General features: G+C 44.1%; 17 protein-coding genes, 16 long non-coding RNA genes and 2 pseudogenes across 38 annotated transcripts in view; 4 read left to right on the forward strand and 31 right to left on the reverse strand.

Moving 5' to 3' along the window:
- The window catches only part of LOC114157728 (cell wall protein DAN4-like), a 3,513-nt gene extending 77 nt beyond the window's left edge, over nt 1–3,436 (reverse strand). The window contains exons 1-8 of one of the 2 annotated variants that reach the window (XM_028038877.1): nt 2,594–3,436; nt 2,413–2,477; nt 2,133–2,326; nt 1,959–2,039; nt 1,537–1,880; nt 600–661; nt 373–521; nt 1–253 (exon numbers count right to left, since the gene is read on the reverse strand). The exon at nt 1–253 is cut by the window's left edge and continues 77 nt beyond it. In XM_028038877.1, the coding sequence (XP_027894678.1) occupies nt 165–253; nt 373–521; nt 600–661; nt 1,537–1,880; nt 1,959–2,039; nt 2,133–2,326; nt 2,413–2,477; nt 2,594–2,779 (1,170 nt within the window). In that variant the 5' untranslated portion in view covers nt 2,780–3,436 and the 3' untranslated portion in view covers nt 1–164. Of the gene's footprint in view, nt 254–372; nt 522–599; nt 662–1,536; nt 2,040–2,132; nt 2,327–2,412; nt 2,478–2,593 lie in introns of both variants that reach the window. The other variant, XM_028038876.1, reaches the window with a different exon arrangement.
- Nucleotides 3,437–7,150: 3,714 nt separating this feature from the next.
- LOC114157869 (putative uncharacterized protein DDB_G0275629) lies at nt 7,151–9,301 on the reverse strand (the record flags this gene model as incomplete). Its single annotated transcript, XM_028039038.1, has 2 exons — nt 7,151–7,210; nt 9,242–9,301. Coding segments are annotated over 2 exons (120 nt in total), but the record flags the coding sequence as incomplete, so codon positions are not given.
- Nucleotides 9,302–12,072: 2,771 nt separating this feature from the next.
- On the reverse strand, nt 12,073–20,557 carry LOC114157870 (mucin-5AC-like; the record flags this gene model as incomplete). The annotated part of the gene is made up of 5 exons (XM_028039040.1): nt 12,073–12,096; nt 12,332–12,655; nt 13,151–13,399; nt 15,677–16,228; nt 19,973–20,557. Coding segments are annotated over 5 exons (1,734 nt in total), but the record flags the coding sequence as incomplete, so codon positions are not given.
- Nucleotides 20,558–26,522: 5,965 nt separating this feature from the next.
- Nucleotides 26,523–27,361, reverse strand: LOC114157732 (integumentary mucin C.1-like; annotated as a pseudogene).
- A 2,388-nt stretch (nt 27,362–29,749) lies between these two features.
- Nucleotides 29,750–31,375, reverse strand: LOC114157871 (mucin-5AC-like; the record flags this gene model as incomplete). Its single annotated transcript, XM_028039041.1, has 2 exons — nt 29,750–30,262; nt 30,809–31,375. Coding segments are annotated over 2 exons (1,080 nt in total), but the record flags the coding sequence as incomplete, so codon positions are not given.
- Nucleotides 31,376–34,249: 2,874 nt separating this feature from the next.
- On the reverse strand, nt 34,250–35,336 carry LOC114157740 (uncharacterized). The gene is made up of 4 exons (XR_003598244.1): nt 35,160–35,336; nt 34,627–34,688; nt 34,392–34,540; nt 34,250–34,275 (listed from the first exon to the last, which is right to left on the reverse strand). It is a non-coding gene; the product is annotated as an uncharacterized LOC114157740 (long non-coding RNA).
- A 795-nt stretch (nt 35,337–36,131) lies between these two features.
- Nucleotides 36,132–60,656, reverse strand: LOC114157872 (integumentary mucin C.1-like; the record flags this gene model as incomplete). The annotated part of the gene is made up of 5 exons (XM_028039042.1): nt 60,518–60,656; nt 60,062–60,123; nt 59,824–59,972; nt 58,812–59,230; nt 36,132–36,164 (listed from the first exon to the last, which is right to left on the reverse strand). Coding segments are annotated over exons 1-5 (672 nt in total), but the record flags the coding sequence as incomplete, so codon positions are not given.
- Nucleotides 45,641–46,032, forward strand: LOC114157751 (uncharacterized). Its single transcript, XR_003598255.1, has 3 exons — nt 45,641–45,682; nt 45,746–45,765; nt 45,998–46,032. It is a non-coding gene; the product is annotated as an uncharacterized LOC114157751 (long non-coding RNA).
- A 1,501-nt stretch (nt 60,657–62,157) lies between the features above and the next one.
- Nucleotides 62,158–69,751, reverse strand: LOC114157873 (mucin-5AC-like; the record flags this gene model as incomplete). Its single annotated transcript, XM_028039043.1, has 4 exons — nt 62,158–62,178; nt 62,276–62,298; nt 68,098–68,422; nt 69,455–69,751. Coding segments are annotated over 4 exons (666 nt in total), but the record flags the coding sequence as incomplete, so codon positions are not given.
- A 1,007-nt stretch (nt 69,752–70,758) lies between these two features.
- On the reverse strand, nt 70,759–75,860 carry LOC114157749 (uncharacterized). The gene is made up of 3 exons (XR_003598253.1): nt 75,815–75,860; nt 71,276–71,336; nt 70,759–71,181 (listed from the first exon to the last, which is right to left on the reverse strand). It is a non-coding gene; the product is annotated as an uncharacterized LOC114157749 (long non-coding RNA).
- Nucleotides 75,861–77,902: 2,042 nt separating this feature from the next.
- Nucleotides 77,903–80,735, reverse strand: LOC114157733 (uncharacterized). Of its 2 annotated transcripts, XR_003598237.1 has the most exons (4): nt 80,594–80,735; nt 78,753–80,474; nt 78,526–78,674; nt 77,903–78,407 (listed from the first exon to the last, which is right to left on the reverse strand). It is a non-coding gene; the product is annotated as an uncharacterized LOC114157733 (long non-coding RNA). The 2 variants fall into 2 exon arrangements; XR_003598236.1 differs by having other exon boundaries at nt 78,526–80,474.
- A 1,174-nt stretch (nt 80,736–81,909) lies between these two features.
- Nucleotides 81,910–102,777, reverse strand: LOC114157874 (mucin-5AC-like). The gene is made up of 9 exons (XM_028039044.1): nt 102,761–102,777; nt 101,551–101,576; nt 84,626–85,386; nt 84,445–84,509; nt 84,162–84,355; nt 83,527–84,068; nt 82,586–82,647; nt 82,359–82,507; nt 81,910–82,239 (listed from the first exon to the last, which is right to left on the reverse strand). Exons 1-9 carry the CDS (start codon nt 102,775–102,777, stop codon nt 82,151–82,153), a joined length of 1,905 nt encoding a protein of 634 aa, XP_027894845.1. The 3' UTR covers nt 81,910–82,150.
- Nucleotides 96,566–97,825, reverse strand: LOC114157741 (uncharacterized). Its single transcript, XR_003598245.1, has 4 exons — nt 97,594–97,825; nt 97,054–97,115; nt 96,820–96,968; nt 96,566–96,702 (listed from the first exon to the last, which is right to left on the reverse strand). It is a non-coding gene; the product is annotated as an uncharacterized LOC114157741 (long non-coding RNA).
- LOC114157736 (uncharacterized) lies at nt 98,965–100,276 on the reverse strand. Its single transcript, XR_003598240.1, has 4 exons — nt 99,992–100,276; nt 99,453–99,514; nt 99,219–99,367; nt 98,965–99,101 (listed from the first exon to the last, which is right to left on the reverse strand). It is a non-coding gene; the product is annotated as an uncharacterized LOC114157736 (long non-coding RNA).
- Nucleotides 102,778–104,756: 1,979 nt separating the features above from the next.
- Nucleotides 104,757–105,894, reverse strand: LOC114157739 (uncharacterized). Its single transcript, XR_003598243.1, has 4 exons — nt 105,695–105,894; nt 105,156–105,217; nt 104,922–105,070; nt 104,757–104,805 (listed from the first exon to the last, which is right to left on the reverse strand). It is a non-coding gene; the product is annotated as an uncharacterized LOC114157739 (long non-coding RNA).
- Nucleotides 105,895–109,060: 3,166 nt separating this feature from the next.
- LOC114157731 (integumentary mucin C.1-like) lies at nt 109,061–109,843 on the reverse strand (the record flags this gene model as incomplete). The annotated part of the gene is made up of 2 exons (XM_028038881.1): nt 109,061–109,534; nt 109,640–109,843. Coding segments are annotated over 2 exons (678 nt in total), but the record flags the coding sequence as incomplete, so codon positions are not given.
- Nucleotides 109,844–110,657: 814 nt separating this feature from the next.
- Nucleotides 110,658–111,761, reverse strand: LOC114157738 (uncharacterized). Its single transcript, XR_003598242.1, has 4 exons — nt 111,596–111,761; nt 111,057–111,118; nt 110,823–110,971; nt 110,658–110,706 (listed from the first exon to the last, which is right to left on the reverse strand). It is a non-coding gene; the product is annotated as an uncharacterized LOC114157738 (long non-coding RNA).
- A 2,684-nt stretch (nt 111,762–114,445) lies between these two features.
- On the reverse strand, nt 114,446–115,228 carry LOC114157875 (mucin-2-like; the record flags this gene model as incomplete). Its single annotated transcript, XM_028039045.1, has 1 exon — nt 114,446–115,228. A coding segment is annotated over one exon (783 nt), but the record flags the coding sequence as incomplete, so codon positions are not given.
- Nucleotides 115,229–116,390: 1,162 nt separating this feature from the next.
- LOC114157747 (uncharacterized) lies at nt 116,391–117,658 on the reverse strand. Its single transcript, XR_003598251.1, has 4 exons — nt 117,451–117,658; nt 116,934–116,995; nt 116,698–116,846; nt 116,391–116,439 (listed from the first exon to the last, which is right to left on the reverse strand). It is a non-coding gene; the product is annotated as an uncharacterized LOC114157747 (long non-coding RNA).
- Nucleotides 117,659–121,563: 3,905 nt separating this feature from the next.
- Nucleotides 121,564–128,015, reverse strand: LOC114157748 (uncharacterized). Its single transcript, XR_003598252.1, has 3 exons — nt 127,970–128,015; nt 122,419–122,479; nt 121,564–122,324 (listed from the first exon to the last, which is right to left on the reverse strand). It is a non-coding gene; the product is annotated as an uncharacterized LOC114157748 (long non-coding RNA).
- Nucleotides 128,016–132,692: 4,677 nt separating this feature from the next.
- LOC114157729 (cell wall protein DAN4-like) lies at nt 132,693–140,044 on the reverse strand. Its single transcript, XM_028038879.1, has 9 exons — nt 139,974–140,044; nt 135,402–135,911; nt 135,220–135,284; nt 134,890–135,068; nt 134,329–134,712; nt 134,006–134,160; nt 133,543–133,604; nt 133,316–133,464; nt 132,693–133,197 (listed from the first exon to the last, which is right to left on the reverse strand). Exons 2-9 carry the CDS (start codon nt 135,429–135,431, stop codon nt 133,109–133,111), a joined length of 1,113 nt encoding a protein of 370 aa, XP_027894680.1. The 5' UTR covers nt 135,432–135,911; nt 139,974–140,044; the 3' UTR covers nt 132,693–133,108.
- A 76-nt stretch (nt 140,045–140,120) lies between these two features.
- Nucleotides 140,121–172,143, reverse strand: LOC114157876 (mucin-2; the record flags this gene model as incomplete). The annotated part of the gene is made up of 13 exons (XM_028039047.1): nt 140,121–140,251; nt 140,624–140,794; nt 141,022–141,170; nt 141,261–141,322; nt 142,146–142,300; nt 156,079–156,598; nt 157,456–157,908; nt 161,782–161,840; nt 162,639–162,771; nt 163,012–164,558; nt 165,747–166,412; nt 166,584–167,649; nt 171,202–172,143. Coding segments are annotated over 13 exons (6,054 nt in total), but the record flags the coding sequence as incomplete, so codon positions are not given.
- On the reverse strand, nt 145,935–147,415 carry LOC114157743 (uncharacterized). Its single transcript, XR_003598247.1, has 3 exons — nt 147,291–147,415; nt 146,157–146,213; nt 145,935–146,062 (listed from the first exon to the last, which is right to left on the reverse strand). It is a non-coding gene; the product is annotated as an uncharacterized LOC114157743 (long non-coding RNA).
- Nucleotides 151,213–154,523, reverse strand: LOC114157730 (putative GPI-anchored protein pfl2). The gene is made up of 7 exons (XM_028038880.1): nt 154,219–154,523; nt 154,063–154,127; nt 153,692–153,876; nt 152,035–152,486; nt 151,716–151,777; nt 151,492–151,640; nt 151,213–151,363 (listed from the first exon to the last, which is right to left on the reverse strand). Exons 3-7 carry the CDS (start codon nt 153,852–153,854, stop codon nt 151,275–151,277), a joined length of 915 nt encoding a protein of 304 aa, XP_027894681.1. The 5' UTR covers nt 153,855–153,876; nt 154,063–154,127; nt 154,219–154,523; the 3' UTR covers nt 151,213–151,274.
- On the reverse strand, nt 154,899–156,067 carry LOC114157742 (uncharacterized). The gene is made up of 4 exons (XR_003598246.1): nt 155,903–156,067; nt 155,459–155,520; nt 155,222–155,370; nt 154,899–154,994 (listed from the first exon to the last, which is right to left on the reverse strand). It is a non-coding gene; the product is annotated as an uncharacterized LOC114157742 (long non-coding RNA).
- Nucleotides 172,144–172,696: 553 nt separating the features above from the next.
- Nucleotides 172,697–173,976, reverse strand: LOC114157746 (uncharacterized). The gene is made up of 3 exons (XR_003598250.1): nt 173,865–173,976; nt 172,822–172,878; nt 172,697–172,715 (listed from the first exon to the last, which is right to left on the reverse strand). It is a non-coding gene; the product is annotated as an uncharacterized LOC114157746 (long non-coding RNA).
- Nucleotides 173,977–176,191: 2,215 nt separating this feature from the next.
- LOC114157727 (integumentary mucin C.1-like) lies at nt 176,192–182,547 on the reverse strand. The gene is made up of 10 exons (XM_028038875.1): nt 182,311–182,547; nt 182,155–182,219; nt 181,784–181,968; nt 179,955–180,571; nt 179,799–179,863; nt 179,428–179,612; nt 177,852–178,219; nt 177,509–177,570; nt 177,285–177,433; nt 176,192–177,156 (listed from the first exon to the last, which is right to left on the reverse strand). The coding sequence occupies exons 3-10, from the start codon at nt 181,944–181,946 to the stop codon at nt 177,068–177,070; spliced, it is 1,698 nt and encodes a 565-aa protein (XP_027894676.1). The 5' UTR covers nt 181,947–181,968; nt 182,155–182,219; nt 182,311–182,547; the 3' UTR covers nt 176,192–177,067.
- A 210-nt stretch (nt 182,548–182,757) lies between these two features.
- LOC114157744 (uncharacterized) lies at nt 182,758–183,973 on the reverse strand. Its single transcript, XR_003598248.1, has 4 exons — nt 183,771–183,973; nt 183,326–183,387; nt 183,088–183,236; nt 182,758–182,861 (listed from the first exon to the last, which is right to left on the reverse strand). It is a non-coding gene; the product is annotated as an uncharacterized LOC114157744 (long non-coding RNA).
- Nucleotides 183,974–184,253: 280 nt separating this feature from the next.
- LOC114157877 (mucin-5AC-like) lies at nt 184,254–196,750 on the reverse strand. Its single transcript, XM_028039048.1, has 11 exons — nt 196,728–196,750; nt 194,082–194,185; nt 193,407–194,029; nt 192,564–193,067; nt 192,189–192,249; nt 190,797–191,134; nt 189,215–189,815; nt 185,265–185,398; nt 184,821–184,882; nt 184,584–184,731; nt 184,254–184,357 (listed from the first exon to the last, which is right to left on the reverse strand). Exons 1-10 carry the CDS (start codon nt 196,748–196,750, stop codon nt 184,611–184,613), a joined length of 2,571 nt encoding a protein of 856 aa, XP_027894849.1. The 3' UTR covers nt 184,254–184,357; nt 184,584–184,610.
- A 112-nt stretch (nt 196,751–196,862) lies between these two features.
- LOC114157929 (uncharacterized) lies at nt 196,863–199,228 on the reverse strand. The gene is made up of 3 exons (XR_003598295.1): nt 199,167–199,228; nt 197,147–197,207; nt 196,863–196,981 (listed from the first exon to the last, which is right to left on the reverse strand). It is a non-coding gene; the product is annotated as an uncharacterized LOC114157929 (long non-coding RNA).
- Nucleotides 199,229–203,495: 4,267 nt separating this feature from the next.
- Nucleotides 203,496–216,755, reverse strand: LOC114158028 (serine-rich adhesin for platelets-like). 2 transcript variants are annotated; one of them, XM_028039335.1, is made up of 4 exons: nt 216,552–216,755; nt 211,949–212,014; nt 204,442–210,885; nt 203,496–204,336 (listed from the first exon to the last, which is right to left on the reverse strand). In XM_028039335.1, the coding sequence occupies exons 2-4, from the start codon at nt 211,980–211,982 to the stop codon at nt 203,861–203,863; spliced, it is 6,954 nt and encodes a 2,317-aa protein (XP_027895136.1). In that variant the 5' UTR covers nt 211,983–212,014; nt 216,552–216,755; the 3' UTR covers nt 203,496–203,860. The 2 variants fall into 2 exon arrangements, with proteins under 2 accessions (XP_027895136.1, XP_027895135.1); XM_028039334.1 differs by having other exon boundaries at nt 203,496–204,339; nt 216,552–216,754.
- Nucleotides 216,756–223,222: 6,467 nt separating this feature from the next.
- LOC114157062 (uncharacterized) lies at nt 223,223–224,591 on the forward strand. The gene is made up of 2 exons (XR_003598083.1): nt 223,223–224,042; nt 224,156–224,591. It is a non-coding gene; the product is annotated as an uncharacterized LOC114157062 (long non-coding RNA).
- Nucleotides 224,592–232,267: 7,676 nt separating this feature from the next.
- Nucleotides 232,268–237,859, forward strand: LOC114158022 (uncharacterized). 2 transcript variants are annotated; one of them, XM_028039328.1, is made up of 4 exons: nt 232,268–232,624; nt 233,029–233,145; nt 233,788–234,099; nt 236,211–237,859. In XM_028039328.1, the coding sequence occupies exons 1-4, from the start codon at nt 232,496–232,498 to the stop codon at nt 236,343–236,345; spliced, it is 693 nt and encodes a 230-aa protein (XP_027895129.1). In that variant the 5' UTR covers nt 232,268–232,495; the 3' UTR covers nt 236,346–237,859. The 2 variants fall into 2 exon arrangements, with proteins under 2 accessions (XP_027895129.1, XP_027895130.1); XM_028039329.1 differs by lacking the exon at nt 233,029–233,145 and having other exon boundaries at nt 232,286–232,624.
- Nucleotides 237,860–243,907: 6,048 nt separating this feature from the next.
- Nucleotides 243,908–253,027, forward strand: LOC114157554 (uncharacterized). Of its 2 annotated transcripts, none has more exons than XM_028038622.1 (8): nt 243,908–244,060; nt 247,012–247,121; nt 247,236–247,320; nt 247,399–247,594; nt 248,464–249,494; nt 249,814–250,607; nt 251,675–251,881; nt 251,961–253,027. In XM_028038622.1, exons 1-8 carry the CDS (start codon nt 243,969–243,971, stop codon nt 252,203–252,205), a joined length of 2,760 nt encoding a protein of 919 aa, XP_027894423.1. In that variant the 5' UTR covers nt 243,908–243,968; the 3' UTR covers nt 252,206–253,027. The 2 variants fall into 2 exon arrangements, with proteins under 2 accessions (XP_027894423.1, XP_027894424.1); XM_028038623.1 differs by having other exon boundaries at nt 243,959–244,086.
- A 93-nt stretch (nt 253,028–253,120) lies between these two features.
- On the reverse strand, nt 253,121–259,969 carry LOC114157561 (butyrophilin subfamily 2 member A2-like; annotated as a pseudogene).
- Between the last annotated feature and the right edge of the window lie 3,132 nt (nt 259,970–263,101).

Consider the following 263,101-nt stretch of genomic DNA (forward strand, 5'->3'; position numbering starts at 1 on the left):
GCCTGACAATTCAAATAAACATATTCACTGTTATACAGTATCAAGATTCAATAAATGTTTTTAAAGTTTTAAAGTGTCATGAGTAAATTTTTAGAATGTCCTTCTTCACACCAGTAAGAATTGACATTTTCCAGCACATCTTCCTCTGGAAACCAGCAGAGACGTTATTGCTGGTTTGAAAGAAGCCATGACAGCAGGACCAAGCTGAGTGCAGTGATGAGGCTGATGTTGTGGCTTACTCCACTTGATACCTCTGCAAGTGAGGAAAAGAAGACACATGACCTTATTTGAAAAAACACCTCCTCTGTTATATACCAGATTTTGTATCATTGCAATGCTAACTTATTTTTATTTGAATGTAATTTAGCTTACGTATGTCATCCACAAGAAAAGAAGCAGTTTCGATGTTGAAGTCTGTGACGTTCAAAGCTGCTTTCAGCAAAACCTCTGCAATTTGAATGTTGCTAGGTACAAACGCTGCTGAAAATTTAAGGTTCATGTTGTTGATAATTGATCCGTTGCTAAAAATGAAACAAAAATATCAGTTAATTTGTCCAAATTTATATTCAACAATGTTTAAAATTGTCTGCAAATCATACCTGAATGAAGTTACAGTGAAGTCGCGTAAAGTAGAAAACGTTCGCTGGAAGAGAGGTTCAAGCTGCAGGAAGACAAGGAAAATATTGTTCTGTAAATTAAAGTTGTAATTTTTTCTATGTCTCAGTCATCCAAATCCTGAAATTACATCAAATATAAAATTTTCCTATGATAGTTTAGGCAAAAAAAAAAATCATGATAAACCTTTTGTGTATGTGTGGTATTTCAGTTATATTAGATATTACTAACTTTTGCTAAAGGAAAATGTGAATTCATTAAGTGAAGAAACATTGTTTTAACCAATTTTTGCCCTGCATGTTACAAAGTGTGTTTCTTAAACCCACCTGATTTAAATAAAGAATTAACTGACAAGGTTCTACAGACGTTGGTTAAAGGTTAATTGTATAACTAAACAATTTGAATCATAATTTGATATTTTAAAAGTGCCATCAGACTATATAACAAAGATTATATTTACCCTGGACTTATTTATAGATTCAGATATATCCAAACAAGCATACATATTTGTTTTTGTTTATTTTCCTTCTTTTAAATTATTCATCATTTCACACTTGTGCATGTATTTTTAATTTTTATATCACGTATGGTTATATTTATATTTACCAGTATTTGACACGTTAGATGGGAGTAGCTTGTTAACAAATAAACAACTTCCCTTTCAGGATCCAGAAAGTATATTCTAATTTTAAATCAGGGAATAAATCTACACCATACAGGCCAAGGTGTAGATTTTTTTTCTAACAACCCTTGCCCTCCTGTGGTATTGAACATAGTTTCTTTTATTCAATTTTCATTTTTTTGAATACAAAATAATTTAGACAGCTTTATGGTTCTGTCTCAAAACAATTTTCAACTTGAAAGTGTTGTTTGTTAAAGCTCTTTTACAAATATTTTACTATAAGCTGAAATAAGACTTACATTTGACTTTAAAAGTGCAGCTCGATTTTTAAATGCGGCAGATGATGGGTTCAGCAAATCAGTGGTGAAGGTCTCGCCCAGAGACCTAAAAGTCACTTTCCTTGTGACTGTTGCCTCCACAGTTGGAGTTGTTTTGGTTGTTGGATTAACTGCAGTAGATGGAGCTGTGGTTTTGGTTGTTGGATTAACTGCAGTAGATGGAGTTGTGGTGTTGGTTGTTGGATTAACTTCAGTAGATGGAGTTGTGGTGTTGGTTGTTGGATTAACTGCAGCAGATGGAGTTGTGGTGTTGGTTGTTGGATTAACTGCAGTAGATGGAGTTGTGGTGTTGGTTGTTGGATTAACTGCAGTAGATGGAGTTGTGGTGTTGGTTGTTGAATTAACTTCAGTAGATGGAGTTGTGGTGTTGGTTGTTGGATTAACTGCAGTAGTTGCAGTTGAGTTTGGAGAGATAGTAGTATCTGTAGAATTTGTAGTGGGCGGTGTGGTTGGCAAAGGTGTGCCTGCCAGAAAAAGAAAAGAAAAAAGACAATGCTGCTTAAATAAAAATTTACATTGCTCTGTTTCTGTGTAGTGTTAGACCACGATTTACTTACGTATTATTTGGACAGAACCAGGTGAAAATGGAACATCCATGATAGTGTTGTTATTAGACTTATCTATAGCATCTGATAACGTTTTTTGTACTTCTTCGTTCCTTGGGAGTTCCACAAGTGGCGTGGTTTGGTTAAACTCCACCCCAACTTCTACTTCTGTGACATTCATTCGAATGCGGGATGTTAAAGAAACTCTGCAATATAAACGCAAAATATAAACAAGTTTAGGAAAACATATATTCATTTTGTTTATTAAAAAAAAAAAAGAAATTAAGCTTACCTAAATGAAATGACATAACTACGGACGAAGAGGGCTCCAAAAGCTTTTCTGTAGAGCATGTCATACTGTAGGACAAAAGATTAAGTACAATGATAAGAATATTGTATAACTGAATATTTTAATATTTCAATTGAATGTCTGACAATATGACCATAATGATATATTTTACTATGGCACTTACTACTGCTACAATCCTCTTCGCGAGATCCTTAAATGTTTGGGTGTTATTATCTTTGAGATCTTCATCAAATGGTTCGTAAACAACCACTCCAACATAAAAAACTGGAGCAGGAGGTCCATTTGTAGGAGTTGCATTAGTAGCCGGAATTGTTTGATAAGCTGTGGTTTGGTTTTGAGTAGATGACATTAAGGTTGGCTTAGCTGATAGTGTCGAAGGAGCTGTGGTGGGAGATGAAACTGTCGTATTTGATGGAATTGTTGCGGTCAGGGAAGGTGTGGCTGTTAAAGGAAGAACTGTGGAAGTAATTAGAGCAGGTGTAGTTGTTGCTGGAGTAGCAGAAGTGTTGGTTGAACCACTTGTGGTTCTGATCGGGGCATTTGTGGCTATATTTGGGGCAGCTGTGAATGTGTTAGGAGACACTGTGGTATCTGTAACAGAAGTTTGACTTGTAACTGTAGCAGCTGTTATTACTGATGAAGCTGATATTGTTGAAGGAAAAACTGAGGATGTGGATGAAGTTGATATGGATGTAGCTGGAGAAGTTTTGGTAGTGGCTGTTACAATAATTCTAGTGGATTGGGCAATCGTAGTTGTGGATGGAGCTGCTGTGGTTTGCAGATTTGTAGTTATGGTTGAGCCAGCTGTAATTGGGATGCTTGCAGTAGATCTTGTTATTGTTGGCGCAACGGATGTGGATGTGGATGTAGCAGTTATGGTGGTGATTGGGGCAGCTGTTGTTGGAGTGTCTGATGTTGTGGTTGGAGCTGCTGTTGTTGTGGTCGAAGCAGCTGTGGTTGTGGTTGGAGCTGCTGTTGTTGTGGTTGGTGTCTCTGTAGTTGTGGTTGGAGCTACTGTGGTTGTGGTTGGAGCAGCTGTTGCTGTGGACAGAGCTACTGTGGTTGTGGTTGGAGAAACTGTTCTGGTTGCAGCAACTATGGTTGTAGTTGGAGCTGCTGTAGTTGTGGTTGGAGCAGCTGTTGTTGTGGACAGAGCAGATGTAACTGTGGTTGGAGCGGCTGTTGTTGTGGTTGGTGTCTCTGTTGTTATGGTTGGAGCTACTGTGGTTGTGGTTGGAGCAGCTGTTGCTGTGGACAGAGCTACTGTGGTTGTGGTTGGAGAAACTGTTCTGGTTGCAGCAACTATGGTTGTAGTTGGAGCTGCTGTAGTTGTGGTTGGAGCAGCTGTTGTTGTGGACAGAGCAGATGTAACTGTGGTTGGAGCGGCTGTTGTTGTGGTTGGTGTCTCTGTTGTTATGGTTGGAGCTACTGTAGTTGTGGTTGGAGATACTGTAGTTGTGGTTGGAGCTACTGTAGTTGTGGTTGGAGTTGCTGTTGTTGTGGTTGGAGAAGCTGTGGTTGTGGTCGGTGTCTCTGTTGTTGTAGGTTGTGTCTCTGTTCTTGTGGTTGGTGAAGCTGTGGTTGTTGTTGGAGCAGATGTTGTTGTGGTTGGAGCTGCTGTTGTGGTTGGAGTTGCTGCGTTTGTTGTTGTTGCAGCTGTTGTGGTTGAAAGAATTGTTGTTGTCGTCGGAGCTACTGTGGTTGTGGTTGGAGAAGCTGTTGTGGTTGAAGGAATTGTTGTGTTTGGAGCAGCTGTGGTTGTGGTTGGAGCTACTGTAGTTGTGGTTCGAGTTGCTGTTGTTGTGGTTGGAGAAGCTGTGGTTGTGGTCGGTGTCTCTGTTGTTGTAGGTTGTGTCTCTGTTGTTGTGGTTGGTGAAGCTGTGGTTGTTGTTGGAGCAGATGTTGTTGTGGTTGGAGCTGCTGTTGTTGTGGTTGGAGTTGCTGCGTTTGTCGTTGTTGCAGCTGTTGTGGTTGAAAGAATTGTTGTTGTCGTCGGAGCTACTGTGGTTGTGGTTGGAGAAGCTGTGGTTGTGGTTGCAGCTACTGTAGTTGTGGTTGGTGCCTGTGTTGTTGTTGTGGGAGCAGCTGTAGTTGTGGATGGTGATGCTGTTGTGGTTGGAGCTGCTGTGGTTGTGGTTGGTGCAGCTGTGGTGGTTGAAGGAATTGTTGTGGTTGGAGCAGCTGTGGTTGTGGTTGGAGCAACTGTTGTTGTTGTTGTTGTCGGAACTACTGTTGTTGTGGTTGGAGCAACTGTTGTTGTGGCCGGACCTGCTGTGGTTGTGGTTGGAGAAACTGATGTGGTTGCAGCCGCTGTGGTAGTGGTTGGAGCTGCTGTTGCTGAGGATGGTGTCTCTGTTGTTTTGGTTGGAGCTGCTGTGGTTGTGGTTGGTGCAGCTTTTGTGGTTGAAGGAACTGTTGTTGTGGTTGGAGAAACTGTGGTTGTGATTGGAGTAGCTGTGGTTGTGGTTGGTGCAGCTGTTGTGGTTGAAGGAATTGTTGTTGTGGTTGGAGCAGCTGTGGTTGTGGTTGGAGAAGCTGTGGTTGTTGTTGGAGCAGCTGTGGTTGTGGTTGGAGTTGCTGTTGTTGTGGTCAGTGTCTCTGTTCTTGTGGTTGGAGAAGCTGTGGTTGTTGTTGGAGCAGATGTTGTTGTGGTTGGAGCTGCTGTTGTTGTGGTTGGAGTTGCTGTGTTTGTCATTGTTGCAGCTGTTGTGGTTGAAGGAATTGTTGTTGTCGTCGGAGCTACTGTGGTTGTGGTTGGTGCCTGTGTTGATGTTGTGGGAGCAGCTGTAGTTGTGGATGGTGATGCTGTTGTTGTTGGGGCAGCTGTGGTTGTGGTTGCAGCTACTGTGGTTGTGGTTGGAGAAGCTGTGGTTGTGGTCGGAGCTGCTGTGGTTGTGGTTGGTGCAGCTGTTGTGGTTGAAGAAATTGTTGTTGTGGTTGGAGAAGCTGTAGGTGTGGTTGGATCTGCTGTGGTTGTCGTTGGTGCAGCTGTCGTGGTTGAAGGAATTTTTGTTGTGGTTGCAGCAGCTGTGGTTGTTGTTGGAGAAGCTGTGGATGTTGTTGGAGTTGCTGTTCTTGTCGGAACAACTGTTGTTGTGGATGTAGCAACTGTTGTTGTGGTTAGAGTAGCTATGGTTGTGGTTGGTGCAGCTGTTGTTGTTGAAGGAATTGTTGTTGTGGTTGGAGATGCTGTGGTTGTGGTTGGAGCTGATGTTGTTGTGGTTGGTGTCTCTGTTTTTGTGGTTGGAGCTACTGTATTTGTGGTTATAGCTTCTGTTGTTGTGGTTGTAGCTGCTGTGGTTGTGGATGGAGCTGCTGTTGTTGTGGTTGGTGTCTCTGTTGTTGTGGTTGGAGCTACTGTTGTGGTTGCAGCCGCTGTGGTTGTGGTTGGAGCTGCTGTTGTTGTGGTCGGTGTCTCTGTTGTTGTGGTTGGAGCTACTATAGTTGTGGTTGGAGCTTCTGTTGTTGTGGTTGAAGCTGCTGTGGTTGTGGTTTGTGCAGCTGTTGTTGTTGAAGGAATTGTTGTTGTGGTTGGAGCAGCTGTGGTTGTGGTTGTCGCTGCTGTGGTTGTTGTTGGTGCAGCTGTTGTGGCTGGAGCTGCTGTGGTTGTGGTTGGAGCTGCTGTGGTTGTGGTTGGAGCAACTGTGGTTGTGGTTGGAGCTGCTGTGGTTGTGAGTGGAGAAAGTGTCGTGGTTGGAGCTACTGTAGTTGTGGATGTAGCAACAGTTGTTGTGGTTGGAGTAGCTGTGGTTGGTGCAGCTGTTGTGGTTGAAGGAATTGTTGTCGTGGTTGGAGCAACTGTTGTTGTCGTCGGAGCTGCTGTTGTTGTGGTTGGAGCAACTGTTGTTGTGGTCGGAGCTGCTGTGGTTGTGGTTGGAGCAACTTTTGTGGTTGCAGCCGCTGTGGTTGTGGTTGGAGCTGCTGTGGTTGTGATTGGAGAAACTGTCGTTGTGGTTGGAGCTACTGTAGTTGTGGATGTAGCAACTGTTGTTGTGGTTGGAGTAGCTGTGGTTGTGGTTGGTGCAGCTTTTGTGGTTGAATGAATTGTTGTTGTGGTTGGAGCTGCTGTGATTGTGGTTGGAGAAGCTGTCGTTGTGGTTGGAGCTACTGTAGTTGTGGTTGGAGCTTCTGATGTTGTGGTTGTGGTTGGTGCAGCTGTGGTTGTGGCTGGAGCTGCTGTGGTTTTGGTTGGTGCAGCTGTTGTGGTTGCAGCCGTGGTGGTTGTGGTTGGAGCAACTGTTGTTGTCGTTGGAGCTGCTGTTGTTGTGGTTGGAGCAACTGTTGTTGTGGTCGGAGCTGCTGTGGTTGTGGTTGGAGCAACTGTTGTGGTTGCAGCCGCTGTGGTTGTGGTTGGAGCTGCTGTTGTTGTGGTTGGTGTCTCTGTTGTTGTGGTTGGAGCTACTGTAGTTGTGGTTATAGCTTCTGTTGTTGTGGTTGGAGCTGCTGTGGTTGTAGTTGGTGCAACTGTTGTGGTTGAAGGAATTGTTGTTGTGGTTGGAGCAACTGTTGTTGTGGTCGGAGCTGCTGTTGTTGTGGTTGGAGAAACTGTTGTGGTTGCAGCCGCTGTGGTTGTGGTTGGAGCTGCTGTTGTTGTGGTTGGTGTCTCTGTTGTTGTGGTTGGAGCTACTGTAGTTGTGGTAGGAGCTTCTGTTGTTGTGGTTGAAGCTGCTGTGGTTGTGGTTGAAGCAGCTGTGGTTGTGGTTGGAGCTGCTGTGGTTGTGGTTGGAGAAGCTGTGGTTGTGGTTGGAGAAGCTGTGGTTGTGGTTGGAGTAGCTGTGGTTGTGGTTGGTGCAGCTGTTGTTGTTGAAGGAATTGTTGTTGTGGTTGGAGTAGCTGTGGTTGTGGTTGGTGCATATGTTGTTGTTGAAGGAATTGTTGTGGTTTGAGCAGCTGTGGTTGTGGTTGGAGCTGTTGTGGTTGTGGTTGGAGCAACTGTGGTTGTGGTTGCAGCTACTGTAGATGTGGATGTAGCAACTGTTGTTGTGGTTGGAGTAGCTGTGGTTGTGGTTGGTGCAGCTGTTGTGGTTGAAGGAATTGTTGTTGTTGAAGCAGCTGCGGTTGTGTTTGGAGTTGCGCTGGTTGTGGTTGGAGAAGCTGTGGTTGTGGTTGGAGAAGCTGTGGTTGTGGTTGGAGTAGCTGTGGTTGTGGTTGGTGCAGCTGTTGTTGTTGAAGGAATTGTTGTTGTGGTTGGAGTAGCTGTGGTTGTGGTTGGTGCATATGTTGTTGTTGAAGGAATTGTTGTGGTTTGAGCAGCTGTGGTTGTGGTTGGAGCTGTTGTGGTTGTGGTTGGAGCAACTGTGGTTGTGGTTGCAGCTACTGTAGATGTGGATGTAGCAACTGTTGTTGTGGTTGGAGTAGCTGTGGTTGTGGTTGGTGCAGCTGTTGTGGTTGAAGGAATTATTGTTGTGGTTGGAGCAGCTGTGGTTGTGGTTGGAGAAGCTGTGGATGTGGTTGGAGTTGCTGTTGTTATTGTTGGAGCTACTGTAGTTGTGGTTAGAGCTTCTGTTGTTGTGGTTGGAGCTGCTGTGGTTGTGGTTGGAGCAGCTGTGGTTGTGGTTGGAGCTGCTGTGGTTGTGGTTGGAGAAGCTGTTGTTGTGGTAGGAGTAGCTGTGGTTGTGGTTGGTGCAGCTGTTGTTGTTGAAGGAATTGTTGTTGTGGATTGAGCAGCTGTGGTTGTGGTTGGAGCTGCTGTGGTTGTGGTTGGAGCAGCTGTGGTTGTGGTTGGAGCTGCTGTGGTTGTGATTGGAGAAACTGTCATGGTTGGAGCTACTGTAGATGTGGATGTAGCAACAGTTGGTGTGGTTGGAGTAGCTGTGGTTGGTGCAGCTGTTGTGGTTGAAGGAATTGTTGTTGTGGTTGGAGCAGCTGTTGTGGTTGGAGCTGCTGTGGTTGTGGTTGGAGAAGCTGTCGTTGTGGTCGGAGCTACTGTAGTTGTGGTTGGAGCTTCTGATGTTGTGGTTGTGGTTGGTGCAGCTGTGGTTGTGGTTGGAGCACCTGTGGTTGTGGTTGGAGCTGCTGTGGTTTTGGTTGGTGCAGCTGTTGTGGTTGCAACAGCGGTGGTTGTAGTTGGAGCAACTGTTGTTGTCGTCGGAGCTGCTGTGGTTGTGGTTGGAGCAACTGTTGTGGTGGCAGCCGCTGTGCTTGTGGTTGGAGCTGCTGTTGTTGTGGTTGGTGTCTCTGTTGTTGTGGTTGGAGCTACTGTAGTTGTGTTTATAGCTTCTGTTGTTGTGGTTGGAGCTGCTGTGGTTGTGGTTGGTGCAGCTGTTGTGGTTGAAGGAATTGTTGTAGATGGAGCAGCTGTGGTTGTGGTTGGTGCAGCTGATGTGGTTGAAGGAATTGTTGTTGTGGTTGGAGCAGCTGTGGTTGTGGTTGGAGAAGCTGAGGTTGTGGTTGGAGAAGCTGTGGTTGTGGTTGGAGTTGCTGTTGTTGTCGGAACGACTGTTGTTGTGGATGTAGCAACTGTTGTTGTGGTTGGAGTAGCTGTGGTTGTGGTTGGTGCAGCTGTTGTTGTTGAAGGAATTGTTGTTGTGGTTGGAGTAGCTGTGGTTGTGGTTGGTGCAGATGTTGTTGTTGAAGGAATTGTTGAGGTTTGAGCAGCTGTGGTTGTGGTTGGAGCTGCTGTGGTTGTGGTTGGAGCAACTGTGGTTGTGGTTGGAGCTGCTGTGGTTGTGGTTGGAGAAACTGTCGTTGAGGTTGGAGCTACTGTAGTTGTGGATGGAGCTTCTGTTGTTGTGGTTGTGGTTGGTGCAGCTGTTGTGGTTGAAGGAATTGTTGTTGTGGTTGGAGCAGCTGTGGTTGTGGTTGGAGAAGCTGTGGTTGTGGTTGGAGTTGCTGATGTTGTCGGAACGACTGTTGTTGTGGATGTAGCAACTGTTGTTGTGGTTGGAGTAGCTGTGGTTGTGGTTGGTGCAGCTGTTGTTGTTGAAGGAATTGTTGTTGTGGTTGGAGTAGCTGTGGTTGTGGTTGGTGCAGATGTTGTTGTTGAAGGAATTGTTGTTGTGGTTTGAGCAGCTGTGGTTGTGGTTGGAGCTGCTGTGGATGTGGTTGGAGCAACTGTGGTTGTGGTTGGAGAAGCTGTCGTTGTCGTTGGAGCTACTGTAGTTGTGGTTGGAGCTTCTGTTTTTGTGGTTGTGGTTGGTGCAGCTGTTGTGGTTGAAGGAATTTTTGTTGTGGTTGAATGAATTGTTGTTGGAGCAGCTGTGGATGTGGATGGAGCTGCTGTGGTTGTGGTTGGAGCTGCTGTGGTTGTGGTTGGTGCAGCTGTTGTGGTTGATGGAATTGTTGTTGTGGTTGGAGCAGCTGTGGTTGTGGTTGGTGCAGCTGTTGTTGTAGAAGGAATTGTTGTTGTGGTTGGAGCAGCTGTTGTGGTTGGAGCAGCTGTGGTTGTGGTTGGAGCACCTGTGGATGTGGTTGGTGTCTCATTTGTTGTGGTTGGAGCTATTGTAGTTGTGGTTAGAGCTTCTGTTGTTGTGGTTGGAGCAGCTGTGGTTGTTGTTGGAGCTGCTGTTGTTGAGGTTGGTGTCTCTGTTGTTGTGGATGGAGCTACTGTAGTTGTGGTTAGAGCTGCTGTGGTTGTGGTTGGTGCAGCTGTGGTGGTTGAAAGAATTGTTGTTGTGGTTGGAGCAGCTGTGGTTGTGGTTGGTGCAGCTGTTGTTGTTGAAGGAATTGTTGTTGTGGTTGGAACAGCTGTTCTGGTTGGAACAGCTGTGGTTGTGGTTGGAGCACCTGTGGTTGTGGTTGGAGCTGCTGTGGTTGTGGTTGGTGCAGCTCTTGTGGTTGAAGGAATTGTTGTTGTGGCTGGAGCAACTGTTGTTGTCGTCGGAGCTACTGTTGTTGTGGTTGGATCACCTGTTGTTGTGGTCGGAGCTGCTGTGGCTGTGGTTGGAGCAACTGTTGTGGATGGTGTCTCTGTTGTTGTGGTTGGAGCTACTGTAATTGTGGTTAGAGCTTCTGTTGTTGTGGTTGGAGCAGCTGTGGTTGTGGTTGGTGCTGCTGTGGTTGTGATTGGTGCAGCTGTTGTGCTTGAAGGAATTGTTGTTGTGGTTGGAGTTGCTGTTGTTGTGGTTTGAGCTACTGTAGTTGTGGTTAGAGCTTCTGTTGTTGTGGTTGGACCAGCTGTGGGTGTGGTTGGTGCAGCTGTTGTGGTTGAAGGAATTGTTGTGGTTGGAGCAGCTGTGGTTGTGGATGGAGCAGCTGTGGTTGTTGTTGGTGCAGCTGTTGTGGTTGAATGAATTGTTGTTGTGGTTGGAGCAGCTGTTGTGGTTGCAGCAGCTGTTGTTGTAGTTGTTGCAACTGTTATGGTTGAAGGAATTATTGTTGTGGTTGGAGCAGCTGTGGTTGTGCTCGTAGCTGCTGTGGTTGTGGTTGGAGCACCTGTTGTGGTTGAAAGAATTGTTGTGGTTGGAGCAGCTGTGGTTGTGGTTGGTGCAACTGTTGTGGTTGAAGGAATTGTTGTGGTTGGAGCAGCTGTGGTTGTGGTTGGAGACGCTGTTTTTGTGGTTGGAGAAGCTGTTGTGGTTGGAGCTGTTGTGGTTGTGGTTGGAGAAGCTGTTGTGGTTGCAGCAGCTGTGGTTGTGGTTGGAGCCACTGTTGTTGTCGTCGGAGCTACTGTTGTTGTGGTTGGAGCAACTGTTGTTGTGGTTGGAGATGCTGTTGTTGTGGTTGGTGTCTCTGTTGTTGTGGTTGGAGCTATTGTAGTTGTGGTTAGAGCAACTGTTGTTGTGGTCAGAGCTGCTGTGGTTGTCGTTGGAGAAACTGTTGTGGTAGCGGCCGCTGTGGTTGTGGTTGGAGCTGCTGTTGTTGTGGGTGGTGTCTCTGTTGTTGTGGTTGGAGCTACTGTAGTTGTGGTTAGAGCTTCTGTTGTTGTGGTTGGAGCTGCTGTGGTTGTGGTTGGTGCAGCTGTTGTGGTTGAACGAATTGTTGTTGTGGTTGGAGCAGCTGTGGTTGTGGTTGGAGCTGCTGTTGTTGAGGTTGGTGTCTCTGTTGTTGTGGTTGGAGCTACTGTAGTTGTGTTTAGAGCTTCTGTTGTTTTGGTTGGTGCAGCTGTTGTTGTTGAAGGAATTGTTGTTGTGGTTGGAGCAACTGTTGTTGTCGTCGGAGCTACTGTTGTTGTGGTTGGAGCAACTGTTGTTGTGGTCGGAGCTGCTGTGGTTGTGGTTGGAGCTGCTGTGGTTGTGGTTGGTGCAGCTGTTGTGGTTGAAGGAATTGTTGTTGTGGTTGGAGCTGCTGTTGTGGTTGGAGCAGCTGTGGTTGTGGTTGGTGCAGCTGTTGTGGTTGAAGGAATTGTTGTTGTGGTGGGAGCAGCTGTTGTGGTTGGAGCAACTGTTGTTGTCGTCGGAGCTACTGTTGTTGTGGTTGGAGCAACTGTTGTTGTGGTCGGAGCTGCTGTGGTTGTGGTTGGAGCAACTGTTGTGGTTGTAGGAATTGTTGTTGTGGTTGGAGCAGCTGTGGTTGTTGTCGGAGCTGCTGTTGTTGTGGTTGGTGCCTCTGTTGTTGTTGTTGGAGCAGCTGTGGGTGTGGTTGGTGCAGCTGTTGTGGTCGAAGGAATTGTTGTGGATGGAGCAGCTGTGGTTGTGGTTGGTGCAGCTGTTGAGGTTGCAGCAGCTGTGGTTGTGGTTGGAGCCACTGTTGTTGTCGTCGGAGCTACTGTTGTTGTGGTTGTTGCAACTGTTATGGTTGAAGGAATTATTGTTGTGGTTGGAGCAGCTGTGGTTGTGCTCGGAGCTGCTGTGGTTGTGGTTGGAGCACCTGTTGTGGTTGAAAGAATTGTTGTGGTTGGAGCAGCTGTGGTTGTGGTTGGTGCAACTGTTGTGGTTGAAGGAATTGTTGTGGTTGTAGCAGCTGTGGTTGTGGTTGGAGACGCTGTTTTTGTGGTTGGAGAAGCTGTTGTGGTTGGAGCTGCTGTGGTTGTGGTTGGTGCAGCTGTTGTGGTTGAAGGAATTGATGTTGTGGATGAAGCAGCTGTTGTGGTTGGAGCTGTTGTGGTTGTGGTTGGAGAAGCTGTTGTGGTTGCAGCAGCTGTGGTTGTGGTTGGAGCCACTGTTGTTGTCGTCGGAGCTACTGTTGTTGTGGTTGGAGCAACTGTTGTTGTGGTTGGAGCTGCTGTTGTTGTGGTTGGTGTCTCTGTTGTTGTGGTTGGAGCTATTGTAGTTGTGGTTAGAGCAACTGTTGTTGTGGTAGTAGCCGCTGTGGTTGTGGTTGGAGCTGCTGTTGTTGTGGGTGGTGTCTCTGTTGTTGTGGTTGGAGCTACTGTAGTTGTGGTTAGAGCTTCTGTTGTTGTGGTTGTGGTTGGTGCAGCTGTTGTGGTTGAACGAATTGTTGTTGTGGTTGGAGCAGCTGTGGTTGTGGTTGGAGCTGCTGTTGTTGAGGTTGGTGTCTCTGTTGTTGTGGTTGGAGCTACTGTAGTTGTGTTTAGAGCTTCTGTTGTTTTGGTTGGTGCAGCTGTTGTTGTTGAAGGAATTGTTGTTGTGGTTGGAGCAACTGTTGTTGTCGTCGGAGCTACTGTTGTTGTGGTTGGAGCAACTGTTGTTGTGGTCGGAGCTGCTGTGGTTGTGGTTGGAGCTGCTGTGGTTGTGGTTGGTGCAGCTGTTGTGGTTGAAGGAATTGTTGTTGTGGTTGGAGCTGCTGTTGTGGTTGGAGCAGCTGTGGTTGTGGTTGGTGCAGCTGTTGTGGTTGAAGGAATTGTTGTTGTGGTGGGAGCAGCTGTTGTGGTTGGAGCAACTGTTGTTGTCGTCGGAGCTACTGTTGTTGTGGTTGGAGCAACTGTTGTTGTGGTCGGAGCTGCTGTGGTTGTGGTTGGAGCAACTGTTGTGGTTGAAGGACTTGTTGTTGTGGTGGGAGCAGCTGTTGTGGTTGGAGCAACTGTTGTTGTCGTCGGAGCTGCTGTTGTTGTGGTTGGAGCAACTGTTGTTGTGGTCGGAGCTGCTGTGGTTGTGGTTGGAGCAACTGTTGTTGTCGTCGGAGCTGCTGTTGTTATGGTTGAAGGAATTATTGTTGTGGTTGGAGCAGCTGTGGTTGTGCTCGGAGCTGCTGTGGTTGTGGTTGGAGCACCTGTTGTGGTTGAAAGAATTGTTGTGGTTGGAGCAGCTGTGGTTGTTGTTGGTGCAGCTGTTGTGGTTGAATGAATTGTTGTTGTGGTTGGAGCAGCTGTTGTGGTTGCAGCAGCTGTTGTTGTAGTTGTTGCAACTGTTATGGTTGAAGGAATTATTGTTGTGGTTGGAGCAGCTGTGGTTGTGCTCGTAGCTGCTGTGGTTGTGGTTGGAGCACCTGTTGTGGTTGAAAGAATTGTTGTGGTTGGAGCAGCTGTGGTTGTGGTTGGTGCAACTGTTGTGGTTGAAGGAATTGTTGTGGTTGGAGCAGCTGTGGTTGTGGTTGGAGACGCTGTTTTTGTGGTTGGAGAAGCTGTTGTGGTTGGAGCTGTTGTGGTTGTGGTTGGAGAAGCTGTTGTGGTTGCAGCAGCTGTGGTTGTGGTTGGAGCCACTGTTGTTGTCGTCGGAGCTACTGTTGTTGTGGTTGGAGCAACTGTTGTTGTGGTTGGAGATGCTGTTGTTGTGGTTGGTGTCTCTGTTGTTGTGGTTGGAGCTATTGTAGTTGTGGTTAGAGCAACTGTTGTTGTGGTCAGAGCTGCTGTGGTTGTCGTTGGAGAAACTGTTGTGGTAGCGGCCGCTGTGGTTGTGGTTGGAGCTGCTGTTGTTGTGGGTGGTGTCTCTGTTGTTGTGGTTGGAGCTACTGTAGTTGTGGTTAGAGCTTCTGTTGTTGTGGTTGGAGCTGCTGTGGTTGTGGTTGGTGCAGCTGTTGTGGTTGAACGAATTGTTGTTGTGGTTGGAGCAGCTGTGGTTGTGGTTGGAGCTGCTGTTGTTGAGGTTGGTGTCTCTGTTGTTGTGGTTGGAGCTACTGTAGTTGTGTTTAGAGCTTCTGTTGTTTTGGTTGGTGCAGCTGTTGTTGTTGAAGGAATTGTTGTTGTGGTTGGAGCAACTGTTGTTGTCGTCGGAGCTACTGTTGTTGTGGTTGGAGCAACTGTTGTTGTGGTCGGAGCTGCTGTGGTTGTGGTTGGAGCTGCTGTGGTTGTGGTTGGTGCAGCTGTTGTGGTTGAAGGAATTGTTGTTGTGGTTGGAGCTGCTGTTGTGGTTGGAGCAGCTGTGGTTGTGGTTGGTGCAGCTGTTGTGGTTGAAGGAATTGTTGTTGTGGTGGGAGCAGCTGTTGTGGTTGGAGCAACTGTTGTTGTCGTCGGAGCTACTGTTGTTGTGGTTGGAGCAACTGTTGTTGTGGTCGGAGCTGCTGTGGTTGTGGTTGGAGCAACTGTTGTGGTTGTAGGAATTGTTGTTGTGGTTGGAGCAGCTGTGGTTGTTGTCGGAGCTGCTGTTGTTGTGGTTGGTGCCTCTGTTGTTGTTGTTGGAGCAGCTGTGGGTGTGGTTGGTGCAGCTGTTGTGGTCGAAGGAATTGTTGTGGATGGAGCAGCTGTGGTTGTGGTTGGTGCAGCTGTTGAGGTTGCAGCAGCTGTGGTTGTGGTTGGAGCCACTGTTGTTGTCGTCGGAGCTACTGTTGTTGTGGTTGTTGCAACTGTTATGGTTGAAGGAATTATTGTTGTGGTTGGAGCAGCTGTGGTTGTGCTCGGAGCTGCTGTGGTTGTGGTTGGAGCACCTGTTGTGGTTGAAAGAATTGTTGTGGTTGGAGCAGCTGTGGTTGTGGTTGGTGCAACTGTTGTGGTTGAAGGAATTGTTGTGGTTGGAGCAGCTGTGGTTGTGGTTGGAGACGCTGTTTTTGTGGTTGGAGAAGCTGTTGTGGTTGGAGCTGCTGTGGTTGTGGTTGGTGCAGCTGTTGTGGTTGAAGGAATTGATGTTGTGGATGAAGCAGCTGTTGTGGTTGGAGCTGTTGTGGTTGTGGTTGGAGAAGCTGTTGTGGTTGCAGCAGCTGTGGTTGTGGTTGGAGCCACTGTTGTTGTCGTCGGAGCTACTGTTGTTGTGGTTGGAGCAACTGTTGTTGTGGTTGGAGCTGCTGTTGTTGTGGTTGGTGTCTCTGTTGTTGTGGTTGGAGCTATTGTAGTTGTGGTTAGAGCAACTGTTGTTGTGGTAGTAGCCGCTGTGGTTGTGGTTGGAGCTGCTGTTGTTGTGGGTGGTGTCTCTGTTGTTGTGGTTGGAGCTACTGTAGTTGTGGTTAGAGCTTCTGTTGTTGTGGTTGTGGTTGGTGCAGCTGTTGTGGTTGAACGAATTGTTGTTGTGGTTGGAGCAGCTGTGGTTGTGGTTGGAGCTGCTGTTGTTGAGGTTGGTGTCTCTGTTGTTGTGGTTGGAGCTACTGTAGTTGTGTTTAGAGCTTCTGTTGTTTTGGTTGGTGCAGCTGTTGTTGTTGAAGGAATTGTTGTTGTGGTTGGAGCAACTGTTGTTGTCGTCGGAGCTACTGTTGTTGTGGTTGGAGCAACTGTTGTTGTGGTCGGAGCTGCTGTGGTTGTGGTTGGAGCTGCTGTGGTTGTGGTTGGTGCAGCTGTTGTGGTTGAAGGAATTGTTGTTGTGGTTGGAGCTGCTGTTGTGGTTGGAGCAGCTGTGGTTGTGGTTGGTGCAGCTGTTGTGGTTGAAGGAATTGTTGTTGTGGTGGGAGCAGCTGTTGTGGTTGGAGCAACTGTTGTTGTCGTCGGAGCTACTGTTGTTGTGGTTGGAGCAACTGTTGTTGTGGTCGGAGCTGCTGTGGTTGTGGTTGGAGCAACTGTTGTGGTTGAAGGACTTGTTGTTGTGGTGGGAGCAGCTGTTGTGGTTGGAGCAGCTGTTGTTGTCGTCGGAGCTGCTGTTGTTGTGGTTGGAGCAACTGTTGTTGTGGTCGGAGCTGCTGTGGTTGTGGTTGGAGCAACTGTTGTTGTCGTCGGAGCTGCTGTTGTTATGGTTGAAGGAATTATTGTTGTGGTTGGAGCAGCTGTGGTTGTGCTCGGAGCTGCTGTGGTTGTGGTTGGAGCACCTGTTGTGGTTGAAAGAATTGTTGTGGTTGGAGCAGCTGTGGTTGTGGTTGGTGCAACTGTTGTGGTTGAAGGAATTGTTGTGGTTGGAGCAGCTGTGGTTGTGGTTGGAGACGCTGTTTTTGTGGTTGGAGAAGCTGTTGTGGTTGGAGCTGCTGTGGTTGTGGTTGGTGCAGCTGTTGTGGTTGAAGGAATTGATGTTGTGGATGAAGCAGCTGTTGTGGTTGGAGCTGTTGTGGTTGTGGTTGGAGAAGCTGTTGTGGTTGCAGCAGCTGTGGTTGTGGTTGGAGCCACTGTTGTTGTCGTCGGAGCTACTGTTGTTGTGGTTGGAGCAACTGTTGTTGTGGTTGGAGCTGCTGTTGTTGTGGTTGGTGTCTCTGTTGTTGTGGTTGGAGCTATTGTAGTTGTGGTTAGAGCAACTGTTGTTGTGGTAGTAGCCGCTGTGGTTGTGGTTGGAGCTGCTGTTGTTGTGGGTGGTGTCTCTGTTGTTGTGGTTGGAGCTACTGTAGTTGTGGTTAGAGCTTCTGTTGTTGTGGTTGTGGTTGGTGCAGCTGTTGTGGTTGAACGAATTGTTGTTGTGGTTGGAGCAGCTGTGGTTGTGGTTGGAGCTGCTGTTGTTGAGGTTGGTGTCTCTGTTGTTGTGGTTGGAGCTACTGTAGTTGTGTTTAGAGCTTCTGTTGTTTTGGTTGGTGCAGCTGTTGTTGTTGAAGGAATTGTTGTTGTGGTTGGAGCAACTGTTGTTGTCGTCGGAGCTACTGTTGTTGTGGTTGGAGCAACTGTTGTTGTGGTCGGAGCTGCTGTGGTTGTGGTTGGAGCTGCTGTGGTTGTGGTTGGTGCAGCTGTTGTGGTTGAAGGAATTGTTGTTGTGGTTGGAGCTGCTGTTGTGGTTGGAGCAGCTGTGGTTGTGGTTGGTGCAGCTGTTGTGGTTGAAGGAATTGTTGTTGTGGTGGGAGCAGCTGTTGTGGTTGGAGCAACTGTTGTTGTCGTCGGAGCTACTGTTGTTGTGGTTGGAGCAACTGTTGTTGTGGTCGGAGCTGCTGTGGTTGTGGTTGGAGCAACTGTTGTGGTTGAAGGACTTGTTGTTGTGGTGGGAGCAGCTGTTGTGGTTGGAGCAACTGTTGTTGTCGTCGGAGCTGCTGTTGTTGTGGTTGGAGCAACTGTTGTTGTGGTCGGAGCTGCTGTGGTTGTGGTTGGAGCAACTGTTGTTGTCGTCGGAGCTGCTGTTGTTGTGGTTGGAGCAACTGTGGTTGTGGTTGGAGCTGCTGTGGTTGTGATTGGAGAAACTGTCGTTGTGGTTGGAGCTACTGTAGTTGTGGATGTAGCAACTGTTGTTGTGGTTGGAGTAGCTGTGGTTGTGGTTGGTGCAGCTGTTGTGGTTGAATGAATTGTTGTTGTGGTTGGAGCAGCTGTTGTGGTTGGAGCAACTGTTGTTGTCGTCGGAGCCACTGTTGTTGTGGTTGGAGCAACTGTTGTTGTGGTTGGAGCTGCTGTTGTTGTGGTTGGTGTCTCTGTTGTTGTGGTTGGAGCTACTGTAGTTGTGGTTAGAGCTTCTGGTGTTGTGGTTGGAGCAGCTGTTGTTGTGGTTGGAGCAACTATTGTTGTGGTTGGAGCTGCTGTGGTTGTGGTTGGAGCTGCTGTGGGTGTGGTTGGTGTAGCTGTTGTGGTTGAAGGAATTGTTGTGGTTGGAGCAGCTGTGGTTGTGGATGGAGCTGCTGTGGTTGTGGTTGGAGAAGCTGTTGTGGTTGCAGCAGCTGTGGTTGTGGTTGGAGCAGCTGTGGTTGTGGATGGAGCAGCTGTGGTTGTGGTTGGTGCAGCTGTTGTGGTTGAATGAATTGTTGTTGTGGTTGGAGCAGCTGTTGTGGTTGCAGCAGCTGTGGTTGTGGTTGGAGCCACTGTTGTTGTCGTCGGAGCTACTGTTGTTGTGGTTGTTGCAACTGTTATTGTTGAAGGAATTATTGTTGTGGTTGGAGCAGCTGTGGTTGTGGTTGGAGCGGCTGTGGTTGTGCTCGGAGCTGCTGTGGTTGTGGTTGGAGCACCTGTTGTGGTAGAAAGAATTGTTGTGGTTGGAGCAGCTGTGGTTGTGGTTGGTGCAACTGTTGTGGTTGAAGGAATTGTTGTGGTTGGAGCAGCTGTTGTGGTTGCAGCAGCTGTGGTTGTGGTTGGAGACGCTGTTTTTGTGGTTGGAGAAGCTGTTGTGGTTGGAGCTGCTGTGGTTGTGGTTGGTGCAGCTGTTGTGGTTGAAGGAATTGATGTTGTGGATGAAGCAGCTGTTGTGGTTGGAGCTGTTGTGGTTGTGGTTGGAGAAGCTGTTGTGGTTGCAGCAGCTGTTGTGGTTGCAGCAGCTGTGGTTGTGGTTGGAGCCACTGTTGTTGTCGTCGGAGCTACTGTTGTTGTGGTTGGAGCAACTGTTGTTGTGGTTGGAGCTGCTGTTGTTGTGGTTGGTGTCTCTGTTGTTGTGGTTGGAGCTATTGTAGTTGTGGTTAGAGCAACTGTTGTTGTGGTCAGAGCTGCTGTGGTTGTCGTTGGAGAAACTGTTGTGGTAGCAGCCGCTGTGGTTGTGGTTGGAGCTGCTGTTGTTGTGGGTGGTGTCTCTGTTGTTGTGGTTGGAGCTACTGTAGTTGTGGTTAGAGCTTCTGTTGTTGTGGTTGGAGCTGCTGTGGTTGTGGTTGGTGCAGCTGTTGTGGTAGAACGAATTGTTGTTGTGGTTGGAGCAGCTGTGGTTGTGGTTGGAGCTGCTGTTGTTGAGGTTGGTGTCTCTGTTGTTGTGGTTGGAGCTACTGTAGTTGTGTTTAGAGCTTCTGTTGTTTTGGTTGGTGAAGCTGTTGTTGTTGAAGGAATTGTTGTTGTGGTTGGAGCAACTGTTGTTGTCGTCGGAGCTACTGTTGTTGTGGTTGGAGCAACTGTTGTTGTGGTTGGAGCTGCTGTTGTTGTGGTTGGTGTCTCTGTTGTTGTGGTTGGAGCTATTGTAGTTGTGGTTAGAGCAACTGTTGTTGTGGTAGTAGCCGCTGTGGTTGTGGTTGGAGCTGCTGTTGTTGTGGGTGGTGTCTCTGTTGTTGTGGTTGGAGCTACTGTAGTTGTGGTTAGAGCTTCTGTTGTTGTGGTTGTGGTTGGTGCAGCTGTTGTGGTTGAACGAATTGTTGTTGTGGTTGGAGCAGCTGTGGTTGTGGTTGGAGCTGCTGTTGTTGAGGTTGGTGTCTCTGTTGTTGTGGTTGGAGCTACTGTAGTTGTGTTTAGAGCTTCTGTTGTTTTGGTTGGTGCAGCTGTTGTTGTTGAAGGAAATGTTGTTGTGGTTGGAGCAACTGTTGTTGTCGTCGGAGCTACTGTTGTTGTGGTTGGAGCAACTGTTGTTGTGGTCGGAGCTGCTGTGGTTGTGGTTGGAGCTGCTGTGGTTGTGGTTGGTGCAGCTGTTGTGGTTGAAGGAATTGTTGTTGTGGTTGGAGCTGCTGTTGTGGTTGGAGCAGCTGTGGTTGTGGTTGGTGCAGCTGTTGTGGTTGAAGGAATTGTTGTTGTGGTGGGAGCAGCTGTTGTGGTTGGAGCAACTGTTGTTGTCGTCGGAGCTACTGTTGTTGTGGTTGGAGCAACTGTTGTTGTGGTCGGAGCTGCTGTGGTTGTGGTTGGAGCAACTGTTGTTGTCGTCGGAGCTGCTGTTGTTATGGTTGAAGGAATTATTGTTGTGGTTGGAGCAGCTGTGGTTGTGCTCGGAGCTGCTGTGGTTGTGGTTGGAGCACCTGTTGTGGTTGAAAGAATTGTTGTGGTTGGAGCAGCTGTGGTTGTGGTTGGTGCAACTGTTGTGGTTGAAGGAATTGTTGTGGTTGGAGAAGCTGTGGTTGTGGTTGGAGACGCTGTTTTTGTGGTTGGAGAAGCTGTTGTGGTTGGAGCTGCTGTGGTTGTGGTTGGTGCAGCTGTTGTGGTTGAAGGAATTGATGTTGTGGATGAAGCAGCTGTTGTGGTTGGAGCTGTTGTGGTTGTGGTTGGAGAAGCTGTTGTGGTTGCAGCAGCTGTGGTTGTGGTTGGAGCCACTGTTGTTGTCGTCGGAGCTACTGTTGTTGTGGTTGGAGCAACTGTTGTTGTGGTTGGAGCTGCTGTTGTTGTGGTTGGTGTCTCTGTTGTTGTGGTTGGAGCTATTGTAGTTGTGGTTAGAGCAACTGTTGTTGTGGTAGTAGCCGCTGTGGTTGTGGTTGGAGCTGCTGTTGTTGTGGGTGGTGTCTCTGTTGTTGTGGTTGGAGCTACTGTAGTTGTGGTTAGAGCTTCTGTTGTTGTGGTTGTGGTTGGTGCAGCTGTTGTGGTTGAACGAATTGTTGTTGTGGTTGGAGCAGCTGTGGTTGTGGTTGGAGCTGCTGTTGTTGAGGTTGGTGTCTCTGTTGTTGTGGTTGGAGCTACTGTAGTTGTGTTTAGAGCTTCTGTTGTTTTGGTTGGTGCAGCTGTTGTTGTTGAAGGAATTGTTGTTGTGGTTGGAGCAACTGTTGTTGTCGTCGGAGCTACTGTTGTTGTGGTTGGAGCAACTGTTGTTGTGGTCGGAGCTGCTGTGGTTGTGGTTGGAGCTGCTGTGGTTGTGGTTGGTGCAGCTGTTGTGGTTGAAGGAATTGTTGTTGTGGTTGGAGCTGCTGTTGTGGTTGGAGCAGCTGTGGTTGTGGTTGGTGCAGCTGTTGTGGTTGAAGGAATTGTTGTTGTGGTGGGAGCAGCTGTTGTGGTTGGAGCAACTGTTGTTGTCGTCGGAGCTACTGTTGTTGTGGTTGGAGCAACTGTTGTTGTGGTCGGAGCTGCTGTGGTTGTGGTTGGAGCAACTGTTGTGGTTGAAGGACTTGTTGTTGTGGTGGGAGCAGCTGTTGTGGTTGGAGCAACTGTTGTTGTCGTCGGAGCTGCTGTTGTTGTGGTTGGAGCAACTGTTGTTGTGGTCGGAGCTGCTGTGGTTGTGGTTGGAGCAACTGTTGTTGTCATCGGAGCTGCTGTTGTTGTGGTTGGAGCAACTGTGGTTGTGGTTGGAGCTGCTGTGGTTGTGATTGGAGAAACTGTCGTTGTGGTTGGAGCTACTGTAGTTGTGGATGTAGCAACTGTTGTTGTGGTTGGAGTAGCTGTGGTTGTGGTTGGTGCAGCTGTTGTGGTTGAATGAATTGTTGTTGTGGTTGGAGCAGCTGTTGTGGTTGGAGCAACTGTTGTTGTCGTCGGAGCCACTGTTGTTGTGGTTGGAGCAACTGTTGTTGTGGTTGGAGCTGCTGTTGTTGTGGTTGGTGTCTCTGTTGTTGTGGTTGGAGCTACTGTAGTTGTGGTTAGAGCTTCTGGTGTTGTGGTTGGAGCAGCTGTTGTTGTGGTTGGAGCAACTATTGTTGTGGTTGGAGCTGCTGTGGTTGTGGTTGGAGCTGCTGTGGGTGTGGTTGGTGTAGCTGTTGTGGTTGAAGGAATTGTTGTGGTTGGAGCAGCTGTGGTTGTGGATGGAGCTGCTGTGGTTGTGGTTGGAGAAGCTGTTGTGGTTGCAGCAGCTGTGGTTGTGGTTGGAGCAGCTGTGGTTGTGGATGGAGCAGCTGTGGTTGTGGTTGGTGCAGCTGTTGTGGTTGAATGAATTGTTGTTGTGGTTGGAGCAGCTGTTGTGGTTGCAGCAGCTGTGGTTGTGGTTGGAGCCACTGTTGTTGTCGTCGGAGCTACTGTTGTTGTGGTTGTTGCAACTGTTATTGTTGAAGGAATTATTGTTGTGGTTGGAGCAGCTGTGGTTGTGGTTGGAGCGGCTGTGGTTGTGCTCGGAGCTGCTGTGGTTGTGGTTGGAGCACCTGTTGTGGTAGAAAGAATTGTTGTGGTTGGAGCAGCTGTGGTTGTGGTTGGTGCAACTGTTGTGGTTGAAGGAATTGTTGTGGTTGGAGCAGCTGTTGTGGTTGCAGCAGCTGTGGTTGTGGTTGGAGACGCTGTTTTTGTGGTTGGAGAAGCTGTTGTGGTTGGAGCTGCTGTGGTTGTGGTTGGTGCAGCTGTTGTGGTTGAAGGAATTGATGTTGTGGATGAAGCAGCTGTTGTGGTTGGAGCTGTTGTGGTTGTGGTTGGAGAAGCTGTTGTGGTTGCAGCAGCTGTTGTGGTTGCAGCAGCTGTGGTTGTGGTTGGAGCCACTGTTGTTGTCGTCGGAGCTACTGTTGTTGTGGTTGGAGCAACTGTTGTTGTGGTTGGAGCTGCTGTTGTTGTGGTTGGTGTCTCTGTTGTTGTGGTTGGAGCTATTGTAGTTGTGGTTAGAGCAACTGTTGTTGTGGTCAGAGCTGCTGTGGTTGTCGTTGGAGAAACTGTTGTGGTAGCAGCCGCTGTGGTTGTGGTTGGAGCTGCTGTTGTTGTGGGTGGTGTCTCTGTTGTTGTGGTTGGAGCTACTGTAGTTGTGGTTAGAGCTTCTGTTGTTGTGGTTGGAGCTGCTGTGGTTGTGGTTGGTGCAGCTGTTGTGGTTGAACGAATTGTTGTTGTGGTTGGAGCAGCTGTGGTTGTGGTTGGAGCTGCTGTTGTTGAGGTTGGTGTCTCTGTTGTTGTGGTTGGAGCTACTGTAGTTGTGTTTAGAGCTTCTGTTGTTTTGGTTGGTGAAGCTGTTGTTGTTGAAGGAATTGTTGTTGTGGTTGGAGCAACTGTTGTTGTCGTCGGAGCTACTGTTGTTGTGGTTGGAGCAACTGTTGTTGTGGTTGGAGCTGCTGTTGTTGTGGTTGGTGTCTCTGTTGTTGTGGTTGGAGCTATTGTAGTTGTGGTTAGAGCAACTGTTGTTGTGGTAGTAGCCGCTGTGGTTGTGGTTGGAGCTGCTGTTGTTGTGGGTGGTGTCTCTGTTGTTGTGGTTGGAGCTACTGTAGTTGTGGTTAGAGCTTCTGTTGTTGTGGTTGTGGTTGGTGCAGCTGTTGTGGTTGAACGAATTGTTGTTGAGGTTGGAGCAGCTGTGGTTGTGGTTGGAGCTGCTGTTGTTGAGGTTGGTGTCTCTGTTGTTGTGGTTGGAGCTACTGTAGTTGTGTTTAGAGCTTCTGTTGTTTTGGTTGGTGCAGCTGTTGTTGTTGAAGGAAATGTTGTTGTGGTTGGAGCAACTGTTGTTGTCGTCGGAGCTACTGTTGTTGTGGTTGGAGCAACTGTTGTTGTGGTCGGAGCTGCTGTGGTTGTGGTTGGAGCTGCTGTGGTTGTGGTTGGTGCAGCTGTTGTGGTTGAAGGAATTGTTGTTGTGGTTGGAGCTGCTGTTGTGGTTGGAGCAGCTGTGGTTGTGGTTGGTGCAGCTGTTGTGGTTGAAGGAATTGTTGTTGTGGTGGGAGCAGCTGTTGTGGTTGGAGCAACTGTTGTTGTCGTCGGAGCTACTGTTGTTGTGGTTGGAGCAACTGTTGTTGTGGTCGGAGCTGCTGTGGTTGTGGTTGGAGCAACTGTTGTGGTTGAAGGACTTGTTGTTGTGGTGGGAGCAGCTGTTGTGGTTGGAGCAACTGTTGTTGTCGTCGGAGCTGCTGTTGTTGTGGTTGGAGCAACTGTTGTTGTGGTCGGAGCTGCTGTGGTTGTGGTTGGAGCAACTGTTGTTGTCGTCGGAGCTGCTGTTGTTGTGGTTGGAGCAACTGTGGTTGTGGTTGGAGCTGCTGTGGTTGTGATTGGAGAAACTGTCGTTGTGGTTGGAGCTACTGTAGTTGTGGATGTAGCAACTGTTGTTGTGGTTGGAGTAGCTGTGGTTGTGGTTGGTGCAGCTGTTGTGGTTGAATGAATTGTTGTTGTGGTTGGAGCAGCTGTTGTGGTTGGAGCAACTGTTGTTGTCGTCGGAGCCACTGTTGTTGTGGTTGGAGCAACTGTTGTTGTGGTTGGAGCTGCTGTTGTTGTGGTTGGTGTCTCTGTTGTTGTGGTTGGAGCTACTGTAGTTGTGGTTAGAGCTTCTGGTGTTGTGGTTGGAGCAGCTGTTGTTGTGGTTGGAGCAACTATTGTTGTGGTTGGAGCTGCTGTGGTTGTGGTTGGAGCTGCTGTGGGTGTGGTTGGTGTAGCTGTTGTGGTTGAAGGAATTGTTGTGGTTGGAGCAGCTGTGGTTGTGGATGGAGCTGCTGTGGTTGTGGTTGGAGAAGCTGTTGTGGTTGCAGCAGCTGTGGTTGTGGTTGGAGCAGCTGTGGTTGTGGATGGAGCAGCTGTGGTTGTGGTTGGTGCAGCTGTTGTGGTTGAATGAATTGTTGTTGTGGTTGGAGCAGCTGTTGTGGTTGCAGCAGCTGTGGTTGTGGTTGGAGCCACTGTAGTTGTGTTTAGAGCTTCTGTTGTTTTGGTTGGTGAAGCTGTTGTTGTTGAAGGAATTGTTGTTGTGGTTGGAGCAACTGTTGTTGTCGTCGGAGCTACTGTTGTTGTGGTTGGAGCAACTGTTGTTGTGGTTGGAGCTGCTGTTGTTGTGGTTGGTGTCTCTGTTGTTGTGGTTGGAGCTATTGTAGTTGTGGTTAGAGCAACTGTTGTTGTGGTAGTAGCCGCTGTGGTTGTGGTTGGAGCTGCTGTTGTTGTGGGTGGTGTCTCTGTTGTTGTGGTTGGAGCTACTGTAGTTGTGGTTAGAGCTTCTGTTGTTGTGGTTGTGGTTGGTGCAGCTGTTGTGGTTGAACGAATTGTTGTTGAGGTTGGAGCAGCTGTGGTTGTGGTTGGAGCTGCTGTTGTTGAGGTTGGTGTCTCTGTTGTTGTGGTTGGAGCTACTGTAGTTGTGTTTAGAGCTTCTGTTGTTTTGGTTGGTGCAGCTGTTGTTGTTGAAGGAAATGTTGTTGTGGTTGGAGCAACTGTTGTTGTCGTCGGAGCTACTGTTGTTGTGGTTGGAGCAACTGTTGTTGTGGTCGGAGCTGCTGTGGTTGTGGTTGGAGCTGCTGTGGTTGTGGTTGGTGCAGCTGTTGTGGTTGAAGGAATTGTTGTTGTGGTTGGAGCTGCTGTTGTGGTTGGAGCAGCTGTGGTTGTGGTTGGTGCAGCTGTTGTGGTTGAAGGAATTGTTGTTGTGGTGGGAGCAGCTGTTGTGGTTGGAGCAACTGTTGTTGTCGTCGGAGCTACTGTTGTTGTGGTTGGAGCAACTGTTGTTGTGGTCGGAGCTGCTGTGGTTGTGGTTGGAGCAACTGTTGTGGTTGAAGGACTTGTTGTTGTGGTGGGAGCAGCTGTTGTGGTTGGAGCAACTGTTGTTGTCGTCGGAGCTGCTGTTGTTGTGGTTGGAGCAACTGTTGTTGTGGTCGGAGCTGCTGTGGTTGTGGTTGGAGCAACTGTTGTTGTCGTCGGAGCTGCTGTTGTTGTGGTTGGAGCAACTGTGGTTGTGGTTGGAGCTGCTGTGGTTGTGATTGGAGAAACTGTCGTTGTGGTTGGAGCTACTGTAGTTGTGGATGTAGCAACTGTTGTTGTGGTTGGAGTAGCTGTGGTTGTGGTTGGTGCAGCTGTTGTGGTTGAATGAATTGTTGTTGTGGTTGGAGCAGCTGTTGTGGTTGGAGCAACTGTTGTTGTCGTCGGAGCCACTGTTGTTGTGGTTGGAGCAACTGTTGTTGTGGTTGGAGCTGCTGTTGTTGTGGTTGGTGTCTCTGTTGTTGTGGTTGGAGCTACTGTAGTTGTGGTTAGAGCTTCTGGTGTTGTGGTTGGAGCAGCTGTTGTTGTGGTTGGAGCAACTATTGTTGTGGTTGGAGCTGCTGTGGTTGTGGTTGGAGCTGCTGTGGGTGTGGTTGGTGTAGCTGTTGTGGTTGAAGGAATTGTTGTGGTTGGAGCAGCTGTGGTTGTGGATGGAGCTGCTGTGGTTGTGGTTGGAGAAGCTGTTGTGGTTGCAGCAGCTGTGGTTGTGGTTGGAGCAGCTGTGGTTGTGGATGGAGCAGCTGTGGTTGTGGTTGGTGCAGCTGTTGTGGTTGAATGAATTGTTGTTGTGGTTGGAGCAGCTGTTGTGGTTGCAGCAGCTGTGGTTGTGGTTGGAGCCACTGTTGTTGTCGTCGGAGCTACTGTTGTTGTGGTTGTTGCAACTGTTATTGTTGAAGGAATTATTGTTGTGGTTGGAGCAGCTGTGGTTGTGGTTGGAGCGGCTGTGGTTGTGCTCGGAGCTGCTGTGGTTGTGGTTGGAGCACCTGTTGTGGTAGAAAGAATTGTTGTGGTTGGAGCAGCTGTGGTTGTGGTTGGTGCAACTGTTGTGGTTGAAGGAATTGTTGTGGTTGGAGCAGCTGTTGTGGTTGCAGCAGCTGTGGTTGTGGTTGGAGACGCTGTTTTTGTGGTTGGAGAAGCTGTTGTGGTTGGAGCTGCTGTGGTTGTGGTTGGTGCAGCTGTTGTGGTTGAAGGAATTGATGTTGTGGATGAAGCAGCTGTTGTGGTTGGAGCTGTTGTGGTTGTGGTTGGAGAAGCTGTTGTGGTTGCAGCAGCTGTTGTGGTTGCAGCAGCTGTGGTTGTGGTTGGAGCCACTGTTGTTGTCGTCGGAGCTACTGTTGTTGTGGTTGGAGCAACTGTTGTTGTGGTTGGAGCTGCTGTTGTTGTGGTTGGTGTCTCTGTTGTTGTGGTTGGAGCTATTGTAGTTGTGGTTAGAGCAACTGTTGTTGTGGTCAGAGCTGCTGTGGTTGTCGTTGGAGAAACTGTTGTGGTAGCAGCCGCTGTGGTTGTGGTTGGAGCTGCTGTTGTTGTGGGTGGTGTCTCTGTTGTTGTGGTTGGAGCTACTGTAGTTGTGGTTAGAGCTTCTGTTGTTGTGGTTGGAGCTGCTGTGGTTGTGGTTGGTGCAGCTGTTGTGGTTGAACGAATTGTTGTTGTGGTTGGAGCAGCTGTGGTTGTGGTTGGAGCTGCTGTTGTTGAGGTTGGTGTCTCTGTTGTTGTGGTTGGAGCTACTGTAGTTGTGTTTAGAGCTTCTGTTGTTTTGGTTGGTGAAGCTGTTGTTGTTGAAGGAATTGTTGTTGTGGTTGGAGCAACTGTTGTTGTCGTCGGAGCTACTGTTGTTGTGGTTGGAGCAACTGTTGTTGTGGTCGGAGCTGCTGTGGTTGTGGTTGGAGCTGCTGTGGTTGTGGTTGGTGCAGCTGTTGTGGTTGAAGGAATTGTTGTTGTGGTTGGAGCTGCTGTTGTGGTTGGAGCAGCTGTGGTTGTGGTTGGTGCAGCTGTTGTGGTTGAAGGAATTGTTGTTGTGGTTGGAGCAGCTGTTGTGGTTGGAGCAACTGTTGTTGTCGTCGGAGCTGCTGTTGTTGTGGTTGGAGCAACTGTTGCTGTGGTCGGAGCTGCTGTGGTTGTGGTTGGAGCAACTGTTGTGGTTGAAGGAATTGTTGTTGTGGTGGGAGCAGCTGTTGTGGTTGGAGCAACTGTTGTTGTCGTCGGAGCTACTGTTGTTGTGGTTGGAGCAACTGTTGTTGTGGTTGGAGCTGCTGTTGTTGTGGTTGGTGTCTCTGTTGTTGTGGTTGGAGGTACTGTAGTTGTGGTTAGAGCTTCTGGTGTTGTGGTTGGAGCAGCTGTGGTTGTGGTTGGAGCTGCTGTGGTTGTAACAACTGTTGTTGTCGTTGGAGCTACTGTTGTTGTGGTTGGAGCAACTGTTGTGGTTGGAGCTGCTGTGGTTGTCGTTGGAGAAACTGTTGTGGTAGCAGCCGCTGTGGTTGTGGTTGGAGCTGCTGTTGTTGTGGGTGGTGTCTCTGTTGTTGTGGTTGGAGCTACTGTAGTTGTGGTTAGAGCTTCTATTGTTGTGGTTGGAGCTGCTGTGGTTGTGGTTGGAACTGCTGTTGTTGTTGAAGGAATTGTTGTGGTTGGAGCAACTGTTGTTGTGGTCGGAGCTGCTGTGGTTGTCGTTGGAGAAACTGTTGTGGTAGCAGCCGCTGTGGTTGTGGTTGGAGCTGCTGTTGTTGTGGGTGGTGTCTCTGTTGTTGTGGTTGGAGCTACTGTAGTTGTGGTTAGAGCTTCTGTTGTTGTGGTTGGAGCTGCTGTGGTTGTGGTTGGTACAGCTGTTGTGGTTGAAGGAATTGTTGTGGTTGGAGCAACTGTTGTTGTGGTCGGAGCTGCTGTGGTTGTGGTTGGAGCAACTGTTGTGGTTGCAGCCGCTGTGGTTGTGGTTGGAGCTGCTGTTGTTGTGGTTGTTGTCTCTGTTGTTGTGGTTGGAGCTACTGTAGTTGTGGTTAGAGCTTCTGTTGTTGTGGTTGGAGCTGCTGTGGTTGTGGTTGGAACTGCTGTGGTTGTGGTTGGTGCAGCTGTTGTGGTTGTACGAATTGTTGTTGTGGTTGGAGCAGCTGTGGTTGTTGTCGGAGCTGCTGTTGTTGTGGTTGGTGCCTCTGTTGTTGTTGTTGGAGCAGCTGTGGGTGTGGTTGGTGCAGCTGTTGTGGTTGAAGGAATTGTTGTGGTTGGAGCAGCTGTGGTTGTGGATGGAGCTGCTGTGGTTGTGGTTGGAGAAGCTGTTGTGGTTGCAACAGCTGTGGTTGTGGTTGGAGAAGCTGTGGTTGTGGATGGAGAAGCTGTGGTTGTGGTTGGTGCAGCTGTTGTGGTTGAATGAATTGTTGTTGTGGTTGGAGCAGCTGTTGTGGTTGCAGCAGCTGTGGTTGTGGTTGGAGCCACTGTTGTTGTCGTCGGAGCTACTGTTGTTGTGGTTGTTGCAACTGGTATTGTTGCGGGAATTATTGTTGTGGTTGGAGCAGCTGTGGTTGTGCTCGGAGCTGCTGTGGTTGTGGTTGGAGCACCTGTTGTGGTAGAAAGAATTGTTGTGGTTGGAGCAGCTGTGGTTGTGGTTGGTGCAACTGTTGTGGTTGAAGGAATTGTTGTGGTTGGAGCAGCTGTGGTTGTGGTTGGAGACGCTGTTTTTGTGGTTGGAGAAACTGTTGTGGTTGGAGGAATTGATGTTGTGGATGAAGCAGCTGTTGTGGTTGGAGCTGTTGTGGTTGTGGTTGGAGAAGCTGTTGTGGTTGCAGCAGCTGTGGTTGTGGTTGGAGCAACTGTTGTTGTCGTCGGAGCTACTGTTGTTGTGGTTGGAGCAACTGTTGTTGTGGTTGGAGCTATTGTAGTTGTGGTTGGAGAAACATTTGTGGTTGCAGCCGTTGTGGTTGTGGTTGGAGCTGCTGTTGTTGTGGTTGGTGTCTCTGTTGTTGTGGTTGGAGCTACTTTAGTTGTGGTTAGAACTTCTGTTGTTGTGGTTGGAGCTGCTGTGGTTGTGCTTGGAGCTGCTGTGGTTGTGGTTGGTGCAGCTGTTGTGGTTGAAGGAATTGTTGTTGTGGTTGGAGCTGCTGTTGTGGTTGGAGCAGCTGTGGTTGTGGTTGGTGCAGCAGTTGTGCTTGAAGGAATTGTTGTTGTGGTGGAAGCAGCTGTTGTGGTTGGAGCAACTGTTGTTGTCGTCGGAGCTACTGTTGTTGTGGTTGGAGCAACTGTTGTTGTGGTCGGAGCTGCTGTGGTTGTGGTTGGAGCAACTGTTGTGGTTGCAGCCGCTGTGGTTGTGGTTGGAGCTGCTGTTGTTGTGGTTGGTGTCTCTGTTGTTGTGGTCGGAGCTGCTGTGGTTGTGGTTGGAGCAACTGTTGTGGTTGGTGTCTCTGTTGTTGTGGTTGGAGCTACTGTAGTTGTGGTTAGAGCTTCTGTTGTTGTGGTTGGAGCAGCTGTGGTTGTGGTTGGTGCAGCTGTTGTGGTTGAAGGAATTGTTGTTCTGGTTGGAGCTGCTGTTGTTGTGGTTGGTGTCTCTGTTGTTGTGGTTGGAGCTACTGTAGTTGTGGTTAGAGCTTCTGTTGTTGTGGTTGGAGCAGCTGTGGTTGTGGTTGCTGCAGCTGTTGTTGTTGTGGTTGGTGCAACTGTAGTTGTGGTCGGAGCTGCTGTGGTTGTGGTTGGAGCAACTGTTGTGGTTGCAGCCGCTGTGGTTGTGGTTGGAGCTGCTGTTGTTGTGGTTGGTGTCTCCGTTGTTGTGGTTGGAGCAACTGTGTTTGTGGTTAGAGCTTCTGTTGTTGTGGTTGGAGCTGCTGTGGTTGTGGTTGGAGTAACTGTTGTTGTCGTCGGAGCTACAGTTGTTGTGGTTGGAGCAACTGTTGTGGTTGGAGCCGTTGTGATTGTGGTTGGAGCTGCTGTTGTTGTGGTTGGTGTCTCTGTTGTTGTGGTTGGAGCTACTTTAGTTGTGGTTAGAACTTCTGTTGTTGTGGTTGGAGCAGCTGTGGTTGTGCTTGGAGCTGCTGTGGTTGTGGTTGGTGCAGCTGTTGTGGTTGAAGGAATTGTTGTTGTGGTTGGAGCTGCTGTTGTGGTTGGAGCAGCTGTGGTTGTGGTTGGTGCAGCAGTTGTGCTTGAAGGAATTGTTGTTGTGGTGGGAGCAGCTGTTGTGGTTGGAGCAACTGTTGTTGTCGTCGGAGCTATTGTTGTTGTGGTTGGAGCAACTGTTGTTGTGGTCGGAGCTGCTGTGGTTGTGGTTGGAGCAACTGTTGTGGTTGCAGCCGCTGTGGTTGTGGTTGGAGCTGCTGTTGTTGTGGTTGGTGTCTCTGTTGTTGTGGTTGGAGCTACTGTAGTTGTGGATAGAGCTTCTGTTGTTGTGGTTGGAGCAGCTGTGGTTGTGGTTGGTGCAGCTGTTGTGGTTGAAGGAATTGTTGTTCTGGTTGGAGCTGCTGTTGTTGTGGTTGGTGTCTCCGATGTTGTGGTTGGAGCTACTGTAGTTGTGGTTAGAGCTTCTGTTGTTGTGGTTGGAGCAGCTGTGGTTGTGGTTGCTGCAGCTGTTGTTGTTGTGGTTGGTGCAACTTTTGCTGTGGTCGGAGCTGCTGTGGTTGTGGTTGGAGCAACTGTTGTGGTTGCAGCCGCTGTGGTTGTGGTTGGAGCTGCTGTTGTTGTGGTTGGTGTCTCCGTTGTTGTGGTTGGAGCAACTGTGTTTGTGGTTAGAGCTTCTGTTGTTGTGGTTGGAGCTGCTGTGGTTGTGGTTGGAGAAACTGTTATGGTTGGAGCAACTGTTGTGGTTGGAGCTGCTGTTGTTGTGGTTGGTGTCACTGTTGTTGTGGTTGGAGCTACTGTAGTTGTGGTTAGAGCTTTTGTTGTTGTGGTTGGTGCAGCTGTTGTGGTCGAAGGAATTGTTGTGGTTGGAGCAGCTGTGGTTGTGGTTGGAGCTGCTGTGGTTGTGGTTGGTGCAGCTGTTGTGGTTGAAGGAATCGTTGTTGTGGTTGGAGCTGCTGTGGTTGTGCTTGGAGCTGCTGTGGTTGTGGTTGGTGCAGCTGTTGTGGTTGAAGGAATTGTTGTTGTGGTTGGAGCTGCTGTTGTGGTTGGAGCAACTGTTGTTGTGGTCGGAGCTGCTGTCGTTGTGGTTGGAGCAACTGTTGTGGTTGCAGCCGTTGTCGTTGTGCTTGGAGCTGCTGTGGTTGTGGTTGGTGCAGCTGTTGTGGTTGAAGGAATTGTTGTTGTGGTTGGAGCTGCTGTGGTTGTGCTTGGAGCTGCTGTGGTTGTGGTTGGTGCAGCTGTTGTGGTTGAAGGAATTGTTGTTGTGGTTGGAGCTGCTGTTGTGGTTGGAGCAGCTGTGGTTGTGGTTGGTGCAGCAGTTGTGCTTGAAGGAATTGTTGTTGTGGTGGGAGCAGCTGTTGTGGTTGGAGCAACTGTTGTTGTCGTCGGAGCTACTGTTGTTGTGGTTGGAGCAACTGTTGTTGTGATCGGAGCTGCTGCGGTTGTGGTTGGAGCAACTGTTGTGGTTGCAGCCGCTGTGGTTGTGGTTGGAGCTGCTGTTGTTGTGGTTGGTGTCTCTGTTGTTGTGGTTGGAGCTACTGTAGTTGTGGTTAGAGCTTCTGTTGTTGTGGTTGGAGCAGCTGTGGTTGTGGTTGGTGCAGCTGTTGTGGTTGAAGGAATTGTTGTTCTGGTTGGAGCTGCTGTTGTTGTGGTTGGTGTCTCTGTTGTTGTGGTTGGAGCTACTGTAGTTGTGGTTAGAGCTTCTGTTGTTGTGGTTGGAGCAGCTGTGGTTGTGGTTGCTGCAGCTGTTGTTGTTGTGGTTGGTGCAACTGTTGTTGTGGTCGGAGCTGCTGTGGTTGTGGTTGGAGCAACTGTTGTGGTTGCAGCCGCTGTTGTTGTGGTTGGAGCTGCTGTGGTTGTGGTTGGAGTAACTGTTGTTGTCGTCGGAGCTACTGTTGTTGTGGTTGGAGCAACTGTTGTGGTTGGAGCAACTGTTGTGGTTGGAGCTGCTGTTGTTGTGGTTGGTTTCTCTGTTGTTGTGGTTGGAGCTACTCTAGTTGTGGTTAGAGCTTTTGTTGTTGTGGTTGGAGCTGCTGTGGTTGTGGTTGGTGCAGCTGTTGTGGTTGAAGGAATTGTTGTTGTGGTTGGAGCTGCTGTGGTTGTGGTTGGAGCTGCTGTGGTTGTGGTCGGTGCAGCTGTTGTGGTTGAAGGAATTGTTGTTGTGGTTGGAGCAGCTGTGGTTGTGGTTGCTGCAGCTGTTGTGGTTGTGGTTGGTGCAGCTGTTGTGGTTGAAAGAATTGTTGTTGTGGTTGGAGCAGCTGTGGTTGTGGTTGGAGCTGCTGTAGTTGTGGTTAGAGCTTCTGTTGTTGTGGTTGGAGCTGCTGTGGTTGTGGTTGGAGCTGCTGTGGTTGTGATCGGTGCAGCTGTTGTGGTTGAAGGAATTGTTGTTGTGGTTGGAGCAGCTGTTGTTGTGGTTGCTGCAGCTGTTGTGGTTGTGGTTGTGGTTGGTGCAGCTGTTGTGGTTGAAAGAATTGTTGTTGTGGTTGGAGCAGCTGTGGTTGTGGTTGGAGCTGCTGTGGTTGTGGTTGGTTTAGCTGTTGTGGTTGAAGGAATTGTTGTTGTAGTTGGAGCAGCTGTGGTTGTGGTTGGAGCTGCTGTGGTTGTGGTTGGTGCAGCTGTTGTGGTTGGAGCTGCTGTGGTTGTGGTTGGAGAAGCTGTTGTTGTCGTCGGAGCTACTGTTGTTGTGGTTGGAGCAACTGTTGTTGTGGTCGGAGCTCCTGTGGTTGTGGTTGGAGCTGCTGTTGTTGAGGTTGGTGTCTCTGTTGTTGTGGTTGGAGCTACTGTAGTTGTGGTTAGAGCTTCTGTAGTTGTGGTTGGTGCAGCTGTGGTTGTCGTTGGAGCTGCTGTGGTTGTGGTTGGAACAGCTGTTGTGGTTGGAGCTGCTGTGGTTGTGGTTGGAGAAGCTGTTGTTGTCGTCGGAGCTACTGTTTTTGTGGTTGGAGCAACTGTTGTTGTGGTCGGAGCTCCTGTGGTTGTGGTTGTAGCTGCTGTTGTTGAGGTTGGTGTCTCTGTTGTTGTGGTTGGAGCTTCTGTAGTTGTGGTTGGTGCAGCTGTGGTTGTGGTTGGAGCTGCTGTGGTTGTGATTGGTGCAGCTGTTGTGGTTGAAGGAATTGTTGTTGTGGTTGGAGCAGCTGTTGTGGTTGGATCTGCTGTGGTTGTGGTTGGAGAAGCTGTTGTGGTTCCAGCAGCTGTGGTTGTGGTTGGAGCAACTGTTGTTGTTGTCAGAGCTACTGTTGTTGTGGTTGGAGCAGCTGTGGTTGTGGTAGGAGCCGCTGTTGTTGTGGTCAGAACTGCGATGGTTGTGGTTGGAGCAACTGTTGTGGTTGCAGCCGCTGTTGTTGTGGTCAGAACTGCGATGGTTGTGGTTGGAGCAACTGTTGTGGTTGCAGCCGCTGTGGTTGTGGTTGGAGCTGCTGTTTTTGTGGTTGGTGTCTCCGTTGTTGTGGTTGGAGCTAATGTTGTGGTTAGAGCTACTGTAGTTGTGGTTGGAGCTTCTGTTGTTGAGGTTGGAGCAGCTGTGGTTGTGGTTGGAGCTGCTTTAGTTGTGGTTGGTGCAGCTGTTGTGGTTGAAGGAATTGTTGTTGTGGTCGGAGCAGCTGTAGTTGTGCTTGTTGTGTCTGTTGTTGTTGTTGGAGGTACTGTATTTGTGGTTGGAGCTTCTGTTGTTGTGGTTGGTGTCTCTGTTTTGGTTGGAGCAACTGTTGTTGTGGTTGGAGTAGCTGTGGTTGTGGTTGGTGCCTCTGTTGTGGTTGGAGCAGTTGTGGTTGTTGTTGGTGCCTCTGTTGTGGTTGGAGCAGTTGTGGTTGTCGTTGGTGCCTCTGTTGTGGTCGGAGCAGCTGTTGTGGTTGTTAAAGGAACTGTGGTTGTAGTTTGATACGAGCATTAGTAAAGCAGTATGGCATCACTCAACATTTCAGTAGTTTTGGTAATGTACAGAATTACATTTTTTATGGATGTTTTTTACTTTGCTTACCTAAGTCTCCAACAATAACCGATGACGCTTCCACCGAGAATTCAGTTATTTTTGGTGCCTCATTGATTAAAACATTTTCGATTGCTTGATTAGTAGGAGCATCTGTTGCTTGAAATTCGAGGTCCAGCGTGTTGATAACTGATCCTCTTCTGCAAATATAGAAAAACAAAAACTCATTCATACAAAAGGCTAATTTAGAAGACGTAAATGTGTTGTTTTTTTTCTATTTCAGTACCTGAATGAGATAATAATCATTCCTAAGAATGACCTAAATGCTTGTTTGTAGAGGGGATGAAGCTGCAAAGAAATTATGTGAAATCAATTACTTGCTCTCTGTTTTACAATATTATAACTCAGAATTTGAATTAGTAAAAACATAAATACACTACTTTTACAGGATAAAACAATACATTATCATGACTCATTTTACTTCAAAAAATTGAGAAGGTATGTAATTATTACAATCACTTAAAATATTTGAGTGGAAAAAGATAATTGTATTTTCTTACAATTTTTTTTGGCAATAAAACTCAGTTCCAAATTTCCCTCATCTTTAAGTAATGTTTTAATCCATCTAACAATTGTGTATATTTTCTTTATTCTTGATAAAATAGAGTTCTGTTTCCTACCTGGATTCTAAAGCAGGATTTTATTGCTACAAGATAATAATACGAGGACTACTGCTATGCCATTGTAAGACAGTATAATTTTGTCTGATTTAAAAAAAAAACATTGAAAAAATTAGGATATCAAGAGAATAAAACTTACACGATTCCACAAAAGTTGGGATCGTTGGCTGAAAGAATCTGAAGAATTGATTTCAAGATTGTTGGTAAAGGTATCAATAGGAGACCTAAAGTTCATCCGGCGGACAACTCTCATCTCATTTGGGCTAACGGTAGTTGTAGAAATTGTTATAGATGCAGTTGTTGTTGGAGCAGCTGTGGTTGTGGTTGGAGCCACTGTGGCTGTATTTGTAGCGGCTGTAGTTGTAGTTGGAGCAGCTGTTGTTGTAGTTGGAACAGCTGTGCTTGTGGTTGGAGCAGTTGTTGTTGTGGTTTGAGCCACTGTGGTTGTGGTCGGAGCTTCTGTTGTTGTGGTTGGAGCAGTTGTAGTTGTTGTTGGAAAAACTGTGGGTGTAGTTAGAGCCGCTGTGGTGGTGGTTGGAGCTGCTGTAGTTGTGGTTGGTGTCTCTGTTGTTGTAGTTGGAGAAACTGTTGTGGTTGAAGCCGCTGTGGTTGTGGTTGGAGCCACAGTGGTTGTAGTTGGAGCAGCTGTGGTTGTGGTTGGAGCAGTTCTTGTTGTGGTTGGAGCCACTGTGGTTGTAGTTGGAGTAGCTGTGGTTGTGGTTGGAGCCACTGTAGTTGTGATTGGTGCCTCTGTTGTTGTGGACGGAGCAGTTGTGGTTGTGGTAGAAGTTGCTGTTGTTGTTGTCGAAGCTGCTGTTGTTGTTGGAGCAGTTGTGGTTGTGGATGGAGCAGCTGTGGTGGTGGTAGGAGTTGCTGTTGTTGTTGTCGAAGCTGCTGTTGTTGTGGTTGGAGCAACTGTTGTTGTGGTCGGAGCAGATGTTGCTGTGGTTGGAGGTACTGTAGTTGAGGTTGGAGAAGCTGTTGTTGTGGTTGGAGGTACTGTAGTTGTGGTTGGAGAAGCTGTTGTGGTTGCAGCAGCTGGGGTTGTGGTTGCAGCCACTGTAGTTGTGGTTGGTGCCTGTGTTGTTGTGGTCGGAGCAGTTGTGGTTGTGGTTGGAGCAGCTGTGGTAGTGGATGGAGTTGCGGTGGTTGTTGTCGGAGTTGCTGTTGTTGTGGTTGGAGCTACTGTTGTGGTTGGAGCTGCTGTGGTTGTGGTTGGTCCAGCTGTTGTGGTTGAATGAATTGTTGTTGTGGTTGAAGCAGCTGTGGTTGTTGTTGGAGTTGCTGTGGTTGTTGTTGGTGCAGCTGTTGTGGTTGAAGGAATTGTTGTTGTGGTTTGAGCAGCTGTGGTTGTGGTTGGAGCTGCTGTGGTTGTGGATGGTGCAGCTGTTGTGGTTGAAGGAATTGTTGTGGTTGGAGCAGCTGTGGTTGTTGTTGGAGCAGCTGTGGTAGTGGATGGAGTTGCTGTGGTTGTGGTCAGAGCTACTGTTGTGGTCGGAGCAGCTGTCGTTGTTGTTGGAGCTGATGTGGATGTGTTTGGTGCAGCTGTTGTGGTTGAAGGAATTGTTGTTGTGGTTGAAGCAGCTGTGGTTGTGGTTGGAGCTGCTGTGGTTGTGGTTGGTGCAGCTGTTGTGGTTGAAGGAATTGTTGTTGTGGTTGGAGCAGCTGTGGTTGTGGTTTGAGCTGCTGTGGTTGTGGTTGGTGCAGCTGTTGTTGTGGTTGGAGCAACTGTTGTTGTGGTTGCAGCTGCTGTGGTTGTGGTTGGAGCTGCTGTTGTTGTGGTTGGTGTCTCTGTTGTTGTGCTTGGAGGTACTGTAGTTGTGGTTAGAGCTTTTGTTGTTGTGGTTGGAGCTGCTGTGGTTGTGGTTGGTGCAGCTGTTGTGGTTGAAGGAATTGTTGTTGTGGTTGAAGCAGCTGTGGTTGTGGTTGGAGCTGCTGTGGTTGTGGTTGGTGCAGCTGTTGTGGTTGAAGGAATTGTTGTTGTGGTTGGAGCAGCTGTGGTTGTGGTTTGAGCTGCTGTGGTTGTGGTTGGTGCAGCTGTTGTTGTGGTTGGAGCAACTGTTGTTGTGGTTGCAGCTGCTGTGGTTGTGGTTGGAGCTGCTGTTGTTGTGGTTGGTGTCTCTGTTGTTGTGCTTGGAGGTACTGTAGTTGTGGTTAGAGCTTTTGTTGTTGTGGTTTGAGCTGCTGTGGTTGTGGTTGGTGCAGCTGTTGTTGTGGTTGGAGCAACTGTTGTTGTGGTTGCAGCTGCTGTGGTTGTGGTTGGAGCTGCTGTTGTTGTGGTTGGTGTCTCTGTTGTTGTGCTTGGAGGTACTGTAGTTGTGGTTAGAGCTTTTGTTGTTGTCGTTGGAGCTGCTGTGGTTGTGGTTGGAGAAACTGTTGTGGTTGCAGCAGCAGTTGTTGATGTGATTGGAGCAACTGTTGTTGAGGCTGGTGTCTCTGTTGTTGTGGTTGGAGCTGCTGTGGTTGCAGTTGGTGCAGCTTTTGTGGTTGAAAGAGTTGTTGTTGTGGTTGGAGCAGCTGTGGTTGTGGTTGGAGCTGCTGTGGTTGTCGTTGGTGCAGCTGTTGTGGTTGAAGGAATTCTTGTTGTGGTTGGTGCAGCTGTTGTGGTTGGAGCAGCTGTGGTTGTGGTTGGAGACGCTGTTGTTGGAGCTGCTGTGGTTGTGGTTGGAGAAGCTGTTGTGGTTGCAGCAGCTGTGGTTGTGGTTGCAGCAACTGTTGTTGTCGTCGGAGCTGCTGTGGTTGTGGTTGGAGAAACTGTTGTGGTTGCAGCTGCTGTGGTTGTGGTTGGAGCTGCTGTTGTTGTGGTTGTTGTCTCTGTTGTTGTGGTTGGAGGTACTGTAGTTGTGGTTAGAGCTTTTGTTGTTGTGGTTGCAGCAGCTGTGGTTGTGGTTGGAGCACCTGTGCTTGTGGTTTGAGCTACTGTTGTTGTGGTTGGAGTAGCTGTGGTTGTGGTTGGAGCTGCTGTTGTTGTGGTTGGTGTCTCTGTTGTTGTGGTTTCTGTGGTTGTGGTCGGAGCTACTGTTGTTGTGGTTGAAGCAGCTGTGGTTGTTGTTGGAGTTGCTGTGGTTGGTGCACCTGTTGTGGTTGAAGGAATTGTTGTGGTTGGAGCAGCTGTGGTTGTTGTTGGAGCACCTGTGGTAGTGGATGGAGTTGCGGTGGTTGTTGTCGGAGTTGCTGTTGTTGTGGTTGGAGCTACTGTTGTGGTTGGAGCTGCTGTGGATGTGGTTGGTGCAGCTGTTGTGGTTGACGGAATTGTTGTTGTGGTTTGAGCAGCTGTGGTTGTGGTTGGAGCTGCTGTGGTTGTGGATGGTGCAGCTGTTGTGGTTGAAGGAATTGTTGTTGTGGTTGAAGCAGCTGTGGTTGTGGTTGGTGCAGCTGTTGTTGTGGTTGGAGCAACTGTTGTTGTGGTTGCAGCTGCTGTGGTTGTGGTTGGAGCTGCTGTTGTTGTGGTTGGTGTCTCTGTTGTTGTGCTTGGAGGTACTGTAGTTGTGGTTAGAGCTTTTGTTGTTGTGGTTGGAGCTGCTGTGGTTGTGGTTGGTGCAGCTGTTGTGGTTGAAGGAATTGTTGTTGCGGTTGGAGCAGCTGTGGTTGTGGTTGGAACAGCTGTGGTTGTGGTTGGAGCTGCTGTGGTTGTGGTTGGTGCAGCTGTGGTAGTGGATGGAGTTTCTGTGGTTGTGGTCGGAGCTACTGTTGTTGTGGTTGAAGCAGCTGTGGTTGTTGTTGGAGTTGCTGTGGTTGGTGCACCTGTTGTGGTTGAAGGAATTGTTGTGGTTGGAGCAGCTGTGGTTGTTGTTGGAGCAGCTGTGGTAGTGGATGGAGTTGCGGTGGTTGTTGTCGGAGTTGCTGTTGTTGTGGTTGGAGCTACTGTTGTGGTTGGAGCTGCTGTGGCTGTGGTTGGTGCAGCTGTTGTGGTTGAAGGAATTGTTGTTGTGGTTGGAGCAGCTGTGGTTGTGGTTGGAGCTGCTGTGGTTGTCGTTGGTGCAGCTGTTGTGGTGGAAGGAATTCTTGTTGTGGTTGGTGCAGCTGTTGTGGTTGGAGCAGCTGTGGTTGTTGTTGGAGACGCTGTTGTTGGAGCAGTTGTGGTTGTCGTCGGAGCTGCTGTGGTTGTGGTTGGAGAAACTGTTGTGGTTGCAGCTGCTGTGGTTGTGGTTGGAGCTGCTGTTGTTGTGGTTGTTGTCTCTGTTGTTGTGGTTGGAGGTACTGTAGTTGTGGTTAGAGGTTTTGTTGTTGTGGTTGCAGCAGCTGTGGTTGTGGTTGGAGCACCTGTGCTTGTGGTTTGAGCTACTGTTGTTGTGGTTGGAGTAGCTGTGGTTGTGGTTGGAGCTGCTGTGGTTGTGGTTGGTGTCTCTGTTGTTGTGGTTGGAGGTACTGTAGTTGTGGTTAGAGCTTTTGTTGTTGTGGTTGGAGCAACTGTGTTTGTGGTAGGAGCTGCCGTTGTTGAGGTTGGTGTCTCTGTTGTTGTGGTTGAAGCTACTGTAGTTGTGGTTGGTGCAGCTGTTGTGGTTGAAGGAATTGTTGTTGTGGTTGAAGCTGCTGTGGTTGTGGTTGGTGCAGCTGTTGTGGTTGAAGGAATTGTTGTTGTGGTTGAAGCTGCTGTGGTTGTGGTTGGTGCAGCTGTTGTGGTTGAAGGAATTGTTGTTGTGGTTGAAGCTGCTGTGGTTGTGGTTGGTGCAGCTGTTGTGGTTGAAGGAGTTGTTGTTGTGGTTGGAGCAGCTGTGGTTGTGGTTGGAGCTGCTGTGGTTGTGGATGGTGCAGCTGTTGTGGTTGAAGGAATTGTTGTGTTTGGAGCAGCTGTGGTTGTTGTTGGAGCAGCTGTGGTAGTGGATGGAGTTGCTGTGGTTGTGGTCAGAGCTACTGTTGTGGTCGGAGCAGCTATCGTTGTTGTTGGAGCTGATGTGGATGTGGTTGGTGCAGCTGTTGTGGTTGAAGGAATTGTTGTTGTGGTTGAAGCAGCTGTGGTTGTGGTTGGAGCTGCTGTGGTTGTGGTTGGTGCAGCTGTTGTGGTGGAAGGAATTGTTGTTGTGGTTGAAGCAGCTGTGGTTGTGGTTGGAGCAGCTGTGGTAGTGGATGGAGTTGCTGTGGTTGTGGTCGGAGCTACTGTTGTGGTCGGAGCAGCTGTCGTTGTTGTTGGAGCTGATGTGGATGTGGTTGGTGCAGCTGTTGAGGTTGACGGAATTGTTGTTGTGGTTGGAGCAGCTGTGGTTATGGTTGGAGCAACTGTTGTTGTCGTCGGAGCTACTGTTGTTGTGGTTGGAACAACCTTTGTTGTGGTCGGAGCTGCTGTGGTTGTGGTTGGAGCAACTGTTGTGGTTGCAGCCGATGTGGTTGTGGTTGGGGCTGCTGTTGTTGTGGTTGGAGCTAATGTCATGGTTAGAGCTACTGTAGTTGTGGTTGGAGCTTCTGTTGTTGTGGTTGGAGCAACTGTTGTTGTGGTTGCAGCTGCTGTGGTTGTGGTTGGAGCTGCTGTTGTTGTGGTTGGTGTCTCTGTTGTTGTGGTTGGAGGTACTGTAGTTGTGGTTAGAGCTTTTGTTGTTGTGGTTGGACCTGCTGTGGTTGTGGTTGGTGCAGCTGTTGTGGTTGAAGGAATTGTTGTTGTGGTTGGAGCAGCTGTGGTTGTGGTTGGAACAGCTGTGGTTGTGGTTGGAGCTGCTGTGGTTGTGGTTGGTGTAGCTGTGGCAGTGGATGGAGTTGCTGTGGTTGTGGTCGGAGCTACTGTTGTTGTGGTTGGAGCAGCTGTGGTTGTTGTTGGAGCAGCTGTGGTAGTGGATGGAGTTGCTGTGGTTGTTGTCGGAGTTGCTGTTGTTGTGGTTGGAGCTACTGTTGTGGTTGGAGCTGCTGGGGTTGTGGTTGAAGCAGCTGTGGTTGTGGTTGGAGCTGCTGTGGTTGTGGTTGGTGCAGCTGTTGTGGTTGAAGGAATTGTTGCTGTGGTTGGAGCAGCTGTGGTTGTGGTTGGAGCTGCTGTGGTTGTGGTTGGTGCAGCTGTTGTGGTTGAAGGAATTGTTGTGGTTGGAGCAGTTGTGGTTGTGGTCGGAGCTGCTGTGGTTGTGGTTGGAGAAACTGTTGTGGTTGCAGCTGCTGTGGTTGTGCTTGGAGCTGCTGTTGTTGTGGTTGGAGGTACTGTAGATGTGGTTAGAGCTTTTGTTGTTGTGGTTGGAGCAGCTGTAGTTGTGGTTGGAGCTGCCGTTGTTGAGGTTGGTGTCTCTGTTGTTGTGGTTAGAGCTTCTGTTGTTGTGGTTGGTATAGCTGTTGTGGTTGAAGGAATTGTTGTTGTGGTTGGAGCAGCTGTGGTTGTGGTTTGAGCTGCTGTGGTTGTGGTTGGTGCAGCTGTTGTGGTTGAAGGAATTGTTGTTGTGGTTGGAGCAGCTGTGGTTGTGGTTGGAGCAGCTGTGGTTGTGGATGGTGCAGCTGTTGTGGTTGAAGGAATTGTTGTTGTGGTTGGAGCAGCTGTGGTTGTGGTTGGAGCAGCTGTGGTTGTGGTTGGAGCTGCTGTGGTTGTGGATGGTGCAGCTGTTGTGGTTGAAGGAATTGTTGTGGTTGGAGCAGCTGTGGTTGTTGTTGGAGCAGCTGTGGTAGTGGATGGAGTTGCTGTGGTTGTGGTCGGAGCTACTGTTGTGGTCGGAGCAGCTGTCGTTGTTGTTGGAGCTGATGTGGATGTGGTTGGTGCAGCTGTTGTGGTTGAAGGAATTGTTGTTGTGGTTGAAGGAATTGTTGTTGTGGTTGGAGCAGCTGTGGTTGTTGTTGGAGCAGCTGTGGTAGTGGATGGAGTTGCTGTGGTTGTGGTCGGAGCTACTGTTGTGGTCGGAGCAGCTGTGGTTGTGGTTTGAGCTGCTGCGGTTGTGGTTGGTGCAGCTGTTGTGGTTGAAGGAATTGTTGTTGTGGTTGGAGCAGCTGTGGTTGTGGTTGGTGTTGCTGTGGTTGTGGTTGGTGCAGCTGTTGTGGTTGAAGGAATTGTTGTGGTTGGAGCAGCTGTTTTTGTTGTTGAAGCAGCAGTGGTAGTGGATGGAGTTGCTGTGGTTGTTGTCGGAGTTGCTGTTGTTGTTGTCAGAGCTACTGTTGTTGTGGTTGGAGCTTCTGTTGTTGTGGTTGGTGCAGCTGTGGTTTTGGTTGGTGCAGCTGTTGTGGTTGAAGAAGCTGTTGTGGTTGCAGCAGCTGTGGTTGCGGTTGGAGCTACTGTTGTTGTGGTTGGAACAACCTTTGTTGTGGTCGGAGCTGCAGTGGTTGTGGTTCGAGCAACTGTTGTGGTTGCAGCCGATGTGGTTGTGGTTGGAGCTGCTGTTGTTGTGGTTGGTGTCTCTGTTGTTGTGGTTGCAGCTACTGTAGTTGTGGTTAGAGCTTTTGTTGTTGTGGTTGGAGCTGCTGTGGTTGTGGTTGGTGCAGCTGTTGTGGTTGAAGGAATTGTTGTTGTGGTTGGAGCAGCTGTGGTTGAGGTTGGTGTCTCTGTTGTTGTGGTTGCAGCTACTTTAGTTGTGGTTAGAGCTTCTGTTGTTGTGGTTGGAGCTGCTGTGGTTGTGGTTGGTGCAGCTGTTGTGGTCGAAGGAATTGTTGTTGTGGTTGGAGCAGCTGTTGTTGTGGTTGGAGCTGCTGTGGTTGTGGTTGGTGCAGCTGTTGTGGTTGAAGGAATTGTTGTGGTTGGAGCAGCTGTGGTTGTGGTTGGAGCTGATGTGGTTGTGGTTGGTGCAGCTGTTGTGGATGGAGCTGCTGTGGTTGTGGTTGGAGAAGCTGTTGTGGTTGCAGCAGCTGTGGTTGTGGTTGGAGCAACTGTTGTTGTCATCGGAGCTACTGTTGTTGTGGTTGGAGCTGATGTGGTTGTGGTTGGAGCAACTGTTGTGGTTGCAGCCGCTGTGGTTGTGGTTGGTGTCTCTGTTGTTGTGGTTGGAGCTGCTGTGGTTGTGGTTGGTGCAGCTGTTGTCGTTGGTGCAAACGTGGTTGTCGATACTGTGGTTGCAGTTTTACAGAAATATTAGTTATGCAGTTTCTTATAATTCTGAAAATAAAAAAAATCCTTGGATATCCTTACTTTCATGGATATTCCTCTAATTTTGGTAGTGTCTTAAGAATACAGAATTACATTTTTTATGGATGTTTATTACTTTGCTTACCATAGTCTTCAACAGCAACCGATGATGTTTCCACCGAGAATTCAGTTATGTTTCCTGCCTCATTGATTAAAACATTTTTGATTTCTAGATTACTAGGAACATCTGTTGCTTGAAAATCGAGGTCCAGCGTGTTGATAACTGATCCTCTTCTGCAAATATCGAGACACAAAATCTCATTTATACAAAAGTCTCATTTAGAACGAGTAAATGTGTTTTTTTTTATATTTCAGTACCTGAATGAGACAATAATCATTCTCAAGAATGACGAAAATGCTTGTTCGTAGAGGGGATGAAGCTGCAAAGAAATTATGTAAAATTAATTACTTGCTCTCTGTTTTACAATGTTATAACTCAGAATTTAAAGCAATAAAAACATAAAAACAATGCATTATCATGACTCATCTGATTTCAATTGAAGTGTTGAAAATTCTTTGTATATTTTTATGACACTATTTTATTTTGGCAATGAAGCTGAATTCCATATCGCCACATACTTTAAACAGCTCCTACCGCAACTATTTATCCGGCCCTCAAGACTGTAGAGTATGGCCAAAAAAAGAGAATGAATCTTAAAATAAAGCAAGTAAAGCAACCCAACCTTTTTTTTTTTAAGAAAAGGGAGGTTTTTCATTGTAGATTCCAAACATAAAAAAGATTTTGCAAGGTAGCTATATGAAAAAAGTGGATCTTGTTATGGAATTCTTTTTGGCTCAGTACAACAAATTTATTCTCAGTTATAAGATCATAATTTAGGGTCACCTTTTTAAATTGCTTGCTATAATAAGCCAAATTAGTAAATTCAATAACAGTTGATTTGAGGTGCAGTAAAGTCAGTAAAAATCTGGATAACCATTTTTCTATTTATAATAAAAGCTTGGTTTTAAAAAGACAAACACTTTTGTTGTTCCTAACTTTTTCCATTATGAGAAAATTATGATAGTAATACATTTGTCCTGATTTAAGAATCAATAGTCAATTTGGATGGGCCAAATTTCTGTCATTCTCAAACTGCTTTGGTGTGTGCAAACTCAGTCCAAGAACCACAAGCGGCCCGAAGGCCACACTTTGGACACCCCTGTATTATAGGGCCATAATAATCAAATACGTTTTTTGCGTTGCATCAAATTACAATCTGAAAATATGTTAAATATTTAATTTTAAGACATACTCATGATATACTGAGAAAGGTATAACTCAGTAATAGTTAGTTAATGGGTAGTTTTATCAATACATTTCGCCATTACAGGCCCTTTGAGAATATTTAAGATCTTGAAGTGGCCCAACATTAGAATGAGCTTGACACTCATGCTTTAAAAGATCATTTCAATCCATTTATCAATTGTATATACTTGCTAATTCTTACTGAATTAGGGTACTGTTGCCGATCTGATTGTAAAGTAGGGACTTACTACTCCAAGATGATAGTACCAGGAATCTAACACAATGAACTACTGCTATAAAAATAATATAGAATAAAATGTGTTATCTGAATTTAAAAAAAAACGTACAAACGATGGGAAGATTAAGAAAATAAAACTTACACGATTCCACAAAATTTGGGACCGTTGGCTGAAAGCAACTGAAGAATCAATTTCAAGTTCGCTGGAAAATGTATCATCAGGAGACCTAAAGGTCATTCGGCGTACAACCTTTTTCATTTCAGTTGTGCTAACGGTAGTTGTTGCGGTTGTAGAAACTGTTATAGATGCTGTGGTTGTGGTTGGAGCAGCTGATGTTGTGGTTTGGGCAACTGTGGATGTGGTTGGGGAAGCTGTTGTTGTTTGAGCCACAGTAGTTGTGGTTGGAGCAGGTGTTGTTGTGGCTGGAGCAGCTGTAGTTGTGGTTGGAGCTGCCATGGTTGTTGTTGGAGCAGCAGTGGTTGTGGTTGGAGCTGCTGTTGCTGTAGTTGGTGCAGCTGTTGTTGTGGTTGGAGCACCTGTAGTTGTGGTTGGTGCAGCTGTTGTTGGAGCAGCAGTGGTTGTGGTTGGAGCCGTCGTGGTTGTTGTTGGAGCTGCCATAGTTGTTGTTGGAGTAGCTGTGGTTGTTACTGCTGTGGTTGCAGCTGCTGTGGTTGTGGTTGGAGACACTGTTGTAGTTGGAGCTGCTGTGGTTGTGGTTGGGGTTGGAGCCACAGTGGTTGTGGTTGGAGCCGCTGTGGATGTAGATGGAGGAACTGTGGTTATGGTTGGAGCCGATGTGGTTGTAGTTGATCCAGCTGTTGTTGTGGTTGGAGCCCCTGTGGTTGTGGTTGGAGCAGCTGTGGTTGTGGTTGGAGCCTCTGTGGTTGTAGTTTGAGCATCTGTAGTTGTAGTTGGAACAGCAGTGGTTGTGGTTGGAGCCACTGAGGTTGTGGTTAGAGCCTCTGTGGTTGTAGTTGGAGCAGCTGTAGTTATGGTTGGAGCAAGTGTAGTTGGAGCCTCTGTGGTTGTAGTTGGAGCAGCTGTGGTTGTGGTTGGAGAAGCCGTTGTGATTGGGGCTGCTGTTGTTGTGGTCAGAGCTGCTGTAGTTGTAGTTGGCCCACCTGTAGTTGTGGTTGGAGCTTCTATTGTTGTGGTTGGAGCAGGTGTTGCTGTGGTTGGAGTAGGTGTTGTTGTTGTTGGAGCTGCCGTAGATGTTGTTGGAGCAGCAGTGGTTGCGGTTGGAGCCGTCGTGGTTGTTGTTGGAGCTGCCATAGTTGTTGTTGGAGTAGCAGTGGTTGTGGTTGTTACTGCTGTGGTTGGAGCTGCTGTGGTTGTGGTTGGAGACACTGTTGTTGTACTTGGATCTGTTGTGGTTGTTGTTGGAGCCGCTGTGGTTGTGGTCGGAGCCACTGTGGTTGTGGTTCCAACCAGATGAACAGCTGTTGTTGTGGTTGGAGCAGCTGTTGTTGTGGTTGGAGCGGCTGTGGTTGTGGTTGGAGCTGCTGTTGTTGTGGTTGGAGCAGCTGTTGTTGTGGTAGGAGCAGCTGTTAATGTGGTTGGAGCTGTTGAGGTTGTGGTCGGAGCCGCTGTTGTGGTTGGAGCGGCTGTGGTTGTGGTTGGAGCGGCTGTGGTTGTGGTTGGAGAAGCTGTGGTTGTAGTTGGAGCCGTTGTGGTTGTGGTTGGAGCCGTTGTGGTTGTGGTTGGAGCAGCTGTTGTTGTGGTTGGAGCTGCTGTTGTTGTGGTTCGAGCAGCTGTGGTTGTCGTTGGAGCAACTGTAGTTGTAGTTGGAGCCGTTGTGGCTGTGGTTGGAGCTGTTGAGGTTGTGGTCGGAGCCGCTGTTGTGGTTGGAGCCGCTGTGGTTGTGGTTGGAGAAGCTGTGGTTGTAGTTGGAGCCGTTGTGGTTGGAGCCGTTGTGGTTGTGGTTGGAGCAACTGTTGTTGTGGTTGGAGCCGCTGTTGTTGTAGATGGAGCAGCTGTTGTTGTGGTTCGAGCAGCTGTGGTTGTCGTTGGAGCAACTGTAGTTGTAGTTGGAGCCGTTGTGGTTTTGGTTGGAGCTGTTGAGGTTGTGGTCGGAGCCGCTGTTGTGGTTGGAGCGGCTGTGGCTGTGGTTGGAGCTGCTGTGGTTGTGGTTGGAGAAGCTGTGGTTGTAGTTGGAGCCGTTGTGGTTGTGGTTGGAGCCGTTGTGGTTGTGGTTGGAGCAACTGTTGTTGTGGTTGGAGCTGCTGTTGTTGTAGTTGGAGCAGCTGTTGTTGTGGTTGCAGCAGCTGTTGTTGTGGTTGGAGTCGCTGTGGTTGTGGTTGGAGCCGCCGTGGTTGTGGTTGGAGCCGCTGTGGTTGTGGTTCGAGCAGCTGTGGTTGTAGTTGGAGCCGTTGTGGTTGTGGTTGGAGCTTCTGTGGTTGTAGTTGGAGAAGCTGTAGTTGTAAGTGGAGCAGCTTTGGTTGTCGTTGGAGCAACTGTAGTTGTAGTTGGAGTAGCTGTCACTGTGGTTGGAGCAACTGTGGTTGTGGTTGTAACAGCTGTAGTTGTGGTTGGTGTAGCTGTTGTGGTGGTTGGAGCAGGTGTTGTCGTTGGAGGTGCCGTAGTTCTTGAAGTAGCAGTGGTTGCGGTAGGAGCCGTCGTGGTTGTTGTTGGAGCCGCTGTGGTTGTGGTTGGAGCCGATGTGGTTCTGGTTGGGGCCATTGTGGTTGTGGTTGGAGCTTCCGTGGTTGTGGTTGTGGTTGTTGTAGTTGGAGCAGTGGTGGTTGTGGTTGGAGCTGTTGTGATTGTAGTTGGAGCCTCTGTGGTTGTAGTTGGAGCAGCTGTTGTTGTGGTTTGTACTGCTGTGGTTGTGGTTGGAGCAGGTGTTGCTGTGGTTGGAGTAGGTGTTGTTGTTGTTGTTGGAGCTGCCATAGATGTTGTTGGAGCAGCAGTGGTTGTGGTTGGAGCCTTCGTGGTTGTGGTTGGACCCGCTGTGGTTGTGGTTCGAGCAGCTGTGGTTGTAGTTGGAGCCGTTGTGGTTGTGGTTGGAGCTTCTGTGGTTGTAGTTGGAGCAGCTGTAGTTGTAGGTGGAGGAGCTGTGGTTGTCGTTGGAGCCGTTGTGGTTGCTGTTGGAGCTGCCATAGTTGTTGTTGGAGTAGCAGTGGTTGTGGTTGTTACTGCTGTGGTTGGAGCTGCTGTGGTTGTGGTTGGAGACACTGTTGTTGTACTTGGATCTGTTGTGGTTGTGGTTGGAGCCGCTGTTGTTGTGGTTGGAGCAGCTGTTAATGTGGTTGGAGCTGTTGAGGTTGTGGTCGGAGCCGCTGTTGTGGTTGGAGCGGCTGTGGTTGTGGTTGGAGAAGCTGTGGTTGTAGTTGGAGCCATTGTGGTTGTGGTTGGAGCCGTTGTGGTTGTGGTTGGAGCAACTGTTGTTGTGGTTGGAGTTGCTGTTGTTGTGGATGGAGCCGCTGTTGTTGTGGTTGGAGCCGCTGTGGTTGTGGTTGGAGGAAGTGTGGTCGTCGTTGGAGCCGATGTGGTTGTGGTTGGAGCCTCTGTGGTTGTAGTCGGAGCCTCTGTGGTTGTGGTCGGAGCCGCTGTGGTTGTCGTTGGAGCCGCTGTTGTTGTGGTCGGAGCAGCGGTGGTTGTGGTTGGAGCCGCTGTTGTTGTGGTTGGAGCCGCTGTTGTTGTGGTTGGAGCATCTGTGGTTGTGGTTGGAGCCTCTGTGGTTGTAGTTTGAGCATCTGTAGTTGTAGTTGGAGCAGCAGTGGTTGTGGTTGGAGCCACTGTGGTTGTGGTTAGAGCCTCTGTGGTTGTAGTTGGAGCAGCTGTAGTTATGGTTGGAGCAAGTGTAGTTGGAGCCTCTGTGGTTGTAGTTGGAGCAGCTGTGGTTGTGGTTGGAGCAGCTGTTGTGGTTGGAGTGGCTGTGGTTGTGGTTGGAGCTGCTGTTGTTGTGGTTGGAGCTGTTGAGGTTGTGGTCGGAGCCGCTGTTGTGGTTGGAGCGGCTGTGGTTGTAGTTGGAGTCGTTGTGGTTGTGGTTGGAGCAACTGTGGTTGTGATTGGAGCCGTTTTGGTTGTGGTTGTAGCAGCTGTGGTTGTGGTTGTAGCAGCTGTTGTTGTGGTTGGAGCGGCTGTGGTTGTGGTTGTAGCTGTTGTGGTTGTGGTTGGAGCGGCTGTTGTTGTGGTTGGAGCCGCTGTTGTTGTGGTTGGAGCCGCTGTAGTTGTGGTTGGAGCAGCTGTTGTTGTGGTTGTAGCAGCTGTGGTTGTGGTTGCAGCCGCTGTTGATGTGGTTACAGTTGTTGTGGTTGGAGAGCCTGTTGTTGTGGTTGGAAAAGTTGTTGTTGTGGTTGGAGCTGCTGTGGTTGTTGTTGTAGCAACTGTGGTTGTGGTTGTAGCAGCTGTGGTTGTGGTTTTAGCGGCTGTGGTTGTGGTTGTAGCTGTTGTGGTTGTGGTTGGAGCGGCTGTGGTTTGAGCCGCTGTTGTTGTGGTTGGAGCCACTGTGGTTGTGGTTGGAGCTTCTGTGGTTGTTGTTGGAGCAGCTGTGGTTGTGGTTGGAGACACTGTTGTTGTAGTTGGAGCAACTGTGGATGTGGTTGGAGATTCTGTGGTTGTGGTTGTAACACCTGTAGCTGTGGTTGGTGAAGATGTTGTGGTGGTTGGAGCAGGTGTTGTCGTTGGAGGTGCCGTAGTTGTTGAAGCAGCAGTGGTTGTGGTTGGAGTCGTCGTGGTTGTGGTTGGAGCTGCCGTAGTTGTTGTTGGAGTAGCAGTGGTTGTGGTTGTTTCTGCTGTGGTTGGACCTGCTGTGGTTCTGGTTGGAGCCTCTGTGGTTGTAGTTGGAACAGCTGTAGTTGTAGTTGGAGCCACTGATCTTGTGGTTGGAGCAGGTGATGTTGTTGTTGGAGCAGCAGTGGTTGTGGTTGGAGGTACTGTGGTTGTAGTTGGCGTCGCTGTGGTTGTGGTTGGAGCAGCTGTGGTTGTGGTTGGAGCCGCTGTGGTTGTGGTTGGAGAAGCTGTGGTTGTAGTTGTAGCCGTTGTGGTTGTGGTTGGAGCCGTTGTGTTTGTGGTTGGAGCAACTGTTGTTGTGGTTGGAGCCGCTGTTGTTGTAGTTGGAGCAGCTGTTGTTGTGGTTGCAGCAGCTGTTGTTGTGGTTGGAGTCACTGTGGTTGTGTTTGGAGCCGTTGTGGTTGTGGTTGGAGCTTCTGTGGTTGTAGTTGGAGTAGCTGTCACTGTGGTTAGAGCCACTGTAGTTGTCGTTGGAGCAGTTGTGGTTGTGGTTGGAGCAACTGTGGTTGTGGTTGTAACAGCTGTAGTTGTGGTTGGTGAAGCTGTTGTGGTGGTTGGAGCAGGTGTTGTCGTTGGAGGTGCCGTAGTTGTTGAAGTAGCAGTGGTTGTGGTTGGAGCCGTCGTGGTTGTTGTTGGAGCCGCTGTGGTTCTGGTTGGGGCCACTGTGGTTGTGGTTGGAGCTTCCGTGGTTGTGGTTGTGGTTGTTGTAGTTGGAGCAGTGGTGGTTGTGGTTGGAGCTGTTGTGATTGTAGTTGGGGCCTCTGTGGTTGTAGTTGGAGCAGCTGTAGTTGTGGTTTGTACTGCTGTGGTTGTGGTTGGAGCAGATGTGGTTGTTGTCAGAGCTGCTGTAGTTGTAGTTGGCCCACCTGTAGTTGTGGTTGGAGCTTCTATTGTTGAGGTTGGAGTAGGTGTTGTTGTTGTTGGAGCTGCCGTAGATGTTGTTGGAGCAGCAGTGGTTGTGGTTGGAGCCGTCGTGGTTGTTGTTGGAGCTGCCATAGTTGTTGTTGGAGTAGCAGTGGTTGTGGTTGTTACTGCTGTGGTTGGAGCAGCTGTTGTTGTAGTTGGAGCAGCTGTTGTGGTTGGAGCAGCTGTTGTTGTGGTTGGAGCTGCTGTTGTTGTGGATTGAGCCGCTGTTGTTGTGGTTGGAGCCGCTGTGGTTGTGGTTGGAGCCGCTGTGGTTGTGGTTGGAGCAGCTGTTGTTGTGGTTGGAGCAGCTGTTGTTGTGGTTGGAGCTGCTGTTGTTGTGGATTGAGCCGCTGTGGTTGTGGTTGGAGCCGCTGTGGTTGTGGTTGGAGCAACTGTTGTTGTGGTTGGAGCCGTTGTGGTTGTGGTTGGAGCAGCTGTTGTTGTTGTTGGAACTGCCGTTGTTGTTGTTGGAACAGCTGTGGTTGTGGTTGGGCTTGGAGCCACAGTGGTTGTGGTTAGAGCCTCTGTGGTTGTAGTTGGAGCAGCTGTAGTTGTAGTTTGAGCAGCTGTAGTTATGGTTGGAGCAAGTGTAGTTGGAGCCTCTGTGGTTGTAGTTGGAGCAGCTGTAGTTGTGGTTGGAGCAGATGTGGTTGTGGTCGGAACAGCTGTGGTTGTTGTTAGAGCTGCTGTGGTTGTGGTTGGAGCCACAGTGGATGTGGTTGGAGCCACTGTGGTTGTGGTTGGAGGTACTGTGGTTGTAGTTGGCGTCGCTGTGGATGTGGTTGGAGCAGCTGTGGTTGTGGTTGGAGCCGCTGTGGATGTAGTTGGAGGAAGTGTGGTTGTGGTCGGAGCCGCTGTGGTTGTCGTTGGAGCCGCTGTTGTTGTGGTCGGAGCAGCGGTGGTTGTGGTTGGAGCCGCTGTTGTTGTGGTTGGAGCCGCTGTTGTTGTGGTTGGAGCAGCTGTAGTTGTGGTTGGAGCAGGTGTTGTTGTTGTTGGAACTGCCGTTGTTGTTGTTGGAACAGCTGTGGTTGGGGTTGTGGTTGGAGCCACAGTGGTTGTGGTTAGAGCCTCTGTGGTTGTAGTTGGAGCAGCTGTAGTTGTAGTTTGAGCAGCTGTAGTTATGGTTGGAGCAAGTGTAGTTGGAGCCTCTGTGGTTGTTGTTAGAGCTGCTGTGGTTGTGGTTGGAGCCACGGCGGTTGTGGTTGGAGCCACAGTGGATGTGGTTGGAGCCACTGTGGTTGTGGTTGGAGGTACTGTGGTTGTAGTTGGGGTCGTTGTGGTTGGAGCAGCTGTGGTTGTGGTTGGAGCCGCTGTGGATGTAGTTGGAGGAAGTGTGGTTGTGGTCGGAGCAGCTGTGGTTGTCGTTGGAGCCGCTGTTGTTGTGGTCGGAGCAGCGGTGGTTGTGGTTGGAGCCGCTGTTGTTGTGGTTGGAGCCGCTGTTGTTGTGGTTGGAGCAGCTATGGTTGTGGTTGGAGCCTCTGTGGTTGTAGTTTGAGCATCTGTAGTTGTAGTTGGAGCAGCAGTGGTTGTGGTTGGAGCCACTGTGGTTGTTGTTGGAGCAACTGTTGTTGTGGTTGGAGCAGCTGTGGTTGTGGTTGGAGCCGCTGTGGATGTAGTTGGAGGAAGTGTGGTTGTGGTCGGAGCCGCTGTGGTTGTCGTTGGAGCCGCTGTTGTTGTGGACGGAGCAGCGGTGGTTGTGGTTGGAGCCGCTGTTGTTGTGGTCGGAACAGCTATGGTTGTGGTTGGAGCCTCTGTGGTTGTAGTTTGAGCATCTGTAGTTGTAGTTGGAGCAGCAGTGGTTGTGGTTGGAGCCACTGTGGTTGTTGTTGGAGCAACTGTTGTTGTGGTTGGAGCCACTGTTGTTGTAGTTGGAGCAGCTGTTGTTGTGGTTGGAGCAGCTGTTGTTGTGGTTGGAGCTGCTGTTGTTGTGGATTGAGCCGCTGTTGTTGTGGTTGGAGCCGCTGTGGTTGTGGTTGGAGCCGCTGTGGTTGTGGTTGGAGCAACTGTTGTTGTGGTTGGAGCCGTTGTGGTTGTGGTTGGAGCAACTGTGGTTGTGATTGGAGCCGTTGTGGTTGTGGTTGGAGCAACTGTTGTTGTAGTTGGAGCCGCTGTGGTTGTTGTTGAAGCAGCTGTTGTTGTGGTTGGAGCAGCTGTTGTGGTTATAGCTGCTGTTGTTGTGGTTGGAGCAGCTGTTGTTGTGATTGGAGCCGTTGTGGTTGTGGTTGTAGCAACTGTTGTTGTGGTTGGAGCCGCTGTGGTTGTCGTTGGAGCCGCTGTTGTTGTGGTCGGAGCAGCGGTGGTTGTGGTTGGAGCCGCTGTTGTTGTGGTTGGAGCATCTGTAGTTGTAGTTGGAGCAGCAGTGGTTGTGGTTGGAGCCACTGTGGTTGTGGTTAGAGCCTCTGTGGTTGTAGTTGGAGCAGCTGTAGTTATGGTTGGAGCAAGTGTAGTTGGAGCCTCTGTGGTTGTAGTTGGAGCTGCTGTTGTTGTGGTTGGAGCTGTTGAGGTTGTGGTCGGAGCCGCTGTTGTGGTTGGAGCGGCTGTGGTTGTGGTTGGAGCCGCTGTGGTTGTGGTTGGAGAAGCTGTTGTTGTAGGTGGAGCCGTTGTGGTTGTGGTTGGAGCCGTTGTGTTTGTGGTTGGAGCAACTGTTGTTGTGGTTGGAGCCGCTGTTGTTGTGGTTGGAGCCGCTGTGGTTGTGGTTGGAGCCGCTGTGGTTGTGGTTGGAGCAACTGTTGTTGTGGTTGGAGCCGTTGTGGTTGTGGTTGGAGCAACTGTGGTTGTGATTGGAGCCGTTGTGGTTGTGGTTGGAGCAACTGTTGTTGTGGTTGGAGCCGCTGTGGTTGTTGTTGAAGCAGCTGTTGTTGTGGTTGGAGCAGCTGTTGTGGTTATAGCTGCTGTTGTTGTGGTTGGAGCAGCTGTTGTTGTGATTGGAGCCGTTGTGGTTGTGGTTGGAGCCGCTGTTGTTGTGGTTGGAGCAGCTGTAGTTGTGGTTGGAGCAGGTGTTGTTGTTGTTGGAACTGCCGTTGTTGTTGTTGGAACAGCTGTGGTTGTGGTTGTGGTTGGAGCCACAGTGGTTGTGGTTAGAGCTTCTGTGGTTGTAGTTGGAGCAGCTGTAGTTGTAGTTTGAGCAGCTGTAGTTATGGTTGGAGCAAGTGTAGTTGGAGCCTCTGTGGTTGTAGTTGGAGAAGCTGTAGTTGTGGTTGGAGCAGATGTGGTTGTGGTCGGAACAGCTGTGGTTGTTGTTAGAGCTGCTGTGGTTGTGGTTGGAGCCACGGCGGTTGTGGTTGGAGCCACAGTGGATGTGGTTGGAGCCACTGTGGTTGTGGTTGGAGGTACTGTGGTTGTAGTTGGCGTCGCTGTGGTTGTGGTTGGAGCAGCTGTGGTTGTGGTTGGAGCCGCTGTGGATGTAGTTGGAGGAAGTGTGGTTGTGGTCGGAGCCGCTGTGGTTGTCGTTGGAGCCGCTGTTGTTGTGGTCGGAGCAGCGGTGGTTGTGGTTGGAGCCGCTGTTGTTGTGGTTGGAGCCGCTGTTGTGGTTGGAGCAGCTGTGGTTGTGGTTGGAGCCTCTGTGGTTGTAGTTTGAGCATCTGTAGTTGTAGTTGGAGCAGCAGTGGTTGTGGTTGGAGCCACTGTGGTTGTGGTTAGAGCCTCTGTGGTTGTTGTTGGAGCAGCTGTAGTTATGGTTGGAGCAAGTGTAGTTGGAGCCTCTGTGGTTGTAGTTGGAGCTGCTGTTGTTGTGGTTGGAGCTGTTGAGGTTGTGGTCGGAGCCGCTGTTGTGGTTGGAGCGGCTGTGGTTGTGGTTGGAGCCGCTGTGGTTGTGGTTGGAGAAGCTGTTGTTGTAGTTGGAGCCGTTGTGGTTGTGGTTGGAGCCGTTGTGTTTGTGGTTGGAGCAACTGTTGTTGTGGTTGGAGCCGCTGTTGTTGTGGTTGGAGCCGCTGTGGTTGTGGTTGGAGCCGCTGTGGTTGTGGTTGGAGCAACTGTTGTTGTGGTTGGAGCCGTTGTGGTTGTGGTTGGAGCAACTGTGGTTGTGATTGGAGCCGTTGTGGTTGTGGTTGGAGCAACTGTTGTTGTGGTTGGAGCCGCTGTGGTTGTTGTTGAAGCAGCTGTTGTTGTGGTTGGAGCAGCTGTTGTGGTTATAGCTGCTGTTGTTGTGGTTGGAGCAGCTGTTGTTGTGATTGGAGCCGTTGTGGTTGTGGTTGTAGCAACTGTTGTTGTGGTTGGAGCCGCTGTGGTTGTAGTTGGAGCCGCTGTGGATGTAGTTGGAGGACGTGTGGTTGTGGTCGGAGCCGCTGTGGTTGTCGTTGGAGCCGCTGTTGTTGTGGTCGGAGCAGCGGTGGTTGTGGTTGGAGCCGCTGTTGTTGTGGTTGGAGCCGCTGTTGTTGTGGTTGGAGCAGCTGTAGTTGTGGTTGGAGCAGGTGTTGTTGTTGTTGGAACTGCCGTTGTTGTTGTTGGAACAGCTGTGGTCGTGGTTGTGGTTGGAGCCACAGTGGTTGTGGTTAGAGCTTCTGTGGTTGTAGTTGGAGCAGCTGTAGTTGTAGTTTGAGCAGCTGTAGTTATGGTTGGAGCAAGTGTAGTTGGAGCCTCTGTGGTTGTAGTTGGAGCAGCTGTAGTTGTGGTTGGAGCAGATGTGGTTGTGGTCGGAACAGCTGTGGTTGTTGTTAGAGCTGCTGTGGTTGTGGTTGGAGCCACGGCGGTTGTGGTTGGAGCCACAGTGGATGTGGTTGGAGCCACTGTGGTTGTGGTTGGAGGTACTGTGGTTGTAGTTGGCGTCGCTGTTGTTGTGGTTGGAGCAGCTGTGGTTGTGGTTGGAGCCGCTGTGGATGTAGTTGGAGGAAGTGTGGTTGTGTTCGGAGCCGCTGTGGTTGTCGTTGGAGCCGCTGTTGTTGTGGTCGGAGCAGCGGTGGTTGTGGTTGGAGCCGCTGTTGTTGTGGTTGGAGCCGCTGTTGTTGTGGGTAGAGCAGCTGTGGTTGTGGTTGGAGCCTCTGTGGTTGTAGTTTGAGCATCTGTAGTTGTAGTTGGAGCAGCAGTGGTTGTGGTTGGAGCCACTGTGGTTGTGGTTAGAGCCTCTGTGGTTGTAGTTGGAGCAGCTGTAGTTATGGTTGGAGCAAGTGTAGTTGGAGCCTCTGTGGTTGTAGTTGGAGCTGCTGTTGTTGTGGTTGGAGCTGTTGAGGTTGTGGTCGGAGCCGCTGTTGTGGTTGGAGCGGCTGTGGTTGTGGTTGGAGCCGCTGTGGTTGTGGTTGGAGAAGCTGTTGTTGTAGTTGGAGCCGTTGTGGTTGTGGTTTGAGCCGTTGTGTTTGTGGTTGGAGCAACTGTTGTTGTGGTTGGAGCCGCTGTTGTTGTAGTTGGAGCAGCTGTTGTTGTGGTTGCAGCAGCTGTTGTTGTGGTTGGAGTCACTGTGGTTGTGGTTGGAGCAGCTGTGGTTGTGGTTGGAGCCGCTGTGGTTGTGGTTCGAGCAGCTGTGGTTGTAGTTGGAGCCGTTGTGGTTGTGGTTGGAGCTTCTGTGGTTGTAGTTGGAGTAGCTGTCACTGTGGTTAGAGCCACTGTGGTTGTCGTTGGAGGAGTTGTGGTTGTGGTTGGAGCAACTGTGGTTGTGGTTGTAACAGCTGTAGTTGTGGTTGGTGAAGCTGTTGTGGTGGTTGGAGCAGGTGTTGTCGTTGGAGGTGCCGTAGTTGTTGAAGTAGCAGTGGTTGTGGTTGGAGCCGTCGTGGTTGTTGTTGGAGCCGCTGTGGTTCTGGTTGGGGCCACAGTGGTTGTGGTTGGAGCTTCCGTGGTTGTGGTTGTGGTTGTTGTAGTTGGAGCAGTGGTGGTTGTGGTTGGAGCTGTTGTGATTGTAGTTGGAGCCTCTGTGGTTGTAGTTGGAGCAGCTGTAGTTGTGGTTTGTACTGCTGTGGTTGTGGTTGGAGCAGATGTGGTTGTTGTCAGAGCTGCTGTAGTTGTAGTTGGCCCACCTGTAGTTGTGGTAGGAGCTTCTATTGTTGTGGTTGGAGCAGGTGTTGCTGTGGTTTGAGTAGGTGTTGTTGTTGTTGGAGCTGCCGTAGATGTTGTTGGAGCAGCAGTGGTTGTGGTTGGAGCCGTCGTGGTTGTTGTTGGAGCTGCCATAGTTGTTGTTGGAGTAGCAGTGGTTGTGGTTGTTACTGCTGTGGTTGGAGCTGCTGTGGTTGTGGTTGGAGACACTGTTGTTGTACTTGGATCTGTTGTGGTTGTGGTTGGAGCCGCTGTGGTTGTGGTCGGAGCCACTGTGGTTGTGGTTACAACCAGATGAACAGCTGTTGTTGTGGTTGGAGCAGCTGTTATGGTTGGAGCGGCTGTGGTTGTGGTTGGAGCTGCTGTTGTTGTGGTTGGAGCAGCTGTTGTTGTGGTTGGAGCAGCTGTTAATGTGGTTGGAGTTGTTGAGGTTGTGGTCGGAGCCGCTGTTGTGGTTGGAGCGGCTGTGGTTGTGGTTGGAGCCGCTGTGGTTGTGGTTGGAGAAGCTGTGGTTGTAGTTGGAGCCGTTGTGGTTGTGGTTGGAGCCGTTGTGGTTGTTGTTGGAGCAACTGTTGTTGTGGTTGGAGCCACTGTTGTTGTAGTTGGAGCTGCTGTTGTTGTGGATTGAGCCGCTGTTGTTGTGGTTGGAGCCGCTGTGGTTGTGGTTGGAGCCGCTGTGATTGTGGTTGGAGCAACTGTTGTTCTGGTTGGAGCCGCTGTGGTTGTTGTTGAAGCAGCTGTTGTTGTGGTTGGAGCAACTGTTGTTGTGGTTGGAGCCGCTGTGGTTGTTGTTGAAGCAGCTGTTGTTGTGATTGGAGCCGTTGTGGTTGTGGTTGGAGCAACTGTTGTTGTGGTTGGAGCCGCTGTGGTTGTAGTTGGAGCAGCTGTAGTTGTGGTTGGAGCAGGTATTGTTGTTGTTGGAACTGCCGTTGTTGTTGTTGGAACAGCTGTGGTTGTGGTTCGGGTTGGAGCCACAGTGGTTATGGTTAGAGCCTCTGTGGTTGTAGTTGGAGCAGCTGTAGTTGTAGTTTGAGCAGCTGTAGTTATGGTTGGAGCAAGTGTAGTTGGAGCCTCTGTGGTTGTAGTTGGAGCAGCTGTAGTTGTGGTTGGAGCAGATGTGGTTGTGGTCGGAACAGCTGTGGTTGTTGTTAGAGCTGCTGTGGTTGTGGTTGGAGCCACGGCGGTTGTGGTTGGAGCCACAGTGGATGTGGTTTGAGCCACTGTGGTTGTGGTTGGAGGTACTGTGGTTGTAGTTGGCGTCGCTGTGGTTGTGGTTGGAGCCGCTGTGGATGTAGTTGGAGGAAGTGTGGTTGTGGTCGGAGCCGCTGTGGATGTCGTTGGAGCCGCTGTTGTTGTGGTCGGAGCAGCGGTGGTTGTGGTTGGAGCCGCTGTTGTTGTGGTTGGAGCAGCTGTAGTTGTGGTTGGAGCAGGTGTTGTTGTTCTTGGAACTGCCGTTGTTGTTGTTGGAACAGCTGTGGTTGTGGTTGGGGTTGGAGCCACAGTGGTTGTGGTTAGAGCCTCTGTGGTTGTAGTTGGAGCAGCTGTAGTTGTAGTTTGAGCAGCTGTAGTTATGGTTGGAGCAAGTGTAGTTGGAGCCTCTGTGGTTGTAGTTGGAGCAGCTGTAGTTGTGGTTGGAGCAGATGTGGTTGTGGACGGAACAGCTGTGGTTGTACTTGGAGCAGCTGTGGTTGTGGTTGGAGAAGCTGTTGTGATTGGTGCTGCTGTTGTTGTGGTTGGAGCAGCTGTTGTTGTGGTTGGAGTTGCTGTGGTTGTGGTTGGAGCTGCTGTTGTTGTGGTTGGAGCTGTTGAGGTTGTGGTCGGAGCCGCTGTTGTGGTTGGAGCGGCTGTGGGTGTGGTTGGAGCGGCTGTGGTTGTGGTTGGAGAAGCTGTGGTTGTAGTTGGAGCCGTTGTGGTTGTGGTCGGAACAGCTGTGGTTGTTGTTAGAGCTGCTGTGGTTGTGGTTGGAGCCACGGCGGTTGTGGTTGGAGCCACAGTGGATGTGGTTGGAGCCACTGTGGTTGTGGTTGGAGGTACTGTGGTTGTAGTTGGCGTCGCTGTGGTTGTGGTTGGAGCCGCTGTGGATGTAGTTGGAGGAAGTGTGGTTGTGGTCGGAGCCGCTGTGGTTGTCGTTGGAGCCGCTGTTGTTGTGGTCGGAGCAGCGGTGGTTGTGGTTGGAGCCGCTGTTGTGGTTGGAGCCGCTGTTGTTGTGGTTGGAGCAGCTGTGGTTGTGGTTGGAGCCTCTGTGGTTGTAGTTTGAGCATCTGTAGTTGTAGTTGGAGCAGCAGTGATTGTGGTTGGAGCCACTGTGGTTGTGGTTAGAGCCTCTGTGGTTGTAGTTGGAGCAGCTGTAGTTATGGTTGGAGCAAGTGTAGTTGGAGCTGCTGTTGTTGTGGTTGGAGCTGTTGAGGTTGTGGTCGGAGCCGCTGTTGTGGTTGGAGCGGCTGTGGTTGTGGTTGGAGCCGCTGTGGTTGTGGTTGGAGAAGCTGTGGTTGTAGTTGGAGCCGTTGTGGTTGTGGTCGGAACAGCTGTGGTTGTTGTTAGAGCTGCTGTGGTTGTGGTTGGAGCCACGGCGGTTGTGGTTGGAGCCACAGTGGATGTGGTTGGAGCCACTGTGGTTGTGGTTGGAGGTACTGTGGTTGTAGTTGGCGTCGCTGTGGTTGTGGTTGGAGCCGCTGTGGATGTAGTTGGAGGAAGTGTGGTTGTGGTCGGTGCCGCTGTGGTTGTCGTTGGAGCCGCTGTTGTTGTGGTCGGAGCAGCGGTGGTTGTGGTTGGAGCCGCTGTTGTTGTGGTTGGAGCCGCTGTTGTTGTGGTTGGAGCCGCTGTTGTTGTGGTTGGGGTTGGAGCCACAGTGGTTGTGGTTAGAGCCTCTGTGGTTGTAGTTGGAGCAGCTGTAGTTGTAGTTTGAGCAGCTGTAGTTATGGTTGGAGCAAGTGTAGTTGGAGCCTCTGTGGTTGTAGTTGGAGCAGCTGTAGTTGTGGTTGGAGCAGATGTGGTTGTGGTCGGAACAGCTGTGGTTGTTGTTAGAGCTCCTGTGGTTGTGGTTGGAGCCACGGCGGTTGTGCTTGGAGCCACAGTGGATGTGGTTGGAGCCACTGTGGTTGTGGTTGGAGGTACTGTGGTTGTAGTTGGCGTCGCTGTGGTTGTGGTTGGAGCCGCTGTGGATGTAGTTGGAGGAAGTGTGGTTGTGGTCGGAGCCGCTGTGGTTGTCGTTGGAGAAGCTGTGGTTGTAGTTGGAGCCGTTGTGGTTGGAGCCGGTGTGTTTGTGGTTGGAGCAACTGTTGTTGTGGTTGGAGCCGATGTGGTTGTGGTTGGAGCCTCTGTGGTTGTGGTTGGAGCCTCTGTGGTTGTCGTCGGAGCCGCTGTTGTTGTGGTCGGAGCAGCGGTGGTTGTGGTTGGAGCCGCTGTTGTTGTGGTTGGAGCCGCTGTTGTTGTCGTTGGAGCAGCTGTGGTTGGAGTTGTTGTTGTTGTGGTTGCAGGTGCTGTAATATTTATTGCATTTACAAAATGTGAACAGCTTAGAAGAACTGAAAAAGATTTCAGTTCTTCTAAGCTGTTCTCAAAAAGCTTAGAAGTCATAAGTTCTCAAAAAGATTTTTAGAATATTATGTTGATCCAACTAATTCCTTCATATTTATTGAACAGTGTTTGTTTTCATTTGTCCTTTGCATAAATATTCAATTTTCTTAAATTAGTTTATTCCTCTTACCTGGGTCACTAATAGCAACCGTATCTGCTAGTACGTTGAATTCCGTGATGTTTGAAGCCTCATTAACCAAAATGTCTTTAATTAGTGTATCATTAGGAGAAGATGATGACTGAAATTCAAGGTCCACAGAGTTGATAATTGATCCAGCACTGCAAATGTATGAGCATAATTAGTTATTGTCTACAAGTGCCTTCCTACAAAAGTTTATAATTTCTTGAGCAAACTACAAAGAAATTACCTGAATCTCATGGCTCCAGTCTTTTGGAATGAGGGGAAAGATCTTCTGAAAAGTGGGTCAAGCTACGTGGAGAAAATAAGAATGTTAAGTGTACAATTTTAAAAAATGTTTTTTTCTGGATATCGCTAGATATAAACATTACTATAATTAATATATTTTGTTGTATTGATTTCAATAGAAATTCTACATACTCCTCTAAATGAAAAAGAATGAAAGTATACGGTGTGATGTTTGAGGAAAATTAAGACTACATTCTAGGTAAGCAATACAATTTATAATATTTATAAGATACATATGTATTTTTTAATTTAGAATAAAACTTTACTCACATCTTCAAGTTGAAGAGATACACAAAATATTTATATTCATATAAAAAGATATTAATTTATGAAGCAGAATTCATTTTTATAAAAATTACAATGAACACTGTTTTGGAAGTAAGAAATGTAAACATACTCGATTCATTATATGTCCAGAGCGTGTTTGGAATCCTGATGATGATGGGTCTCCCAAATCAGAGGTGAATACTTCATCAGACTTAAAAATCAGTTGTTTTATTAATGCTGGAGCTGCTATAGTTGTGGTTGGAGCAGCTGTAGTGATAATTGGAGCAGCTGTTGTAGTTGGAGCTTCTCTGATTGTAGTTGGAGCCACTGTTGTTGTGGTTCCAACCAGATGAACAGCTGTTGTTGTGGTTGGAGCACCTGTTGTTGTGGTTGGAGCGGCTGTGGTTGTGGTTGGAGCTGCTGTTGTTGTGGTTGGAGCAGCTGTTGTTGTGGTTGGAGCTGTTGAGGTTGTGGTCGGAGCCGCTGTTGTGGTTGGAGCGGCTGTGGTTGTGGTTGGAGCCGCTGTGGTTGTGGTTGGAGCCGTTGTGGTTGTGGTTGGAGCAACTGTTGTTGTGGTTGGAGCCGCTGTTGTTGTAGTTGGAGCAGCTGTTGTTGTGGTTAGAGTTGGAGCAGCTGTTGTTGTGGTTGGAGCTGCTGTTGTTGTGGTTGGAGCAGCTGTTGTTGTGGTTGGAGCCGTTGTGGTTGGAGCAGCTGTTGTTGTGGTTGGAGCAGCTGTTGTTGTGGTTGGAGCAGCTGTGGTTGTGGTTGGAGCCGCTGTTGTTGTGGTTACAGCTGTTGTGGTTGGAGCGCCTGTTGTTGTGGTTGGAAAAGTTGTTTTTGTGGTTGGAGCTGCTGTGGTTGTGGTTGTAGCGGCTGCTGTTGTGGTTGTAGCAACTGTGGTTGTGGTTGTAGCAGCTGTGGTTGTGGTTGTAACAGCTGTTGTTGTGGTTGTAGCGGCTGTGGTTGTGGTTGTAGCTTTTGTGGTTGTGGCTGGAGAGGCTGTGGTTGTGGTTGGAGCGGATGTGGTTGTGGTCGGAGCAGCTGTTGTTGTGGTCGGAGCTGCTGTTGTGGTGGTTGGAGCGGCTGTGGTTGTGATTGGAACAGCTGTGGTAGTGGTTGGAGCAGCTGTTGTTGTGGTTGGGGCCGCTGTGGTAGTGGTTGGAGCAGCTGTGGTTGTGGTTGGAGCATCTGTGGTTGTGGTCGGAGCATCTGTGGTTGTGGTTGGAATAGCTGTTGTTGTGGTTGGAGCCGCTGTTGTTGTGGTTGGAGCTATTGTGGTTCTGGTTGGAGCAGCTGTGGTTGTGGTTGGAGCTGTTGTTGTTGTGGTTGGAGCCGTTGTTGTGGTTTTTGCTGCTGTTGTGATTGGAGCAGCTGTTGTCGTGGTTGCAGCAGCTGTAGTCGTGTTTGGAGCAGATGTTGTTGTGGTTGGAGCTGTTGTGCTGGTGGTTGGAGCAGCTGTGGTTGTGGTTGGAGCGCCTGTTGTTGTGGTTGGAGCAGCTGTGGTTGTGGTTGGAACATCTATGGTTGTGGGTGGTGCAGCTGTTGTTGTTGTTGGAGATGCTGTGGTTGTTGTTAGTGGTGCTGTTGTTGTGGTGGGAGGTGCTGTGGTTGTGGTTGTAGCTGCTGTGGTTATGGTTGGTGATGCTGTGGCTGTGGTTGGAACTGCAGTGGTTGTGGTTGGAGCTGTTGTGGTTGTGGTTGGAGCCGCTGTTGTTGTGGTTGGAGCAGCTGTTGTCGCGGTTGGAGCAGCTGTGGTTGTGGTTGGAACATCTATGGTTGTGGGTGGTGCAGCTGTTGTTGTTGGAGATGCTGTGGTTGTTGTTAGAGGTGCTGTTGTTGTGGTGAGAGGTGCTGTGGTTGTGGTTGTAGCTGCTGTGGTTATGGTTGCCGCAGCTGTGGTTGTTGTTGGAGCTGGTGTGGTTGTGGTTGGAGCGGCAGTGGTTGTGGTTGGATCAGCTGTTGCTGTGGTTGGAGCAGCTCTTGTTGTGGTTGGAGCTGTTGTGGTTGTGGTTGGAGCTGCTGTTGTTGTAGGTGGAGCAGCTGTTGTTGTGGTTGGAGCAGCTGTCGTTGTGGTTGGAGAAGCTGTGGTTGTAGTTGGAGCCATTGTGGCTGGAGCCGTTGTGGTTGTGGTTGGAGCAACTGTTGTTGTGGTTGGAGCCGCTGTTGTTGTAGTTGGAGCAGCTGTTGTTGTGGTTGGAGCTGCTGTTGTTGTGGTTGGAGCTGCTGTTGTTGTGGATGGAGCTGCTGTTGTTGTGGTTGGAGCCGCTGTGGTTGTGGTTGGAGCCGCTGTGGTTGTGGTTGGAGCAGCTGTGGTTGTAGTTGGAGCCGTTGTGGTTGGAGCAACTGTGGATGTGGTTGGAGCCGTTGTGGTTGTGGTTGGAGCAACTGTTCTTATGGTTGGAGCCGCTGTGGTTGTAGTTGGAGCAACTGTTGTTGTGGTTGGAGCCGCTGTGGTTGTGGTTGGAGCCGCTGTGAATGTGGTTGGAGCAGCTGTGGTTGTAGTTGGAGCCGTTGTGGTTGTGGTTGGAGCAACTGTGGATGTGGTTGGAGCCGTTGTGGTTGTGGTTGGAGCAACTGTTCTTGTGGTTGGAGCCACTGTGGTTGTAGTTGGAGCAGTTGTTGTTGTGGATGGATCAGCTGTTGTTGTGGATGGAGCTGCTGTTGTTGTGGTTGGAGCCGCTGTGAATGTGGTTGGAGCAGCTGTGGTTGTAGTTGGAGCCGTTGTGGTTGGAGCAACTGTTGTTGTGGTTGGAGCCGCTGTGGTTGTGGTTGGAGCAGCTGTGAATGTGGTTGGAGCAGCTGTGGTTGTAGTTGGAGCCGTTGTGGTTGTGGTTGGAGCAACTGTGGATGTGGTTGGAGCCGTTGTGGTTGTGGTTGGAGCAACTGTTCTTGTGGTTGGAGCCGCTGTGGTTGTAGTTGGAGCAGCTGTTGTTGTGGTTGGAGCTGCTGTTGTTGTGGTTGGAGCAGCTGTGGATGTGGTTGGAGCCGCTGTTGTTGTGGTTGTAGCAACTGTGGTTGTGGTTGTAGCAGCTGTGGTTGTGGTTGGAGCGGCTGTGGTTGTGGTTGTAACTGTTGTGGTTGTGGTTGGAGCGGCTGTGGTTGTGGTTGGAGCGGATGTGGTTGTGGTCGGAGCAGCTGTTGTTGTGGTCGGAGCTGCTGTTGTTGTGGTTGGAGCGGCTGTGGTTGTGATTGGAACAGCTGTTCTTGTGGTTGGAGCAGCTGTTGTTGTGGTTGGAGCAGCTGTGGTTGTGGTTGGGGCCGCTGTGGTTGTGGTTGGAGCATCTGTGGTTGTGGTCGGAGCATCTGTGTTTGTGGTTGGAAAACCTGTTGTTGTGATTGGAGCCGCTGTTGTTGTGGTTGGAGCCGATGTTGTTGTGGTTGGAGCCATTGTGGTTGTGGTTGGAAGAATTGTTGTTGTGGTCGGAGCTGTTGTGGTTTTTGTTGTAGCAGCTGCTGTTGTGGTGGTAGCACCTGTGGTTGTGGTTGTAGCAGCTGTGGTTGTGGTTGGAACAGCTGTTCTTGTGGTTGTAACTGTTGTGGTTGTGGTTGGAGCGGCTGTGGTTGTGGTCGGAGCAGCTGTTGTTGTGGTCGGAGCTGCTGTTGTTGTGGTTGGAGCGGCTGTGGTTGTGATTGGAACAGCTGTTCTTGTGGTTGGAGCAGCTGTTGTTGTGGTTGGAGCAGCTGTGGTTGTGGTTGGGGCCGCTGTTGTTGTGGTTGGAGCATCTGTGGTTGTGGTCGGAGCATCTGTGGTTGTGGTTGGAAAAGCTGTTGTTGTGGTTGGAGTAGCTGTTGTTGTGGTTGGAGCTGTTGTGGTTGTGGTTGTAGCCGCTGTTGTGGTTTTTGCTGCTGTTGTGATTGGAGCAGCTGTTGTCGTGGTTGGAGAAGCTGTTGTCGTGGTTGGGGCAGCTGTTGTCGTGGTTGGAGCAGCTGTTGTCGTGGTTGGAGCAGCTGTGGTTGTGGTTGGAGCGCCTGTTGTTGTGGTTGGAGCAGCTGTGGTTGTGGTTGGAACATCTATGGTTGTGGTTGTCGTTGGAGCTGTTGTGCTGGTGGTTGGAGCAGCTGTGGTTGTGGTTGTCGTTGGGGCAGCTGTTGTCGTGGTTGGAGCAGCTGTGGTTGTGGTTGGAGCAGCTGTTGCTGTGGTTGGAGCAGCTCTTGTTGTGGTGGGAACTGTTGTGGTTGTGGTTGGAGCTCCTGTTGTTGTAGTTGGAGCAGCTGTTGTTGTGGTTGGAGCAGCTGTGTTTGTGGTTGGAGAAGCTGTGGTTGTAGTTGGAGCTGTTGTGGTTGTGGTTGGAGCCGTTGTGGTTGTGGTTGGAGCAACTGTTGTTGTGGTTGGAGCCGCTGTTGTTGTAGTTGGAGCAGCTGTTGTTGTGGTTGGAGCTGCTGTTGTTGTGGTTGGAGCAGCTGTTGTCATGGTTGGAGCAGCTGTTGTCATGGTTGGAGCAACTGTGGTTGTGGTTGGAGCAGCTGTGGTTGTGGTTGGAGCTGTTGTGGTTGTGGTTGTAGCCGCTGTTGTGGTTTTTGCTGCTGTTCTGATTGGAGCAGCTGGTGTCGTGGTTGGAGAAGCTGTTGTCGTGGTTGGAGCAGCTGTTGTTGTGGTTGGAGCAGCTGTGGTTGTGGTTGGAGCGCCTGTTGTTGTGGTTGGAGCAGCTGTGGTTGTGGTTGGAACATCTCTGGTTGTGGGTGGTGCAGCTGTTGTTGTTGGAGATGATGTGGTTGTTGTTAGTGGTGCTGTTGTTGTGGTGGGAGGAACTGTGGTTGTGGTTGGATCCGATGTGGTTGTGGTTGCCGCAGCTGTGGTTGTTTTTGGAGCTGGTGTGGTTGTGGTTGGAGCAGCAGTGGTTGTGGTTGGAGCTGCTGTTGTAGTTGGAGCAGCTGTTGTTATGGTTGGAGCAGCTGTGGTTGTGGTTGGAGAAGCTGTGGTTGTAGTTGGAGCCGTTGTGGTTGTGGTTGGAGCCGTTGTGGTTGTGGTTGTAGCCGTTGTGGTTGTGGTTGGAGCAACTGTTGTTGTGGTTGGAGCCGCTGTTGTTGTAGTTGGAGCAGCTGTTGTTGTGGTTGGAGCTGCTGTATTTGTTGTTGGAGCTGCTGTTGTTGTGGTTGGAGCTGCTGTTGTTGTGGATGGAGCCGCTGTTGTTGTTGTGGTTGGAGCCGCTGTGGTTGTTGTTGGAGCCGCTGTGGTTGTGGTTGGAGCAGCTGTGGTTGTAGTTGGAGCCGTTGTGGTTGTGGTTGGAGCAACTGTGGATGTGGTTGGAGCCGTTGTGGTTGTGGTTGGAGCAACTGTTCTTGTGGTTGGAGCCACTGTGGTTGTAGTTGGAGCAGTTGTTGTTGTTGTTGGAGCAGCTGTTGTTGTGGTTGGAGCTGCTGTTGTTGTGGTTGGAGCAGCTGTTTTGGTTGGAGCTGCTGTGGTTGTGGTTGGAGCAGCTGTGGTTGTGGTTGGAGCCGCTGTTGTTGTGGTTACAGCTGTTGTGGTTGGAGCGCCTGTTGTGGTTGGAAAAGTTGTTGTTGTGGTTGGAGCTGTTGTGGTTGTGGTTGTAGCAGCTGTGGTTGTGGTTGTAGCAGCTGTGGTTGTGGTTGGAGCAGCTGTTGTTGTGGTTGGAGCAGCTGTGGTTGTGGTTGGGGCCGCTGTGGTTGTGGTTGGAGCAGCTGTTGTTGTGGTTGGAGCAGCTGTGGTTGTGGTTGGAGCCGATGTTGTCGTTGTTGGAGCCAGTGTGGTTGTGGTTGGAGCAGCTGTTGTCGTTGTTGGAGAAGCTGTTGTCGTGGTTGGAGCAGCTGTTGTTGTGGTTGGAGCAGCTGTTTTGGTTGGAGCTGCTGTGGTTGTGGTTGGAGCAACTGTTCTTCTGGTTGGAGCCGCTGTGGTTGTAGTTGGAGCAGCTGTTGTTGTGGTTGGAGCAGCTGTTGTTGTGGTTGGAGCTGCTGTTGTTGTGGTTGGAGCAGCTGTTTTGGTTGGAGCTGCTGTGGTTGTGGTTGGAGCAGCTGTGGTTGTGGTTGGAGCCGCTGTTGTTGTGCTTACAGCTGTTGTGGTTGGAGCGCCTGTTGTTGTTGTTGGAAAAGTTGTTGTTGTGGTTGGAGCTGTTGTGGTTGTGGTTGTAGCAGCTGCTGTTGTGTTTGTAGCAACTGTGGTTGTGGTTGTAGCAGCTGTGGTTGTGGTTGTAGCAGCTGTTGTTGTGGTTGGAGCGGCTGTGGTTGTGGTTGTAGCTGTTGTGGTTGTGGTTGTAGCGGCTGTGGTTGTGGTTGGAGTAGCTGTTGTTGTGGTTGGAGCAGCTGTGGTTGTGGTTGGGGCCACTGTGGTTGTGGTTGGAGCAGCTGTGGTTGTGTTTGGAGCATTTGTGGTTGTGGTTTGAACAGCTGTTGTTGTGGTTGGAGCCGCTGTTGTTGTGGTTGGAGCCGATGTTGTTGTGGTTGGAGCGGCTGTGGTTGTGGTTGTAGCTGTTGTGGTTGTGGCTGGAGCGGCTGTGGTTGTGGTTGGAGCAGCTGTTGTTGTGGTTGGAGCAGCTGTGGTTGTGGTTGGGGCCGCTGTGGTTGTGGTTGGAGCAGCTGTTGTGGTTGGAGCAGCTGTGGTTGTGGTTGGAGCATCTGTGGTTGTGGTCGGAGCATCTGTTGTTGTGGTTGGAGCAGCTGTGGTTGTGGTTGGGGCCGCTGTGGTTGTGGTTTGAGCAGCTGTTGTTGTGGTTGGAGCAGCTGTGGTTGTGTTTGGAGCATTTGTGGTCGTGGTTGGAACAGCTGTTGTTGTGGTTGGAGCCGCTGTTGTTGTGGTTGGAGCCGATGTTGTTGTGGTTGGAGCCATTGTGGTTGTGGTTGTAGCAGCTGTGGTTGTGGTTGTAGCAGCTGTTGTTGTGGTTGGAGCGGCTGTGGTTGTGGTTGTAGCTGTTGTGGTTGTGGCTGGAGCGGCTGTGGTTGTGGTTGGAGCAGCTGTTGTTGTGGTTGGAGCAGCTGTGGTTGTGGTTGGGGCCGCTGTGGTTGTGGTTGGAGCAGCTGTTGTTGTGGTTTGAGCAGCTGTGGTTGTGGTTGGAGCATCTGTGGTTGTGGTCGGAGCATCTGTGGTTGTGGTTGGAGCAGCTGTGGTTGTGGTCGGAGCTGTTGTGGTTGTGGTTGTAGCCGCTGTTGTGGTTTTTGCTGCTGTTGTGATTGGAGCAGCTGGTGTCGTGGTTGGAGCATTTGTGGTTGTGGTTGGAGCATTTGTGGTTGTGGTCGGAGCATCTGTGGTTGTGGTTGGAACAGCTGTTGTTGTGGTTGGAGCCGCTGTTGTTGTGGTTGGAGCCGATGTTGTTGTGGTTGGAGCCGCTGTTGTTGTGGTTGGAGCCGATGTTGTTGTGGTTGGAGCCGCTGTTGTTGTGGTTGGAGCCGATGTTGTTGTGGTTGGAGCATTTGTGGTTGTGGTTGGAGCATTTGTGGTTGTGGTTGGAGCTGCTGTGGTTGTGGTTGGTGCTGCTGTGGTTGTGGTTTGAACTGCAGTGGTTTTTATTGGAACAGCTGTTGTTGTGGTTGAAGCTGCTGTGGTTGTGGTTGGATCTGAAGTAGTTGGTGCTTCAGTAGCTGTGGTTTTTGTTGGAGCCGCTGTGGTTGTGATTGGAGTAGCTGTTGTTGTGGTTGGAGCAGCTCCTGTTGTGGTTGGAGCTGTTGTGGTTGTGGTTGGAGCCGCTGTGGTTGTGGATGGGGCTCCTGTTGTTGTGGTTGCAGCAGCTGTGGTTGTTGTTGGAGCAGTTGTTGTTGTGGTTGGAGCTGCTGTGGTTGTGGTTGACACAGCTGTAGTTGTGGTTGGAGCATCTGTGGTTGTGGTTTTTGCAGCTGTTGTTGTGGTACTAGGTACTGTGGTTGTTGAAGCAACTGTGGTTGTGGATTGTTCAGTTGTGGTTGTCCTTGGCACAGTTGTGGTTGTTGTTGGAGCCGCTGTGGTTGTGGTTGGCACAGTTGTGGTTGTTGTTTGAGCCGCTGTGGTTGGAGCTGTTGTGGTTGGAGCCGCTGTTGTTGTGGATGGAGCAGCTGTGGTTGTGGTTGGAGCGCCTGTTGTTGTGGTTGGAGCAGCTGTGTTTGTGGTTGGAGCAGCTGTGGTTGTGGTTGGAACATCTATGGTTGTGGGTGATGCAGCTGTTGTTGTTGGAGATGCTGTGGTTGTTGTTAGTGGTGCTTTTGTTGTGGTTGGAGATGCTGTGGATGTTGGAGCAACTGTGGCTGTGATTGGTACAGTTGTGGTTGGTGCACCTGTTGTTGTGGTGGGAGGTGCTGTGGTTGTAGTTGTAGCTGCTGTGGTTATGGTTGGTGATGCTGTGGCTGTGGTTGGAACTGCAGTGGTTGTGGTTGGAGCCGTTGTGGTTGTGGTTGGTGTAGCTGTTGTTGTGGTTGGAGCAGCTCTTGTTGTGGTTGGAGCTGTTGTGGTTGTGGTTGGAGCCCCTGTGGTTGTGGATGGAGCTCCTGTTGTTGTGCTTGCAGCAGCTGTGGTTGTTGTTGGAGCAGTTGTGGTGGTGGTTGGAGCTGCTGTGGTTGTCGTTGACACAGCTGTAGTTGTGGTTGGAGCAGCTGTGGTTGTGGTTGGAGGCGCTGTGGTTGTTGCAGCTGTGGTTGTGGTTGGCACAGCTGTGGTTGTGGATGGAGCCACTGTGGTTGTAGTTGGAGGAGCTGTGGTTGTGGTAGGAGCCGATGTGGTTGTAGTTGATGCAGCTGTGGTTGTGGTTGGCACAGTTGTAGTTGTGGTTGGAGGAGCTTTGGTTGTTGTTGGAGCCGCTGTTGTTGTAGATGGAGAAGCTGTGGTTGTGGTTGGAGCCGCTGTGGCTGTAGTTGGAGCAGCTGTGGTTGTGGTTGGAGCAGCAGTGGATGTGGATCGAGCTATTGTTGTTGTGGTTCTATCCGCTGTGGTTGTGGTTGGAGCCGCTGTCGTTGTGGTTGGAGCAGCTGTGGTTGTAGTTGGAGCTGCCGTTGTTGTGGTTGGAGTAGCTGTGGTGGTGGTTGCAGCTGTTGTGGTTGTGGTTGGAGCTGCTGTGGTTGTGGTTGGCACAGCTGTAGTTGTGGTTGGAGCAGCTTTGGTTGTGGTTGGGGCCGCTGTGGTTGTAGTTGATGCAGCTGTGGTTGTGGTTGACACAGTTGTGGTTGTTGTTTGAGCCGCTGTGGTTGTAGCTGTTGTGGTTGGAGCAACTGTGATTGTGGTTGGAGCAGCTGTTGTCGTGGTTGGATGAGCTGTAGTCGTGGTTGGAGCAGTTGTAGTTGTGGTTGCAGAAGCTGTGGTTGTGGTTGGAGTAGCTGTGGATGTTGTTGGAGCCGCTGTGGTTGTAGTTGCAGAAGCTGTGGTTGTAGTTGGAGCAGCTGTGACTGTGGTTGGAGCCGCTGTGGTTGTTGTTGGAGCCTCTGTGGTTGTAGTTGGAGCAGCCGTTGTTGTAGTTGGAGCAGCTGTGGTTGTTGTTGGAGCTGTTGTCGTTGTGTTTGGAGCTGCTGTGGTTGTGGTTGGCACAGGTGTAGTTGTGGTTGGAGCAGCTGTGGTTCTAGATGGAGAAACTGTGGTTGTGGTTGGAGCCACTGTGGCTGTAGTTGGAGCAGCTGTGGTTGTGGTTGGAGCAGCAGTGGATGTGGATGGAGCAACTGTTGTTGTGGTTGGATCCGCTGTGGTTGTAGTTGGAGCTTCTGTGGTTTTGGTATGAGCCGCTGTGGTATTAGTTGGAGCAATTGTTGTTGTGGTTGGAGCCTCTGTGGAGGTAGTTGGAACAGCCGTTGTTGTGGTTGGAGCAGCTGTGGTGGTGGTTGCAGCTGTTGTGGTTGTGGTTGGAGCTGCTGTGGTTGTGGTTGGCACAGCTGTAGTTGTAGATGGAGCCGCAGTGGTTGTAGTTGATGCAGCTGTGGTTGTGGTTGACTCAGCTGTTGTTGTGGTTGGAGCTGCTGTGGTTGTGGTTGGAGCGGTTGTGGTTATGGTTGGTGCAGCTGTTGTTGTGGTTGGAGGTGCTTTGGTTGTGGTTGGAGCATTTTTAGTTGTGGTTGGAGCTGCTGTGGTTGTGGTTGGTGCTGCTGTGGTTGTGGTTGGAACTGCAGTGGTTGTTATTGGAACAGCTGTTGTTGTGGTTGAAGCTGCTGTGGTTTTGGGTGGATCTGAAGTAGTTGGTGCTTCAGTAGCTGTAGTTGTAGTTGGAGCCAATGTAGTTGTGGTTGAAGCAGCTGTAGTTGTGGTCGGTGCCTCTGTTGTTGTGGTTGGCTCTGAAGTGGTTGTGGATGGAGTAGCTGTCGTTGTTTTTGGAGCACCTGTGGTTGTGGTTGGAGCTGTTGTGGTTGTGGTTGGAGGTGCATTGGTTGTGGTTTGAGAAGCTGTAGTTGTTAATGGAGCCGCAGTGGTTGTTGTTGGAATTGAAGTGGTTGTGGTTGGAGCAGCTGTAGTTGCTGGAGCTGATATAGTTGTGGTTTCAGCTGCTTTGGTTGTGATTATTGCATTTTTTGTTGTGGTTAATGCAGCAGTTGTGGATGTAGCAGCTGTAGTGGTTGTTTTTGCATCAGCTGTACTTGATGGTGCTGTGGTTGTTGTTGGAGTTGCTGTTGTTTTGGATTTTTCTTCTGTGGTTGTTGTGCGACCACCTGTTGTTACAGAGAGTGTGGTTGCAGTTGCAGTTGGAACAGCTGTAGTTTGTACTGGAATAGCTGTTGTAGTTTCTGGAACAACTACAGTTGTTGGTTGAGGCTCTGTAGTTGTGTCTGACGTTGTTGAGGTAACAACTGCTGTTGTTGTGTCTGGAGTGCTTCTTGTTGTTGCCACTTTGTTTGTTGTTGAATAAGCACTTGTGATGGTTGTAGGACTTGTAGTTGTCTGTGCAGCCATCATCTTCTGAGCTGTTTATTTTTTAGAGTGGAAACATTTTAAATAATCAATATTTACATCATATGCTGTTGTATTTAGTCACTGGATTTATAATATCAAACTTACTTGTTAGTATTAGTAGCAGTAGTAACACTTTTTCAGGACCCATGCTTTTTCAATCTTAATGCTGTAATTGTAAGCAAAACAAACATCTTATTCAAACATTAGTGAATCGGAGAAATAATTCATCAATACTTAATTTCATTTAACATAGAGACATTTTGAAATGTGGATATCCACATTTCATTGTGGACATTTCATAAGAGCCGTTCTATAGTAAATTATAAAATTCTCGTTGCACTACAGGCAGACAGGGGAAAATAAGCAGCTTCAATTTGTCGCTCCTTTCTGAGTCAGCCAGTTGTGCCATCGCTTCTAGAAATAGAAACAACGTCAAGCTGCTGGTACAGCCTTCAGTTCACTCTCGAATCCACAGACTACCTCTGTGCCCTCTGCGCTCAGCTGTTTCTGCCAGAGGCTTACTGTGCTTATTTACTTGTGGAAGTTATCATTATACCAGGTCTGAATCTGATGGTTAATGCTTGGATACTGGTAACATTAATGACTGCGCTGTTTCAAAGTTTGCTCTAGCTTGACATGGATACCAGTTTCCTCCTCACCACTGCATCTTAAAAATAGGTATGATTGAAATGTAGAGACTGCTGTAAACCCTCAGCTGTGAGAGGAAAGTTCAAAACTAGCTCAAATCTACACATGTCTAACATAATATATATATACAGTACAGACCAAAGGTTTTTACACACCTTCTAATTAAAATGTGTTTTCTTTATTTTCATGACTATTTATAAGGCAATAAATCCCACTTATTAACCTGACAGGGCAGGTTGACCTATGAAGTGAAAACCATTTCAGGTGACGACCTTTTGAAGCTCATCAAGAAAATGCAGAGTGTGTGCAAAGCAGTAATCACAGCAAAAGGTTGCTGCTTTGAAGAAACTAGAATATAAGGGGTATTTTTAGTTGTTTTACACTATTAGTATATATATACTAATATATTAATAATTTGATTCAGAACCTCATGTATGGAAGGCCACAAGTGTCAGTTTAGTACTTTAAAATGTACAAAATTAGATTTTTATTTATGTAAAATTGTAATACAACAGGAGACTTGTCTGTCAAATTGAAATAATAAATAATTATCTTGCACAAATTATGATTAAAAAAATTTATATTTATCAATCAATCAATCAATCAATCTGATTTTATTTGTATAGCACATTTCAGCAGCAAGGCATTTCAAAGTGCTTTACATCATATCAAACACAGAAACACAATGCAACATAGAATCAACAATCAAAACACGACATTAAGTCAGGTTCCATCAATAAATTTGTAATTGATTAGGTTTCAAATACAATCCTAAACAGGTGGGTTTTTAGTTGAGTTTGCATCCATAAAAGGTTTACCTGTTACACTCCTACTGTGTTATATGGAACAAAATACATATTGCTATTTTTATTGTCTTTCACGTTTACAATCACACAGTTTAAAACGATGTAGGCAGCATTTTAATGGGCTTCTGGCACCAGGCTCCGTACACCTCTTACACGGAATTTCGAGCAGGGACTCCGCCGTCCCTCACGGATTTTTGTGCAATTCTATGGTATCTGTTAGTGTCTAGAATTTACAGGGTTTCCGTTACATGCAATGACCCTCAGTCACTCGCCGTTTTAGGTCTCAAGTAATGTATGGAAGAGGATTAGGGCCACCAAAAAACAAAATTCTGACTTTCAAATCAGAATTTTGAGAGAAATGTCACGATTCTGACTTTATTCTCAGAATTCTGAGAATAAAGTCAGATTTTGTTTTTTTCCAGTGGCCCTAATTCTTTTCCGTACTTGAGTAATAACTTAATGTGTATATTTTTATTCATAGTCATGTGCTCCTAAAGTTTAGGAATTTATTTTTTATCTCTCCATATTACAAATCAGATAAAATAAAACATGAAACATATTTTTGTCATTGGCTATTCTGCCACTGAGGTCATGTGAAGCTGTTAGGATTTAGTAGACAAGGGAGCAGTTATAATTATTCAATAATCTACTTTAGCACAGGAAGTGAAACATAACTTGAAAAAAAATTAATAAATTATTTTACCATGCATTTGATTCAAATTTTGCTCTGATTCCAAATTTAATATATTTTTGTGTCATAAATTACGAAAACAATACTGAATTATTAATTTGATAAATTTCCAGTTTTATTCAAATTATCACATAGGCTATAACACGTATTTAATAACTCAGTAATGCTTAGGATTTGTCATCGTTAGTAGTCTACAACAGGAATATCATGTTGAACCTGTTCAGAAGAGGAAAACTAAAACAATTTAAAGTGTTGAGAGGCTGGGAAAGACCACAGAACAAAATGAACCATGTATTTAAATTGTTAAAGAAAAAAGAAAAACCTTATATTTCTGCTTAGTTAGTGGTGGGTGGGCATCTGGCCTGTGTGTAAATAAGCAATTTTTGATTAGCGCTGATAATTATGTATAGCCCTTATTTGGGCAGTGTATTAAATTCATTATTTTTTTTTTTTTTTCAACCAACAGTCTTCGACAATAGTGTTGTGGGTCTGAGCAACGCTCTTGCGGTCACAACAAGTGTTCAAATCACAAGAAAGACGCAAAAGCTAAGAGAGCGCTGAAACATGCAGCAACTGATTCTTTGGAGACTGGACGTTGTCGGGTAACTTTAAAGACATTTTGCTGAAACCGTTTAGCCTAAATAATGCCAGGAAACATAACGCATCGCGCAGCTTCTCCGGCGTCCTGTCAGGGTACGCCTTTTTAACAGCGCATTCGGCAATGTTTTGGACAAATGAAGAAACGTCGTGGGCAACTTTGAACGCGGGAGCAATTAAACAGAACACGGACAAAATAAATATTCCCATCCAGATGGAATTCGACTTTGAACATAATAAAAGGAATCCGCAGAAACTCAGGGATGTTCTCACCACACACAACACCAAGATCCCCAATTACAGCTGAAATGGACAGAGAGCAGAAGTTGGAAACACTTCTGGAACCCTGCAGGCAAATTTAGCCAAATTTATTTTTCACTGTCCTGTGTGGGTTTTAGAGAGAAATAATGTCTATTTCAATATGTATCAGTAAATAGTAATGAACTATATTCTAATTAAATGTTGTTTTTTTTCCTGTTGTAGGCAGATCTTGCCTGCAACAGGGATGATTGCAACGCGTTGCGAGTTGTAAAACCATCAATTCTACCATTTATAATTGATGGCGCTACATCAATTCTATGATTATTGAGTCAAGCCCACAAGGTGGATGTCAGGGCTGAAAGCTGTGGTGTTCCTATTTTATTTAGGAAAAAACTGATTTAGAGGTAAGAACTTTCTTTTTTTTTTGACAAAAGATGAATTTTGATTGGGTTTTTACACAGTTGGAACTAGAATATTGTCTGTCTGTTGAGAAAGTAGTTTCTCAAGAAGCTAATTATCTGAAAGTTGTCCATAAAGAATGACAAGATGCTATTTTGGGTTGGCTTATTTCTCAATTACACTTGTTAAATTGCATCTACAATGTGGTTTCTAATTTTGTTCTTTTTTTAAAATTCTGCTCCAACTCATCCCATTATGAATTGCATCCTACATAGTGGGGTAGGTTTTAATAAAGGCCACGTCTGTCTTCGACACAAACTCACAAATTCTGTAATCTCCTTATGTGGTTTTCTATCAGTACTATTTGTAGTAAACTCGTGGGGTATTTTGGGAGTTTGAAAGGTCTGTCTTAGAAATTGGAGGTGTTAAATATGCCAAGGCAAAAAGTGTTACAATGTTTCCAGGAGAATGAACAAGAATGAAGAAACAGGTATTTTTGGTACTCTGTGATTCTGCCTGTGCTCATCTCTCCAAAGGGATGGATAGCTCAGAGAATCATCCTGCCTAAGTGGTCAAATTCAAGTCGACGTTCAACACAAACCCGGAGACACAAAAAAAAGAAAAGAAAGAAATTAAGAGAAAAGCATCTTTTGCCAATCTGAAAATTGCTACTATACTGACTTCCATATTCAGGTCAATAAAGATCAGAGAGGGTTGAACTCTGGGATTAAGCGGAACTAAAACGTGAATATAAACTCCATATATTAGAATATTGTTGAAATGTTTAGTATCTATTTTAAATAACCTCGCTGTTACTGTAAGATAAACAGACCACAAAATATTTTTTTAAATATATGTTTATAATGACTGCTAAAGTAAGAATTTAGCAAAAATGGGAAAACGTACTCATAACTTCTCCTAAACAAAAGCAGTTTTTATGAAAAAGTGAGAAAAAACAAACAAAAAAAAATCCAAATTCTGTAACTTTGATAATATATATAAAAAAAGAACTAAAAGTAAAAATCTGTTTTGATTCTCTTTAATGTGGTGAAACTTTGACATAATTTTGCCTATTTTACTGATTACATAAAATGCCCTTGAATCAGTGCGAACTAGTTAAATGTTTACAAATTCCTCAATTTAAAACTAGTGTGTAAATATCTAAAAACAAATCTGTGTTAAAAATTTTTAAGGTTTCTTGTATTTAAACCTTTAAATCTTAACGCTCAGAAATGTACTTACCCAGAGCAGTAAATCAATTCAAAGGTTCCTAAAATCTCTCTTGCTGCTCTTGAAACTTGCTTTTCTAGAGCTTGCTCAGCCTTATATATTAGCTCTAAGTTATTACCAGAATGACGCAGATATGAAATTTCGTTTGAAACAACATAGGTATTTCAGGAATGGCGAGGTAACAAATCCGGCTGTGCAACTCCCCTTTTTTTTAAGTTTCTTTCATCTATACCACATTCACAGCTCAGTGATATTTCTTCATTCCACCCAAGTAAACAATCCAGACAATTTTGCTTTTATTTGTGGATGTGTTGCAATTTTAAGTATGTCAAAATATAAAGATAAGACTTTATATTTATATAAACTTTGTTTAAACTCTAAAACAGCGAAAATATATTTTTTGGCTTAGTTTCATTTTGCTAAGATGCACGGTAAGTTTGTTGAATGCAAATTGTGAGTAAGAAAATGCCAGAGGTGTGGCTGTAATACCGTCTTTTGTGCAACGCTGACAGCTTTAGAGAATCCAAATTTAGAATAGATGCACTCTGTTCAGAAATCCATTATTAACTTGTGAAATTCTTAGTTGACAGGTCGGATTAGGCACAAAACAAACCATGCTTAGGTTCACAAAAGGGATCACAAGAAGTCCACATTTTGTGATCCTTAAATGAGAACTTGTTTTTTTGTGTAAGGTCTTACAAAAGTTATGTCATAACATGGCAAGAAATGTCTGTTGTGGAGTCACACTGTAACAAAACATACATGAGAATTTCAAAACAATTTGAAATTTATTTTAAAAATATTCTGAGTTAAAAAAAAAAAGCAATATGGTTCCAATGTTAAAGTCTTCAATGTCAGTTGAGAATGCAACTATAAAATAAATTTGTAAACAAACATTTTACAATTAACTTTATTGTATAATTCTTTAATTACAATTTGTGAAATTACAATTCACACGTGTTTGATTTAGACATTTAACTACATAGGAAAATGCTTTAACAAGTACAGTCATTCAACCACAAGGAAAATTCAAGAGGAAACTAAAATCAATAATTGCATGGCTTTCTTTTGAAATACTTTCTCTATGTATCATTGGCAGACGGGTCAAATCTTGCCACTTCACAGTTTGCTGCATTTAATAAAAAGACTGCTGAGCCTCAGACCAAAGTGACTGATCTATGACTAGCATTATAACTAACAGAAGTAGGATGTTGTTTTTGGTTGTTCCCATTCAAAAGTATGTCAGATACAGTGAATCATTCCTAATGCATTTTCCATCCGTTCATCCATCCATCCATCTGTCCATCCTTCCACCAGCATTTCAAGGCCAGCAGAGGCACGTAGTCCCTCCAGCTTGTCTTGGGTCTACTTTTGGGTCTCCTCCCGGTGGGATCTGCCCAAAACACCTCACCAGGGAGGCATCCTAACCACACGGCAGAACCTCCGCCACTGGCTCGTGTCAATGTGGAGAAGCAGCAGCTCTACTCTGAGTCCGTCCCGGATGACCGAGCTTCACCCTGTCTCTAAGGGAGACAGGGTGAATGGCCTGCCATTCTTTTCTGTCACTGTCTCTTTTTATGTACTGAGATTAATGGAATATTTTCTCCTGATTCCCTGAAGATGTCGGCTGATTATTTGCTTGTTATTCTAATGAACGCAGTTTCATGAAAACATTTTTGCATGGGTTTAGATGCTGATTACAATAATAATAATAATAATAAGTGTAAGTATATAAAGCACTAACTCTTTCCATACACAGACTAAAAAGAGACATGCACATTTGTTCTCACTGTGTGAAGTTAAATCTGACCACACTTTTCAGGTTTTAACTTAGTGTGTGTGCAAGTGAGGCTTCCTACAAAATGGACTCAGTCCCACCAATTCTGTCATCAGAGGGAATGGGCCAGAACTCCAGCAAAATGTTGTGTGGAAACCTGTGGAAGGAAACCCCAAAGGCTTGACACAAATCCTGTAGTTTAGTAAATAGAAATAATTTTGGTAATTCTAACTAAGCTAAAACGAGATAAGTTTGGTTTGTAACTTCAGACAGGGAGGAGAAAAGAAGATAATTTAATATATAAAAACAATTCCATTGCAAAATTGTGTTTTCATTATCTTTTATTAAACTGATAGGTATATTCTTTACAGAATACCTTCTGTTATAAATACAATTAAAAGGAAAAGAAAAACTGGACAATCATACAGGACGTTGCTCAGACAGCTTATTTTTGGTAAATCCTACAATATTTATTGAGAGAAATCTTCACCAAACTAAATAATCCTTCAAGAAATACCTTCATGATGAATATGATAAGTTAATACAATGACACAGAATAATTAGTTTTTCATTAATAAATAAGACAAAATTGACATGAGGAAATGATCAAGTTTCAATAAATGTTTTAAAGTTTAAAATTCTAAGTGAATCTTGGTCTGGAATTAGAACAACATTCTTGTTCACACAAGCAATAATTGACATTTTCATGCAGATTTTCCTCTGGAAGCCAGCAGAGACGTTATTGTTGTGTTGAAAGAAGCCATGACAACAGGACCATGCTGAATGCAGTGATGAGGCTGATTGTATGGCTTGCTCCACTCGACGTTTCTGTGTAAAAGAAGGCAAAAAAAAACTTACATCAACAAACTCCTTCGTGAGTTCATAGATCTTGTATGATTAACATGTTAATCTATATTTTCTGTAGTTTGAACGTAATTTAACTTACGTGTGCCATCCACAAAAATTGAATTGATGTCAATGTTGAAAGCTGTGATGGTTGAATTTGCTTTCACCAAAATATCTGTGATTTGGGTGCTACTAGGTTGGGATGCTGTTGCAAATCCAAGGTCAATGTTGTTGATGATTGATCCTTTGCTGCAGAGGTAACAACATTTCAGTTATTCTGTGCACATTCACATTAAATAGTCTTCAGAATTTATCTGCAACTCATACCTGAATGAAATCACAATGAAACTGCGGTAAGAAGCGAACGCTGCCTGGTAGAGTGGTTCAAGCTGCAAAAAGACAAAAAAAGTGAGTTTTCTATTGGTGAATTTTAACATTGGGTACTTCAAAATATAATTGCAACAATCAGGCTTGAAGTTTGTGAAAAAGCAGTAAAGGGAATTCAAATCTATCCAGACCAATTTCTCCTGTGATATGGATTAATGTTATGGCATCCGGTAGAAGACATGGAAGCTGTGAAATGCTATAGGCTTGGATGAGCAGATTAGCATGAGGATTAGAGACGTCTTCCCCCCGGGACCTGGACACTGGTGGAGGAGGCAAAGGAGAGGGTGGAAGTCTGAAGAAGATGGAAGAACAAGGGTGGAGAAGAAGGGATGGAGGTGGGTTGAAGCCCGACTGGTGGGCAGATGGAGCCGTAGATGGAGAAGTTAATTGAGGTGCATTCCGATGCTGATAGGTTGTGGTAGAAGCTCATGACGCAGCGATTGGATGATGTAGGTAAGGCTGAAGAAAATCTTCCAGGACTACAGCAGGTCAGCCATCATTACCTACATGTGTTTGTGTTCAGGGCACACACAGCATTAATAATTACACATGTAACGCTAATTAATAAAATCAGTCCCTACTGGCTGACCAATAAAAGGCACAGATTCCTTTAATGTAAGAGGAAACATTTTAGGAGAAAACCTGTGTTCAAAATAAAATATAATTAAAAAAAATCTCAATATAGAGGCTACACGTAGTTGTCCTGTTCTGTTTTAAGTTTAAATATGAATAATTTCCCTTCATAATGTAATAGTTCTGTATAGCCTTGGAGGTTGTTTTTTTTTGTTCCATTAAATTTGCTTTAATTTTTATAATCTGATTGTTTAATAAACTTTTGTTACTTTTAACTGTGCCATTAAATACATATATGTTAAATGCTGATTATGTTTTAGAAACAGATTAAAGACTTCTTCAAGTCCCCAGGCTGAATTTCAACCCCAAGCGCTCTGCAATCTGGAGCTTCACATAATGTATAAAATGAAGATTTTTCTTTTTTTAAAATTTTTTACTATGTGCCCCCATAAAAAAAATGATCGCCCCACCTTGGACACTCTGATAAATTTAGTCTAGGACCAACGCTGTATCTTATAATTTATCTTTATTATATTGATATCTATACAGGAAAAAATAAGCAAAAATACTTTCAGCATACTGAATACAAAATATTTTTGTGATAAATACAACTAAAAGAAAAAGAAAAACTAGACAATCATACAGGACATTGATCAGACAGTTTTACAATATTGATTGAGAGAGAAATCTTAAGGATTACATAAACAGTCTCTGACCTAAATAATCCTTAATTACCTTCATGTTACCGTTCACAGATTATAAATTATATTACTTTACCATAATAATTAAATTTACATAAATAAATAAGAAAGAACTGATATGAACAAACTTAAAGAGCCTGACAATTCAAATAAACATATTCACTGTTATACAGTATCAAGATTCAATAAATGTTTTTAAAGTTTTAAAGTGTCATGAGTAAATTTTTAGAATGTCCTTCTTCACACCAGTAAGAATTGACATTTTCCAGCACATCTTCCTCTGGAAACCAGCAGAGACGTTATTGCTGGTTTGAAAGAAGCCATGACAGCAGGACCAAGCTGAGTGCAGTGATGAGGCTGATGTTGTGGCTTACTCCACTTGATACCTCTGCAAGTGAGGAAAAGAAGACACATGACCTTATTTGAAAAAACACCTCCTCTGTTATATACCAGATTTTGTATCATTGCAATGCTAACTTATTTTTATTTGAATGTAATTTAGCTTACGTATGTCATCCACAAGAAAAGAAGCAGTTTCAATGTTGAAGTCTGTGACGATCAAAGCTGCTTTCAGCAAAACCTCTGCAATTTGAATGTTGCTAGGTATAAACGCTGCTGAAAATTTGAGGTTCATGTTGTTGACAATTGATCCGTTGCATCCGGTAGAAGACATGGAAGCTGTGAAATGCTATAGGCTTGGATGAGCAGATTAGCATGAGGATTAGAGACGTCTTCCCCCCGGGACCTGGACACTGGTGGAGGAGGCAAAGGAGAGGGTGGAAGTCTGAAGAAGATGGAAGAACAAGGGTGGAGAAGAAGGGATGGAGGTGGGTTGAAGCCCGACTGGTGGGCAGATGGAGCCGTAGATGGAGAAGTTAATTGAGGTGCATTCCGATGCTGATAGGTTGTGGTAGAAGCTCATGACGCAGCGATTGGATGATGTAGGTAAGGCTGAAGAAAATCTTCCAGGACTACAGCAGGTCAGCCATCATTACCTACATGTGTTTGTGTTCAGGGCACACACAGCATTAATAATTACACATGTAACGCTAATTAATAAAATCAGTCCCTACTGGCTGACCAATAAAAGGCACAGATTCCTTTAATGTAAGAGGAAACATTTTAGGAGAAAACCTGTGTTCAAAATAAAATATAATTAAAAAAAATCTCAATATAGAGGCTACACGTAGTTGTCCTGTTCTGTTTTAAGTTTAAATATGAATAATTTCCCTTCATAATGTAATAGTTCTGTATAGCCTTGGAGGTTGTTTTTTTTGTTCCATTAAATTTGCTTTAATTTTTATAATCTGATTGTTTAATAAACTTTTGTTACTTTTAACTGTGCCATTAAATACATATATGTTAAATGCTGATTATGTTTTAGAAACAGATTAAAGACTTCTTCAAGTCCCCAGGCTGAATTTCAACCCCAAGCGCTCTGCAATCTGGAGCTTCACATAATGTATAAAATGAAGATTTTTCTTTTTTTAAAATTTTTTACTATGTGCCCCCATAAAAAAAATGATCGCCCCACCTTGGACACTCTGATAAATTTAGTCTAGGACCAACGCTGTATCTTATAATTTATCTTTATTATATTGATATCTATACAGGAAAAAATAAGCAAAAATACTTTCAGCATACTGAATACAAAATATTTTTGTGATAAATACAACTAAAAGAAAAAGAAAAACTAGACAATCATACAGGACATTGATCAGACAGTTTTACAATATTGATTGAGAGAGAAATCTTAAGGATTACATAAACAGTCTCTGACCTAAATAATCCTTAATTACCTTCATGTTACCTTTCACAGATTATAAATTATATTACTTTACCATAATAATTAAATTTACATAAATAAATAAGAAAGAACTGATATGAACAAACTTAAAGAGCCTGACAATTCAAATAAACATATTCACTGTTATACAGTATCAAGATTCAATAAATGTTTTTAAAGTTTTAAAGTGTCATGAGTAAATTTTTAGAATGTCCTTCTTCACACCAGTAAGAATTGACATTTTCCAGCACATCTTCCTCTGGAAACCAGCAGAGACGTTATTGCTGGTTTGAAAGAAGCCATGACAGCAGGACCAAGCTGAGTGCAGTGATGAGGCTGATGTTGTGGCTTACTCCACTTGATACCTCTGCAAGTGAGGAAAAGAAGACACATGACCTTATTTGAAAAAACACCTCCTCTGTTATATACCAGATTTTGTATCATTGCAATGCTAACTTATTTTTATTTGAATGTAATTTAGCTTACGTATGTCATCCACAAGAAAAGAAGCAGTTTCAATGTTGAAGTCTGTGACGATCAAAGCTGCTTTCAGCAAAACCTCTGCAATTTGAATGTTGCTAGGTATAAACGCTGCTGAAAATTTGAGGTTCATGTTGTTGACAATTGATCCGTTGCTAAAAATGAAACAAAAATATCAGTTAATTTGTCCAAATTTATATTTAACAATGTTTAAAATTGTCTGCAAATCATACCTGAATGAAGTTACAGTGAAGTCGCGTAAAGTAGAAAACGTTCGCTGGAAGAGAGGTTCAAGCTGCAGGAAGACAAGGAAAATATTGTTCTGTAAATTAAAGTTGTAATTTTTTCTATGTCTCAGTCATCCAAATCCTGAAATTACATCAAATATAAAATTTTCCTATGTTAGTTTAGGCAAAAAAAAAATCATGATAAAGCATGACCTTTTGTGTATGTGTGGTATTTCAGTTATATTAGATATTACTAACTTTTGCTAAAGGAAAATGTGAATTCATTAAGTGAAGAAACATTGTTTTAACCAATTTTTGCCCTGCATGTTACAAAGTGTGTTTCTTAGACCCACCTGATTTAAATAAAGAATTAACTGACAAGGTTCTACAGACGTTGGTTAAAGGTTAATTGTATAACTAAACAATTTGAATCATAATTTGATATTTTAAAAGTGCCATCAGACTATATAACAAAGATTATATTTACCCTGGACTTATTTATAGATTCAGATATATCCATACAAGCATACATATTTGTTTTTGTTTATTTTTCTTCTTTTAAATTATTCATCATTTCACACTTATGCATGTATTTTTAATTTTTATATCACGTATGGTTATATTTATATTTACCAGTATTTGACACGTTAGATGGGAGTAGCTTGTTAACAAATAAACAACTTCCCTTTCAGGATCCAGAAAGTATATTCTAATTTTAAATCAGGGAATAAATCTACACCATACAGGCCAAGGTGTAGATTTTTTTTCTAACAACCCTTGCCCTCCTGTGGTATTGAACATAGTTTCTTTTATTCAATTTTCATTTTTTGAATACAAAATAATTTAGACAGCTTTATGGTTCTGTCTCAAAACAATTTTCAACTTGAAAGTGTTGTTTGTTAAAGCTCTTTTACAAATATTTTACTATAAGCTGAAATAAGACTTACATTTGACTTTAAAAGTGCAGCTCGATTTTTAAATGCGGCAGATGATGGGTTCAGCAAATCAGTGGTGAAGGTCTCGCCCAGAGACCTAAAAGTCACTTTCCTTGTGACTGTTGCCTCCACAGTTGGAGTTGTTTTGGTTGTTGGATTAACTGCAGTAGATGGAGCTGTGGTGTTGGTTGTTGGATTAACTGCAGTAGATGGAGTTGTGGTGTTGGTTGTTGGATTAACTTCAGTAGATGGAGTTGTGGTGTTGGTTGTTGGATTAACTGCAGTAGATGGAGTTGTGGTGTTGGTTGTTGAATTAACTTCAGTAGATGGAGTTGTGGTGTTGGTTGTTGAATTAACTTCAGTAGATGGAGTTGTGGTGTTGGTTGTTGAATTAACTTCAGTAGATGGAGTTGTGGTGTTGGTTGTTGGATTAACTGCAGTAGATGGAGTTGTGGTGTTGGTTGTTGAATTAACTTCAGTAGATGGAGTTGAGTTTGGAGAGATAGTAGTATCTGTAGAATTTGTAGTGGGCGGTGTGGTTGGCAAAGGTGTGCCTGCCAGAAAAAGAAAAGAAAAAAGACAATGCTGCTTAAATAAAAATTTACATTGCTCTGTTTCTGTGTAGTGTTAGACCACGATTTACTTACGTATTATTTGGACAGAACCAGGTGAAAATGGAACATCCATGATAGTGTTGTTATTAGACTTATCTATAGCATCTGATAACGTTTTTTGTACTTCTTCGTTCCTTGGGAGTTCCACAAGTGGCGTGGTTTGGTTAAACTCCACCCCAACTTCTACTTCTGTGACATTCATTCGAATTCGGGATGTTAAAGAAACTCTGCAATATAAACACAAAATATAAACAAGTTTAGGAAAACATATATTCATTTTGTTTATTAAAAAAAATAAAATAAAAATTAAGCTTACCTAAATGAAATGACATAACTACGGACGAAGAGGGCTCCAAAAGCTTTTCTGTAGAGCATGTCATACTGTAGGACAAAAGATTAAGTACAATGATAAGAATATTGTATAACTGAATATTTTAATATTTCAATTGAATGTCTGACAATATGACCATAATGATATATTTTACTATGGCACTTACTACTGCTACAATCCTCTTCGCGAGATCCTCAAATGTTTGGGTGTTATTATCTTTGAGATCTTCATCAAATGGTTCGTAAACAACCACTCCAACATAAAAAACTGGAGCAGGAGGTCCATTTGTAGGAGTTGCATTAGTAGCCGGAATTGTTTGATAAGCTGTGGTTTGGTTTTGAGTAGATGACATTAAGGTTGGCTTAGCTGATAGTGTCGAAGGAGCTGTGGTGGGAGATGAAACTGTCGTATTTGATGGAATTGTTGCGGTCAGGGAAGGTGTGGCTGTTAAAGGAAGAACTGTGGAAGTAATTAGAGCAGGTGTAGTTGTTGCTGGAGTAGCAGAAGTGTTGGTTGAACCACTTGTGGTTCTGATCGGGGCATTTGTGGCTATATTTGGGGCAGCTGTGAATGTGTTAGGAGACACTGTGGTATCTGTAACAGAAGTTTGACTTGTAACTGTAGCAGCTGTTATTACTGATGAAGCTGATATTGTTGAAGGAAAAATTGAGGATATGGATGAAGTTGATATGGACGTAGCTGGAGACGTTTTGGTAGTGGCTGTTGCAATAATTCTAGTGGATTGGGCAATCGTAGTTGTGGATGGAGCTGCTGTGGTTTGCAGATTTGTAGTTATGGTTGAGCCAGCTGTAATTGGGATGCTTGGAGTAGATCTTGTTATTGTTGGCGCAACGGATGTGGATGTGGATGTAGCAATTATGGTGGTGATTGGGGCAGCTGTTGTTGGAGTGTCTGATGTTGTGGTTGGAGCTGCTGTGGTTGTAGTTGCAGCTACCGTTGTTGTGGTCGAAGCAGCTGTTGTTGTGGATGGAGAAGCTGTGGTTGTGGTTGGAGCTGCGGTGGTTGTGGTTGGAGAAGCTGTGGTTGTGGTTTGAGCTTCTGTTGTGGTTGGAGAAGCTGTGGTTGTGGTTAGAGCTGCTGTTGTTGTGGTTGGTGCCTCTGTAGTTGTGGATGGAGCAGGTGTAGTTGTGGTTGGAGCAGCTGTTGTTGTGGTTGGAGCAACTGTTGTTGTGGACAGAGCAGATGTAATTGCGGTTGGAGATGCAGTTGTTGTGGTTGGAGCTTCTGTTGTTGTGGTTGGAGAAGCTGTGGTTGTGGTTGGAGCTGCTGTGGTTGTGGTTGGAGAAGCTGTGGATGTGGTTGGAGAAGCTGTGGTTGTGGTTGGAGCTGCTGTTGTTGTGGTTGGTGCCTCTGTGGTTGTGGTTGGAGCAGCTGTAGTTGTGGTTGGTGTCTTTGTTGTTGTGGTTAGAGCTGCTGTCGTTTTGGTTGGCGCCTCTGTTGTTGTGGTCGGAGCAGCTGTGGTTGGGGTTGGAATTGCTGTTGTTGTCGTTGAAGATACAGTTGTTGTGGTTGGAGCAAATGTTGTTGTGGTCGGAGCACCTGTAGTTGTGTTTGGTGTCTCTGTTGTTGTGGTTGGAGCTAGTGTAGTTGTGGTTGGAGCTTTAGATGTTGTGGTTGGAGAAGCTGTTGTGGTTTCAGAAGGTGTGGTTGTGGTTGGAGTTGCTGTTGTTGTGGTTGGTGTCCCTCTTGTTGTGGTTGAAGCTACTGTAGTTGTGGCTGGGGCAGCTGTTGTTGTGGTGGGAGCAGCTGTGGTTGTGGTTAGAGCTGCTGTGGTTGTGGTTGGTGCAGCTGTTGTGGTTGAAGGAATTGTGGTTGGAGCCGCTGTGGTTGTGGTTGGAGTTGCTGTGGTTGTGATTGGTGCAGCTGTTGTGGTTGAAGGAATTGTTGTGGTTGGAGCAGCTGTGGTTGTGGTTGGTGCGGCTGTTTTGGTTGAAGGATTTGTTGTGGTTGGAGCAGCTGTGGTTGTTGTTGGAGCAGCTGTGGTAGTGGATGAAGTTGCTGTGGTTGTTGTTGGAGCTGCTGTGGATGTGGTTGGTGCAGCCTTTGTGGTTGAAGGTATTGTTGTTGTGGTTGGAGCAGCAGTGGATGTGGTTGGAGTTGCTGTTGTTTTTGTCGGAGCTACTGTTGTTGTGGTTGGAGCAAATGTTGTTGTGGTCGGAGCAGCTGTTGTTGTAGTCGCAGCTACTTTAGTTGTGGTTGGAGCAGATGTGGTTGTGGTTGGAGCTGCTTTGGATGTGGTTGGTGCAGCCTTTGTGGTTGAAGGTATTGTTGTTGTCGTTGGAGTTGCTGTTGTTGTTGTAGGAGCTACTGTTGTTGTGGTCGGAGCAGCTGTAGTTGTGGTTGGTGTGTCTGTGGTTGTGGATGGAGCAACTGTGGTTGTGGTTGGTGTCTCTGTTGTTGTGGTTGGAGCAGCTGTGGTTTTCATTGGAGCTGCTGTGGTTGTGGCTGATGCAGCTGTTTTGGTTGAAGGAACTGTTGTGGTTGGAGCTGCTGTGGTTGTGGTTGGAGCTGCTGTGGATGGGGTTGGTGCAGCTGTTTTGGTTGAAGGAATTGTTGTTGTGGTTGAAGCAGGTGTGGTTGTGGTTAGAGTTGCTGTGGTTGTGGTTGGTGAAGCTGTTGTGGTTGAAGGAATTGTTGTAGTGGTTGTTTTCGGAGTTGCTGTTGTTGTTATCTGAGCTACTGTTGTTGTGGTCAGTGTTTCTGTTGTTGTGGTTGGAGCTTCTGTTGTTGTGGTTGGAGCAGCTGTGGTTGTGGTTGGAGCTTCTGTTGTTGTTGTTGAAGGAATTGTTGTTGTGGTTGGAGCAGCTGTGGTTGTGGTTGGAGAAGCTGTGGTTGTGGTTGGTGCAGCTGTTGTGGTTGAAGGAATTGTTGTGGTTGGAGCAGCTGTGGTTGTTGTTGGAGCAACTGTGGTAGTGGTCGGTGTCTCTGTTGTTGTGGTTGGTGTCTCTGTTGTTGTGGTTGGAGAAGCTGTGGTTCTTGTTGGAGCAGCTGTGGTTGTGGTTGGAGTTGCTGTGGTTGTGGTTGGTGCAGCTGTTGTGGTTGAAGGAATTGTTGTGGTCAGAGCAGCTGTAGTTGTGGTTGGTCTCCCTGTTGTTGTCGTTGGAGATACAGTTGTTGTGGTTGGAGCAAATGTTGTTGTGGTCGGAGCACCTGTAGTTGTGGTTGGTGTCTCTGTTGTTGTGGTTGGTGTCCCTGTTGTTGTGGTTGGAGCTACTGTAGTTGTGGTTGGAGCAGCTGTGGTTGTGGTTGGAGCTGCTGTGGTTGTGGTTGGTGCAGCTGTTGTGGTTGAAGGAATCGTTGTGGTTGGAGCAGCTGTGGTAGTGGATGGAGTTGCTGTGGTTGTTGTCGGAGCTACTGTTGTTGTGGTTGGAGCTTCTGTTGTTGTGGTTGGAGCAGCTGTGGTTGTGGTTAGAGCTGCTGTGGTTGTGGTTGGTGCAGCTGTTGTGGTTGAAGGAATTGTGGTTGGAGCCGCTGTGGTTGTGGTTGGAGTTGCTGTGGTTGTGATTGGTGCAGCTGTTGTGGTTGAAGGAATTGTTGTGGTTGGAGCAGCTGTGGTTGTGGTTGGTGCGGCTGTTTTGGTTGAAGGATTTGTTGTGGTTGGAGCAGCTGTGGTTGTGGTTGGAGCAGCTGTGGTAGTGGATGGAATTGGTGTGGTTGTTGTCGGAGCTACTATTGTTGTGGTCGGAGAAGCTGTCGTTGTTGTTGGAGCTGCTGTGGATGTGGTTGGTGCAGCTGTTGTGGTTGACAGAATTGTTGTTGTGGTTGGAGCAGCTGTGGTTGTTGTTGGAGCAGCTGTGGTAGTGGATGAAGTTGCTGTGGTTGTTGTTGGAGCTGCTGTGGATGTGGTTGGTGCAGCTGTTGTGGTTGACGGAATTGTTGTTGTGGTTGGAGCAGCTGTGGTTGTGGTTGGTGCAGCTGTTGTGGTTGAAGGAATTGTTGTGATTGGAGCAGCTGTGGTTGTTGTTGGAGCAGCTGTGGTAGTGGATGGAGTTGCTGTGGTTGTTGTCGGAGTTGCTGTTGTTGTTGTCGGAGCTACTGTTGTTGTGGTTGGAGCTTCTGTTGTTGTGGTGGGAGCAGCTGTGGATGTGTTTGGAGCTGCTGTGGTTGTGGTTGGTGCAGCTGTTGTGGTTGAAGGAATTGTTGTGGTTGGAGCAGCTGTGGTTGTTGTTGGAGCAGCTGTGGTAGTGGATGGAATTGCTGTGGTTGTTGTCGGAGCTACTGTTGTTGTAGTCGGAGCAGCTGTCGTTGTTGTTGGAGCTGCTGTGGATGTGGTTGGTGCAGCTGTTGTGGTTGACGGAATTGTTGTTGTGGTTGGAGCAGCTGTGGTTGTTGTTGGAGCAGCTGTGGTTGTGGTTTTAGTTGCTGTTGTTATTGTCGGAGCTACTGTTGTGGTCGGAGCAGCTGTAGTTGTGGTTGGTGTCTCTGTGGTTGTGGTCGGAGAAGCTGTGGTTGTTGTCGGAGCTGCAGTTGTTGTGGTCGGTGTCTCTGTTGTTGTGGTTGGAGCAACTGTGGTTGTGGTTGGTGTCTCTGTTGTTGTGGTTGGAGCAGCTGTGGTTTTGATTGGAGCTGCTGTGGTTGTGGTTGGTGCAGCTGTGGTAGTGGATGGAGATGGAGTTGCTGTGGTTGTTGTCGGAGTTACTGTTGTTGTGGTCGGAGCAGCTGTGGATGTGGTTGGAGTTGTTGTGGTTGGGGTTGGTGCAGCTGTTGTGGTTGAAGGAATTGTTGTGGTTGGAGCAGCTGTGGTTGTTGTTGGAGCAGCGGTGGAAGTGGATTGAGTTGCTGTGGTTGTTGTCGGAGTTGCTGTTGTTGTGGTCGGCGTCTCAGTTGTTGTGGTTGGAGCTTCTGTTGTTGTGGTTGGAGCCACTGTTGTTGTGGTTGGTGCAGCTGTTGTGGTTGAAAGAATTGTTGTTGTGGTTGGAGCAGCTGTGGTTGTGGTTGGCAAAGCTGTGGTTGTTGTTGGAGCAGCTGTGGTTGTGGTTGGGGTTGCTGTGGATGTGGTTGGTGCAGCTGTTGTGGTTGAAGGAATTGTTGTTGTGGTTGGAGCAGCTGTGGTTGTGGTTGGATAAGCTGTGGTTGTTGTTGGAGCAGCTGTGGTTGTGGTTTTATTTGCTGTTGTTGTCGGAGCTACTGTTGTTGTGGTCGGAACAACTGTAGTTGTGGTTGGTGTCTCTGTGGTTGTGGTTGCAGAAGCTGTGGTTGTTGTTGGAGCAGCTGTCGTTGTGGTTGGAGATGCTGTTGTTGTTGTCGGAGCTAATGTTGTTGTGGTCGGTGTCTCTGTTGTTGTGGTTGGAGAAGCTGTGGTTGTGGTTGGAGCCGCTGTTGTTGTAGTCGGTGTCTCTGTTGTTGTGGTTGGAGCAACTGTGGTTGTGGTTGGAGTTGTTGTGGTTGTGGTTGGTGCAGCTGTTGTGGTTGGAGCAGCTGTGGTTGTTGTCGGAGCTACTGTCGTTGTGGTTGGAGCTTCTGTTGTTGTGGTTGGAGCAACTGTGGTTGTGGTTGGTGTCTCTGTTGTTGTGGTTGGAGCAGCTGTGGTTTTAATTGGAGCTGCTGTGGTTGTGGTTGGTGCAGCTGTGGTAGTGGATGTGGTTAGGGTTGCTGTGGTTGTGGTTGGTGCAGCTGTTGTGGTTGAAGGAATTGTAGTTGGAGCCGCTGTGGTTGTGGTTGGTGCAGCTGTTGTGGTTGAAGGAATTGTTGTGGTTGGAGCAGCTGTGGTTGTTGTTGGAGCTGCTGTTGTAGTGGATTGAGTTGCTGTGGTTGTTGTCGGAGTTGCTGTTGTTGTTGTCGGAGCTACTGTTGTTGTGGTCGGTGTCTCTGTTGTTGTGGTTGGAGCTTCTGTTGTTGTGGTTGGAGCCACTGTGGTTGTGGTTGGTGCAGCTGTTGTGGTTGAAGGAATAGTTCTTGTGGTTGGAGCAGCTGTGGTTGTGGTTGGCGAAGCTGTGGTTGTTGTTGGAGCAGCTGTGGTTGTGGTTGGGGTTGCAGTGGATGTGGTTGGTGCAGCTGTTGTGGTTGAAGGAATTGTTGTTGTGGTTGGAGCAGCTGTGGTTTTGGTTGGATAAGCTGTGGTTGTTGTTGGAGCAGCTGTGGTTGTGGTTTTAGTTGCTGTTGTTGTCGGAGCTACTGTTGTTGTGGTTGGAGCAACTGTAGTTGTGGTTGGTGTCTCTGTGGTAGTAGTTGGAGAAGCTGTGGTTGTTGTTGGAGCTACTGTTGTTGTGGTCGGAGCAGCTGTAGTTGTGGTTGGTGTCTCTGTGGTTGTGGTTGGAGAAGCTGTGGTTGTTGTTGGAGCAGCTGTCGTTGTGGTTGGAGTTGCTGTTGTTGTTGTCGGAGCTAATGTTGTTGTGGTCGGTGTCTCTGTTGTTGTGGTTGGAGAAGCTGTGGTTGTGGTTGGAGCTGCTGTTGTTGTAGTCGGTATCTCTGTTGTTGTGGTTGGAGCAACTGTGGTTGTGGTAGGAGTTGCTGTGGTTGTGGTTGGTGCAGCTGTTGTGGTTGAAGGAATTGTTGTGGTTGGAGCAGCTGTGGTTGTTGTCGGAGTTGCTGTTGTTGTTGTCGGAGCTACTGTTGTTGTGGTTGGAGCTTCTGTTGTTGTGGTTGGAGCAGCTGTGGATGTGGTTGGAGATTCTGTTGTTGTTGGAGTAGCTGTGGTTGTTGGAGTTGCTGTTGTCGTCGGAGCTGCTGTTGTTGTGCTTGGTGACTCTGTTGTGGTCGGAGAAGTTGTGGATGTGGTTGGAGTTGCTGTGGTTGTGGTTGGAGCAGCTGTGGTTGTGGTTAGAGTTGCTGTGGTTGTGGTTGGTGAAGCTATTGTGGTTGAAGGAATTGTTGTAGTGGTTGTTTTCGGAGTTGCTGTTGTTGTTGTCTGAGCTACTGTTGTTGTGGTCAGTGTCTCTGTTGTTGTGGTTGGAGCTTCTGTTGTTGTGGTTGGAGCAGCTGTGGTTGTGGTTGGAGCTTCTGTTGTTGTTGTTGAAGGAATTGTTTTTGTGGTTAGAGCAGCTGTGGTTGTGGTTGGAGAAGCTGTGGTTGTGGTTGGTGCAGCTGTTGTAGTTGAAGGAATTGTTGTGGTTGGAGCAGCTGTGGTTGTTGTTGGAGCAACTGTGGTAGTGGATGGAGTTGCTGTGGTTCCTGTCGGAGCTACTGTTGTTGTGGTTGGTGTCTCTGTTGTTGTGGTTGGAGAAGCTGTGGTTCTTGTTGGAGCAGCTGTGGTTGTGGTTGGAGTTGCTGTGGTTGTGGTTGGTGCAGCTGTTGTGGTTGAAGGAATTGTTGTGGTCGGAGCAGCTGTAGTTGTGGTTGGTCTCCCTATTGTTGTCGTTGGAGATACAGTTGTTGTGGTTGGAGCAAATGTTGTTGTGGTCGGAGCACCTGTAATTGTGGTTGGTGTCTCTGTTGTTGTGGTTGGTGTCCCTGTTGTTGTGGTCGGAAAAGCTGTCGTTGTTGTTGGAGCTGCTGTGGATGTGGTTGGTGCAGCTGTTGTGGTTGACAGAATTGTTGTTGTGGTTGGAGCAGCTGTGGTTGTTGTTGGAGCAGCTGTGGTAGTGGATGAAGATGCTGTGGTTGTTGTTGGAGCTGCTGTGGATGTGGATGGTGCAGCTGTTGTGGTTGACGGAATTGTTGTTGTGGTTGGAGCAGCTGTGGTTGTGGTTGGTGCAGCTGTTGTGGTTGAAAGAATTGTTGTGGTTGGAGCAGCTGTGGTTGTTGTTGGAGCAGCTGTGGTAGTGGATTGAGTTGCTGTGGTTGTTGTTGGAGTTGCTGTTGTTGTTGTCGGAGCTACTGTTGTTGTGGTTGGAGCTTCTGTTGTTGTGGTGGGAGCAGCTGTGAATGTGTTTGGAGCTGCTGTGGTTGTGGTTGGTGCAGCTGTTGTGGTTGAAGGAATTGTTGTGGTTGGAGCAGCTGTGGTTGTTGTTGGAGCAGCTGTGGTAGTGGATGGAATTGCTGTGGTTGTTGTCGGAGCTACTGTTGTTGTGGTCGGAGCAGCTGTCGTTGTTGTTGGAGCTGCTGTGGATGTGGTTGGTGCCGCTGTTGTGGTTGACGTAATTGTTGTTGTGGTTGGAGCAGCTGTGGTTGTTGTTGGAGCAGCTGTGGTTGTGGTTTTAGTTGATGTTGTTATTGTCGGAGCTACTGTTGTGGTCGGTGTCTCTGTTGTTGTGGTTGGAGCAACTGTGGTTGTGGTTGGTGTCTCTGTTGTTGTGGTTGGAGCAGCTGTGGTTTTGATTGCAGCTGCTGTGGTTGTGGTTGGTGCAGCTGTGGTAGTGGATGGAGATGGAGTTGCTGTGGTTGTTGTCGGAGTTACTGTTGTTGTGGTCGGAGCAGCTGTGGATGTGGTTGGAGTTGCTGTGGTTGTGGTTGGTGCAGCTGTTGTGGTTGAAGGAATTGTTGTGGTTGGAGCAGCTGTGGTTGTGGTTGGAGCAGCTGTGGTTGTGGTTGGCGAAGCTGTGGTTGTTGTTGGAGCAGCTGTGGTTGTGGTTGGGGTGGCTGTGGATGTGGTTGGTGCAGCTGTTATGGTTGATGGAATTGTTGTTGTGGTTGGAGCAGCTGTGGTTGTGGTTGGATAAGCTGTGGTTGTTGTTGGAGCAGCTGTGGTTGTGGTTTTAGTTGCTGTTGTTGTCGGAGCTACTGTTGTTGTGGTCGGAGCAACTGTAGTTGTGGTTGGTGTCTCTGTGGTTGTGGTTGGAGAAGCTGTGGTTGTTGTTGGAGCAGCTGTCGTTGTGGTTGGAGTTGCTGTTGTTGTTGTCGGAGCTAATGTTGTTGTGGTCGGTGTCTCTGTTGTGGTTGGAGAAGCTGTGGTTGTGGTTGGAGCCGCTGTTGTTGTAGTCGGTGTCTCTGTTGTTGTGGTTGGAGCAACTGTGGTTGTGGTTGGAGTTGCTGTGGTTGTGGTTGGTGCAGCTGTTGTGGTTGAAGGAATTGTTGTGGTTGGAGCAGCTGTGGTTGTTGTCGGAGTTGCTGTTGTTGTTGTCGGAGCTACTGTTGTTGTGGTTGGAGCTTCTGTTGTTGTGGTTGGAGCAGCTGTGGATGTGGTTGGAGATTCTGTTGTTGTTGGAGTAGCTGTGGTTGTTGGAGTTGCTGTTGTCGTCGGAGCTACTGTTGTTGTGCTTGGTGACTCTGTTGTGGTCGGAGAAGTTGTGGATGTGGTTGGAGTTGCTGTGGTTGTGGTTGGAGCAGCTGTGGTTGTTGTTGGAGCTGCTGTTGTAGTGGATTGAGTTGCTGTGGTTGTTGTCGGAGTTTCTGTTGTTGTTGTCGGAGCTACTGTTGTTGTGGTCGGTGTCTCTGTTGTTGTGGTTGGAGCTTCTGTTGTTGGGGTTGGAGCCACTGTGGTTGTGGTTGGTGCAGCTGTTGTGGTTGAAGGAATTGTTGTTGTGGTTGGAGCAGCTGTGGTTGTGGTTGGTGCAGCTGTTGTGGTTGAAGGAATTGTTGTTGTGGTTGGAGCAGCTGTGGTTGTGGTTGGCGAAACTGTGGTTGTTGTTGGAGCAGCTGTGGTTGTGGTTGGGGTTGCAGTGGATGTGGTTGGTGCAGCTGTTGTGGTTGAAGGAATTGTTATTGTGGTTGGAGCAGCTGTGGTTGTGCTTGGAGAAGCTGTGGTTGTTGTTGGAGCAGCTGTGGTTGTGGTTTTAGTTGCTGTTGTTGTTGTCGGAGCTACTGTTGTTGTGTTCGGAGCAGCTGTAGTTGTGGTTGGTGTCTCTGTGGTTGTGGTTGGAGAAGCTGTGGTTGTTGTTGGAGCAGCTGTCGTTGTGGTTGGAGTTGCTGTTGTTGTTGTCGGAGCTAATGTTGTTGTGGTCGGTGTCTCTGTTGTTGTTGTTGGAGAAGCTGTGGTTGTGGTTGGAGCCGCTGTTGTTGTAGTCGGTGTCTCTGTTGTTGTGGTTGGAGCAACTGTGGTTGTGGTTGGAGTTGCTGTGTTTGTGGTTGGTGCAGCTGTTGTGGTTGAAGGAATTGTTGTGGTTGGAGCAGTTGTGGTTGTTGTCGGAGTTGCTGTTGTTGTTGTCGGAGCTACTGTTGTTGTGGTTGGAGCTTCTGCTGTTGTGGTTGGAGCAGCTGTGGATGTGGTTGGAGATTCTGTTGTTGTTGTCGGAGCTACTGTTGTTGTGGTTGGAGCTTCTGTTGTTGTGGTTGGAGCAGCTGTGGATGTGGTTGGAGATTCTGTTGTTGTTGGAGTAGCTGTGGTTGTTGGAGTTCCTGTTGTCGTCGGAGCTACTGTTGTTGTGCTTGTTGACTCTGTTGTGGTCGGAGAAGTTGTGGATGTGGTTGGAGTTGCTGTGGTTGTGGTTGGAGCAGCTGTGGTTGTTGTTGGAGCTGCTGTTGTAGTGGATTGAGTTGCTGTGGTTGTTGTCGGAGTTGCTGTTGTTGTTGTCGGAGCTCCTGTTGTTGTGGTCGGTGTCTCTGTTGTTGTGGTTGGAGCTTCTGTTGTTGGGGTTGGAGCCACTGTGGTTGTGGTTGGTGCAGCTGTTGTGGTTGAAGGAATTGTTGTTGTGGTTGGAGCAGCTGTGGTTGTGGTTGGCGAAACTGTGGTTGTTGTTGGAGCAGCTGTGGTTGTGGTTGGGGTTGCAGTGGATGTGTTTGGTGCAGCTGTTGTGGTTGAAGGAATTGTTATTGTGGTTGGAGCAGCTGTGGTTGTGGTTGGAGAAGCTGTGGTTGCTGTTGGAGCAGCTGTGGTTGTGGTTTTAGTTGCTGTTGTTGTTGTCGGAGCTACTGTTGTTGTGGTCGGAGCAGCTGTAGTTGTGGTTGGTTTCTCTGTGGTTGTGGTTGGAGAAGCTGTGGTTGTTGTTGGAGCAGCTGTCGTTGTGGTTGGAGTTGCTGTTGTTGTTGTCGGAGCTAATGTTGTTGTGGTCGGTGTCTCTGTTGTTGTTGTTGGAGAAGCTGTGGTTGTGGTTGGAGCCGCTGTTGTTGTAGTCGGTGTCTCTGTTGTTGTGGTTGGAGCAACTGTGGTTGTGGTTGGAGTTGCTGTGGTTGTGGTTGGTGCAGCTGTTGTGGTTGAAGGAATTGTTGTGGTTGGAGCAGCTGTGGTTGTGGTTGGCGAAGCTGTGGTTGTTGTTGGAGCAGCTGTGGTTGTGGTTTTAGTTGCTGTTGTTGTTGTCGGAGCTACTGTTGTTGTGGTTGGAGCTTCTGTTGTTGGGGTTGGAGCCACTGTGGTTGTGGTTGGTGCAGCTGTTGTGGTTGAAGGAATTGTTGTTGTGGTTGGAGCAGCTGTGGTTGTGGTTGGGGTTGCAGTGGAAGTGGTTGGTGCAGCTGTTGTTGTTGAAGGAATTGTTGTTGTGGTTGGAGCAGCTGTGGTAGTGGTTTGAGCAGCTGTGGTTGTTGTTGGAGCAGCTGTGGATGTGGTTTTAGTTGCTGTTGTTGTTGTCGGAGCTACTGTTGTTGTGGTTGGAGCTTCTGTTGTTGGGGTTGGAGCCACTGTGGTTGTGGTTGGTGCAGCTGTTGTGGTTGAAGGAATTGTTGTTGTGGTTTGAGCAGCTGTGGTTGTGGTTGGCGAAACTGTGGTTGTTGTTGGAGCAGCTTTTGTTGTGGTTGGGGTTGCAGTGGATGTGGTTGGTGCAGCTGTTGTGGTTGAAGGAATTGTTATTGTGGTTGGAGCAGCTGTGGTTGTGGTTGGAGAAGCTGTGGTTGTTGTTGGAGCAGCTGTGGTTGTGGTTTTAGTTGCTGTTGTTGTTGTCGGAGCTACTGTTGTTGTGGTCGGAGCAGCTGTAGTTGTGGTTGGTGTCTCTGTGGTTGTGGTTGGAAAAGCTGTGGTTGTTGTTGGAGCAGCTGTCGTTGTGGTTGGAGTTGCTGTTGTTGTTGTCGGAGCTAATGTTGTTGTGGTCGGTGTCTCTGTTGTTGTTGTTGGAGAAGCTGTGGTTGTTGTTGGAGAAGCTGTGGTTGTGGTTGGAGTTGCTGTTGTTGTTGTCGGAGCTAATGTTGTTGTAGTCGGTGTCTCTGTTGTTGTGGTTGGAGCAACTGTGGTTGTGGTTGGAGTTGCTGTGGTTGTGGTTGGTGCAGCTGTTGTGGTTGAAGGAATTGTTGTGGTTGGAGCAGTTGTGGTTGTTGTCGGAGTTGCTGTTGTTGTTGTCGGAGCTACTGTTGTTGTGGTTGGAGCTTCTGTTGTTGTGGTTGGAGCAGCTGTGGATGTGGTTGGAGATTCTGTTGTTGTTGGAGTAGCTGTGGTTGTTGGAGGTGCTGTTGTCGTCGGAGCTACTGTTGTTGTGCTTGGTGCCTCTGTTGTGGTCGCAGAAGTTGTGGTTGTTGTTGGTGCAGCTGTTGTTGTTAAAGGAACTGTGGTTGTAGTTTGATACGAGCATTAGTAAAGCAGTATTGCATCACTCAACATTTCAGTCGTTTTGGTAATGTACAGAATTACATTTTTTTATGGATGTTTTTTACTTTGCTTACCTAAGTCTCCAACAATAACCGATGACGCTTCCACCGAGAATTCAGTTATTTTTGGTGCCTCATTGATTAAAACATTTTCGATTGCTTGATTACTAGGAACATCTGTTGCTTGAAATTCGAGGTCCAGCGTGTTGATAACTGATCCTCTTCTGCAAATACAGAAAAACAAAAACTCATTCATACAAAAGGCTCATTTAGAAGACGTAAATGTGTTTTTTTTTTCTATTTCAGTACCTGAATGAGATAATATTCATTCCCAAGAATGACCTAAATGCTTGTTTGTAGAGGGGATGAAGCTGCAAAGAAATTATGTGAAATCAATTACTTGCTCTCTGTTTTACAATATTATAACTCAGAATTTGAATTAGTAAAAACATAAATACACTACTTTTACAGGATAAAACAATACATTATCATGACTCATCTTACTTCAAAACATTGAGAAGGTATGTAATTAATACAATCACTTAAAATATTTGAGTGGTAAAAGATAATTGTATTTTCTTATTACAATATTTTTTTTTGGCAATAACACTCACTTCCAAATTTCCCTCATCTTTAAATAATGTTTTAATCCATCTAACAATTGTGTATATTTTCTTTATTCTTGATAAAATAGGTTTCTGTTTCCTATCTGGATTCTAAAGCAGGATTTTATTGCTACAAGATAATAATACGAGGACTACTGCTATGCCATTGTAAGACAGTATAATTTTGTCTGATTTAAAAAAAAAAACATTGAAAAAATTAGGATATCAAGAGAATAAAACTTACACGATTCCACAAAAGTTGGGATCGTTGGCTAAAAGAATCTGAAGAACTGATTTCAAGATTGTTGGTAAAGGTATCAATAGGAGACCTAAAGTTCATCCGGCGGACAACTCTCATCTCATTTGGGCTAACGGTAGTTGTAGAAATTGTTATAGATGCAGTTGTTGTTGGAGCAGATGTTGTCGTGGTTGGTGCAGGTGTTGTGGTTGCAGCAGCTGTGGTTGTGGTTGCAGCCACTGTAGTTGTGGTTGGAGCCTCTGTTGTTGTGGTTGGTGTCTGTGTTGTTGTGGTTGGAGGTACTATAGTTGTAGCTTCTGTGGTTGTGGTTGGAGCTGATGTGGTTGTGGTTGGAGTTGCTGTTGTTGTCGGAGCTACTGTTGTTGTGGTTGGAGCAACTGCTGTTGTAGTCGGAGCAGCGGTTGTTGTGGTTGCAGGTACTGTAGTTGTGGGTGGAGAAGCTGTTGTTGTGGTTGGGGAAGCTGTTGTGGTTGCAGCAGCTGTGGTTGTGGTTTGAGCTTCTTTGGTTGTGGTTGCAGCCACTGTACTTGTGGTTGGTGCCTCTGTTGTTGTCGTCGGAGCAGTTGTGATTGTGGTTTGAGCAGCTGTGGTTGTGGTTGGAGTTGCTGTTGTTGTTGTTGAACCTACTGTTGTTGAAGTTGGAACAACTGTAACTGTGCTTGAAGATCCTGTGGTCGTACTCGGAGCAGCAGTGGTTGTGGTTGCAGCCGATGTGGTTGTGGTTGGAGCAGCTGTTGTTGTGGTTGGAGCAGATGTTGTTGCAGGTACTGTAGTTGTGGTTGGAGCTTCTGTTGTTGTGGTTGGAGCTTCTGTTGTTGTGGTTGGAGCTGCCGTGGTTGTGGTTGGTGCAGCTGTTGTGGTTGCAGCAGCTGTGGTTGTGGTTGGAGTTGCTGTTGTTGTGGTTGGAGCTTCTGTTGTTGTGGTTGGAGCTGCCGTGGTTGTGGTTGGTGCAGCTGTTGTGGTTGCAGCAGCTGTGGTTGTGGTTGCAGCAGCTGTGGTTGTGGTTGGAGCTGCTGTTGAAGTGGTTGGTATCTCTGTTGAGGTTGGAGCAACTGTTGTTGTCGTCATAGCTGCTGTTGTTGTGGTTGGAGCAACTGTGGTTGTGGTTGGTGCAGCTGTTGTGGTTGAAGGAATTGTTGTGGTTGGAGCAGCTGTGGTTGTGGTTTGAGCTTCTTTGGTTGTGGTTGCAGCCACTGTACTTGTGGTTGGTGCCTCTGTTGTTGTCGTCGGAGCAGTTGTGATTGTGGTTTGAGCAGCTGTGGTTGTTGTCGGAGTTGCTGTTGTTGTTGTCGGAGCTACTGTTGTTGTGGTTGGAGCTTCTGTTGTTGTGGTTGGAGCAGCTGTGGATGTGGTTGGAGATTCTGTTGTTGTTGGAGTAGCTGTGGTTGTTGGAGGTGCTGTTGTCGTCGGAGCTACTGTTGTTGTGCTTGGTGCCTCTGTTGTGGTCGCAGAAGTTGTGGTTGTTGTTGGTGCAGCTGTTGTTGTTAAAGGAACTGTGGTTGTAGTTTGATACGAGCATTAGTAAAGCAGTATTGCATCACTCAACATTTCAGTCGTTTTGGTAATGTACAGAATTACATTTTTTTATGGATGTTTTTTACTTTGCTTACCTAAGTCTCCAACAATAACCGATGACGCTTCCACCGAGAATTCAGTTATTTTTGGTGCCTCATTGATTAAAACATTTTCGATTGCTTGATTACTAGGAACATCTGTTGCTTGAAATTCGAGGTCCAGCGTGTTGATAACTGATCCTCTTCTGCAAATACAGAAAAACAAAAACTCATTCATACAAAAGGCTCATTTAGAAGACGTAAATGTGTTTTTTTTTTCTATTTCAGTACCTGAATGAGATAATATTCATTCCCAAGAATGACCTAAATGCTTGTTTGTAGAGGGGATGAAGCTGCAAAGAAATTATGTGAAATCAATTACTTGCTCTCTGTTTTACAATATTATAACTCAGAATTTGAATTAGTAAAAACATAAATACACTACTTTTACAGGATAAAACAATACATTATCATGACTCATCTTACTTCAAAACATTGAGAAGGTATGTAATTAATACAATCACTTAAAATATTTGAGTGGTAAAAGATAATTGTATTTTCTTATTACAATATTTTTTTTTGGCAATAACACTCACTTCCAAATTTCCCTCATCTTTAAATAATGTTTTAATCCATCTAACAATTGTGTATATTTTCTTTATTCTTGATAAAATAGGTTTCTGTTTCCTATCTGGATTCTAAAGCAGGATTTTATTGCTACAAGATAATAATACGAGGACTACTGCTATGCCATTGTAAGACAGTATAATTTTGTCTGATTTAAAAAAAAAACATTGAAAAAATTAGGATATCAAGAGAATAAAACTTACACGATTCCACAAAAGTTGGGATCGTTGGCTAAAAGAATCTGAAGAACTGATTTCAAGATTGTTGGTAAAGGTATCAATAGGAGACCTAAAGTTCATCCGGCGGACAACTCTCATCTCATTTGGGCTAACGGTAGTTGTAGAAATTGTTATAGATGCAGTTGTTGTTGGAGCAGATGTTGTCGTGGTTGGTGCAGGTGTTGTGGTTGCAGCAGCTGTGGTTGTGGTTGCAGCCACTGTAGTTGTGGTTGGAGCCTCTGTTGTTGTGGTTGGTGTCTGTGTTGTTGTGGTTGGAGGTACTATAGTTGTAGCTTCTGTGGTTGTGGTTGGAGCTGATGTGGTTGTGGTTGGAGTTGCTGTTGTTGTCGGAGCTACTGTTGTTGTGGATGGAGAAACTGTTGTGGTTGGAGTTGCTGTGGTTGTGGTTGCAGCTACTGTAGTTGTGGTTGGTGCCTCTGTTGTTGTTGTTGGAGCTGCTGTAGTTGTGGTTGATGATAATGTTGTTGTTGGAGCAGCTGTGGTTGTGGTTGGAGTTGCTGTTGTTGTCGTCGGAGCTACTGTTGTTGTGGTTGGAGAAACTGTTGTTGTGGTTGGAGAAGCTGTAGTTGTGGTTGGTGATGCTGTTGTTGTTGGAGCTGCTGTAGTTGTGGTTGATGATAATGTTGTTGTTGGAGCAGCTGTGGTTGTGGTTGGAGTTGCTGTTGTTGTCGTCGGAGCTACTGTTGTTGTGGTTGGAGCAACTGCTGTTGTAGTCGGAGCAGCGGTTGTTGTGGTTGCAGGTACAGTAGTTGTGGGTGGAGAAGCTGTTGTTGTGGTTGGGGAAGCTGTTGTGGTTGCAGCAGCTGTGGTTGTGGTTTGAGCTTCTTTGGTTGTGGTTGCAGCCACTGTACTTGTGGTTGGTGCCTCTGTTGTTGTCGTCGGAGCAGTTGTGATTGTGGTTTGAGCAGCTGTGGTTGTGGTTGGAGTTGCTGTTGTTGTTGTTGAACCTACTGTTGTTGAAGTTGGAACAACTGTAACTGTGCTTGAAGATCCTGTGGTCGTACTCGGAGCAGCAGTGGTTGTGGTTGCAGCCGATGTGGTTGTGGTTGGAGCAGCTGTTGTTGTGGTTGGAGCAGATGTTGTTGCAGGTACTGTAGTTGTGGTTGGAGCTTCTGTTGTTGTGGTTGGAGCTTCTGTTGTTGTGGTTGGAGCTGCCGTGGTTGTGGTTGGTGCAGCTGTTGTGGTTGCAGCAGCTGTGGTTGTGGTTGGAGTTGCTGTTGTTGTGGTTGGAGCTTCTGTTGTTGTGGCTGGAGAAGCTGTTGTGGTTGCAGCAGCTGTGGTTGTGGTTGGAGCTGCTGTTGAAGTGGTTGGTATCTCTGTTGAGGTTGGAGCAACTGTTGTTGTCGTCATAGCTGCTGTTGTTGTGGTTGGAGCAACTGTGGTTGGTGCAGCTGTTGTGGTTGAAGGAATTGTTGTTGTAGTTGGAGCAGCTGTGGTTGTGGTTGGTGCAGTTGTTGTCGTCGGAGCTACTGTTGTTGTGGATGGAGCAACTGTTGTGGCTGGAGTAGCAGTGGTTGTGGTTGCAGCTACTGTAGTTGTGGTTGGTGCCTCTGTTGTTGTTGTTGTTATTGTTGGAGTAGCTGTAGTTGTGGTTGGAGATGATGTTGTTGTTGGAGCAGCTGTGGTTGTGGTTGGAGCAGCTGTGGTTGTGGTTCTAGCTACTGTGGTTGTGGTTGGTGCAGCTGTTGTGGTTGAAGGAATTGTTGTTGTGGTTGGAGCAGCTGTTGTTGTCGTCGGTGCTACTGTTGTTGTGGTTGGAGCTTCTGTTGTTGTTGGAGCAGCTGTGGTTGTGGTTGGAGATGATGATGTTGTTCGAGCAGCTGTGGTTGTGGTTGGAGAAACTGTAGTGGTTGGTGCCGCTGTGGTTGTGGTTGGAGCTGCTGTTGTTGTGGTTGGTGTCTCTGTTGTTGTGGTTGGACCTACTGTAGTTGTAGTTGGAGCTTCTGTCGTTGTGGTTGGAGCTGCAGTGGTTGTGGTTGGTGCAGCTGTTGTAGTTGTAGGAATTGTTGTTGTTGGAGCAGCTGTGGTTGTGGTTGGAGCAGCTGTGGTTTTGGTTGGAGTAGCTGTTGTGGTTGAAGGAATTGTTGTTGTGGTTGGAGTTGCTGTTGTTGTCGTTGGAGATACTGTGGTTGTGGTTGGAGAAACTGTTGTGGTTGGTGCCGCTGTGGTTGTGGTTGGAGCTGCTGTTGTTGTGGTTGGTGTCTCTGTTGTTGTGGTTGGATCTACTGTAGTTGTAGTTGGAGTTTCTGTCGTTGTGGTTGGAGCTGCTGTGGTTGTGGTTGGTGCAGCTGTTGTAGTTGTAGGAATTGTTGTTGTTGTTGGAGCAGCTGTGGTTGTGGTTGGAGCAGCTGTGGTTGTGGTTGGAGGAGCTGTTGTGGTTGAAGGAATTGTTGTTGTGGTTGGAGCAGCTGTGGTTGTGGTTTGAGCAGCTGTGGTTTTGGTTGGAGGAGCTGTAGTTGTTGAAGGAATTGTTGTTGTGGTTGGAGCTTCTGTTGTTGTGGTTGGAGCTGCTGTGGTTGTGGTTGGTGCAGCTGTTGTGGTTGAAAGAATTGTTGTTGTGGTTGGAGCTGCTGTGGTTGTGGTTTGAGCAGTTGTGGTTGAAGGAATTGTTGTTGTGGTTGGAGCAGCTGTGGTTGTGGTTGGAGAAGCTGTGGTTGTTTTTGGAGTTGCTGTTGTTGTCGTCGGAGGTACTGTTGTTGTGGATGGAGCAACTGTTGTTGTCCTTGGAGTAGCTGTGGTTGTGGTTGCATCTATGGTAGTTGCGGTTGGTGCCTCTGTTGTTGTTGGAGCAGCTGTAGTTGTGGTTGGAGATCCTGTTGTTGTAGTCGGAGCTACTGTTGTTGTGGTTGGAGATCCTGTTGTTGTAGTCGGAGCTACTGTTGTTGTGGATGGAGCAAAGGTTGTTGTAGTTGGAAAAGCAGTGGTTGTGGTTGCAGCTACTGTAGTTGTGGTTGGAGCTTCTGTTGTTGTGGTCGGAGCTGCTGTGGTTGTGGTTGGTGTCTCTGTTGCTGTGGTTTGAGCTACTGTAGTTGTGGTTGGAGCTGCTGTTGTTGTGGTTGGAGCAGCTGTGGTTGTGGTTGGAGAAGCTGTGGTTGTGGTTGGAGTTGCTGTTGTTGTCATCGGAGCTACTGTAGTTGTGGTTGGTGATGCTAGTGTTGTTGGAGCAGCTGTGGTTGTGGTTGGAGTTGCTGTTGTTGTCGTCGGAGCTGCTGTGGTTGTGGTTTGTGCTGCTGTTGTGGTTGAAGGAATTGTTGTTGTGGTTGGAGCAGCTGTGGTTGTGGTTGGAGAAGCTGTGGTTGTTGGTGGAGTTGCTGTTATTGTCGTCGGAGCTACTGTTGTTGTGGATGGAGAAACTGTTGTGGTTGGAGTTGCTGTGGTTGTGGTTGCAGCTACTGTAGTTGTGGTTGATGATAATGTTGTTGTTGGAGCAGCTGTGGTTGTGGTTGGAGTTGCTGTTGTTGTCGTCGGAGCTACTGTTGTTGTGGTTGGAGCTACTGTTGTTGTGGATGGAGCAAAGGTTGTTGTAGTTGGAAAAGCAGTGGTTGTGGTTGCAGCTACTGTAGTTGTGGTTGGAGCTTCTGTTGTTGTGGTCGGAGCTGCTGTGGTTGTGGTTGGTGTCTCTGTTGCTGTGGTTTGAGCTACTGTAGTTGTGGTTGGAGCTTCTGTTGTTGTGGTTGGAGCTGTTGTGGTTGCGGTTGGTGCAGCTGTTGTGGTTGAAAGAATTGTTGTTGTGGTTGGAGCAGCTGTGGTTGTGGTTGGAGCTGCTGTGGTTGTGGTTGGTGCTGCTGTTGTGGTTGGAGCAGCTGTGGTTGTGGTTGGAGAAGCTGTGGTTGTTGGTGGAGTTGCTGTTGTTGTCGTCGGAGCTACTGTTGTTGTGGATGGAGAAACTGTTGTGGTTGGAGTTGCTGTGGTAGTGGTTGCAGCTACTGTAGTTGTGGTTGGTGCCTCTGTTGTTGTTGTTGGAGCTGCTGTAGTTGTGGTTGATGATAATGTTGTTGTTGGAGCAGCTGTGGTTGTGGTTGGAGCAGCTGTGGTTGTGGTTGGAGCTGCTGTGGTTGTGGTTGGAGCTGCTGTGGTTGTGGTTGGTGCTGCTGTTGTGGTTGAAGGAATTGTTGTTGTGGTTGGAGCAGCTGTGGTTGTGGTTGGAAAAGCTGTGGTTGTTGGTGGAGTTGCTGTTGTTGTCGTCGGAGCTACTGTTGTTGTGGATGGAGAAACTGTTGTGGTTGGAGTTGCTGTGGTTGTGGTTGCAGCTACTGTAGTTGTGGTTGGTGCCTCTGTTGTTGTCGTCGGAGCTACTGTTGTTGTGGTTGGAGAAACTGTTGTTGTGGTTGGAGAAGCTGTAGTTGTGGTTGGTGATGCTGTTGTTGTTGGAGCAGCTGTGGTTGTGGTTGGAGCTGCTGTTGTTGTGGTTGGTGTCTCTGTTGTGGTTGGAGAAACTGTTGTTGTGGTCGGAGCTTCTGTGGTTTTGGTTGTAAAAACTGTTGTGGTTGCAGCCACTGTGGTTGTGGTTGGAGCAGCTGTGGTTGTTGTTGGAGAAGCTGTGGTTGTTGTTGGAGTTGCTGTTGTCGTCAGAGCTAGTGTTGTTGTGGTCGGAGCAGCTGTAATTGTGGTTGGTGTCTCTGTTGTTGTTGTTGGAGGTACTGTAGTTGTGGTTGGAGCTTCTGTTGTTGTGGTTGGTGTCTCTGTTGTGGTTGGAGCAACTGTTGTGGTTGGAGTAGCTGTGGTTGTCGTTGGTGCCTCTGTTGTGGTCGGAGCAGCTGTTGTTGTTGTTAAAGGAACTGTGGTTGTAGTTTGATACGAGCATTAGTAAAGCAGTTTGGCATCACTCAACATTTCAGTAGTTTTGGTAATGTACAGAATTACATTTTTTATGGATGTTTTTTACTTTGCTTACCTAAGTCTCCAACAATAACCGATGACGCTTCCACCGAGAATTCAGTTATTTTTGGTGCCTCATTGATTAAAACATTTTCGATTGCTTGATAACTAGGAACATCTGTTGCTTGAAATTCGAGGTCCAGCGTGTTGATAACTGATCCTCTTCTGCAAATACAGAAAAACAAAAACTCATTCATACAAAAGGCTTATTTAGAAGAAGTAAATGTGTTTTTTTTTTCTATTTCAGTACCTGAATGAGATAATATTCATTCCCAAGAATGACCTAAATGCTTGTTTGTAGAGGGGATGAAGCTGCAAAGAAATTATGTGAAATCAATTACTTGCTCTCTGTTTTACAATATTATAACTCAGAATTTGAATTCGTAAAAACATAAATACACTACTTTTACAGGATAAAACAATACATTATCATGACTCATCTTACTTCAAAACATTGAGAAGGTATGTAATTAATACAATCACTTAAAATATTTGAGTGGTAAAAGATCATTGTATTTTCTTATTACAATTTTTTTTTTTTGGCAATAAAACTCGGTTTCAAATTTTCCTCATCTTTAAATAATGTTTTAATCCATCTAACAATTGTGTATATTTTCTTTAGTCTTGATAAAATAGGGTTCTCTTTCCTATCTGGATTCGAAAGCAGGATTTTATTGCTACAAGATAATAATAAGAGGACTACTGCTATGCCATTGTAAGACAGTATAATTTTATCTGATTTAAAAAAAAACATAGAAAAAAATAGGATATCAAGAGAATAAAACTTACACGATTCCACAAAAGTTGGGATCGTTGGCTGAAAGAATCTGAAGACTTGATTTCAAGATTGTTGGTAAAGGTATCAATAGGAGACCTAAAGTTCATCCGGCGGAAAACTCTCATCTCATTTGTGCTAACGGTAGTTGTAGAAATTGGTATAGATGCAGTTGTTGTTGGAGCAGATGTTGTGGTTGGAGAAGCTGTGGTTGTGGTTGAAGGTACTGTATTTGTGGTTGGAGCCTCTGTTGTTGTGGTTGGTGTCTCTGTTGTTGTGGTTGGAGGTACTGTAGTTGTAGCTTCTGTGGTTGTGGTTTGAGCAGCTGTTGTTGTGGTTGGAGCAGCTGTTGTTGTGGTTGGAGCAGCTGTGGTTATGGTTGGAGCAGCTGTGGTTGTGGTTGGAGCTGCTGTTGTTGTGGTTGGAGCAGCTGTGGTTGTGGTTGGTGTAGCTGTGGTTGTGGTTGGAGCCGCTGTGGTTGTAGTTGGAGCAGCTGTAGTTGTGGTGGGAGTCACTGTGGTTGTGGTTGTAGCCGATGTGGTTGTAGTTGATCCAGCTGTTGTTGTGGTTGGAGCCCCTGTGGTTTTGGTTGGAGCAGCTGTGGTTGTTGTTGGAGCAACTGTAGTTGTAGTTGGAGTAGCTGTGGTTGTAGTTGGAGGAACTGTGGTTGTGGTTGGAGCAGCTGTGGTTGGCACAGCTGTAGTTGTGGTTGGAGCAGCTGTGGTTGTGGTTGGAGCTGCTGTTGTTGTGGTTGGAGCAGCTGTGGTTGTGGTTGGTGTAGCTGTGGTTGTGGTTGGAGCCGCTGTGGTTGTAGTTGGAGCAGCTGTAGTTGTGGTGGGAGTCACTGTGGTTGTGGTTGGAGCCGATGTGGTTGTAGTTGATCCAGCTGTTGTTGTGGTTGGAGCCCCTGTGGTTTTGGTTGGAGCAGCTGTGGTTGTTGTTGGAGCAACTGTAGTTGTAGTTGGAGTAGCTGTGGTTGTAGTTGGAGGAACTGTGGTTGTGGTTGGAGCAGCTGTGGTTGGCACAGCTGTAGTTGTGGTTGGAGCAGCTGTGGTTGTGGTTGGAGCTGCTGTGGTTGTAGTTGGAGCAGCTGTGGTTGTTGTTGGAGCAACTGTAGTTGTGGTTGGATCAGATGTGGTTGTAGTTGATGCAACTGTGCTTGTGGTTGGAGAAGCTGTTGTAGTGGTTGGAGCTGTTGTGGTTGTGGTTGTAGCCGCTGTTGTTGTGGTTTTAGCTGCTGTTGTGTTTGGAACAACAGTTATTGTGGTTGGAGCAGCTGTTGTTGTGGTTGGTGCTGCTGTGGTTGTGGTTGGAGCCGCTGTGGTTGTGGTTGGATTAGCTTTGGTTGTGGTTGGAGCAGCTGTGGTTGTGGTTGGAGGCATTGTGGTTGTAGTTGGAGCCTCTGTGGTTGTAGTTGGAGCAGCTGTGGTTGTGGTTGGAGTAGCTTTGGTTGTGGTTGGAGCAGCTGTGGTTGTGGTTGGAGGCATTGTGGTTGTGGTTGGAGCCTCTGTGGTTGTAGTTGGAGCAGCCGTTGTAGTTGGAGCAGCTGTGGTTGTGGTTGGAGCTGTTGTGGTTGTGGTTGGAGCTGCTGTGGTTGTGGTTGGCACAGATGCTGTTGTGGTTGGAGCAGCTGTGGTTGTGGTTGGAGCCGCTGTGGTTGTAGTTGATGCAGCTGTGGTTGTGGTTGGCACAGCTGTAGTTGTGGTTGGAGCTGTTGTGGTTGTGGTTGGAGCTGCTGTGGTTGTGGTTGGCACAGATGTTGTTGTGGTTGGAGCAGCTGTGATTGTAGATGGACTAACTGTGGTTGTAGTTGGAGCTGTTGTGGTTGAGGTGTGAGCCGCTGTTCTTGTAGTTGGAGCAGCTGTAGTTGTGGTTGGAGCAGCTGTGGTTGTGGTTGGAGCCATTGTGGTTGTGGTTGGAGCAGCTGTTGTTGTGGTTGGAGAAGCTGTGGTTGTTGTTGGAGTTGCTGTTGTTGTCGTTGGAGTTACTGTTGTTGTGGATGGAGCAGCTGTTGTTGTCGTTGGAGTAGCTGTGGTTGTGGTTGCAGCTATTGTAGTTGTGGTTGGTACCTCTGTTGTTGTTGTTGGAGCAGCTGTAGTTGTGGTTGGAGATGCTGTTGTTGTTGGAGCAGCTGTGGTTTTGGTTGGAGTTGCTGTTGTTGTAGTCGGAGCTACTGTTGTTGTGGATGGAGCAAATGTCTTTGTAGTTGGAAAAGCGGTGGCTGTGGTTGCAGCTACTATAGTTGTGGTTGGAGCTTCTGTTGTGGTTGGTGTCTCTGTTGTGGTTGGAGCAACTGTTGTTGTCGTCGTAGCTACTGCTTTTGTGGTTGGAGCAACTGTTGTTGTGGTCGGAGCTGCTGTGGTTGTGGTTGGAGCTGCTGTGGTTGTGGTTGGAGTTGCTGTTGTTGTCGTCGGAGCTACTGTTGTTGTGGATGGAGAAACTGTTGTGGTTGGAGTTGCTGTGGTTGTGGTTGCAGCTACTGTAGTTGTGGTTGATGATAATGTTGGAGCAGCTGTGGTCGTGGTTGGAGTTGCTGTTGTTGTCGTCGGAGCTACTGTTGTTGTGGTTGGAGCAACTGTTGTTGTGGTTGGAGAAGCTGTAGTTGTGGTTGGTGTCTCTGTTGTTGTTGTTGGAGCTACTGTAGTTGTGGTTGGAGCTTGTGTTGTTGTGGTTGGAGCTATTGTGGTTGTGGTTGGTGCAGCTGTTGTGGTTGAAAGAATTGTGGTTGGAGCAGCTGTGGTTGTGGTTGGAGCTGCTGTGGTTGCGGTTGGTGCTGCTGTTGTGGTTGAAGGAATTGTTGTTGTGGTTGGAGCAGCTGTGGTTGTGGTTGGAGAAGCTGTGGTTGTTGGTGGAGTTGCTGTTGTTGTCGTCGGAGCTACTGTTGTTGTGGATGGAGAAACTGTTGTGGTTGGAGTTGCTGTGGTTGTGGTTGCAGCTACTGTAGTTGTGGTTGGTGTCTCTGTTGTTGTTGTTGGAGCTGCTGTAGTTGTGGTTGATGATAATGTTGTTGTTGGAGCAGCTGTGGTTGTGGTTGGAGTTGCTGTTGTTGTCGTCGGAGCTACTGTTGTTGTGGTTGGAGAAACTGTTGTTGTGGTTGGAGAAGCTGTAGTTGTGGTTGGTGATGCTGTTGTTGTTGGAGCAGCTGTGGTTGTGGTTGGAGCCTCTGTGGTTGTAGTTGGAGCAGCCGTTGTTGTAGTTGGAGCAGCTGTGGATGTGGTTGGAGCTGTTGTGGTTGTGGTTGGAGCTGCTGTTGTTGTGGTTGGCACAGATGTTGTTGTGGTTGGAGCAGCTGTGGTTGTGGTTGGAGGCATTGTGGTTGTAGTTGGAGCCTCTGTGGTTGTAGTTGGAGCAGCCGTTGTTGTAGTTGGAGCAGCTGTGTTTGTGGTTGGAGCTGTTGTGGTTGTGGTTGGAACTGCTGTGGTTGTGGTTGGCACAGATGTTGTTGTGGTTGGAGCAGCTGTGGTTGTGGTTGGAGCCGCTGTGGTTGTAGTTGATGCAGCTGTGGTTGTGGTTGGCACAGCTGTAGTTGTGGTTGGAGCAGCTGTGGTTGTTGTTGGAGCCGCTGTGGTTGTAGATGGACTAACTGTGGTTGTAGTTGGAGCTGTTGTGGTTGTGGTGTGAGCCTCTGTTCTTGTAGTTGGACCAGCTGTAGTTGTGGTTGGAGCAGCTGTGGTTGTGGTTGGAGCCATTGTGGTTGTGGTTGGAGCAGCTGTTGTTGTGGTTGGAGAAGCTGTGGTTGTTGTTGGAGTTCCTGTTGTTGTCGTTGGAGTTACTGTTGTTGTGGATGGAGCAGCTGTTGTTGTCGTTGGAGTAGCTGTGGTTGTGGTTGCAGCTATTGTAGTTGTGGTTGGTGCCTCTGTTGTTGTTGTTGGAGCAGCTGTAGTTGTGGTTGGAGATGCTGTTGTTGTTGGAGCAGCGGTGGTTTTGGTTGGAGTTGCTGTTGTTGTAGTCGGAGCTACTGTAGTTGTGGTTGATGATAATGTTGTTGTTGGAGCAGCTGTAGTTGTGGTTGGAGATGCTGTTGTTGTTGGAGCAGCGGTGGTTTTGGTTGGAGTTGCTGTTGTTGCCGTCGGAGCTACTGTTGTTGTAGTTGGAGAAGCTGTAGTTGTGGTTGGTGTCTCTGTTGTTGTTGTTGGAGCTACTGTAGTTGTGGTTGGAGCTTCTGTTGTTGTGGTTGGAGCTGTTGTGGTTGTGGTTAGTGCAGCTGTTGTGGTTGAAAGAATTGTTGTTGTGGTTGGAGCAGCCGTGGTTGTGGTTGGAGCTGCTGTGGTTGTGGTTGGAGCTGCTGTGGTTGTGGTTAGTGCTGCTGTTGTGGTTGAAGGAATTGTTGTTGTGGTTGGAGCAGCTGTGGTTGTGGTTGGAGAAGCTGTGGTTGTTGGTGGAGTTGCTGTTGTTGTCGTTGTGGTTGTGGTTGCAGCTACTGTAGTTGTGGTTGGTGCCTCTGTTGTTGTTGTTGGAGCTGCTGTAGTTGTGGTTGATGATAATGTTGTTGTTGGAGCAGCTGTGGTTGTGGTTGGAGTTGCTGTTGTTGTCGTCAGAGCTACTGTTGTTGTGGTTGGAGAAACTGTTGTTGTGGTTGGAGAAGCTGTAGTTGTGGTTGGTGATGCTGTTGTTGTTGGAGCAGCTGTGGTTGTGGTTGGAGCTGCTGTTGTTGTGGTTGGTGTCTCTGTTGTGGTTGGTGTCTCCGTTGTGGTTGGAGAAACTGTTGTTGTGGTCGGAGCTTCTGTGGTTTTGGTTGTAGAAACTGTTGTGGTTGCAGCCACTGTGGTTGTGGTTGGAGCAGCTGTGGTTGTGGTTGGAGAAGCTGTGGTTGTTGTTGGAGTTGCTGTTGTCGTCAGAGCTAGTGTTGTTGTGGTCGGAGCAGCTGTAGTTGTGGTTGGTGTCTCTGTTGTTGTTGTTGAAGGTACTGTAGTTGTGGTTGGAGCTTCTGTTGTTGTTGTTGGTGTCTCTGTTGTGGTTGGAGTAGCTGTGGTTGTCGTTGGTGCCTCTGTTGTGGTCGGAGCAGCTGTTGTTGTTGTTAAAGGAACTGTGGTTGTAGTTTGATACAAGCATTAGTAAAGCAGTTTGGCATCACTCAACATTTCAGTAGTTTTGGTAATGTACAGAATTACATTTTTTATGGATGTTTTTTACTTTGCTTACCTAAGTCTCCAACAATAACCGATGACGCTTCCACCGAGAATTCAGTTATTTTTGGTGCCTCATTGATTAAAACATTTTCGATTGCTTGATAACTAGGAACATCTGTTGCTTGAAATTCGAGGTCCAGCGTGTTGATAACTGATCCTCTTCTGCAAATATAGAAAAACAAAAACTCATTCATACAAAAGGCTCATTTAGAAGACGTAAATGTGTTTTTTTTTTCTATTTCAGTACCTGAATGAGATAATATTCATTCCCAAGAATGACCTAAATGCTTGTTTGTAGAGGGGATGAAGCTGCAAAGAAATTATGTGAAATCAATTACTTGCTCTCTGTTTTACAATATTATAACTCAGAATTTGAAATAGTAAAAACATAAATACACTACTTTTACAGGATAAAACAATAGATTATCATGACTCATCTTACTTCAAAACATTGAGAAGGTATGTAATTAATACAATCACTTAAAATATTTGAGTGGTAAAAGATCATTGTATTTTCTTATTACAAATTTTTTTTTTTGGCAATAAAACTCTTTTTCAAATTTTCCTCATCTTTAAATAATGTTTTAATCCATCGAACAATTGTGTATATTTTCTTTAGTCTTGATAAAATAGGGTTCTGTTTCCTACCTGTAATCGAAAGCAGGATTTTATTGCTACAAGATAATAATAAGAGGACTACTGCTATGCCATTGTAAGACAGTATAATTTTATCTGATTTAAAAAAAAACATAGAAAAAATTAGGATATCAAGAGAATAAAACTTACACGATTCCACAAAAGTTGGGATCGTTGGCTGAAAGAATCTGAAGACTTGATTTCAAGATTGTTGGTAAAGGTATCAATAGGAGACCTAAAGTTCATCCGGCGGAAAACTCTCATCTCATTTGTGCTAACGGTAGTTTTAGAAATTGTTATAGATGCAGTTGTTGTTGGAGCAGATGTTGTGGTTGGAGAAGCTGTGGTTGTGGTTGAAGGTACTGTATTTGTGGTTGGAGCCTCTGTTGTTGTGGTTGGTGTCTCTGTTGTTGTGGTTGGAGGTACTGTAGTTGTAGCTTCTGTGGTTGTGGTTGGAGCAGCTGTTGTTGTGGTTTGAGCAGCTGTGGTTGTGGTTGGAGCAGCTGTGGTTGTGGTTGGAGCTGCTGTTGTTGTGGTTGGAGCAGCTGTGGTTGTAGTTGGAGCAGCTGTAGTTGTGGTGGGAGTCACTGTGGTTGTGGTTGGAGCCGATGTGGTTGTAGTTGATCCAGCTGTTGTTGTGGTTGGAGCCCCTGTGGTTTTGGTTGGAGCAGCTGTGGTTGTTGTTGGAGCAACTGTAGTTGTAGTTGGAGTAGCTGTGGTTGTAGTTGGAGGAACTGTGGTTGTGGTTGGAGCAGCTGTGGTTGTCGTTGGAGCCGTTGTGGTTGTGGTTGGAGCCACTGTGGTTGTGGTTGGAGCTGCTGTGGTTGGCACAGCTGTAGTTGTGGTTGGAGCAGCTGTGGTTGTGGTTGGAGCTGCTGTGGTTGTAGTTGGAGCAGCTGTGGTTGTTGTTGGAGCAACTGTAGTTGTAGTTGGAGTAGCTGTGGTTGTAGTTGGAGGAACTGTGGTTGTGGTTGGAGCAGCTGTGGTTGTCTTTGGAGCCGTTGTGGTTGTGGTTGGAGCCACTGTGGTTGTGGTTGGAGCTGCTGTGGTTGGCACAGCTGTAGTTGTGGTTGGAACAGCTGTGGTTGTGGTTGGAGCTGCTGTTGTTGTAGTTGGAGCAGCTGTGGTTGTTGTTGGAGCAACTGTAGTTGTAGTTGGAGTAGCTGTGGTTGTAGTAGGAGGAACTGTGGTTGTGGTTGGAGGCGCTGTGGTTGTAGTTGGAGGAACTGTGGTTGTGGTTGGATCAGATGTGGTTGTAGTTGATGCAGCTGTGCTTGTGGTTGGAGCAACTGTTGTTGTTGTTGGCACAACTGTGGTTGTGGTTTTAGCCGTTGTGGTTGGAGTAGCTGTTGTTGTGGTTGGAGAAGCTGTTGTAGTGGTTGGAGCTGTTGTGGTTGTGGTTGTAGCCGCTGTTGTTGTGGTTTTAGCTGCTGTTGTGGTTGGAGCAACAGTTATTGTGGTTGGAGCAGCTGTTGTTGTGGTTGGTGCTGCTGTGGTTGTGGTTGGAGGCATTGTGGTTGTAGTTGGAGCCTCTGTGGTTGTAGTTGGAGCCGCCGTTGTTGTAGTTGGGGCAGCTGTGGTTGTGGTTGGAGCTGTTGTGGTTGTGGTTGGAGCAGCTGTGGTTGTGGTTGGAGGCATTGTGGTTGTAGTTGGAGCCTCTGTGGTTGTAGTTGGAGCAGCCGTTGTTGTAGTTGGAGCAGCTGTGGTTGTGGTTGGAGCTGTTGTGGTTGTGGTTGGAGCTGCTGTGGTTGTGGTTGGCACAGATGTTGTTGTGGTTGGAGCAGCTGTGGTTGTGGTTGGAGCCGCTGTGGTTGTAGTTGCTGCAGCTGTGGTTGTGGTTGGCACAGCTGTAGTTGTGGTTGGAGCAGCTGTGGTTGTTGTTGGAGCCGCTGTGGTTGTAGTTGGAGCTGTTGTGGTTGTGGTGTGAGCCGCTGTTCTTGTAGTTGGAGCAGCTGTGGTTGTGGTTGGAGCCATTGTGGTTGTGGTTGGAGCAGCTGTTGTTGTGGTTGGAGCTGTTGTGGTTGTGGTTGTAGCCGCTGTTGTGGTTTTAGCTGCTGTTGTGGTTGAAGCAACTGTCATTGTGGTTGGAGCAGCTGTTGTCGTGGTTGGAGCAGCTGTAGTTGTGGTTGGAGCTGCTGTGGTTGTGGTTGGAGTAGCTGTGGTTGTGGTTGGAGTTGCTGTGGTTGTAGTTGTTGCCGCTGTGGTTGTGGTTGGAGCCGCTGTGGTTGTGGTTGGAGTAGCTGTGGTTGTGGTTGGAGCTGCTGTTGTTGGAGCCGCTGTGGTTGTTGTTGGAGAAGCTGTGGTTGTAGTTTTAGCAGCTGTGGTTGTAGTTGGAGCCTCTCTGGTTGTAGTTGGAGCAGCCGTTGTTGTAGTTGGAGCAGCTGTGGTTGTGGTTGGAGCTGTTGTGGTTGTGGTTGGCACAGCTGTTGTTGTGGTTGGAGCCACTGTGGTTGTAGTTGGAGCAGCTGTGGTTGTTGTTGGCACAGCTGTTGTTGTGGTTGGAGCTGTTGTGGCTGTGGTTTGAGCTGCTGTGGTTGTCGTTGGAGCCGCTGTGGTTGTAGTTGATGCAGCTGTGGTTGTGGTTGTCACAGCTGTAGTTGTGGTTGGAACAGCTGTGGTTGTTGTTGGAGCCGCTGTGGTTGTAGATGGACTAACTGTGGTTGTGGTTGGAGCTGTTGTGGTTGTGGTTGGCACAGCTGTGGTTGTGGTTGGAGCCGATGTGGTTGTGGTTGGAGCTTCTGTTGTTGTGGTTGGAGCCACTGTGGTTGTAGTTGGAGCAGCTGTGGTTGTTGTTGGCACAGCTGTTGTTGTGGTTGGAGCTGTTGTGGCTGTGGTTTGAGCTGCTGTGGTTGTCGTTGGAGCCGCTGTGGTTGTAGTTGATGCAGCTGTGGTTGTGGTTGGCAAAGCTGTAGTTGTGGTTGGAGCAGCTGTGGTTGTTGTCGGAGCCGCTGTGGTTGTAGATGGACTAACTGTGGTTGTGGTTGGAGCTGTTGTGTTTGTGGTGTGAGCCGCTGTTCTTGTAGTTGGAGCAGCTGTAGTTGTGGTTGGAGCAGCTGTGGTTGTGGTCGGAGCCATTGTGGTTGTGGTTGGAGCAGCTGTTTTTGTGGTTGGAGCTGTTGTTGTTGTGGTTGTAGCCGCTGTTGTGGTTTTAGCTGCTGTGGTTGGAGTAGCTGTTGTTGTGGTTGGAGCAGCTGTTGTAGTGGTTGGAGCTGTTGTGGTTGTGGTTGGAGAAGCTGTGGTTGTAGTTGGAGCTTCTGTGGTTGTGGTTGGAGGCACTGTGGTTGTAGTTGAAGCAGCTGTGGTTGTGGTTGGAGCAACTGTTGTTGTGGTTGGGGCCACTGTGGTTGTGGTTGGAGCAACTGTTGTTGTGGTTGGAGCCGCTGTGGTTGTGGTTGGAGCAGCTGTGGTTGTGGTTGGCACAGCTGTGGTTGTGGTTTTAGCCGTTGTGGTTGGAGTAGCTGTTGTTGTGGTTGGAGCAGCTGTTGTAGTGGTTGGAGCTGTTGTGGTTGTGGTTGGAGCCGCTGTGGTTGTAGTTGGAGAAGCTGTGGTTGTAGTTGGAGCAGCCGTTGTTGTAGTTGGAGCAACTGTGGTTGTGGTTGGAGCTTTTGTGGTTGTGGTTGGAGCTGCTGTGGTTGTGGTTGTTACAGATGTTGTTGTGGGTGGAGCGGCTGTGGTTGTGGTTGGAGCCGCTGTGGTTGTAGTTGATGCAGCTGTGGTTGTGGTTGGCACAGCTGTAGTTGTGGTTGGAGCAGCTGTGGTTGTTGTTGGAGCCGCTGTGGTTGTAGATGGACTAACTGAGGTTGTGGTTGGAGCTGTTGTGGTTGTGGTTTGAGCCACTGTTGTTGTAGTTGGAGCAGCTGTAGTTGTGGTTGGAGCAGCTGTGGTTGTGGTCGGAGCCATTGTGGTTGTGGTTGGAGCAGCTGTTGTTGTGGTTGGAGCCATTGTGGTTGTGGTTGGAGCAGCTGTTGTTGTGGTTGGAGCTGTTGTGGTTGTGGTTGGAGCTGCTGTTCTTGTAGCCGCTGTGGTTGTTGTTGGAGATGCTGTGGTTGTAGTTTTAGCAGCTGCGGTTGTAGTTTGAGACTCTCTGGTTGTAGTTTGAGCAACCGTTGTTGTAGTTGGAGCAGCTGTGGTTGTGGTTTTAGCCGTTGTGGTTGGAGTAGCTGTTGTTGTGGTTGGAGCAGCTGTTGTAGTGGTTGGAGCTGTTGTGGTTGTGGTTGGAGCCGCTGTGGTTGTAGTTGGAGAAGCTGTGGTTGTAGTTGGAGCAGCCGTTGTTGTAGTTGGAGCAACTGTGGTTGTGGTTGGAGCTTTTGTGGTTGTGGTTGGAGCTGCTGTGGTTGTGGTTGTTACAGATGTTGTTGTGGGTGGAGCGGCTGTGGTTGTGGTTGGAGCCGCTGTGGTTGTAGTTGATGCAGCTGTGGTTGTGGTTGGCACAGCTGTAGTTGTGGTTGGAGCAGCTGTGGTTGTTGTTGGAGCCGCTGTGGTTGTAGATGGACTAACTGAGGTTGTGGTTGGAGCTGTTGTGGTTGTGGTTTGAGCCACTGTTGTTGTAGTTGGAGCAGCTGTAGTTGTGGTTGGAGCAGCTGTGGTTGTGGTCGGAGCCATTGTGGTTGTGGTTGGAGCAGCTGTTGTTGTGGTTGGAGCCATTGTGGTTGTGGTTGGAGCAGCTGTTGTTGTGGTTGGAGCTGTTGTGGTTGTGGTTGGAGCTGCTGTTCTTGTAGCCGCTGTGGTTGTTGTTGGAGATGCTGTGGTTGTAGTTTTAGCAGCTGCGGTTGTAGTTTGAGACTCTCTGGTTGTAGTTTGAGCAACCGTTGTTGTAGTTGGAGCAGCTGTGGTTGTAGTTGATGCAGCTGTAGTTGTGGTTGGCACAGCTGTAGTTGTGGTTGGAGCAGCTGTGGTTGTAGATGGACTAACTGTGGTTGTGGTTGTAGCAGCTGTTCTTGTAGTTGGAGCAGCCGTTGTTGTGGTTGGAGCAGCTGTTGTTGTGGTGTCAGTTACTGTAATATTTGTTGCAGTTAGTATGACTTTACAGTTTAGAGGAACAACATTTTTTAAGTTTGTTTCTAAAATTTATTCAAAATTATACTAAAGTTTTCCTCTTAATTAAAGTTTGATTGATGTTTTCTACAAACATTCAAGTGATGTAACTCAATTCCGTTATAATTTTTCAATGTTCATTAACATTTCTGTCAGTGTTTCTTTTTTCATTTGTTGCACAAATATTTGATTTTCTTGAATGTATCATTTTGTCTTACCTGTGTTGCTGACAGAAACGGTTGCAGGATCTATGTGAAATTCTGCCATTATTGAAGGCTGGTTAACCAACGTCTCTGAGACAAGTGTATCATTAGGAGTAGAAGATGACTCAAATTCAAGGTCCACAGAGTTGATGATTGAGCCCGCTCTGGAAAAGTGTAGTATAATTAGCTAAAGTCTACAACTGTCTTAAGATGATGTTCACGATTTGTTGTGCAAACTACAAAGAAATTACCTGAATGCCACAGCTCCAGTCTTTTGGAATGAAGGGAACACATTTCTGAAAAGTGGGTCAAGCTACATGAAAAAAAGAGAAGGAATTTAATTGTACAGTTTTTGAAAATGTATTTCTCAGAATGCCGTTACTAAAAACATTAGTTCAGTGAATACACTTGGTTTTTATTGGTTCAGGTAGAAAATCTAAAGTCTGAATTCTGAGTTTAAAGTCAAAAATTATGAGATTAATGTCAAAATTCTGAGTTTAATCGAATTCTGACTCAGAATTTGTTTTTTCTTTTCGGTGGCCCTAATCCTCTTCCGTATTTTTAAAACCACATTCAAGGTAAGCAGGACTTACAATATTTATAAGATTCCTTTGTATTTTCTTAAAATAGAAGAACATTTATTTCACATTTTTATGCTGAAGAGACACAAGATATCCTTCATAGGCATACAATAGGATTTTGATATATAATTAAAATTTTTTTTTTTGTTAATGGAAATTGATACGGGAGTAAGAAGGGTAAACATACACTATTCCTTATGTGTCCAGAACGTGTTTGGAATGCTGATGTTGATGGGTCTGCCAAATCTGTGGTGAATACTTCAACAGATTTAAAAATCAGCAGCCTTATTAATGCTGGAGGTGCAGTGGTTGTGGTTGGAGAATTTGTTGTGGTTGTAGCTGCTGTTGTTGTGGTTGCAGACGCTGTTGTTGTGGTTAGAGCCGCTGAGGTTGTAGTTGGAGCAGCTGTAGTTGTAGTTGGAACAGATGTTGTTGTTGTTGGACCAGCTGTGGTTGTAGATTTAGTAGCTGTAGTTGTAGTTGGAGCTGTTGTGGTTGTGGTTGGAGCCGCGGTGGTTGGCACAGCTGTAGTTGTGGTTGGAGCGGCTGTGGTTGTGGTTGGTGCAGCTGTGGTTGTGGTTGGAGCCACTGTTGTTGTGGTTGGAGCCGCTGTGGTAGTGGTTGGTGCAGCTGTGGTTGTGGTTGGAGCAGCTGTGGTTGTGGTTGGAGCAGCTGTGGTTGTGGTTGGGGCCGCTGTGGTTGTGGTTGGAGCAGCTGTTGTTGTGGTTGGAGCAGCTGTTGTTGTGGTTGGAGCTGTTGTGGTGGTGGTTGGAGCAGCTGTGGTTGTGGTAGTGGTTGGTGCAGCTGTGGTTGTGGTTGGAGCAGCTGTGGTTGTGGTTGGGGCCGCTGTGGTTGTGGTTGGAGCCACTGTGGTTGTGGTTGGAGCCGCTGTGGTTGTTGTTGGAGCAGCTGTTGTCGTGGTTGGAGTAGCTGTTGTTGTGGTTGGAGCCGTTGTGGTTGAGGTTGGAGCAGCTGTTGCTGTGGTTGGAGCAGCTGTGGTTGTGGTTGGAGCTGTTGTGGTTGTGGTTGGAGCAGCTGTGGTTGTGGTTGGAGCAGCTGTTGTTGTGGTTGGAGCTGTTGTGGTGGTGGTTGGAGCCGCGGTAGTTGGCACAGCTGTAGTTGTGGTTGGAGCGGCTGTGGTTGTGGTTGGAGCCACTGTTGTTGTGGTTGGAGCCGCTGTGGTAGTGGTTGGTGCAGCTGTGGTTGTGGTTGGAGCAGCTGTGGTTGTGGTTGGGGCCGCTGTGGTTGTGGTTGGAGCCGCTGTTGTTGTGGTTGGAGCAGCTGTTGTTGTGGTTGGAGCTGTTGTGGTGGTGGTTGGAGCAGCTGTGGTTGTGGTTGGGGCCGCTGTGGTTGTGGTTGGAGCAGCTGTTGTTGTGGTTGGAGCAGCTGTTGTTGGAGCAACTGTGCTTGTGGTTGGAGCAGCTGTGGTTGTGGTTGGGGCCACTGTGGTTGTGGTTGGAGCCACTGTGGTTGTGGTTGGAGCCGCTGTGGTTGTTGTTGGAGCAGCTGTTGTCGTGGTTGGAGTAGCTGTTGTTGTGGTTGGAGCCGTTGTGGTTGAGGTTGGAGCAGCTGTTGCTGTGGTTGGAGCAGCTGTGGTTGTGGTTGGAGTTGTTGTGGTTGTGGTTGGAGCAGCTGTGGTTGTGGTTGGAGCTGTTGTGGTTGAGGTTGGAGCAGCTGTGGTTGTGGTTGGTGCCGCTGTGGTTGTGGTTGGAGCCACTGTGGTTGTGGTTGGAGCCGCTGCGGTTGTTGTTGGAGCAGCTGTTGTCGTGGTTGGAGTAGCTGTTGTTGTGGTTGGAGCCGTTGTGGTTGAGGTTGGAGCAGCTGTTGTCGTGGTTGGAGTAGCTGTTGTTGTGGTTGGAGCCGTTGTGGTTGAGGTTGGAGCAGCTGTTGCTGTGGTTGGAGCAGCTGTGGTTGTGGTTGGAGCTGTTGTGGTTGTGGTTGGAGCAGCTGCTGTTGTGGTTGGAGCTGTTGTGGTGGTGGTTGGAGCCGCGGTGGTTGTGGTTGGGGCCACTGTGGTTGTGGTTGGAGACGCTGTGGTAGTGGTTGGTGCAGCTGTTGTTGTGGTTGGAGCAGCTGTGGTTGTGGTTGGAGCAGCTGTTGTTGTGGTTGGAGCTGTTGTGGTGGTGGTTGGAGCAGCTGTGGTTGTGGTAGTTTTTGGTGCAGCTGTGGTAGTGGTTGGTGCAGCTGTGGTTGTGGTAGGAGCCGCTGTGATTGTGGTTGGAGCCGCTGTGGTTGTGGTAGGAGCAGCTGTTGTTGTGGTTGGAGCTGTTGTGGTGGTGGTTGGAGCAGCTGTGGTTGTGGTAGTGGTTGGTGCAGCTGTGGTTGTGGTTGGAGCAGCTGTGGTTGTGGTTGGGGCCGCTGTGGTTGTGGTTGGAGCAGCTGTGGTTGTTGTTGGAGCAGCTGTTGTCGTGGTTGGAGTAGCTGTTGTTGTGGTTGGAGCTGTTGTGGTTGTGGTTGGAGCAGCTGTTGTTGTGGTTGGAGCTGTTGTGGTGGTTGGAGATGCTGTGGTAGTGGTTGGTGCAGCTGTTGTTGTGGTTGCAGCAGTTGTGGTTGTGGTTGGAGCAGCTGTTGTTGTGGTTGGAGCTGTTGTGGTGGTGGTTGGAGCAGCTGTGGTTGTGGTAGTTTTTGGTGCAGCTGTGGTAGTGGTTGGTGCAGCTGTGGTTGTGGTAGGAGACGCTGTGATTGTGGTTGGAGCCGCTGTGGTTGTGGTTGGAGCAGCTGTTGTCGTGGTTGGAGTAGCTGTTGTTGTGGTTGTAGCCGTTGTGGTTGAGGTTGGAGCAGCTGTTGCTGTGGTAGTGGTTGGTGCAGCTGTGGTTGTGGTTGGGGCCGCTGTGGTTGTGGTTGGAGCCGCTGTGGTTGTGGTTGGAGCCGCTGTGGTTGTGGTTGGAGCCGCTGTGGTTGAGGTTGGAGCAGCTGTTGCTGTTTTTGGAACAGCTGTTGTTTTTGTTGGAGCAGCTGTGGTTGTGGTTGGAACCTCTGTGGTTGTAGATTTAGTAGCTGTAGTTGTAGTTGGAGCTGTTGTGGTTGTGGTTGAAGCCGCGGTGGTTGGCACAGCTGTAGTTGTGGTTGGAGCCGCTGTGGTTGTGGTTGGAGACGCTGTGGTAGTGGTTGGTGCCGCTGTGGTTGTGGTTGGAGCAGCTGTGGTTGTGGTTGGGGCCGCTGTGGTTGTGGTTGGAGCCGCTGTGGTTGTGGTTGGAGCAGCTGTTGTTGTGGTTGGAGCAGCTGTTGTTGTTGTTGGAGCTGTTGTGGTGGTGGTTGGAGCAGCTGTGGTTGTGGTAGTGGTTGGTGCAGCTGTGGTAGTGGTTGGTGCAGCTGTGGTTGTGGTTGGAGCAGCTGTGGTTGTGGTTGGTGCCGCTGTGGTTGTGGTTGGAGCCGCTGTGGTTGTGGTTGGAGCCGTTGTGGTTGTGGTTGGAGCAGCTGTTGTCGTGGTTGGAGTAGCTGTTGTTGTGGTTGGAGCCGTTGTGGTTGAGGTTGGAGCAGCTGTTGCTGTGGTTGGAGCAGCTGTGGTTGTGGTTGGAGCTGCTGTTGTCGTGGTTGGAGCAGCTGTTGTTGTGGTTTTAGCTGCTGTTGTGGTTGGAGCAACTGTGATTTTTGTTGGAGCAGCTGTTGTCATGGTTGGAGCTGCTGTTGTTGTGGTTGGAGCTGTTGTGGTTGTGGTTGGAGCAGCTGTTGTTGTGGTTGAAGCTGCTGTGGTTGTGGTTGGAACTGCAGTGGTTGTTGTTGGAACAGCTGTTGTTGTGGTTGGAGCTGCTGTGGTTGTGGTTGGTTCAGTTGTGGATGTGGTTGGTTCAGTTGTGGATGTGGTTGAAGCTGCTTTGGTTGTGGTAGGATCAGCTGTGGTTGTGGTTGGTTCAGTTGTGGTTGTGGTTGGATCAGCTGTGGTTGTGGTTGGAGCAGCTGTGGTTGTGGTTGGAGCCGCTGTGGTTGTGGTTGGAGCCACTGTGGTTGTGGTTGGAGCAGCTGTGGTTGTGGTTGGAGCAGCTGTTGTCGTGGTTGGAGCCGCTGTGGTAGTGGTTGGTGCAGCTGTGGTTGTTGTTGAAGCTGCTGTGGTTGTGGTTGGAGCAGCTGTGGTTGTTGTTGGAACAGCTGTTGTTGTGGTTGGAGCTGCTGTGGTTGTGGTTGGAGCAGCTGTGGTTGTGGTAGGATCAGCTGTGCTTGTGATTGGTGCAGCTGTTGTTGTGGTAGGATGTACTGTGGTTGTTGGAGCAACTGTTGTTGTGGTTGGTTCAGTTGTGGTTGTGGTTGGTTCAGTTGTGGTTGTGGTTGGAGGTGCTTTGGTTGTGGTTAGAGCATTTGTGTTTGTGGTTGGAGCTGGTGTGGTTGTGGTTGGTGCTGCTGTGGTTGTGGTTGGAACTGCAGTGGTTGTTACTGGAACAGCTGTAGTTGTAGTTGGAGCCAATGTAGTTGTGGTCGGTGCCACTGTTGTTGTGGTTGGCTCTGAAGTGGTTGTGGATGGAGTAGCTGTAGTTGGTTTTGGAGCATCCGTGGTTGTGGTTGGAGGTGTTGTGGTTGTGGTTGTAGGTGCATTGGTTGTGGTTTGAGAAGCTGTAGTTGTTAATGGAGCCGCAGTGGTTGTTGTTGGAATTGAAGTGGTTGTGGTTGAAGCAGCTGTAGTTGCTGGATCTGCTGTAGTTGTGGTTTCAGCTGCTTTGGTTTTGATTATTGCATCTGTTGTTGTGGTTAATGCAGCAGTTGTGGATGTAGCAGCTGTAGTGGTTGTTTTTGTATCAGCTGTACTTGATGGTGCTGTGGTTGTTGTTGGAGTTGCTGTTGTTTTGGATTTTTCTTCTGTGGTTGTTGGGCGACCAACTGTTGTTACAGAGAGTGTGGTTGTAGTTTCAGTTGGAACAGCTGTAGTTTGTAGTGGAATAGCTGTTGTAGTTTCTGGAACAACTACAGTTGTTGGTTGAGGCTCTGTAGTTGTGTCTGACGTTGTTGAGGTAACAACTGCTGTTGTTGTGTCTGGAGTGCTTCTTGTTGTTGCCACTTTGTTTGTTGTTGAATAAGCACTTGTGATGGTTGTAGGACTTGTAGTTGTCTGTGCAGCCATCATCTTCTGAGCTGTTTATTTTTTAGAGTGGAAACATTTTAAATAATCAATATTTACATCATATGCTGTTGTATTTAGTCACTGGATTTATAATATTAAACTTACTTGTTAGTATTAGTAGCAGTAGTAACACTTTTTCAGGACCCATGCTTTTTCAATCTTAATGCTGTAATTGTAAGCAAAACAAACATCTTATTCAAACATTAGTGAATCGGAGAAATAATTCATCAATACTTAATTTCATTTAACATAGAGACATTTTGAAATGTGGATATCCACATTTCATTGTGGACATTTCATAAGAGCCGTTCTATAGTAAATTATAAAATTCTCGTTGCACTACAGGCAGACAGGGGAAAATAAGCAGCTTCAATTTGTCGCTCCTTTCTGAGTCAGCCAGTTGTGCCATCGCTTCTAGAAATAGAAACGTCAAGCTGCTGGTACAGCCTTCAGTTCACTCTCGAATCCACAGACTACCTCTGTGCCCTCTGCGCTCAGCTGTTTCTGCCAGAGGCTTACTGTGCTTATTTACTTGTGGAAGTTATCATTATACCAGGTCTGAATCTGATGGTTAATGCTTGGATACTGGTAACATTAATGACTGCGCTGTTTCAAAGTTTGCTCTAGCTTGACACGGATACCAGTTTCCTCCTCACCACTGCATCTTAAAAATAGGTATGATTGAAATGTCGAGACTGCTGTAAACCCTCAGCTGTGAGAGGAAAGTTCAAAACTAGCTCAAATCTACACATGTCTAACACCCAGAAGCCTAATATATTAATAATTTGAACCAGAGCAAGGCATTTCAAAGTGCTTTACATCATATCAAACACAGAAACACAATGCAACATAGAATCAACAATCAAAACACGACATTAAGTCAGGTTCCATCAATAAATTTGTAATTGATTACGTTTCAAATACAAGCCTAAACAGGTGGGTTTTTAGTTGAGTTTGCATCCATAAAAGGTTTACCTGTTACACTCCTACTGTGTTATATGGAACAAAATACATATTGCTATTTTTATTGCCTTTCACGTTTACAATCACACAGTTTAAAACGATGTAGGCAGCATTTTAATGGGCTTCTGGCACCAGGCTCCGTACACCTCTTACACGGAATTTCGAGCAGGGACTCCGCCGTCCCTCACGGATTTTTGTGCAATTCTATGGTATCTGTTAGTGTCTAGAATTTACAGGGTTTCCGTTACATGCAATGACCCTCAGTCACTCGCCGTTTTAGGTCTCAAGTAATGTATGGAAGAGGATTAGGGCCACCAAAAAACAAAATTCTGACTTTCAAATCAGAATTTTGAGAGAAATGTCACGATTCTGACTTTATTCTCAGAATTCTGAGATTAAAGTCAGATTTTGTTTTTTTCCAGTGGCCCTAATTCTTTTCCGTACTTGAGTAATAACTTAATGTGTATATTTTTATTCATAGTCATGTGCTCCTAAAGTTTAGGAATTTATTTTTTATCTCTCCATATTACAAATCAGATAAAATAAAACATGAAACATATTTTTGTCATTGGCTATTCTGCCACTGAGGTCCTGTGAAGCTGTTAGGATTTAGTAGACAAGGGAGCAGTTATAATTATTCAATAATCTACTTTAGCACAGGAAGTGAAACATAACTTGAAAAAAATTAATAAATTATTTTACCATGCATTTGATTCAAATTTTGTTCTGATTCCAAATTTAATATATTTTTGTGTCATAAATTACGAAAACAATACTGAATTATTAATTTGATAAATTTCCAATTTTATTCAATTCATCACATAGGCTATAACACGTATGTCGCAGCCTTTCGTTCCAAAAAAGCAAAAAATAAAACTCCAAGAAAGGCTGTGGGTGGTAACAGGTGGCTTGGGATTTGTATGCACTTTGACTTGATTCGTTTATTGCAAAAGTAGAAATAAAGGTCTTGTAACTTAGTTGAAATGAAAAATAATCTCAATTTAATGTTTGATGGTGTAAACAAAACAAGTGTAAATAAGTGTTTAAGTGTTCAAGTCATGGGCGTAGGTTTGGGTATGGACGGTCGTGACATGTCACGACCAATATTCAAGGGATATAAAATAGTCCCGACCAATTTTTGCCATATTAATAAAAAAAAAAAACATATGTATTTTTTAACAAAAACAAAATAAATAAACGAAAATCTACATTGATTAGTTTAATATTTCAATATACTACGCAGTGGTAGCATTCATTTTAAAATTCGCTGTTCTGAACTATGACGACCCGCTATTGGCTCACAGAACGTGGATCTTCGTTCTTTGATTAGCTGCACCAGGCGGCGGCCAGCTGGCCACACGCGCAACGGAAGCTTGGTCCATGGTGCTGACAGTGAACTCGTCTCCTTCTGAGTTTGACATTTATTATGAGTCTCCGAGACCATGTCGCCACCAAAAAGGAAAAGGACGACAGACATTAGAAGTTATTTCGCTACCTCGGCTGTAAGTACAGTGAGTGGACCCATAAGTTAGATATCTATCACGCAATAATATCTCAACAATTGGATCTTTTTCCTGAAGTGCAAGAAGTCATTTTTTGTTCTTATCTGCAATTGTGTTTGTTGTATAATCAGTAGATCCAGAGGATATTTCTTCTGATCTTACTTGTAATGTTTGCTGAATTTTGAAAAGGAAAAAGTAAAGTGTTCTTGAACTGATCTGCTGAGCATGACTGTATCTGGTTGTATACACAAGATGCATGATCAAGTTATGGTTATGGTTGGGGGGAGGGGGTTATTAAGCCAATGTTGTGCCCCCCCCCACTGGTCAAAAATGGTCGGTGCGGGGGGGTTGGGGGGTGGGGGGGGGGGGGGCGCAGTAAGTTGTAAGGTCCCACCAAAACTTAGACCAAACCTACGCATTTGGTTCAAGTGCGTACAAATCCCAAGCCACCTGTTACCACCCACAGCCTTCCTTGGAGTTTTATTTTTCGCTTTTTTGGAACGAAAGGCTGCGACATTTAAGTCAAAAAAATCATTCTACCAAACCTCCCGTCCACACCAGACATCCACCAAACAATCCACCCAGCACCAAACACCCGGTGTGTTCTTAATCATTAAATTGGTGGGAGGGTCTAACAATTAACAACGTAAATTAAACAATTCCAAATATAAAAATGAATTACAAATATTGATTCTAAATTAACTTAAATATATTCCAACTACCCAAAGAACAAAACAAAATTGGTAGAAATTATAAACTACAAAACCTTAGCATAAATGGCCACGACAACGTATTTAATAACTCAGTAATGATTTGTCATCGTTAGTAGTCTACAACAGGAATATCATGTTGAACCTGTTCAGAAGAGGAAAACTAAAACAATTTAAAGTGTTGAGAGGCTGGGAAAGACCACAGAACAAAAATGAACCATGTATTTAAATTGTTAAAGAAAAAAGAAAAACCTTATATTTCTGCTTAGTTAGTGGTGGGTGGGCATCTGGCCTGTGTGTAAATAAGCAATTTTTGATTAGCGCTGATAATTATTTATAGCCCTTATTTAGGCAGTGTATTAAATTCATTATTATTTTTTTTTTTTCAACCAACAGTCTTCGACAATAGTGTTGTGGGTCTGAGCAACGCTCTTGCGGTCACAACAAGTGTTCAAATCACAAGAAAGACGCAAAAGCTAAGAGAGCGCTGAAACATGCAGCAACTGATTCTTTGGAGACTGGACGTTGTCGGGTAACTTTAAAGACATTTTGCTGAAACCGTTTAGCCTAAATAATGCCAGGAAACATAACGCATCGCGCAGCTTCTCCGGCGTCCTGTCAGGGTACGCCTTTTTAACAGCGCATTCGGCAATGTTTTGGACAAATGAAGAAACGTCGTGGGCAACTTTGAACGCGGGAGCAATTAAACAGAACACGGACAAAATAAATATTCCCATCCAGATGGAATTCGACTTTGAACATAATAAAAGGAATCCGCAGAAACTCAGGGATGTTCTCACCACACACAACACCAAGATCCCCAATTACAGCTGAAATGGACAGAGAGCAGAAGTTGGAAACACTTCTGGAACCCTGCAGGCAAATTTAGCCAAATTTATTTTTCACTGTCCTGTGTGGGTTTTAGAGAGAAATAATGTCTATTTCAATATGTATCAGTAAATAGTAATGAACTATATTCTAATTAAATGTTGTTTTTTTTCCTGTTGTAGGCAGATCTTGCCTGCAACAGGGATGATTGCAACGCGTTGCGAGTTGTAAAACCATCAATTCTACCATTTATAATTGGCGCTACATCAATTCTATGATTATTGAGTCAAGCCCACAAGGTGGATGTCAGGGCTGAAAGCTGTGGTGTTCCTATTTTATATAGGAAAAAACTGATTTAGAGGTAAGAACTTTCTTTTTTTTTTGACAAAAGATGAATTTTGATTGGGTTTTTACACAGTTGGAACTAGAATATTGTCTGTCTGTTGAGAAAGTAGTTTCTCAAGAAGCTAATTATCTGAAAGTTGTCCATAAAGAATGACAAGACGCTATTTTGGGTTGGCTTATTTCTCAATTACACTTGTTAAATTGCATCTACAATGTGGTTTCTAATTTTGTTCTTTTTTTAAAATTCTGCTCCAACTCATCCCATTATGAATTGCATCCTACATAGTGGGGTAGGTTTTAATAAAGGCCACGTCTGTCTTCGACACAAACTCACAAATTCTGTAATCTCCTTATGTGGTTTTCTATCAGTACTATTTGTAGTAAACTCGTGGGGTATTTTGGGAGTTTGAAAGGTCTGTCTTAGAAATTGGAGGTGTTAAATATGCCAAGGCAAAAAGTGTTACAATGTTTCCAGGAGAATGAACAAGAATGAAGAAACAGGTATTTTTGGTACTCTGTGATTCTGCCTGTGCTCATCTCTCCAAAGGGATGGATAGCTCAGAGAATCATCCTGCCTAAGTGGTCAAATTCAAGTCGACGTTCAACACAAACCCGGAGACACAAAAAGAAGAAGAGAAAAGAAAAGAAAAGAAAGAAATTAAGAGAAAAGCATCTTTTGCCAATCTGAAAATTGCTACTGTACTGACTTCCATATTCAGGTCAATACAGATCAGAGAGGGTTGAACTCTGGGATTAAGCGGAACTAAAACGTGAATATAAACTCCATATATTAGAATATTGTTGAAATGTTTAGTATCTATTTTAAATAACCTCGCTGTTACTGTAAGATAAACAGACCACAAAATATTTTTTTAAATATATTTTTATAATGACTGCTAAAGTAAGAATTTAGCAAAAATGGGAAAACGTACTCATAACTTCTCCTAAACAAAAGCAGTTTTTATGAAAAAGTGAGAAAAAACAAACAAAAAAATGTCCAAATTCTGTAACTTTGATAATATATATAAAAAAAGAACTAAAAGTAAAAATCTGTTTTGATTCTCTTTAATGTGGTGAAACTTTGACATAATTTTGCCTATTTTACTGATTATATAAAATGCCCTTGAATCAGTGCGAACTAGTTAAATGTTTACAAATTCCTCAATTTAAAACTAGTGTGTAAATATCTAAAAACAAATCTGTGTTAATAAATCAGATCTAAAAGGCAAATCTTTCAAAAAAAATTGTCAGTTTTTAAGGTTCCTTGTATTTAAACCTTTAAATCTTAACGCTCAGAAATGTACTTACCCAGAGCAGTAAATCAATTCAAAGGTTCCTAAAATCTCTCTTGCTGCTCTTGAAACTTGCTTTTCTAGAGCTTGCTCAGCCTTATATATTAGCTCTAAGTTATTACCAGAATGACGCAGATATGAAATTTCTTTTGAAACAACATAGGTATTTCAGGAATGGCGAGGTAACAAATCCGGCTGTGCAACTCCCCTTTTTTTTAAGTTTCTTTCATCTATACCACATTCACAGCTCAGTGATATTTCTTCATTCCACCCAAGTAAACAATCCAGACGATTTTGCTTTTATTTGTGGATGTGTTGCAGTTTTAAGTATGTCAAAATATAAAGATAAGACTTTGCTGCGAATAAAAACAGCGAAAATATATTTTTTGGCTTAGTTTCATTTTGCTAAGATGCACGGTAAATTTGTTGAATGCAAATTGTGAGTAAGAAAATGCCTGAGGTGTGGCTGTAATACCGTCTTTTGTGCAACGCTGACAGCTTTAGAGAATCCAAATTTAGAATAGATGCACTCTGTTCAGAAATCCATTATTAACTTGTGAAATTCTTAGTTGACAGGTCGGATTAGGCACAAAACAAACCATGCTTAGGTTCACAAAAGGGATCACAAGAAGTCCACATTTTGTGATCCTTAAATGAGAACTTGTTTTTTTGTGTAAGGTCTTACAAAAGTTATGTCATAACATGGCAAGAAATGTCTGTTGTGGAGTCACACTGTAACAAAACATACATGAGAATTTCAAAACAATTTGAAATTTATTTTAAAAATACTCTGAGTTAAAAAAAAAAAAGCAATATGGTTCCAATGTTAAAGTCTTCAATGTCAGTTGAGAATGCAACTATAAAATAAATTTGTAAACAAACATTTTACAATAAACTTTATTGTATAATTCTTTAATTACGATGTGTGAAATTACAATTCACACGTGTTTGATTTAGACATTTAACTACATAGGAAAATGCTTTAACAAGTACAGTCATTCAACCACAAGGAAAATTCAAGAGGAAACTAAAATCAGTAATTGCATGGCTTTCTTTTGAAATACTTTCTCTATGTATCATTGGCAGACGGGTCAAATCTTGCCACTTCATCGTTTGCTGCATTAAATAAAAAGACTGCTGAGCCTCAGACCAAAGTGACTGATCTATGACTAGCATTATAACTAACAGAAGTAGGATGTTGTTTTTGGTTGTTCCCATTCAAAAGTATGTCAGATACAGTGAATCATTCCTAATGCATTTTCCATCCGTTCATCCATCCATCCATCTGTCCATCCTTCCACCAGCATTTCAAGGCCAGCAGAGGCACGTAGTCCCTCCTGCATGTCTTGGGTCTACTTCTGGGTCTCCTCCCGGTGGGATCTGCCCAAAACACCTCACCAGGGAGGCATCCTAACCACACGGCAGAACCTCCGCCACTGGCTCGTGTCAATGTAGAGAAGCAGCAGCTCTACTCTGAGTCCGTCCCGGATGACCGAGCTTCACCCTGTCTCTAAGGGAGAGTCCAGACACCATGCGGATGAAACTCTTTCTGGCCACCAGTATCCATGATCTCGTTCTTTCTGTTCCTACCCAGAGCTGATGACTGCAGAGGAGGGTTGGACCGTATCTCAACCAGTAAATTGTGAGCTTGGCCTTTTGACTCACCTCCCTCTTCACCCCAACATACCGGTACCGAGTCCACATCACTACAGACCCAGAACAATTTAGCGTATCAATTACCCCCTCCATTTTTCTCCTCACTCATGAACAAGAGCCTGGAGCTACTTAAACCTCAGAGAGGAGGTAATTCATTTTCCTCTTTATCAAACGAAAGGTTTTCAGCTGGTGGAAGATGTCAACACTAAAATCATTCACAGCAGAAAATGGAAACATCTAATTTGAGATTTTGTCAATAGCTTTAACATATGGCCTTAAGACACACATTGTAGATTAAAACTAATAAAGACTTCAGATTAGAACAAGTTCATTTGAAATAAATCGGTTATTTGACATTAGGAGAACTGAAGGTCATCGGCAACTCAAGAAGAATCGGTTTGTTCATCACTAAGACAGAAGATTTTTCTGCTAACAGAATAAAAAGAAACGTGAAAACAAATAGAATGAGGAGCAAAAAGATATTTAAAAGTCTTAAGATTCACCTGTTGTTACATAAAGGGGAAGAGTCAAAGTGAATGTGTGATAATGAGTCAATTATATTAATTAATTACAAAATGTGCCCGGATCAAATTTAGTCATATTCAAGAAATTAGAATATGGATTCTGATTAGTCTTGTTTTTCAGATTAAACATATTTGTCATTAGACCCACAATTCTGCATTAATATATTTTTTATTGGTCTCATGTAACATTCTAATCTTGAATATTATGTTTCCATTAGCTTTAAACAATAAATCATCATAATTAACTGAAATTGAAGCTTTAAAACATCAGTCTATTTGTAATTAAACTATATGATGTGTTTTACTTGTCAGCTGAGTTACTGAAATATTTTTTATTAATATTCTAATTTATTGAATGTGACTGTCATTCTGTATTGAGTTTTGCAAGAAATGTACACCAGATGGCACTATTATGAGAAATGTATGCCATAGGACGTGCAAAGCACAAAAATGACACGGCAAAGAAACTTAGGCGATATCCTCACTCCCGAGACTTGAGATCCAACATTGAATAAGAATATTAATACTGGCTCCATACGTGCTTCTAAAATTTCAAATTAATTATTAATTAAACAGAAAAGAAAATTCAACATCAGCTGTGTGCATTATGCTTGAAATGCTCTCCAGTGTATTTACACCAAAATATACAAACATAAACCACAAGGAGGCGCCAGAAGACTTCTAGTAGAAGTCTGGGGATTCTGAATTAATGACTGAAGTAAGCATTACAGTCATGGGCAATGCATTCTAGGCTTTTACACATTTTGCACATATCCCAAGTTTTATTGTTGTACTTGGTTTTTAATAAACTTTTCCGTTTTAGCTGTTTAATGACGATTGATACAATTCAGGCTGCGATGTGTGAAACTTTGAACAGGTGATAGTAAACAGAAAATAATTACAGAATGATATTTAGACTCTTATTTAAACTTTATATGTAGATGTGGGTTTTCTTTTTAAACAAAGAAAAAAAACAACAAGTGCAATGGCAGCTGCTTTTCCATTAATCATAAAATTGCGCAAATATAAATATAATCAGCGATAGGAGGAGGTCATGTGCCCAACAAATACAGAGCAAATGGCGGCATGAGCTAATAACAGATGTAAGATGCAAACTCCAAAATATGCAATCACAGAAAACAAATGCAGGCAAAAAAATATATTTTTTTAAATGCTGCAATTACAAATAAAATGCTGCAACCACAATCAAAAGGCTGAAAGTACAAATAAAATGCTGTAATCACGAAAAATGCTGCAAACACTAATAAAATGCTGCAATCACAAGAAAAAGGAGCAAGGCAGAGAAATGAAGCAAATAGCAAAAACAACTGCAAACTGGTTCCACAAAACGGACGCTCTCCAAACCACTAGGGGGAGTCGAACAACGAACAAATCAGTAAAAACAAGAAATGTGACCGGTAAATAATACACACTATGAATTTGCTATAATAAGTTATTGTAAAACGCTTTTAGGTGAGAACGTAGTCTTCATGGCTTCATCTATTCACTCAGTTCATCCAACATTAGGCTTCTTTGAAATGTGCTCCGGAGTTTTCGGAGCAGCGTAGCTCCGCTAACTGGGCCAGGCCGCTGCAGGCTCAATGGGCGGGTGGTGGTGCAGTGTGTTTTCCCACTAACCGCTTTCTGATGTTGAAAGGTCACCCTGTCGTTTTCCGCTGCCTGTTATCTGCGTGTAGCAGCTGAAAGCGTGAAATGAAATATTTAATGTGTTGGTATTTGTGCCGTTTGTAAATTCATAGTAAGAAAACTGTTTTAAGACATTACCCCTTAATGATCAAACAGAACAATTTTCACTTCTGATTGTGTGTAAGAAATACACACTTCCCTTTGATTGGCTTCTTACATGCAGTGTGGACTTTTTTAAAGTTTATTTTTTATTGTTTTCTGTAGGTAACTCTTCAAGAAGAGAGGCCACAGTTTCAGGTTTGGATGCAGGTTCCCAGAATCTCCCAGTGAGTGATACTCTTCCTCCTCCTGGCCTGCCATTGTCTTCTGTCACTGTCTCTTCATCTTTTATGTACTGAGATTAATGGAATATTTTCTCCTGATTCCCTGAAGATGTCGGCTGATTATCTGCTTGTTATTCTAATGAACGCAGTTTCATGAAAACATTTTTGCATGGGTTTAGATGCTGATTACAATAATAATAATAATAATAAGTGTAAGTATATAAAGCACTAACTCTTTCCATACACAGACTAAAAAGAGACATGCACATTTGTTCTCACTGTGTGAAGTTAAATCTGACCACACTTTTCAGGTTTTAACTTGGTGTGTGTGCAAGTGAGGCTTCCTACAAAATGGACTCAGTCCCACCAATTCTGTCATCAGAGGGAATGGGCCAGAACTCCAGCAAAATGTTGTGTGGAAACCTGTGGAAGGAAACCCCAAAGGCTTGACACAAATCCTGTAGTTTAGTAAATAGAAATAATTTTAGTAATTCTAACTAAGCTAAAACGAGATAAGTTTGGTTTGTAACTTCAGACAGGGAGGAGAAAAGAAGATAATTTAATATATAAAAACAATTCCATTGCAAAATTGTGTTTTCATTATCTTTTATTAAACTGATAGGTATATTCTTTACAGAATACCTTCTGTTATAAATACAATTAAAAGGAAAAGAAAAACTGGACAATCATACAGGACGTTGCTCAGACAGCTTATTTTTGGTAAATCCTACAATATTTATTGAGAGAAATCTTCACCAAACTAAATAATCCTTCAAGAAATACCTTCATGATGAATATGATAAGTTAATACAATGACACAGAATAATTAGTTTTTCATTAATAAATAAGACAAAATTGACATGAGGAAATGATCAAGTTTCAATAAATGTTTTAAAGTTTAAAATTCTAAGTGAATCTTGGTCCGGAATTAGAACAACATTCTTGTTCACACAAGCAATAATTGACATTTTCATGCAGATTTTCCTCTGGAAGCCAGCAGAGACGTTATTGTTGTGTTGAAAGAAGCCATGACAACAGGACCATGCTGAATGCAGTGATGAGGCTGATTGTATGGCTTGCTCCACTCGACGTTTCTGTGTAAAAGAAGGCAAAAAAAAACTTACATCAACAAACTCCTTCGTGAGTTCATAGATCTTGTATGATTAACATGTTAATCTATATTTTCTGTAGTTTGAACGTAATTTAACTTACGTGTGCCATCCACAAAAATTGAATTGATGTCAATGTTGAAAGCTGTGATGGTTGAATTTGCTTTCACCAAAATATCTGTGATTTGGGTGCTACTAGGTTGGGATGCTGTTGCAAATCCAAGGTCAATGTTGTTGATGATTGATCCATTGCTGCAGAGGTAACAACATTTCAGTTATTTTGTGCACATTCACATTAAATAGTCTTCAGAATTTATCTGCAACTCATACCTGAATGAAATCACAATGAAACTGCGGTAAGAAGCGAACGCTGCCTGGTAGAGTGGTTCAAGCTGCAAAAAGACAAAAAAAAGTGAGTTTTCTATTAATGGTGAATTTTAACATTGGGTACTTCAAAATATAATTGCAACAATCAGGCTTGAAGTTTGTGAAAAAGCAGTAAAGGGAATTCAAAATTTCTCCTGTGATATTGCAAGCTCTTAATATTGGCTTGATAAAACATGTTCAGACCCATTGTTTTTTTTCTTTTTTTCATCATTGTTTTTCGATTCATGCAAAAAAATAAAGATGGAACATGTTTTTGAGTCTGTGTGACATTGTATGGAAATTTTATATTTGCTGCCAAAGCGCACAGATATGAAGAAAGAAAACTTGTATTAGTTCTTTTAGGTAAGATGTTTTAAACACTAATGACTAATGCAAATATTTCACGACCATCTCAAATAATACTTACATGGGTCTTCAAAAGTACGGCTCGTTTTATGAAAGCTGTAGATGATGTGTCCAGCAACTCAGTGGTAAATGTCTCTCCTGCAGACCTAAAAGTCAGTCGCCTTTTCACTAGTGACTCCACAGTTGTAGTTGTTGTGGTGGTTGGCGTAGTTGTAGTAGTTGTATTGGTGGTTGGCGTAGTTGTAGTAGTTGTATTGGTGGTTGGCGCAGTTGTAGTATTTGTAGTAGTTGCATTGGTGATTGGCGCAGTTGTAGTATTTGTAGTAGTTGCATTGGTGGTTGGCGTAGTTGTAGTATTTGTAGTAGTTGCATTGGTGATTGGCGCAGTTGTAGTATTTGTAGTAGTTGCATTGGTGGTTGGCGTAGTTGTAGTATTTGTAGTAGTTGCATTGGTGATTGGCGCAGTTGTAGTAGTATTTGTAGTAGTTGCATTGGTGGTTGGCGTAGTTGTAGTATTTGTAGTAGTTGCATTGGTGGTTGGCGTAGTTGTAGTATTTGTAGTAGTTGCATTGGTGATTGGCGCAGTTGTAGTAGTATTTGTAGTAGTTGCATTGGTGGTTGGCGTAGTTGTAGTATTTGTAGTAGTTGCATTGGTGGTTGGCATAGTTGTAGTATTTGTAGTAGTTGCATTGGTGGTTGGCGCAGTTGTAGTAGTATTTGTAATATCTGTAGCATTTGTAGTGGGAGCAGGGGTTGCCAAAGGTGTGCCTACCAGTAACATAAACAATATAAAATTAGCCATTGCTTGTTGTCAAAAATGAAGTCCCTGCAGTTTTTCATCAAAATTAAACAGACACATAAACTGGTCAAAAATACAAATATCAATGCTTCTAAAAAGAGCTTCACTGCTCTGTTCTTGTGTAGTGTTAAAACTCGTTTACTTACTTATTAAATTAATGGTGTTAAGAATGAATGTAACGTTGAAAGTGGTACTGTTTATCGCCTCGCGTAAGGTTTCTTGTACAACTTCATTCTTTGGGAGATTGTCAGAAGTTGTAGTTTTATTAAACTCCAACCCCACTTCTGCTTCAGTAGTAGTCAATCGTGCAGATTGTGTGGAATTTCTGCAACATAACCATAAATAAAGCAAGTTAAGAAAAAAACAGAAAATAAAAAACCTATAATATTTTGGCTCTTTTTCATCAAATAACATAAATCATCATTCAGATCACAAATATGCTTGTAGAAAGAGAAGAAGTACAATTTAAATCTTACCTAAATGCAATGACAAAACTATGACTGAAGAGGATTCCAAACTTCTTTTTGTAGATTAAGTCATACTGTAGGAAATAACATTGAATGCAACCATAAGAACGAAGAATAAATTTGAATCATTCAAAATAGATGTTTACTGAATCTTTGCAAATATAAAATAGACATGTCTGTTTGGTACTTACTGTTTCTATGACTTTTTTCTCAAGATCCATAAACAATTTGCTGGATTTGTTTTTAAGTTGTTCATCATATGGTACAATAATGGTTGCTGCAAGAACATACACTGGAGCAGGAGGTTCAGTTGTAGTTTTTAAAGTAGTTGTTTCTGTGGGGGCATATGTGGGTTCAGAATGGGATCCTGTGGTTGAAGTTGGAGCTGCTGTTGAAATGGTCGGAGCAGCTGTTGTGGTTGGAGGTGATGTGGTTGTAGTTGGAGCTGCTGCTGTGGTTGGATCATCAACAAATGTGATTGGAGTTGGGGTGGTTGTAATTGGAGCAACTGTTGTGTTTGGAGCTGTTGTGTTTGGACCACCTATTGAGGTTATAGCTGCAGTTAATGTGGTTGAAGCAGCTGTTGTGGTTGTAGTTGGAGCAGCTGTGGTTGTGGTTGGAGCTGCTGTTGTTGTGGTTGGAGCCACTGTGGTTGTGGTTGGAGCCGCTGTTGTTGTGGTTGGAGCAGCTGTGGTTGTGGTTCGAGCAACAGTGGTTGTGGTTGGAGCTGCTGTTGTTGTGGTTGGAGCCACTGTGGTTGTGGTTGGAGCAGCTGTTGTTGTGGTTGAAGCAGCTGTTGTGGTTGGAGCCGCTGTGGTTGTGGTTGGAGTTGCTGTTGTTGTGGTTGGAGCAGCTGTTGTTGTGGTTGGAGCAGCTGTTGTTGTGGTTGGAGCCGCTGTGGTTGTGGTTGGAGCAGCTGTTGTTGTGGTTGGAGCCGAGGTTGTTGTGGTTGTAGTCGGGCTTGTTGTGCTTGAAGCAGCTGTTGTTGTGGTTGGAGCCGCTGTGGTTGTGGTTGGAGCAGCTGTTGTTGTGGTTGGAGCCGTTGTGGTTGGAGCTCCTGTTGTTGTGGTTGTAGCAGCTGTGGTTGTGGTTGTAGCAGCGGTTGTTGTGGTTGTAGCAGCTGTGGTTGGAGCAACTGTGCTTGTGGTTGGAGCAGCTGTTGTTGTCGTTGGAGTAGCTGTGGTTGGAGCAGCGGTGGTTGTTGTTGGAGCAGCTGTTGTTGTGGTTGTAGCAGCTGTGGTTGTGGTTGCAGCAGCTGTTGTTGTGGTTGTAGCAGCTGTGGTTGTGGTTGTAGCAGCTGTTGTTGTGGTTGGAGCCACTGTGGTTGTGGTTGGAGCAGCTGTGGTTGTGGTTGGAGCAGCTGTTGTTGTGGTTGGAGCCGTTGTGGTTGGAGCTCCTGTTGTTGTGGTTGTAGCAGCTGTGGTTGTGGTTGTAGCAGCGGTTGTTGCGGTTGTAGCAGCTGTGGTTGGAGCAACTGTGCTTGTGGTTGGAGCAGCTGTTGTTGTTGTTGGAGTAGCTGTGGTTGGAGCAGCGGTGGTTGTTGTTGTAGCAGCTGTTGTTGTGGTTGTAGCAGCTGTGTTTGTGGTTGGAGCTCCTGTTTTTGTGGTTGTAGCAGCGGTTGTTGCGTTTGTAGCAGCTGTGGTTGGAGCAACTGTGCTTGTGGTTGGAGCAGCTGTTGTTGTGGTTGGCTCCGCTGTGGTTGTGCTTGGAGCCGCTGTTGTTGTGGTTGGAGCCGCTGTGGTTGAAGCAGCTGTAGTTGTGGTTGGAGCTCCTGTTGTTGTGGTTGGAGCCACTGTGGTTGTGGTTGCAGCAGCTGTTGTTGTTGTTGTAGCAGCTGTGGTTGTGGTTGTAGCAGCTGTTGTTGTGGTTGGAGCCACTGTGGTTGTGGTTGGAGCAGCTGTGGTTGTGGTTGGAGCAGCTGTTGTTGTGGTTGGAGCCGTTGTGGTTGGAGCTCCTGTTGTTGTGGTTGTAGCAGCTGTGGTTGTGGTTGTAGCAGCGGTTGTTGCGGTTGTAGCAGCTGTGGTTGGAGCAACTGTGCTTGTGGTTGGAGCAGCTGTTGTTGTTGTTGGAGTAGCTGTGGTTGGAGCAGCGGTGGTTGTTGTTGTAGCAGCTGTTGTTGGAGCAACTGTGCTTGTGGTTGGAGCTCCTGTTTTTGTGGTTGTAGCAGCGGTTGTTGTGGTTGTAGCAGCTGTGGTTGGAGCAGCTGTTGTTGTCGTTGGAGTAGCTGTGGTTGTAGCAGCTGTGGTTGTGGTTGCAGCAGCTGTTGTTGTGGTTGTAGCAGCTGTGCTTGTGGTTGGAGCAGCTGTTGTTGTGGTTGAAGCAGCTGTTGTGGTTGGAGCCGCTGTGGTTGTGGTTGGAGTTGCTGTTGTTGTGGTTGGAGCAGCTGTTGTTGTGGTTGGAGCAGCTGTTGTTGTGGTTGGAGCCGAGGTTGTTGTGGTTGTAGTCGGGCTTGTTGTGCTTGAAGCAGCTGTTGTTGTGGTTGGAGCCGCTGTGGTTGTGGTTGGAGCAGCTGTTGTTGTGGTTGGAGCCGTTGTGGTTGGAGCTCCTGTTGTTGTGGTTGTAGCAGCTGTGGTTGTGGTTGTAGCAGCGGTTGTTGTGGTTGTAGCAGCTGTGGTTGGAGCAACTGTGCTTGTGGTTGGAGCAGCTGTTGTTGTCGTTGGAGTAGCTGTGGTTGGAGCAGCGGTGGTTGTTGGTGGAGCAGCTGTTGTTGTGGTTGTAGCAGCTGTGGTTGTGGTTGCAGCAGCTGTTGTTGTGGTTGTAGCAGCTGTGGTTGTGGTTGTAGCAGCTGTGGTTGTGGTTGTAGCAGCTGTGGTTGTGGTTGGAGCAACTGTGGTTGTGGTTGGAGCAACTGTGGTTGTGGTTGGAGCTGATGGGGTTGAAGCAGCTGTAGTTGTGGTTGGAGCCGTTGTGGTTGTGGTTGGAGCAGCTGTGGTTGTGGTTGAAGCACCTGTAGTTGTGGTTTGAGCCGTTGTGGTTGTGGTTGAAGCAGCTGTTGTTGTGGTTGGAACCGTTGTGGTTGTGCTTGGAGCCGCTGTTGTTGTGGTTGGAGCCGTTGTGGTTGAAGCAGCTGTAGTTGTGGTTGGAGCTCCTGTTGTTGTGGTTGTAGCAGCGGTTGTTGCGTTTGTAGCAGCTGTGGTTGGAGCAGCTGTTGTTGTGGTTGGAGCTCCTGTTGTTGTGGTTGTAGCAGCTGTGGTTGTGGTTGTAGCAGCGGTTGTTGCGGTTGTAGCAGCTGTGGTTGGAGCAAATGTGCTTGTGGTTGGAGCAGCTGTTGTTGTTGTTGGAGTAGCTGTGGTTGGAGCAGCGGTGGTTGTTGTTGTAGCAGCTGTTGTTGTGGTTGTAGCAGCTGTGTTTGTGGTTGGAGCTCCTGTTTTTGTGGTTGTAGCAGCGGTTGTTGCGTTTGTAGCAGCTGTGGTTGGAGCAACTGTGCTTGTGGTTGGAGCAGCTGTTGTTGTGGTTGGCTCCGCTGTGGTTGTGCTTGGAGCCGCTGTTGTTGTGGTTGGAGCCGCTGTGGTTGAAGCAGCTGTAGTTGTGGTTGGAGCTCCTGTTGTTGTGGTTGTAGCAGCTGTGGTTGTGGTTGTAGCAGCGGTTGTTGCGGTTGTAGCAGCTGTGGTTGGAGCGACTGTGCTTGTGGTTGGAGCAGCTGTTGTTGTGGTTGGAGCTGCTGTGGTTGTGGTTGGAACAGCTGTGGTTGTGGTTGTAGCAGCTGTTGTTGTGGTTGTAGCAGCTGTTGTTGTGGTTGTAGCAGCTGTGTTTGTGGTTGGAGCTCCTGTTTTTGTGGTTGTAGCAGCGGTTGTTGCGTTTGTAGCAGCTGTGGTTGGAGCAACTGTGCTTGTGGTTGGAGCAGCTGTTGTTGTGGTTGGCTCCGCTGTGGTTGTGCTTGGAGCCGCTGTTGTTGTGGTTGGAGCCGCTGTGGTTGAAGCAGCTGTAGTTGTGGTTGGAGCTCCTGTTGTTGTGGTTGTAGCAGCTGTGGTTGTGGTTGTAGCAGCGGTTGTTGCGGTTGTAGCAGCTGTGGTTGGAGCGACTGTGCTTGTGGTTGGAGCAGCTGTTGTTGTGGTTGGAGCTGCTGTGGTTGTGGTTGGAACAGCTGTGGTTGTGGTTGTAGCAGCTGTTGTTGTGGTTGTAGCAGCTGTGGTTGTGGTTGGAGCAACTGTGGTTGTGGTTGGAGCAACTGTGGTTGTGGTTGGAGCCGTTGTGGTTGGAGCTGATGGGGTTGTGGTTGTAGCTTCTGTGGTTGTGGTTGGAGTCACTGTGGTTGTAGTAGGAGCCGCTGTGGTTGTGGTTGGAACAGCTGTGGTTGTGGTTGGAGCAGCTGTGGTTGTGGTGGGAGCCACTGTGATTGTGGATGGAGCCGCTGTGGTTGTAGTTGGAGCCTCTGTGGTTGTGGTTGGAGCCGCTGTTGTTGTGGTTGGAGCTGTTGTGGTTGGAGCCGCTGTTGTTGTGGTTGGAGCTGCTGTTGTGGTTGGAGCAGCTGTGGTTGTGGTTGGAGCAGCTGTGGTTGTGGTTGGAGCCGCTGTTGTTGTGGTTGGAGCCGCTGTGGTTGTGGTTGGAGCCGCTGTTGTTGTGGATGGAGCAGCTGTTGTTGTGGTTGGAGCAGCTGTTGTTATGGTTGGAGCCACTGTGGGTGGAGCCGCTGTTGTTGTGGTTGGAGCAGCTGTTGTTGTGGTTGGAGCTGTTGTGGTTAGAGCCGCTGTTGTTGTGGTTGGAGCTGCTGTTGTTGTGGTTGGAGCCATTGTGGTTGTGGTTGGAGCGGCTGTTGTTGTGGTGGGAGCAGCTGTGGCTGTGGTTGTAGCAGCTGTGGTTGTGGTTGGAGCAACTGTGGTTGTGGTTGTAGCAGCTGTGGTTGTGGTTGGAACAGCTGTGGTTGTGGTTGGAGCCGCTGTTGTTGTGGTTGGTGCCGCTGTGGTTGTGGTTGGAGCCTCTGTGGTTGTGGTTGGAGCCGCTGTGGTTGTGGTTGGAGCCGCTGTGGTTGTGGTTGGTGCCGCTGTGGTTGTGGTTGGAGCCTCTGTGGTTGTGGTTGGAGCCGCTGTGGTTGTGGTTGGAGCAGCTGTTGTTGTGGTTGGAGCTGTTGTGGTTGTGGTTGGAGCCGCTGTTGTTGTGGTTGGAGCAGCTGTGGTTGTGGTTGGAGCCGCTGTTGTTGTTGTTATAGCCGCTGTTGTTGTGGTTGGAGCCGCTGTGGTTGTGGTTGGAGCCGCTGTTGTTGTGGATGGAGCAGCTGTTGTTGTGGTTGGAGCAGCTGTTGTTATGGTTGGAGCCGCTGTGGGTGGAGCCGCTGTTGTTGTGGTTGGAGCAGCTGTTGTTGTGGTTGGAGCTGTTGTGGTTGTGGTTAGAGCCGCTGTTGTTGTGGTTGGAGCTGTTGTTGTTGTGGTTGGAGCCATTGTGGTTGTGGTTGGAGCGGCTGTTGTTGTGGTGGGAGCGGCTGTTGTTGTGGTGGGAGCGGCTGTTGTTGTGGTTGGAGCCGCTGTTGTTGTGGTTGGAGCCGCTGTTGTTGTGGTTGGAGCAGCTGTGGTTGTGGTTGGAGCCGCTGTTGTTGTGGTTGGAGCCGCTGTGGTTGTGGTTGGAACCATTGTTGTTGTGGTTGCAGGTGCTGTAATATTTATTGCATTTACCAAATGTGAACAGCTTAGAAGAACTGAAAAAGGTTTCAGTTCTTCTAAGCTGTTCTCAAAAAGCTTAGAAGTTATAAGTTCTCAAAAAGATTTTTAGAATATTTTGTTGATCCAACTAATTCCTTCATATTTATTGAACAGTGTTTGTTTTCATTTGTCCTTTGCATAAATATTCAATTTTCTTAAATTAGTTTATTCCTCTTACCTGGGTCACTAAGAGCAACCGTGTCTGCTAATACATTGAATTCCGTGATGTTTGAAGCCTCATTAACCAAAATGTCTTTAATTAGTGTATCATTAGGAGAAGATGATGACTGAAATTCAAGATCCACAGAGTTGATAATTGATCCAGCCCTGCAAATGTATTAGCATAATTAGTTATTGTCTACAAGTGCCTTCCTACAAAGTTTTTCTAATTTCTTGAGCAAACTACAAAGAAATTACCTGAATCTCATGGCTCCAGTCTTTTGGAATGAGGGGAAAGATCTTCTGAAAAGTGGGTCAAGCTACGTGGAGAAAATAAGAATGTTAAGTGTACAATTTTAAAAAATTTATTTTTCTGGATATCGCTAGATATAAACATTATTGCAATTAATATATTTTGTTGTATTGATTTATATAGAAATTCTACATACTCCTCTAAAAGTATATGTTGTGATGTTTGAGGAAAATTAAGACTACATTCTAGGTAAGAAATACATTTTATAATATTTATAAGATACATTAGTATTTTTTTAATTTAGAATAAAAATGAAGCCTAGGCTCAAATTCAAACTGGACGACTGTTTTATCCCCACCGGGACCCGTTAATTGAAGCGACCTGCCCACAATCGTCGACCTATCAACGCCGGACCAAGCCACGTCACGTCCAATCATCGACCAAGTCCCAGCTGATAAGGACCTTCATTCATGGCGTCCTTCGCTCTCCAGCCAAGCTCAACCCACCACCACCCCTTCTCCTCCATTCGCCTGGCCCTGAGGCCCGTACCCTTCTTCAACCTCCACCACCAGTGCCGGGTCCTGGGGGATGACGTTCCTATCAGCACCGGGGATGCTCATCTGAAGCCTATCGTTAACGCTGCGATAACCGTTATCCCCAGCCGGGGCCCGAGCGCCAAAGACTTTAAATTCTGTTTGTCAATAAACTCTTCTAATTGTCTTCTCATCTCCGTCTGAGTCTCTGAAGATTGAACTTAACTCACATCTTCAAGTTGAAGAGATACACAAAATATTTATATTCATATAAAAAGATATTAATTTGTGAAGCAGAATTCATTTTTATAAAAATTACAATGGAAAGTGTTATGTGAATAATAACTGTAAACATACTCGATTCATTATATGTCCAGAGCGTGTTTGGAATCCTGATGATGATGGGTCTCCCAAATCTGGGGTGAATACTTCATCAGACTTGAAAGTCAGCAGCCTTATTAATGCTGGAGCTGCTATAGTTGTGGTTGGAGCAGCTGTTGTGGTTGGAGCTGGTGTGGTTGTGGTTGGTGCCGCTGTGGTTGTAGTTGGAGCAGCTGTGGTTGTGGTTGGTGCCGCTGTGGTTGTGGTTGGAGAAGCTGTGGTTGTAGTTGTAGCTACTGTTGTTGTGGTAGGAGCTGCTGTGGTTGTGGTTGGAGCCGTTGTGGTTGGAGCTTCTGTGGTTGTGGTTGGAGCTGCTGTGGTTGTGGTTGGAAGAGCTGTGGTTGTGGTTGGAGTCGATGTGGTTGTTGTTGGAGCCGCTGTGGTTGTGGTTGGAGCCGCTGTGGTTGTAGTTGGAGCTGCTGTGGATGTAATTGGTGCAGCTGTGGTTGTGGTTGGAGCAGCTGTGGTTGTGGTTGGAGCAGCTGTGGTTGTGGTTGGAGCCGCTGTGGTTGTAGTTGGAGCAGATGTGGTTGTAGATGTAGCCACTGTGGTTGTGGATGGAGCTGCTGTGGTTGTGGTTGGAGCCACTGTGGTTGTGGATGGAGCAGCGGTTGTTGTGGTTGTGGTTGGAGCTGCTGTGGTTGTGGTTGGAGCCACTGTGGTTGTGGATGGAGACGTTGTGGTTGTAGTTGTAGCTTCTGTGGTTGTGGTTGGAGCAGCTGTGGTTGTGGTTGGAGCCACTGTGGTTGTGGATGGAGCCGCTGTTGTTGTAGTTGGAGCTGTTGTGGTTGTGGTTGGAGCTGCTGTTGTTGTGGTTGGAGCAGCTGTGGTTGTGGTTGGAGCCGTTGTCGTTGTAGCAGCTGTGGTTGTGGTTGTAGCAGCTGTGGTTGTGGTTGTAGCAGCTGTGGTTGTGGTTGGAGCAGCTGTTGTTGTGGTTGGAGCGGCTGTGGTTGTGGTCGGAGCCGCTGTGGATGTGGTCGGAGCCTCTCTGGTTGTGGTCGGAGCCTCTGTTGTTGTGGTTGGAGCAGCTGTGGTTGTGGTTGGAGCCGCTGTGGTTGTGGTTGGAGCTGCTGTTGTTGTGGTTGGAGCAGCTATGGTTGTGGTTGGAGCCGCCGTTGTTGTGGTTGGAGCAGCTGTTGTTGTGGTTAGAGCCGCCGTTGTGGTTGGAACCGCTGTGGTTGTGGTTGGAGCCGCTGTTGTTGTGGTTGGAGCCGCTGTTGTTGTGGTTGGAGCACCTGTGGTTGTGGTCGGAGCCTCTGTTGTGGTTGGAGCTGCTGTTGTTGTGGTTGGAGCCGTTGTTGTTGTGGTTGGAGCCGTTGTAGTTGGAGCAGCTGTGGTTGTGGTCGGAGCAGCTGTGGTTGTGGTCGGAGCCGCTGTTGTTGTGGTTGGAGCGGCTGTTGTTGTGGTTAGAGCCGCCGTTGTGGTTGGAACCGCTGTGGTTGTGGTTGGAGCGGCTGTTGTTGTGGTTGGAGCCTCTGTGGTTGTAGTTGGAGCCGCTGTGGTTGACGTTGGAGCAGCTGTGGTTGTGGTTGGAGCCGCTGTGGTAGTGGTTGGAGCCCCTGTTGTTGTGGTTGGAGCAGCTGTGGTTGTGGTTGGAGCCGCTGTTGTTGTGGTTGGAGCACCTGTTGTTGTGGTAGGAGCTGCTGTGGTTGTGGTCGGAGCCTCTGTGGTTGTAGTTGGAGCCGCTGTGGTTGACGTTGGAGCAGCTGTGGTTGTGGTTGGAGCCGCTGTGGTAGTGGTTGGAGCCCCTGTTGTTGTGGTTGGAGCAGCTGTGGTTGTGGTTGGAGCCGCTGTTGTTGTGGTTGGAGCACCTGTTGTTGTGGTAGGAGCTGCTGTGGTTGTGGTCGGAGCCTCTGTGGTTGTGGTCGGAGCCGCTGTGGTTGATGTTGGAGCAGCTGTGGTTGTGGTTAGAGCCGCTGTGGTAGTGGTTGGAGCCGCTGTTGTTGTGGTTGGAGCAGCTGTGGTTGTGGTAGGAGCTGCTGTGGTTGTGGTCGGAGCCACTGTTGTTGTGGTTGGAGCAGCTGTGGTTGTGGTTGGAGCCGTTGTCGTTGTAGCAGCTGTGGTTGTGGTTGTAGCAGCTGTGGTTGTGGTTGTAGCAGCTGTGGTTGTGGTTGGAGCAGCTGTTGTTGTGGTTGGAGCGGCTGTGGTTGTGGTCGGAGCCGCTGTTGATGTGGTTGGAGCCTCTGTGGTTGTGGTCGGAGCCTCTGTTGTTGTGGTTGGAGCAGCTGTTGTTGTGGTTGTAGCTGCTGTGGTTGTGGTTGGAGCCGCTGTGGTTGTGGTTGGAGCTGCTGTTGTTGTGGTTGGAGCAGCTGTGGTTGTGGTTGGAGCCACTGTTGCTGTGGTTGGAGCGGCTGTTGTTGTGGTTAGAGCCGCCGTTGTGGTTGGAACCACTGTGGTTGTGGTTGGAGCGGCTGTTGTTGTGGTTGGAGCCTCTGTGGTTGTAGTTGGAGCCGCTGTGGTTGATGTTGGAGCAGCTGTGGTTGTGGTTGGAGCCGCTGTGGTAGTGGTTGGAGCCCCTGTTGTTGTGGTTGGAGCAGCTGTGGTTGTGGTTGGAGCCGCTGTTGTTGTGGTTGGAGCCGCTGTGGTTGTGGTCGGAGCAGCTGTGGTTGTGGTCGGAGCATCTGTGGTTGTGGTCGGAGCAGCTGTGGTTGTGGTCGGAGCTGCTGTTGTGGTGGTGGGAGCAGCTGTGGTTGTGGTTGCAGCCGCTGTTGTTGTGGTTGGAGCAGCTGTGGTTGTGGTTGGAGCCGTTGTGGTTGGAACCGCTGTTGTTGTGGTTGGAGCCGCTGTTGTTGTGGTTGGAGCCGCTGTTGTTGTGGTTGGAGCAGCTATGGTTGTGGTTGGAGCCGCTGTTGTTGTGGTTGGAGCTGCTGTTGATGTGGTTGGAGCAGCTGTGGTTGTGGTTGGAGCCTCTCTGGTTGTGGTTGGAGCCACTGTGGTTGTGGTCGGAGCAGCTGTGGTTGTGGTTGGAGCCTCTGTTGTTGTGGTTGGAGCTGCTGTTGTTGTGGTGGGAGCAGCGGTGGTTGTGGTTGCAGCCGCTGTGGTTGTGGTCGGAGCCGCTGTGGTTGTGGTTAGAGCTGCTGTTGTTGTGGTCGGAGCCGCTGTGGTTGTGGTTGGAGCTGCTGTTGTTGTGCTTGGAGCAGCTGTGGCTGTGGTTGGAGCCGCTGTTGTTGTGGTCGGAGCAGCTGTGGTTGTGGTCGGAACCGCTGTGGTTGTGGTTAGAGCTGCTGTTGTTGTGGTTGGAGCAGCTGTGGTTGTGGTTGGAGCCGCTGTTGTTGTGGTCGGAGCAGCTGTGGTTGTGGTCGGAACCGCTGTGGTTGTGGTTCGAGCTGCTGTTGTTGTGGTCGGAGCCGCTGTGGTTGTGGTTGGAGCTGCTGTTGTTGTGCTTGGAGCAGCTGTGGCTGTGGTTGGAGCCGCTGTTGTTGTGGTCGGAACCGCTGTGGTTGTGGTCGGAGCAGCTGTGGTTGTGGTCGGAACCGCTGTGGTTGTGGTTAGAGCTGCTGTTGTTGTGGTTGGAGCCGCTGTGGTTGTGGTTGGATCCGCTGTGGTTGTGGTTGGAGCAGCTGTTGTTGTGGTCGGAGCAGCTGTGGTTGTGGTCGGAACCGCTGTGGTTGTGGTTGGAGCAGCTGTTGTTGTGGTTGGAGCTGCTGTTGTTGTGGTTGGAGCAGCTGTGGTTGTGGTCGTAGCCGCTGTTGTTGTGGTTGGAGCAGCTGTGGTTGTGGTTGGAGCCGCTGTGGTTGTGGTTGGATCCGCTGTGGTTGTGGTTGGAGCAGCTGTTGTTGTGGTTGGAGCAGCTGTGGTTGTGGTTGGAGCCACTGTGGTTGTGGTTGGAGCCGCTGTGGTTGTGGTTGGAGCAGCTGTAGTATTTGCCTGTGCAGTCGTCAGCGTTGTACTTGCTGCCGGTCGGAAGTTTTTTTTATTATTTTAAACTGTTATTTTACAGTTTCATATTTACACAAATCTTTTAAGTTTTTACTCTTGTGAACTTACCATTTAGCATTAGTAGGATCATCAAGATTCCTTTAAGTCCCATTTTCAATCTTTGTCCTAAAAAAGTTAACACATCAACACCTGTAAATTTACAGACAATAATTTCTTCTGCCAACTGAATAGATATGTTGATTTTCCTTTAATACAGCCATTTTAAAAACATAAAAAAAGAACATAATTGATAGTTATTTAGGTTAATTGTAAATAATAAATTATAACTAAATTGTAATAAATTGTAAATAATCGATTGTAATAAATAATAAACTGTTCAAATAAAGATAAACACATTAAAGCAGCCAGCAACTTTCCTCACAAGAAGACAAAGAAAAATATTCAACACAATTTGTGAGTTTCTGACAGTCGATCCTCAAACAATTATCAAAACAGAAAACACATCAAATTGATTTTTTGATTTTCAACTTCTTCTTATTAGTTTTTGAAAGGTTTTTAACAAAAAACACTGTTCTTTAACTACTTGAAATTAAAATAAGCTGTACATATTTCCATATTGATGTAGTTAAAAAATCTTTAATTAGAATTTTTTTAAAAAAGAACCAAATGTCTTAACTAAATGTGTGTTAATGTTTCATTTAAAGTTTTGCCAAGGTATTCTGTAGATTATATTTTGTCATCAAAATTTAGTTCCCAGTGATAATCTACACTTTATTGTTAATTAAAAGTTTTTAAATTGTTTTGACATATTTTAATCTAGCTAAAAGTCTGATTACACTTCCCAGTCACCATTTTATCACAATATTGGCAAACTTACATATTTAGTAAGCTTGCCAATATTAAAGACACATAAATACACGTAAAAGTCCAGTCATTCATTACTGTTTACATTTGCATAAAATAGAAATGTATTTCTGACTCTATCAGTGTTTTTTTACTTCTCTGTCATTGTATAGGAAATTTATTAGCAAAAGCACGTCACACAGCAGGCTTTTTTGTTTTTAAATTTTGTCTTTTTTGGGGTATGAACGGAGGGGGACATAGTCATTTTAAACAATGACAGTGAGAACCTTAAACACAAATCACATCAACATAATTTTTTAAAGAAAAGCTAAAACCTTAATTTTTCATACACATGTAAATTACAAAACCTGGCATTATTAGACTAAGGAATGTACTTACCCAAAGCAGTGGCTGGTTTCAAAAGTTCCTCTAACCCTCTATTGCTTCTCCTCTAACTCTTTGTCAACCAGTCTGAGCTGCTGAACCTTATATATTACCTGTCTATTGCAAGTATGACGCAGGTTAAAACATTCATTTTTGAACTGTTGTTGGTGTCAGAGGAATGAAAACAACTCGCAAAGGTAATTTGCATTCCTATTGTCCTCTCATTCCGTCAAAGTGAACAAACCAGACGTCATTATCTTGTTTTGTTTATGCAAAAGGGTGTAACACCTTCTAATAGAAGAGGGTTTCATAGTTACATAAGGCATTGTACTGAATGACTTGGTCGTTTCAGTAATTTACAGTTTAATTTGCCCCACAAGTTCTTTTTTTTTTTTTTAAAGAAATTTGTATGTCTCTTTTTTTTTTAGCACAGATGCTATGAAATCTACATTCTATAAAGCTGAACAGACTGTTTTGTACAAAGGTTTACGTTATAAAGTGTCTGATGTATTTAAAAACTAACTCAGACAAAAATGCCTGTAGACAGACCTATTGTTAAAGATGGATAGCTTTTAAACTGCATGTGTGTTTTTGTGAGTAGTATTCACAAGAGCAAGAATGCAAAGGTGTGGCTGCGACATTATGTTTGTCTCACTTCGAACACTTCATTGTTACAAATAGCATTAAGCTATTAGACATTAAGACATCAGCATTAAGACATCATGTTTAGTTTTTTTAAACACTATAAAATTTGTTTATATTGGCACAAACTTGTTAAATGGAATAAACTTTATATTTAACAAAGAATTATGTTGTAGATCAACTTCTTGCAATCCTGGAATATATTTTAGAATGCGCATAAGAGTATGGCAATAAAATGTACCGCAATAGTCGAAGACGTTTCTGTTGTAGATGTTGTTCAAGTTTAAAACAAAAGTTTTTGCTACATTATTTTATTTTATTTTGAGCTATTGCAGTTTTAAACCAGCTGGTTTAAAAAGAAACAAAAAGTTCACTGTTCAAAAAGTCCTAAATTTTACATTTTCCACAATATTGGAAGAGTTACACAAACCATTTAACGACAAGTAAAAGCACAAATAAGGAAGTGAATGAATAAAATTTCATAAAGATATTATATTTCCCAACATTTAAGATAACATGTATACATATGCCTCATGTAGTTAAGATATGTGTGGTGGTTAAAATATAATAATAATAGTAACAGTAATTGTGATAAATATATGTTTAGTGGTAGCAACAAACATTTATATCTACTTGTTTTCTCTAATACTAATATGAAAAAGTTTACCAGTAATATCCGCTACACTTTAAATCCAAAACCATACAAATTTACATACCAAATCTTTGATTTCAAATGTGTCCAAATGTTATCAATAAGTATTTTTTATTTAAGAACGTAATAACATAGAACTTGCTATTGGGAAATCTCTTCATCCGGATATATAAATAGCAGCAAAACTGGCCGAACCACCACAAACATGCAGGAAGGAAGATCATAAAACAAGATAACAGCTTGCTTACGTTAACATCAACTGAGAATTCTATAAATACACAAGTTTGTTTTCATTGTTGGTATTAGAGATTTATATTGTATTTGCTTGAGTGCGGGAACGACGTCAGCAGCAAACAAAGGATTCCTTTGGTCAGAAAAAGCTGAGCAAAAGGTGTCATTTCCTATTGGACGCCTTCATGACGATTTTAAAATGACTGAGATAGAAAAACAGCACAACTGAAAGAGTCTTTTATTTGACATTGGAAGTTTTAAATTAACTTTTTGAAAACATTGTTTTTTTTTCTCTCACACTTTGACTTTACATCAGACTAAACTCTAACCAGGTACAAAAAGAAGTCTTTATTCGTTTTCTATTCAGTTAGTACCAGAATATTTAAAAGACATTTTCTAATGATCGTTTTTATTACTTTGTTCAATGTCCAAGGGTTAGATTTGCTAAATTAAAAAAACAACAAAACATTTATTTAATGTTCTGTATTACAACAAATCGTAAGAAGTCTCTGGTTGACGACACCTTGTCTTTGCTTTGGTTTTCGTTATTTGTTCGTGAAACATTTTTCCTTTTTACAATGACCTTGAGAGGTTCCAGAAATGTCACCAGAACTGGATCAGCCTTCATTTTCAGCTTTTCCAGCGGCTGAAATGATTGCGCCCACACTCTGCTTACAAAGCAGCCCTTCGCTGTACTCAGCATCTCTGACTGTTCGGACGTGTCCCGTGTGGTTTAAGACCACCTGGTCAGACACACAACTCGTCAGCACCACAAAGTAAATCATCATTATTATTATTATTATTATTATTATTATTAGTATTATTATTATTATTATTATTATCACCACTCTTGCTGGAGTAAAATTTCTGGATACCCTACCCACTGTGAGTAACTTCACAGAGTGAAGGAAAACAAAAAACAAAATAAAAAAATGCATGAGGGACAGACACACCTAGTTTAAGGTAAAGTGAGACTTATTGTTTGTGCACAAGCTTTGTTATTCTGCTGCTATTTTCTACCTGCTTAGCCTGCTGTGACATTTGGTACTTTACTATGTTCTACATCTGACTAGTACCTGATCAGATCATTTGATTTAATATTTAAAAATGGTGTCTGTCATTTATAAATACAATGCTATGTACAAATTTGATATTTTAAAACAGATAGCCTACCAGACACTGTGATTGCTCACGAAGTTGACATTCAATATGCAATATACAAGGCCCCAAAGAAAAGTCGAGACATTGTGGAAATCAGTGCTTTTTTTAGAATTGCTTACTTTTGCTAAGATATGTCTCATGAAACTGCTTTTTTGTTTAAGGCATGCACCAAATGAAAGGAAAGCAAGTTCTGCACAAGTACAGCAATGTTTAAGCTTATTGGCTCGACTAGTAGGGATGTGTAAAATTATTATTAAAAGTATTAACAGTGTTATGATGGAGGAAAAGCAGTTTGAAATCAGACCATTTTTAAATGAACTGTTTGATTATGACACAAAAATGGAAATGCTTTATGTGATTTGTAATTTCCTTTAAAAAAAAAAACAGAGACGAAAAAGCAAGATAATTTTTTTAAATTTAAATCAGACATCAGATTTAGTATGAAAAAAATCTGAGATTTTATTTTTCAGCTATGTCACTCAGCCCAATGAGTAACTGCTCAGTGGTGTATTTATTGCTCAGAATATAACAGAAGCAATACTTTTACATATTAATTTCTTTATTGGAAACAGCTACATTGCATTTTATGCCCTTTAACACATCTTTCACCCTAAAGATACATATTGCAATAATCTCACATGAATGTAATTTAATGTTCATATTGTATATAATTAAATTTCTTCATTATTTAAACGGAAATAAGCTTGCATAACACTTAAGAGCATACTGAATACAGAAACAATCGATCTCATTGATATGTTTATATTGAAAAGAAAAACTAAATAATCACAAAGGTTTCAGACGTTCTACATTTCTTTTATCCCACAACATTCATTTATAGAGGATTCTGGCATAAATTGTGTCACCCACTCATCAGTCATTCAGGCAATTCCTTCATTAGTATTTCAAATATATATACAGTATATAAATAATGAACACAATAATTAAACTTTGTATAAGAATAAATTGCAGTTACTTTGAGAGAAAAAGTTTAAAATCCTACATCACTTCTTTAGACAACATAAATAACTCTCTCAATAGATGCAGGAAGTACACAAGTTGTTTTCTTCATAGACTGGATCCAGGATTTTGCTGCCAAAGTAACAATATCCTACTAACATCTTCACAAGTAGTACAAATAATAAATGTGGTTTTACCAGCATTTAAGTTTTTGACTGATGATTTGCTGACACATGCTTGGAAAATGCTGACTAATTATATCTCTTAAACAAAATGCCCTCTCATGATGTCTTGGGTGGTTTCCACTTAGAATAATTTTTAAGCAGATCATCCACTAGAAATTAGCAGAGATGTTAGTGTTGGCTTGACAGCATCCGTGACAACAGGACCATGCAGAAAGCCATGATGAGACTGATCTTGTGGCTTACTCCACTTGACACTTCTGTAAACATTGAGAAAGCAAAACACGACGTCAACAAAATGTTTGATAATAAAACGGATTTTAAATGTATTTTATGATTTTTGTTTATGTAGATAATTATCTTGATATCTGAATTTATTTTAGCTTACGTGTGCCATCGACGAAAATACTAGCAGCATCAACGGTGAAGGCAGTGATGTTTGAAGCCACCTTGACCAAAACTTGTGCAATTTCGGAGCCAGTAGGAGCAGATGCAGATACAAATCGAAGCTCCATTTCATTGATGATTGAGCCGCTTCTGTACAACAGAAAACATATGATGTGAGTTGAAAGAATTAAAAAAACATTTTTTAGAATATTGTAAACGAATTACCTGAAAGACTTCACTGTTAGATCACTGAATGAAGAAAATGATTGCTTGTAGAATGGTTCAAGCTGAAGAAAGAAGAAAGTTCGAATCAAATCTCGATGCTAAGAGTGTAAATAAGACAACTAAACAAAGTTGTGTTATTTAGAACATTGTGGAAATTATTCATACCAAACATACAGAACAAGAAATATATTTAAGTAGAATCTCAATAAAAATGTACATTTATTTTTTGACAAAAAATAGTCTTGCCACATTGCTTAACATGTGTAGCAAATATGTTGTGATCATTTGGCTGTTACAAATTTCAAAGAAAATTACTCACAGTTGACTTTAAAAGTGAAGCTCGGTTTTTAAATGCTGTTGAGGTTGAGTCGAGCAAATCAGTTGTAAAGGTCTCTCCGGGAGACCTAAAGGTCAGCTGCCTTACTGTTTGCACCACAGTTGTGGTTTTTGTTGTAATGGTTGTAACTGCTGTAGTTGTTGCATTGCTGGCAGTTGACGTTCCAGGTTTTGTTGTTGCTACTCCGGTAGTGATGTTTGCAGTAGTTTCATTAGTTGTAGTTGTTGCATTGCTGGCAGTTGACGTTCCAGGTTTTGTTGTTGCTACTCCGGTAGTGATGTTTGCAGTAGTTTCATTAGTTGTAGTTGTTGCATTGCTGGCAGTTGACGTTCCAGGCGTTGTTGTTGCCACTCCGGTAGTGATGTTGGCAGCAGTTTCATTAGTTGTAGTTGTTGTATTTTGCAAAACTATTGGGGCTGAAGTTGCAGGTACACCTGCCAAACAAAGACAAGCATTGAAAGCAACATATTAGTTTGCAGAAAAACAACAAAAAAGTGAAATGTAAAATTGATCATTTTTCTTTACCATTACAATACATGAACTAATAATTATTTGGTGAAGTGAAAGCAATAAGTAATCAACTTAATATTTATCACAATAAAAATAAACTACATAGTTAGTGTTTTTTTTTTTAAATCAGTCTGTGCATATTTTGGACATTGAATTTTCTTTTTAGTTACTAATGTGCTGACAAATAAAGACAGGAATTGCTTGATTTATTGTTTTAAAATTAAGTCAACTGCTTTTTCTTTATGGTGATAAAAATAACAATGAATGAAATAATTGTTTTTAAATCATATTTTAAAAGATAATTAGCGATGACAAAGATTCTCAAAATTTCTCACTCTGCTTGGACGTTTTCCAGTCATGTTCCACTAGGAGGTTAGCTTGGTCAAAACCAGTCCCCTGTTCTGTACTCACTTCATACAGAAGGCCTGGTCCCCCGGCTATAGAGTAATGATCGTTTACAGGAAGTGTGGATTGTGTTCAAGTTCGAAACTGCTGGCAAAGATGTAGTTCCCTACTCCCCAGGAAGCTTCACTGAGCTGGCTCATTACATGGCCAATCGTTAGCGACTCTGTAAAGTCAAATCCAATCTTTTCAAACATCAGCAAAATCCACAACTCCTGCAATCAATAATTTCTCAGTAACCCAGGGTCCAGACCCTTTGTATGGAGCAAAGTGTAAAACAAGGGGCTTGTTTTACCAGGTGTCTTGGAAAATTAAACTTTCGCTTATTTACTGGGAAGAATGAACTGATAATGAAGGTTTCTGAGCAGGTGTTATACTTATGGAACTGATAACGGAGGTTTCAGGGAAGATGTTTTTTTCTTCCTTGTCCAACCAAAACTCCTTTGAACCGGGTTTGATTTAGGGACAGAGGTACCAATTAACCAGAGATGAGAGAAACTTAGAGAAGATTCTACAGGAGAGAGATGGGTGGAAGGCACCGTGTACGTGACTGATAAGATATAAAAGGAGAATTGTATGAATCATCTGCCTAATTACAAAATTAGAGATTCTTAGTGTCATGCTACTCCGCAGAGAATTAGGATAATTAGAAATATAATTATGAAGTAAAATTACTTGAGTAACCTTAAATATATGGCTTTATGTGTTTCAAACACTTTGTTCTTACTTATTATTTGAATGGAATTCACGTCGAATGTGACATTCAAAGTGGAGTTGGGGTTATTCACAGCCTCCTTCAGTGTTGCTTGAACATCTTCAGCCTTTGGGATTGTCTCAGCTGGTGTGGATTTATTGAACTCTACGCCCACCTCTGCTTGAGTACCATTCATTCGAAATCTGGTGAAGGCTGGTCTGAAAAAAGAGATCAACACTCAAACTGATTTCAAATATTAAAATTCTATGTATGTGGTGGAAATAATAAATTATGTGTAATATGTCTTTCAGATTATTTTGTTCCTAGTTGGTCATTACCACTATAAACGTAAATAAAACATACAAGTAGATGAACTTGACTAATAAAGTCAAAAGCTAACATACTTGAAGGAAATGATATAACTCCGGATGAAGAGAATTCCATATCTTGCGCTGTAGATGATATCATACTGTAGAAGAGAAAACATGTTAAAATTCATTGTAAAATAATCCTCAGATTAAACAATTTAAATAATAAAGGATTTTGAATGGACCACTCACCACTGCTATCACTTTTACTTCAAGAGCTTTGAACTGCACACTATGTCTGTCATTTAGCTCTTCAACAAATGGTTCAACCACAGTTGCTGCAACAACAAACACTGGAGGAGGAGCTTCAGTTGTTGTAGTTGTTGTCGTCACAAGAGTAGTTGGTGTTGTTGGAGTAGTCTTTGGTTTGGTTGGAGCAGCTGTTGTTGTAGTTGTAGCTGCTGTAGTTGTAGTTGAAGCAGTTGTAATTGTTGTTGGAGCTACTGTTGTTGTGGTTGTAGCTGCTGTAGTTGTAGTTGAAGCAGTCGTTATTGTGGTTGGAGCTGCTGTAGTTGTAGTTGAAGCAGTTGTAATTGTTGTTGGAGCTACTGTTGTGGTTGTAGCTGCTGTAGTTGTAGTTGAAGCAGTTGTAATTGTTGTTGGAGCTACTGTTGTTGTTGTAGCTGCAGTAGTTGTAGTTGAAGCAGTTGTTATTGTGGTTGGAGCTACTGTTGTTGTGGTTGTAGCTGCTGTAGTTGTAGTTGAACCAGTTGTAATTGTTGTTGGAGCTACTGTTGTTGTGGTTGGAGCTTCTGTGGTTGTGGTTAGAGCAGTTGTTGTTGGAGCCGCTGTTGTAGGTGAAGCAGCTGTGGTTGTGGTTGGAGCTTCTGAGGTTGTGGTTGGAGCCGCTGTTGTAGGTGAAGCAGCTGTGGTTGTGGTTGGAGTTGTTGTGGTTGTGGTTGGAACCACTGTAGTTGTGGATGGAGCAGTTGTTGTGGTTGCAGCCATTGTTGTTGTGGTTGAAGGTGCTGTAATATTTATTGTATTTACCAAGTGTGAACAGCTTAGAAGAACTGAAAAAGGTTTCAGTTCTTCTAAGCTGTTTTCAAAAAGCTTAGAAGTTATAAGTTCTCAAAAAGATTTTTAGAATATTTTGTTGATCCAACTAATTCCTTCATATTTATTGAACAGTGTTTGTTTTCATTCGTCCTTTGCATAAATATTCAATTTTCTTAAATTAGTTTATTCCTCTTACCTGGGTCACTAAGAGCAACCGTGTCTGCTAGTACGTTGAATTCCGTGATGTTTGAAGCCTCATTAACCAAAATGTCTTTAATTAGTGTATCATTAGGAGAAGATGATGACTGAAATTCAAGATCCACAGAGTTGATAATTGATCCAGCACTGCAAATGTATTAGCATAATTAGTTATTGTCTACAAGTGCCTTCCTACAAAGTTTATAATTTCTTGGGCAAACTACAAAGAAATTACCTGAATCTCATGGCTCCAGTCTTTTGGAATGAGGGGAAAGCTCTTCTGAAAAGTGGGTCAAGCTACGTGGAGAAATTAAGAATGTTAAGTGTACAATTTAAAAAAAATGTATTTTTCTGGATATCACTAGATATAAACATTATTGCAATTAATATATTTTGTTGTATTGATTTCAATAGAAATTCTACATACTCCTCTAAAAGTATATGTTGTGATGTTTGAGGAAAATTAAGACTACATTCTAGGTAAGAAATACATTTTATAATATTTATAAGATACATTAGTATTTTTTTAATTTAGAATAAAACTTAACTCACATCTTCAAGTTGAAGAGATACACAAAATATTTATATTCATATAAAAATATATTAATTTATGAAGCAGAATTCATTTTTATAAAAATTACAATGAAAACTGTTATGTGAGTAAGAAATGTAAACATACACGATTAATTATGTGTCCAGAGCGTGTTTGGAATCCTGATGATGATGGGTCTCCCAAATCAGAGGTGAATACTTCATCAGACTTAAAAGTCAGTTGTCTTACTAATGCTGGAGCTGCTATAGTTGTGGTTGGAGCAGCTGTTGTGGTTGGAGCAGCTGTGCTTGTGGTTGGACTAGCTGTAGTTGTGGTTGGAGCAGCTGTGGTTGTGGTTGGAGCAGCTGTGGTTGTGGTTGGAGCCGCTGTGGTTGTAGTTGGAGCAGCTGTTGTTGTAGTTGTAGCTATTGTTGTTGTGGTAGGAGCTTCTGTGGTTGTAGTTGGAGCAGATGTGGTTGTTGTTGGAGCAGATGATGTTGTGGTTGGAGCCGTTGTGGTTGTAGTTGGAGCCGCTGTGGTTGTGGTTGGAGCAGCTGTGGTCATGGTTGGAGTAGCTGTTGTTGTGGTTGGAGCCGCTGTTGTTGTAGTTGAGGCTTCTGTGGTTGTGGTTGGAGCTGCTGTGGTTGTAGTTGGAGCCGCTGTGGATGTAATTGGTGCAGCTGTGGTTGTGGTCGGAGCAGCTGTTGTTGTGGTCGGAGCTGCTGTGGTTGTGGTTGGAGCAGCTGTGCTTGTGGTTGGAGCTTCTGTGGTTGTGGTTGGAGGAGCTGTGGTTGTGGTTGGAGCAGATGTGGTTGTAGTTGTTGCTTCTGTGGTTGTGGTTGTGTAGTTGTAGTTGGAGCCTCTGTTGTTGTAGTTGGAGCAGCTGTGGTTGTGGTTGTACCTACTGTGGTTGTGGTTGTAGCTGCTGTGGTTGTGGTTGGAGTCGCTGTGGTTGTTGTTGGAGCCGCTGTGGTTGTTGTTGGAGCCACTGTGGTTGTAGTTGTTGCTGCTGTGGTAGTGGTTGGAGCCGTTGTGGTTGGAGCCGCTGTGGTTGTGGTTGGAACCGCTGTGGTTGTGGTCAGAGCCGACGTGGTGGTGATTGGAGCAGTTGTGGTTGGAGCCGCTGTGGTTGTAGTTGCCACAACTGTAGTTGTGGTTGGAGCTGCTGTGGTTGTGGTTGGAGCCGCTGTGGTTGTGGTTGGAAAAGCTGTGGTTGTTGTTGGAGCAGCTGTGGTTGTTGTTGGAGCCGCTGTGGTTGTGGTTGTAGCTACTGTGGTTGTGGTTGGAGCAGCTGTGGTTGTAGTTGTCGCTACTGTGGTTGTGGTTGGAGCAGCTGTGGTTGTAGTTGTAGCTACTGTGGTTGTGGCTGGACCGGCTGTGGTTGTTGTAGGTGCCGCTGTGGTTCAAGTTGTTGCTGCTGTGGTTGTGGCTGGAGCCGCTGTGGTTGTGGTTGGAGCTGCTGTGGTTGTGGTTGGAGCAGCTGTGGTTGTAGTTGGAGCAGCTGTGGTTGTGGTTGGAGAAGCTGTGGTTGTTGTTGGAGCAGCTGTGGTTGATGTTGGAGCCGCTGTGGTTGTGGTAGTAGCTACTGTGGTTGTTGTTTGAGCCGCTGTTGTTGTGGTTGGAGCCTCTGTTGTTGTAGTTAGAACAGCTGTGGTTGTGGTTGGAGAAGCTGTGGTTGTTGTTGGAGCAGCAGTGGTTATTGTTGGAGCCGCTGTGGTTGTGGTTGTAGCAACTGTGGTTGTGGTTGGAGCAGCTGTGGTTGTAGTTGTAGCTACTGTGGTTGTGGTTGGAGCCGCAGTGGTTGTGGTTGTAGCTGCTGTGGTTGTTGTTTTGGCTGCTGTGGTTGTTGTTGGAACCGCTTTGGTTGTGGTTGGAGCAGCTGTAGTTGTAGTTGGAGCCTCTGTTGTTGTAGTTGGAGCAGCTGTGGTTGTGGTTGTAGCTGCTGTGGTTGTGGTTGGAGCAGCTGTGGTTGTGGTTGGAGCCGCTGTGGTTGTGGTTGTAGCTGCTGTGGTTGTGGTTGGAGCAGCTGTGGTTGTGGGTGGAGTCGCTGTGGTTGAGATTGGAGCCGCAGTGGTTGTGGTTGTAGCTGCTGTGGTTTTTGTTGTGGCTCCTGTGGTTGTGGTTGGAGCCGTTGTGGTTGGAGCCGCTGTGGTTGTGGTTGGAGCAGATGTGGTTGTAGTTGGAGCAGCTGTGGTCGTGGTTGTAGCTACTGTGGTTGTGGTTGTAGCTGCTGTGGTTGTGGTTGGAGCCGCTGTGGTTGGAGCCGCTGTTGTTGTGGTTGGAGCAGCTGTGGTTGTAGTTGGAGCTGCTGTGGTTGTGGTTGGAGCAGCTGTGGTTGTTGTTGGAGCCGCTGTGGTTGTAGTTGTAGCTGCTGTGGTTGTGGTTGTAGCTGCTGTTGTTGTAGTTGTAGCTGCTGTAGTTGTAGTTGGAGCCGCTGTGGATGTGGTTGGAGCAGCTGTGGTTGTGGTTGTAGCCGATGTGGTTGTAGTTTTAGAAGCTGTGGTTGTTGTTGGAGCAGCTGTGGTTGTGGTAGTAGGTGCTGTGGTTGTGGTTGGAGCAGCTGTGGTTTTAGTTGTAGCTGCTGTGGTTGTGGTTGGAGCAGCTGTGGTTGTGGTTGTTGTTGGAGCCACTGCGGTTGTAGTTGGAGCAGCTGTCGTTGTTGTTGGAGACGCTGTGGTTGTGGTTGTAGCTGCTGTGGTTGTGGTTGGAGCCACTGTGGTTGTAGTTGTTGCTGCTGTGGTAGTGGTTGGAGCCGTTGTGGTTGGAGCCGCTGTCGTTGTGGTTGGAGCAGCTGTGGTTGTAGTTGGAGCAGCTGTGGTTGTGGTTGGAGCAGCTGTCGTTGTGGTTGTAGCTGCTGTGGTTGTAGTTGTAGCTGCTGTGGTTGTGGTTGGAGCCGCTGTGGTTGTTGTTGGAGCCACTGTGGTTGTAGTTGTTGCTGCTGTGGTAGTGTTTGGAGCCATTGTGGTTGGAGCCGCTGTGGTTGTGGTTGGAGCAGCTGTGGTTGTAGTTGTAGCTGCTGTGGTTGTGGTTGGAGCCTCTGTTGTTGTAGTTGGAGCAGCTGTGGTTGTTGTTGGAGCCGCTGTGGTTGTGGTTGTAGCTACTGTGGTTGTGGTTGTAGCTGCTGTGGTTGTGGTTGAAGCAGCTGTGGTTGTGGTGGTTGTAGCTACTGTGGTTGTTGTTGGAGCAGCTGTGGTTGTTGTTGGAGCAGCTGTGGTTGTGGTTGGAGCCGCTGTGGTTGTGATTGGAGACGCAGTGGTTGTGGTTGTAGCTGCTGTGGTTGTGGTTGTAGCTGCTGTGTTTGTGGTTGTGGCTGCTGTGGTTGTGGTTGGAGCCGCTGTGGTTGTGGTTGGAGCAGCTGTAGTTGTGGTTGGAGCAGCTGTAGTTGTAGTTGGAGCCTCTGTTGTTGTAGTTGGAGCAGCTGTGGTTGTGGTTGTACCTACTGTGGTTGTGGTTGTAGCTGCTGTGGTTGTGGTTGGAGTCGCTGTGGTTGTTGTTGGAGCCGCTGTGGTTGTTGTTGGAGCCACTGTGGTTGTAGTTGTTGCTGCTGTGGTAGTGGTTGGAGCCGTTGTGGTTGGAGCCGCTGTGGTTGTGGTTGGAGTAGCTGTGGTTGTAGTTGGAGCAGCTGTGGTTGTGGTTGGAGCAGCTGTCGTTGTGGCTGTAGCTGCTGTGGTTGTAGTTGTAGCTGCTGTGGTTGTGGTTGGAGCCGCTGTGGTTGTTGTTGGAGCCACTGTGGTTGTAGTTGTTGCTGCTGTGGTAGTGGTTGGAGTCATTGTGGTTGGAGCCGCTGTGGTTGTGGTTGGAGCAGCTGTGGTTGTAGTTGTAGCTGCTGTGGTTGGAGCCTCTGTTGCTGTAGTTGGAGCAGCTGTGGTTGTGGTTGGAGAGGCTGTGGTTGTTATTGGAGCAGCTGTGGTTGTTGTTGGACCCGCTGTGGTTGTGGTTGTAGCTACAGTGGTTGTGGTTGTAGCTGCAATGGTTGTGGTTGGAGCAGCTGTGGTTGTGATTGTAGCTACTGTGGTTGTGGTTGGAGCAGCTGTGGTTGTTGTTGTAGCAGCTGTGGTTGTGGTTGTGGCTGCTGTGGTTGTTGTTGGAGCCGCTGTGGTTGTGGTTGGAGCAGCTGTAGTTGTAGTTGGAGCCTCTGTTGTTGTAGTCGGAGCAGCTGTGGTTGTGGTTGTAGCTGCTGTGGTTGTGGTTGGAGCCGCTGTGGTTGTTGTTGGAGCCACTGTGGTTGTAGTTGTTGCTGCTGTGGTAGTGGTTGGAGCCGCTGTGGTTGTGGTTGGAGCAGCTGTCGTTGTTGGAGCCGCTGTGGTTGTGGTTGGAGCAGCTGTGGTTGTAGTTGGTGTGACTGTGGTTGTGGTTGGAGCTGCTGTTGTTGTGGTTGGAGCAGCTGTGGTTGTAGTTGGTGTAGCAATAGTTGTGGTTGGTGTAGCTGTGGTTGTGGTTGGAGCTGCTGTTGTTGTGGTTGGAGCCGCTGTGGTTGTGGTTGGAGCTGCTGTTGTTGTGGTTGGAGCCGCTGTGGTTGTGGTTGGAGCAGCTATTGTTGTGGTTGGAGCCTCTGTGGTTGTGTTTGGAGCTGCTGTTGTTGTGGTTGGAGCAGCTGTGGTTGTGGTCGGAGCAGCTGTTGTTGTGGTTGGAGCCTCTGTGGTTGTGGTTGGAGCTGCTATTGTTGTGGTTGGAGATGCAGTGGTTGTTGTTTGAGCAGCTGTTGTTGTGGTTGGAGCAGCTGTGGTTGTGGTTGTAGCTGCTGTGGTTGTGGTTGTAGCTGCTGTGGTTGTAGTTGTAGCTGCTGTGGTTGTGGTTGGAGCCGCTGTGGATGTGGTTGGAGCAGTTGTTGTTGTGGTTGGAGCCGCTGTGGTTGTGGTTGGAGCCGCTGTGGTTGTAGTTGGAGCAGCTGTTGTTGTAGTTGTAGCTATTGTTGTTGTGGTAGGAGCTTCTGTGGTTGTAGTTGGAGCAGATGTGGTTGTTGTTGGAGCAGATGATGTTGTGGTTGGAGCCGTTGTGGTTGTAGTTGGAGCCGCTGTGGTTGTGGTTGGAGCAGCTGTGGTCATGGTTGGAGTAGCTGTTGTTGTGGTTGGAGCCGCTGTTGTTGTAGTTGAGGCTTCTGTGGTTGTGGTTGGAGCTGCTGTGGTTGTAGTTGGAGCCGCTGTGGTTGTAGTTGTTGCTTCTGTGGTTGTGGTTGGAGCTGCTGTGGTTGTAGGTGGAGCCACTGTGGTTGTAGTTGTAGCTTCTGTGGTTGTGGTTGGAGCCACTGTGGTTGTAGTTGGAGCCGCTGTGGATGTAATTGGTGCAGCTGTGGTTGTGGTCGGAGCAGCTGTTGTTGTGGTCGGAGCTGCTGTGGTTGTGGTTGGAGCAGCTGTGCTTGTGGTTGGAGCTTCTGTGGTTGTGGTTGGAGGAGCTGTGGTTGTGGTTGGAGCAGATGTGGATGTAGGTGGAGACGCTGTGGTTGTGGTCGGAGCAGCTGTTGTTGTGGTTGTGGTTGGAGCCGCAGTGGTTGTGGTTGGAGCCTCTGTAGTTGTGGTTGGCGCTGCTATGGTTGTGGTTGGAGACTCTGTGGTTGTAGTTGGAGCAGCTGTGGTTGTGGTTGGAGCCGCTGTGCTTGTGGTTGGAGCTGCTGTTGTTGTGGTTGGAGCTGCTGTGGTTGTGGTTGGAGCCTCTGTGGTTGTGGTTGGAACAGCTGTTTTTGTGGTTGGAGGAACTGTGGTTGTGGTTGGAGCCGTTGTGGTTGTGTTTGGAGCTTCTGTGGTTGTGATTGGAGCCGCTGTGGTTGTTGCTGGAGCCGCTGTGGTTGTAGTTGGACGTTCGGTGGTTGTGGTTGGAGATGTTGTGGTTGTGGTTGGAGCAGCTGTTGTTGTGGTTGGAGCCGCAGTGGTTGTTGTTGGAGCCTCTGTGGTTGTGGTTGGAGCAGTTGTGGTTGTGGCTGTAGCTGCTGTGGTTGTAGTTGGATTAGCTGTGGTTGTAGTTGGAGCTTCTGTGGTTGTGGTTGGAGCCGCTGTGGTTGTGGTTGGAGCAGCTGTGCTTGTGGTTGGAACCGCTGTGGTTGTGGTCAGAGCCGACGTGGTGGTGATTGGAGCAGTTGTGGTTGGAGCCGCTGTGGTTGTAGTTGCCACAACTGTAGTTGTGGTTGGAGCTGCTGTGGTTGTGGTTGGAGCCGCTGTGGTTGTGGTTGGAAAAGCTGTGGTTGTTGTTGGAGCAGCTGTGGTTGTTGTTGGAGCCGCTGTGGTTGTGGTTGTAGCTACTGTGGTTGTGGTTGGAGCAGCTGTGGTTGTAGTTGTCGCTACTGTGGTTGTGGTTGGAGCAGCTGTGGTTGTAGTTGTAGCTACTGTGGTTGTGGCTGGACCGGCTGTGGTTGTTGTAGGTGCCGCTGTGGTTGTAGTTGTTGCTGCTGTGGTTGTGGCTGGAGCCGCTGTGGTTGTGGTTGGAGCTGCTGTGGTTGTGGTTGGAGCAGCTGTGGTTGTAGTTGGAGCAGCTGTGGTTGTGGTTGGAGAAGCTGTGGTTGTTGTTGGAGCAGCTGTGGTTGATGTTGGAGCCGCTGTGGTTGTGGTAGTAGCTACTGTGGTTGTTGTTTGAGCCGCTGTTGTTGTGGTTGGAGCCTCTGTTGTTGTAGTTAGAACAGCTGTGGTTGTGGTTGGAGAAGCTGTGGTTGTTGTTGGAGCAGCAGTGGTTATTGTTGGAGCCGCTGTGGTTGTGGTTGTAGCTACTGTGGTTGTGGTTGGAGCAGCTGTGGTTGTAGTTGTAGCTACTGTGGTTGTGGTTGGAGCCGCAGTGGTTGTGGTTGTAGCTGCTGTGGTTGTTGTTTTGGCTGCTGTGGTTGTTGTTGGAACCGCTTTGGTTGTGGTTGGAGCAGCTGTAGTTGTAGTTGGAGCCTCTGTTGTTGTAGTTGGAGCAGCTGTGGTTGTGGTTGTAGCTGCTGTGGTTGTGGTTGGAGCAGCTGTGGTTGTGGTTGGAGCCGCTGTGGTTGTGGTTGTAGCTGCTGTGGTTGTGGTTGGAGCAGCTGTGGTTGTGGGTGGAGTCGCTGTGGTTGAGATTGGAGCCGCAGTGGTTGTGGTTGTAGCTGCTGTGGTTTTTGTTGTGGCTCCTGTGGTTGTGGTTGGAGCCGTTGTGGTTGGAGCCGCTGTGGTTGTGGTTGGAGCAGATGTGGTTGTAGTTGGAGCAGCTGTGGTCGTGGTTGTAGCTACTGTGGTTGTGGTTGTAGCTGCTGTGGTTGTGGTTGGAGCCGCTGTGGTTGGAGCCGCTGTTGTTGTGGTTGGAGCAGCTGTGGTTGTAGTTGGAGCTGCTGTGGTTGTGGTTGGAGCAGCTGTGGTTGTTGTTGGAGCCGCTGTGGTTGTAGTTGTAGCTGCTGTGGTTGTGGTTGTAGCTGCTGTTGTTGTAGTTGTAGCTGCTGTAGTTGTAGTTGGAGCCGCTGTGGATGTGGTTGGAGCAGCTGTGGTTGTGGTTGTAGCCGATGTGGTTGTAGTTTTAGAAGCTGTGGTTGTTGTTGGAGCAGCTGTGGTTGTGGTAGTAGGTGCTGTGGTTGTGGTTGGAGCAGCTGTGGTTGTGGTTGTTGTTGGAGCCACTGCGGTTGTAGTTGGAGCAGCTGTCGTTGTTGTTGGAGACGCTGTGGTTGTGGTTGTAGCTGCTGTGGTTGTGGTTGGAGCCACTGTGGTTGTAGTTGTTGCTGCTGTGGTAGTGGTTGGAGCCGTTGTGGTTGGAGCCGCTGTCGTTGTGGTTGGAGCAGCTGTGGTTGTAGTTGGAGCAGCTGTGGTTGTGGTTGGAGCAGCTGTCGTTGTGGTTGTAGCTGCTGTGGTTGTAGTTGTAGCTGCTGTGGTTGTGGTTGGAGCCGCTGTGGTTGTTGTTGGAGCCACTGTGGTTGTAGTTGTTGCTGCTGTGGTAGTGTTTGGAGCCATTGTGGTTGGAGCCGCTGTGGTTGTGGTTGGAGCAGCTGTGGTTGTAGTTGTAGCTGCTGTGGTTGTGGTTGGAGCCTCTGTTGTTGTAGTTGGAGCAGCTGTGGTTGTTGTTGGAGCCGCTGTGGTTGTGGTTGTAGCTACTGTGGTTGTGGTTGTAGCTGCTGTGGTTGTGGTTGAAGCAGCTGTGGTTGTGGTGGTTGTAGCTACTGTGGTTGTTGTTGGAGCAGCTGTGGTTGTTGTTGGAGCAGCTGTGGTTGTGGTTGGAGCCGCTGTGGTTGTGATTGGAGACGCAGTGGTTGTGGTTGTAGCTGCTGTGGTTGTGGTTGTAGCTGCTGTGTTTGTGGTTGTGGCTGCTGTGGTTGTGGTTGGAGCCGCTGTGGTTGTGGTTGGAGCAGCTGTAGTTGTGGTTGGAGCAGCTGTAGTTGTAGTTGGAGCCTCTGTTGTTGTAGTTGGAGCAGCTGTGGTTGTGGTTGTACCTACTGTGGTTGTGGTTGTAGCTGCTGTGGTTGTGGTTGGAGTCGCTGTGGTTGTTGTTGGAGCCGCTGTGGTTGTTGTTGGAGCCACTGTGGTTGTAGTTGTTGCTGCTGTGGTAGTGGTTGGAGCCGTTGTGGTTGGAGCCGCTGTGGTTGTGGTTGGAGTAGCTGTGGTTGTAGTTGGAGCAGCTGTGGTTGTGGTTGGAGCAGCTGTCGTTGTGGCTGTAGCTGCTGTGGTTGTAGTTGTAGCTGCTGTGGTTGTGGTTGGAGCCGCTGTGGTTGTTGTTGGAGCCACTGTGGTTGTAGTTGTTGCTGCTGTGGTAGTGGTTGGAGTCATTGTGGTTGGAGCCGCTGTGGTTGTGGTTGGAGCAGCTGTGGTTGTAGTTGTAGCTGCTGTGGTTGGAGCCTCTGTTGCTGTAGTTGGAGCAGCTGTGGTTGTGGTTGGAGAGGCTGTGGTTGTTATTGGAGCAGCTGTGGTTGTTGTTGGACCCGCTGTGGTTGTGGTTGTAGCTACAGTGGTTGTGGTTGTAGCTGCAATGGTTGTGGTTGGAGCAGCTGTGGTTGTGATTGTAGCTACTGTGGTTGTGGTTGGAGCAGCTGTGGTTGTTGTTGTAGCAGCTGTGGTTGTGGTTGTGGCTGCTGTGGTTGTTGTTGGAGCCGCTGTGGTTGTGGTTGGAGCAGCTATTGTTGTGGTTGGAGCCTCTGTGGTTGTGTTTGGAGCTGCTGTTGTTGTGGTTGGAGCAGCTGTGGTTGTGGTCGGAGCAGCTGTTGTTGTGGTTGGAGCCTCTGTGGTTGTGGTTGGAGCTGCTATTGTTGTGGTTGGAGATGCAGTGGTTGTTGTTTGAGCAGCTGTTGTTGTGGTTGGAGCAGCTGTGGTTGTGGTTGTAGCTGCTGTGGTTGTGGTTGTAGCTGCTGTGGTTGTAGTTGTAGCTGCTGTGGTTGTGGTTGGAGCCGCTGTGGATGTGGTTGGAGCAGTTGTTGTTGTGGTTGGAGCCGCTGTGGTTGTGGTTGGAGCAGCTGTGGTTGTAGTTGGTGTGACTGTGGTTGTGGTTGGAGCTGCTGTTGTTGTGGTTGGAGCAGCTGTGGTTGTAGTTGGTGTAGCAATGGTTGTGGTTGGTGTAGCTGTGGTTGTGGTTGGAGCAGCTGTGGTTGTGGTTGGAGCAGCTGTGGTTGTGGTTGGAGCGGCTGTGTTTGTGGTTGGAGCAGCTGTGGTTGTGGTTGGAGCCGCTGTTGTTGTGGTTGGAGCCGATGTGATTGTGGTTGGAGCAGCTGTTGTTGTGGTTGGAGCTGCTATGGTTGTGGTTAGTGCAGCTGTGGTTGTGGTTGAAGCCGCTGTGGTTGTGGTTGGAGCCGTTGTGGTTGGAGCAGCTGTTGTTGTGGTTGGAGCTGCTGTGGTTGTGGTTGGAGCAACTGTGGTTGTGGTTGGTGTAGCTGTTGTGGTTGGAGCAGCTGTGGTTGTGGTTGGAGCCGCTGTTGTTGTGGTTGGAGCCGATGTGGTTGTGGTTGGTGCAGTTGTGGTTGGAGCAGCTGTTGTTGAGGTTGGAGCCGCTGTGGTTGTGGTTAGTGCAGCTGTGGTTGTGGTTGGAGCCGCTGTCGTTGTGGTTGTAGCCACTGTGGTTGTGGTTGGTGTAGCTGTGGTTGTGGTTGGAGCAGCTATAGTTGTAGTTGGAGTAGCTGTGGTTGTGGTTGTAGCTACTGTGGTTGTGGTTGTAGCTGCTGTGGTTGTGGTTGGAGCCGCTGTGGTTGTTGTTGGAGCCACTGTGGTTGTAGTTGTTGCTGCTGTGGTAGTGGTTGGAGCCGCTGTGGTTGTGGTTGGAGCAGCTGTGGTTGTGGTTGGAGCAGCTGTCGTTGTGGTTGTAGCTGCTGTGGTTGTGGTTGTAGCTGCTGTGGTTGTAGTTGTAGCTGCTGTGGTTGTGGTTGGAGCCGCTGTGGATGTGGTTGGAGCAGCTGTTGTTGTGGTTGGAGCCGCTGTGGTTGTGGTTGGAGCAGCTGTGGTTGTAGTTGGTGTGACTGTGGTTGTGGTTGGGGCTGCTGTTGTTGTGGTTGGAGCAGCTGTGGTTGTAGTTGGTGTAGCAGTGGTTGTGGTTGGTGTAGCTGTGGTTGTGGTTGGAGCTGCTGTTGTTGTGGTTGGAGCAGCTGTGGTTGTGGTTGGAGCAGCTATAGTTGTAGTTGGAGTAGCTGTGGTTGTGGTTGTAGCTGCTGTGGTTGTAGTTGTAGCTGCTGTGGTTGTGGTTGGAGCCGCTGTGGATGTGGTTGGAGCAGCTGTTGTTGTGGTTGGAGCTGCTGTTGTTGTGGTTGGAGCAGCTGTGGTTGTAGTTGGTGTAGCAATGGTTGTGGTTGGTGTAGCTGTGGTTGTGGTTGGAGCTGCTGTTGTTGTGGTTGGAGCAGCTGTGGATGTGGTTGGAGATTCTGTTGTTGTTGGAGTAGCTGTGGTTGTTGGAGTTCCTGTTGTCGTCGGAGCTACTGTTGTTGTGCTTGTTGACTCTGTTGTGGTCGGAGAAGTTGTGGATGTGGTTGGAGTTGCTGTGGTTGTGGTTGGAGCAGCTGTTGTTGTGGTTGGAGCTGCTGTGGTTGTGGTTGCTGTAGCTGTGGTTGTGGTTGGAGCAGCTGTTGTTGTGGTTGGAGCTGCTGTGGTTGTGGTTGGAGCAGCTGTTGTTGTGGTTGGAGCAGCTGGTGTTGTGGTTGGAGCAGCTGTGGTTGTGGTTGGAGTAGCTGTGGTTGTAGTTGGAGCAGCTGTGGTTGTGGTTGGAGCAGCTGTCGTTGTGGCTGTAGCTGCTGTGGTTGTAGTTGTAGCTGCTGTGGTTGTGGTTGGAGCCGCTGTGGTTGTTGTTGGAGCCACTGTGGTTGTAGTTGTTGCTGCTGTGGTAGTGGTTGGAGTCATTGTGGTTGGAGCCGCTGTGGTTGTGGTTGGAGCAGCTGTGGTTGTAGTTGTAGCTGCTGTGGTTGGAGCCTCTGTTGCTGTAGTTGGAGCAGCTGTGGTTGTGGTTGGAGAGGCTGTGGTTGTTATTGGAGCAGCTGTGGTTGTTGTTGGACCCGCTGTGGTTGTGGTTGTAGCTACAGTGGTTGTGGTTGTAGCTGCAATGGTTGTGGTTGGAGCAGCTGTGGTTGTGATTGTAGCTACTGTGGTTGTGGTTGGAGCAGCTGTGGTTGTTGTTGTAGCAGCTGTGGTTGTGGTTGTGGCTGCTGTGGTTGTTGTTGGAGCCGCTGTGGTTGTGGTTGGAGCAGCTGTAGTTGTAGTTGGAGCCTCTGTTGTTGTAGTTGGAGCAGCTGTGGTTGTGGTTGTAGCTGCTGTGGTTGTGGTTGGAGCCGCTGTGGTTGTTGTTGGAGCCACTGTGGTTGTAGTTGTTGCTGCTGTGGTAGTGGTTGGAGCCGCTGTGGTTGTGGTTGGAGCAGCTGTCGTTGTTGGAGCCGCTGTGGTTGTGGTTGGAGCAGCTGTGGTTGTAGTTGGTGTGACTGTGGTTGTGGTTGGAGCTGCTGTTGTTGTGGTTGGAGCAGCTGTGGTTGTAGTTGGTGTAGCAATAGTTGTGGTTGGTGTAGCTGTGGTTGTGGTTGGAGCTGCTGTTGTTGTGGTTGGAGCCGCTGTGGTTGTGGTTGGAGCTGCTGTTGTTGTGGTTGGAGCCGCTGTGGTTGTGGTTGGAGCAGCTATTGTTGTGGTTGGAGCCTCTGTGGTTGTGTTTGGAGCTGCTGTTGTTGTGGTTGGAGCAGCTGTGGTTGTGGTCGGAGCAGCTGTTGTTGTGGTTGGAGCCTCTGTGGTTGTGGTCGGAGCTGCTATTGTTGTGGTTGGAGATGCAGTGGTTGTTGTTTGAGCAGCTGTTGTTGTGGTTGGAGCAGCTGTGGTTGTGGTTGTAGCTGCTGTGGTTGTGGTTGTAGCTGCTGTGGTTGTAGTTGTAGCTGCTGTGGTTGTGGTTGGAGCCGCTGTGGATGTGGTTGGAGCAGTTGTTGTTGTGGTTGGAGCCGCTGTGGTTGTGGTTGGAGCAGCTGTGGTTGTAGTTGGTGTGACTGTGGTTGTGGTTGGAGCTGCTGTTGTTGTGGTTGGAGCAGCTGTGGTTGTAGTTGGTGTAGCAATGGTTGTGGTTGGTGTAGCTGTGGTTGTGGTTGGAGCTACTGTTGTTGTGGTTGGAGCCGCTGTGGTTGTGGTTGGAGCTGCTGTTGTTGTGGTTAGAGCCGCTGTGGTTGTGGTTGGAGCAGCTATTGTTGTGGTTGGAGCCTCTGTGGTTGTGTTTGGAGCTGCTGTTGTTGTGGTTGGAGCAGCTGTGGTTGTGGTTGGAGCAGCTGTTGTTGTGGTTGGAGCCTCTGTGGTTGTGGTTGGAGCTGCTATTGTTGTGGTTGGAGATGCAGTGGTTGTTGTTTGAGCAGCTGTTGTTGTGGTTGGAGCAGCTGTGGTTGTGGTTGGAGCAGCTGTGGTTGTGGTTGGAGCGGCTGTGTTTGTGGTTGGAGCAGCTGTGGTTGTGGTTGGAGCCGCTGTTGTTGTGGTTGGAGCCGATGTGATTGTGGTTGGAGCAGCTGTTGTTGTGGTTGGAGCTGCTATGGTTGTGGTTAGTGCAGCTGTGGTTGTGGTTGAAGCCGCTGTGGTTGTGGTTGGAGCCGCTGTGGTTGTGGTTGGAGCAGCTGTTGTTGTGGTTGGAGCTGCTGTGGTTGTGGTTGGAGCAACTGTGGTTGTGGTTGGTGTAGCTGTTGTGGTTGGAGCAGCTGTGGTTGTGGTTGGAGCCGCTGTTGTTGTGGTTGGAGCCGATGTGGTTGTGGTTGGTGCAGTTGTGGTTGGAGCAGCTGTTGTTGAGGTTGGAGCCGCTGTGGTTGTGGTTAGTGCAGCTGTGGTTGTGGTTGGAGCCGCTGTCGTTGTGGTTGTAGCCACTGTGGTTGTGGTTGGTGTAGCTGTGGTTGTGGTTGGAGCAGCTATAGTTGTAGTTGGAGTAGCTGTGGTTGTGGTTGTAGCTACTGTGGTTGTGGTTGTAGCTGCTGTGGTTGTGGTTGGAGCCGCTGTGGTTGTTGTTGGAGCCACTGTGGTTGTAGTTGTTGCTGCTGTGGTAGTGGTTGGAGCCGCTGTGGTTGTGGTTGGAGCAGCTGTGGTTGTGGTTGGAGCAGCTGTCGTTGTGGTTGTAGCTGCTGTGGTTGTGGTTGTAGCTGCTGTGGTTGTAGTTGTAGCTGCTGTGGTTGTGGTTGGAGCCGCTGTGGATGTGGTTGGAGCAGCTGTTGTTGTGGTTGGAGCCGCTGTGGTTGTGGTTGGAGCAGCTGTGGTTGTAGTTGGTGTGACTGTGGTTGTGGTTGGAGCTGCTGTTGTTGTGGTTGGAGCAGCTGTGGTTGTAGTTGGTGTAGCAGTGGTTGTGGTTGGTGTAGCTGTGGTTGTGGTTGGAGCTGCTGTTGTTGTGGTTGGAGCAGCTGTGGTTGTGGTTGGAGCAACTGTGGTTGTGGTTGGTGTCGCTGTTGTTGTGGTTGGAGCCGCTGTAGTTGTGGTTAGTGCAGCTGTTGTTGTGGTTGGAGCCGCTGTAGTTGTGGTTAGTGCAGCTGTTGTTGTGGTTGGAGCCGCTGTAGTTGTGGTTAGTGCAGCTGTGGTTGTGGTTGGAGCCGCTGTTGTTGTAGTTGGAGCAGCTGTGGTTGTGGTTGTAGCTGCTGTGGTAGTGGTTGGAGCCGCTGTGGTTGTGGTTGGAGCAGCTGTCGTTGTTGGAGCCGCTGTGGTTGTGGTTGGAGCAGCTGTGGTTGTAGTTGGTGTGACTGTGGTTGTGGTTGGAGCTGCTGTTGTTGTGGTTGGAGCAGCTGTGGTTGTAGTTGGTGTAGCAATAGTTGTGGTTGGTGTAGCTGTGGTTGTTGTTGGAGCTGCTGTTGTTGTGGTTGGAGCCGCTGTGGTTGTGGTTGGAGCTGCTGTTGTTGTGGTTGGAGCCGCTGTGGTTGTGGTTGGAGCAGCTATTGTTGTGGTTGGAGCCTCTGTGGTTGTGTTTGGAGCTGCTGTTGTTGTGGTTGGAGCAGCTGTGGTTGTGGTCGGAGCAGCTGTTGTTGTGGTTGGAGCCTCTGTGGTTGTGGTCGGAGCTGCTATTGTTGTGGTTGGAGATGCAGTGGTTGTTGTTTGAGCAGCTGTTGTTGTGGTTGGAGCAGCTGTGGTTGTGGTTGTAGCTGCTGTGGTTGTGGTTGTAGCTGCTGTGGTTGTAGTTGTAGCTGCTGTGGTTGTGGTTGGAGCCGCTGTGGATGTGGTTGGAGCAGTTGTTGTTGTGGTTGGAGCCGCTGTGGTTGTGGTTGGAGCAGCTGTGGTTGTAGTTGGTGTGACTGTGGTTGTGGTTGGAGCTGCTGTTGTTGTGGTTGGAGCAGCTGTGGTTGTAGTTGGTGTAGCAATGGTTGTGGTTGGTGTAGCTGTGGTTGTGGTTGGAGCTACTGTTGTTGTGGTTGGAGCCGCTGTGGTTGTGGTTGGAGCTGCTGTTGTTGTGGTTAGAGCCGCTGTGGTTGTGGTTGGAGCAGCTATTGTTGTGGTTGGAGCCTCTGTGGTTGTGTTTGGAGCTGCTGTTGTTGTGGTTGGAGCAGCTGTGGTTGTGGTTGGAGCAGCTGTTGTTGTGGTTGGAGCCTCTGTGGTTGTGGTTGGAGCTGCTATTGTTGTGGTTGGAGATGCAGTGGTTGTTGTTTGAGCAGCTGTTGTTGTGGTTGGAGCAGCTGTGGTTGTGGTTGGAGCAGCTGTGGTTGTGGTTGGAGCGGCTGTGTTTGTGGTTGGAGCAGCTGTGGTTGTGGTTGGAGCCGCTGTTGTTGTGGTTGGAGCCGATGTGATTGTGGTTGGAGCAGCTGTTGTTGTGGTTGGAGCTGCTATGGTTGTGGTTAGTGCAGCTGTGGTTGTGGTTGAAGCCGCTGTGGTTGTGGTTGGAGCCGCTGTGGTTGTGGTTGGAGCAGCTGTTGTTGTGGTTGGAGCTGCTGTGGTTGTGGTTGGAGCAACTGTGGTTGTGGTTGATGTAGCTGTTGTGGTTGGAGCAGCTGTGGTTGTGGTTGGAGCCGCTGTTGTTGTGGTTGGAGCCGATGTGGTTGTGGTTGGTGCAGTTGTGGTTGGAGCAGCTGTTGTTGAGGTTGGAGCCGCTGTGGTTGTGGTTAGTGCAGCTGTGGTTGTGGTTGGAGCCGCTGTCGTTGTGGTTGTAGCCACTGTGGTTGTGGTTGGTGTAGCTGTGGTTGTGGTTGGAGCAGCTATAGTTGTAGTTGGAGTAGCTGTGGTTGTGGTTGTAGCTACTGTGGTTGTGGTTGTAGCTGCTGTGGTTGTGGTTGGAGCCGCTGTGGTTGTTGTTGGAGCCACTGTGGTTGTAGTTGTTGCTGCTGTGGTAGTGGTTGGAGCCGCTGTGGTTGTGGTTGGAGCAGCTGTGGTTGTGGTTGGAGCAGCTGTCGTTGTGGTTGTAGCTGCTGTGGTTGTGGTTGTAGCTGCTGTGGTTGTAGTTGTAGCTGCTGTGGTTGTGGTTGGAGCCGCTGTGGATGTGGTTGGAGCAGCTGTTGTTGTGGTTGGAGCCGCTGTGGTTGTGGTTGGAGCAGCTGTGGTTGTAGTTGGTGTGACTGTGGTTGTGGTTGGAGCTGCTGTTGTTGTGGTTGGAGCAGCTGTGGTTGTAGTTGGTGTAGCAGTGGTTGTGGTTGGTGTAGCTGTGGTTGTGGTTGGAGCTGCTGTTGTTGTGGTTGGAGCAGCTGTGGTTGTGGTTGGAGCAACTGTGGTTGTGGTTGGTGTCGCTGTTGTTGTGGTTGGAGCCGCTGTAGTTGTGGTTAGTGCAGCTGTTGTTGTGGTTGGAGCCGCTGTAGTTGTGGTTAGTGCAGCTGTTGTTGTGGTTGGAGCCGCTGTAGTTGTGGTTAGTGCAGCTGTGGTTGTGGTTGGAGCCGCTGTTGTTGTGGTTGTAGCCGCTGTGGTTGTGGTTGCTGTAGCTGTGGTTGTGGTTGGAGCAGCTGTGGTTGTAGTTGTTGCTGCTGTGGTAGTGGTTGGAGCCGCTGTGGTTGTGGTTGGAGCAGCTGTCGTTGTTGGAGCCGCTGTGGTTGTGGTTGTAGCTGCTGTGGTTGTGGTTGTAGCTGCTGTGGTTGTAGTTGTAGCTGCTGTGGTTGTGGTTGGAGCCGCTGTGGATGTGGTTGGAGCAGCTGTTGTTGTGGTTGGAGCTGCTGTTGTTGTGGTTGGAGCAGCTGTGGTTGTAGTTGGTGTAGCAATGGTTGTGGTTGGTGTAGCTGTGGTTGTGGTTGGAGCTGCTGTTGTTGTGGTTGGAGCAGCTGTGGATGTGGTTGGAGATTCTGTTGTTGTTGGAGTAGCTGTGGTTGTTGGAGTTCCTGTTGTCGTCGGAGCTACTGTTGTTGTGCTTGTTGACTCTGTTGTGGTCGGAGAAGTTGTGGATGTGGTTGGAGTTGCTGTGGTTGTGGTTGGAGCAGCTGTTGTTGTGGTTGGAGCTGCTGTGGTTGTGGTTGCTGTAGCTGTGGTTGTGGTTGGAGCAGCTGTTGTTGTGGTTGGAGCTGCTGTGGTTGTGGTTGGAGCAGCTGTTGTTGTGGTTGGAGCAGCTGGTGTTGTGGTTGGAGCAGCTGTGGTTGTGGTTGGAGCCGTTGTGGTTGTTGTGGTTGGAGCCGTTGTGGTTGTGGTGGTTGGAGCAGCTGTAGTATTTGCCTGTGTTGTCGTCAGCGTTGTACTTGCTGTCGGTTGGAATTTGTTGGTAAAGTTTTTTTTATTATTTTAAACTGTTATTTTACAGTTTCATATTTACACAAATCTTTTAAGTTTTTACTCTTGTGAACTTACCATTTAGCATTAGTAGGATCATCAAGATTCCTTTAAGTCCCATTTTCAATCTTTGTCCTAAAAAAGTTAACACATCAAAACCTGTAAATTTACAGACAATAATTTCTTCTGCCAACTGAATAGATATGTTGATTTTCCTTTAATACAGCCATTTTAAAAACATAAAAAAAGAACATAATTGATAGTTATTTAGGTTAATTGTAAATAATAAATTATAACTAAATTGTAATAAATTGTATAAATTGTAAATAATTAATTGTAATAAATAATAAACTGTTTAAATAAAGATAAACACATTAAAGCAGCCAACAACTTTCCTCACAAGAAGACAAAGAAAAATATTCAACACAATTTGTGAGTTTCTTACAGTCGATCCTCAAACAATTATCAAAACAGAAAACACATCAAATTGATTTGTTGATTTTCAACTTCTTCTTCTTAGTTTTTAAAAGTTTTTAACAAAAAACACTGTTCTTTAACTACTGGAAATTAAAATAAGCTGTACATATTTCCATATTGATGTAGTTAAAAAATCTTTAATTAGAATTTTTTTAAAAAAGAACTAAATGTGTTAACTAAATGTGTGTTAATGTTTCATTTAAAGTTTTGCCAAGGTATTCTGTAGATTATATTTTGTCATCAAAATTTAGTTTTTAAATTGTTTTGACATATTTTAATCTAGCTAAAAGTCTGATTACCAGTCACCATTTTATCACAATATTGGCAAACTTACATATTTAGTAAGCTTGCCAATATTAAAGACACATAAATACACGTAAAAGTCCAGTGTTTTTTTACTTCTCTGTCAATGTATAGGAAATTTATTAGCAAAAGCACGTCACACAGCAGGCTTTTTTGTTTTTAAATTTTGTCTTTTTTTGGGTATGAACGGAGGGGGACATAGTCATTTTAAACAATGACAGTGAGAACCTTAAACACAAATCACATCAACATAATTTTTTAAAAGAAAAGCTAAAACCTTAATTTTTCATACTCATGTAAATTACAAAACCTGGCATTATTAGACTAAGGAATGTACTTACCCAAAGCAGTGGCTGGTTTCAAAAGTTCCTCTAACCCTCTATTGCTTCTCCTCTAACTCTTGATCAACCAGTCTGCTGCTGAACCTTATATATTACCTGTCTATTGCACCTTATCTATTGCAAGTATGACGCAGGTTAAAACATTCATTTTTGAACTGTTGTTTGTGTCAGAGTAATGAAAACAACTCGCAAAGGTGATTTGGTTTGCATTCCTATTGTCCTTTCATTCCGTCAAAGTGAAAAAAACAAGACGCCATTATCTTGTTTTGTGTATGCAAAATGGTGCCTTCTAATAGAAGAGGGTTTCATAGTTACATAAGGCATTGTACTGAATGACTTGGTCGTTTCAGTAATTTGCAGTTTAATTTGCCCCACAAGTTCTTTTTGTTGTTTTTTAAAGAAATTTGTATGTCTCTTTTTTTTAGCACAGATGCTATGAAATCTACATTCTATAAAGCTGAACAGACTGTTTTGTACAAAGGTTTACGTTATAAAGTGTCTGATGTATTTAAAAACTAACTCAGACAAAAATGCCTGTAGACAGACCTATTGTTAAAGATGGATAGCTTTTAAACTGCATGTGTGTTTTTGTGAGTAGTATTCACAAGAGCAAGAATGCAAAGGTGTGGCTGCGACATTATGTTTGTCTCACTTCGAACACTTCATTGTTACAAATAGCATTAAGCTATTAGACATTAAGACATCAGCATTAAGACATCATGTTTAGTTTTTTTAAACACTATAAAATTTGTTTATATTGGCACAAACTTGTTAAATGGAATAAACTTTATATTTAACAAAGAATTATGTTGTAGATCAACTTCTTGCAATCCTGGAATATATTTTAGAATGCGCATAAGAGTATGGCAATAAAATGTACCGCAATAGTCGAAGACGTTTCTGTTGTAGATGTTGTTCAAGTTTAAAACAAAAGTTTTTGCTACATTATTTTATTTTATTTTGAGCTATTGCAGTTTTAAACCAGCTGGTTTAAAAAGAAACAAAAAGTTCACTGTTCAAAAAGTCCTAAATTTTACATTTTCCACAATATTGGAAGAGTTACACAAACCATTTAACGACAAGTAAAAGCACAAATAAGGAAGTGAATGAATAAAATTTCATAAAGATATTATATTTCCCAACATTTAAGATAACATGTATACATATGCCTCATGTAGTTAAGATATGTGTGGTGGTTAAAATATAATAATAATAGTAACAGTAATTGTGATAAATATATGTTTAGTGGTAGCAACAAACATTTATATCTACTTGTTTTCTCTAATACTAATATGAAAAAGTTTACCAGTAATATCCGCTACACTTTAAATCCAAAACCATACAAATTTACATACCAAATCTTTGATTTCAAATGTGTCCAAATGTTATCAATAAGTATTTTTTATTTAAGAACGTAATAACATAGAACTTGCTATTGGGAAATCTCTTCATCCGGATATATAAATAGCAGCAAAACTGGCCGAACCACCACAAACATGCAGGAAGGAAGATCATAAAACAAGATAACAGCTTGCTTACGTTAACATCAACTGAGAAATGAAGCATAGGCGCAAATTCAAACTGGAAGACTCTTTTATCCCCACTGAAGCGACCTGCCCACAATCGCCGACCTATCAACGCCGGACCAAGCCATGTCACGTCCAATCATCGACCAAGTCCCAGCTGATAAGGACCTTAATTCATGGTGTCCTTCGCTCTCCAGCCGAGCTGTTCTGTTTGTTAATAAACTCTTCTAATTGTCTTCTTATCTCCGTCTGAGTCTCTCCAGATTGAATTCTATAAATACACAAGTTTGTTTTCATTGTTGGTATTAGAGATTTATATTGTATTTGCTTGAGTGCGGGAACGACGTCAGCAGCAAACAAAGGATTCCTTTGGTCAGAAAAAGCTGAGCAAAAGGTGTCATTTCCTATTGGACGCCTTCATGACGATTTTAAAATGACTGAGATAGAAAAACTAAAGAGTCTGAAAGAGTCTTTTATTTGACATTGGAAGTTTTAAATTAACTTTTTGAAAACATTGTTTTTTTTTCTCTCACATATTGACTTTACATCAGACTAAACTCTAACCAGGTACAAAAAGGATTCTTTATTCGTTTTCTATTCAGTTAGTGCCAGAATATTTATAAAGACATTTTCTAATGATCGTTTTTATTACTTCATTTAAATTCATTTAAATTCCAAGAAGGGATGATTAAAATAAAAGCATGTCTTTGGAAATGCTTTATGTGATTTGTAATTTCCTTTAAAAAATAAACAGAAAATAAAAAGCGAGATAAATTTTTAAAATTTAAATCAGACGTCAGATTTAGTATGAAAAAAATCTGAGATTTTATTTTTCAGCTATGTCACTCAGCCCAATGAGTAACTGCTCAGTGGTGTATTTATTGCTCAGAATATAACAGAAGCAATACTTTTACATATTAATTTCTTTATTGGAAACAGCTGCATTGCATTTTATGCCCTTTAACACATCTTTCACCCTAAAGATAAATATTGCAATAATCTCATATGAATGTAATTTAATGTTCATATTGTATATAATTACATTTCTTCATTAGTTACACGGAAATAAGGTTGCATAACACTTAAGAGCATACTGAATACAGAAACAATCGATCTCATTGATATGTTTATATTGAAAAGAAAAACTAAATAATCACAAAGGTTTCAGACGTTCTACATTTCTTTTATCCCACAACATTCATTTATAGAGGATTCTGGCATAAATTGTGTCACCCACTCATCAGTCATTCAGGCAATTCCTTCATTAGTATTTCAAATATATGTATATATAAATAATGAACACAATAATTAAACTTTGTATAAGAATAAATTGCAGTTACTTTGAGAGAAAAAGTTTAAAATCCTACATCACTTCTTTAGACAACATAAATAACTCTCTCAATAGATGCAGGAAGTACACAAGTTGTTTTCTTCATAGACTGGATCCAGGATTTTGCTGCCAAAGTAACAATATCCTACTAACATCTTCACAAGTAGTACAAATAATAAATGTGGTTTTACCAGCATTTAAGTTTTTGACTGATGATTTGCTGAAACATGCTTGGAAAATGTTGACTAATTATATCTCTTAAACAAAATGCCCTCTCATGATGTCTTGGGTGGTTTCCACTTAGAATAATTTTTAAGCAGATCATCCACTAGAAATTAGCAGAGATGTTAGTGTTGGCTTGACAGCATCCGTGACAACAGGACCATGCAGAAAGCCATGATGAGACTGATCTTGTGGCTTACTCCACTTGACACTTCTGTAAACATTGAGAAAGCAAAACACGACGTCAACAAAATGTTTGATAATAAAACGGTTTTTAAATGTATTTTATGATTTTTGTTTATGTAGATAATTATCTTGATATCTGAATTTATTTTAGCTTACGTGTGCCATCGACGAAAATACTAGCAGCATCAACGGTGAAGGCAGTGATGTTTGAAGCCACCTTGACCAAAACTTGTGCAATTTCGGAGCCAGTAGGAGCAGATGCAGATACAAATCGAAGCTCCATTTCATTGATGATTGAGCCGCTTCTGTACAACAGAAAACATATGATGTGAGTTGAAAGAATTACAAAAAAATTTTTTAGAATATTGTAAACAAATTACCTGAAAGACTTCACTGTTAGATCACTGAATGAAGAAAATGATTGCTTGTAGAATGGTTCAAGCTGAAGAAAGAAGAAAGTTCGAATCAAATCTCAATGCTAAGAGTGTAAATAAACAATGCTTAATGTGTAAATAAGACAACTAAACAAAGTTGTGTTATTTAGAACATTGTGGAAATTATTCATACCAAACATACAGAACAAGAAATATATTTAAGTAGAATCTCAATAAAAATGTACATTTATTTTTTGACAAAAAATAAAGTCTTGCCACATTGCTTAACATGTGTAGTAAATATGTTGTGATCATTTGGCTGTTACAAATTTCAAAGAAAATTACTCACAGTTGACTTTAAAAGTGAAGCTCGGTTTTTAAATGCTGTTGAGGTTGAGTCGAGCAAATCAGTTGTAAAGGTCTCTCCGGGAGACCTAAAGGTCAGCTGCCTTACTGTTTGCACCACAGTTGTGGTTTTTGTTGTAATGGTTGTAACTGCTGTAGTTGTTGCATTGCTGGCAGTTGACGTTCCAGGCTTTGTTGTTGCTACTCCGGTAGTGATGTTAGCAGCAGTTCCATTAGTTGTAGTTGTTGCATTGCTGGCAGTTGACGTTCCAGGCGTTGTCGTTGCCACTCCGGTAGTGATGTTGGCAGCAGTTTCATTAGTTGTAGTTGTTGTATTTTGCAAAACTATTGGGGCTGAAGTTGCAGGTACACCTGCCAAACAAAGACAAGCATTGAAAGCAACATATTAGTTTGCAGAAAAACAACAAAAAATGAAATGTAAAATTGATCATTTTTCTTTACCATTACAATACATGAACTAATAATTATTTGGTGAAGTGAAAGCAATAAGTAATCAACTTAATATTTATCACAATAAAAATAAACTATGTAGTTAGTGTTTTTTTTTTTTTTTAAATCAGTCTGTGCATATTTTGGACATTGAATTTTCTTTGTAGTTACTAATGTGCTGACAAATAAAGAGAGGAATTGCTTGATTTATTGTTTTAAAATTAAGTCAACTGCTTTTTCTTTATGGTGATAAAAATAACAATGAATGAAATAATTGTTTTTAAATCATATTTTAAAAGATAATTAGCAATGACAAAGATTCTAAAAATTTCTCACTCTGCTTGGACGTTTTCCATTCATGTTCCACTAGGAGGTTAGCTTGGTCAAAACCAGTCCCCTGTTCTGTACTCACTTCATACAGAAGGCCTGCTCCCCCGGCTATAGAGTAATGATCGTTTACAGGAAGTGTGGATTGTGTTCAAGTTCGAAACTGCTGGCAAAGATGTAGTTCCCTACTCCCCAGGAAGCTTCACTGAGCTGGCTCATTACATGGCCAATCGTTAGCGACTCTGTAAAGTCAAATCCAATCTTTTCAAACATCAGCAAAATCCACAACTCCTGCAATCAATAATTTCTCAGTAACCCAGGGTCCAGACCCTTTGTATGGAGCAAAGTGTAAAACAAGGGGCTTGTTTTACCAGGTGTCTTGGAAAATAAAACTTTCGCTTATTTACTGGGAAGAATGAACTGATAATGAAGGTTTCTGAGCAGGTGTTATACTTATGGAACTGATAATGGAGGTTTCAGGGAAGATGTTTTTTTCTTCCTTGTCCAACCAAAACTCCTTTGAACCGGGTTTGATTTAGGGACAGAGGTACCAATTAACCAGAGATGAGAGAAACTTAGAGAAGATCCTACAGGAGAGAGATGGGTGGAAGGCACCGTGTACGTGACTGATAAGATATAAAAGGAGAATTGTATGAATCATCTGCCTAATTACAAAATTAGAGATACTTAGTGTCATGCTACTCCGCAGAGAATTAGGATAATTAGAAATATAATTATGAAGTAAAATTACTTGAGTAACCTTAAATATATGGCTTTATGTGTTTCAAACACTTTGTTCTTACTTATTATTTGAATGGAATTCACGTCGAATGTGACATTCAAAGTGGAGTTGGGGTTATTCACAGCCTCCTTCAGTGTTGCTTGAACATCTTCAGCCTTTGGGATTGTCTCAGCTGGTGTGGATTTATTGAACTCTACGCCCACCTCTGCTTGAGTACCATTCATTCGAAATCTGGTGAAGGCTGGTCTGAAAAAAGAGATCAACACTCAAACTGATTTCAAATATTAAAATTCTATGTATGTGGTGGAAATAATAAATTATGTGTAATATGTCTTTCAGATTATTTTGTTCCTAGTTGGTCATTACCACTATAAACGTAAATAAAACATACAAGTAGATGAACTTGACTAATAAAGTCAAAAGCTAACATACTTGAAGGAAATGATAAAACTCCGGATGAAGAGAATTCCATATCTTGACCTGTAGATGATATCATACTGTAGAAGAGAAAACATGTTAAAATTCATTGTAAAATAATCCTCAGATTAAACAATTTAAATAATAAAGGATTTTGAATGAACCACTCACCACTGCTATCACTTTTACTTCAAGAGCTTTGAACTGCACACTATGTCTGTCATTTAGCTCTTCAACAAATGGTTCAACCACAGTTGCTGCAACAACAAACACTGGAGGAGGAGCTTCAGTTGTTGTAGTTGTAGTTGTCACAAGAGTAGTTGGTGTTGTTGGAGTAGTCTTTGGTTTGGTTGGAGCAGCTGTTGTTGTAGTTGAAGCAATTGTTATTGTTGTTGGAGCCGCTGTAGTTGTGGTTGTTGCATTGCTGGCAGTTGACGTTCCAGGTTTTGTTGTTACTCCGGTAGTGATGTTAGCAGCAGTTCCATTAGTTGTAGTTGTTGCATTGCTGGCAGTTGACGTTCCAGGTTTTGTTGTTACTCCGGTAGTGATGTTTGCAGTAGTTTCATTAGTTGTAGTTGTTGCATTGCTGGCAGTTGACGTTCCAGGCTTTGTTGTTGCTACTCCGGTAGTGATGTTAGCAGCAGTTCCATTAGTTGTAGTTGTTGCATTGCTGGCAGTTGACGTTCCAGGCGTTGTTGTTGTTACTCCGGTAGTGATGTTTGCAGCAGTTTCATTAGTTGTAGTTGTTGTATTTTGCAAAACTACTGGGGCTGAAGTTGCAGGTACACCTGCCAAACAAAGACAAGCATTGAAAGCAACATATTAGTGTGCAGAAAAACAACAAAAAAGTGAAATGTAAAATTGATCATTTTTCTTTACCATTACAATACATGAACTAATAATTATTTGGTGAAGTGAAAGCAATAAGTAATCAACTTAATATTTATCACAATAAAAATAAACTATGTAGTTAGTGTTTGTTTTTTTTTATCAGTCTGTGAATATTTTGGTCATTGAATTTTCTTTGTAGTTACTAATGTGCTGACAAATAAAGAGAGGAATTGCTTGATTTATTGTTTTAAAATTAACCTGAAAGTCAACTGCTTTTTCTTTATGGTGATAAAAATAACAATGAATGAAATAATTGTTTTTAAATCATATTTTAAAAGATAATTAGCAATGACAAAGATTCTAAAAATTTCTCACTCTGCTTGGACGTTTTCCAGTCATGTTCCACTAGGAGGTTAGCTTGGTCAAAACCAGTCCCCTGTTCTGTACTCACTTCATACAGAAGGCCTGCTCCCCCGGCTATAGAGTAATGATCGTTTACAGGAAGTGTGGATTGTGTTCAAGTTTGAAACTGCTGGCAAAGATGTAGTTCCCTACTCCCCAGGAAGCTTCACTGAGCTGGCTCATTACATGGCCAATCGTTAGCGACTCTGTAAAGTCAAATCCAATCTTTTCAAACATCAGCAAAATCCACAACTCCTGCAATCAATAATTTCTCAGTAACCCAGGGTCCAGACCCTTTGTATGGAGCAAAGTGTAAAACAAGGGGCTTGTTTTACCAGGTGTCTTGGACATTTAAACTTTTGCTTATTTACTGGGAAGAATGAACTGATAATGAAGGTTTCTGAGCAGGTGTTATACTTATGGAACTGATAATGGAGGTTTCAGGGAAGATGTTTTTTTCTTCCTTGTCCAACCAAAACTCCTTTGAACCGGGTTTGATTTAGGGACAGAGGTACCAATTAACCAGAGATGAGAGAAACTTAGAGAAGATCCTACAGGAGAGAGATGGGTGGAAGGCACCGTGTACGTGACTGATAAGATATAAAAGGAGAATTGTATGAATCATCTGCCTAATTACAAAATTAGAGATACTTAGTGTCATGCTACTCCGCAGAGAATTAGGATAATTAGAAATATAATTATGAAGTAAAATTACTTGAGTAACCTTAAATATATGGCTTTATGTGTTTCAAACACTTTGTTCTTACTTATTATTTGAATGGAATTCACGTCGAATGTGACATTCAAAGTGGAGTTGGGGTTATTCACAGCCTCCTTCAGTGTTGCTTGAACATCTTCAGCCTTTGGGATTGTCTCAGCTGGTGTGGATTTATTGAACTCTACGCCCACCTCTGCTTGAGTACCATTCATTCGAAATCTGCTGAAGGCTGGTCTGAAAAAAAAGATCAACACTCAAACTGATTTCAAATATTAAAATTCTATGTATGTGGTGGAAATAATAAATTATGTGTAATATGTCTTTCAGATTATGTTGTTCCTAGTTGGTCATTACCACTATAAACGTAAATAAAACATACAAGTAGATGAACTTGACTAATAAAGTCAAAAGCTAACATACTTGAAGGAAATGATAAAACTCCGGATGAAGAGAATTCCATATCTTGCGCTGTAGATGATATCATACTGTAGCAGAGAAAACATGTTAAAATTCATTGTGAAATAATCCTCAGATTAAACAATTTAAATAATAAAGGATTTTGAATGGACCACTCACCACTGCTATCACTTTTACTTCAAGAGCTTTGAACTGCACACTATGTCTGTCATTTAGCTCTTCAACAAATGGTTCAACCACAGTTGCTGCAACAACAAACACTGGAGGAGGAGCTTTAGTTGTTGTAGTTGTAGTCGTCACAAGAGTAGTTGGTGTTGTTGGAGTAGTCTTTGGTTTGGTTGGAGCAGCTGTTGTTGTAGTTGTAGCTGCTGTAGTTGTAGTTGAAGCAGTTGTTGTTGTTGGAGCTTCTGTGGTTGTGGTTGGAGCTACTGTTGATGTGGTTGGAGCTTCTGTGGTTGTGGTTGGAGCTACTGTTGATGTGGTTGGAGCTTCTGTGGTTGTGGTTGGAGCTACTGTTGATGTGGTTGGAGCTTCTGTGGTTGTGGTTGGAGCTTCTGTGGTTGTGGTTGGAGCTTCTGTGGTTGTTGTTGGAGCCACTGTTGTAGGTGAAGCAGCTGTGGTTGGAGTTGTTGTGGTTGTGGTTGGAACCACTGTAGTTGTGGATGGAGCAGTTGTTGTGGTTGGAACCATTGTTGTTGTGGTTGCAGGTGCTGTAATATTTATTGCATTTACCAAATGTGAACAGCTTAGAAGAACTGAAAAAGATTTCAGTTCTTCTAAGCTGTTCTCAAAAAGCTTAGAAGTAATAAGTTCTCAAAATGATTTTTAGAATATTTTGTTGCTCCAACTAATTCCTTCATATTTTTGAACAGTGTTTGTTTTCATTTGTCCTTTGCATAAATATTCAATTTTCTTAAATTAGTTTATTCCTCTTACCTGGGTCACTAAGAGCAACCGTGTCTGCTAGTACGTTGAATTCCGTGATGTTTGAAGCCTCATTAACCAAAATGTCTTTAATTAGTGTATCATTAGGAGAAGATGATGACTGAAATTCAAGTTCCACAGAGTTGATAATTGATCCAGCACTGCAAATGTATTAGCATAATTAGTTATTGTCTACAAGTGCCTTCCTACAAAGTTTATAATTTCTTGAGCAAACTACAAAAGAAATTACCTGAATCTCATGGCTCCAATCTTTTGGAATGAGGGGAAAGCTCTTCTGAAAAGTGGGTCAAGCTATGTGGAGAAATTAAGAATGTTAAGTGTACAATTTTAAAAAATGTATTTTTCTGGATATCGCTAGATATATACATTATTGCAATTAATATATTTTGTTGTATTGATTTCAATAGAAATTCTACATACTCCTCTAAAAGTATATGTTGTGATGTTTGAGGAAAATTAAGACTACATTCTAGGTAAGAAATACATTTTATAATATTTATAAGATACATTAGTATTTTTTTTTAATTTAGAATAAAACTTAACTCACATCTTCAAGTTGAAGAGATACACAAAATATTTATATTCATATAAAAATATATTAATTTATGAAGCAGAATTTATTTTTATAAAAATTACAATGAAAACTGTTATGTGAATAATAAATGTAAACATACACGATTAATTATGTGTCCAGAGCGTGTTTGGAATCCTGATGATGATGGGTCTCCCAAATCAGAGGTGAATTCTTCATCAGACTTAAAAGTCAGTTGTCTTATTAATGCTGGAGCTGCTATAGTTGTGGTTGGAGCTGGTGTGGTTGTAGTTGGAGCAGCTGTTGTTGTGGTTGGAGGCGCTGTGGTTGTGGTTGGAGCAGCTGTTGTTGTGGTTGGAGCCGCTGTGGTGATAATTGGAGCAGCTGTGTTTATAGTTGGAGCAGCTGTTGTTGTGGTTGGAGCCACTGTTGTTGTGGTTGGAGCCTCTGCGGTTGTAGTTGGAGCAGCTGTAGTTGTGGTTGGAGCTTCTGTGGTTGTGGTTGAAGTTTTTGTGGTGGTGCTTGGAGCTGCTGTGGTTGTGGTTGGAGCCGCTGTGGTTGTGGTTGGAGCCACTGTGGTTGTGGTTGGAGCTTCTGTGGTTGTTGTTGGAGCCACTGTTGTAGGTGAAGCAGCTGTGGTTGGAGTTGTTGTGGTTGTGGTTGGAACCACTGTAGTTGTGGATGGAGCAGTTGTTGTGGTTGGAACCATTGTTGTTGTGGTTGCAGGTGCTGTAATATTTATTGCATTTACCAAATGTGAACAGCTTAGAAGAACTGAAAAAGATTTCAGTTCTTCTAAGCTGTTCTCAAAAAGCTTAGAAGTAATAAGTTCTCAAAATGATTTTTAGAATATTTTGTTGCTCCAACTAATTCCTTCATATTTTTGAACAGTGTTTGTTTTCATTTGTCCTTTGCATAAATATTCAATTTTCTTAAATTAGTTTATTCCTCTTACCTGGGTCACTAAGAGCAACCGTGTCTGCTAGTACGTTGAATTCCGTGATGTTTGAAGCCTCATTAACCAAATGTCTTTAAGTAGTGTATCATTAGGAGAAGATGATGACTGAAATTCAAGTTCCACAGAGTTGATAATTGATCCAGCACTGCAAATGTATTAGCATAATTAGTTATTGTCTACAAGTGCCTTCCTACAAAGTTTATAATTTCTTGAGCAAACTACAAAAGAAATTACCTGAATCTCATGGCTCCAATCTTTTGGAATGAGGGGAAAGCTCTTCTGAAAAGTGGGTCAAGCTATGTGGAGAAATTAAGAATGTTAAGTGTACAATTTTAAAAAATGTATTTTTCTGGATATCGCTAGATATATACATTATTGCAATTAATATATTTTGTTGTATTGATTTCAATAGAAATTCTACATACTCCTCTAAAAGTATATGTTGTGATGTTTGAGGAAAATTAAGACTACATTCTAGGTAAGAAATACATTTTATAATATTTATAAGATACATTAGTATTTTTTTTAATTTAGAATAAAACTTAACTCACATCTTCAAGTTGAAGAGATACACAAAATATTTATATTCATATAAAAATATATTAATTTATGAAGCAGAATTTATTTTTATAAAAATTACAATGAAAACTGTTATGTGAATAATAAATGTAAACATACACGATTAATTATGTGTCCAGAGCGTGTTTGGAATCCTGATGATGATGGGTCTCCCAAATCAGAGGTGAATTCTTCATCAGACTTAAAAGTCAGTTGTCTTATTAATGCTGGAGCTGCTATAGTTGTGGTTGGAGCTGGTGTGGTTGTAGTTGGAGCAGCTGTTGTTGTGGTTGGAGGCGCTGTGGTTGTGGTTGGAGCAGCTGTTGTTGTGGTTGGAGCCGCTGTGGTGATAATTGGAGCAGCTGTGTTTATAGTTGGAGCAGCTGTTGTTGTGGTTGGAGCCACTGTTGTTGTGGTTGGAGCCTCTGCGGTTGTAGTTGGAGCAGCTGTAGTTGTGGTTGGAGCCGCAGTGGTTGTGGTTGAAGTTTTTGTGGTGGTGCTTGGAGCTGCTGTGGTTGTGGTTGGAGCCGCTGTGGTTGTGGTTGGAGCCACTGTGGTTGTGGATGGAGCCGTTGTAGTTGGAGCAGCAGTGGATGTAATTGGTGCAGCTGTGGTTGTGGTTGGAGCAGCTGTGGTTGTGGTTGGAGCTTCTGTTGTTGTAGTTGTAGCTTCTGTGGTTGTGGTTGGAGGAACTGTGGTTGTGGTTGGAGCCGCTGTGGTTGTGGTTGGAGCTTCTGTGGTTGTGTTTGGAGCAGCTGTTGTTGTGGTTCTAGCCGCTGTTGTTGTGGTTGGAGCCACTGTGGTTGTAGTTGTAACTTCTGTGGTTGTGGTTGGAGCCGCTGTGGTTGTAGTTGGAGCAGCTGTGGTTGTGGTTGGAGCCACTGTGGTTGTGGTTGGAGCAGCTGTGGTTGTGGTTGGAGCCACTGTGGTTGTAGTTGTAGCTTCTGTGGTTGTGGTTGGAGCCGCTGTCGTTGTAGTTGGAGCCGCTGTGGATGTAATTGGTGCAGCTGTGGTTGTGGTTGGAGCTTCTGTTGTTGTAGTTGTAGCTTCTGTGGTTGTGTTTGGAGGAACTGTGGTTGTGGTTGGAGCCGCTGTTGTTGTGGTTGTAGCAGTTATGGTTGTGGTTGGAGATGCTGTGCTTGTAGTTGGAGCCGCTGTGGTTGTGGTTTTAGCAGTTATGGTTGTGGTTGGAGCTTCTGTGGTTGTGGTTGTAGCCGCTGTGGTTGTGGTTGGAGCAGCTGTGGTTGTGGTTGGAGCTGTTGTGGTTGGAGCTCTTGTGGTTGTAGTTGGGGACGATGTGGTTGTAGTCTGAACTGCTGTGGTTGTGGTTGGAGCAGCTGTGGTTGTGGTTGGAACTTCTGTGGTTGTGGTTGGAGGAGTTGTGGTTGTGGTTGGAGCAGCTGTGGTTGTAGTTGGAGCCTCTGTGGTTGTAGTTGGAGCAGCTGTGGTTGTGGTTGGAGCCTCTGTGGTTGAGGTTGGAGCAGCTTTTGTTGTGGTTGGCGCTGCTGTGGTTGTGGTTGGAGCAGCTGTTGTTGTGGTTGGCGCTGCTGTGGTTGTGGTTGGAGCTGCTGTTGTTGTGGTTGGAGCAGCTGTTGTTGTGGTTGGAGCCTCTGTGGTTGTGGTTGGACCAGCTGTTGTTGTGGTTGGAGCTTCTGTGGTTGTGGTTGGAGCTTCTGTGGTTGTGGTTGGAGGAGCTGTGGTTGTGGTTTTTGCAGTTGTGGTTGTAGCCGCTGTGGTTGTGGTTGTAGCAGCTGTGGTTGTGGTTGGGGCTGTTGTGGTTGTGGTTGTAGTTGGGGACGCTGTGGTTGTGGTTGGAGCAGCTGTAGTTGTTGTTGGAGCCTCTGTGGTTGTAGTCGGAACTGCTGTGGGTTTGGTTGGAGCAGCTGTTGTTGTGGTTGGAACTTCTGTGGTTGTGGTTGGAGGAGATGTGGTTGTGGTTGGAGCAGCTGTTGTTGTGGTTGGCGCCGCTGTGGTTCTGGTTGGAGACTCTGTGGTTGTGGTTGGAGCAGCTGTGGTTGTGGTTGGAGCCGCTGTGGTTGTTGTTGGCGTAGCTGTTGTTGTGGATGGAGGCGATGTGGTTGTGGTTGTAGCCACTGTGGTTGTGGTTGGAGCAGGTGTGGTTGTAGTTGTTGCTACTGTGGTTGTTGTAGTAGCTGCTGTGGTCGTGGTAGGAGCCATTGTGGTTGTGGTTGGAGCCTCTGTGGTTGTGGTTGGACCAGCTGTTGTTGTGGTTGGAGCTGCTGTGGTGGTGGTTGGAGCTTCTGTGGTTGTGGTTGGAGGAGCTGTGGTTGTGGTTGTAGTTGGAGCAGCTGTGGTTGTGGTTGAAACTTCTGTGGTTGTGGTTGGAGGAGTTGTGGTTGTGGTTGGAGCAGCTGTGGTTGTAGTTGGAGCCGCAGTGGCTGTAGTTGGAGCAGCTGTGGTTGTGGTTGGAGCCTCTGTGGTTGTGGTTGGAGCAGCTGTTGTTGTGGTTGGTGCTGCTGTGGTTGTGGTTGGACCAGCTGTTGTTGTGGTTGGAGCTTCTGTGGTTGTGATTGGAGCTTCTGTGGTTGTGGTTGGAGGAGCTGTGGTTGTGGTTGGAGCAGTTGTGGTTGTAGCCGCTGTGGTTGTGGTTGGAGCAGCTGTGGTTGTGGTTGGAGCTGTTGTGGTTGTGGTTGGAGCTGTTGTGGTTGTAGTTGGGGACGCAGTGGTTGTGGTTGGAGCAGCTGTAGTTGTTGTTGGAGCCTCTGTGGTTGTAGTCGGAACTGCTGTGGTTGTGGTTGGAGCAGCTGTGGTTGTGGTCGGAACTTCTGAGGTTGTGGTTGGAGCAGCTGTGGTTGTGGTTGGAGCTCTTGTGGTTGTAGTTGGGGACGATGTGGTTGTAGTCGGAACTGCTGTGGTTGTGGTTGGAGCAGCTGTGGTTGTGGTTGGAACTTCTGTGGTTGTGGTTGGAGGAGTTGTGGTTGTGGTTGGAGCAGCTGTGGTTGTAGTTGGAGCCTCTGTTGTTGTAGTTGGAGCAGCTGTGGCTGTGGTTGGAGCCTCTGTTGTTGTGGATGGAGGCGATGTGGTTGTGGTTGTAGCCACTGTGGTTGTGGTTGGAGCAGGTGTGGTTGTAGTTGTTGCTACTGTGGTTGTTGTAGTAGCTGCTGTGGTCGTGGTAGGAGCCATTGTGGTTGTGGTTGGAGCCTCTGTGGTTGTGGTTGGACCAGCTGTTGTTGTGGTTGGAGCTGCTGTGGTGGTGGTTGGAGCTTCTGTGGTTGTGGTTGGAGGAGCTGTGGTTGTGGTTGTAGTTGGAGCAGCTGTGGTTGTGGTTGAAACTTCTGTGGTTGTGGTTGGAGGAGTTGTGGTTGTGGTTGGAGCAGCTGTGGTTGTAGTTGGAGCCGCAGTGGCTGTAGTTGGAGCAGCTGTGGTTGTGGTTGGAGCCTCTGTGGTTGTGGTTGGAGCAGCTGTTGTTGTGGTTGGTGCTGCTGTGGTTGTGGTTGGACCAGCTGTTGTTGTGGTTGGAGCTTCTGTGGTTGTGATTGGAGCTTCTGTGGTTGTGGTTGTAGCCGCTGTGGTTGTGGTTGGAGCAGCTGTGGTTGTGGTTGGAGCTGTTGTGGTTGTGGTTGGAGCTGTTGTGGTTGTAGTTGGGGACGCAGTGGTTGTGGTTGGAGCAGCTGTAGTTGTTGTTGGAGCCTCTGTGGTTGTAGTCGGAACTGCTGTGGTTGTGGTTGGAGCAGCTGTGGTTGTGGTCGGAACTTCTGAGGTTGTGGTTGGAGCAGCTGTGGTTGTGGTTGGAGCTCTTGTGGTTGTAGTTGGGGACGATGTGGTTGTAGTCGGAACTGCTGTGGTTGTGGTTGGAGCAGCTGTGGTTGTGGTTGGAACTTCTGTGGTTGTGGTTGGAGGAGTTGTGGTTGTGGTTGGAGCAGCTGTGGTTGTAGTTGGAGCCTCTGTTGTTGTAGTTGGAGCAGCTGTGGCTGTGGTTGGAGCCTCTGTGGTTGTGGTTGGAGCAGCTGTTGTTGTGATTGGCGCTGCTGTGGTTGTGGTTGGAGCTGCTGTTGTTGTGGTAGGAGCCCTTGTGGTTGTTGTTGGAGCCTCTGTGGTTGTGGTTGGACCAGCTGTTGTGGTTGGAGCTTCTGTGGTTGTGGTTGGAGCTTCTGTGGTTGTGGTTGGAGGAGCTGTGGTTGTGGTTTTAGCCGTTGTGGTTGTAGCCGCTGTGGTTGTGGTTGTAGCAGCTGTGGTTGTGGTTGGAGCTGCTGTGGTTGTAGTCGGAACTGCTGTGGTTGTGGTTGGAGCAGCTGTGGTTGTGGTTGGTACTTCTGTGGTTGTGGTTGGAGGAGCTGTGGTTGTGGTTGGAGCAGCTGTTGTTGTGGTTGGAGCCGCTGTGGTTGTGGTTGGAGACTCTGTGGTTGTGGTTGGAGCAGCTGTGGTTGTGGTTGGAGCCGCTGTGGTTGTTGTTGGTGTAGCTGTTGTTGTGGATGGAGGCGATGTGGTTGTGGTTGTAGCCACTGTGGTTGTGGTTGGAGCCGCTGTGGTTGTGGTTGGAGACTCTGTGGTTGTGGTTGGAGCAGCTGTGGTTGTGGTTGGAGCCGCTGTGGTTGTTGTTGGTGTAGCTGTTGTTGTGGATGGAGGCGATGTGGTTGTGGTTGTAGCCTCTGTGGTTGTGGTTGGAGGAACTGTGGTTGTGGTTGGAGCCGCTGTGGTTGTGGTTGGAGCAGTTGTGGTTGTGGTTGGAGCCGCTGTGGTTGTAGTTGGATTAGCTGTTGTTGTAGTTGGAGCTTCTGTGGTTGTGGTTGGAGCCGTTGTGGTTTGAGCAGCTGTTGTTGTGGTTGGAGCTGCTGTGGTTGTCGTTGGAGCAGCTGTGGTTGTTGTTGGAGCTGCTGTGGATGTAGTCGGAACTGCTGTGGTTGTGGTTGGAGCAGCTGTGGTTGTGGTTGGAGCTACTGTGGTTGTGGTTGGAAAAGTTGTGGTTGTGGTTAAAACTTCTGTTGTGGTTGAAGCCTCTGTGGTTGTGGTTGGAGGAACTGTGGTTGTGGTTGGAACCGCTGTAGTTGTGGTTGGAGCAGTTGTGGTTGTGGTTGGTGCCGCTGTGGTTGTAGTTGGATTAGCTGTTGTTGTAGTTGGAGCTTCTGTGGTTGTGGTTGGAGCCGCTGTGGTTGTGGTTGGAGCAGCTGTTGTTGTGGTTGTAGCCGCTGTGGTTGTGGTTGGAGCCGTTGTGGTTGGATCAGCTGTGGTTGTGGTTGTAGCCGCTGTTGTTGTGGTTGTAGCCGCTGTGGTTGTGGTTGGAGCCGTTTTGGTTGGATCAGCTGTAGTTGTGATTGTAGCCGCTGTGGTTGTGCTAAGAGCAGCTGTTGTTGTGGTTCTAGCCGCTGTGGTTGTGGTTGGAGCAGCTGTTGTTGTGGTTGTAGCCGCTGTGGTTGGAACAGCTGGTGTTGTGGTTGTAGCCGCTGTGGTTGTAGTTGGAATAGCTGTTGTTGTGGATGGAGGTGATGTGGTTGTGGTTGTAGTCACTGTGGTTGTGGTTGTAGCCAATGTGGTTGTGGTTGGAGCCGCTGTGGTTGTTGTTGGAGCCTCTGTGGTTGTGGTTGCAGCAGCTGTTGTTGTGGTTGGCGCTGCTGTGGTTGTGGTTGGAGACTCTGTGGTTGTGGTTGGAGCAGCTGTGATTGTGGTCGGAGCCGCTGTGGTTGTTGTTGTAGCTGCTGAGGTTGTGGTTGGATATGCAGTTGTTGTGGTTGGAACTTCTGTGGTTGTGGTTGGAGGCGGTGTGGTTGTGGTTGGAGCCACTGTGGTTGTAGTTGGAGCCGCTGTGGTTGTAGTTGGAGCAGCTGTGGTTGTGGTTGGAGCCTCTGTGGTTGTGGCTGGAGCAGCTGTTGTTGTGGTTGGCGCGGCTGGGGTTGTGGTTGGAGACTCTGTGGTTGTGGTTGGAGCCGCTGTGGTTGTAGTTGTAGCTACTGCGGTTGTTGTTGTAGCTGCTGTGGTTGTGGTTGGAGCTGCTTTTGTTGTGGTTGGAGCCTCTGTGATTGTGGTTGGAGGAACTGTGGTTGTGGTTGGAGCCGCTGTGGTTGTGGTTGGAGCAGTTGTGGTTGTGGTTGGACCCGCTGTGGTTGTGGTTGGAGCAGCTGTGGTTGTGGTTGGAGACTCTGTTATTGTGGTTGGAGCTTCTGTGGTTGTGGTTGGAGACACTGTTGTTGTGGTTGGAGCTTCTGTGGTTGTGGTTGGAGCCTCTGTGGTTGTGGTTGGAGCAACTGTTGTTGTGGTCGGAGCCGACATGGTTGTGGTTGGAACCGATGTGGTTGGAGTTTCCACAGCTGTAGTTGTGGTTGGATCCGCTGTGGTTGTGGTTGGAGCAGGTGTGGTTGTGGTTGTAGCCGCTGTGGTTGTGGTTGGATTAGCTGTTGTTGTAGTTGGAGCTTCTGTGGTTGTGGTTGGAGCCGCTGTTGTTGTGGTTGGAGCAGGTGTGGTTGTGGTTGTAGCCGCTGTGGTTGTGGTTGGAGCGGCTGTTGTTGTGTTTGTAGCCGCTGTGGTTGTGGTTGGAGCAGTTGTGGTTGGAGCAGCTGTTGTTGTGGTTGTAGCCGCTGTGGTTGTGGTTGGAGCCGTTGTGGTTGGAGCAGCTGTTGTTGTGGTTGTAGCCGCTGTGGTTGGAGCAGCTGTTGTTGTGGTTGTAGCCGCTGTGGTTGTAGTTGGAGTAGCTGTTGTTGTGGATTGAGACGATGTGGTAGTGGTTGTAGCTACTGTGGTTGTGGTTGTAACCGCTGTGGTTGTGGTTGGAGCCTCTGTGGTTGTGGTTGGAGCAGCTGTTGTTGTGGTTGGGGCTGCTGTGGTTGTGGTTGTAGCTTCTGTGGTTGTGGTTGGAGCAGCTGTGGTTGTGGTGGGAGCCGCTGTGGTTGTAGTTGTAGCTACTGTGGTTGTTGTTGTAGCTGCTGAGGTTGTGGTTGGAGGTGCTTTGGTTGTGGTTGGAGCTGCTGTGGTTGTGGTTGGAGCCTCTGTGGTTGTGGTTGGAGGACCTGTGGTTGTGGTTGGAGCCGCTGTGGTTGTGGTTGGAGCTGCTGTGGTTGTAGTTGGATTAGCTGTTGTTGTAGTTGTAGCTACTGTGGTTGTTGTTGTAGCTGCCGTGGTCGTGGTTGGAGCTGCTGTGGTCGTGGTAGGAGCCCTTGTGGTTGTGGTTGGAGCCTCTATGGTTGTGGTTGGACCAGCTGTTGTTGTGGTTGGAGATGCTGTGGTGGTGGTTAGAGCTTCTGTGGTTGTGGTTGGAGGAACTGTGGTTGTGGTTGGAGCAGTTGTGGTTGTGGTTGTAGCCGCTGTGGTTGTAGTTGGAGCAGCTGTAGTTGTGGTTGGAGCCTCTGTGGTTGTAGTCGGAACTGCTGTGGTTGTGGTTGGAGCAGCTGTGGTTGTGGTTGGAGCCGCTGTGGTTGTAGTTTTAGCTACTGTGGTTGTTGTTGTAGCTGCTGTGGTTGTGGTTGGAGCTGCTGTTGTTGTGGTTGGAGCCTCTGTGGTTGTGGTTGGAGCCGCTGTGGTTGTGGTTGGAGAAGCTGTGGTTGTGGTTGGAGCCTCTGTGGTTGTGGTTGGAGACTCTGTTGTTGTGGTTGGAGTTTCTGTGGTTGTGGTTGGAGACACTGTATTTGTGGTTGGAGCAGTTGTGGTTGTGTTTGGAGCAGCTGTTGTTGTGGTTGGCGCTGCTGTGGTTGTGGTTGGAGACTCTGTTGTTGTGGTTGGAGCTTCTGTGGTTGTGGTTGGAGACTCTGTGGTTGTGGTTGGAGCCGCTGTGGTTATAGTTGTAGCTACTGCGGTTGTTGTTGTAGCTGCTGTGGTTGTGGTTGGAGCTGCTGTTGTTGTGGTTGGAGCCTCTGTGATTGTGGTTGGAGGAACTGTGGTTGTGGTTGGAGCCGCTGTGGTTGTGGTTGGAGCAGTTGTGGTTGTGGTTGGACCCGCTGTGGTTGTGGTTGGAGCAGCTGTGGTTGTGGTTGGAGACTCTGTTATTGTGGTTGGAGCTTCTGTGGTTGTGGTTGGAGACACTGTTGTTGTGGTTGGAGCTTCTGTGGTTGTGGTTGGAGCCTCTGTGGTTGTGGTTGGAGCAACTGTTGTTGTGGTCGGAGCCGACATGGTTGTGGTTGGAACCGATGTGGTTGGAGTTTCCACAGCTGTAGTTGTGGTTGGATCCGCTGTGGTTGTGGTTGGAGCAGGTGTGGTTGTGGTTGTAGCCGCTGTGGTTGTGGTTGGATTAGCTGTTGTTGTAGTTGGAGCTTCTGTGGTTGTGGTTGGAGCCGCTGTTGTTGTGGTTGGAGCAGGTGTGGTTGTGGTTGTAGCCGCTGTGGTTGTGGTTGGAGCGGCTGTTGTTGTGTTTGTAGCCGCTGTGGTTGTGGTTGGAGCCGTTGTGGTTGGAGCAGCTGTTGTTGTGGTTGTAGCCGCTGTGGTTGTGGTTGGAGCAGCTGTTGTTGTGGTTGTAGCCGCTGTGGTTGTGGTTGGAGCCGTTGTGGTTGGAGGAGCTGTTGTTGTGGTTGTAGCCGCTGTGGTTGGAGCAGCTGTTGTTGTGGTTGTAGCCGCTGTGGTTGTAGTTGGAGTAGCTGTTGTTGTGGATTGAGACGATGTGGTAGTGGTTGTAGCTACTGTGGTTGTGGTTGTAACCGCTGTGGTTGTGGTTGGAGCCGCTGTGGTTGTGGTTGGAGCCTCTGTGGTTGTGGTTGGAGCAGCTGTTGTTGTGGTTGGGGCTGCTGTGGTTGTGGTTGGAGCTTCTGTGGTTGTGGTTGGAGCAGCTGTGGTTGTGGTGGGAGCCGCTGTGGTTGTAGTTGTAGCTACTGTGGTTGTTGTTGTAGCTGCTGAGGTTGTGGTTGGAGGTTCTGTGGTTGTGGTTGGAGCTGCTGTGGTTGTGGTTGGAGCCTCTGTGGTTGTGGTTGGAGGACCTGTGGTTGTGGTTGGAGCCGCTGTGGTTGTGGTTGGAGCTGCTGTGGTTGTAGTTGGATTAGCTGTTGTTGTAGTTGTAGCTACTGTGGTTGTTGTTGTAGCTGCCGTGGTCGTCGTTGGAGCTGCTGTGGTCGTGGTAGGAGCCCTTGTGGTTGTGTTTGGAGCCTCTATGTTTGTGGTTGGACCAGCTGTTGTTGTGGTTGGAGATGCTGTGGTGGTGGTTAGAGCTTCTGTGGTTGTGGTTGGAGGAACTGTGGTTGTGGTTGGAGCTGTTGTGGTTGTGGTTGTAGCCGCTGTGGTTGTAGTTGGAGCAGCTGTAGTTGTGGTTGGAGCCTCTGTGGTTGTAGTCGGAACTGCTGTGGTTGTGGTTGGAGCAGCTGTGGTTGTGGTTGGAGCCGCTGTGGTTGTAGTTGTAGCTACTGTGGTTGTTGTTGTAGCTGCTGTGGTTGTGGTTGGAGCTGCTGTTGTTGTGGTTGGAGCCTCTGTGGTTGTGGTTGGAGCCGCTGTGGTTGTGGTTGGAGCAGTTGTGGTTGTGGTTGGAGCCGCTGTGGTTGTGGTTGGAGAAGCTGTGGTTGTGGTTGGAGCCTCTGTGGTTGTGGTTGGAGACTCTGTTGTTGTGGTTCGAGTTTCTGTGGTTGTGGTTGGAGACACTGTTGTTGTGGTTGGAGCTTCTGTGGTTGGAGCCTCTGTGGTTGTGGTTGGAGCAACTGTTGTTGTGGTTGGAGCAGTTGTGGTTGTGGTTGGAGCTGCTGTGGTGGTGGTTGGAGCTTCTGTGGTTGTGGTTGGAGGAGCTGTGGTTGTGGTTGGAGCAGTTGTGGTTGTGGTTCTAGCCGCTGTGGTTGTAGTTGGAGCAGCTGTGGTTGTGGTTGGAGCTGTTGTGGTTGTGGTTGGATCTGCTGTGGTTGTAGTTGGGGATGCTGTGGTTGTGGTTGGAGCAGCTGTAGTTGTGGTTGGAGCCTCTGTGGTTGTAGTCGGAACTGCTGTGGCTGTGGTTGGAGCAGCTGTGGTTGTGGTTGGAGCCGCTGTGGTTGTGGTTGGAGCAGCTGTGGTTGTGTTTGGAGCAGCTGTTGTTGTGGTTGGCGCTGCTGTGGTTGTGGTTGGAGACTCTGTTGTTGTGGTTGGAGCTTCTGTGGTTGTGGTTGGAGCCTCTGTGGTTGTGGTTGGAGGATCTGTGGTTGTAGTTGGACCAACTGTTGTTGTGGTTGGAGCCGCTGTGGTTGTGGTTGGAGCCGCTGTGGTTGTGGTTGGAGCTGTTGTGGTTGTGGTTGTAGCCTCTGTGGTTGTGGTTGGAGACACTGTTGTTGTGGTTGGAGCTTCTGTGGTTGGAGCCTCTGTGGTTGTGGTTGGAGCAACTGTTGTTGTGGTTGGAGCTGCTGTGTTTGTGGTTGGAGCTGCTGTGGTTGTGGTTGGAGGAACTGTGGTTGTGGTTGGAGCCGCTGTGGTTGTGGTTGGAGCAGTTGTGGTTCGAACCGATGTGGTTGTAGTTTCCACAGCTGTAGTTGTGGTTGGATCCGCTGTGGTTGTGGTTGGAACTTCTGTGGTTGTTGTTGGAGGAGCTGTGGTTGTAGTTGGAGCAGGTGTGGTTGTAGTTGGAGCCGCTGTGGTTGTAGTTGGGGCAGCTGTGGTTGTGGTTGGAGCCTCTGTGTTTGTGTTTGGAGCCGCTGTGGTTGTAGTTGTAGCTACTGCGTTTGTTGTTGTAGCTGCTGTGGTTGTGGTTGGAGACTCTGTTGTTGTGGTTGGAGCTTCTGTGGTTGTGGTTGGAGACACTGTTGTTGTGATTGGAGCTTCTGTGGTTGTGGTTGGAGCCTCTGTGGTTGTGGTTGGAGCAACTGTTGTTGTGGTTGGAGCAGTTGTGGTTGTGGTTGGAGCTGCTGTGGTGGTGGTTGGAGCTTCTGTGGTTGTGGTTGGAGCCTCTGTGGTTGTGGTTGGAACAGCTGTTGTTGTGGTTGGCGCTGCTGTGGTTGTGGTTGGAGCAGCTGTGGTTGTGTTTGGAGACTCTGTTGTTGTGGTTGGAGCTTCTGTGGTTGTGGTTGGAGCCTCTGTGGTTGTGGTTGGAGGAACTGTGGTTGTAGTTGGACCAACTGTTGTTGTGGTTGGAGCCGCTGTTGTTGTGGTTGGAGCAGCTGTGGTTGTGATTGTACCTTCTGTGGTTGTGGTTGGAGCTCCTGTTGTTGTGGTTGGAGCAGCTGTGGTTGTGTTTGGAGCAGCTGTTGTTGTGGTTGGCGCTGCTGTGGTTGTGGTTGGAGACTCTGTTGTTGTGGTTGGAGCTTCTGTGGTTGTGGTTGGAGCCTCTGTGGTTGTGGTTGGAGGAACTGTGGTTGTAGTTGGACCAACTGTTGTTGTGGTTGGAGCCGCTGTGGTTGTGGTTGGAGCAGCTGTGGTTGTAGTTGGAGCCACTGTTGTTGTAGTTGGAGCAGCTGTTGTTGTGGTTGGAGCAGCTGTGGTTGTGATTGTACCTTCTGTGGTTGTGGTTGGAGCTCCTGTTGTTGTGGTTGGAGCAGCTGTGGTTGTGGTTGGAGCAGCTGTAGTTGTGGTTGGAGCCTCTGTGGTTGTAGTCGGAGCTGCTGTGGTTGTGATTGGAGCAGCTGTGGTTGTAGTTGGAGCCACTGTTGTTGTAGTTGGAGCAGCTGTGGTTGTAGTTGGAGCCACTGTTGTTGTGGTTGGAGCCGCTGTAGTTGTAGTTGGGGCCGCTGTGGTTGTAGTTGGAGCCGCTATTATTGTAGTTGGGGCCGCTGTAGTTGTAGATGGAACATCTGTGGTTGTGGTTGGATCTGTTGTGGTTGTGGTTGAATCTGTTGTGGTTGTAGTTGAAGCAACTGTGGTTGTAGTTGGTACATCTGTGGTTGTGGTTGGATCTGTTGTGGTTGTAGTTGGAGCAACTGTGGTTGTAGTTGTAGCAGCTGTGGTTGTTGTTGGAGCAGCTGTGGTTGTTGTTGGAGCAGCTGCTGTTATCTGAGCTGTAGTTGTAGTTATCTGTGTTACTACTTAATCAAGAAAACATGTTATTAATCCTTATTATTCACTTATAGAGATTTTTGTTTGCTTTATTTAGATTTAAGTTATTTTGTGCAGCTCTTTTGGAGCTAAAATGCATTTACAGGACCGTGTCTTCCCACCCTCAACCTTATTTTGGCTAATCTCTTACTTACCTGCTAGGATTAGTAGCAATGGTATAATGTTTCCAACCCCCATCCTTTTCTGATCTTTATTCTGCAACGTAAAGAAAATCTATCTTAATCAATTTTCAATGTCATCTACATAATATTTTGTAGTAACTGAGCCATTATTATGTGCTAAACCCATTTTATTTTGATATGTTTTCAAAGTTTTTTCAGTAAACTTTAAGTCTTGTTTCATCCAAATTCTTTCTTGATCACATTTGTGGACACATAACAGCAAAGATTAAACAAAATCACCTCAAAAACAGAAAGTAAATAATGTTATTTAATAAAATGGTTTCTATTACTTTTGTATTGACATGTTCCTATTCTTTAATCAAATGAGTGATGTGGTAATACTTCAACAAAGTAGCTAAGCTACTGAAATCATGACTAAATTAAGTCATTATGTCATTCATATGTATAAATTAACCAACTAATTCTTTAAACTAAGTACAATCTGTATTTTTTGAGTTTAATATTTGTGTAGGTGATGTCTCATTTAAATCATTCAACTGGTCAAAACACAAATCACTCAACTTTATGTTTTTTTCTTCCGGGCTCATTATCTTCTTTTATCTTTTAAGGAGACTAGTTTAATTGCTCGCCCCAAAATGAGATAGAGCTAGATAGAGCTTATAGGTTGCCAAAATTTTTAGTGTTTCAGAAAATTAGCCTAACCTTAATATTAAATTGTGATTCAAGGATGAGTAGTTTTTGTCTTGTATACTACTTCTTAATTATTCTGCAGAGGAAATCAGTGCAACAAATGGAAAATGCTGATTGTGATGAAACAATGAGCAGTCACATGGTTCACTTATTTTTCTCTCTTGGGTTCAGTTCAAGCAGCGTGAAGGATTGTGGGTATTCAACTATCATTACTGGTCTTTCATGCACTTCTCTCTAAATACATAATATTGAAACTATGAATGAGTCAAAGATCCATTGTTTGGAAGTCATGTGGAATAAAAAAAGAATCTAATCAAATGTCATATCTTCATCTTCTCTCCAATTTCTTCTAAACCTGTTCAACAAACAAAAAAAAAGTTTTAATTAACTTTAACTGAAAACATATTTTAATGTTTCTTTTATGGAATGGGATTTTTTAATTTATTTTCTTCCCCAATAAGTTCTCAATAGGATCTAATAATTAGTAGATCCTGTAAGATGTAGTACAGAGCTTTTTATCATGTGGGATAATGTAAAGAAAGGAGTGAGAGTGACCCGGACTATCAGTGTCCACTTTAGTTCTTAAACAGTGGTATAAAAATAACATGTAAAATAAAAATTTATGAGTTTTTAGAATACTTAGAAGTTTCACTGAGGTTCTTTTTTTTTGCAAATATCTCACTAATTTAATTAAAATCAAGAGAGAAAGAGAGAATTTGGTTTAAATCTGAACGGGTTGACTGTGCATGTTAAGAAAAGCTCATCACTGAAACAATGTTTTATAAACCAGTGCTTTGGGACTTATAGTGTTGAACTGTTCTATACTGTAGTGTGCAGTTTCCATGTGACTTTTCTAACACAGCAGTCCAATAGCAAGGATATTTATTTCTATGGTTAATCTAAACTAACCTCAGACATAAGTCATGCATGTTTTGTTTTTTATCCCACACCTCCCTAAAAGTAGGGAGTGGAAATAGTTAAATAGTAGTTATGAAATAGTTGTAAAACAGACAAGCAGAGGTTAATGTTAAAACATACTAGAGAATAATAAGGTATTTGCATTGTATTTGTCTTAAAATACAAAATAAATATTATGAGTCTTGAAATATAATAAATAAAAAAAATCTATTATTTAGATTTTGATACCACAACAAAAATGTTGTAATTATGTTGTAGTGAATTTGTACAATGCAAAATTTCCCAATTAGAATCTTTTACATTGCACATTGCACAAACATCACACAATGTCTAATATTACATGAATTTGACTGATAAGGAATTAGATTTAGACTATAAAAGCTCTCATCACTTTAACTAACAACGAAGTCAGTAATCCACTTACCTGCAGCTGTATTCAAGTTCAAGTGCTTCTTTAAAGCGTTCCTGCTGCTCCCTTAACTCATCAGATGCCACAATGATGTTGGCCCTTATATATAACCTGCATCTGAAAAGTAGGACTACGGAAAGGAATTCATGTTCATTCTCCTGGGGATGTTTGTGAAATGACAGGTAAAAGAAAAAAAATCTGTTGGCTCAGACTCAGTTTTAGAGGCATCTATTGTTTATTCATTCCACTGAAGTGGTCAGACCACAAGCTAGCTTACCTCTGTTCCATGTTGGTACAGTTTCACTTTAAAATTTAAGTATTGATGTCAACAATGATAAGATGTTAATGTTTGCATGTCCAAATTATTAATCTTTACTTTATGGTCTGAAAGGTTAGGTAGACGCTTGAGTTTCTGGGATTGGAGGTCTGTTTTCTTAAACATTAAGACTAAGAAAACAATACACACAATGTGTGAAATACAAAAGACAGGTGCATTTGTTCCATTTTTTTGCAACAAGCCTAGCAAGCTTTTAAAGAAATATGCTTTAAAGCTTGCCAGATCAGTCACAGAGCGAACCGCATAGCGTGATTGGATGTAGAAGCTGTTTTTCTTGGCAAAACAAATTCAAAGGCATGGGTGCAATGTAACACTTTTCAATAAAAAAATTAATCAAGCAAATCAGAGCACTGACACATTTATTTTCAGACGTCATTGGCACTGACATTTTTACTTTCTTGACTTGATGTGAACTTGCGTGACATTAATTTACTGTGTCACGATTAAGGACAGTAGGACTTAAGGTGTACCTTTTTAATTGGCAACATTTATTTTAAACTTCACTGACCTAAAACTACTATGAAAAGCGCAGTTGAAAACTATGAAAACATGACAAAGTACTTAGGGATAAATAAATAAAACATCTCATCAGTTCTAAAACGTGAGAAAAGATGTTTGTTCTTTGCAGTAGATAAAGAAATATTTGCAGCAGTTTTTGAAACAGAAGTTGATCTCTTTAAAACTTTTATAGTCCTCCTCACTGTGCATATGGTAAGACAAACCTCCATATCCAGCCTTGGTTGTCACATTTAAAGTTATAAGTTTTTGAAATAATTCCTTAGACTCTAAATATGGACAAGGTTAGACCACTAGCAATTTCTTTACAATAAATAAAGATCAACGTTCAGCTTGTAATAAAGGAGTCTTTCCTTTCCACTGCCACCTCATGCTTGCTTAGGAGAAGGGACTGCTCCAATGACAGCAGTGTGCATCATAGACAGACAAAAAAAAAATTTCCCAACTATTAATTGTCTTGCAGCTAGAATGCTATGCTATGCTTGCCACTGTGGCCATACAGTTTTGCATGCCAGTTCTCACCTGCTTTTCAAACATGCCAAATGTAGACGTAATAACAGCACCCGTAATCTGGTTCTGGTCTAATATATTGAATTGCAGGTGGTACGTCACACATTTCCATATCCTCCTCCCTGTATTTTGCACTTTCTGGTGATCAGCATATGCACTGCATATTTTTGCAAAATATTTTGCTGATACAATCTTGTTTGAGTGTTGTTTGTGGACGAGATTTGCGCATGGAAGGTTGCAAGTGTTTTCATATGCGGAAATCTTTTGACCTTTAAACGAAGATCGACTTTTTCATAAGCATTCAAGCATTCAAAGGGTGATATAATTATACATGATGACCGTTCTAGCAAACAAGAAAGTTCTATAAGGCAGTCTCAATCCAAAATCAAAGTCTACGCAATATTTAAACGTTTTTCTCATCTTCAGAGTCCTGTCTTCAGTGGTCAGAATGTTGAGACGCACATCAGCTTTATTTATTTATTTCACCACAGATTAACGCATACATTTTGACAAGATGTGTAATCACACTGATCCCTGTAAACATCTAAATACGCTGTGACACCCATGCTCAATGCTGCTTAATGGATCCATTGGCATTGAAGGATATTGTAAATAGGAGGATCAGGAGAGAACGCTTTTCCAGGGATCACCAAGATCCTTTGGTCCACAATAATGACTGGCTTATAAATTGATTGAGCTTTCAAGCAACCATGTGATTTTTCTGCTTCATCCAAGAAAAACACAATTCAACACAACAAATTAAAGGAAGTAAGCAGCACTACACGAAGACCTACATTTGTCAGAAATTGCATGCATGACAGTCGTCTCAATACACAAAGAAATATAAATCACAAATGTATTTTCAACATTTTTAAAATGTTATTTGCATAAAAATGTGAATATTTAGAGAAACTGAAATCACCTTTTGCAAAATACATCCATGCAAAGACTTTCAGTTAAACTGGTCTAACTGCACTAAGTATGCTGAAGGAGCTGTGTCTGTCACCATCACTGCTTATAGTCAAACAAGAAGCACGCTTCAGATCAAACCCACTATGAGAAACATCATGACTACGACCAACATAATAAGAAGTGAATCTGTTTCATTTGATCTGAAGAATGTAGAGGGTGGAGGTGTGTTTGCTTTTGTTGCTTATTTTTTTTGTGTTTTATTTTTGGCTTGTTTCAAAGGCAGTGCAGGAGATTGTTTCTTTTCATATACTGATTTAGGGTGCATAGTGTCTGATGTCACAGGCTGGCATAGATGGAGGATGGGGGCATTACATAATAGGAGGAAAGTGGCTACTTTAAAGGAAAACCTGAAAGAAGCGTAACACAACAAATATAGACATTGGGAGCAATTGTTTTTATTAAAAATAGACACACATTAGAACATAAGGTCTGCATTGAACATCTGCATTAAGATTTTTAAATGTTATGTTGTGCAACTTTGTAATTAGACCTTTAAAATGGAATTTTGCTATTTCCTTCACCTTACAAATCCCCAGATGTTATTTTGAAAACTGCTTGAAAAATGCAATGATTCCCAAGCTTTATAATATCATGTGTTACTTTAAGAAAAAACGGAGGCCAACCGGTTACCATGCATTAGTTGTAAAGATACACCAGACTTCATGTTGTTGATCCAGATGACAAAGATTGCCTGGGTGCAATCCACTTTAAGAGAAAAAACAGATTGATGGTCGAAGACTTTCTGGAAAAAGTTAAAGTGTTAACCACTTTGCCACGGCACACAGCATTGACAGAAAATGTAAAAGAATAATAAAAAAAAATCTCTTGATGTCTTCAATAACAGATTAAAGTGTTATACAGTGGGAAAAAAAAGAAATCTTGTTTCTAAAACAGTTCTGACAAATGATGAAGTGAGCTATCACATGAAACTAAAAACAAGATTTGTTTACCTCCCACACCAATAATGGCACATTTGCTGTGTTTTGGTTGTAAAACTATTTACATAGACAGTTATCCACATGTTGAACAAACAAAATGACAATACTTTATACTTTACAACCTCAAATTTCACTGTCGTGGCCATTTATGTAAAAGTTTTGTAGTTTATAATTTCTACCAATTTTGTTTTGTTCTTTGGGTAGTGGAAATATATTTAAGTTAATTTAGATTCAAAATTTGTAATTCATTTTTATATTTGGAATTATTTAGATTACATTGTTAATTGTTAGACCAATTTGAGCAATTAAGAACACACCGGGTGCTGGGTGCTGGGTGGATTGTTTGGTGGATTGTTTGGTGAATGTCTGGGGTGGACAGGAGGTTTTTGGAGAATGATTTTTTGGCCACTTGAACATTTGAACACTTGACCACTTGAACACTTGAACATTAAATCGAGAACATGTTTTATTTCAACTAAGTTACAAGACCTTTTATTTCAACTTTAACAATAAATGAATCAGTAAAAGTGCGTACAAATCCCAAACCACCCGTTACCACCCACAGCCTTTATTGGAGTTTATTTTTGCTTTTCTTTTGGAACGAAAGGCTGCGACATTCACCGTCAGACTGTAGTTCCTGTTGTACTGCATTACCTTTTTACATAGGAGTTTGTTGTTTTGCTTTACACTGAAGATTTTGAAATGTCCCATTACCAGCTATCTCAGATTTTTACATATTTTGCAAAATAGAACATGTTGTAATCTAAAACTGCAGTGTCAGAAACCAAACTTTTATACAGTATTAGGTATATTAGGTACATTGGATTGTGATGTCTTTTCCCTGTGTCACATTTATTTCAGGCTGAATGTCATATGCAGTGTGCGCATTCGTGACAATTGAAATATTATTAGTATTAACACTCATGTTGTGATGATGGTATGTGTGCAGTAATTACATAGAAGAAACTTTACATTTGGTAGCAAAATGAACATTGGCACATACCGGACGCTGTTGTAGCAGACAGAGACAAAAGTGAAATAAGGATTGGATTCTCCAAATAATACACATAGTTGGACTTCAGTACAAAATAAACGTTATTTATTTTATTTATTGCATTTTTGCAGATCTATTAACCACTGCAGGCCAGTCTTGAACAACTAAAGAGCTGGATGTGGCCTACATGTTGTAAAATGCCCACATCAAGTTTTATTTCGAGTGTACCTATTGGCTCTCCAGATTTAGGTTGCTCTTTTGAACTAATTTTAAAATCCCGAACAGTCGCAACATCTCAACAGAACAAAAGAGATTGTAAGAAACCGCCCCAGTAAAATTTTATCCCAAAAATTATTTTACATCAACATGTGACAAATGTTTTAACAAGTAATTTGCCATGTTGTTTTCATCATCTTGTACTATTGGCAAACCTTGTTACTATTTAGTTTGTCATTCCATCAATTTTGTCTGTATCATTTGATAAAAACGTGATGCGCTCCACAACTGGATAATCAAAGACTAAAGGCTTCACAATAACAACCCTAGGACTGTATTTGAAAAACACAGTCCTGTTTCGAGAAACAGGCAAAGGGCTTGCATCGTATTCCAGTTGTGTTGTGTTTGCATGCCTGATGTTAGCTGATGATGTGTATAAATTGGAGTCTGTTGTATCTGCGCTTCCATACTCAACTGGTGTGGATTTTACTGTAGCCTTCTCCATATTTGCAGTCCCGTTAACCTGAGGGGAAGTACTTGAATGAGCTTCTTCCGTTGTGGAATGGGATGAACTCTGCGCTGGGACTGAAGCTGAAGTGCTTCTTGATGTGCTAACTGGGACCAATGAGACACTTTGAGGTTGTTGCGAACTGGAAGATTCTAAACTTTGCAGTGTGGATGAGTACTGATCCGCTGTCCATGCTGCTGCAGAAGCACAAGAAAGAAAGACATTAGTTTGATTTGGATCTGTTGGTATGACTGTGGTAGTAATTTGGTCATCGGTGGAAATGTTTGCGACCAACATACCTGATGCAGTCTCTGGTTCCTCCTCAGGGGTAATTGTGTGTGCAGCTGTTTGTGTCGTTTCTTGAGGAGATGTAACTAAAGATGCTGTGGTGTGTGGTGTGGTGTTCACTGTAGTTCCCATATGTCCCGTTGTTCGTCCTGCCTCTTGTTTCCCTGTAGTCTTCTCTATAACTTGTGTTGGTGACTGGTTTGATAATCCAATGCTTTGTGTTGAAGCTGTGGGTGATACCTGTCCGGTTGTTAATGAGGTGTCATAATTTGTGTTTGTCACTGCATGTGCTGTGATTGTCGAAGTCCTCGACGAAGCTGTTGTTGCTGAACTCATGGTTTGTTTTGTAGTTGTGGGTTGTTTTCCTGTAATTGCTGCTGTCGTTGTAGTCTGTGATTTGGTGGTTGCGGATGATGTTGCTTTATCCTGAGTGTTTGATTTAGTTGTTGCAGGTGTTATGCTTGATTTTTTAGCTGGCATATAGATTGACCCAGAGTTTACGCTTCCTTGAGTTGTTGTAGATCCAACAGGTTGCTTTGCAGTTGCGATAGACATTTGATTGATGGTCGTTGGTGGAGTATAATTTGTTTGTGTGCCATTGGGCTCTGTTTGTCTCCTGTCAAATGTGGACAGGGATATTGCTTTACTTTTTGTGTTTTCTTGAACTGTTATTGATCCAATAATTGGAGGTTCTTGTGTTTTTGGAATCTCTGATTTGTTCGTTGCAGGTGATGCATCTTTAGTCTGATCCTCTGATTCATTTGTTTCACCTGTCTTTTGAGATGATGTTTGCAATGAAGTTGATTTATTTCTGTTATGATCAGACACTGATTCACTGTATGTTGATGACACAGTCTGTTTGAAAGCAGTTGATGATCCTGTTTCTGCAGCTGCAGTCTGTGTTTCAGTTGTTACATGTAAAGGGTTTAGCACTGAGGTGCTTTGTGTTGATGATATTTTGTCTGATTTCTTTGATGTTGGTATTTCAGCTTCTGTTCCTGTTGTGGATCTTGTTGTAAGGGGTGGAGGTGAAGATGTTAACTGTACAGTTCCTTCTGTTTTAGATGTAACAGATGTAGACGATGTTGTCATCAATCCTGTTGCCTTTACATTCACCATTGAAGTAGATGTCTGATTTGTAATAGATGCTTGATTTGCAGTTGTTGACGGATTTGATTCTGTTATTGTCACAATTCTCCGTGTGGTCACAGTTTGTCTTGTTGATGCAGTCAGTGAACCTCTGTCTTTGTTTGCTTCAGTCATTGTTGATCCCACAGTTTGTTTTGCAGTTGAGGGTTGTGTTGTTGATGCTTCTGATGTTGATGATTTTCTTGTTGTAAACAATGACATTTTCTGCTGATTTTCTGATCTAGTTGTTGAGGATGCTTCTGTTGTTTCTTCTGCTAAGGTTTTTGTTTCATCCTGAGTGTCAGCTTTAGTTGTTTCAGGTGTTATGCTTGTTTCTTTTTCTGGTGTTTGAATTTTGGTTGTTACATTTTGTGTACTTTGTCTTGAAAATGTTGGCAATTTTGTATTTTCTGTCTCTTCTTGGGTATTTGCTACCACAGAGCTGGTTAGTCTTCTTGATACAGATAGAGTTGATACTGTAGACTTTCCATTTGCACCAGTTGTAGAAGTTGCAGACGAAGCTGAAGTCGTTATTGAATTTGAGTTAGTATGTTTATCAGACTCTGCTGTTTGGGTTGTGGGTCTGGATGACACAGAGTCCAATCTGCTGTCTGTGTTTCCGTTAGTTGTTGTAGTTCCAGCAGTTTGTTGTGTTGTCAGTGGCGCTGATGTTGTTGGCTTCTCTGACTTGGTCACTGCAGATGATGATGTTTCCTGTGAATCCACTGATGGAGTTCTCAAGGTTGAAATTTGTGTTGATATTTCTTGCTGTCCATAAACAGTGTTTATTGTTTGTGTTTGTGTAACCACTAATCCACCCTTAGTTGACCCCTTCGTTTCTTTTGACGTAGTGAATGATTCAATTTTTGCTGGTGTTTTGGTCATTTGCTCATCTGTGGTCTGTGCCTCTCCTTTTACATTTAAAGTAATTTTTTCTGAGGTGTTTTGTAACTGTGCCTTTTCTACTGTATTTGTTGTAGGTTTTATTGTCATAGATGGAGTTAAAGATGTTGCTTTTACAGATGTTCTTGCAGTCGAAGTTAGAGAGGTTGGAGATATTGTTGAGGATCCTGTTGCCATGGACTCCATGGATTCACCTCCATACTGACCAGACACTAATCCACCATGTGTCAACATGGATTCCATTACATTTGTAGTCTCATGATCTGTGGTAGACTTTGGAGTTGCATTTGTAGATGGACTAGATAGTGTTTGTGTTGCAGCATGCAGTGCTGTCCCAGACCCTACAGTTTGCTTTGTTGACATAGGCACTGATCCACCATATGTTGTTACTTGACCTGTTGCTGATCCAGTGGCATGCTTTGTAGCTGTTGGCTGGTGTGTTGTTGAGGCTATTGATGTTGACTCCATTTCATGTAGAGTCTCAAATTCTGTTGTTTTGGTTACTTCTGCAGCTCTAGTTTGAGATGTTGGTGTCAAATTTAATGTAATTGGCTCTGGAGTTTTTAATGACATTCCTTTGTCTGTTTTAGTTGTTGTTTGAGTAGCATTTGATAATTTGGTGAATTGTCTTGTAACAGATGTAGAGGATATTACTGACAGTGAAGTGGTTCCTGTTTCAGGTGACATAGACACCAGTCCACTGACATCTTTTCCTCGAATTGTTGTTGTTGTTGTTGTTGTTATTTGTTTGGCGGTTGTAGCCTTTGACATCACCATTTGTGTAGATGTATCTGTATTTGTGATGGATGCTTGAGTTTCATTTTTAGATACACTAGATGTTTCAGTTTGAACATCTGCTGCCATTTGTGTGTTAAGTCTTGTTGACATGAGAATTGATTCACTTTTTGCGTTTGTTTGAACTGTTGTTGATCCAAGTGCTTTGTATTGTTCTGTTGGAAAAGCTGCTGATGTTGTCGATGAACCTGAATTGTCTGCTGCAGACGGTGAAGGTCTATCCTGAGTTTTTGATTTCAGTGTTGAACTTTGCAGAGATTCATTTACAGTTTGACTCCTTTCATTTTGATCAGCCATTGTTTGTTTTGCAACAGTGAGCGTTTCAGTTATGTATGACAAGTCTATTGTTGCAGATATGTTGAGTATTTTTGATGCTGCAGGTTGTGTGCTGTGTGTTGAGAGTCTTGCTGACACAGGGATTGATCCAGATTCTGTGCTTGTTTGAGTTACAGATCCAGCAGGTTGCTTTGCAGTTGTGGTCGATATTTTCTTGATGATTGTCGGTGATCTAGAATCTGTTTGTGTTGCAATGGGCACCGTTTCCACAGTCTTTGTAGTTTGTTTTCTGTCGATTGTGGAGAAAGAATCTGATCCACTGTTTGTGTTTTCTTGAATTCTTGTTGATCCAGTAATTAGAGGTTGTGGTGTTGTTGTGGGCTCATTCTGTGATTGTGTTGTTTTATCTGTGTTTTGAGTTAATGTTTGCAATAACTCTGATACACTTCTGTTGTGATCAGACACTGATTCACTGTATGTTGATGACACAGTCTGTTTGAAAGCAGTTGATGATCCTGTTTCTGCAGCTGCAGTCTGTGTCTCAGTTGTTACATGTAAAGGGTTTAGCGCTGAGGTGCTTTGTGTTGATGATATTTTGTCTGATTTCTTTGATGTTGGTATTTCAGCTTCTGTTCCTGTTGTGGATCTTGTTGTAAGGGGTGGAGGTGAAGATGTTAACTGTACAGTTCCTTCTGTTTTAGATGTAACAGATGTAGACGATGTTGTCATCAATCCTGTTGCCTTTACATTCACCATTGAAGTAGATGTCTGATTTGTAATAGATGCTTGATTTGCAGTTGTTGACGGATTTGATTCTGTTATTGTCACAATTCCCCGTGTGGTCACAGTTTGTCTTGTTGATGCAGTCAGTGAACCTCTGTCTTTGTTTGCTTCAGTCATTGTTGATCCCACAGTTTGTTTTGCATTTGAGGGTTGTGTTGTTGATGCTTCTGATGTTGATGATTTTCTTGTTGTAAACAATGACATTTTCTGTTGATTTTCTGATCTAGTTGTTGAGGATGTTTCTGTTGTTTCTTCTGTTAAGATTTTTGTTGTTGCTACATTTGATATACTTTGTAATTTTGATGTTTCTTCATCCTGTTTGGTAGTTGTTAATGAAACAGTGCTTACTGTTGATCTTGTTACATGTGGAGTGGATTGTGTTGACTGAACGGGTTTGTTCATTGTGGAAGTTAAAGATGGAGGTGATGTTTGGGTGGAGGCTGTTGACATGGACTCCACCATCTGCATAGATATTTTACTGACTGTCGCCATTGGACTAGATTGTGTTTGTTTTGTAGTTGGATTAATTTCCACAGATTGAGCAGTTTGTGTACTCAGCCTTGTTGATGCAAAGACTGATTTATTGTCAGTTGTTCTGCTATTTGTTGTTGATGGATTAGTCTGCATGGTAGTTGTGGGTTGTTGTGTTGTAAATGATCCTTGTGGAGTCACACTTGGAGGTGAAATCAAGCTTATTGTGAACTTCATAGACAGTGTAGATGTGTTATCTTTGGTGGATGTCTGAGTTCTTGCCGCCATAGATTTTGTTTGCCCTGTAGATCCAACAGTTTCCAGAGGCCCTGCGGTTTGGGTTGTGAGTCTGGTTGACACAGACGCCGATTCACGGTCTGTTTTTCCTTGAATTGTTACGGATCCAATGGTTTGTTTTGCAGTTGTGGGTTGTGTCGAAAATTTTGTTGATGCTGTTGTATTTTCTTGTTTTGTTGTTGTCGATGTTGCAGTTTTATTCTGACTCTCTGGTTGTATTGCTTCAGTCAAAGTTTGTGTTGCATTTAGCGGTGATGAAGAAAGCAAATCAGTTCCTGAAACAGTTGATATTTTTGTTGTTGATGATGCTTTAGTATTATTTGCAGCTGGTGTTTGTGTGGTTACATCTGAAGTATTCTGTTCTGAGGTGTTTTTTAATTTTGTTGTTTCATTGCCTTGCTTGTTTGTTGTTGGTTCTACAATATCTGTTGTGGATGGTGTTGTAATAGATTGAGGTAAAGATAATCCTTTTACAGATGTTTCTTTTGTAGAAATTACAGAAGGAGGTGATATTGTACTGAATGATGTTGTGGACTTTGCTATCAGTGTAGATGTATAATCCATGATAGAGGCTGCAGTTTGTTTTGAAGTTTTGGGAAGTTGTGTTGTTAGTGATTCAGAGGTTGTTGAAGTCTCCAAACCTTGGGCAGCTGTTTCACTTGCTTCTGCAACTGCAGTTTGTGTTTCAGTGGTTACATTTACAGTAATTTGTTCTGACGTGTTTTGAAAATGTGTTGTGAAAGATCTTACATTATTCTTCATTGATGTTTGTAATTCACTGCGTGTTGCTCGTGTTACAGGTGGATGGGAAGATGTTGACTTTCTGGTTGTTCCTGTTGCAGAAGTTTCTAATAAGGGCGGCAAAGGTGTTGTCATGTCCTCCATAATTTGTGTCTGTGTATAATGCGCAGTAGATGTTTCAGTTTTTAGTGCACGTAAAGTAGCTGGTTCTGTAGACTCCATTTGCGTCTCCGTTGTAGACATATCTGGTTTTGTGGTTCCTGCAGAGCCTTGTGTTGAGGCTGAGTCAGTCTTTAAAGAATCAGTGCTTTGATTCTGACTTGGTTCAGAATCAAGTCTGTTGATTGAAGTTGGTTCTGTTGTGCCTGGAACTACAGTGAAGCTTGTTGGAGCTTTATAGTCAGTCATTGGGCTTGCCTCAGATGATGTTTTTTGCCCTGATTGTGTATTTCGTGTCACCACTGTGTTTATTGTTGTTAAAAGTGTAGTGCTCTTTGTCGCATCAGATTCTTTTCTGTCTGTGTGTGACTGGGTAGACATTTTGGTTGGTTTCATGTTGGTTTGTATGTTTCCAGGCATGTCTGTTAAAGTAGTTAAAAGCTCGTTTATCTGTGATTCCAAGAATCCTTGTGTGGGCGTCCTTACTGACGTCTCACTTTGTGCTAATGGTGAAGAAATGCCGGTGGGTATGTTGCCACCTTTGATGCCTGAAGTCTGCAGAGCATTCGATGGCGTCGTACCAGAGATGTTTTCAGTCTCAGCTGGTGCGGGAGTCTGACGTGAAAATGATGAGTTCCCCTCAGAAAATGTAGAGGCTGGTTGGCTTGTTTCTGAATCAGATGACTGAGTGGTTTTGCAACATTCTTGGGCATTTGTCTTGGGTGTAGAAAGCATGATGCTTTCTCCATCTGAAGCGTTGTTAGTGATGATTTTCCCTGATGACACTGTTGTTTTTCCAACATAAAATTGTGTTGTGTTTCCGATAGTGCTGTTTGTTGGTGTACTAATATTTAATTGTGTAGGTTCGGTTTGTAGACTCACTCTGTGAGTTATGCAGATAGCTGTGCAAGATGGAAAGAATATATATGAGAGTAGTCAGGTAAGATAAACATTTATCTAAATATTAACTATTATTTTAAGCAATATGAGGCTGATATGTGAAAGATGGGACAAAGCTCTGTTTTTGTGTGTATGCAAAAGTCTGTGATGAAAAAGAAAACACATGATATGAGTAATATTACATTTCATTCTTACAGAATAAAGTAAAAGTTCATAGCTAGACATACAATGACACCAAATCTTGTATAATTAATGTCTGATGATGTTTGTTGTCTGCTTTTCCATCACACATATCCAATATCCCTGGCTACTGAAAGTTATATCTTAGAGAAATTTAAAAACAAAACAAAACAAAAAAAACATCTTCTTTCTCTTGATGGTCAACTGTTTTACAGATTTTTATCTACCGTAATAGCTCTTTGGGAATCACCTTGTTGGTGTTAAGCAACTGTCTCTTTGGCCAACTGTCTCACAACAGCAGCTGGCAGCTGGTGAAAATGCATCTATAATTCATATTTGAAATTGGATCTAGACTAAGTTCTCTTTCAAAGCACTCCTCAGTCAGACTTCAGGAGGCTTTTTATTCCTGAATTAGCCTGGTAAAAATCAAACCCTCATCCTTCGTCTGGGCTCTTGGATATTGAGAAACAATTAATTCCTGGAGGCACGGACAAGTTTTAAACTAGTCCGTCATGCTTGTGATGTGATAGTTTGACACTATGAAGTCAATGGGAGAAAGCCCAGCGAAATTGTAATTGAGCGGAGTTACACAGGAAGAGAATGGCCAGGCTATTCCTGAATGGTCCATCAGCCATATTCAGATGTCAAACAAACTACAAAAAAACATCTTCTCAAAAGGCAAACTTTGAATGACCTTCAGAAAACCTGCAGAATGGTAACGAAGAATAATTTAAAAGATAACTACAAGTGTCGGGCTACTTTAAAACCAGGGGCATCCGGTTCTTGACGAGCCGGATTTTATTTATCTTTTGCTCTAATCAGTTTTCCAAATCTTTGGTGTAGTATCTAAACCTGTGCCAACGGTTAACGCACTAGATTACTCACCTGCCAACAAGTTCACAAGGAATCCACCATTCATGGTGGCAGCTGATGGTTATCTTTTCTTTTTGTCTGCAAATGACAGAGGAATAAATTCAAATGTTTTTTCCATGACAGACAAACGCTCCCTACTCTAAAACGTCTTGCGTACTTACTTTACACTCCTCTTGTCTGGTTTGTGACAAAGAAAATTCAATGGCATTTTTAAGTGATTTGTCACTCCAAGCCTGTCACATGCTTTTTAAAAAGTCTATCCGATCTTATATTTAATTTTGTCACATATTACCTAAATTCTTTCATTTTGGTTTTTCGTTTCACTTTGAGAATCTAAGCATCTCTGGGCCAAAAGTTATCCAGTAGTTTTTAATGATCACAGCGTCCAATGTGTCTGTGAGCTTACCAAGCAATTTAAATCTTGGTCAGTATGAGCAATAACCAAAACTAAATCTCGCATCTTACTGGCAACAGTGCTTTAAGGAAGTCAGTATTTACTGTTGAACTAAAGTTTACCAGTACCGTTGTAGACAGTAGGTCCTAATAATTAAAGGAACTAAATTATTGTTTCTGAATACAATGGTTGTTAAACTTTAACAACAGCCAGACATAATTATATAATTACAGAACACTGTCTGTTCTGTGGAACAATGATTGCTGCTTTTTGTTTAAAGTATTGTGTGGAATGGTGCCTGCTGGTGTTGGAATTGCTTCTGAAGGGTTTGGCTCTATTGTAATTGTGACGTTCATGGCGGAAACTTTCACAGGTTATGTTGGGTGAAGCCAACTGTAATTAAAGTTATAATCCACTGATTCAACTTGCACACTTGAAGAGTCAACAGTTTTCAAAAAGGATTACCGACTTATTGTCTGCACCTGCCTTCTCTATTCAAACATACAAACAAAATGTAGAGGTCAAATTTAGAGTCACCGATGTTATTAGAGTGTAGGAGGGAACCAGAGTCCCCGTCTAAAAAAAAAAAAAAAAACAAACAATGAGCACCAGAAGAATATACTGTAAGGCCGTACAGCCAAATGGTACAAATGGTATGCTATTTGTAATAGCTTAGCAGTCACATGTTTCTCTCGTTTGTTTTCTTAAGAACTTCCTTGAGCAAACCTTACTGTTCTGGGATTTTGGTAGTATTATGTTCATAGCTCATTTATTTCCTTCATTGTTATACAATGACATATTCAAAACATGCAGCATTTTTCTTCCTGTTCTACATTTCAAAGTTCCTCATTCTGGTATCACAAATAGCAAAGGTGTATTATAGTTTATTAGATCAAGTATTAATCAGAGTGAAACTCGTTTTTCCTAAGCAAATATCAATGAAGAAAAGTTTTGAATTGCAGATTCTTTAGCGTTGATCACTTTTGACGACATTGAATAGGTACAAATTCTAAAGCAGATTTGAGAAAGAGGAGGTGTGTACATTTTGTTACCTGCCACAGCAATTCATTTTGCAAATCAGTGTATGTGTTATTATTTCTAAGAAAGTTCGCATTCTTTATCTTAACCTTGTGTGTTATAAATAAACACAAGTGTGACACCAAAACAAGCTGCAATCTTGCCAAAGGCTCTCAAAGCCAGAAGTAAAGCTCATAATTATAAGGTAGAAAATCTTTCACCTTCATCTGATTAGGAGTTCCAGAAGTTTTATTTATAGAACAATTAAACTTATAGGGCTGTTAAACTCTCATTAATCAATGACACAGCAATCCTTCCAACTTCCTTTCTTGTCGTGTTTTAAGGAGTTTTAGCTTGTGGAGCTGCATGGGGGGAAGAGTCAGAGTCAGGCTCTTGTTCCCTTCACCTCTGTCTCAATCCACCTGTCTTCACTGTCTATAGTGATTGTCCTCAAAACAAAATGTTTCATTTTCTCATAAAGTTTAAACGAACCACTCAGTCCTGGATTGACAATCTGGGTGTAGATGCTGTTTTCTCTCACAGCATGTAGGTCTGAATGTTTCTTTTTCTGGTGAACTATGTATCCAACATCAGTAACCTTGATTTAAGGTGTCTCATCATTTGACTGGATTAGTCTCTGTCTAAAACTGAATCCTGTTTTGCTCCTCAGTCCTCATTCTCAATGCTCAACAAAACTTTTTTTAGGACGAGCCAAACCAGTTGTTTCTGTGTAGTAGCAAGAGGCCTCGGGCTTCTACACCTCAAAAACCGATATTCTTCAGATGCATGCTTGAAAATTAACGACAAGAAGACGTGTCTGCAAATCACTCACAAATGTAAGCATTGTCTCAGTCGCTATATTTTAAAGTGACATGATGTGTAAGTGCTTTGATTACGTTCAGTGTCAATTTAGCTACCGGAGAGTTCCTCTGTCGAACATGTGTACTTTCACAAGAATAGAATCATGGAAAGTACTGGAATTTTTCTGCTGAAAAATAAAAGTAGCTTATCTTTTGAAATGTTGTACTTGCTGTCAGGGTAATAATGACTGGATTACATAGATTACAGAGAAGTCTGCACTTTCAGAAAAACGACGTAGGCAATTCCATATTTCTAGACATAAAGATGGGTACAAACTATTGAGACATTGCTTAGATGTGCATTTTCTTTTATCTAGAATATGCTTAAATATGTGAAACTTAGAATCGTCTGTTTCTTCACCCTGTACATAAACTCAGCTGACTCTCATATCCTGGATGACTGAAGATTTACACTAAAGTGCCTGAACAAATATTGTAAGGCCTAGGAAATTTTAACCGTGCATGTTAAACTGCAGCTCAAATTTGTCAAAATGTAATCCTATAGCCCAAGTTGTGTGCAATATACCCTTTGATGAGATGGCATCCTAAAATGTGGTGGAACAGTGAAAGGTGAGATGTCTTCATAAAACTGTATTAATGTCTAAATGTGGTTAAAAAATCAAAGACGAAAATACATGCTAGTAGTCTGGATGTCTTTATTTAAAAATGTTTACTATTCCGTAAGTGTTGCTGAAATGTAATAGGTGAAAAGACTTCTGATATCAACATATGGTTCAAAAGTGAAAAATTAAAAGAATAAAAGATCTATTTATGTCTAAATGTGTTCGTGCTTTTATTGGCTATAAGTAGAAAATCATCATAAAAACTTAAATGTGTAATTAATCTATAGATCTATTAATCTAATCTATTAATCTATAGAATGTGTTTCATTTTCATATATATTCATATACATATGAATATATATATATGAATTTCATATATGTACAGCAAGTGTTTTACACTTGCTGTACATATATTTACATATTGTTGGAGATTTTTTGGTATTATCATTTTATTTTCTTACTCTAGTTCACATTAAGTCTATAGATCTTTGTGATTTTCTGTTTAAAGTGTTCTCTTCTTTAAATGACCTGGAGGTCACTACTGTCTGTTCAACTTTACGAGAAATAGATAACACTGAGTTTCTCAGACTTTAAACCCTTTTGCAAGAACACCTCCTAATTTAGTAACCACCTGTGAGCAGTCGTATTTTGTTTTCTTGACAGTATTGACCGAGATTTGAACCGGGCTCAGACCTTTGATCAGATATCAAATCTGGACCTGGGTTGTTAGATGTTTGGGTTAGAAGCTTTACGACCTCTGTTGTTTTTCCTGACTGCCCCCTTGCCTGTCCTTATTTGACAATAAAAACAGGAGCCGTTGTAAGGGCAGCCCAGAATGCTCTGTGGATTCTTCGGAGGAAGAGTTCTCAGAGCCTTCCCTTTTGCAAAAGCTCCACGTTAAAATTCATATACGTTGTCTGTGGTTCTTTCTTTTATTTAGGTTCGAAAGGAAAATACCTATCACATATACATACTGTATCTGCATTTTTTGAATTTTTGCAAGGACTGCTCTAAGCTGCTTTTTATATTAACAGCATGTTATATTTTATTTTTATTTTTATTTTGTCTACAATTGCTACTAGTGGTGGTTGTTGTGTATCTTGTCTCTATGCTGCTGTAACTGCGAAATAATTTCCCTGCTGGGATGAATAAAGTTATTCTATTCTATTCATTTGGTAAATTGAGTTATTCAACTCACAGTCAAAATGGCAATGAACTTCCAGCGACTGTAATAGTTTTCAACATCCTCCTGTTGCTTTTCTAAATGGAAGAACGAGCCACTGGAATGTGAGATCATGAAGTTGAGAGGAACTTTGGCTGTGCCGTTGAATGTGGAGGTCACAGTGGGATGTTTAACAGGTTTGGTGATCTGAGAACTCCCTCACACTTAAAGACACTTTTTTTTTTAGAAAGGCTTAAGAAAAGTACAAGTTGTTCATAGCAAGCTCTGCTTGAGCAATCAACAGGAAACAAATCGCAGCACCAGCAGCCTTCAATGGTAACTGCTAGAAATTTCTACAAAATGTTAGTCTTCATCTTTTTTTTCCCTCTTCTCCAACCATGTCCACCTACATACAATGTTTTTATATTTTGTTCTCTCCTGCAGGATTGATGAAGCCATCGCATATAAGCTTCTGAATAATAATTTCCTGCAAGTTTCAACACGTACAAATTTCAGAGCAGGCTCAATCTGACAGACAAGAAAATCGAGAAGTGAGTTGCGCAAACCCAAAGTTTATCATGAGGCTTGAAATGTATAAATTACACAAGGTTAGACTCACCTTTTTATCAGTCTGATACAATATCTTGACAAAATCTCCAGTTCACTGATAAGTTTCAACAAAACTAAAAACACAACAACAACGGAGTTAAGTTCATTTTCCGGAAATCTGTTCTTCCTGCCTTAACAGCTCCAGCGGCTGCGACTCACTGCATACTGTCACATATGTAAATTGAAAAACTTTGACCGTTGTATGTAACAGCAGATTTACATACAGAGAAAACTTGTTTCATGCTCTCACATTAAGCGCTGGATTTTAAAATTTATTTGAAAAAGAGAAATGGAACCTGCCAAAAGAGCTGACAATGTTGAGAACTGGTTTGTCACTTTGCTGCCAAAAAAAAAAAAACTATACCAAGCCTTAAAGAGTATGTATTTTTATGCCTCAAAGGGTGGTGAAGAATTTAAAATATTCTATAAAATAATAAATATCCTATGCTGTCTCTGTGGGAATCTAAGTCACTTCTAGGATCTTTTTTGCTAATTGAAAATTATCTGATTTTGAACAGCTTTTAAATGTACTTAAATCTAACAGCAAGTGCACAAAACACAGCACAGAAAAGTTTGTCCAAAAAAACATCTGTGCATATCTCACAAATCGTTACAAATACAAAACATGAAATTGGGTTTACTTTCTATTCACTATATTTGTCTCTACTGGCTAATGATGGTACTGGTTGTAGCACTTACCCAGTAATCTCTGCCACTATAGAACATGTCTTTCTCTGCCTCCCTAAATCTCTGGTTTCAAAATTTTAATGATGTTGATATTGTGACAAGTTTGTTAAATGATTCTATGTTTAGCCAATCAATGTCTGAAATGAAAAGCCATCTCCAGCAATTTCCTCACACCACTGATTTGTGCTGAAACTTTAATCCAGCATTATTCTTCATGTCAAGAAATCCCGAACACTAATCATGCTATCAGTGTGAGAGTTTTTGCAATTAGTCATCTGTAAGATTATTTTCTATTTCCTGGAACCTTGTTTAGATGTTACTGTCAGATAAGTAATAGAGCAACAACATATTTCCTGTTCATCCACAATCCACACTGTACTTGCTAGTTATTGTGCACGGTAACCATGAGAACACACAGCACAACAATGACTGTAGTTTCTTTCGGCCCTGATATTCAACATCAAGGGCATTGCTAATGCGATAAGATGGTTGATAGCAAAATTCATCCCATACCTAAATGTCTTTTGCTAGGCTTTTATGTTTCCAGGAATGAATGATTAGTTTCCGTCAACATTTTTTCTATTTTATTTTTAGTCGTTCATCAGTTTGGTCTTTTTGTTGAACTGCCCAGAAATAACTCTGCGCCCGCATTCAGTCAACAGAAGCCATCTATTTACTGAGAAGCTGAGGCAGAATTGTTTTTGTGAAGCAGCTATCACAAGGAACAAATCGAAAGAGCAATGCAAATTAGATGAAAGTAAAGTAAAGTAAACCTCGTGCAAATGAACAGGTAAGAGGAAGTTGGGGAAAAATAATGTATCCATTGTTTTCTGCTTGGTGGAGATTGAATCGGGGAGGAGAGGGAGGTTTGACCTAGTGTCTGCTACCTGCTGATGGGTATACTGGGAAAAACCTCCAAACTCACAGGAGGCACCCTGATCAGATCAAGAAATTACTTCTGTTGCTGAATTTACAACACTGGTCATCACAGTTTCTGGCCTCCCTTGTTCGTATCTCGCAGTATGTAAAATGAATCCCATATCTGAATAAAAATTTATTAATTAAACGTTGCACCACCAGTGACTCCTTCCAGTTTAGGTCTCTTTAGTGGGGGTTACATTTAGTCTATTGATATTACTTCAATGTTCTTTAGCAAACATTGAAGTAATATCTCGCCTGTCCTACCAATTTTATTCCCAATCTACTTTTTATTTTGCAAGTCCTCCCTGCAAAAACACTTTCTTTGACTGAAAAGATTTTGATTTCCTTTTTCTACTTTTATCACCTCTAAAATAAGTCGAATATTAAATAATTCAACAAATTATATGTCTTAAATGCCAACTGGATAACGAAGAAAGAGTTGGTACGACGCTTCCATTCTTGTTGACTTTGTCGCATCTGCGTCATCATGGTGGTAAGGAATGTCTTTCTTATTGGGAATGCTATTGAGGAAGTCTGATTTGATTTATGTTGGAATTTCAGGTGGTTACCACTGAGTAAAGATACATGTCTGCCAATAATCTTCCTTAATTTCAGTATTAATATAAACTGCTGAGATATTTGTGCATTTTGGTTAAGTGCAGGTAAAAAAACATCTCCTTTTATTGGGTTGCAAAGTGTGTGCGTATGTGTGTGTGCAGGAATTGCCACTGATATTTTATTGAGCCTTTACAAGAAGAGTGACTATCAGACCTCTAGGTATGAAACAGCTGTTTCTTTCAATCCAGTTTCAAGTTTAAAGCTACTTTGAAAGTGTTGCTGCTAAGAATTTATTGCGTTTATGTCTCCTCCTTCTGGCCTACAAAGAAACAAGTTTACGCCCCTCCGAAAAATCTGCAAGACTGAAACCTGGCAGTACATTCACATCAATTTAGATGTTATGCGATGTCACACCCTCATGCACACGCCCGCAAGCGCGCACACACACATTGCTCTTTCACAAACCGGTTTTATTTTCCTTTTGATTGATTGTCGTGTTTTGTGAAAAGCAGACTGTATGGTATGCATTTTATACTCTGCTATATGCAAATACCTCTAGCTACATGCATGTGAATACTGATACATAAATTAATGAGCAGCTCTTAAACTAAATCAATTAATGCTTCAATCAGTGAATACAAAAGAGAATTTGACTGAAAACGCCCTCCATTAAAGATGGTTCGTTGTTCGTATTATAGTGCAACAGTGAAGTTATGACAAAAGAAATTACTGATATTGTTCTTTCATGAACTTTATACAAGGTACATTTATTGTAGAAGAGTTATATGGAGGTAAGGTTGCACAAGATAAAGAGTGAACTCACACACCAGTAGCCAAAAAGACATTAATGACCAACAACTGTGTTTTTGAGAATATGGTTGACTTTAGGTTCAGGTCTTTCGGATTTTTTTTGTTTGCAAGGATTTCCCGTTTTATTCCAGTGCATTGCTCTGTAAGCAATCACAGTGATTGCTTACAGAGCTCTCATTGTGTTTTATATAACACCATCATCCAGTTATTGTCACTCGAAAAAAACTGATTATAAGACCTGTCCTCTTGGATTAAGCATTAAGCAGGGCATCTTAGATGTGACACCAGAAAAATATCTCTTTAAAAGTAATCCAACGTCGCACATCCATGTACAAAAACTCACAGAAATCTTGTAATAAGTAAATTGGTTTTGGATCCTAAATTATACGAAGGACAATTTAACTGAAAAAGACCGTCATTGTTGGTGCAACGGTTTCAGATGGCTGAAGTAAGTGGATAAGATAATTGTTTGGTAAACATTACAAGATCTAAAATCACAGCACTAGAATAATAAGGGATTGAATAAGATGATAATGTTTTATAAATATAATTAAACTATTCACAAGTTGTATATAGGGAGATCAAATAAGGCGCCAGCACCCCTCCTGACCCCACTAGGGACAAGGGCGCTAAAAAATGGATGGATGGATGGAAATAACTTACTTAATTTGAAAACAAACCATGATCTGTTTTGATACCCTGGTAACTAATGGAAAATACATTTGACTTTTAAACAGGTTTTAATTAGTTGTCCTTAATGCTCTTAAAACTACCTCTGCCCCATGTTTTGTCCTATAACAAAAGGGCAGCTAATTATTACTGGGTGTGGAGAGACCTGCAGAACAAGAACACCTTGGTGTTTGCTTTGTAGTTCAAAAACCATGTCAGGCATGTTCAAGGAATAACACAAAGAAACATTTATGGAGTTCATTAATCATTACAAAGACATGCCGAAAACACAGATGGTTTCCTGCATGTTCCCATGAGTCGATGTGCGTCACAGTACTCCAGGGACAGACTTCCTTGTACCTCACATCCCATTGGTGGCAGCCAAAAAATAATTTTTGTCTGTTTTAATTCACCCCTTAGATGAGTCATTTAATCACAGGTTTCTTCACTGTTTGTTTATCAGTTGGAACGAGCTCAATTTTGCTTTGTGTCTAGAGTTGCAAATGTAGAGCAAGCTTTTGCTTGAAATGCATTTTAATAATCATGTAGAAATGTACCATTTATTAGTAAAGGAAGTTTTTATTGTCTTTTGCGTCCTTGCCAGCAGTTTGAGACTTTCATTGGTAAAAATCTGGTGAAAAACGGGAAGAAAATTGGCAAAATGACAAGCCACTGAAGTAAATCCCAGTCAGCACCAATTTACATGAAAATTAATCGGCTGGGGAAAAGTCAGTAACACTTCATTGTGTCCATTGCCCATATAAACCAAGAGAAAATCGCAAAATATAAACTAAGCATGCAGAAGCGCAAGAGACTGCACCCAAAATTGAGTGAGCATGACTCATGACTTTACATGAGGTGTTTTGGGTTGTCCAAATTTACCCAAACAATCAACCGTCTGAAGGGTGCGGAGAGTATGACTCGGAAGACCTGGGTAAGTTGCACACGCCGCATTCAAAAGTAATTGCATAGAGCTACTACTCTTCCTATTAGGCCACAACTTCCTCACAGATCTTGAACAATTACAATAGTAGATGGTGGTGGAGTGGGGTAGAGCTCTGCTATATTTAACTGAATGTGTTTTTTAAGTATTTAAAGTTTTACAAGTGTGTTGTTTTTTTTTAATTGATTGGCATTTTTATTATTTGATATAACATACAAAATTCAACTTAAGCTTTGAGGGTTGCCTTTATTGGAAAGCTGAATGCTTGCTTGGCTTTCATAATGAAAATCTGATTAGAAAACGTCATGAGGTGCAAAGTTATGGCTGCCTGACAACAGAAGCTTTCTTTAATCTCCTGTGGCATTTTCCAATTATGACTGACGCATGGTGAAAGGTGCCGGAGTGTCATTCCCTTCTAACAGAAAGTAGCTCATCGTCAAGTTTACCTGGAACCCACAAAGTGACATAACAGTGAATTTATCTGCCAAGCAACAGGATAAGCCGATGTTAGATAAGGTACAGAATGGATATTGATTGTGAAATTGGACAATCAATTTCCAATTGATTGGAAATTGACTGTCAAATTTGAACTTGATAAATTTGGAATATCTGGCCTAAGATTGATATTTGTAGGTATTCCTAACTGGAATAAAGCACAGGGTATATGTGGTTTGGTATTTGGTTTGGTCTGGTTGCATTTAATGAAAAATCACTTTAACATTTGGAGAAGACAGAAGTTTCTTTATGTCAAGGGATTTTAGTTTGTTTTGTAGTTTAATCTCTTATGAATGGTGCTATTCAAATAAACTTGCATTGCCTTAGCAGCCACTCTCCTGGTTGTTTGTGATGTCACATCTCGATGATGTGTTGTTTCTATCTTTAACCAGTTTCTCCCTCCAGCAATTGGCTATCGGTTGAGCTATTTCTTCCATCAACTTAATTTTCAATAACTATATATGATAGACTTGGCCCAGTTCTCCGTGTTTAACCAGGTATGATCCATGGACAAATCAATTCAAGAATTTGCTGTTGCCATTACAAAACCAGTAATGGATTCTTTGCTGCACTTGGCTCTTTTTATTCCTGGACCAGTGCTTCTACGGGGCTTTTGTGTCTCTTTCCTGCATTTTCAATTCCCACTAAGTCACATCAAATAGCTACTTCACAATTAGGTTCTTCTTGCTAAAAGAGAAGGGTTCCTGTTTACTGTCAGCGCAAACCTGCTCAGGATGAGGTAAAGTCAGTGACTTGATTCAAACTGATGTGCTTCCTTAGATGCACAGCAACTGTTTTCTATTGTGGCAATCTTAAACTTAATTTGACTCAATTGTATTCTGTTTAACTGGATTGTATTTGATTGATCTGGTTATGGGTGGAGATGGCACACCTTTTGACTTCTGTCACTTTGGATAGATTGATATGCCGATGTTCACAAAGTCAACCAAATGTTTTTTTAAATTTCCCAATTTCCACTATCTCTAACAATTTTACATGCTGTCTTTATATGCCTCTGACTGTTGCAACTTCTCTTAAAGTACTGGAATTGTGTTTAGGATCTCAGTGAAAACAGCATCAGCAACTGAAGTAACTTAAACTCCTCTAAGCAAATTACTGTTGCATAGTAAAAAGGATGACATTGGACTCAACCCAAACAGGATGAAATTGTGGCTAAGATGTGAAAAGACATAAATGTTTAAATATGGTTGAAAGTGGTTGCAGTTGCCCAACCTTGACTTTTAACATTTTTGTGTAGGCTAAATTCAGAGAGGTCCACTGAGTTAGAAAAAAAGTCACATTTTCTAAATTTTTCTGGGCTAAATATAGACAATGACTGACAAACCTGAAATAGTCTATAAACATTGTTTATATGGCTGTCCAGTGTTTGGAAGGAAAAAGTCAATCAACTTTTATGTTTATGTTTTCCTTATAGCAGATGTTTTTGAACTTCTTGAGGAATTGCCTGAATATTTCCCCATTTTCAGTATTTGCATTCAATTCCAGATTCTCATGTATTTTGAGTTCTGTCCATCACTTTATCTTTCTTTTATCCGACGGGTGAACAAGACGGCTCAAGTAAGGACGGTATGAGTCTTCTGCTTGTGTGTGTTTTACAATCCAGTCGTGCCAAAATTTTTTGGACGAGTGCGTTCTGAAATACCTGGAATACTGTAGACCTAAGACATGACAACCCTGAGGGCAGAAACACTTCAGAAACACCCCTGTCATGCAGTCAGTGCGTGGATGAACATGCGGGAGGGACAAGAGAGGCATCCAGAAGGTCAAGGGTGTAACTCAAGAAGCGTGACAATCAGAGCTGTTGGGTCCTTGTCACATGAGAATGTGACAAAAAAGCAAAAACAAAAGCTGTCAGTCACAACTTTAAGCACAAGGCCAGCAAGAACTTCAATCTAAGCAGCAGATGTACCCTCATGATAGCTTTTGTTATGTTTAGTCCCTGAGAAAGTTATGGCATCCGTGTTGTTGTGAGGGTGTGTGCATGTGTGTGTGTTACTGTAACAAGGTAGCCTTTCGCGGTTGGATTTTACAGTGAGGATGAAGCTTTGAGGCAGAGTCAGGTTTATTCTTCACATAAAATCAACACTTCACACTTGAAACTGCAGTCTTAAATAGTCCCAACCGTGACAGACCAAACCATCTTTAGTTCACAGGGGAATCTCAATTCATCAATATCCACTTATTTAATTAAAATACCTTTTACTAAATACAAACATTTCCATTTACTTTTTATAAATATTTTATGTTTTATCATTACACCATATGAAACACCACAAAACCCATAAACAATTCCCCCCCACACACTTTTCAATGGCCTCTCCCGGAGACTATATATGGTGTCTGGACCCCCGGGGTAGTATTTGTCCAAACACCCTGGAGAGGACACAGAAAAGACAGGTGAGTCACTCTACATTAGCACTCCACACCCAACAGATTATGCACAACACATTTGCTCAGTTTTACCCACCAGTAGCTCATTGCTCTGAGTAACAGTTATCCTCCCTCCACAGGCAACCACCTCACTCGTCAATGAGGAGCAGCTGTGCAGAGCCCAGAACAAAAGGCTACATGCTAATCTCTAAAAATACTCAATAAATACAATTAAAACTTCTTGTGTGCAAATTGTTATTGATGTACAAATCTATGCTTAAAGTACAGTGCTAAATAAAGTGCTTGTTAAAAAAGTGCAAAAAGTACTTTTAAAAGTGCTATACAGTGACTTCAGTAAAATAGTCCTAGTAATGAAGATCTCTTCATTACAGTTACTAAGAAGGCTTGTAAATGTAAGTTAATTTTTAGGCTTTTATGAATATCCCTTTTCTTAAAGTCCTAAAAGCATAGTTTACTGCACTTCCTAATATAAAAAGCCCAAACAATAACTGAGTCTGTAGATGAGTTGATGGTTAGAATCCTCCATCTGAAATTGAAATAAAAATAAAACAAACCCAATAATTATTATAAGTGAAGATTCTTCTGGGATTATCATGCTGAAGGCCTGAAAGATAACCTACAAAACAAAAACAGAAACTAAGTATCAGAGTGCGTGACAGGGAGAATACTGTCACACTGTCCAATAAGGAAGTTGTGACGTGAAAGATCCAGGGATAACGTCAGAATTTGTCAAATCAAGTCTTCAGGTTATTTATTCTTCAAGTTGTGGCTGTTTTAAGGTGGATAAATTGTACTTTTCATTTAAATGATAACTTAATAAAAGGAATAGAGGAGAAAATTGTAGATGATCATTTCAGAAGATAAAAAAAATAGGCAGGAGTGTAATTTCTAACTTCTTTTTAAACAGATATAGAACAAGAGGTTAAATTACTTTTGAACCAGAAAATATTTCAAGTATTGGTCTATCGCAGAGATGAGCTATTAGTGAAAAAGATTACTTTTCTTAGCAATTTTAGCTTTGTAATCAACATTTAATCTCTTCACCCTTTGTTGTTTTAGATTAAGTAGATATGATGTCAAACCTCCTTTAAAAAAGCAGACAGACAAATGTGAGAAGACTTTGTCTTTCATACTAGTTGAAAAACTGTTACTTAATTTAGACATGATCTTTGCGCAACACTTTTTTATTCTAAGAATAAACACACCTGGGAAAAAGAGCCCTTTTGTGCTATCATAGTTTGTTATTCATGGTTGAAACCTTGGCATGCTGACTGACTGCAACTGATAAATTTAACAAATTTGCTGTGATGCCATTATCTGACTTTAGAAACACTGTAGTAACAATGAAGGAGCATGTACAGTTTGTTGTAAAAGTATTTATTTCCCCTGACCTTTTTCTCATTGTCATGTTACACCCCACTAATGTCAATGTACTGACATGTTAAAAAAATGAGGCAACCTACAGTTTTTCAAGCATATTTGAGCGTAGAGATATTTAAGATTCATTTCAACAACACAGAGAAATGCATGTAATATAAATAAACAGTAAAATTTGAATAAAATACCTTTTACAATTTGTCCAAACTTGAACTTCCTTGTTTTGAATAGTCTGCAATGTCAGGACGTTCAACAGAGCTGCCGACACGCCCAGATCTGGAAAGTTCAAACAAGTTCACCCTGAAAGCAGAAAGCAAGATGAAGTCTCCTTACTCCTTAAATGTCATCACAGGATCTACAACACGGCCTTCAAATGTACTGACTTGTAAATACTGATTAAGTCTAACTTTCAAGGCATAAACATTTGATCCATAAGAAAAATTTGAGGGTCAGACTGAAGTTTGCCAGAGAGCATGTAAACAAAAACCCAGACTTCTAGTATGATGTTCTTTGAACAGATGAGACCAAAATTTGTCTATCTGGACAAAACAGAGAACATGTTGAGTATAAATAAACTACACCAGTCAAGTCAACTTTATTTGTATAGCACAGGAACAGGTCAGTTCAAAGAGGTTTACAGCAATAAACATAAAATTTTCAAAAGCCATCATCACAATCATCAGGCAAATATAAATCAAATGTTTCAGTTATTATTAGTCAAGGGCAACTCTAAAGTGGTGGGTTGTTAACTTTGATTCAAAGGAACTAGTGTTTAGGCTGCTTTGCAGTTTTTTGGAAGTTTGTTTCAGATTAGAGCAGCATAAAATCCAAATGTTGCTTCTCCATTTTTCCATTCAATTCAGCTGTGGAAACCTGGAAATGGAAATGGCATGTTTTGGGGACGTCTTGCTGCATTCTGACCTTTGCAGCAAATTATAATAGATTCCACCGTTAATTCCATCATCCATCACAGGATGCTTAAGGAAAATGTCAGGCCATCTGTAAAAAAAAGTAGCTGAAGCACAGCAGGACCCTGTATCGCGAGAATGTCCCAAAACAATAAATCCATCTAAATATAGTTGTAAACTAAGAGATGAAAAGACACGGATCCAGTCAAATCACAAACGTTGATCTCATTGAGTTTGGATGATGGATAAAGGTATATACCTCCTCATTGGCAGGGCCTTCCTGGAAGAAAGTCTGTCAGAGGGTGCAAAAAATTTGAAAATGAGGTAGAGATTTATCTTTCAGGGGAATATTGAACCTCAATAAGACATGACACACAGCCAGAGTTATGTGGAAAGGTTTAGATCAAAGTATATTCAGATTCAGATCTAAGTCGAATTCAATTCTAACATAATTCTAATTATGTGAACATAAATGTTGACTTGAACATTTATGTTCACATACTCTCCATCCAGTTGGACTGAGCTTTATATATTTTCAAAAGCAGTAAAAAAAAATATCACTCAGAGTTTCAGAGTTTGAGCTGGAAAAGCTTTTGAAAATCTATATTTTATTCCCACCCTCACTTTTCGTTTCAAAGTTTGTGTGAGGGTGTTACATAAAGTCCCAAAACAAAAAATGAAACAGGTATGAAGACTTTTGTAAAGGTAATATACTGTATGTGCAGACACAACTGTAGCACTGCCCTGAAGTCTTTGTTGTTTCCTGAGGACGGATGCATCCACCAAGCTAGTAGGAGCCGTTCAGCGAGACAGACATTGAATAGATGCTATTTTGATAGTTTAGGCATTTACACTGACAGCTGTCTGATAAAGCCCTGCGGGCTTTAGGTGTGCCCAGAACCTGACTGTGACACGGGATGATTCACACAGTCAGAAAACCAGCGCAGTGAGTTTGCACCTTGTTCATTTCACAGTTGGGCAGAGCACAGCAATGTTGTTAATAATAGACAGTCATGTGAAAACCCGGTTTGTCTGGGAGGAAAAGGATCAGAGCACAATACGTAAATCGGTTATTTATTCAGAATTAATTCGTGATTTATAAATAAATGCATAAACTGCCTTAGATTCTACATAAACTACAAAAAATAGTTGCAAAAATTGCATAGGAAAAACATCAGTTTTTAAAATCATTGGGTTTTTTTCTTTCTTTTTAATTGAAATAAAAATAAAAGAACTATAAAATCCTTTATGTTGCCAGAACTTGTAATAGCAGACGTTGATCATTATTTGTGTCAGTGGGTCAGTTTACTGTGGAGTTCTTGTGAAATACAATCAGAATTGTAGGACTCCATTTAACTAGTTTAGGCATGACAATAACCTGTGTGAATTATTTACCATAATAAAATTAGTTTTAATACATTTGTTCTGTCTTCATTTGCTTTTTTTCCCCATTCTGCATAAAATGGAGCACTTGCAAAATGTTATTACACAAATTTAGTAAGTCAAAAGATTTAATGGTTTTGGTATTTTCTTGTGCTGTACAGAGAACTTTTTACCAACAGACATAATATTAAATATAACATTTGACTGTATTGCACTGTAAACAGAACTGAGCTGGAAATAGCAGTATAACTTTGGTTTTGAAATTATTTGGATTTAAACTATTTGGTGATATAACATAATATTGACACATCTTTGATTCTGTATGTTTAACTTAAAAATTCTTACAATTTAGGTGTCCGGTAAAAATGAACTTCTAGTTCACAAACTTTTACTGAAAGACTCTTTACTTCTGAAGTGTGTGTTAGGTGTGTGTTACTTTCTTTCTTATGTAAAACCAACCAGTCACTGCATAAGGTCAATGAACTTTTAACAGGAGTTCAATATAGGTTCATTTTTTAGGAGTTGCAAATGGAAACAATAAGCATCAATCTTGCACACTGCAACTGCCTTTTTTTCAGTTAACTAACTGAAAAGAAATCCCTGTTTGCTAAAGAATTGACTTTTGTTAAATATATAACTTAATTTGGCCTTTGCAGAACATTTCATGTCTTATTATCTTCTAGTAGGTGTTATGGTTTTGTTGGTAGGTTTGATTTGTGGCATCACACTGCCTCCTAGTGTTTTACAGATGGTGTTGTGTGAGTGCCTTAATTGAAGACCTGTTCCAAATCCAAGCCCTCCACCAAAGAGTTATCTGTTCAAAGACGTGATCCAGGACTGTCTGACTTTCCTACAAATTTAATTTTAGATTTCTAATCTTGAGATGTTATGAATGGTTTTCAAATTCTGAACATTTACCGAATCTTTGGATTTTTGATTTTTTTAACAAAATCTTGATGACATCTGATCTTCTATCCACACACTGTCTATAATTACTTGTGGAGTCACAAGTAGACTGGTGCCTATCTGCAGGCCTTTTGCCTTGCAGACAGACTTTTTGCCATCTATCTGCAGATAGGCCCATCTTTGGGCAAAAGGCCCATCACAGATCTGATCTTGGCCTCATTCTGAACTGGTTTGAATGTGTTTTTCAAACGTGAACCAGCTTTTGTTACCTAAAACAGATATAATCACTAATAATAAACAATAACTTGTATGCCAAGGATGTGTTATTCTTAAAACAATTTCAAAATTTCAATGGGAATACCTTGAATTGACACAATAAACTTGTGATGCTGTTACTGATATTGGTAAGTAGAACTATCTAAGATATTTTGATGTACTTTGTCTCCACCTCGTGGCAGCTGGGAGGTATGTGGCTTTACCTGCACTACGAACTGAAAAGACATGATGCGAAAGGCCCGCATATCAGCTCTCTTGTTCAGTTTGTGGCATCGGGTTGTGTTGTTGCCCACATCTGAATGTTAATGGGATCATAGCTGAGGTCTTAGCATCTAATGGGGGTTTCATAAAAAGCGATCCCAACTCCTGAGCTCCAAGCACTGACCAAGGAGTCCGATCTGATCACTTATTAATTAAGGAACAAAATATTATTGGATCCAACATTGATGAATATTTAAAGTTTTTATTTAACATTTTACAGTAATCAAAATTCTTGCAAAGGAGCCACTTCATTAAGATAAACTTTTGCAACTCATTATATAAATCAAAAAGGAATTAGTTTTCCATTTTCTAAAGATAAATAGAATAGAATATTCAAATTAATAAATTTTGAATAGATGTATATCTGTATTGCTTCTGACTTGTTCCTGAAGTCATCTCCTTCATATGCTTCCAGTGACAGAAAATTTCGAAGAGAAAACTTTCCAACTTTCTGTTGTCTGTCTCCACCTTGTGGCAGCTCTGAAATACGGCGTGCCTTGAAACAAAATAAATCATAAGTCTTGAAGTTGTTCACGGTTTATCTTCTTACAGTCTCAAACTTTGATGTATTTCTTGTATTCAATAAAGCAGATTAACACAAAGTGAACAATAAAAGGGAGCTGACACATGTCACCGCAATCTTTGAAACGGGAGTGCTATTTGGAAACTGGAGTACTTGAAGAAAAACCACAGGGAGCCATGCTCAGGCAGAGATCCACGGATGGTAAGACTCGCCCATGAGCTTTCTTTTCCAGGAGCTTATTTTCTGCAGAAAATAACTATGATGTCGGTGATCATGAAGTGTTGGCAGTTAAACTGGCACTAGAGAAGTGGAGGCATTGAGTGGAGGGAGCTAAGGAACCCTTTGTGATTTGGTCAGACCATAAAAATTTGCAGTATCTCAAGGTAGCAAAGAAACTCAACCCCAGGTGGATCTTATTCTTCAATTGTTTCAATTTCTCACTGTCTTACTGACCTGGGAGTAAGAACATCAACTCTTATGCACTTTCTATGAAACTACGGAGGAGAGACAGGAGGTCAGGCAGGTGGTAGTTCAGTGTGACGTATTATTTTGACTATATGCTATTGGGAACCATATAGACATGCTTCCCAAGTCTATATAGTTAACAGTTACCAAACCTGAACTGGATCAGAAAATGCGGGAGACCCATCAGCAAACCCTGAGGTTCTCTCGTTTTGTCATGAGTCTGTCATCCTGGAGTTACTAGGACCCTATCTGTGGTCAGAAGTTGTTTCTGGCAGGGAACTTTGCTTCATGATGTCACATAATACATTAGAATTTGCCGGGTTTGCTGTCAGGCTAAACCATCCAGTTGACTGCCTTCTGGGCTCCTGTAACCTCTCTCTATTGCTCACTGTCCTTGATCCCACGAATTCATGGATTTTGTAATAGATTTGCCCAATGACCACTCTGTCTTTCTCATGCTTGTAGATCGATTCTCTAGGACGTCCCACTAGGTACCACTTCACAAACTTTCTTCCAAGGAGCTAAGAGGGATTCTGACTCGAGAAAATTTCTCCTGTCTAAAGACATTGTTTCAGATGGATGACCAAAGTTTGTTTGCAGTTTTTAAACAGTTCTGTTGTATCCTGGGTATCAAGGTAAGCCTCTCTTCAGGACTTCACCCACAAACCCACAGGCAAACTGAGAGGATCAACTAAGAAGCGGAAACAAAGCTGCGAAAGCTCTGTGAGCAAGATCCATCTTCATGGTCTCATAACTTTACACTCACTGTCAAACATGCTTGTGCAAGCATGATGTTTTAGTTTGTTCTAGGTGTGGTAATGACCCAGTTAAAGCCCAGACCTCCTGAGCCTAAAATGTTTAAAAGTAAATGGCAAATGTTACTCCATTGAAACTCGATTAATTTAAATTATGAACAGAACTATGAGCTATAAACTATGAAAACAAGAGAGTGCATACATTCTCTTTGTAATGACTGGCATTTTCACAACTAAGTTTAATCTTAAAAACAAATATTAGAGACTTAAAGTTGAATGTAAACATGTAGCAAATGATAACGTTAAAGCAGTGGACAAATTAGGGTCTTCTGGTGGGAAACCAAACCCGGTAGATATAGTAAACCCCAATGTATGATACATTGGAACGTTGGGGGAAGTAACAGAAGATATGCAAGAATAACATTTAAAAGTGATAGGCTTTGATAGCAGTATTATGTAACATTAATAAATGTGTGTAACTCATTGAGAAATGTATTATCTTGGGTGTTGTGAACTTGTCACTGATCAGTCTGTGCAACCCTATAAAATCCCCTCCAAACCCAAGTTTCTAGGAGAAACCCTGGTCCTCAGGGCACACTGTCCTACATGTTTTAGACGTTTCCCTGCTTTAATGTGCCTGATTCAACTGATTGCTGTTCAACAAACGCCTGTTAATCAGTCATCAATTGAAATCAGCTGGACTGAAGCAAGGAAATACCTAAAACATGCAGGGCAGTATGCCTTGAGGACCAGAGTTGGGAAACACTGGATTAGATGATATACAAATTTACTTTTCACAGTTTTGCACTAGTTTGTGTTGTTTCTCCGTAAAATTACCATAAAAGGCCATGATGTTTGTCATTGTAAGTTAAAGCAAATATAAATATTTTTGCAAGGCACTGTAGTATAAAGTGCCTTGCACTATGCTGTAGTATAAAGTACAGTATAGTGTACTTTATACTGTAGTATAAAGTGCCTTGCAGTTTATACTACAGTATATTTACTGTTTATTTATTGATTTACAAATGTAAATCAATTTCAATTTGATTTACAAATGTTTTCTTTCTGCAGCCAGTTTGGTCGGTTTACAGTTCTCTTCCGCTGTCATTTTGGTGAATTATGGATTTGGGAAACATAGCTCTATTAATGGCATTCCTATCATTCCTGGTTTCTCCAGAGGAAAGGGTTTATCTTTTTTTTTTTTTTATTACATTCCACGTTTTAAAAAGACAGGATATTTTGATGAGAAACTGTGATTTATTTATCTATTTATTTATTGTCTTTTTTGACGGAAAAAGACATATAAATATACCGAGAGCTGGTGGGCCACACAGTGACGTAGAAGGGGGTTACAAAAAATAACCTCCCGTGTTTCACCCCTTCTGAACGCCCCTCTAGCTTGCGGAACCAATTAAATCCCCTCGCGTTGCGTTCACCGCACCATAAACGCCGTTCCCCTTCCCACAGACACGAACATTCCGTGTGCTCTTTTTTTTTTTTTATGGTAAACCGGAGGAAAGGTGGTCGTTCTTTTTTGTGATAGACTTTGTTTTCTCCCGGGCTCGGTTTTCATCGCTGGCTTTACTGTCCGTGTCTTGAGTGCAAATGGCAGAGCAGGAGAAGCAGCCATTAACCGCCTCCGACTCAACGGTATCGGGCTCGACGCAGACCGGGAGAGCGGTGGCGCTGGCCCGGCTACTGCACCAAGAATGCATCCAGCTGCTTGAGCTATTCGTGAGTTTTCCCGCTCGCCGGGCTTTGCCTCCCCGTTCCCCATCGGTGTGACTCACAGACCGTCCCGTTATATGCGGTTTGTCCCTGGGACTGTTAGCAACCTGTCGTATTGCCGAGAGTGGGTTTTACTGCAGACACTGAACATAGGTGATGTTGAGACAGGGCCGGTCCATACGGAAAAGGATTAGGGCCACTGAAAAAAAAAACCCAAATAATTTTGACTTTAATCCCCAAATTCCATCTTTTTTCTCAGAATTCTGATTTTAACTCAGAATTTTTTACTTTAAAGCAGATGGGCACCCTAGAGGAACCTGGTTCAGTGACCAAGAGTGTCATGTTGTATTTAAGCCTTTTTTTTCTGTGGCCTGAGATTAAAGTCAGAATTTTGTTGTTTGTTTTTCCAGTGGCACTATTCCTCTTCCATAGGTCCAAGCCTTTTTGGAGCCCTAAGCAGATTTCCCTTTGGGGCTCACCATACCAACATGTCAACACCAAATGCTTTATCATCCCAAAGCTACCATGTGTGTAAAATACCTGCTGTCATTAGCATTGTTTATAATTAGTTTACATCATAGCAGTGGCGTTATTTTAACCTTTCAGCCGTAACAAGCAAAACTACAATTGAATTTTGAAATGCAGAGTGGTATTTCAGTGTGAAGTATTATTTTGACTATTTGTACATGAGCTTGATATTTTATATTTCCACAAGAGTGACAGCAGCCAACAAGAGATTAACCTATTATTTGTGTAACTATAAAAATAATAGAAATCTTTTTTCCATGTGTAATAGCATTTAGTTTGTATTATTCAACTGGTGCTTTTGGTTGCCCCCTGGTGATGTAGGGGCCCTAGGCAGCCGCTTAACTCATATGCCATGGGGTGGCACTGAGCTTTCAAAAATGTAACCATGCTAAAAGGCAGTATGCACCCTTGTATTCCTGATCTCCCTGCTTGATGAATCTTTAGCAATTTTCCTGCTTTGGTGTCTCTTTCATTACCAGAAAACATTTTAGTCAATCATTATAGTCAGCAATATAGTCCACATTGTGTTAACATTATTACTTCAAATAGAACAAAATAATTATTTGCATTTCACATGGTGTAGATAGAATCTCATCACTACCTCAAGACCGTGTCTGTTTTTTTGTTTTGTTTTTCTTTAGAAAGAAAGGGAGACCTCCTTGTCGGACCAAACACCAGACGGTGGACGTATGGTGTCTTTGTCCCCCGAGGCAACAGAGTCCACTACAGAGGAGCAGGTGCAGCTGCTGCACTCGGCTCTGCGACAGTGTCTGGGGATGATCCACTGTGTCATCCAAAAGGAGGAGGAGGAGTGGGGCAGGCTGGAAGACAACTATGAGACCCTAAAAGCATCTGTCCGAGCACGTCTGGAGAACCTGCTTCACACCACCAAAAATCTCCTGAGGAGCAAAGATAAGATCTTGGATGTAACTCCAGATCACCAATGTAATGAGGTGAAGTATAAATAGCACAATTCTGTTTGGATATCTTCCTCTAAGCTCACATTTAGATATCACTTATCACACCTTAACATTCTTATGATTGTATGAAGACAAAAATGTGAAAACCACTGAATCTATATCAGTATAACATGTACTCCGATAAAAAACTTCTATGTGCAAAGACTTATTGTGATATTGTTCGTTTTATATTTTTCTTTAAAGCACATGGTAGAGGTTTATGGAGGAGACAAAGGCACAGGGGTTGCCAGATCTTAATTTATATACAGGGTTACCCCATAAAACTTGCTTAACCCGGTGGTAGGGGTGCCAAGCCAGTCTACAAGTAGCCCATCATGTTTTTGTACAAAAAATGTTTCGTTGACAGGAGATGTCAAATATCACTGGGTGAATCTCTAAAAGCGCAACTATAAGTTATATTTGCGGTTCGCATTGAGCTTGCACAAGCAGAGCAACACTGTGGCTTTTAAACGTGACGCCTGTCTTGGTGCAGTATTCACCAAAGGAAGTCCTGATCGGGGCTAATATAAATGCCAATACATGTGAACCTGCTCTGCAAGAACACCTTCCAAATCGTCTAATTTGAATGAAAAGCCTGCGTCTAGGTAAACGTCCAGTGTTTCTCCTAGAAACTTGGGTTTGGAGGGGATTTTATAGGGTTGCACAGACTGATGATCATTTCTTTCATTTTGGTTTGATTGATACCTACTTATGAAACTGATCTTATCTACTGATCTATTCTACCATCACTAGCATCTGAGAGAGGGCTACGTTTCACAGTAGTCAGCTTACTGTTGCCAACTTTGCAACTTTTTTTGGCTATTTTTAGTACAGGGCCTGCTGCTGGTGGTCAGAGACCCGGAGATGCTGATGCTTCTGTCAGGCTGCCCCAGGGCAAGCTATACAATACCGTGCCACCATCAGCATGTGAATGTGTGTGAATGACTAAAATGTAGAGTGAAGCGCTTTGGGGACCTCTAGTCTTGATAAAGCACAAAACAAGCACAAGCCATTTACCATAGAAACAAATTGGTCAGGCTTTGAAATAATAATAATAGAATAAATTACTGCTTGCGCTTTTACAAGGCCATGTCTATTTGTGTATATATATTATTGATTTATTGTCCAGCGTTTATATATAATAGTTTATATATGTAAGGCCATATATAAACTATTTGAAATCCATAATTCTACTCTGATAAAGCTTATTAAAATGTGGAAAACTTTTTACAACCATTGTTATAATTCCAGCAGTGAATGTCAGGAAGTCAGACCGCCCTCACACTTCCACTCTTGACCTCAACTAGCATGTATAATGTTATAGTGCAGTTAGAGAAAGGTTCAACTAGTACCACCTGTTAAAGTTTCCAGCAGGAAGCTTATGCTTTTTAAAAAAAGAATATAACAACATCACTCCTCAAAACCTCTGGAACAATCTCTAGCTGATTTCAAGGTGCAGATATATTATCATGGTCGTGATTTTAATCTGAGTATGTGGGTGCCGCCTAGCAGTGACTGGTGTACGCAGGGGCTTGTGGTTAATTCCAGAGTGAGACGTGAGGCCTTCTGCCAAACACATCAGGAAATTTGCAACAGAATGACTGAATAACAAGACCTCTTTTTAGATTTATGCTCGGAAATCTTAATGAACTGAAACTCTGCTGGAAAGATAAGCTGGATTCCTCCACAGTGATCTGAAAATGACAGTTAGGTTTACTTAATTTCTGAATAAAAACACTTTTCCACTTTGTCTCTTCCTTGATTAATAATAAACATAGGGAATCTGTTTTTCTACATCTGAGGTTAGATTTCTCCACTGTAACTATTACATTCTGATGTGGTTTGTTTAAAAAAACATGATATCTTCACAGCTGAATCACAGCTACAGTCTGTGGATATAACCAATAGTCGGTGAGCTTATCAATCAAATTTTATTTGTATAGCACATTTCAGCAGCAAGGCATTTCAAAGTGCTTTACATCATATCAAACAGAGTGACCCTCAGTCACTCGCCATTTTGCGAGTGACACCGAATGATTCCTTTGCCCTGTCTCTCCGTACTGACAGACATGTGATGCTTTGTTTTCCTCCTCTCCTCTGTCCAGGACGTTGATGGCATCGGGGGAACCTTTGGCCTAAAAATGTGGACCTACCGCGTGCTGTTGGAGCTCATCCACTGGGCTGACCAAGCTGCAAAGACCCTGCATGTTTTACATGAAGAGAGGGAAGGAACAAAGTAGATCTGACCCTTTTTCGTTTCACTCCAACAACATTAAACAAACCTAATCAACACTACCAACCAGCGTCTTCTTCTAAATATTCCTATTTAAACTTGTAAACAGATGATCACTCTATACACCTGACATGGGAAAACTACTTAACACTACTAAGCCCCTTTAAAAGTGTCAGTATTATGTATTTCCATGCACATAGTGGCATTTTATATCACAACTGAAGGTTATAACAACCTTCAGTTATAAAAATGCTATATATATCAAATATGACTTAAAATAACTTAGACATTGTAATTTAATGCCTTTAAATTGGGCCTCTATCTCTTTAAAACACTCCTGCTCTTTCTGAAACTGCCTTCAGGAAGTCATCACAATATTGCTCGTCTATTAATCTGTTTAGTGCCCTGGACGAACAATCTCACCTGCGCCCTCCAATGTCATTTGGATGGAGAGGAGACACATTGGTATGTCTCATGTCTATCCCCACAACCCCTCCCCCCCTTACGAGATGTCACCCTGGGCGTTTACCCATGTTGCCCATATCAGAAACTGCTATTTGGTGGCAACCATTTAGCTGTACAAAATGCCTGGGTGGCTCAAGCACAGCTCCTCCTCTGAGCTGCAATTTCCAATCTTCTGTCTCACAGAGCAACCTTCCCTTGCGACTCTGTGCAATGCTGGTAAAAAGGTTGTTAAAGGGTTAAGAGCAGCTCTATTGCCACAGAAGATTAAAGGATTTTCCCTGACACTGGTATTTCCACTACAAATGTTAGTGACCTCTGGTTTCCCATGTTGATTTTTTGTTTGGCAAAAAAACATGCTTGTAGAGTTTGTAAATTAGTTTGGTCTAAGAGGTAACTTATAGAGGGCTTATATTTTTCTCTTTTCTTTGAATGCAGTTTAAATTTTTATTTAAATCGATTTCAGTTAATGGCTATATATAAATATATATATATATATACAGTATATCTATACCTGCTGTTAACACTCCGCAATTTACTAACTGCTAGAGTTTAACCAAAAATCCACAACTGATGAACTGTGACTTACATGTGCAGCTGATTGTGTTACCATTTTTAGATTTTAACAAACATGATCTACACATTTAATCTAAATGATGTCCTAGAGTCTCGTCATGTGTGTTGAGGCACCATCTGTGACATGGTGTCATGTTTTTGCTGCTTTGTTCATAGTTCTCTCCTGATACTTGAATGTGCTGCTGAACTCTACATTATTTGACCAACTGGGTGTGTCCCCTTTCTCCCCTCCCCCAATCCCTAGTCTTGAGGCCTGGAAATAGTATCAGAACTGCTGTATTAGACTGATTTTTTTTTATTTTATTTTATTTTTCACAGTGAAGCCAAAAGAATCAAACACTATGCACCATACTTCTAATATAGCCAGATGCACTAACTGAATGTACAACAACTCACTTTAGATGTAATCATAGAATGTCTTTCTGAATGCTGTGCATTAATTTCTGTGAAGATTGTACATTGCAAATTAAAATACCAATCCCACTCCTTGTGTTTTGTTAGTTTTATTTGCAAGAAGGCATAATTGTGATTCAGATTTTATTTTTTTTAATAAAAAAGCATTACAAAGGTACAACTACATCAACAGTTAACTTTGAAAACCTCACAATGTTGAGTTGGTATAAATTTGAGAGCAAATTGAGAATAATGTGATGTGTAATCAATTGTTATGCTTAAAATTATACACAAAGTACATTATCCTACTTCCATGATGCAAAAATCAACTCTCATTTGTTTATATATGACATACAAGGAAATAAAAATGTTTCTCTGGGTTGCTCAGCAGATTAGTTAGTTTAGGAAACATAAATACAAATGCCATAGAAAAAAATGCAGTGATTTCAATTTAACTCGAATTCAGGATCTTAACTTCCATGGAAAATTGGTGCAGTTGGGTGCCTCCTTTGATGTTGCTGCACCTTTTACCCAATGGCACCAGTTCAGAAAGTTAATGGAGCATGAATAAGAAGTCTCTGACATGTCTCCTGTGAGTAGTAAAAAAACGTATATGATGACCTGGTTACCAGCTAATAGAGCAAAATTATAGAAGTCACTTTAAGTGTAATCTGTTCTGTAGGAGCTGTGGAGGTCTTAAAGTAGTAAGCATTTATTTTTTTTTTAAACAGAGCCATCAAGAACAAATGAGTGATCCTAGTGTGCAACACAGTTTTATAATTTTGTTCAAAAAAAGCTGTGCTTGAATGCTTGACTCAAAGAAAAGTTGGCAAAACAAAAGTTCATTTTCAAATAAAAAGTAAGCATTTATCAATTGATAAATTTATCAAGTGTCTCTCCAAGGTTGGATGAAAAGCTGTTAATTACAATGTCTTGAAGTGGTGCTAAATGCAGTTGGTGGCTTTTAACAAGAACAAGTAAATGTTCACAAAACTCTCATTCAAAGTGTGAGTCTCATTCAAACTCATCATGGCAGTAAGGAGGACTGTGACCATTGTAACCACTGTGGATAAGCTCCACACTAAGCTAATAGCAACAGTGCAAGTAGCTCACGAAACTGTTGCTCGCCATGGCACAGGAGATCTAATCAATTCACAAGTTTTCCTGAATTGATTTTGAATTGGAAAAAAATTGCTATACATCGATAGATCAATATTTTGAATCTCTCCTATTACCCAGCAGAAACTTGGCTAGATAGCTCCAGATAGTTTTTAAGAGCAAGTTCGACCAATACTGCCTTCTTTCTGCTCACTTTGAATCCTCTAAATTTTAATTATGTTCTACACTGTGTTTCTGTATTGAAGCTTTTTGAAATGAAGCCACCAGATCATCGTCTTCCAAAGTTATACATGTTGCCATTCTGTGTGCACCCTGTTAGTCCGAACTTCCGGGCAACTGGCGCGCTCATAAATATTAATAAGCAAATGTGACGTAATTTGCGATAAGCGCCATTAAATCCCCGAGCGCTCATAAACACCGCTCCCTTCCGCACAGACACGCACATTCCGTTTGTGTGTGTGTGTCTGTGTTGTTGGGTTTTTTTTGTTTTGTTTTTGTTTTTTGTTTTTTTTTAAGGGGAATTAGATTTCGTTTCTCCTCGGCTTGGTTTGCATCGCCGGCTTTACCGGACCTGAGTGCAAATGGCAGAGCAGAGGAAGCAGCCGTTAACCGACTCAACGGCGCCGAACTCGACGCAGACCGGGAGAGCGGTGGCGCTGGCCCGGCTACTGCACCAAGAATGCATCCAGCTGCTTCAGCTATTCGTGAGTTTTCCCGCTCGCCGGGCTTTGCCTCGCTGTTTCTCATTGGTGTGACTCACGGTTCCGTTACATGCGGTTTGTCCCTGTGCTAAGACGGTTAGCTGCCGTCTTATTGAACGTGAAAAAGGTGAACTTCAGTGCTTAATGTAATCAGCAGCATGTGTTCGTATATCTCTGATCTCCCTGTTTTATGGATTTTCAGCAATTTTCCTTTTTGGGGGTTTGATTTATTACCAGAAAACCTTTTAATCAAATCAGTCACTAAATTTAGCATTGTTTCCACATTGAGTATACATATAAAACAAAACAGTTGTTTAAAACAAAATAATTTCTGACAACATAATAAGTTAAGTCTCAGCTGAACTTCCACCCCACAGAGCACCCCCTCCCTGTGCCTTCCTCACACAGCTCCTTCAGACTAGCAGCAGCAATTAGCAAATGCCTGGTGGAACTACATGTCTGATAATACATTACTTTTACCAAAATACTACTATATTTTTTAAAACATAATAATAATATTGCATTATTTAAACCAAAATAATTTGTTGCACTTGACATGATGTAGATAGAATTTTATCATAAATTCCTGAAGGTCATGTCTGGGTATATATATTTTTTTCCCTTAGAAAAAAAGGGAGACCTCCTTGTCGGACCAAACCCCAGACGGTGTACGTATGGTGTCTTTATCCTCAGAGACAACAAAGTTCAGTATAGAGGAGCAGGTGCGGCTGCTGCACTCGGCTCTGCGACAGTGTCTGGGGATGCTCCGCCGTGTCATCCAAAAGGAGAGGGAGGAGCTGGGCCAGCAGGGAGACGGCTATGAGACCCTAAAAGCATCTGTCCGAGCACGTCTGGAGAACCTGCTCTACACCACCAAGGATCTGCTGAAGAGCAAAGATTTGACTTTGGAAGTGGCTCAAGATCAACAGTGTAATGAGGTGAAGTATAAACGGCACGGTCCTGTTTGGATTCTAGCCACTTGCCAGATCTTCCTCTGAATTAAAATGTCTCACTTTTCCACTCCTTCACTTTTCAAGTTTGTGTCAGTTAGAGGCCGCCTCAGCCAGATTTGTTTTCCAGTAGTAAATTCGGCGTGGCTCAGCATGGCTGTTCTCACATTTTCATACATACTTCAAGGGTAGTACTAGCAGCACCAAGCAGGGCAGGTTCTGAAACAATTTGATTAACAGGTGACCGCATTCATTGATCGGCTAGTGAATTACATCACTGAAAACTGCAAACAAAATTTTGCTTTTAGCACTTTACGTTTAGCTGTGGACGGCGGACATGCTATCAGAGAGCTGCTCAGTAAGGAGGAGTTTAACTATGAGCTTAATCAGGAGCAGCGGCAGGAACTCGTGCAGTAACTTTTACTGCAAAATGATTTAGCAGCACTGCTAGCTGCTCGTCTCTCAGAAATACGGACAGTAATAAAGAAAAGAGAAACTGTGCAGCTGTGATCAAACGTTCTGCATTGTTCTGGTGCCAAAGGCGCAGCATCCATGTGGTTCCAAGGACTTCAGGCCTGTGGCGCTGATGTCCCACATCATGAAGACCCTGGAAAGTCTTCCCCAGCATCCATCATAGTTATTTTGCTTCTTCGTGTGATTGTGCCTCCTTTTTTTTCTCATTTTATAAATCAATATATTTATCAATATATTTATCTATCAATACCACAGAGCAAAATATTCTCTTTCCCACAAAACATTCAGAATTACATCTAACAATATAAAACAATAGATATTTAATAAACAGATATATTTCAAATGTTCAGATTATTTCCTGGATACTAAAGGTGTGTACAACAATCAGACTGCAGTAATCTATGAATAAAAACACTTTTCCAGTTTGTCTCTTCCTTGATTAATAATAAACATAATCAATCTGTTTTTCTGCATTTGAGGTTAGATTTTTTCACTGTAACTGTTCTATTCGGATTTGGTTTGTTTAATAAAACATGACATCATCACAACTGAATCTAGAGTTTGACCAATAGTCAGTGAGCGTATGTAGCCTGAATTCATAACAGGATGGAACTTTTGTATTTTTTTAATATGGCTCAAACACAGAATTATTCCTTTGCCCTGTCTCTCCCTACTGACACATATGATGCTTTGTTTTCCTCCTCTCCTCTGTCTAGGAAGTTGATGGGATGGGGGGAACCTTTGGCCTAAAAATGTGGACCTACCGCGTGCTGTTGGAGCTCATCCACTGGGCTGACCAAGCTGCAAAGACCCTGCATGTTTTACACACTGAGAGAGAAGGAATGAAGTAGATCTGACCCCTTTTCGTTTCACTCCAACAACATTAAACAAACCTAATCAACACTACCAACCAGCTTCTTCTTCAAAATATTCCTATTTAAACTTGTAAACAGTAGATCACTCTATACACTTGATGTTGAAAAATTACTTAACAAAACCATGTAAACAGCTTTTCCCAGACACTGGCATTTCCACAGCAAGTGTTAAAGTGACCCTTGGTTTGCCATGTTGGTATTTCCTTTGACAAAGAAAATTCTTGCAAGTTTGCTCCAAGAGGTGACTAAATTAGATTTTCTCTTTTTCTTCGAATGCTGTATAAATGTATTCTGGTAAAAACCGTCCCCTTGTAATACACTTTGCTTTGTAGAGGGTTTGGCTGTTGAGAAACAATTGCTTTCCTGGAGTCTTGGACTGTGTTGAGGTTTTAAATTTTACCCAATTGCTTATGTTTGCCCGTGACGTATGTAATGTGCCAGGCACCCCGTAGACATCTGCACAGCTGAAATAGTGGCTCATATTTATACTGATCTTCTTCGGCTTTTTCTGCATACATACAACTCAGACTAAGAACTTGATGAGTATTCAATTGTTTGTAAAATCTGTTACACATTGTATACAAAATGAACATCAACACAAATAAACAATGATTAACTTAAATGGATGTTTATAGCTGTCAGCAGACAAAATGTGAACAAAGGCACTGAATCTCAATCAGTGTAAAATCTGTACTCCTAAAAAAAAGCTTCTATGTGCAAAGACCTCTGAGTTATTTTGAGTTATTTTCTGTTTATAATTTTCATTTTTAAGATTTACGGAGGGAACTAAAGCAGAGAGGTGGCCAACGTTCCTCATGAGAGATTTTAAGCATTCATATAATTTAAATTAGCCAGTGTAACCCAAGCGTATTGCTTTCTTCACCACTGAAACCAAGTGCGATCAAAATCAGGTTACAGTGTCCACCAGCACCCAACATAGTTTGATTTTGCTTCTTCATGTGATTGTATAGTGTTTTTCTTTTTCTCTGATTTTATAAATCAATATATTTGAGCAAAACACAGAGCAAAACAATATAAAAGAGTAAGTACAGTTGGTGCGCTTACTGTTTTAACAAGAACAAGTAAATGTTCAAAAAACTTGAGTCTCAGTTCAAACTGTGCATCATGTTTCGGAGCACTCTGACCATGCTGGATGAGCTCCACATTGGTCCCCGATTTATCCTGCATCTACATGTACACAACAACCTTTTGCCCTCTTTCACTGGTACCTACTTCGCTAGACTTTACTTGATTCAGAGTGTTTGCCAGTGCAATTGGATACCACCTCAATATTTGTTGGGTGGTCATAGCAAGGAGACTCCAGATTCTGTTCAGGGACAGTCCTATTTGCGGCAGATTATTTAACCTATTTCGTACTCTTTCAGGCCACTGGAAAACATTTAGTTGTATTTCTTTATCCTACATGTGAAAGCAAAAAAGTCCAGCAACATTTTGCCAGCTGACTCTCAGCTTTCCCAGAGTATGTACAGTATATGTACACAAATTCACACTGTGAGTGAACTTTTTCAGTATGGAACAGCTTACTTCAAAATAATAGGCAGGCATGTTTAGTAGTAGATTAGTAGATTTTCATTTTCAGTCCCATGTATTCATTTCAGTGTGTAAATTTTAAATCGGAAGTGTTTTTCAATGTCATATTGTCCCTTCATTCTCTTCTCATTTAATGCTTGGGGTTTAATTCTCAGATCAAGGTACGCCTGGCACAGGTCTCTAGTTCATCACAGAGCAATGCATATTTAGATTTATTTTCAGTATTATTTTATAGATGTGATATTTTTTCCTATTATTAGTAGTAAAAGTATTGCGACTATTAGTTATTTTCAATAGGATGAGTTCTTATGGTGATAATTGTTTTTTTTTTTTTTTTTTTTTACAAATTTTGTGTTTAAATTAATTATTATTATTATTATTATTATTATTATTATTATTATTATTATTTCCACATTTTAAAGGGGGTGGTTGGCTGCACCCCATTTTACCAGCGGAACCTCAAGGATGTTGTGCACATGCGCGCTGCGTGCGATCTACCGGAGCGCCAGAGGTAGTGAAGGCAGTCCTAATGGCGGAGAGCGTACGGTCGCCTTTTGACTACCGGGAGCCACCGACCCTCGACAGCGACGGGGATGGGAGCAAACCGCCGCCACCACGGGGGTGAGTGAGCGCGGCGGCGGAAACCGGTTGGTCGTCGCGAGTCGTTTTCATCGCATTAAACGCCAGAGCCACATGCGCACGCGCTGGGAGCGTGCGCGTGTTTGTAGTTAACGTTAGAACCCAGTGTTCGCGTGCATGATTTCGGTGTTGTGGTGCAGAAAACGGAGCAGGGAAAGTGTGTTTTATCCGTTTTATTTGCTGCAGACGGTGAAGGCTAAAGGTTGGCGTCTGCCGCCCAGACGGCTGGGTCTGCACTGAAAAGGAAACCCGTTTTAATTCAGATGTTTATACGTCGGAGAAGTCCTAGCTAGCTGCTGCTGGAAGCTAACAGGCTAGCAGTGGTTTAGCATTCATGTTAGCATTATTCCCGCAGAAAACAGTCGCTCTTAAAACCCCTAAATCAGAAGTCGTCTTCATCCACCAGATTTTAAGAACTGCATGTTTTCGAACACATTTCTCCTCAGCTTTGAGCCAACGGCTCACAAATGGCAGGCGTGTTTTTGTGTTGAGTAAACAAAGTTGCTGACCACCAGGAAAAAAATGCATCCTAAAACATTTAACTGCCACTGGGCTCAGAGAATAAGGGACACGTTGTTGCGCTAATCAGCCTTTTCAAAAGGCAAGTCGCACAGTCTGAGTGATTGAATGAAGGGGTGGGGCTACTATTGACGTTGTGATTAGAGAAATCACGACCATTAGCAGCAATTAGCTGGGTTACTCGTTGCATCCTGTTTACCATATCAATACCCTGAATTGTCTCCAAAATAAGGCAAGATTTTTGATCAAGCTACTCTTAGATGCATTTTATTTGAACAACAATAACTAGCCGTTAACTAAAAATTGTATTGCATTTATTAACCAGCAGCTATTGTAAATAAACGTTGTTTTTACTGGGAAGTTTTCATTTCAAGCATAAAAAGGAAAAAAAGCCACAACATCCTGGATGTCCCCATTGACAAACAATATGGGTCATTCGTATTTATCTATTTATGTCCATTTGCTGTTTTATGCAGTACGGTTAAAAATGGAGTATAATTTACTTCATTTGCGCCACAGATTGGATTCCAATCCCCAGGGCAATATTGTGTGTAATATCTTAATTGCAAAATGAAGAAGCATGGAGAGGTGGCTTAATACAGTTTGATTGGTTCCAAATCTTTTAAAGTAATCAGTTACAAATAAAGGAATAATGGACGTTATTTTGGCCTATATTTCTTACGTCAAAATATCTTTCTTCTTTTGACAGGCTATATTGTTTGAGTGCTTTTGCTTTAAAAAAATTACTGGTTGACCTTTTGCTGTCTGTTATGTCAAGAACTGACATAGACTTGTCTATCATGTTCAGAGATCTCCAGAATAGGAAAAAGGAAATGAGAGAGAGAAAGAAACCTTTAAGGGTAAAAAGGTGTACAATAGACGTTGTGTTGTAAATGGATGAGTATTTACCAGCATTACTGCTGATACATGGAAAGTTTAATAATCATTTCTCTAGCAGGGGTTTGAAATTCCAATCCTTCACTCCAGTGCCACTTTCCTGCAACTTTTGGATGGATTCCTGCTGCAACACATCTGAAACTAAAGGCTGACTTTCCTCCTTGGCAAGTCAGTTTCGCAAAGGCCTGTTCATGGACCATTAGAGTCTGAAAATGCATGAACAAACACATTTGCTTTGTTTAAGTCTTAGTAAAAAAAAATCATACAATCAAAAATACACTGTGTGAATTTTTTTCAAATTCTTCATGACGTATGACAGTTTTTGCAATCAGGCTGAGTCACAGCCTAATTGTGTTTCGTGGATAGTAGTATACATGGGATAACGAGAAGCGCCTCACAACCAGCTCCCAATCAAAATTCACACAGTCGCTCGAAAATCAAACCTGTTGGAAATTCTGGTCGCGCCTTGTGAGAGTGTCGCACTGTTGAAGCAAATTTACCTGAAACTCTTACATTGACTGTGTAAGCAGTATAACACTGTTATATATAGTGTTATGTTAACACTATAATGAAATGTTACTTTCTTTAAAGTGGACATGTCTCTAAAAAAGACTGAAATTCTGATATTGGAGTTTGTGAGCTTCAAAGCCACATAAAAATATTGTCCCCCAACCATTTCTTCTTGCTTATTGAATTGAGGGTTCACTCATTTCTCTCACATTAGCACACATTAATATGATTGTAAATACAAAACTACTTCAGTAAAAGTGTGTTGTTGACTGTAGTGAAGTTAAGACTGAAGTTTTTTTGCACAGAATGCCAAGGATTACCAAGGTTAGTGTCCTTCTCTGGCGAGGGTCTCCTCGCTTCCGGGTTTTCTATTTCTTCTTCTTTTGTAGTTCCAGACATAAGGCTACACGTAAAGTGTATGTTCGTATGCAGCACATTCCCAAACTTGTACGACACGTGTCACATCACATGTATGTCACTTCCAAGCGTCTGGTCGTACTGTGCGAAAACAAAGTTTGTAAGCTGTGAATTATAGAAAGTGACGATGTAGTGGTACAGTTTGATCAGGTCCTGCACAATATTTACAGAAAATATTGTAGTGTAGTCCCAGCTTAAACATCAATCCTGTAATCTTTTCATTTTCAGTTGGAGTCGAAGTTTCTGTCAAGAAATGCGCAGCACATTTTTTCTGTGATGATTGATAACTGTTTGTTTTATTGTTGAATTAAGTCAATGCTTTCAAAATCAGTTATAGTCGGTTAGTAATATGGGGATTTGCTAAAATTAGAATAAATAAATACATAAATAAAAATCAGTTTGGACCAGTAAAAACCTGATTGGTTCATATGGTTGAAACAAATTCTTAAAGATGATCTCTTGTTTTTGCTTTGCTCCAGATGTCTCCTGCACACCTTAATGTGTCTGCTAGCTCTGCCAATATTTACAGTAGAAATGCTTTTTATATAATCTTGACTGTACGTTGAACAAAGGCTTTTCTCTCTTTACAGCCGCGTGTGTGGGAGAAAAAGGAAGGGCACACCTGTGAAGGTGTGTGATCGAGCGTATGTAACAGAAGATGAGGAGGAGGAGAGCATGTCAGAGCACAGCTACAGCCCGGGTATATATACAAATACAACTTGCCATCTGGTACCACTGTGTTTATTCATTGTGCTGTGTTATACCTTCCATTCCAAACATAGCTTCTATAATGAAGCCGTTTACTTGATCTCAGGTGACGGCCAGTACCCAGAAGGCGCTGAAGACCGCCTTCCTCCTCCTGGTAGTCCCTACTACCTGCCTGACCCCACTCAGCTCTGGTAAAGAAGACCCTGACCACTTTTCTCCGATGCTGACGGAAGCTGTCTCGTTGCTAAACCCACTTCGTGTTTTTCCAGCGTTCCTGAGCTGGGGGAAGAGGGAGCGAGCGGTGTTCGAGGACCCGTGCTCTTCCACCCGCCTCCCAATTGCCGGATTCGAGAAGTCCACTGTGGTACTCAGGTCCGATTGGTTGTCATAGCGATCCGCGACATTGCGAAAGGGGAGGAGATAACTGTGGACTACAGCCTGACGGACTGGGGGGAGAACGCAATGGTGAGCAGCTGATAGCATTTTACAGTATTTTCTGTTAAAGAAGCGATAAGTCCAAGCGAACAGTGAAATATTAGGGATAAAATGGTAATAAAGAATACAATGGTAAAACAGATTCTCTCACTGAATGTACTCTTATTCAAAATTGCAGTTATTTTTTACACCCAGAACTTTGGTACTGTTTTACAGTGTGAATATTTCGAATTGACTATTTTAATTACATATAAACAGTCCACTTAAAAGTTCGCTACATGTTCTAATTTCAATGTACTGTATTCTGTATTTAAATATTTTAGACATTTTAAAGAAGCTGATCCTTTCTGCTTCTCCTGAGTGCATTGTGTGTTCAGTCTCGGACTGTTACTAGTCTGTGAGATAATTTAATAAATGGCAGCTGTCAAGCATTGTAAATCAGCGCATGACAGTAATTATCTATCAATTTCTGCTGCATGAAGTCAATAATGCTAGTGGCATTATTAGGGCTATGATTTAGGGCTGTGAAAAGCCCTAATTTCAGCTTTTCATAGCTTTTGCATATTTCTAACAAATGTTTTGTAAATTGCAATGATCTTTGCAAACGGTCATTGGACTAGACATTCATATAAATGACATTTATTTCTTAATGAAATCACCAGTCCAGTGCAATATAGTGTAGAGCTGTTTTAATAAAAGCTAGATGTTTTTTTGAAGGAGCCCAAGAACAACAACAGAAGAGTAAAAGAGGAGAATGTACAAGGGCACTCGTCAGAATGATTTCCTAAATTATTAAAGACAATCACAACAGATGCTAACTTCATCCTGATGTGTTTTACTCCTGACCACAGGACAGTTGTAATCTACACCAGTTAATTGTTCTTCTGTTGTGTAACCAGGAGGAAGAGGCTGGCCCTCACCCGCTGTCCCTCTCTGTGTCCGATTACCTCACCCCCTCCTGGTCGCTGTCGCCCTCCTCCTCCCCACTCACCCACTCTGAGGCCAGCGACTCAGACCGGGAAGAAGACGAAGAGGAGGAGGATGACGATGATGACGACGATGATGAAGAAGAAGAAATCGAGGAGATAAGGGGTCGGATGCTTCGGCGCCGCAAGAAGCGCAAGCTGCCTGCGGCCGTTAATTCCAAGAAGAAGAGCGTGCCCCCTTCCTCCAGGGGTCCTGGGCGCCCCTGCTCCTCCTTCATCCGGCCGGGGCCCGTGGCCCCGCCAGCTCGGCCGCTGGCGCCCCCTACAACCAACATAAACAATAACATCAACATAAACATCGGCAGCTCCAGCGGCGCCGCGGTGAACCGGCGGCAGCATTGCCCGTACTGTGGCCGCCACTACCGCTCGCTGGCTCGCCACCTGGAGAAATACCACGGCAACCAGCCAGATGTCCGAACGGCCATGGAGCTGGCACACCTGCACACACACAGCTCCTCAAACGGCAACACGCCACACCCCTCCTCGTCCTCCACCTCCGCTCCTCACAGCCACTCCTTCGCCATCCCACAGTCCTCCGCCTCCAACCCGGCTCCGCCTTCGCTCTTCTCCAGGGAGAGGGAGTCGCCGGCTACGCGCTCGAGCACGGGCAGCGTCTCCTTCTCCCTCTCGCTTTCACCTCCTGCGTCTGCACAGCCCACAGCTGCAAAGAAGGGGCCCAGCTTACCGCTTCCCGCTGCCAAACTCTCCTCGCCGCCGCTGGTTTCCCGAGTAAAGAGTCCGTCGCCACCTCCGACCCCGGCTTTGAAAAGAGGAAGGCGGATGAAGAAGGAGAAGCACGAGGAGCAGCAGAAGGTGGAGGTAGAGAAGAATCAAGAGGAGCTGCTGCCGCCTCCCACTCCAGAGCCTAATATTGATCCTGATGAAGATCTGGAGCTCAGTGGAGTGGAGGAGGATGCACCAGAGAAGAATGGAGAAGTTGTAAGGTGTGGTTAGATTTTCTGTCTGCCTAGAAACATTTATTTATTATGTCATCGATTAATCCACAGGTTTTTCATTTGTCTGTTTGTTCCTTTTTACACAGTATTAGACATACATTCAAAGTTGTAAATAAACAATTATATTCTTTTTTAAATAAGAAAATCTACATTTTATCACCTAAAACAATTACTACTCTGAATATGTTTTCTTTTTCCCACCAACTGAACTTTTTTCAATCGGTATACTCTAGTTAACAGCTAATTGATTTCTAAATTAATGATTATTTCAATAATCGATTTAATGTTTCTCAATTTTTCTCTCCAGCACACACAGGCATCACATGTCTCCCCTGCTCTCCTCCCTGTCGTGTTTGATCATCTACCTCCGCCGCCAGCAGCATTCCTCCTCCCTCGCTCTGACTCGCTCTCCTCACTCTGCCGAGGCGTGGCGGCTGCTCTGCCACTCCAGCCTCTCGCTGCTCATCCTCTACAACCGACACCGGGAATGCGAGGTGGCCAAGCTCACGATTCAGGACTACCGCAACCGGATCACGCCACAGTCCGCCCCCAGCGCCTCCTCCGCCATGGAGTCTTTCTTGTCCCCCTTCGAGCATCAGGTCTTATGCCACCTCCCACGGGCGGGGGTCCTGGGCAAGCGCGGCCGCGTCCAGCCGCTCATCCTCCCGCCTCACTGCGAGTCCTGCCTGGACCTGCTGCTCCGCACCAGCCCCAACGTGGGCGTGGACCCCGAAAGCCCCTACGTTTTCTCCCGGCCCTACCACTCGCCTGCCACTCCGCTCCGCGGCACAGACCTGCTGAGGAACTTGGCTCGGGCCAGTGGGGCCAAAAACGCCGGGGCGCTGACGGCGACGCGAGTGCGGCGGCAGGTGGCCATCCTCACCCAGCTGCTGCTGCTGGAGGACGGAGAAGGTCCGGGTGGAGCCATCAAACGGCTGGAGGACTTCCTGGAACGGGAGTACCACGTGACGCAGAACTGCTCCTCCATCATACGAGATCCGGCGCTGATGAGTCGAGTTGGACGCGTCGTTCTCTACGGAGAGAGGGAGGGCGTGCTTTTCAGGGGGATGAGCCTCCAGGACATTTGCCTCGAGTTAGACGGTAAGAAAGTGCATCTAACAGTTTTCTTTTTCTATTTCCAACCCTGTCTGTATGTCGTTTCAGCCGATGATGTAGCTGCACCCAAATCAATAGACACAATGTTAGAAGTTTGTTTTTGTCAAAATCAGAAAGATTTATGGTGATTCTTCTTTTTTTTCATTCAGTAAAAAGTGAATAAGTTCTGTAAAGAGAACATTGCAGTACTGCAGTTCTTATAAATGAAGATGTTTTACATCTTCTGAGGAAAACTGTTCCTTTAATCAAACACGATTAAGAATGCTTCTCTTTGAATTACACAGGATGCTATTCTTGAACTTTGATAAATGACTTAAAATGTCAGAAAAATTTCATAAACGTTCTGAGATTATTGTATTATAGAGTAAAATAGCACTAATTTCTCTTTCCCTAATCTTTTTTCCTTTCAATTCATTTCTTGAAAAGCATCATTTGAAGTATTTTGATTCATGTCTTGTTCAAAACACTAACTCACTTCTCAGGTTCCATGGTTTAGTCTTAATTTCACTGGAACTCCTTTTCTCCCCCAGAAGTACTGGGCAGCTCTGACCTCTTTTGACAAATGGCATGAAAGACATAGTTTTTATCAAGATTTTTCTTTTTGTTTTTTTTCTTAGAACATTTGAAGTGTGTGTTTTTTTTGTTTTTTTTGCCTAATTTTTGCTGGTACACCAAAATGAAATGCAGTCTTTAGAAGTCACCTAAATGGTACATGGAGTCCATTTCTGGATATCTAATCTCCAGCTGTTTTGTGAAGGCCTCTGATGTTTCTCAGAAAACAATCTGCCTCATGCAAACCTAGAAACACAGCAGATGGGTCAGAGATAAGGTTGGGGAGGAGTTTTAAAGCAGAGTTTAGGTAGCGACTAAAGCATTAATCAGAGAAGCAAGCAATGGTGACAGACAAGGAGCAGGTGAAGACGCTTTTTGAACCGCACATCATCCTAAACGCATAAGTCTCCTGCATTATGCTTTGGGGATGCACATCTTCAGCAGGATCATGTAAGCAAAGTGTTAAGCATTCAGTCACATTGAAATTTGTCTTCAAACAGTGATGTCTGGCAACTCCGGAGATTCATTTTCAGAAGATTCGGATCCAGATGAGGAGAAGGAAGACGTAAAGGAGAAGACGGAGGTGATCGTAAAGAAGAAAGGACCGGGACGACCCCCACGGAAGAAACCTGCACCCCTTCCTCCAACCACTGTCACCCCACCTGTAGCAAACCCCCAAAAAAGGAGACCTGCTCCAGTTAAATCGGGTAGGTTTGTCAACGGCGACCTCGTGACCTGAAAGGATCTTATACGTGTGCTCATGGCCTTCATTACACATTCCCACAGGAAAACGCGGCGTCCTGAAGCGACCCTGGTCCGAGGCGGAGCGTGTAGCTGTGGAGACGCACCTCAAGAAGAACCTCTTGGACCTGCGTGTCCCCGCGAAGGCGGACTGTGAACGCTGCCTGGAACTCTGCCCCCTGCTGGTGAGCAACCAGCGAGACTGGAGAGCCATCAAGTTTTATGTCCACAACCGGATTCAGCTGCTGAAGAAGCAGGGGAGAAGAGAAAGTGCTGCTGCAGTTAGCTAGAGCGAAGGGAATCTGTGAAAGAAGGTAAAGTACCATGATGTATAAACCACCAGCAGTCGGGACGAACTGTGGAACAAGCTGAGAGGAGCAGCACCTGAAGTTTTGGGGTTTTCCAGGTCATCGCCCTGGTTATAAGGGAGTAGTGTAATAAAAGTGATTAAGCTATGAGGACAGACTGGATGAAGAAAAAATATTCTTTTGCTCCGTTTTGGAAACTTTTTGACAAATGAGGTGGAGCACAGTGAACACTTTTTATTATTATTTTTTAAAATGTCCTGTTTACTTTCTGCCAGTAAAATAAAAGTAGAGAACGTATGGGGGAAAGTGGATCACTAGCAACAAGTCTGTGGAGTTTTACGCAGAAAGCAGACAGACCTCTGTCACGTCGCTGTTGACCAAACATGAATGTGTAAAGCTTTGGGAGAACAAACTAAACTACATGGACTCGTATGAATCTGTACAGTATGTGTTTGATGCTCATGTGTGCTCCAACAGGTGTGTGTGTGTGTGTGTTGGAAAAAAGTATTCTTCAGTGTCCCAGACCATGATGCACCTGTTTTTAAGTGTTTCTTGCATACCTCCATACCATCATTATAGGTTAGTGTGTCAAGGCACATCTACTTGAATTCACTGAGTATAATTTTTAATAAAAATTATGTATTTCAGAATCAACATATGACCTTATCCACACTGTAAATAGTTCCTAATCTATAAAAGTATGAGGTTGTGATAGCAAAGTTGGCAGTTTCTCTTTGTGTATATAAACTGTAAATATTACCTGTACTTATTAAAGTGTATGACATTTTGTTGTGTTTTCCTAAACTGGATTGTAAAGTGAATTTTGCCTTGTGAAAACAACTGAGCAACATAGAAATGACAAACCTGTGTTTTTTTTGGGGGGGGGGGGGGGGGGGGTTTGGTATTTATTAAAAAGTAAAAATTTGTTTTATACAATTTTCAGGTGTGGATAAGAATGGCAATATGTTGAGTTTCAAGATTTGATTCCTTAGTCAGCAGGTGCATAAAAATAAATCACTATCAACAAATTAGTGTAGTTTAGTAATTTATTTCAAAATGAATAATCTAAAGTAATTATTTCTGTAAATTTTCATAAGCAATGACATCTAATGAATATATCTGACAAAAATAATATTACAGGCATTAATAATGCATTAATTAATATAGGCATTAGGAACATTTTTCTGTTCCTGCATGGACAATCATGAAAGACTACAGTTGTCCAGTAGACACTAACCAAAACCCTCCACAAGGGGGAGCAATCTACCAAGGCACAATCCTGAAGAATCTGGCTGTACTCGGAGAAGAAATTTATCCAGAACATCCAGAACATGAGCTTCAAAATTATTACATTCCTTGTGTGAAACTCCTCCTGGACCAAAGATGTCAGAATCATCTGCTGCACAATGGCCCAATGTCTTTTCATAAGTTAATTTCCCAGATCCTGAAGGAAGAGTGAAATTTCCCCAGTCAGTGATGACTTGGGGTTGCATTTCATCTGCTAGTGTTGGTCCACTTTATTTTAGTCCAAAGTCAGATCAGCTGTCTACAAGGACATATTAGAGTACATCAGGCTTCTCTCTGCTGCCAAGCTGTGCAGAGATGCTGATTCAATTTTCCAGCAGGACTCGGCATCTGACCGCACTGGTGCTAAAAGTTCAAATGCTAGCTTTAATGTTCATGGTGTTACTGTGTTTGGGTCTCAAGAGTTTAACATTTCACATTGAGTTGATGAAATAAACTTTTGGATGATCTTTAGACTTTTGAGATGCACCTTTATGATCTAAACAAGAGCAATGTTTCCTAACCCTGGTCCTCGAGACACAACGCCCTGTATGTTTTATGCATTTCTCTGCCTCAGGACAATTGATGTCAACTGGTGGCTGATTAACTGATGCTGTAATTATCTGAGTCAGGTGTGTTGAAGAAAGGAAGCACCTAAACCCATGCAGGAGGGTGAGTCTTAAGGATAAGGGTTGGGACATACTGATCAAGTGGATTTCAAAATCAATGACTTTCTTTTTGTGTCGATACATAGCTAGATTAGATTAGTTCACCACATCAAAATGTACAGTTTTGTCAAATATTGATGAGAACACAAGCAGTAAATAAACTGTATTTAGATCAAGACACTTCAGTTCAGATTTGAGAACTCGGGTATGTTAAGGTATCCAAGTTGGTTCAGATGCTAGAAAATAATTGACATAGTCCTTGAACACACCACAAATCAAAAACCAGCTTCAGCATTGTGGTGTTCAATTATTTAACATAGTGATTTAAAAAAAAATGTGAATGTTCTCAAATGTCTAGGATACTATGACAACTACTGTAGAATCTGAACCTGCAGAAGAATGGACATTTGAACAAAAATTACCAACAAAACAGGATTTTTAAAAATCATACAATGTGGTTTGTCTTGTTTTTCTTCTTCTTTTTTAAGGAGCAAAACATCCAGTTCTCTGCGATCATCCAGTTGCAGAGGATTGCAACTGGATGATCAATCCTCCTGCTCCTTCTGTAATTTCGCCACAGGTTCAGTGTTATTTGACTGATCCTGCGCAGGTCTAGGTAATATCTTCATAGTTCCTTGATCACCTTTTCCAGGGTTAAAAAGTGGGAACACTTCACCTGTGAATTTTGCTGCCAGAGATCCAATCAGACATTTTTCTTCCACATTATAGAAGGAGAGATCTCTGTTGTCAAAGTCCAAATACACACCGACTGTTTTTAGTTTTGACTGGACATGAATGAATGTCTCTGGTTCAGTGCTAAACTGAAGAGTTTTCCCCTGTTTGGTGAAAGAAGACAAGAACCAGAAACCATTTTTTGTGGTTGGAGGGAAACTTTCATCATGAGGGATTTCATGTTTATCTGTAACTCCGATCCACCAGGACGTTTTGAGGTCTACATTTTCAGTTTGTAAGGAAACCTCCCAGTAGTGTCGTCCAGAAGAGAAGCCAGGTGATCCTCTGACTGCAGTGAAACAGGTGACTCTGTCTCCATCAGGAAACTGTGCATGAATATTTTCTCTCAGTGTAGAATCCTTCATTTTTATTAGCAGATTGCCTGTGTCCACCAGTTGAATATTTTCTGTTAAAAATGGAAAATTAGATTATAATCAATAATGTCACAAAGAAAAATGCTAAATAACAATAATATTAACTAAATGTAAAATTACCATAATGCTTGGAGGCTTCCAATGGAGTTGTTGGCTGCCATGTTACTGGACAGAAAAGCAATAGGAAAAAAAACATCTCAGAAATTAGATTTGTCCATTATAAAGATTTAGTTTTGACTCTATTAACACTGGCAGCTTCAAATACTGGGTCCTACCTGCAGACAGAAGTGGCTCATTGTCTAAGGGAAAAATGCAAAATTAAATGGATTTTTATTAATTAATGTCACAAAAATAAACAGAGCTTTAAAACCATCTACACTTTTACAGACATTTCTAGTTTGAAGGTGAGATTGCTGAAAGCCTGACCCACTGTAAAATATGTAATAAGTTCATGTTTTTAATGTGTCCATTTCAAGCCTTCATTCATTTAGAGCAAATCAAAATAACTTGAGTCCTTAAATGTGCCTTGAGTGGACATGCTGTGAATTGGCACTATAGAAATAAATTCTGTTGAACTGAAATTAATTAAACTGACTCAGACATAGAGAAAGAAATGAATTATGTCTTCTTTCTTACCTTCAGTACTGCTCATTAGTTCAGCAGCTGAAAGATAAAAGTACAAACTTTAGAAATTGTAAATCCAGTGTGACTTTCTGTTGTAACTGTTTTATATTTGTGGATATTACAATGTGACTTCTAGGATGGTCTGATCGATAAAGAGGTTCCTATTTTTATATCTAGATGGACGATTTGGATTTAATGTACTGAAAGAAAATTTTCTTATTTAGTTATTCTTAGACATTTAAAGGAATTTGATTATTGAATTAAAACTACTCTGGAAAAATCAGATCTAAACTTTTTTCTTAATTCAATTCTTACATGGTCAAGAGATGAAATTTTAAATCCCAGTGTCAAAGCAGACTTATTGTGGTAAACTGCTCTTGTCTCAAAATCCTAAATAAACTATACTTCACACTTGAAGCACATTTGTGGCGGTTAAGTCTGTACAGTATGATGACAAGGTTGTGGACTATATCTACAATATTATTCCATAATATTTTCAAACCTTCCATGTGTTTATCAATGTTCTAAATAGATGACTTCTAAATGTATTAAGTTGCAACAGCTTTTATTTAGGAATAGCAGTAACTGGCACTCGATAAAGATACATCTCATCAAATCTTATCAATCTGTTCAAATAGTTATTATTTCAAAGATGAGTGACGTTTAGGGTGGACACTGAGGTCCAGTTTTGACAGCTATATTTACAATTTTGATTTCATTTTGTAAATTTAAAATTTCTTATTTCTAGATATTAAAAATAATTTGATTATTGAAATACCAGTTTCAACATTATGTTATGAAAAATCTTACCAATTAGATGACTTCCAAATGTATTTGTACCATTTTTGGGCGTAATTTTATGCTATTATGCTGTAAAGGGAGCTCCATAAGTTTTACAATTTTGTCAGGTATTTGAAAACCATGTATTATTTTTCTTAATATTTCCAGTGATGGACTACACAACATTGTTTTATAATATCAAATCTTCTCCCATAACACACATTCAGTCATGTGATAAAATGTGAAAGAGGGATGCAAATAATTTTGCAAGGGGCTGTATGTGTCTCTATTGCCTTATATGTGGACATATTTCATGTTTTATAATATAAGGAAGGTGACATTGAGCAGAAAGTTTGTAAGACTGTTCTAAACAAATTTGTTTAAGGTGTCTGAAGTGTTTCTTACCATCAGTTGCATCATTTCCTGATTTTGATTTGTTGGCTGAAACGAAAACATATTACAAAGTATGAAATTAGTACTCATTAAAATCTCAGCATCTTTAAATGTTGTCATCAATGCATGCTCTCTGATATAAATCAAACATTTACCTTTCTTCCTGAAGTACATAAAGTACAAGGCTCCGAGTGCAGCTAAAACAGCTACCAGAAGTAACCCAAAGGCCACCCATCCAGCTGAGGATCCTGACTCTGAATAATATATAACAAACATGTTCTAGTAAATTTCTTCCTCATAGAAAACTAAAGAATACATGGTGATAGGGCTGAACAAGATCAGAAAGCCTTGCAGTGGCTATAATAATGGCAAATATTTTGATGACATATCAGGTTCTATATGTGCCTGTTTTTTCTTTTGACTCTTGTCTGTCCTTCTTACTCTGTGTGACCTTTAGCATTTTTGGCAAAGTCAAGTGTGTCAATATATTTGACACACATCACAATATATTTGTGATATATTGTGCAGCCCTAGAAGTGAAACCATGTACCTTCTTGTAATGGTGGAGGATTTCCCAGGTGCATTTTGGCCACTTTTGGTGCTTCATTGAAGAGTCCAACAGAGCAGGAGACCTCAGAAGAACTGGAGACCAAAACCCAACTATGGACTGAATAAAAACCAGCAGAGTTTTTGCTAAACGACACATTAGAAGGGATTAGAGCCTTTTTCCTGTCTGACCAGCTCAGCTCAGGCTTTGGATGCCAGCCGTCAGATTGGCAGCTCATATTAACTTTGTTATCGTCTTTCATCACTGCGGACAGGAGAGGGGAGCGTCCAGTTTCTGGAAGAAGAAGAGGATGATCATTTGATGTAGACATCATTCTGTTTGGTTTTGTTCTTGTTCTGTTTCATGGTTCTCACCTGTCACACTCAGACTAATAGTTGCACTGTCATAATCTTCAGAGCTGCTGACATAGCATATATATTTTCCTGCATCTTCAATTGTGACGTTTTCCAGCTTCAGGCTGACATCACCTGCCTTTAATCCACCTGATGTTTCTTCCTTTAAGCCGAATGAGACTCGGCCAACGTACGAAGCTTTCTGGGATGAACTGTCGATAGTTCTTCCCTTATAAAGCAGGACTGGAGTATCAAACTCATCATTCCAGTGATTCCAGCGTACCTCCATATCTTCTGCACTCTGAGAGGGGGTAAGCCAGCAGGGTAAGGTGGCTGTCTGGCTTCGCTGGACTGAGACAGGAGACTTTACTGATACAGTAAAAGTCTCTGAAACTGAAAAGAAAAGAAAATCATAATCAGAGTCATCTTTTCATTTTGCTGTGGTATTAGATTAAGTATGTTAAGTGTTTCAAAGTAAAAGGTTCCCTTGATTTCAAGTCTGTCTTAGGTTTTCAGTAGAACAAATGCTTTATATTAAATAATTTCCCAAACAATAAATAATGATAGTTGCGGTACAATGCATGGTAAACATTAAAAAAAAACCCCATCAAAATATGGTTTTGTAAACCAGTAACATTTACAATGTGGTTGTGAATGGATATTTTTGCTGTTTGTAGTACATTTTTCTACACTGCTGGTTTCAAAAGATCACAATAGGTTTTTTTTAGTAATGATTTCTATGTTATTATGTTAACAAAAACACACAATTTCATTATAACGATCTGATTCAGTTATTTATTTCCTATTTTTTATTTCATGAATGAATGTAAAAGTCATTCTTTATACAGGAAAGAAGAAAAAATGAATCTTTCTTAAGGACCCCCTGGTGGCCTCTTTACGTCACACTTCACTGGTAATATTAGCTGCTGTGTAACATGCAGTGCATGTGAAAACCTCCACAGCACCGTAGAAGATAAGTTAGCAAAATAATGTTGCAAAAAAGGACTTACTCTTCAGGGACAGAGAAAAGAAAGAGGACACATTAGAAGGGATTTAGGTAGGTGTGCTTTAAGTAGGCTACATGGCAACTGCGTTAAAATATAGAGATGAGCCACTCTACGTGGTATTTGCTGATATGTTGTTTGCTGCTGAACATGATAATTGAAGAGGCTAAAACAACAATTTTTTTTACATCAATTTATAAGTTATGTGAAATGTCTGCAGAATAACTTTTAAAATTATTTGAAAGCGCATAATCAGCCCAATACCATTCCACTGTCAGGTGAGAAAGACTCACCTGCTATAAATTTATTTTTTAACTATCGGAAATACCCCTAAGAGAAATTAATTTAATCAAAGTATGTCAATTAATATTTGTGTGTGTGTATTCCATCTTAAGTCCAGTGTACACTAGTTTATTTTTTGTTGCTTTTTACTACCAATAGATGATACATGGATATATGATAAAATTTAACCATCACTATGAGAAATGTATTGGTTTATGACAGGTGAATGAGTTAATCTTCTGACTGTTAATAGCAGCAATCCACACTATTACCAGAAATTCAGGGCCCCAAAACCATATTTCGCTTAGGGCCCCATGGAGGCTTTGGCCGGCTCTGATTAGGATCAGAATCCAGTTTGAGTGTACAAACAAAGAATTTGACTTTAGTCCTATAAATGCTCTATAAAAATGTTAAGATCTGGTGATCAAACCAAGGGTTTGTCAGGAGAAGCAAGTCACTTTAAACCGATAAATGAAGACGTCATGCAGACAAGGACTTTTAGGGGAATACTGCGCTATAAATAACGATGTCGGGACTTACCGGGAGCAGCGTATCCGGGTGAAGAAAGAAAACCCAGAAACCAAAAATAAATCATCCGATTACCTGGGATAGAAAAAAAATATCAATAAGAAACTGTCCGAGCTATAAGAGGACTGTGTGTCAATCCTCTTTGTACGAGAAAAACAAACAGGATGGACAACTCATGACATGATGAGACCAGATTTACAGAATGAAATCTAGGTCATATTTACCTGCTAAAGCAGCGATTGTAACTCTCGGTTTACCCATTGGGTTCCAGTGAATCAAAAGTTGACTTAAATATAGCCACTAAAAAACGGTGATGATTCCTCCTGACGAGGCGAGTTTTAGACGTGATTCAAGTCCAGGAGGGACGATCTGATACCTGCTCGCTTCTGTGGCTTAGCTGTAATAAAACAAGACGTGAAACAGACGTAAAGAGAACGCTATGTCTACTTTCTATTTCCGTATGCAAATGTGGTGGGATGGTGTTCCACCCTCCCAACTATGTGCACCAGGTGTAGCAAGAAGCGCGCAGTTGATTGGTGGGCGGGGCAGATAGGTTTATAGCTGAGCAGGTGTGTGTGTCTTTGTTTCCCCTACTACATGTCGGCTGCCCAAGTGGCTGGTGTGCTTGATCCGCTCATCTGAATCATAAGTGCCATTTGTACCATCTGTAGTAGGCCTGAAGCCATGTTTTTAAAAGAGAAATGTTTTAATGAAATTGTTTAAATAAAATATTGTGGACTATTCTGTGTTCTGGTGCATCTTGTTTTAAAAAGATCTCCCCCTCCCCCCCTTCCTGGTCACACAAACATGTAACCAAACTTGTTAAGCCACTATTCATAAAAAAAATCCCTTAAAAAAGAAAATGATGCTTGGATGCCTATGACTGAAAAAACTTTCAATAAGGTTTACAGCTTCATTACAATTCCAGTAGCTTATTTAAAAGGTTACAAATGATAAATGTTATTTTTAAAAAAATAAGTAAGATATCGTCAGTTAATTGAATCATAAACAGAAGAAAAAAACTGAAGATTTCACAAAAATATTTTTCTTACACAGGTTTAACTGTGTAGTAGTTTATAAAAACGTTGCTCTATAGTCTATAGACAAGATGTCCCAGAAAAAAAACAAACGACACGCCTACTCAAAACAAATAGAAATCAACAACAAAAACAAACACAATGGATAAATAAAAGGGTCTTATGCAGAAATCTTTATTCAAGTAAGAACAGGACTACTTCAAAAATTATTTTAACTTAGAAGAAAAAAAAATCAGTAATCTAAAAAAATACTGGAGGAGGGAGACTTTACAACTGAGAACTAAAATTGGTACTTTAAAAGCTAAAGTAAAAAGTGAGTGAGAATAACTAAAAATATCACCACAAAATAATCTATGCAGGCAGAAGAAACTGCCTGAATCCATATTTCTTTTGAAACCAAGACTCACAGAAGTTAATGTGTACATAAAATACTGTGCAAACTACTGCCAGTGATAAGTGTTTTACAGCATATCCACTTGACCTCTAAATGGGTCAAAAGGCTCTGCAGACTGAGTAACATTATAAACAGGAAGCCTGTGTGCAAACCAGGAGTCTGACTTTACTGTAAGCAGCAGGTGTGTTTCTGTGTTTGATGCATTTTTAGTTAAACTATGTTTCTCCTTCATTCGTGAAGTTACTACAGGCAAGTAGAGTAGTTAGAAACTGTACTCAGACAAGAGCAGCTTTACTCCAAATTAAAATTTCTGAAGTAGAAAAAAAGTGTTGTAAAACTATTGAAGTGTCTCTTTATAATTCCTTTGTTCTAGAGAGTCTCTTGAAACCAATGCTATCGGCCGCAAATTTGGGGTTCCAGGGATGAGAAGGTTTTACAAACTTTCATTATGTTTTGTTTACTGGAGTGAACAAAACATAATGAAGAAACATGACATATTGTCAATTTAAAAATGCACATTTCACAAACCAAAGCCTCGGCAACCAAAAACAACCTGGAACCTCCTGCTGGTGACCAGTTTGGTCACACAATGCTGTCAAATGGCTCCCATTCTTAACATGCATGTAGATCTTCCTCATAAATGTGACACCATTTCACAGGAAAAAAAAAAGGTTTTCCAAGAGTATAATTTTTGTTGCCAACAAGCATTTTTACAACAAAGAAATAGACATTCTCATACAACATTTCTTTTCTCTTTGTGATGAATACTTAATTATTACTTTGCTCATAACGGGGAATCTTAAAGTTGTAGAACCCGACTACAAATATCAAGTCTATTGCAAAATGTGCTCCAGTCAACAGAGAGCAACGTTCCTCTGCAAAGACTCTTTATTGTAACTCACCATTACATATTTGGAGTTAATTTACAGGCTTAAACAAGAACAAAACATTTTTCATTTAAGAGCAGCATTTATTCTTGTTTTCCTTCATACATCTACACTCAGTAAAAATATCCTGCTTGTTTGTAAATATGCTCAACTTTGACACATTATTCTAAAACCTTTGACTGTCAGGAGCTGAAATTACTGACAGTGATCTGTCTGCTGTTCCTTGGTCCTCATGATGCTGTTTGTTCTCCAACAAAACTCTAAGACCTTGTTGGAAAAACTGCATTTAAAGTATATAGATTGTTTTATTCAACAGACTCATGGTCCACGTAGACATAAAAAAGAACAAAGACATGACACACGACAACACATAAAAAAGCAAAGATTAACCTTCTGCATGCTAACTTTTTAAAATGTGCACCACAAAGGGGCTGTGTACAGGGATGTACAATAAGCTTTGAACAGACTTATTTTTACCTCGTTGGTACACATATGAAATTTTCTCCCCGGAATTTGCATGAGCATACAATATCTGACACTGCTGATAAATGTCATCATCATTATCATCACAGAACCAGCCTGTGATGTAGTGACCCAGATATTTAGTTCCTGAACAAACATTTAACTTTCGTCCCAACAGAAAAAAAATCAGGAAAACAAAGTTTTTTGCCTGCCTTAGTCCTTCATAACAGTTTTCTTAGCATCAAACTGCACATCAAATCTTAACCCATAATCAGAGCAGATATTCAGTACCTGCTGAAAGTCAGCACCGTTGGTGAGAGAACAGCTGGTCATCAGCATACATAAAGTGATTGACCAGAGTATCACCGAGCAAACATCCAGTTTTACAGAGGTTTGTTTCTTTTGACACGTCATCAAGTTAAACAAGGAAAGTGAAAGAAGCCCATCCTGACTCACACCATTACTCTGCCAAAACAGGCAGAGATGTTATTGAACCATTTTACCTGCATTTTCTGGTTAGAATACCAGT

Source organism: Xiphophorus couchianus, chromosome 14 (genome assembly GCF_001444195.1).
Source record: "Xiphophorus couchianus chromosome 14, X_couchianus-1.0, whole genome shotgun sequence".
NCBI lineage: Eukaryota > Metazoa > Chordata > Actinopteri > Cyprinodontiformes > Poeciliidae > Xiphophorus > Xiphophorus couchianus.

Bases quoted from the DNA above. Each gene is read 5' to 3' on its own strand.
- LOC114157874 (XM_028039044.1), bottom strand. The intron at 82,648-83,526 runs GTAAGTCTTATT...GTCTTCCTGCAG, and splicing joins CTGCACTTTTAAAGTCAAAT to CTTGAACCTCTCTTCCAGCG. The intron at 82,240-82,358 runs GTAAGCTAAATT...CCTCACTTGCAG, and splicing joins TTTTCTTGTGGATGACATAC to AGGTATCAAGTGGAGTAAGC.
- LOC114157729 (XM_028038879.1), bottom strand. From the start codon at position 135,431: ATGGATCTTGAGAAAAAAGTCATAGAAACA. The intron at 135,069-135,219 runs GTAAGATTTAAA...GTTATGTTGCAG, and splicing joins AGTTTTGTCATTGCATTTAG to AAATTCCACACAATCTGCAC. The intron at 133,605-134,005 runs GTAAGTATTATT...GTCTTTTTGCAG, and splicing joins CCGTACTTTTGAAGACCCAT to CTTGAACCACTCTACCAGGC.
- LOC114157730 (XM_028038880.1), bottom strand. From the start codon at position 153,854: ATGAATGGTACTCAAGCAGAGGTGGGCGTAGAGTTCAATAAATCCACA. The intron at 152,487-153,691 runs GTAAGAACAAAG...TTTGTTTGGCAG, and splicing joins GAATTCCATTCAAATAATAA to GTGTACCTGCAACTTCAGCC. The intron at 151,364-151,491 runs GTAAGCTAAAAT...CAATGTTTACAG, and splicing joins TATTTTCGTCGATGGCACAC to AAGTGTCAAGTGGAGTAAGC.
- LOC114157727 (XM_028038875.1), bottom strand. From the start codon at position 181,946: ATGAATGGTACTCAAGCAGAGGTGGGCGTAGAGTTCAATAAATCCACA. The intron at 179,613-179,798 runs GTATGTTAGCTT...CTCTTTTTTCAG, and splicing joins AGTTTTATCATTTCCTTCAA to ACCAGCCTTCACCAGATTTC. The intron at 177,571-177,851 runs GTGAGTAATTTT...TTCTTTCTTCAG, and splicing joins CTTCACTTTTAAAGTCAACT to CTTGAACCATTCTACAAGCA.
- LOC114157877 (XM_028039048.1), bottom strand. From the start codon at position 196,750: ATGTTCCATCTACAACTACAGCG. The intron at 193,068-193,406 runs GCGGCTACAACC...ACAATAACAGAG, and splicing joins CCGCTCCAACCACAACCACA to TCTCCAACCACAACCACAGC. The intron at 184,732-184,820 runs GTAATTTCTTTT...ATACATTTGCAG, and splicing joins ATTGGAGCCATGAGATTCAG to TGCTGGATCAATTATCAACT.
- LOC114158028 (XM_028039334.1), bottom strand. From the start codon at position 211,982: ATGAATGGTGGATTCCTTGTGAACTTGTTGGCAG. The intron at 210,886-211,948 runs GTGAGTAATCTA...CATCTTGCACAG, and splicing joins CCTTGTGAACTTGTTGGCAG to CTATCTGCATAACTCACAGA. The intron at 204,340-204,441 runs GTATGTTGGTCG...GTGCTTCTGCAG, and splicing joins GGAACCAGAGACTGCATCAG to CAGCATGGACAGCGGATCAG.
- LOC114158022 (XM_028039328.1), top strand. From the start codon at position 232,496: ATGGCAGAGCAGGAGAAGCAGCCATTAACCGCCTCCGACTCAACGGTA. The intron at 232,625-233,028 runs GTGAGTTTTCCC...TTGTTTTTCCAG, and splicing joins TCCAGCTGCTTGAGCTATTC to TGGCACTATTCCTCTTCCAT. The intron at 234,100-236,210 runs GTGAAGTATAAA...TCCTCTGTCCAG, and splicing joins CAGATCACCAATGTAATGAG to GACGTTGATGGCATCGGGGG.
- LOC114157554 (XM_028038622.1), top strand. From the start codon at position 243,969: ATGGCGGAGAGCGTACGGTCGCCTTTTGACTACCGGGAGCCACCGACC. The intron at 247,122-247,235 runs GTATATATACAA...ACTTGATCTCAG, and splicing joins AGAGCACAGCTACAGCCCGG to GTGACGGCCAGTACCCAGAA. The intron at 249,495-249,813 runs GTGTGGTTAGAT...TTTTCTCTCCAG, and splicing joins AAGAATGGAGAAGTTGTAAG to CACACACAGGCATCACATGT.